This window comes from Nomascus leucogenys, chromosome 11, assembly GCF_006542625.1.
Source record: "Nomascus leucogenys isolate Asia chromosome 11, Asia_NLE_v1, whole genome shotgun sequence".
NCBI lineage: Eukaryota > Metazoa > Chordata > Mammalia > Primates > Hylobatidae > Nomascus > Nomascus leucogenys.
This window is the reverse complement of record NC_044391.1, coordinates 332,587-620,944: the sequence shown is the minus strand read 5'-3', so window position 1 is coordinate 620,944 and position 288,358 is coordinate 332,587. Positions and strand designations below refer to the sequence as shown.

Here is a 288,358-nt window from a genome sequence, read left to right as displayed (position 1 = left end):
TTCACCAAGACTTGTACAAGATCGTTCATTTCAGCACTGTTTTTAGAAGCCAAAAACTGGAAATTATAATAGTAAAAAATGAATGAATAAACTGTTGTTTAGTCACATCACACAACAGATTACACAGCGATGATAATAAATGAACATGAATTAATCTCACAAGCATAATGTTAAGCAAAAGAAGCCAGGACTAAAGAATACGTCTTGTATTATTTTAAAACAGATTGTATGATTGTATAACTTGCTCAAGAACAGACAAAACTAATCTATGGTGTTAAGAGTCAGATGTAGCCTTGGGCAGGTGGGAGATGACTGGAAGTGAGGTAGGAGACTTGTTTTGTAGTCACAACCCTGTTGACCAAAGGAGGATCTGGTCCAGACAGGATAATGTGAAGAAACTGGCCAAAATCAGCAGATGGCAATGACAGTAATCCCCAGCTTCCCTCATTGTTCATTAGCATGGGACACTTCCACCAGCACCATGACAGTTTACAAATGCCATGGCAACAACCTGGGAGTTACCACACCTGTCCATGGCAACAATCTGGAAGTTACTGCCCCTTTCCAATAAAGTTCAACCCATATTTTCAACTTGCATTAAACTACTCCTTAATTTGCATATAATTAAAAGTGGGTATAAATGCAGTTGTCAAGAGCCCATACCTTGCTGACTCTGGGTGCATTGCCTATGAGTTATCTGTGCTCCACAAGGAGCAGTGCCATTCAATAAAAGATTCCTGCCTAACACCACTGGCTCACCTTTGAATATTTTCCTGGGCAAAGCCAAGAACCCTCCCAGGCTAAGCCCCAGTTTGGAGGCCTGCCTGTCCTGAATCAGAAGGGGGTATAAGGAGGTTTCTGATTCTGAGAGGCTGATAATGTTCTGTTTCATAATCTGGGTGCTGGCTTCATGGATATGTTCAGTTTGTGAAATTTGTTGAGCTGCTTATTAATGATATGTGCACTTCATATACATATATGTATGTAAAGTTGAGGGAATATGTGGACAGATATGCTTATATACTTTATGGCCCCAAAACTTTATTTCTCCAAGTTTCATTCTAGAGAAATGCTGACCAACATGTATGGGGGTAGCTCAGTGCAAGTCCTCTGAGAAGTAGGTGCCAAGATAAGACTGGACATGCAAATGATTTATTGGGAGAAAGGTCTATGAAGAATAAAGGGAAAAGGAGCAGAAGAAAGCAAGAATAACCTTCAGGCTATGATAAAGATCTGATATCTATGAGAGAGAGAAGGAAAGATTAAGTAGGAAGTGCTTCAAAGCAGAGAACAATTCTGAGAAAATTTAAGCCAAGTCGATGGGGAGTAATTCAGCCAAAGTTGCCCTGGAATCACACATCGGTCCCAGTTACAGTACCACTGCCACGCTGTCACTGACTGGGAGCAGCATGGTAGAAATGTGGCCTGGCTGTAAAGGATCTAGAGGTGTGGCAGCTGGAACGTCAATCAGCTCCGTTCCCACAGCAGGGTCTCTCCAAGGGCAATGGCCACCCCTGGAGGCAGGCATTAAGAATGTTCTTTGCCAATGAGAACACATGAACACAAGGAGGGGAATATCACACACCGGGGCCTGTCAGGGGGTTGGGGACAAGAGGAGGGAGAGCATTAGGACAAATACCTAATGCATACAGGGCTTGAAACCTGGATGACAGGTTGATGGGTGCAGCAAACCACCATGGCACATGTATACCAATGTAATGAACCTGCACATTCTGCACATGTATCCCAGAACTTAGTAAAATGAAAAAAAAAAAAAAAAAAAAAAGAGTGTTCTTTGCAACATCGGTTGTACCAGCAAAGAAGTAAACAACCTCAATGGTCAAGTGGTAAAGAGGTAACAAAACAACTACATATCCACATTGTAGAATATTAAAAAGCAGTTAAAAGGAACCAGCTACATCTATATGTGCTAACCTGAACAGATATCCAAGACATCGAGTGAAAATAACAAAAGAAATTGCAGAATTCTTCTCTTTTTTCTGTGACAACAAACAAACCTGGTTTAATTACAAAAAGCATTATTCCTTTCGATGACACAAGGCAGGTGGATCATGAGGTCAGGAAATCGAGACCATCCTGGCTAACACGGTGAAACCCCGTCTCTACTAAAAATACAAAAAAAAGAAATTAGCTGGGCGTGGTGGTGGGCGCCTGTAGTCCCAGCTACTCGGAAGGCTGAGGCAGGAGAATGGCATGAACCCAGGAGGCGGAGCTTGCAGTGAGCCAAGATAGCGCCACTGCACTCCAGCCTGGGCGACAGTGCGAGACTCCATCTCAAAAAAAAAAAAAAAAAAAGCAAGTTTACACACATGACATTATTCTTTAGCTGTCTTTGGTAAACCCAAGAATTGATGTGCTAATTGATTTGTCATCATTACTTTTCCATTTTTCTCTTCTCAGGCACTGTTTGACTGAGGGCTTTGAAAATATATTTCAATAGAAGTTTCTATCTTTCAGGGGAAAAGAATCAGCCATTGATGTCAATGGCCCCTCACAACTTTGTCCTTTTTTTTTTTTCTGAGACAGAGTCTTACTCTGTCACCCAGGCTGGAGTGCAGTGGCACAATCTCGGCTCACTGCAGCCTCCCGCTCCCGGGTTCCAGCATCCTTAGTAGCTGGGATTCCAGGCACCTACCACCATGCCTGGCTACTTTTTATATTTTTAGTAGAAACGGGGTTTCACCACACTGGCTAGGCTGGTCTTAAACTCCTGACCTCAAGTGATCTGCCCACCTTTGCCTCCCAAAGTGCCGTGATTACGGGCATGAGCCTAGCCCACAACTTTGTTCTTGGTCTGTAGCCTGGCTTCCACCTCTGAAATCTTATTCTTTCCTTCTGTCCATTTTTTTTTAGGAACAAGATATTCATATTATTTGGGGGTCTTTGAACCCCAAAGTAATGTACTTTGTCTACAAAAATTATGCTACGTCTTGGTGAGTTCACCCTGATTTTTCAGGTTGGTAGGCAGGTTGGTTGGTTTTCCAGTAACTTGGAAGACGCTGCTCTGGATCGCTCCTTGCTTCCATCTGATGGTCTTTACCACATGTTCCCTCTCCCCTAACCATGACCAGTTGTACACATCTCCCAGGTGGCTTCCTGGTATAAGTGGCCAAGAACTAGAGTCACTTTAACTTAGAATGAATCATGGATAATAATACAAGTCCTGGCATCAGACCTCCCAGACTTTACATCTTGGCTCCATTGTTTACTAGCTGAATGACTTAAGCCAAGTTAGCTAACTAGCCTTCACCTGAAAATGGGACCAGTAATAGCAACTATCTCCAAAGGGTATGTTGGGGATTAAATGAGAAAAATCCATATAAACTGCTTAGAGCTCAGCTGATCAACTAGCCTCAGAACCAATCTTTAACAGTACAGGACGTAAAACACTTAAATTTTCAGAAGCAACACCCTGGTGGGAGACAAGAACATGCTTTGCATTTCTTTAAAGCAAAAAGTTTATGGTCAGTCTCCTAACTCAGCAATAGGGACTGGGAACAGTTCCAGACACCTGCAAAGTGACCAAATTCTAGTTCTTAGATTTGTAGAGACCTGGATGAAGTTAAGAGGACCGTGACTCAGCAGAGTGGCTCTCACTCTGCCAAGTCAGAATGTCGCCATTACCAAATCTCAGCAGGAAACAAAATCCAGGGTTCCTCAAGTTCAGTGAATTCCAAGTAATTAGAATTGAGAGCAAAAGATTGGGCTTTTAACACAACATGTTTATAACATTTGTCACTGAAGTAGGTCAGCTGCTTACGGGGACCATAAATAGTTCTGTCACTTCCCAATTTCCACATCTCACATTTTTTAAAGTTTCTTTTTGAGATCAAAACAATAAAAACAGAGATCAGAAGATGATATATGACAAGATGTTAAGCAACTATGAATGACCTTTTAATACATGTGCTCGCTTAGTCATGGCTTTCAGATGGCCAGCCTTTCAAGTTGGAATTACAAATAATTCCCTCCATCAGCAAGTCGCAAACAACCCACTTATCAAAAATTGTCAAATAAATCTGTCACTCAATAAGGGTTACAAGGCATTTGTAAATGTGGCAGAATTCCCAAAGCAACAAGCCCCCCAGCACCCCTGACTGTCTCTTCAGAGGGGAAAAAGCAAACGATTGAACAGTTGCTGGAGACTCAGGCAGCCAAGGGGTCGACAGAAGCCAAGAAGGCCAGCTGCAGGCTGCAGGCTCAGCACTTGGCCAGCGCACACAGACGCTGTTCATTCTCAGGGCCCACCTGTCAGCCAGGCTGTGCAGGTGTTAGCTGAACAGTGCTTTTGCCTCTCTGGCCCTTCCATGATTCCTAAAGAGAAAGGACTGTGAAAGAAGGACGAGAATACCCATCTGGAATCATAGACTTTCTGAACTTTTAACCCAGAAGAATCCTTAAAGATCCATCTACCTTACCTCCCCCACCTTCCTTCATTTCAGAAGAAAATGGTGCCCTGCAAAGATCACAAGATTTGCCTGGGATTACCAAAGGTAGAAGTCAGAATTTTTCCTGGACCTCTCAACCCCAGCCACTTATTGAGTACTGTAGGAGACAGTCAAGCAAGGGAGGAGATACAGTCTGTCTTCAAAGCTGTCCTCACATGGTTCAATGTGAAGGGCCTGGCATACAATGCATGCTCAAAAAATGATGCTGCCTACCCTTCCCCTAAGTAAGCAAATTGAATTCTAGCTGGTAAAGTATCACTTAACAACTGCAATGTCAAATAAATTTGAAATAGACTGTTAACCCACATTTTTAGCCAAAAAAAATTTCATTGAAATAAACTATCAAATCTTTAGATCCACTTATAGAACTTTTTTTTTCAAAATTCCGATGATTGCCAAAAGACTAAAGTTTCTAACTCTGATTCGCCAAAACAAATATTAATGTGCGCAGTCTGACCAAAAGTGTTTCAGAGCAGGTGATTGCCACTTGAAAGGGTCTTCCAGAAAGTTCTTGCCTGAAATATATTTTTAAGCCCTCCTTTTTCCTGGTCCTTCAGGTATATTTTGTCTTTCTCTTCCTATTGAGTTCTCATATGATCATATGTTGTGTTCATTTTCTCTCTCACTCCCTCGCCTAGTAGGAGGATTTTTTGGGTGTCCATTGAAAACATGGGCTTAAGAATCAAACTCTCAGATCTAGATTTCCATTTGGGGGACTTGAGTGAGTTGTTTAAAGTCTTAATTTCTTCATCTCTAAAATGGGAATAGTGATAGAGCTATTCCTAGGCTCTATTAAATTATGTGAGGATTAAATTAAAACAATGCCACTGAGGTATTCAGGAATTTACTATGTGTTGGGGAGTATACTAGGCCCCAAAGACACAGTAATGATTAGCGATCAAGTCCCCTGTTAGAGCCTTGCACAAGAGAATGGCAAGCCCTAAGCCCTAAACAAATAATCACATAAACAAATACACAAAGGCAACTCATGTCCACAAAAGGCAAAGGGACTGAAAAGAAAGAAGATGCCAATGGGAATTTTCAGGACGTGTGCTTTAAAGCAAAGGAAGCAAAAGAATCACACTTCCTTCCCCGGAGGCTTTATCTGAGACAAGCCCTGAGCTGGTAAGACCCCAACTGCAGATGCATTCTGTCAGCATCCCTAGGATCTGTTCTTATCCCAACTCTTCCCAGGAAACTGAGCAAGGGTTCCCTAAAAGTGGAAAAGGAGTCCACACTTATTCCCAAACCACGTGAAGGGGCCATCCCATGTTCTCACCTGGACACAAAGGGAGTCTGCTGCTCACCTGAATTATATCAATGAGCTCATCCCACAGCCCTTTTCCTGCCTCGAGGAGAAGTGGGATAATGACACAGATCAGGAGAATGAAGAAGGTGGGAACGATTGGGTCACCTGGGGGCCTAAAAGGCCATTGCTTTTGGGAAGGTGGTCCAAGCAGAGTTGTGAGAACCTGTGTAAGTGCTTCAAAGAGCAGCCTCACCAGGAGGGCCTGCAAGAAAAGCAAACACTGCAGCAAAGTTTTTTGTTCTTATTGCTGCTGTTTTTACAAATCTCTGAACTATCCTACTTTGTTGTTAAAAATGACTAAATTAAGCCTTTAAAAGTAAAATATACCCAATATACCCAAATGAAAGAGAACTGTTATTCAACTCCTGGGGAAGAGAGGGGGACTTCTTTTGGGCAGAGCATCTTTCCATGCCTATTTCTGCTTCTAATTTCTCTGCTTCAGGACCAGGAAATGTGTCCATCCCTTGGACGGCCCTGTTCAAGAGAATTCCCTGGCAACCCGCTCTCAGGAGCTGACTTTGGAAGTCACCCAATCCTCCGCAGCTGCTCTACAAGCCCCACAGGCATGGAGTGAGGAAAGGTCAGGCAAAGTGGGGCTGCTTGTGGCCTTGCCTTACTTTGGCATCACTCCGGGTCCAGGGAATGTCCAGCAGGAGCAAATTCCACGAGCCCAGATTCCAGAACAAGTGTGTTTTCACAATGATTCCTGTCAACTCCCTTTTAAACTGACAGAATGCATGTTTCTGATGGCCAGAGTCCAATGCTGAACAGAGTGTGTGTGTGTGTGTGTGTGTGTGTGTGTGTGTGTGTGTGTGTGTAAGAGAAAGAAAAAGAGAAAGAGAGAGACAGAGGGAGAGAGAGAAAGAGAGAAAGAAAGAAAGAGAAAGAGAGAAAGAAAGAAAAGAAAAGAAAAAAGAAAAGAAAAGAAAAGAAGAGAGAGAGAGAGAGAAAGAGAGAGGCAGCCTGAAAGAATCCTGGTACCAGGCTACTGCTTTTTTAATAAATGTAGAGCTGACTACATGACAAGGGAGCAAGTCAGAAAAGACAGGAAGGATAGCCAAGAAAGCAAATGCCACAGAAAGCTGAAGTCTTCTTTCTGCCACACCAGAGGCATTGGTTCCAGGGAAGTGAAGTGTGGCTGTCTTAACACTGACAGAAAGACCTTGTAACACTTCTCATTGTCACATTTGTTATTTCATGACACTCTGTGTTGGATTCAGCAACTCCCACCTAACAAATACGGGTGTCTCCTGAGTCAGTGACAGCTCCCTCAAGCCAGATCTAAATCTTCTAACGTCATGCCCATGCAATCCACTAGACCACCCTCATTCTAGGACATAAACGTCTACCCTGATGTGCTTCACAAACTTAAATGTGGCTCCAGTTTCAGCCCTGACATGTAAAGAGTTTAGAATACATCATTTCCTCCCTTATGAGTCAAAGCTGGACAAAGTACAAATCAAGGCTTTTCTTGGACCCGTCAGAATACAGGTCACAGGGAAAACCTCAAAATAAGAAGAGACTGATGTATCCAGAGAAATACAGATCTCTGGAAACTAAAATCTTAGAAACTAAGATCTATTTACCTGAAGCAGAAGTCACTGGAGGCAGAAACTAAGAGGAACATTTAAATGGTAATTTTGATGAATTGCTGAAGACAGTATGGACTAGCACAAGGGGAGAGAAACTTCTGGGGCTGCACCCATGATAGGCCTCACACTTTCATGAACTTGCCCTCCAGGAACCCTACCATATTCTCCTTTTGAGAAAGATCTTTTTGTGGCCCTGGTTAGGAGTGGGGGAAAGAGACCCTGAGTGATGTCTCTGAGTGATGGAGAAATATACTCAGAGCCTTCTGTAAAACAAGCACCTACTCTCCAGGAACAAAGGACTTTGCCAGAGCCTCATCCCAGATGAGAGAAGAAAATTCCTCCCACTCTGGCCCTCTAGCTCCTGTATCACCTAAGGGGGGAAAAATACATGGTCAAATGGGATCAGAGCTCCAGGAACATAGATTGGTAATGCTGCAGCCATGGGGTAGGTAGGTGGAGAAACAATACCACAGGGGGAGAGATGGAAACACCTGCAAAGGTCACAGCCCAAAGACACAGACCCACTGAAAGAGACTTACTCACAACATTATAGAAAACTTTACCTCCCCACAACACCTACCACCACAAGCTTCCAGTATAAAAAGAGTAGATGACAGAGAAAAGAGTTTAAGACACAGACTCTCTCTGAATAAACAGAGAAACTCCAAAGCCAAGAGGAGAGACAAAAACAGACACCAGAAGAACATGAAGCCTCTTGTACCTATAGTTACAACAAACATTAAGCACAGTCCAACTCCTACCCAGATTGACATAAAATCTCACACCAAAGATGATTTACTTCAGTTCTTATTACCAAATGCCACATATCCAGCTTTCAACAACAAAAAAAATTACAATGCATGCAAAGGCAAGGAAAAACACAAAAGAAACACAAGGGAAAAACTCTTTGTCTAAAGAGACAAAGCCATCATGAGAATGACACTCAGATAAAACACAGATGCTGGGATTATCAGATAAAGATTTTTAAATAACTACGATTACTATGTTAAGGATTCTAATGGAAAAAGCAAACAACATGCAAGATGGATAATGTAAGCAGAAAGATGGAAACTCTTAAGAAAAAACCAAAAGGAAGTGCTAAAAATAAAAAACAGTGATCAAAATGAAGGATGTCTTTGATAATACCATCAGTAGACTCACAGAGCCAAAGAAAAAATTAATGAACTTGAATACAAGTCAATATAAATTTCTCAAGCTGAAACGCAAAGAGAAAAAAGAAAAAATAATATATTTCTTTTTGAGATGGAGTCTCGCTTTGTCTCCCAGGCTAGAGGGCAGTGATGTGAATCTCAGCTCACTGCCAGCCCCACCTCCAGGGTTCAAGTAATTCTCCTGCCTCAGCCTCCCAAATAGCTGGGACTATAGGTGTGTACCACCATGCCCAGCTAATTTTTGCATTTTTAGTAGAGCTGGGGTTTCACCACATTGGTCAGTCTGGTCTCAAACTCCTGACCTGAAGTGATCTGCCCGGCTCAGCCGCCCAAAGTGATGGTATTACAGGCATGTGCCAATACACCTGGCTTAAAAATTAATTAATAAAAATATAAGGCATCCAAGGACTATGAGACAATTTCAAAAGTATTACATGTATGCAATTGGAATACCAAAAGGAAACTAAAGAATAGAACAGAAGAAATTCAAATTAATAATAGCTAAGAACTATCCAAAATGAATGTCAGACACCAAACCACAGATCTAAGAAGCTCAGAGAATACCACATAAAGTTAAACACACATATACACACATGCACACACACACACACACACGTACATATAGGTGCTCCTCAACTTACAATGGAGCTTTCTCCCAATAAACTCATTATAAGTTGAATATATTGTAAGTCAAAAATGCACCTAATACACCTAGCCCACCGAACATCATAGCTTAACCTAGCCTACCTTAAAGGTGCCCAGAACACTTAAATTAGCCTAAAGTTGGGCAAAATCATCTAACAAAAAGCCTATTTTATAATAAAATGTTGAATATCTAATGTAATTGATTGAATACTGAAAGTGAGAAACAGAATGGTCTCCAGGCTATTCTACAAAAGCCTCTCCAGTGGCAGATCCACTTTACTGGAAGTTGAGCCTGGAGCATTATCTTTTACCAACACCTAACTTCCATTTTAGACATCATTTCTATAGTCAAATCCATCCCATATTTTCAGTTGCACATCTCCAAACAAGAGCTGTGTGGGGAGGGCTGGGTAAACAAAGACCCTGGGTATTTATTTACAGGGATATATTGAGGTGCTCATCATTTTCCTAAGAGAGGACACCTCAATACACCTGACCAGGTATCTGAGTCAAACTCTGTAGATCAGTAAGTGTTTTAGAATGATGCCATGAACTGAAACTACTCTCTATCTTAATACCACCTCACCATCCTCAACTACAGTGAATGATGTAAGTCAGGGACTGCCTCTACCAAAGTCCTGATAACAACCATGGTTTAAAAAGCCACCCAACAGGTTCCTAAGTCTCTCCTGCCTGTGGGGAGCCAGGATGACCAGGGTGGCTGTTCTCCCCTGTAACAGTGACACCACATCCCCACAAGATGTTGGCTTCCTGACTTGTCTGCCTGAAGTTTGATTTCTCACAGACCAGCAAGTTTTCCAGATTAACTCAGTACTCCACTACTACATGCTTCTGAAATGGGAGTAGGCACAGACTCAATTCTGTGCAGGGAGGATGCAAAGAGCAGAATATCCTTGGTACATCTTTCTGGAGGGTCAACTTCACTGGAAGACTCTAAATAAAAATATGTAAGTAATTTTTGAGGATGCAGGACAAGATGGCTAGACGCAGCCAAGAAGTGCCACTCCCACCAAAAGAGAAGAAAATATGGAGTAAACCAACATACTTCAAAAACATCTTCAGAGAAAAGAACACTGAGAGTTGATAGACAATGCAGACACCAAGGCTGAAGAGGAAGGAAGCTGAGAACCCTGCAAAAGGTTGCTGAGCGTGACAGCTAGTTCCTGGCCCTGAACAGCTCCTAGGGAAGGAGTGAGTGAAGTGATGGCAGGGCAGCCCGCTCTTGCTGTGGACCTCTGGGATCCTACATACAAGAGACCCCACAACCTCCACAGACATCTGAATTGGCAGAGGGATCTTACCAGAGAGTAGGCAGAGACAGAGCTCCAGCATTAAGCCAGGGGCGGGGTATGCATACAGGGAATCTGCAGTGGAATGTGGCCATAGATGTCATCCCCTAGGGCCATCTTCCTCTGAGTACCTCTAACTCCAGCTGACCACTGGTCCAGGAGACAGCAATGCCATCTTTCCTACAGGACAGGGGAGCATCTATTGTGCAGGCCTCTTGCCCGCCAGCCCCTTCCAAGGCCCCTGCCTGGCTGCTCCCACAGGAGCATGTGCATAGCACAGCCTCCATTGCCTAAGCTGAGTGCTTTTACAGTGGCCTGGGAGTACTTTTGATCCTCCAGAGCAGCCAATGCCAGACCCCAAGGGGCTGGAGGATAGAGCTGAGGGCCCAGTCCCAACATCCCAGGGTTGCAACACACAGCTCAGGAGTGCTGAGTTGAGATCTGTGAGACAAGTGAGATGCAGGTTTATGGTCCAGCATGGGAGTGGAGCACATCTCTCTCCACAAGGCCAGTTGCAGAGGGGTGTAGCCTATCTACCAGCCATGACCTCTGCCCAAGGGAGGCTCACAGCCAGGAACATGTAACAAAGGAAATGCATGCACTATACCAGTGATCAGAGAGGGCTCCACTAAGGCCCAGGAGTGAACCTGGCAAGGGAGTCATCTCTTCCCACCACTCACCACAGAGCACTGCTGTGAACACAGAGAAATACAAAGTAGCCCTACCACTGAGTAACAACCTATCTGCCAGCCATTACTCTTAAGCACCATCTACTGGATCACAGCCCAAATTACAACACGAAAAATATTCTGCCAGTATACATCAGCTGTGAAACCTAGGACAAGAATCTAGCCACAAATAAAAGTCCCATACAGAGCCTTGGCCCTCTGAAAGCACCCAGAAATTAGGCCTATTGACTATACTCAACTTACACCAGTTAAACCCTCAAAGGCAATAAAAAAAATAAACAAAATGCCCTATCCAACAACAGCAAATCCAAAAAGAAAAAGGAACACCAGCCTTCTAAGAATCAATGCAAGAACTCTGACAATTAAAAAAGTCAGAGTGTCCCCTTACCTCCAAACAAGCACACTCATTCCCTAACAATGGCTCTTAACCAGATTGAAATGACTGAAATGACAGAAATAGAATTCAAAATCTGGATGGCAAGGAAACTCATCAAGAGTCAGGAGAAAGCTGAAACCCAATCTAAGGAACCCAGGGAATCCAGTAAAATGGTCAAAAAGCTGAAAGATCAAATAGCAATTTTAAGATAAAACCAAACTGAACTTCTGGAATTGAAAAATTCACTACAAGAATTTTATAATACAGTTGAAAGCATTAACAGCAGAATAGACAAAGATGAGGAAAGAATCTCAGAGCTCAAAGACCAGCTATTCAAATCAACTCAGTCAGACAAAAATAAAGGAAAAAGAATTTTTAAAAATGATAAAACATTTGACAAATATGGGATTATGTGAAGAGACTAAACCTACAACCCGCTGACATTCTTGAGAGAGAAGTACAAAGAGTAAGCAACTTGGAAAACATATTTGAGGATATAGTTCACAAAGATTTCCACAATCTCACTAGACAGGTTGATGTGCAAATTCAATAAATACAGAGAATCCTTGTGAGATACCATGCAATACGACCATCCCCAAGACACATCGTCATCAGATTCACCAAGGAAAATTCAAAAAAAAAAAAATCCTAAAGGCAGCTAGAGAGAAGTATCAAATTACTTAAAAAAGGAACCCCATCAGGCTAGCAGCAGACATCTAAGCAGAAACCTTACAAACCAGAAGAGATTGGTGAGACTATTTTCAGCATCCTTAAAAGAAATTCCAACCAAAAAATTTATATCCTGCCAAATCCTTTTCAAACAAGGAACATTATTAAGGGAATTTGTTACTACTAGACCAGCCTGACAAGAGATTTTTAAGGGATTAGTAAACATGAAAATGAAAGAATGATACCTGCTACCCAGAAACACATTTAGGCACATATTCCACAGACACTATAAGGCAACTACACAATTAAGTCTACAAAACAACCAGCCAATAACATGATGACAGGATCAAAATCTCACATATCAACACTAACCTTGAATATAAACCATCTAAACACCCTCACTTAAAAGGCAGAAAGTGGCAAATTGGATAAAAAGACAAGACCCAACTGTCTGCTATCTTCCAGAGACCCACCTCACACATAACAACATCCACAGGCTCAAAGTAAAAGGGTGGAGAAAGATTTATCATGTAAATAGAAATCAAAAAGAGCAGGAGTCACTATTTTTATCAAAGATAAAACAGATTTTAGGCCAGGTGCAGTGCCTCACACCTGTAGTCCCAGCACTTTGGGAAGCCAAGATGTACGGATCACCTGAGGTCAGGAGTTCGAGATCAGCCTGGCCAATATGGTGAAACCCCATCTCTAATAAAAATACAAGAATTTAGCCAGGTGTGGTGGTGGACACCTGTAATCCCAGCTACTTGGAAGCCTGAGGCAAGGGACTCACTTAAACCCAAGAGGCAGAGGCTGCAGTGAGCTGAGATTGTGCCATTGTACTCCAGGCCTAGGCAACAAGGAGCAAAACTCCATCTCAAAAAAAAAAACAACAGACTTTAAACCAACAACACTCAAGAAGAACAAAGAAGGGCATTACATAATAACAAAGGGTTCAATTCGACAAGAAGACATCACTATTCTAAATATATACTCACTCAACATTGGATCACCCATATAAAACAAGTTCTTCTTGACTTACAAAAAAATTCAGATAGCTGCACAATAACAGTGGGGGGGGGGTGCTTCAACATTCCACAAACAACATTAGACAGATCATCAAGGCAGGAAACTAATAAAGAAATTCTGGACTTAAACTGAATATTTGCTCAATTAGACCTAATAAACACCTACAGAATATTCCACCCAACAACCATAGAATATACATTTTTCTCATCTGCACATGGAACATGTTCTAAGATCAACCATATGCTTGGCCATAAAGCAAGTCTCGATAAATTTTAAAAAAACCAAAACCATACCAACCATTCTCAGACCACAATGCAATAAAAATACAAATCAATACCAAGATCTCTCAAAACCATACAATTACATGGAAATTAGACAACTTGCTCCTGAATGACTTTTGGGTAAAGAATGAAATTAAGTCAGAAAAGTAAAAATTATTAAAACTAATGAAAACAGAGACATGACATACCAGAATCTTTGGGATACAGCTAAAGCAGTGTTAAAATTTTATAGTGCTAATGCCTACATCAACAAGTCATAAAAATGTCAAATTAACAATCTAACATCATATCTAGGGGAACCAGAAAAATAAGAACAAATCATCCTCAAAACCAGCTGAAGATAAGAAATAAGCAAAATCACAGCAGAACTAAGAGACCCAAAAGTCCATACAAAAGATCAGTGAAACCAAAACTTGGCTCTTTGAAAGAATAAGCAAGATGGATAGACAGATAGATTAAAAAAGGAAAAGAGAGAGAAGATCCAAAGAAGCACATTCAGAAATGACAAAGGTGACATTACAACCGATTCCACAGAAATACAAAAGAACCTCAGAGACTATTATGAACACATTTATGCACACAAATTAGAAAATCTGGAGGAAAAGAATAAATCCCTAGAAACATACAACCACCCAAGAATGAACCAGGAAGAAAGTAAAAACCTGAACAGACCAATAATGAGTTCCAAAACTGAATCAGAAATAAAAAGTCTCCCAACCAGAAATAGCCCTGGACCAGGTGGATTCACAAATTCTACCAGATGTACAAAGACAAACTGGTACCAAGCCTACTGAAACTATTCCAAAAAATCAAAAAGGAAGGACTCTTCCATAGCTCATTCTACAAAGCCAGCATAATTCTGATAACAAAATCTGGAAGAGACACAATGAAAAAAGAAAACCTCAGGTGAATATCCCTGATGAACACAGACACAAAAATCCTCAACAAAATACTAGCAAACTGAATCCAGCAACTCATCAGAAAGTTAATTCACCATCATCAAGTATGCTTTCTTCTTGGGATACAAGATGGGTTCAACATACACAAATCAATAAATGTGATTCACTACATAAACAGAATTAAAAACAAAAACTATATGATCATCTCAATAGATGCAGAAAAAGCTTTCAATAAAAGCCAACATCCCTTCATGACAAAAACCCTCAACAAACTAGGCATCATAGGAACATACCTCAAAATAATAACAGCCATCTATGAAAAACCCACAGTCAACATCCTACTGAATGATCAAAAGCTGAAACTATTTCCCTTGAGAACTGGAACAAGTCAAGGATGCCCACTCTCACCATACCTATTCAACATAGTACTGGAAGTCCTAGCCAGAGCAATCAAGCAGAAGAAAGAAATAAAAGGCATCTAAATAGGAAAAGAAGATGTTAAACTCTCTTCACTGACAATATGATTGCATACCTAGAAAACCCTAAAGACTCTGCCAAAAGGCCCCTAGAACTGATAAGTGACTTCAGTAAAGTTTCAGGATACAAAATACATGTAATAAAAAACAGTAGCATTTCTATACACCAACAACATTCTAGGTGAGTGCCAAATCAAGAACACAATTCCATTCACAATAGCCACCAAAATATGAAATACCTAGGAATACAACTAACCAAGGAGGTGAAACATCTCTATAAGGGGAACTACAAAACACTGCTGAAAAAAAAAAAAATCAGAGATGACATAAATAAATGGAAAAATGTTCCATGCTCATGGATTGGAAGAATCAATATTATTAAAATGACCATACTGCCTAAAGCAATTTACAGTTTTTTTGTTTTTTTTGTTTTTTGTTTTTTGTTTTTGAGACAGAGTCTCGCTCTGTCGCCCAGGCTGGAGTGCAGTGGCACAATCTCGGCTCACTGCAAGCTCCGCCTCCCAGGTTCATGCCATTCTCCTGCCTCAGCCTCTCCGAGTAGCTGGGACTACAGGCACCCGCCACCACGCCCGGCTAATTTTTTGTATTTTTAGTAGAGACGGGGTTTCACCGTGGTCTCGATCTCCTGACCTCGTGATCCGCCCGCCTCGGCCTCCCAAAGTGCTGGGATTACAAGCGTGAGCCACCGCGCCCAGCCGCAATTTACAGTTTTAATGCTATTTGTATCAAACTACCAACATCATTTTTCACTGAATTAGAAAAAGCCATTCTAAAATTTATATGAAACCAAAAAGGAGCCCAAATAGCCAAAGCAATTCTAAGCAAAAAGAACAAAGCCAGAGGCATAACATTACCTGACTTCCAACTACACTATAAGGCTACTGATATGGTTTGGCTGTGTCCCCACCAAAATCTTACATCAAATTGTAATCCCAATTCCCATGTGTCAAGGGAGGGACCTGATGGGAGGTGACTGGATCATAGGGGTGGTTCCCCCATGCTACTCTCATGACAGTGAGTGAGTTCTCATGAGATCTGATGGTTTTACAAGTGTTTGACAGTTCTTTCTTCACACACTTTCTCCCCTCTCCTTCCTGACACCTTGTGAAGAAGGTATTTGCCTCTCCTTCATCTTCTGCCATAAATTTCCTGAGGCCTCTCCAGCCATGTAGACAGTGAGTCAATTAAGCCTCCTTTGTTTATAAATTACCCAGTCTTGGGTAATTTAAAGCAGCATGAAAATGGACTAACACAGCTACAGTAACCAAAAAAACATGGTACTGGTATAAAAAGACACATAGACCAATGAAACAGAATAGAGAACCCAGAAATAAAGCTGCACTCTTACAACTACAAGATCTTCGATGAACTGGACAAAAATAAGCAATGGGGAAATGACTCTTTATTCAGTAAATTGTGCTGGGATCACTGGCTAGCCATATGCAGAAGAATAAAACTGGACCTCTATCACCACATAGAAAAATTTACTCAAGATAAATTAAAGATTTAAATGTAAGACCTAAAACTATAAAAAATCCTAGAGGAAAATCTAGGAAATACGCTTCTCAAATATTGGCCTTGGGAAATAATTTATGGCTAAGTCCTCAAAAGTGATCGCAACAAAAACAAAAATTGATAACTGGGACCTAATTAAACAAAAGAACGTCCTCACAGCAAGAGAAATTATCAAGGAATTAAACAGATAATCCACAAAATGGGAGAAAATATTCACAAATTATGCATCCAACAAAGGTCTAATATCAAGAACCTATAAGGAATTTAAATCAATAAACAAAAAACAAATAACCCCATTAAAAAGTGGTCAAAGGACATGAGCAGACACTTCTCTAAAGAAGACATACAAGCAGCCAACAAACATATGAAAAAAATGCTCATCAGCACAAATTGTCAGAAAAATGCAAATGGAAACCACAGTGAGATACCAACTCATACCAGTCAGAATGGCTGTTGCTAAAAAGTCAAAAAATAACAGATGCTGGTGAGGCTGTGGAGAAAAGGGAACACTCATACACTGTTGTTAGGAATACAAATTAGTCCAGCCATAGTGGAAAGCAGTTTGGAGATTCCTCGAAGAACTTAGAACTACCATTTGACCCAGCAATCCCATTACTGGATATATATTCAAAAGAAAACAAATCATTCTACCAAAAAGACATGCACTTGCATGTTCACTGCAGCACTATTCAGAATAGCAAAGACATGGAATCAACCCTGGGGCCCATCAACAGTGGACTGAATAAAGAAAATATGGCATACGTACACCATGGAGTACTATGCAGTCATAAAAAAAGAACAAATGAATGTCCTTTGCAGCCACATGGATGCAGCTGGAGTCCATTATCCTAAGTGAACTATGCAGAAATAGAAAACAAAATACTACATAATCTCACAAGTGGGAGCTAAATATTGGGTACACATGTATATAAAGTTGGTAACAATAGACACTGGGAATTACAGAGTGGGGAGAAAGAAAAGGGGGCAAGGGTTGAAAATTACCTATTGGATACTGTGCTCACTGGGTGATGGGTTCAGTCATATCCCAAATTTCCGCTTCACACAATACACCTTTGTAACAAACCTGCACATGTACCAATTCTAAAATAAAAGTTGAAGCAGAAAAAAAAAACACCCTCTATGTCCCATCTCAGTTTGTCTTCATTATGAAAGTGGATTATACAAATTGGGTCATCCTTGCAATACCCAACTAAATCAGAGTTGAGTGGCCAGGGGTAAAAAGCATTTGGGGGATATAGCACCTGCTCCAAGAATTAAATTTTCTACAAGGCCAGCTGCTCAAACAGTCTGCTACAGCCCTAAGACCAGTTTTACCTAGTAGCTGCTAAAACAATCTGCCATGACTCTAAGACTGTTACTCACTGCTGTGGTTTAGATATTTGTCCCTCCAAACCTCATGTTGAAACTTGATCCCCAATGCCAGAGGTGGAACCTAATGAGAAGTGTTCAGGTCAGGAGGACAGATACCTCATGAATAGATTAACGCCCTTCCTGGGCTTGAGAGAGTGAGTGAGTTCTCATACTATCAGACCCCTTGAGAGCTGGTTGTTAAAAAGACCCTGGCACCTCCCCTCTCTCTCTTGCTTCCTCTCTCACCATTTGATCTCTATACACAGCAGCTCCCTTTTGCCTTTTGCCACGAGTGGATGCAGCCTGAGGCCTCAACAGAAGTCGAGCAGATGCCAGTGTCATGCTTCTTGTACAGATTATAGAATGGTGAGCCAAATAAACCTCTTTTCTTCATAAATTACTCAGCCTCTGGTGTTCCTTTATAGCAACACTAAATGAACTCAGACACTCACCAGTCAGAGCTTGCCAGCTCCCAAAAGCTTCTGTAGTGCAAAAGAGTTTTCTTTCAAAACAATATGTAACATTTCTCTTTGTAATAAAACTCCCAATGTGCTCTTGGTTCTTCAGACATACTGAAGGCCACCTAGTCTGTGTGTATGCCCCAAACTGGAATTCTTCATTTCCAAAATAAAATGTTAGAGATCTGTCTCTATTTTTTATTTTGACTTTCACATCATAAATATCATGGATTGTACTCATTTGAATAAGTTATCTGTAATCCCTATTTAGATTTTTTTAAAGAATGAAAGGCAGAGTGGGCATAATTTCCAGAAAATGACATGGAACAACATTATGCCTGATTATTTAGTTTTCCAGGTTTTTCCTACAGCATGAAGTTATTACAGACAGTTTAAAATACTAAAAAGGAAATACACATTTTATCCAAGTATTTTTCAAGAGAATGCTTAGCTGAAATGCTTCTTTGTAAGATCAATTTTCAGAAAGGAAATAAAAAGTTATACAATAAGATTAGAAACTCAATCTTTGAATTGCATAGGAAAGATTGGGAATAACATAATATAGGACAGCTGATAAACAACAACTTTTTAAAAAGAATTTTGTTCTAATTTCACACTAGTCATTGATTTTTATATATGTCATTCTAAAAGATCCATTACATACAATCAAAAAGGTAATATATGGTCTTTGTAGGTTTTATAGATGTGTTTTTTCAGGAAATTTGTTTCCTGCTTTGAAAAGTTTATAAATAGGAAATGATGGGTTACAGTGAGCTTCCTCATTGTAGGGGAAAGATGTAGAATTGATAAAGCATGATAGGAAAAGGCATATTTTAATTAAAAAGAGGGAAGATTAAAATTAACACATCAAATATTAAGCTAATCTAAGACACTTCTAAATACAAATAAAATGTCTCCTTACTCTGAGAAAAAATTTGAAAATAATTAATCAAGTAAGCTCCCTTGAAAGACTGCTCAAGAATACCTGATAAAACTGTGTCTCTCGGCCCATTTGTGGTGGCTCACATCCAATCCCAGCACTTTGGGAGGCCGAGGCGGGTGGATCACCTGAGGTCAGGAGTTACAGACCAGCCTGGCTGACATGGCAAAACCCCATTTCTACTAAAAATACAAAAAAAATTAGCCAGGTATGGTGGCATATGCCTGTAATCCCAGCTACTTGGGAGGCTGAGGCAGGAGAATCGCTTGAACCCAGAAGGTAGAGGTTGCAGTGAGCTGAGATCATGCCACTGCACTCCAGCCTGGGCAACAATAGTGAAACTCTGTCTCAGGAGGAAAAAAAAAAAAAAAATCTGTGTCTCTCCACTTCTAATGCAGGATTGACCATTAAGATGGCACTTGGTCTGATAAAAATCTTTTTTTGTCTGTCTCTTTATGTGGTCTTTCTTAAGTTTATTTATGCTATTGTGAAAAAGTAGATTCTTTCTATAATTTAATTTTCTTCCAAGGAAACAACATAATTAAAGTCTCATCTTTGTGTAATGAAGTACATTAAGCTTGAACATAAAGCCTCTGCATTTCATTTCTCCCTGCTTCTAGGCTTCGGAAATGATTTAGATCGTCCCACTGTGATCTCTGTTACATAGCAGCAACTGCAGTTTGCTTTATAGACCTTCATTATAGACAGGCAAAGTTATCTCCCAGGGTTTTGCAAATTTAGGCCAGAATTTTAAAACATAAAATCCATTTGTGTTTGATATTCTTCCCTGCAATATCATCAATCCATACAGGCTGTATCAGGGTAGGCTCATGGCCATAACAACTCCTAAATAGCAGCACCTTAATGCAATACAAGTTTATCTCATTCATATAAATTCCCAAACAAGTATTCTCCTTCATTAGGCATCTCCTCCAAACAATGGGGGGGGTGGGCCAGAGGAGTCAGGCTCCTTCACTCTCTGCCACCTTCAACACCTGGGCCCTAAAAGTCCTTTGTGATGGTTCATTACACCACAGCCCATAAGCTCCCCCTCAACTCAGCTCCTGGCCACTCACCACCTCTGTAGCGAATTCTTATAATTTTTGGTTGCCTCCATATCCATTGTAAATATCAGTTGAACTTTCTCATACAAGGAGGAGTGTTGTCCCTCTTGACAGTCTCCAGTTCTCTTCCCACTTCCTCAGTACAGCTGATCCAGACACCTGCCTTATGCAACCACCTCCTGGTGAGCACCTCCCTGGGGGACAGTGGGATACCACCCACTTGACTCGCCCCAAAGACCCCACAGCACGTGCTTTTGACCACAGTGACCGCCTCTCAGCTGCAGGGTGACCCCACCTAAATCATGCCTGCTTGCTCTAAACCCACCAATTAGAATTCCCCATGGGAAACCTGCCTGGGTAATGCCCTGGATCCCAACAAAGTCTTCAGCCCTCAGATTCCTCTCGCTCGCCCGCTCCCCACCCTCTGGTTGAGGGTGTGGTTCCCAGCTGGCTCCCCTTCCCATTGGCCCAGAGAGGCCTGCTGCCCTCCTCTCTGGCGTCTGTAAGTAGTAAACACGTCTTCTGTTAGAGCATATGTTGTGCTATGCTGCCCTGTGTCTCACATGACTGGCACACCCAGACAGAATTCTCCTCCCAGCTAGAGCTCTCCTAGAGTGCGGCGTCTTGGTGGAAATAAACTGGACACAGGTCAGACAACAGCCACAAGGTACAGCCAGGATAAGCAAGGTAAGAGGGACACCTGGTCATGACTGGGCACAGAGGTACCAGTCCATCCGCTAGGATGAATTATCCTGTGAAAGGGACACTTTAAACATCCACAACCACCTCCCCAGGATCCCTGTCAGGGCAGGGGTAGAGTTTATAGCCCTGGTTATATTCTAACCTCATCCGAGTTAGAAAGAAATCACAACCACCACACGCCACTGAGTTGCCTGCCCCAAAGCTACCAGGCTGTTTCACACCATCACCTCTGCCAGGCAGCTCCCTCTTCCCAGACATCTTCCCATTGCATGGGCCCCTTCCTCCACCCCACTCTCACCCATTCTTCTAGATGCAATTCATGCTACCTCTGCAGGAGGCCTTCCTTATTCATTACCCCCAGGCCCAGGGGGTAATGGGGACTCTGCAATTTCCACATTGTATAGGAAGGATCTTGTTCTGGGCCAGATTACCTCAGCAAACCCTGAGTTCCACACAGTAATAGCTATCCCCAACCAGCTAATGTGTCAAAAATTATCCAAGCTGCTTTACACTCATGAATTTGTTTAATCTTCACAACACTCCTATCATGTATCCTCAGTCCCATTTTACAGATAGGAAACTGAGGTGAGGAAGGAGAAGTAACTTGATTGGGGACCTTCAGCTGGCAATGACAGGCAAGATTCAAATTCAAAACTACCCAGAGTTTGTGGTCCCCCATGCCACAGCACATCTTGGTTTTGTTGCTTTTTCAAAAAGCCCTGATACTGTTAAGATATCAGAGATACGTGGAGAAAACTCCACTCTAAAAATGCACTGTTCTGACACTGGGTAAAAATTAAGGAAATCTGGCCAGGTGCGGTGGCTCACGTCTGTAATCCCAACACTTTGGGAGGTAGAGGTGGGCAGATCACTTGAGGCTAGGAGTTCAACATGGTGAAACCCCATCTCTACTAAAAATATAAAAATTAGCTGGGCTTGGTGGCGCATGCCTGTAATTCCAGCTACTTGGGAGGCTAAGAGAGGATAATTACTTGAACCCAGGAGGCAGAGGTTGCAGAGAGCTGAAATCATGCCACTGCACTCCAGCCTAGGTGACAGAGCAAGCCTCTGTCTCGAGAAAAAAAAAATTAATGAAATCCAAATAAAGTATAAACTTTAGTCAATAGTAGTATATCAATATTGGTCCACTTGTTGTCACAAATGTACCACAGTAATGTAAGACATTAACATGAGTGGAAACTAAGTGTGAAGTATACAAGATCTCTCTATACTATCTTGGCAACTTTTCTGTTAACCTGAAACTATGAAATATTCTGAAATTTAAAGTTTATTTTTAAAAAAACTGTTCCAGGCCAAGTGGGTAAAGACAGAATTTCCACAAAGAAGAATTTTATTTCTTTGCTTTAAGACTTCAATTACTATTAAATAATTTTATTTAAGGCTTTAAGTAGATTAAATAAAAATGAAAATTTCTAGATCTAAGTCTTGTCAATCATTTGCATTCTGTATCCAAACAACCTTGGTTTCTTCTCCTGGTATCAATTTGCTCACAGAAATTTTTTTAAAGGAGCAAACAGACAGGGAAATGGTGGAGTAGTTTTAAAATATGTCCATAGCTTCTTTAATACTACTTCCTTTAAGAGGTGGAGGAAGCCATGTTGTGAGGACACTCAAGCCACCCTGAGAAGAGGTCCATGTAATGAGGAACTAAGGCCTCCTGCCAAACACCAATATGGACCAGAAGCCTCCTGCCCACAGCCATGTGAGTGTGCCAACTTGGAAGTAGATTCTTCAGCCCTGGTCCAGCCTTCCAAAAATGGCAGCCCCAGCTAACATTGTGACTAGAACATCATGAGACACCCAGAACCATAGCCAGCCAGCAGAGCCAGTCCAAAATTCCTGACCCACAGAAACTATAAGATAATAAATGTTTACTGAGCTGCTATGTTGGAACAGTTTGTCATGCAGCAATAGGCAACTCCTTAATTCACCGTCTCCCCTATCTCCACCACACATGGAACTATTCTTCTCCGATCTTTAGGCTCAACACAGGGGGTTTCTAACTGTTTTGTGCCACTGACTTCTTTGTTGATTCATGGGTTTCCTATGGCTGCTATAACAAATGATCACAAATTCAATGGCTTAGAACAACACAGATTTACTATCTTGCAGTTCTGGAGGCTAGAAGTCCAAACAAGTCTTGTGGAGCCAAAATCAAGGGATCAGCAGGTGTTTCCTTGCCTTTTCCAGCTTCCAGAGGCTGCCACACTCCCTGGCTTATGGCCGCCTTCTGTCTTCAAAGCCAGCAATCACTTTATTCCCATCTCTGTTTCCATCACCACATCTTCTTCTCTGACTCTGACCCCAACTCTCCTGCCTCCCTCTTTCACTTATAAAGACCCTTGTGGTGACATTGGTCACACTGTGATGCTCCAGGATTAATCTCTCCATCTTAAGGTCAGCTAATTAGGCACCTTAGTTCTATCTGCAACCCTAATTCCTCCTTGCCACATAACATTAACATTTCGTGGTTTCTTGGGATTAGGACTGGGACATCTTTGGGTAGCCATTATTCTGCCTACAGTCAGTTTGGTGAAGCCTGTGGACCCTTTTTCAGGATAACACTTTCAAGTGCATAAAATCACAGACATATGACTCCAAAGGAAATTAATTCCACTGAATACAGTTACTAAAATACTTTAATACAGTTATTAAAATACTTTAAAAACAAATGTGTGATGTAGTAACACATGCGCATCTTTTTTAACATACTAAAAGATCTATAATTGAACTGGTAACTACCTTAATTTCAAAGTGGAGATAAATGTCAAGATTCAAGATTGTCTGCAATAAAAATGTTCAAGATTGTCTGCAATAAAAATGTTCAAGACTGTCTGCAATGAAAAGAACAAAGGTGGAGGCATCACACTACCCAACTTCAAATTACACTACAGGGCTATGGTAACCAAAGCACCATGATACTAGTACAAAAACAGACACATAGACCAATGGAACAGAATACAGAATCCAGAAATAAGCCTACACACCTACAACTATCTGATCTTTGAAAACCCTGACAAAAACAAGCAATGGGGAAAGGACTCCCTATTTAATAAATGGTGCTGCAACTGGCTAGCCATATGCAGAAAACTGAAACTGGACCCCTTCCTTACACCATATACAAAAATTAAGTCAAGATGCATTAAAGACTTAAATGTAAAACCCAAAAGTATAAAAACTCTGGAAGATGACCTAGGCAATACCATTCAGGACATAGGAATGGGCAAAGATTTCATGATGAAGACACCAAAAGCTATTGTAACAAAGCAAAAATTGACAAATGGGATCTAATTAAACTAAAGAGTTTCTGCACATCAAAGGAAACTATCAACAGAGTAAACAGACAACCTACGGAATGGGAGAAAATGTTTGCAAACTATGCATCTGATAAAGGTCTGATATCCAGCATCTATAAAGAACTTAAACTTACACACACACACAAAAAATCAAAAAGTGGGCAAAGGACATGAACAGACACTTCTCAGAAGAAGACATTCATGCAGCCAGCAATCACATGAAAAAAAGGTCCAGGTCACTGATCATTAAAGAAATGCAAATCAAAACCATAATGAGATACCATCTCACACCAGTCAGAATGGCCATTATTAAAAAGTCAAAAAATAACAGATGCTGGTGAGTTTGCGGAGAAGAAGGAACTCTTTTACACCATTGGTGTGTTCAACCATTGTGGAAGACAGTGTGGTGATTTCTCCAAGACCTAAAAACAGAGATACGATTTGACCCAGCAATCCCATTACTGGGTATATATTCTAAGGAATATAAATCATTCTATTATAAAGACACATGCACACATATGTTTACTGCAGCATAATTCACAATAGCAAAGACATGGAATCAACCTAAATGCCCATCAGTGACAGACTGGATAAAGAAAATGTGGTGCAGGGTCCAGGCGTGGTGGCTCACGCCTGTAATCCCAGCACTTTGGGAGGCCAAGACGGGTGGATCATGAGGTCAGGAGATCGAGACCATCCTGGCTAACACAATGCGTCTCTACTAAAAATACAAAAAAAATTAGCCAGGCGAGGTGGCGGGCACCTGTAGTCCCAGCTACTCGGGAGGCTGAGGCAGGAGAATGGCATGAACCCGGGAGGCAGAGCTTGCAGTGAGCCAAGATCGTGCCACTGCACTCCAGCCTGGGTGACAGAGCAAGATTCCGTCTCAAAAAATAAGAAGAAAAAGAAAAAAAAAGGAAACGTGGTACATATACACCATGGAATACTATGCAGCCATAAAAGCAAATGAGATCATGTCCTTTGCAGGAACATGGGTGAAGGTAGAGGTCATTACCCTTAACAAATTAATGCAGGAACAGAAAACCAAATACCGCATGTTCTCACTTATAAATGGGAGCTAAATGATGAGAACACATGGACATATAGAGGGGAACAACACACACTGGGGCCTATTGGAGGGTGGAGGGTGGAAGGAGGGAGAGAATCAGGAAAAATAACTAACGGGTACTAGGCTTAATGCCTGGGTTTGTACAACAAACCCCCATGGCACAAGTTTACCTATATAACGAAACTGCACATGTACCCCTGAACTTAAAAGTTTTTTAAAAAGTTTACAATAATTAAAAACCTGAAATTTTTATTGGCAACATAGTCTCAGGTACTACTGTGTTCGTTGCCTGCATTTACAATCAAAGGAAATACTAATTTTCTGTTAGAGGCTAGTGATTTTTCCCCATGTGAATTCACACTGAGTTTGGCTTAAGACCTTACTTAAAACCCTGTAATCAAGGCACTCACTTAATTTTTAAAAAATAACAGCCAGGTGTGGTGGCTCACGCCTGTAATCCCAGCATTTGGGAGGCCAAGGTGGATGGTGCTGTTGAGCCCAGGAGTTCGACACCAGCCTAGGCAACATAGGGAGGCCCTGTCTCTACAGGAAAAAAAAAAAAAAAAAAAAAACACGTGGTCGCGTATGCCTGTAGCACAGCTACTTGGGAGGCCAAGGCAGGAGGATTGCTTGAGCCCGAGAGGTTGAGGCTGCAGTAAGTTGAGATGGCACCACTGCACTCCAGCCTGGGCCACAGAGCAAGACTCTGTCTCCAAAAAATAAATAAATAAATTATACTCCAGCAAGTTAAAATGGAAGGGCACTATCCTTCTCAAATCTATAGAAAACCCCCTTTTTCAACTCAATTCAAATATTACTAAGCACCTACTGTGTACAGAGACCTTTGTATGCTCAAAATGGGCGAGAAAAACAATAAAAGTAATGGGAAGTCGGTGACAACATAAAAATAAATCAAGGATTCTAAGAATTTATGTAGGAAAATCTGTCCTCCAACTTAAAAATTGACATATTTGTGTTCTAAATCTAATGAAATTAAACCAAGGTGGAAGATAAGGAGGGTTATAGGATTTACAAACGTGACGACAGCGACATCTGGTGGGAACCATTGATAAAGCACCTCTAGTGTTTCACTGCAAAGAAGTACGCACAGACAGCCACGTTCATGAAATATTTGCTACACCTATTATAGATTAATATCGATTCAGGCCCTGGCCGGCAGCCCATCCGTGTTCTTTTCTCCTCGGGCTGCATCCCACATCATGAGTGGCCTCATGCACATGCACCTCAGCCAAGTCCCAGATAGAAAATAGGTAAAGAAAATTATTCTGGCTGTTTTCTCTAACACAGACTAATTGGAGATTCCGTGCCAAAGTAAAAAGTCATGCAGGTATTAAATGACCAAGCCTAGGCAAGGGATATTTTTCCATAAGAACAAAGAAAAACGTGTACTGAAGTAGGCTATATTGGAGACCTAGGGTAGGGTCATTCAGTTCCACAAACTGCTTCCACGTTCTCTTTCTCTTGGATCATTCATTTTTCCTTCCTTCACCAAATCCAGCATGCTTTACAGGTAATGCAAGAGCAGTGAGAGAAAGGGGGAGAGGTGAAAGGAGCACGGATCGTGTTTGAAGGAAAGTGAGGCCCCTTCGGCCACCTTTCAGGCCTAGAAGTACACACATTTGTGTCCTAATCCTAAGGGCAGGTTGAAATCTGGGTGGTCAAATGGCTGGAGAAGATCCCGTGCAGTTCCTGGAAACATGCTCAGGGTCATTTGCGCAGGGAATTCCTGAGTCCCAGGTACAGGTACCCAAAGTGAGGTTTAGAAGGGCAGAGGCGGACTCCAGGTGAACACGGTCCTCTGCCTGATGGTCTCCCTAGTCGGTGGCACGGATGTGGCGAGAAGGCCATGGCAATGGGCCTCTACATTGTGGGTTCTTGCCAAAACCCAAGGGTAGTAGTGCTCTTGCCTGTCCTGCCTTTTTGCACATTTCCTGGTTGGGACCATTTTTATGATGGCAGCCAACTGTTTAAGCATGTACGTAGTGTGTGTGGAATAAGAGAGACAGAAAAACCACACATTTTTCTAAAAGCCCTCTGTCAGCCAACACGTCTTAGATTTCATTATGCACAGCAATCCCCTGGGACCTTCTTGGAATGCAGATTCTGGCTCAGTGGGTCTGGGGATGGGGCACCAAAACCTTCATTTCTAACAGCTCCCAGGTGATGCTGCTCAGGGGCCAGTAGCAAGGCTGCAGTAGACATGATTTTTGTCTGCCCATCATCCCAATTTTTTTTTGGAGAACTCACTCCTATTCTACAGAAAGCCCAGTCTGTGTGGTTCATTTGAGGCTGGTTCCACCTCCCCAAGAGTGGGCATGTGCCTCAGGCCAGGCTGTGAGAAGCCTTCCCAGGACTTTGCAGAACCAATCATTGTCTCCAACTGTGGGGTTTTATTGGGCTGGGACTGCTGTAGGTCATCCTTTCCACGAGGTAGGGCCAGTCTGAGAATGATGCCATCACAGAGGAGAAGAGAGCCAAAGATGGCAAGAAAGAGGCGGGTCTTGGGTGAATCCCTGGATCCAGCCATGCCTCCAGACTTCCCAGCTATGGCCAATAAACTCCTTTTCTTCCTGAGCTAGTTTGAAATGGGTCTCTTCACTTGCAATGAACATTCTTCCTGATTTCACTCTTGATCTAATGAAAGATGAGGACGGCAGCTGATTTCCAGTGGAGAAGCTCCCTGCCCCTATTCTAAGGTCCTCCATTCCCAGGAGCCTCCCCAAGCCCTCACATCAGCAGTGAGGCCCCTGCACTGAAGCCCATCCCTCTTGCTGCTTAGTCCCCTTGTTTGGAACTTTTCACTTACACCAATAACAAATCATAACCCCACTTACACAGCATTTTCTAGTTTCAAAACCTTTTACAAATATATAATCCAGACAAGAGCTAAGCTGCCTGGGTTTAAATTTCATCTTCGCCACTTCTTTTTGATTGTTTTAATGTTTGTGGCTACATAGTAGGTCCATATATTTATGGGGTACGTGAGATGTTTTGATAAAGGCATGCAATGTATAATAATTACATCATAGACAATGGAGTATCTGTCCCCTCAAGCATTTATCTTTTGTATTACAAACAATCCAATTATACTCTTTTAGTTATTTTTAAATGTACAATTAAATTATTATTGGCTATAGCCAGCCTGACACTTCTTAGCTGTACAATGTTGAGCTAGTTACTTGGCTTCTCTGTGCCTGCACTGCCTCGTCTGTAAAATGGGGATAATTGTGGCTCCTGATTCATGGGGCTGCCACTATGTTAGGTTAGTTAATATGTGTTACAATCTTAGAACAGTTCCCAGCTCATGGTAAGGTCTATGCAAATGCCACTATTACTATAACTATCATTATTGTTATTATTTTATCCCCAAAATAAGCCCTCAATATCAGCATTATTTTTATCCTCATTCCTATTTTGTAGATGAGAAGACTAAAAATGATGGTGTGACAAACTCATATAGTGAAAAATATCACTGAGATAATTTCAAGTCATCTGAGTCTATATTCCTAACAACAATCTTCCCCAAGCTGTAATATGTAGATTCTTATTATGCTCTCTTGTGTTATTTTATTATTTTATTGCTATACCAATTTAAATGTGTATGTCCTCTTATTAGCTAAATTATAATCTCCTTAACACTAGGAACTCTGATAAACACATCTTTAACTTGGAGCCAACCCAAATGCCCATGAATGATAGACTGGATAAAGAAAATATGGCACATATACACCATGGAATACTATGCAGCCATAAAAAAGAGTTCATGTCCTTTGCAGGGACATGGATGAAGCTGGAAGCCATCATTCTCAGCAAACTAACACAGGAACAGAAAAACAAACACCACATGTTCTCACTCATAAATGGAAGTTGAAGAATGAGAACACATGGACACAGGGAGGCGGACATCACACACAGGGGCCTGTTGGGGGCTGGGGGAGGACAAAGGGAGGGAGAGCATTAAGACAAATACCTAATGCATGTGGGGCTCAAAGCCTAGATGATGGATTGATGGGTGCAGTAAACCACCATGGCACATATATACCTATGTAACAAACCTGCACATTCTGTACATGTATCCCAGAACTTAAAGTAAAATTAAAAAAAAAATCTTTAAAATTCCTCAGCAAGTACCATAATAACACTAGAGAGTAAACAGATATCCACTGACTGATAATATTTAATAAGAGAAATATGTGTATGTTAATCCTTTAAATAGAGCAGTTTACAAAACAATATAAACATGACACTCCATTATTGTCAAAAATACCTTTCTATGTATGTTTGTCTACATGTAGACAGGAAAAAATAACTGAAAGAATTTATATCAAAATATTAGCAAGGTTATCATTTCTGGGTAGGGAGCAATGGATAACTTGTTTCTGCATGTCAGGGACTTTAATTAAGAGGCTTCCAAAGACTCAACAACTGGGAAGTGTGGGGTGTGGGGTTTCTTTGACCTCCACCCTCCCCACTGCTACCTGAGGGCTGTCTGGGTCCCAGCAATCACCTTACCTGGGAAGACTGAGGGAATCTTCTTGAAGTTAGAGTCTGTATTTGTTCATATCCTCCACATATGCCCACCTGCCCCAGTGTCTCTCAGTTGGGTCCTAAGCTGCTGGACTGAAAGCCCCACCTTCCAGACATGTCATAAAACTGCCTTTTGTTTCCCTTTGGTGTCTTCTCAGTAAAGGATGGTCAGAGGGCCATAGAAACAGCTTAGGGTTCCTTTGGGAGCTCTCCCAAAAAGTGGGTAGAAGAATCCAGGTGGTCCCCTGAGGACAGGGGAATGGGTTTCCACACAGGGCTCTCTTGTTGGACATTCTTCATCTTCTACCACCAACACACCAATTTTTTGTTTGTTTTGAGACAGGGTCTCACTCTGTCTCCCAGGCTAGACTGCAATGGTGCCATCACAGCTCACTGCAGCCTTGCCCTCCCTGGACCAAGGGATCCTCCTGCCTCAGCCTCCCAGATAGCTGGGACTACAGGGGTGCACCACTGTGCCAGGCTAATTTTTTTAATTTTTTGTAGAGATGGAGGTCTCACTATATCACTTAGGCTGGTCTTGAACTCCTGGGCTCAAGTGATCCTCCCACCGCAGCCTCCCAAAGCGCTGGGATTACAGGCATAAGCCACCACACCCAGCCAACATGCATCTTATAATACAAGAAAATACATTTTTAAAGCAAATACTTATTTAATATTTGCTTTAAAACGTTGCTGGGCAGGTTGTAGGTGCTCATTTGTGGACAGTTAGAAAATATCCTCTGAATTGTTTGACTGTCTCCATCCTGCCAAGCTTAGAGGTGTTGAGAATATTCTTTTCCTAGTATTTGTTTCCTATATACTAGTATTTCTTATATCCTTTCCTGGTATTTGTACATATTTCTTTGGGAGTCCTTAAAATTCAATCAACTCTAAATTATCAATTCTGGATCCTTCAGTCTATACAACCTCTCTGTTTCCCGGGATGATTTTCTACCTCTGCTAGAACAGCTCCAAGAATCTGTAAAAATAGTACTTAAAGTCTTAATTTTTTTTTTTTTTTTTTTTTTTTTTTGAGACCAAGTCTCGTTCTGTCGCCCAGGCTGAAGTGCAGTGGTGCAAACTCAGCTCACTGCAGCCTCCACCTCTGGCTTGAATTTTCCCAGGAGTGAGAAGTCTCCCAGGAGAATTCAAGCGATTCTCCTGCTTCAACCTCCCAAATAGCTGGGACTACAGGCACTCTCCACTATGCCCGCTAATTTTTGTATTTTTTTAGTAGAGTCGGGGTTTCACCATGTTGGCCAGGCTGGTCTCAAACTCCTGACTTCAAGTGATCCTCCTGCCTCGGCCTCCCAAAGTGCTGAGATTACAGGCATGAGCCACTGCGCCTGGTCCTCAACTTCTTTTTAAAAATGATTTTCCTTAAACATTTCAATGAGTCAAAACTGAGAAAATGACAGAGTGATTCTGACCCCTCTTTATCATTTAGCAAACATTTGTTTTGTGCCTACTGGGTAACGGGCTCTGGAGATAAAGTGATGAATTGAAACATACACTCTTCGTGCCCTCCAGGATTTTAGAATCTAGTGGACATAAATCCCACGCATCTCCAGAAGTGATGTTCTTTTTCTCCAACCCAGTTATCTTTCTATGCTAAGTGCTTTGTACATTTTCCAAAATCAATGCTTTCAAGCACACCAAACAGAGAGGGATTTCAGGAAGAAGGACATTAGGAGAGAGGGAGAAGAAGTCCCACATTTTATCTCCCTAATTATTGGTTTAATGTCTGCTTTCACACATGTATTGCAAAGTTCATGAGGGCAATTTCTCATTTTATCCCCACTTTTATCCATCACTTTTATCTCCAGCACCTAGAAAAGTGTTTGGCACTTAGAAGACACTCAGCAAATATTGGTTGATTGAACAAATCAGTGAATCAGCCTAGGAATATTGCTAGGCAGGCCATAGGTGTTCATTTGTGGATAGTTAGGTAGATGAACAGGTAATATAACAGATAAGTGGGTAAGTGCAGAGATGGGTGAATTGTGAATGGGAGAGTAGAAGGGTAAATAGGGCAATGGGTGGGTGAATGGGTAGGTGAGTAGATGGATGGTTGGGTTGATGTGTGTGGAGGGGGTGATTCTAAAAACGGAAAGACTCAGTATAGTGATCTGGATCCTTGTGATAATGTTCATTTTGTAAAGAAATTTTAATTTTCTCCAGTGAAAGAAATCACAGAAGCACCACCAGGGTTTGGACGTGTTTATGGCATAGTCCCTGGCACACAGGAGGTATGGAATAAATGTTTTCTGAATGAATGGGTGAATGAGAGCAAATGAATAAATGAATGAAGAATCAGCTGAATCATGAGACTTCTTTCTCTGTGTTTCTTCTTTAATCCATTTTTCTTAACTATGAATAAGATTAAGGAGGAGAGAAGGGAAGAATTAAGGCAGTTTGTTCTCAACAGCAGATTATCATAGAAACCACCAACCAGCTGCACCCTCATGATTATTGCAGTGCTGTCCACAATAGCTAAGACATGGAATCAACCTGGGTATCTAACAACAGATGAATGGGTTTTTAAAAACGTGTTATATATACACAATGGAGTACTATTCAGCCACACACACACACAAAAATGAAATCCTCTCATTCACAGCAACATGGATAGAACTGGAGGATATAATGTTAAGTGGAAATAAGCCAGGCACAGAACAGAGGATACTAGAGGCTGGGAAGGAGAAGGAAAGGATAGGGAGAGATTTGTTAGAGAATACAAAATTACAGCTAGTTATTCGGTTGGTGCCAAAGTAATTGTGGTTTTTGTTATTAAAAGTAATGGCAAAATGAGCAATTATTTTTGCACCACCTAATAGACGGAATAAGTGTTAGTGTCATATAGCACTGTAGAATGGTCTTCAGCAACATTTTTAAAAAAAGTAACTTTAAAGATAAGAATATATTCTATAATTTCAAATAGCTATAAGATGGATATTGAATGTTCCCAACACAAAGATATGATGTATTTATGATTATGGATATGCTAATTACCCTGATCTGATCACTATACATTATATGTATCAAAACATCACTATGTACCTCATAAATATGTACAATTATTGTATGTCAACTTAAAAAGTAAAACTTGTTAAATAAAAAGAATCCACCAATTGCCAGATCACACATACACACTCCCACTATCATAAACACCGACTGCAGCCTGCCCAGGGCCCCTTCACCAGGCTGACGCGCCCTTCCCTTCCGCTTTATATGCTTCTGTGTCTGCATCTTTTCAGAGCTGCATCCTTTATCCAACAAGACCCCTTGATAGATTGGCACCACCTCCCCCAAAAGGCTATAACTTTCCTCTCTCCTCGAGGTGGCACACAACCACTGACTGACTGATGCAGGGGTACAGAAGGCCAGCCCATTCATCTCAAGGAGAGATTGCTCTACAAGCCCAAGCTAGACTTTACAGGAGTCACACCCTGGCTTGGTTCCTTCCCCTGCCTGTCCTGCTCTCCTTGCCCACTCTCCCTTGAGAGGCATCAATAAACCACATGCCCCTGGATCCCTGTCTCAAGCTCTACCTCTAGGGAAGCCTGACCTAAGGCAGTTCTTTAACCCTGTTACCATGATCTGCATAACGTTTTCCAGACATAGAGTAAAGCTCAGGCCTTTGTTGCTATCCTTATGCTCTAACCAGGGGCCCCATTTCTCTCTCCTGTGACAGCAACATCACCAAGTGTTCCAGGGTGGGATGTTTTCAGGAGGGGTGTAACGGAATGACACAGCAAAGGTTGCTGCCTGGGCATTAGAAGTAGAAAACCACACCCAGATGGCCCAAGCCAGTAGCCGGGGATAAGAACTTCACCGAGTCTTTCCAACCTAGCAGAACAGACTCCCCGCTTTCCTGCCACTTCCATTAAATGGACCATTCAGACATTTGCTGTGAATTTCAAGTGAGCCACATCCTATTCCCTAATTATATTGTTCATTGCTGTATGTGCTCACTCTCTCTTTCTCTATCTCTTTCTGCCTGACTCTTCTGCTTCATTTCTGCCTCTCATGACCCGAGGATGGAGGGCCTTCAGGGCCAGTAAGCAATATATCTTTGGATTTATTTCCTATCGCGATGGTGTACTGAATTTGCACGTTCCGTCTGAAGCAGGGGCTACTCCAGACCAGGTTTTTCCTGGGATGCCAGGGAGAACATGAGGGCAGGCTCCCAGGCCACAGCAATCGTCAGTCAGGCAGAACCTGGACACAGGTCAGCAAGAGCTGCAAGGACATCTGCCAGTATAAACAACTTTCCCACGTGAGGGACACCCTGGTCACAGTCGAGACAACTAAGCATTAGGCTATCCGCCACGTGAAAGAAGTATCCCCTGCAAAGCACATGTAGAGACACCCATGCTCAGCTCCCCTCCATTTCCTGGCAGGGCTGCTAGCTGCTCTGGTACTGGAACCCCAGTTTAGCTGGTGGCTGTCAAAACAAAGGGTCCACGCTACCTCATATCCAGCACCATTGCTCTGTTGGCCTATCTCTTGGAAAAGTCCGTGTGAGGGGCGTGGAGGGGGCAGGGCGTTCTGAAGCCCTTACTGGGCCCTTTCATACAGACGAGTACTTTCTCTATGCTTTTCAGTAGTTGTGGCAAAGCACGTCAGTACCACTGCAGGGTTACTTGTGGTAGACCACCTACACACAGACCCTGAGACAAGAATTTAAAGCGTATTTGGGAGGTGACCCAACCCAGGGTGTTATTAGTTCATTTTCATACTGCTATAAAGAACTGCCCAAGGCCGGGCGCGGTGGCTCAAGCCTGTAATCCCAGCACTTTGGGAGGCCGGGGCGGGCGGATCACGAGCTCAGGAGATTGAGACCATCCTGGCTAACCCGGTGAAACCCCGTCTCTATTAAAAAAACAAAAAATTAGCCGGGCGTGTTGGCGGGCGCCTGTAGTCCCAGCTACTCAGGAGGCTGAGGCAGGAGAATGGCGGGAACCCGGGAGGCGGAGCTTGCAGTGAGCGGAGATGGCGCCACTGCACTCCAGCCTGGGGGCCAGAGCGAGACTCCGTCTCAAAAAAAAAAAAAAAACAAAAAAAAAACTGCCCAAGACTGGGTAATTTATAAAGGAAAGAGGTTTAATTGACTCACGGTTCAACATAGCTGGGGAGGCCTCAGGAAACTTAACAATCACGGCAGAAGGTGAAGCGGAAGCAAGGAACCCTCCTCACGAGGCAGCAGGAAAGGTGCTGCGTGAAGGGGAAAAGCTCCTTATAAAACCACAAGATCTCGTGAGAACTCACTCACTATCACGAGAACAGCATCGAGGAAAACGCCCCCATGATTCAATTACCTCCCACCTGGTCTCTCGCACGGCACATGGGGATTAGGGAGATTACAATTCAAGACGAAATTTGGGTAGGGACTCAAAGCCTAACCGTATCACAGGGAGCACCTGCAGCAGGTGGGGAAATGAGATAGAGAAAGGACGAAGCCAGTCACAGGTGTGTTCATGAGCAGATTATTGCGGCGGACAGCTGGGGTCCAGTCTCCAGGATACTCTGGGGAACTGTGAAGAATTAATCTCAGAGTTGTTCGCCCTGTGGACAAGGATGCTAGGGTATTGATTCACCAACTGCTGTATCTCATTGGCTAAGGGCTGCTCCTGGGGGTGTTAATTTCTCCAGTATTTTGGCCTACTCTGCTTTAAGCCAAGAAACTTCCTAGCTAAAGACCCCTTCAGACAGAGAGCTGCAAATATTCGCCATTGACAGCCATAGGCATGAGGGAATGGGGGTGCCATGGGAATATGGTCTACCACACTGACCCACGTATCCCTGCAGGTGACACACCACACTATCTTCATTCAGACACCTTAGTTGGTGATACAGGTGCAGGATGAGAGGGATCTAGGAGTCAGGATGAGGAGTGGGGGAGGGAAAGCTCCTCATTATAGAGCAGGCCTGTGTTAGGGCAGTTGAGAAGGAGCCAGAAAGGGCTCACCCACTGGCACTTCCAGCCATATGGGACTTGGACCAAAGAGTACCCCATGGAACGGAAAGAGCCTGGGTATTTCCCAATCATCAACCCAGGTCGTGAGGCTCCAGCAGCACACGTGGGTTGGTGGGTTGGTGCTGGGGCATCTCCTGTTCTGGCTGCCCTCACCTGTTCTCCCTAATCCTGGCCACAGCCTCTCTTTACCCTTTGGAGAACCACTCACTCCTGCAAATATGATCCTGGGCATGAAAACATAACACAAGCTGGGCCCCTCAGATGTCTGCTCCTTGGAATTTGAACCCGGAGCAGAGGGATACTGTTTGTCTCCAGAGATGCTGTAACAAAGACCACAGACGGGGTGGCTCCAAACAACAGAGACTTCAGGAGGCTGAAACTGCAAGATCGAGTTGTCAGCGGGGCCCTGCTCCCTCTGAAACCTGTAGGGGAAAATTCTTCTCTTAGTGACTGAATTTTGCTATCATGTGTTGAAATCTAATCCCTAATGGGATGGTATTTGGAAGTGGAAGGTAATGTGGGCAGAGCCCTTATGAATGGGTTAGTGCTCTTATAAAAAGAATCCAGGCTGAGCGTGATGGCTCACACCTGTAATCCCAGGACTTTGGGAGGCCAAGGCAGGTTGATCACCTGAGGTCAGGAGTTCAAGACCAGCCTAGCCAACATGGTGAAACCCCGTCTCTACTAAAAATACAAAAATTAACCGGGCATGTATGTGCATGCCTGTGGTCCCAGCTACTCGGGAGGCTGAGGCAGGAGAATCGCTTGAACCTGGGAGGCAGAGGTTGCAGTGGGTTGAGATCGTGCCCTGCACTCCAGCCTGGGCAACAGAGCGAGACTCTGTCTCACAAAAAAAAAGAATCCAGAGGCCTAACTCACTGCCTTTCCACCATGTGAAGATGCAGCAAGAAGGCAGCATCTGCAACCTGGAAGAGGGCCCTCACCAAAACCCAGCCCTGCTGGCACCCTAATCTTGGACTTCCAAGTCTCCAGAAATGTGAGAAATAAATTTCTGTTGTTTATAAGCCATCCAGTTTATATTTTTTACACCAGCCCAAGCTGGCTAAAACACCTTCCTCCATCTTGTAGCTTCTGACGTTTGCAGCCAGTCCCTGGAGTTACTTGAGTTACAGAGGTATCACCCCAGTCTCTGCCTCTGTCACCACGTGGCTGGCTTTGCCCTGTGTGTCTGTCTCTTCTCCTCTTATAAGGACGCCAGTCATATTGGATTGGTATCCACCCTCCTCCAATATGACCTCATCTTAACCTAATTATATCTGCAAAGACCCTATTTCCAAATAAGGTCTTATTCACAGGTACTGGGGGTTAAGATTTCAACATACCTTTTGTGGGACAAAATTCAACCAATAACAGACATGAATCCTGAAACCATGTGGAGCCCCTTCATCCCAAAAGGGGTCGCTGGAGGGGACTCCCTTGATCTTCAACTTGCCTTGGTTCCTGTGCTTTTCAAAGTCTCCTTGGGAGATTTTCTTTGATTCTGTGAGCTATATCTCCATATCCTTATCATAAGCTCCTTTCATTTTGTTTTTTCACCCTCTTAAGACAGAGTCAGCCACATAAACCTACAAAGCTCCCCCAGGGCTTCATATGCACATTATAGTTTGAAAAGCCTTGAACTATGGTACCTGAACATGTTTTGTAAGCTGTGAAGTAATAAACACATACATTATCGATACTTTATTTTCAGTTGTTTGCTATATCTTCCTGCCCAATTTCACTTACATGTCAAAAGCAGTATCCCAAGGGCCTGGTAGAGCACTTGGCACAGTCCAAATATTTAATACAAGGCAGTGTCTGCTAACAATAAATACTAATCTTAGAGGAGCTCTGACCCATGGCTGGAGAGAATATTAATAGGTACAATCTTTTTGGCAAGAAATGTGGCAATTATACTAAAACTTCTTAAATATGCATAATCTTTAACCAAGTAATTCCACTCATAAGAATTTGTCCTAAAGGAAGTAATTAAGCACATGCACAAAGATTTAGCACAGCCTTATACTGGGGGAGAAAATGGAGGTAATTAAAAAAAAAAATAGGCTCAATGGAAGTAAGATAAATCATTTGTACCCAAACAAGACAAAGCTCACATTACATTAGGTATTATGGAAATATATTTATCACCAGTACTCTGGCCAAGGAACACTCCTGCAGTGTTATTTAAAAAAAAAAAAAAAAAAAAAAAAAAAGGCTATTTTGTTTACCCTTCTGCCTTTTGAGACAAGAGAAAGGGTATTTATTTTCCTCTCCTTGGATGAAAACCAGGATGGCTTTCATGAGACATCTGGGCTCTCTTAGATCATGAAAAGTGCTCCAGACACTGCTGGTCATTAAAAAAAAAAGAAAGAAAAAAGAAAAAAAAAACTCAGTTTGGTAATGGTTAGTCCAGTTCAATGTAATCATTAAAATATCAATCTTTACTCAAAGTTAAAATTTCTCCTTCCTTCAGCTGTTGTTGCCACAGCCTCCCTGCAGTGCTAGTTCCTAAAGGATGGGTAGGAATTCTACAAGAGGAAAGGAAGGGGGAGGGCAGTCCAGATGGAAGAAGGAACAGTCCAAACAAGGAGGAAGACAACAAAGGGCACACCATCCTTAGTGATGCTAAGGGGAGGGGATGCCCTCACAATGTCGACACAGTTTCAGAAGCTGCCGGAAACTCAACCTATCAAAACTAAATAGAATTGGAAATATGCAAAAGAGACTGTGTGTGTAAACAGTCTTGTGAGCCATTGAGGGCAATGGTTTGGAAGTTAAATGGGGGTAAATTCAAATCCTAACTTTGCCATTTAATAACTGGGTGATCTTGGGCAATTTGCTTAAACTCCTTAAGCTTCAGTTTCCTCACCTGTAAGCTGAGGAAATACTCCTAGGTTATGAGGATTAAATGAGATAATGTATGCAAAGAACTAGGCACTGTACCTGGGACGTAGAGAGTGCTTACAAGCGGTAATTGCTGAAGGCTGCCTGGGCGAGACAGAAAACTGCAAGTTTGAGCTCATCACCCTCGCTCCACCCCCACCTCCACCCCTACACCCACCCCGTACAGATCAAGAACTGTGCCATCTGCAATTCCTACTATGTAGTTGGGGTTGCCCCACGCCAGGAACCATCCCCTTCCCAGAACAATCATGCCAAGGAGGTGGCCTTGGGAGCCACAGGGCAAGACTCAGGCCCAAACTGGACTCAGAGGGAAAAACAGACACTTCCTTTGAGTAAGTGCTTAGAAAACGAAGACTTTCAGAGACCAGTGGGAACTGGAATCCACAGAGCCCTTCCAGGAAGCTCTGACTTTTCGAAAGTAAAATTGGGATCTTCCTGAGATACTGGAGATTAGGAAAGCAAGACCCACTAGTGACAAATTACATTTCTCACCAGCCCACTGCGGGGAGGGGAGGAGGGCTGGGAGAAGGAGTGGATATCAAATATTTTTGAAAAATTATTGATTCTGAACAGTGCCACACCCCTCTCCTTCCCATCCAGCCTCCCATTCCCCAGAGGCAACTATTTCTAATTCTTTTCGCTGTATCTTCTGGGTGTTAAATCTATATCTCCATACAGTCCATCCTCGTAACTCAAAATTTCATATTTGTGAATTTACCTACTAGGTAAAATTTATTTGTAACTCCAAAATCAGTACTCACGGTGCTTTTGTAGTTGGTAGCAAAAACATTGAGTCACCCGTAACGTGGTTGTGCCCAGCGGAGGTGAAGCAAGGCAACATTCTGTCTTCTTGTTCCTGCTCTCATACAGAGATGCCCAGAGGATGGAGACTGAGGGCAGCGTAGTGCGAGAAGCTCCAGCATGGGAGCCACTAGGGCAGGGCTTGAATCCCAAATCTGGCATCTATTAGCGGGGTGGCCTCAAGCCAGTCACTTAGCATTTCTAAACTTGGAAAAAAATGTTTAAATAAAACCTAGCTGGGATCCCATTTTTGTTTATGTTAGGGAGGCTGGTGAATATTTTATTCTATGGGGTATAATCCATTACTACCATTATATATTTTGCTGCTCCCATTGTCCCAGACTGGCCCTTAGGAGCTCCTTTCAGGTGACTCCTGTGTCCTTCTGACATGCCCCCATGGGTTTTCGAGGACATCTTCATTGTCTGGCATCACAAGGTGTTCCAGACTCATCTTGTGCTTTTCCATCCCACTTCTAGAATCAACCATCTCCTCAAGGCAGAGCAATCTTCCCGTGGTGAAAGGCTGAGTATAGAAGAGCAAACCAAAACCACAAGCAAATCCATTTCAAGCCTCTGCTTGTATCACACCTGCTCATTGGCCAAAGCAAAAGACATGGCCAAGACCGAAATCAAGGTGCAGGGAGGTCCACTCCACTCCAATGGGGGGAACTGCAGAGTCCCAGGGTGAAAGGTATGAATGTGTAATTCCAGTTTAGAAGGTGTGACAAAGTGGGGAACAACGTTCCCATCTCCCACTTTCCCCTTACTTCCCGGCCTTTATTTAAAGCATACTGAACTATTTGCTGGGCTACAAAAAGTATAAACCTAAGTTGCCCTCAAAGCAACTGCTAGCAGTTGTATCCATATTCTAAACCCAGTAGTCAGGTAGAAATATAGACAGCAGCAGACACCCATAATAATTATAATAATTTATTAATATAAATCACAATAGCATTATGAAGGCATGCGACACATACATGGGCTCTTTCATTTACTCTCATAATAGTGCGATTATAATAAGGGTTTTATTCATTTCCCTTCAATAGCTACTCATGCCAGCTTTGGTTTGAATAAAGTGGTAGTTTGTTTTCTCAGCCCAAATTTTGGGCTCTCGGTCAACTTGGACCTCCAGCTGCAGCAGAGGGCCTCTCCTGGCAAAGCAGTTTCTCTCCTTACCTCTCTTGTCAGCTGGAGGACTCTGGTGTGGGTATAGCTGCTCTATCAAGACTGCTGAAAGAGCAAGAAGTCATCAATGTAAACCAACATTCTGAATGCTCCCTACTATTTCCCCTCTTATTCACAGCCTCACTCAGCTTGCAGTGTGCATCTTCAAGTATTGTATATAGTAGTTGAAGCAAAGTTTTGCCACTGCATTACAAGAGTCGCCAGCTTTCCGGCCTGTAATGTGTGCCCCCTCCTTGCTCAAAGCCCTGCCTGCTGCACTTAGTCAATTCTACTTTTAGTGTTGTTACTTGTAGCATCCCACTTCCGGTACCACATTCTTTGTCAGTAAGAGCTCTTAGGCACAAATAACAGAATCCACTATGGCTAGCTTAAACAGAAAAATAATTAGGCAAGTCATCATCATCATCATAGATGACAGGATCTTGCTCCATCATAGTGGACACAACCTGACAGGACAGCAGGAGAAAGAGGCTTGGAGCTAAGCACCAAGAACAAAGTCTGAAACGATGCCGTAGGACTAACACAAGAAGGGAATCACCACTGAAGCATCTGAACTTGACTTTACTGCACCTGCTACTGCCACCCACTAGCACTGACATCACTTCTGCTTTGGGACTTTAACCTTTCAGCCTCCAGAAAACCATCGCCGCTGCCACTACCACCACCATAGTCATTCCTGACACCACTCACATCAGAAAAGATGGAAGCTCCAAGTGCACCCTGTCTGTGCACCGCACTCACTTCCAAATTGAAGTCATGCCCGAGTATCTGAGTGACACAGCCTAGGTCACAGGCCTGTGCCCTCGCTGCAAGCGAGGTTGGGAATTTGAGTTCTGACTTCTAGACTGGGATTAAAACATGAAGATTTCCACAAATATTAAGGAGGCCATTCCAAGGATGATGGGCAGCCATGAGTATGACTGACATTTGCTACAATCATCAAGATATTTTCAAGTTAGAAAAGCAAAATGTAGAACAATATGTATAGACTACTATCACTTGCATAAGAAGCAGAAATTGTCTACATGCACAGACTATCTCTGGAAGATTTCAGGGGAAACAGGTAACTATTATCTCCAGGGAAGGGAACTCAATAATCAAGGATAGGAGGAAGATTTAATTATCACTGTATACTCCCTTGTACCCTTTGATTAAGAAGGATGCAATGTAAGGAAGGACAACAGGGGATGGAGGAGAAGAAGGATGGAAGGAGGGAGGCACTGTGTTTCTTGCTTCTCTCATTCTCAAAGGCGGGCTCCAGCATGGCCCCCAGCAAAGCCATTTTTACTCTTCTTTGCTTTTTCTCATTCAGCCCTGTAAGTACATTGAGACACACCCCTTTCACCCTGGCAAGGAGAAAACTTTAGAACTTGCCTGGGCATAGAAAGTGCTCATTATCCATCCAGCTGGGGAGGAGGGTGTAGCAATAATAGGCACATTCTGCTTCTTTACACTGAACAAAATGTGTTCTCTGCACACGTGAACACAGCTGCCATTTTGTATGTGCCAAGGACTCAATGCAAATAAAAATATATTTCAGGTGTCTGCTGCCATTTCGAAGTCATCAGACTTCTAGCAGGTTTATAAGCTGAAAACTTACTAGAGAACTTTATATTGGGTAAATATCAAAACCATCAATCAGGAAAAAAAAATCCACTTCTTTTCTCCTTCAAGCAGCTTTCTTATTCTACCTAAATTAACTGTAGAATTTTTAGTGAAAAGGTGCTAGAGGAAGAAATCACTTGTGTTTAACAAGTTAAAGTAGCCGAAACTTTCAAAGGCCTCTACTCATTTATTTCCGTTTTGTGTTCAGTGAATATGGAATATGGCCACATCTCTCATTCAGTCTGATCTACCCATACCCCAGACATGACATGACTTACTTTTTTTATTTTTAACTGAGACAGGTTCTTGCTCTGTTACCCAGGTTAGAGTGCAGTGGTGCAATCATGGCATATTGCAGCCTTGATCCCCCAGGGTCAAGCGATCCTCCCACCTCAGCCTCCCAAGTAGCTAGGATCACAGGCACACACCACCACACCCAGCTACTTTCTATTATTTTTAAAATTCGTTTTCTTCAACTTTTATTTTAAGTTCAAGGGTACATGTGCAGGTTTGTTACATAGTAAACATGTGCCATGGTGGTTTGGTGCACAGATCATCGCGTAATTTTTATTATTATTATTATTATTATTATTATTATTATTTTTGGTGGAGATGTGGGTCTCCTTATGCTGCCCGAGCTGGTCTTAAACTCCTGGGCTCAAGCAATCCTACTGTCTTGGCCTCCTAGGTGTTGAGATTACCGGCCTGAACCACCACACCCAGTTGATTTACCTTTTTGAAGGTACTACTTCAAAGGTGAGTTTATCAGTGTATGGGTAATTGACAACAGATTTTTTTTTTCAATATTTGCAACTTGAATGTATAAGATTTCAAAGTCAAGAGATAGAGCTTCTCTTTATCTTCCACCCTTCTGCTACCTGAAGCACAAGTATCTGCTAACTAAAAAAATATGTATTAATACCTTAAAACAGTTCTCTAGAAACCTCAGGTTATTATGAACAACTATGAAGCTCTTATCCAATGTTTCCAATTCCATCTCAAAAATCACCTCCTTTCTGAAGCCTTTTCTCATATTCCCTGCCACTCCAAACACCTGGCAGAAGTAGACACCTTCTTCTGTATTCCTTAGCATCCCTCCTACCATCTGAAGACAAAGTGTGTGCCCAGTCAATCTGAGTATTTTCAACATACGTTAAGATGTCTAGCTCACAGTAATACAGTGACTAGTGAATAAATAATCCATTGCTGATTAATACGTATGAATCAATTAAATAACAGACTCAGTGAATTGATTCTGCTTGTTTTTTAAGGGGGCAAAGAGTGCGCATTTTTTTAATATATATGTGCAAAATTTTGAAGTTCAGAATACACTTTTTAACCCACTTCTAACCCAGGACGTTGGGGGGGTGGGTTGGACCTGTGTCACACGAACGACAGTAACCGGTAATAAGTAAAACATAAAGTTAAATTAAAAGCCTAGGACAGCCGGGCATGGTAGCTCACACCTGCAACCCCAACAATTTAGGAGGCTAAGACGAGAGGATGGCTTGAGCCCAGGAGTTCAAGACCAGCCTGAGCAACAAAGTGAGACTCTGTCTCCACAAAAGATAAATTTAAAAATTAGCCAGGCATGGTGGTGCACACCTGTAGTCCCAGCTTGGGAGCCTGAGACATCAAGGCTGCAGTGAGCCATGTTCATGCCACTGCACTCTGACCTGGGGGAGAGCAAGACCCTTTCTCAAAAAAAAAAAAAAAAAAAAAAAAGCCTAGGACACATAATACGGATGAAACTCATAAACATAATGTTGAACACAAGAAGCCAGACACAAAATAATGCACATAGTCTGATTCCATTTATATAAAGTACAAAGACAGGAAAAACCCTTCCAAGGAATTAGAAGATAAGATAATGGTTATCCTGGGCCTGGGGTTGGGGGTAGGGGGAGGGCAGCGGCAGTGATCATAACTGAAAGGAATAACTAAAAGGGGTCACTAATGGGCTTCCGAGGACTGGTGATGTCCTGTTTCTTCAACTGGGCACTCTTTATACGCTACTGTCTTTATATACTCTGTATACAGGTGTGTTCAGTTTGTGAAAACTCATCAGCTATACATTCATGATTTGTGCTCTTATCTATATATATTGTGTATATGTGCGGGTGTGTGTATATATGATACACATTTATATACACACAAGTCACTACATATAATTAAAAGTTTAAAAATTAACCTAGGCCAAGAAGAATGCTTAAAACCAGTTGAATTCTTTAGCACAAGGCAGATATTTTCAATTGAAAAGAGAAAAACCATATTGGTATAAATAGATAGAGCCATAATTCAAGGTCACACATAAAATCTTGACCACAGGCTGGGCACGGTGGGTCACACCTGTAATCTTAACACTTTGAGAGGCCGAGGCAGGTGGATCACAAGGTCAAGAGATCAAGACCATCTTGGCCAACATGATGAAACCTGGTCTCTACTAAAAATACAAAAATTGTAGTCCCAGCTACTCAGGAGACTGAGGCAGGAGAATCACTTGAACCTGGGAGGCGGAGTTTGCAGCAGTGAGTCAAGATCGCGCCACTGCACTCCTGCCTGGGGACAGAGCAAGACTCCATCTCAAAAAAAATGTGTGCGTGTGTGTGTGTGTGTGTGTGTGTGAGTGTGTGTGTGTGTGCATTGACCACAGTCTAAGTTCTAATGGGCCATGAGCAGGGTTTCCAGAGAGCAAACGTTAAATACTTTCCACCCAGGATGAGAGCAGATTTGCTCATGGTGTTAAGAGGTAGGGAAGTGGGACCAGATGACCCTTCCCATCGTTGACAGACTCTACCAAATGAAGACATTCTGTTTCAAGTTTTTAATGATTTTATTTCAATTATAATATCCTATATTTGCCAACAATGTTCAACTAACCTTTTTAAATTAAATGTACTTTCAAACCCATAATAATCCCAGAATATGGTAATGTTTAAGCAAAAACAGATTCAACTTCTAAATTTTATAACTTCTTTATTAAAGTTTAAGTTTTCACAAGCCTTTTAATGCACATCGCTAAAGCCTGTGTAATATTGCATGAAATCCCTCTGTGGAATGGCAGGCATTCTATCTCTCTACCTATTTCACAGATGAGGAAACTGTCATTTCCATGTCTGTTTTATTAACCACTGTATTCTCGGAGCCCAGGCCCATTGGGAGGCCTGTAGAGCAGTAAGCACTCAACAAACGTGCATTAAATGAACAAAGGAGGCTTGGGGAGGTTGTGTAAACAGCCCAGGTCACCCACCCTTCCTGGGTGGCCCCAGCCCTCTTTGAAAATAAATCCAACAGGAAGGCGACCGGCGAGACCGGTGGTGATCCTGAGGTGAGCCACACCAGGTGTGGCCCAGACTTCCGCGTGCAGCCTGCCCTTGGGTCTCCTGGAGTCTCCCCTGGTCGGGAGCCTCAGCCTTCTGCAGACTGACACCACCCTCTTACTCAGAGAGGAATCGTTTTGTTGTTGCCGCCACCTCGCTGACCACAAGTGCTGCGGGGCTCTTTCTAAGGGAGGCAGCTGTTCCAGCCGGGAGGCTGGAGTCTCCTGGGCCTGGACGCACCCCGGGGTGTGAGTGGTGGGTATGCCTGAAAGGAGGGGAAGTGGCGCGGCTTTAATCATCTGGGCTAGTCCCCGGCAGGCCCGGGGGAACAGGGAAGCTGGAGGCGGCCTTCAAGCGGCAGGATGAGACATCGCAAGAGGAGCTGCAGATACTGTGCGTGCGCCCCGGGTTCTCCCCGCCTTCTCTCCGCAGAGCAGCCCTTGGGCCACCCTTTGCCCTTAAAAATCTGCAGACTGCGCCTCCTCTCCGCGGGAGCGAGACCTAGCAGGCCCGGGGCTGGGCGTGCCCTCGCCTGCCTTGCCGCGCGCTGCCCTCGGCCGGGCCGCTGGGGGCCGTGCAGTGCACCGGGCACGCCGCTCCAGGCTGGGTGCCGGCACCGAGCCTCCGTGGGAGGTCCCGAGGCAGCTTGGCCTGCTCGCCCCGGCTCCAGCCCTCACCTGCCGCAGCCTTAGCTGAGCAGCCGCCGCCACTGGGAGCCCCCCGCTCCCCACTTCGCCAGCGCCCGCTCCTCGGCTCGGCCCGGGGTAGTTTGTAGGGACGCAGCTCTCCACGTGCGCGACTGCGAGGCTGGACGCTGCAGGCTCCTGGAAAGGAGGTGGGTGCTCCGGAGCTAGGGCTGGGGAGCTGGAGGTTGGGAGGCTTTGATGGGCACCAGTGGCTCCTGAGCCCCTTTACCCCCTTTCTTTCTGCAGCCTCTTGTACTTAAATAGCTGTTGATTGAAAATAATTTCTCTAGATGTGACCACCTTCTCCGGCCTTACGCATCTGGCCGCAAAATAAACTTTCAGTTCAGCCGCAAGTGCCGCCTTAATGGGAGTCAGGGGCATGCTTTATCCACCCAACATCCGCCCCAGGATCGTGCAGAGCTGGCAAAAGACAGGTCGGGTGGCCCTCCAACAACAAGCACCTTCAGATCTTCCAGGGGGAAGGGTCGGGGACTGTTTCCCCCTCATCTTTCCTCCTTCCTGATCTCCATCCCTCCATCCCTCCTTCCCTGCTTTCGTTTCTTTGATTTTCTGCGAAGGGCTGTTGAGCACTCTGCCAGTAGCTTTGCTTCTTGTTTTGGTCTCCTTAGGTGCGTTTTCCCGGCTGAAGTTTGCTGCTATCCTTGACAAGTAACAGCTTGCTGCAGACTAGACGTTCGCTCAAAAATGAAGGCGCAGAAAGATAGGAAAGGAATGCAGGAAAACCAGCTTGGCTAATTTTAGCCTGCATTTTGTTGTACGAGGAATCAGCCTCTATTCCCTAAATGAGTAGTGTTTTGATCACCCAAGTTAGGAAAAGACCTTATATCGGATTGCCCAGTGAAATAAGCAGTAAGGAATCACCTTTAAAAGTTATTTTCTTTATATACAAAACATTTTAAATAACTAGACCTCACAATCATAGCGTTTAAGAAATTGTAAGGATCTTAAAGTCGAACAGTTCAATGCCAAGTTATAAGTTTGCCTATGAAGGGGCATCTTTTGTCTCCTCACTGCACAAGATTTGTGTTGATAGAAATGCTTAGTAAAGGCTACTGAGAATTTAGTTCGTGTAGTTTGAGGAGTTTGCTTTCATTTTGGCACTGCAACATTATCAAAGTGGTTTCCCACTGTGGTGGATAAGAGTTTGAAATAGAAAGGCAGACCTAGATTTCCATCTGGGCTCCAGCATCTAACTTGCTGTGTGACCTCAGGCAAGTGGCTTCATCTCTCTGAGGCTGAGTTTCCTCGTTTCTAAATGAGATTGCGGGGAGGATGAAAAAGGGATAACAGAAGACAGGAGTTAACACAGAGCACATCATACAGTCAGTAGGTAATAAATGATACCTGAAGTTGATGATGACAGAGGCAAGCAGTTAGGCCTAATGCAGTCACTGAATGGCACTTCTCATGCGAGGGTTCTGTGTGGATCTCTGTGCATGGGGAGGAGATGCATTGCATCGTTGCATGCTTCTGACTATAAAAACATAAGGAGCGGCTGGGCGCGGTGGCCCATGCCTGTAATGCCAGCACTTTGGGAGGCCAAGGCGGGTGGATCACGAGGTCAAGAGTTCAAGACCAGCCTGGCCACCATGGTGAAACCCTGTCTCTACTAAAAATACAAAAATTAACTGGGCATGGTGGCACATGCCTGTAATCTCAGCTTCTTGGGAGGCTGAGGCAGAGAATTGCTTGAACCCGGGAGGCAGAGGTTGCAGTGAGCTAAGATCATGCCACTGCACTCCAGCCTGGGCGACAGAGCAAGACTCCATCTCAAAAAAAAACCAAAAACATAAGGAGCTACTTCTGAACTCTTAAATTTCATCCTCACCCATAAAATCTGTCTTAAATCCGTTCAGATTTGCAGTATTCAATTTATCTGTGCAGCGTATTTGGAGATTCTCTTATGCTTACAAATGAGTCGTTTCAAATGAACACGCAGAATAGATATGACACTGGTTGTTTAATTATTATTAAAAGTAATGTTCCTCGGATATTACCGTCTTCCCTGGTTTAATATTGATCTAAATAGGTTGAAGGGAAGAACTGAGTATAGCCACAGACCAGCAACATCTGGAGCCTGTTAAGAAATGTATGGCCCCTCCCTAGACCTGCTGAATAGAATCTGCATTTTAATAGGATCCCTGGGGAATTTGGGTACACCCTCAGAGAAGCCCTTTCTTAGGAATTTCAGTGCATTGACGTTTCTCAAAAATAGGCCTTATGAAAACATGAATTTCTCATAAGCTGGCTTTACATAGTAAAGTGAAAAAGACTCATTATCATTTAAATAATTTTTACTTTCAATGTTTAAAACAGCCAGGAGCAGTAGCATTATTTCTTTCTGTTTAAAAGTAAGAGAGAACTGACATCTCAAGTTTTGTTTCAGTTCTGCCAATTTGGATTCCAGTGTTCTAGTTACCCCCTGAAACATTTCAGTTGTGAACGTTCTTTCCTGCTAGCTTCTCCAATGAGGGGAAAACTATGGGTTTGAAGTTCACACCCCCATCTGTACTTTGAAGAGCGAGCTTTTTATATCTGTTACTCCTGTTTTTAAATCCTTTGCCAAAGATGTACCCAAATATTTAATTGGTGCATTTATAATCAATTTTTATATGATATAGAACAATAAGTAAATCAAATACATGGCAATAATTATTAATGACCTGTACCTATATGCATTTAAGGTAAAACTATATATTATAATGACTGAAATAGGAATTATTTTGCTTTTTTTATTTTTTGAGCTTTATTACGGGAAGATACAAATTTGTGTAGGAGGAATGTAATAATATACATGTATTAAAGATATTAAAGACATGAGGCTTTAATGGCATCCTTTTTAAACATCAACTTTATTGAAGTATAATTTGCATACAACAAAATATATTGAACTATAGTATATAAAATCTGCACATTTTATTACATGCAAATTATACCTTAATAAAATTGATTTTTTAAAAGATAATGTGGAAGATTGCCTATTGCCAGAATAGTTGAGAGAAGGTCAGAAGAAGTCAATAGAGAGAAAATGAGGATTGAAGCACTGGGTGGACAAACGAAATACATAGCCAAGTGGTCTTGGAGAAGTGGGTGAATGGAAAAATGAAGTATGTAAATTTAGATGGTTTGAGACCATTTTTATAAAACTTTTTGTCTTTAAAGTTAAGATGCCGAATTTAATATCTGGAGCACCGGGAACCTTGCAGAGTGTTTTGAAGAGGAGGTTACAATGAAAAACAAAACAAAAAAGAAATTTTGCTCTGCAAGTCTACTGACAGGTCCCGTTTCCTTCTCACATTCCAATCTATGTCTGCCTTTGTGTTCAGCAGACACCAGCATTTGCCAGAATGCTGTCATCCACTGACTTTACATCTGCTTCCTGGGAGCTTGTGGTCCGCGTTGACCATCCCAATGAAGAGCAGCAGAAAGACGTCACACTGAGAGTATCTGGAGACCTTCATGTCGGGGGAGTGATGCTCAAGTTAGTAGAACAGATCAGTAAGTTACTCTCGCTTTATGGTTTCTCTGTATTGGAAACCCTCTCTGTTGCATCACCACTAATGGCTGGTCTAGGCTTTTCTGATCATTTTTCTTGTAATGGCCTGGAAAGCAATCCCCCACTCCTCATCCCAGAGGAGAGAAAGAAATAGCCCAGGACGGGTGCCGTGGCTCACACCTGTAATCCCAGCACTTTGGGAGGCCGAGGTGGGCGGATCGCCTGAGGTCAGGAGATCGAGAACAGGCTGGCCAACATGGCGAAACCCCATCTCTACTAAAAACACAAAAATTAGCTGGGCGTGGTGGTGGGTGCATGTAATCCCAGCTACTCGGAAGCCTGAGACAGGAGAAATCTCTTGAACCCAGGAGGTGGAGGTTGCAGTGAGCCAAGATCGTGCCACTGCACTCCAGCTTGGGCAGCAGAGCAAGACTCGGTCTTGGGGGGGGAAATAAAACCTTGAGTCTTTGGTGGCAAGCTAAAGTTCCCAGTAGGTATAATGCTGGACTCAACAGGGATGGGACCCATTCCACTGGTGACATCTAATATGACTTTAAATAGCTTGGCATTAGACTACTGTGTTAATTCTTTGTTAATACTTGATAGCTTAGGGATAAATTGGTGCTGAGGAGTCTTTTAACACTTATCTACCATTTACTATGCTCCCTGTTTAAACAAAGAAAGAAATCTTCAGGGTTACACTCTTCACATCAGGAGTCAACATTATCAACCTACAATTTAATAACATTCTATTTTCTTTGTGCTTCTTTTGTTTTTGAGACGGAGTCTCGCTCTGTCTCCCAGGCTGGAGTGCAGTGGCGCAATCTCGGCTCACTGCAAGCTCCGCCTCCCGGGTTCACGCCATTCTCCTGCCTCAGCCTCCGGAGTAGCTGGGACTACAGGCGCCCGCCACCGCGCCCGGCTAATTTTTTGTATTTTTAGTAGAGACGGGGTTTCACCGTGGTCTCGATCTCCTGACCTCGTGATCCACCCGCCTCGGCCTCCCAAAGTGCTGGGATTACAGGCGTGAGCCACCGCGCCCGGCCATTCTTTGTGCTTCTTTTACCTTCTATTTAAGGCCTTAGATGCTGGCTTTTCATTTGCTCTAGCGAGATAATTTTTTTTTTTCAGTAAGTCCGTATTGACATATAATATACATACAGAAAAATTCACTTATTATAAACAAGCCTTCGCTTATTATAAACAAGGCTTCACTTATCATAAACAGTTCAATGGATTTTCACAAAGTCTTGTAACCACTCAGATCAAGAAATAGAACATCACCTGCTCCCCACCCAAGCCCCATACCCTGACCCCTCCCAGTCACCACTACCAAAGGTAACCACTGTCCTGACTTCTAACACTACAGGAATCATTTGTTTGACTTTGAACTTTATACAAATGAGATTATAAAGGATACACTCTTACACATTGACTTTCTTTCACTCAACATTATGTCTGTGAGATTTATCCATACTGTTGCATATTGTTTTGGTTCATTTTCATTGCCATATAATATTCCATTGTATGAATATGCCACAATTATTTATCCATTTACCTCTTAATGGACATTTGGGTTGTTTCCATTTTCATGCACTTACAGAAAGAGCCGCTATAACACCTGTCTTTCAGTGATCATTTCTGTTGGGTGGTATAGTTCAGAGAAAAAAAATGCTGATTCATAAGGTTTTCCAAAATAGTTGTGCCAATTTTTGCTTCTACTAACAGCATTAAGAGGAGCGTTTTCCATGTTCTCACTCATAGGTGGGAATTGAACAATGAGAATACATGGACACAGGAAGGGGAACATCACACTCCGGGGACTGTTGTGGGGTGGGGGGAGGGGGGAAGGACAGCATTAGGAGATATACCTAATGTAAATGACAAGTTAATGGGTGCAGCACACCAACATGGCACATGGATACATATGTAACAAACCTGCACATTGTGCACATGTACCCTAAAACTTAAAGTATAATAATAATAAAAAATAAAAAAAAAAGAAGAGCGTTTTCTGGCTGGGAGCAGTGGCTCATGCCTGTAATCCCAGCACTTTGGGAGGCCGAGGTGGGTGGATCACCTGAGGTCAGGAGTTCAAGATCAGCCTGGCCAACCTGGTGAAACCCCATCTCTACTAAAAATACAAAAATTTCCTGTAATCCCAGCACTTTGGAAGGCTGAGGCGGGTGGATCATGAGGTCAGGAGTTCAAGACCAGCCTGACCAACATGGTGAAACCACGTCTCTACAAAAAATACAAAAATTAGCTGGGCGTGGTGGTGCGTGCCTATAATCCCAGCTACTCAGGAGGCTGAGGCAGGAGAATCGCTTGAACACGGGAGGCAGATGTTGCAGTGAACTGAGATTATACCACTGCACTCCAGCCTGGGCAGCAGAGTGAGACTCCATCACAAAAAAAAAAAAAAAAATTAGCCTGACATGGTGGTGCGCACCTGTAATCCCAGCTACTCGGGAGGCTGAGGCAGGAGAATCACTTGAATCCAGGAGGCAGAGGTTGCACTGAGCTGAGATCACGCCACTGCACTGCACTCCAGCCTGGGCAACAGAATGAGACTCTGTCACAAAAAAAAAAAAAAATGTTTCTAATTTAAAAAGAGAAAGAAAAAATCATTTAAAGAAAAATAAGAAAACAAAAATACTGGTAGCTCTTCATTTTGCAAAATAAAAGATTGAAAATTGACTCCAATATTGATGAAGCGTAAAGATTCTACTTTTTTTCTTATTTTTTTTATTGTACTTTAAGTTTTAGGGCACATGTGCACAATGTGTAGGTTTGTTACATATGTATCCATGTGCCATGTTGGTGTGCCGCACCCATTAACTCGTCATTTAGCACTAGGTGTATCTCCTAATGCTAAGACTCTATTTTAATGCCAACGTTAAAGGAGGGGAAAGATTGACATTGGTGCTAACATTGAGAGGGAGAAAATATTTTAACTCTGACTTCAATTTAGACACTTTGGATATGGTGGTGATAAAGAGTTGGACATTACTGAGAAGAATGAAATGTCAGCTGTACAGTACTTCTGTGTGGACTTTGATTTGAGGCTACTGCTACTCCCTTGTGACACAGTGGTATAAGGATACATTTCTATAAGAGAAATAATCTTGATTAAACAAAATCAGATGCTTTCTCAGAAAGGGCCATGGCACGGGGAGATTTTAGCGAAGAGAACTTTAGCATTCATTGTGAACACATTTTTATGTTTCTTTTCCTCCACAGTATCTAAATGTAAATGATGGTAAGGTTTAGTCCCTATTTTTCTTTTTTTTTTTTTTTTTTTTTGAGACGGAGTGTTGCTCTTGTTGCCCAGGCTGTAACGTAATGGTGCGACCTCGGCTCATTACAATCTCCACCTCCCGGGTTCAACTGATTCTCCTGCCTCAGCCTCTGGAGTAGCTGGGATTAACAGGTGCCCACCACCACACCTGGCTAATTTTTGTATTTTCAGTAGAGACAGGGTGTTGCCATGTAGGCCAGGCTGGTCTCGAACTCCTGACCTCAGGTGATTGCTTGCATCAGCCTCCGAAAGTGCTGAGATTACAGGCATGAGCTACAGCACCCGACCCTATTATTTTTTTCTTTTTCTTTTTTAATTATTTTATCTTTAAATTTTTTTATTTGACTTAATTTTTTTAATGTTTTTTATTTAAGTTCTGGGATACATGTGCAGAACATGCAAGTGTGTTATATACGTATACATGTGCCATGATGGTTTGCTGTCCCATCAACCCTGTCATCTACATTAGGTATTTCTCCTAATGCTATCCCAGTCCCTATTTTATCCCTGGAGACTTTGGAAAGAAGCCAAAAGTTGTTGAGCCTTGAATTGTAAAAGGCCATGGGGAGCTGGAGATCAGTTGTTGGTTTCCATTTTCGCACACAGTGAAATTGACTCTGCAGCTCCAGGACCCTCCAAGCTGGGCCCTCTCTCATTTTACTTAATTGTGCTTTCATTTTTGCAGACATATCCCAAGACTGGTCAGACTTTGCTCTTTGGTGGGAACAGAAGCATTGCTGGCTTCTGAAAACCCACTGGACCCTGGACAAATATGGGGTCCAGGCAGATGCAAAGCTTCTCTTCACCCCTCAGCATAAAATGCTGCGCCTTCGCCTGCCGAATTTGAAGATGGTGAGGTTGCGAGTCAGCTTCTCAGCTGTGGTTTTTAAAGCTGTCAGTGATATCTGCAAAACCCTGAGTAAGTAACCAGGAAGGGCCCCTGTGCCCTGTAGACTCTTGCAAAGGTAGACAGGAAAATTGTGTGTGCATTCTGCCTACTTCAAGCAATTGGCTACAGAACACTCATCTATTAGGAAGCACATGTTTAAGCCCTTCTGGGTATTGCAGCCATTTAAGTGGAGTTAAGCCAAGTGGAACATTATTGGCATAAATCAGGTGCATCTCCACAAAGCTTAAAACTATTCCAAAAGAGATTTGTTAATAGACAAGAAAACCATTAAGATTGCCCCCCCAAATTTATTGATCCAAGCTATACTCAAACATTATTGTATAGTATTTAAGATTTAAAAAGAGTTGTATTAAATGCTTAATCACCATAGAGCTATGTGTCTTTATTGTTTTTGGGATAATGGTGTTCCAAAGTCTTAATTGCTTAAGACCTGGCTCAAGTAAATAATTCTGCCCACAAAAATCACTTGTGAAGTGATTAAGCAGAAAAGTACACTTAATTGTGAATTTAAACCTAATTATTTATAGATTTGGTATCCTATAATTTAACAGTCGTAAAGACAACACTACCCAAACCGATTTTTCTTTATAAAACTCCACAAAGGAAAGGAAACACCCCATGAAGGTATTCTCATTTTATAATTTTCGAAAGTATTATAGGCGTATTCATTGGTTCCAAAACCAAAAATCAACATCTGAACCCAGAATAGATAATATATAGTGATATATAGTGACTAATCTATTTTTCCCATTAAACCATAAACTGTTCACTCATTCAGCAAATATTTATTGAGCACCTACTGTGTCCCAGGCATTGTGGTGAGTGCTAGGGATATAGTAGCAATACAGAGCTAAAATCCCTGCCACCTGGAGCTTGCATTTTAGCAGGCAGAGGCAGACACTAACCAATAAATGTAAATGTAACAAATTTTAAAATATAAATGTAACAAGTTAAAAAAGAATATAAGAGGTTAAAATGGGATGGATAGTACCCCAAAAAAAGAGAAAAAATATGAGCAGGATTGGGAATGCCAGGGTTGGGCAGTGGGGGCTGGTATGGTATATGAAGTAGGGTGAGGGCAGAAACCGTTTCCTAAGCATCTCTGCATTCCTCACTCCAGTCACAATGCCTGGCACACAATAACTGTTCAGTGAACAAATGAATGGAAACTTTCATTACAGAATGTAAGTTGCAGTCTTGTCCCTGGTGTGCAAATGGCAAGCATGAGGACACCTTGTGTTTTTGGTAATATTCTAATGAAGATTTGAAAGCAAAGTAAATGATTACATAAAATAGTATATTGCATACACCACAGTGGACTGGAAGTACACATCACAGCTGAGACCAAAAACGTAAAGTTTTCAAGTAAACAGAAGCAGTCAGATATTCTCTTTTCCTGATTATCTCTTTGTAATAGTTTTAAAGGCTCAGCCTGGCATTTCTAATCATTCCATTTTGTATCTTGTCAATTGAAGTGAAATCAAATGCAGCCGTTTTTTGGTTTTTCCCTTGAAGAACAGAAAAGACACAAATCTTGACCTTGAAGATACAGGTGTTTCTGTTTCATTGTTTTGCTTTTAGTGCTCACAGTGAAATTTTTTATTCATGACCGGGTTTGTGTATAAATTATGCATTTGGAATGGTCACAGGTGTGTTGCAACCTGACAATCCTTGGCTGCTGGGGAGAGTCAAGCTAAACTGCTAGGCTCAGTCTCAGCACTGAGCGGTATATGAACGAAACGATGAGAGTACTTAATGGAATCAGTGCACTTACAACAAAGCTGCTCAGAGACTAAAAGTCCAAATTAATTGGTTTTTACCTGGAATGATAGCCACTAGTGTAGTTAAAGGTTATCAGCAATTCTGATCAGCAATTATAAATATATTTGATTAATGGGAGAAATGGAGATTATCATAGTTTCAGTTCCCAGAAGAAGACCCTGAGATAAGGATTCAAGTACAAATAGTTTATTTGGGAGGTGATGCCAGGAAATACTGTTGGGGACAGGGAAGTAAGACTGAAAAGAGAAGAGTGTCACCAATCAGGTTACACTTCAGCAGCTGGTGACCTCTGGAAGACAGTGTAGACACAGCCTCAGGGTAAGGATGTTTATGCAGCACCCTGGACAGTCACTGAAGGTCGCTCTTGGGGAGCGTTAATTCCCTGAATATGTGAGCTGTTGCAGTGCAGACCCTGGCGAGCCATCAGAGCAAAGCCTCTGGCAGAGAGACTCATGGTCTAGATTCCACCAGAAGCCAGGTGTGCTGAAATGGTGAGGACCAAGAAGAAATGGGCAGGGCATGAGGGCATCGCCACAGGGATAAAATGAGCTGATGGGCAATGTGTAAAAGAAAGACTTTCAAGATCTGTGGTCTATAAAGAAAAAAGGAAGCAGTACCTTTGTTGGTTGTTTAAAAAACTGGAAAAAGGAAAGGGAGGAGGAGCAAGGAAGGGAAGTCTATTAGTTCGTTTTCATGCTGCTGATAAACACATACCTGAGACTGGGCAATTTACAAAACAAAGAGGTTTAATGGACTTACAGTTCCACATGGCTGGGGAGGCCTCACAATCATAGCAGAAGGCAAGAAGGATCAAGTCACGTCTTACATGGATGGCAGCAGGCAAAGAGAGAGGTTGTGCAGGGAAACTCCTTATAAAACCATCAGATCTCGTGAGACTTATTCACTATCATGAGAACAGCACAGGAAAGACCTGCCCCCATGATTCAATTACCTCCCACTGGGCCCCTCCCACAACATGGGAATTCAAGATGAGATTTGGGTGGAGACACATCCAAACCATATCAGGAAGGAAGGGGAGAGGGAGGTAAAGTTGGTGGTAAATAGGTAACAAGAATAGCATAATGCTAATAATGACTGAAGCTGGAGAGCACACGAAGGGGACATTATACCATTCCCTTTGCTTTAGATACATTTGAAATATTTTTATAATAATTTTTCTAACTCGAAATTTCACTAGACTGAATCTCCCTCCACTGTTTTCTCCCCCCACCTACTTTGGAGGTCTCTGTTCCCCTTTTCCCTTCTATTTCTTCAAAAGGGATGCAGTTTAGTCCCATTTACTTTTCAGAAATTTCCTGAGAAATGATTTCAAATGCACAAAATGACTCTGAGTCTTAGAAGGATTTTTCTTTTTACTTTTTCTTTTTCTTCATTTTTAAAAAAAATTTATTTCTAGATATTAGAAGATCAGAAGAGCTTTCCTTGTTAAAGCCTTCTGGTGACTATTTTAAGAAGAAGAAGAAGAAAGACAAAAATAATAAGGAACCCATAATTGAAGATATTCTAAACCTGGAGAGTTCTCCAACAGCTTCAGGTTCATCAGGTAAGATTTGTGACAGGTGTTTTGTTGTTGGAATGTACAGTAAAACTCAAGACAGAAATATATCTGTCCTCCCGCCCCCACCAAACAAAGGAGAAATAAAATTGCAGAACTGATGTGATGAGGAAAGGCTATCTAGTTAAGTTTAGAATTAACAAAAATGTGTTTCAGACTTTTTTTCATCAAGCATGTTTAATAACTCATTATTTGAATTGTATATCTGATGTTGCCGATGAATGCAAAATTTTAGTACCACTGACCACAAATTTGGGACAAAAGAGTGATATTTAGAAAAAAGGTGGATCAATGAGCTCAGATCATGGATCAATGAGATCAGTGGATCAATGAGCTCAGAAGTTCGAGACCAGCCTGGGCAACAAGGTGAGACCCCATCGCTATTAAAAATACAAAAATAAATAAACAAATAACCTGGGCATGGTGGTGCATGCTTGTGGTCCCAGCTACTCAGAAGGCTGAGATGAAAGGATTGCTTGAGCCCTGAGGGCAGAAGTTGCAGTGAGCCAAGATGGTGCCACTGCACTCAGCCTGGGTGACAGAGCAAGACCCTGTCTCAAAAAAGAAAAGAAAAGAAAAGAAAAAAGTCAAGTTAAACCACTCAAATACACTTCTCTCTTCATGATTCTATCATTGTGTGATTCTTTCCTGAATTCAATTTTCTATGGGGCATGCAAGAGGAGGGCAGGTGAAAATTCTGGAGAAAAAGCATCCTTTTCTTTTTATATCAAAACAATCAAATCTCTAGCTTGCTTGCAGGACTGAGGGCTTTCTTTCTTCATTTTTTGTTTGTTTGTTTTGTTTTGTTTAGACGGAGTCTCACTCTGTCACCCAAGCTGGAGTGCAGTGGCACAATCTCGGCTCATTGCAGCCTCTGCCTCCTGGGCTCAAGCGATTCTCGTGCCTCAGCCTCCTGAGTAGCTGGAATTACAGGTGTGCGCCATCACACTTGGCTAATTTTTATATTTTTAGTAGAGACAGGGTTTTGCCATGTTGGCCAGGCTGGTGTCAAACTCCTGGCCTCAAGTGATCCACCGGCCTCAGCCACCCAAAATGCTGGGATTACAGGCATGAGCCACCACACCCGGCCAAGATTGAGGGTTTTCTTGCTAGTATATTCCAATGAAAAGAACAAATTGTACAAATTAGAGCCAGCTGATTTATAAATCATCAGCCTACTGGATTCTTAAAATTGGCAAGTCCTGCTATTTGTTTAAGGGGCTATCTGAAACATATTGGGTATATGCATTCTATGAGGTCTCCAGTTCTCTAATAGTACCAAGACTCCTACTGAAATAGGAAAACTTTGAATTATTAGAAAAGAGGTGGTCTCCATTAGCCGGGTGTGGTGGCGGGTGCCTGTAATCCTAACTACTCAGGAGGCTGAGACAGGAGAATCACTTGAACCCAGGAGGTGGAGGTTGCAGTGAGCTGGGATCACACCACAGCACTCCAGCCTGGGCGACAGAGTGAGACTCCATCTCAAAAAATAAAAAAAAGAAAGAAAGAAAAGAGGTGGTCCCCAACACCTATCTGTGTTGATTTTTGGAGGCTTTTATATATTTGAGTTCCAAGGCTTTTGAGGAGCTGAATTTACAGATAAGACCATTACCTGTGTATTACTAATTTCTCTACCATCACGATCCATATTATTTTTGGCAGTTTGTTTGTTTGTTTTTTGAGATGAAGTCTTGCTATGTTGCCCTGGCTGGTCTCAAACTCCTAGGATCAAGCAATCCTCCGACCTCAGCCTCCCAAGTAGCTAGGATTATAGACGTGGGCCACAGTGCCCAGCTTGACTTATTTTAAATGGTGCCAAATTTAAAGTCAAAACTCATTTTAGTGTAAGTAATGTTAATATTTTCCTGAAGATTTCTGTCCCTGGATTCTCATATCATAGTTCTTGCTCCACTTGCCTTGCAGTAAGTCCTGGTTTATACAGTAAAACCATGACCCCTATATATGACCCCATCAATGGAACACCAGCGTCATCCACCATGACTTGGTTCAGTGACAGCCCTTTGGCGGAACAAAACTGCAGCATCCTTGCATTCAGCCAACCCCCCCAGTCCCCAGAGGCACTTGCGGATATGTACCAGCCTCGGTCTCTGGTTGACAAAGCCAAGCTCAATGCAGGGTAAGGACACGGCTCGTTTTACTTCTCCCTGAGCTAGTGCCAACACAGTAATTTTCAAGTTGGTAGGCATAGGGATTGTACTTTATTTGCAAAAGTTAATGCTGATTTTAGCAACAAAGGGGAAAAATTCAGCCTTTGGTCATTTCAGTGTATTTAAAGTGTGCCTAAATTTATAAGTTTGGGTAACTCAATAGATTTACTATTTGTGAATACTAATTCTTTGCCACTACAGATATGCAAAGTATATTTTATGGGATGTAGGGTAGTTAATAAGTGTGTTGGTCCCCATGGGCCAGTGGGGGAAATCCAAGGTGACCCACCAGGCTTACATTGTCTTTTGTAGAATGTCGCTCTTCCTTTTTTTTTTTTTTTTTTTTTTTTTTGAGATGGAGTTTTGCTCTTGTTGCCCAGGCTGGAGTGCAATGGTGCAATCTCAGCTCACCACAACCTCTGCCCCCCAGGTTCAAGCAATTCTCCTGCCTCAGCTTTCCGAGTATCTGGGACTACAGGCATGCGCCACCATGGCCGGCTAAATTTGTATTTTTTTAGTAGAGATTGGGTTTCTCCATGTTGGTCAGGCTGGTCTCGAACTCCCGACCTCAGGTAATCTGCCCTCCTCGGCCTCCCAAAGTGCTGGGATTACTGGCATGAGCCACTGCGCCCAGCCGTCGCTCTTCTCTTTAGGCATTCTAATGAGCAAGTTCCTTGAGCTCTGTTTGAAATGGTCTCAGAAAATATACCCAAACTATTTCTGAAACTACCATTTCTGTTGTTCCCCATTGCCTACCAGATAAAGTCAAACTTGTCAACAGCATTCAACTCCCTGGAAGATCTGTCCCCACCAGGTGTCTCCGTGTCCTCCCGTGATCCCATGGCCCCATGCTGCCCAGGTGCACACTCACTCTTTCTGTCACTGCCTCACCTCCAGGACCATTCCCCTTTACCAACTGGTCAGTCCCTACCTGTCCTTTAAGGCCCAACCACATGCTGTCTCCTGTTCAAGTATCACCTTCAAGATCGGCACCCTCCTTGTAGCTCTGTCCTGACGCTTTGCTCACTCCAACATCACATTGTCCCTTTCTTAGGAGGCTTGGTCTCCCCCAGCAGACTGTCAACTCCTTTAGGATGGAGATTTCGTGTTGGTCATCCTCTTTCCCCAGTTTTTATTTCTCAACTCTAGAACTCTACTATGTATTGTACAGGAACCCCTAGCCCCATGTGGGTATCTAAATGTGGACTGGATTTTAAATTAATTAAAATTAAAATGTGGCACTAACAGCCACATTCAGCTGGGGCTAATGCATCAGACAGCATAGATATGAATATTTCCCTCATTGCAGAAAGTTCTAGACAGTAATACAGAGCTGGCATTGGGGCAAACCATCTGGTAAAAGGAGAAGTGGTGCAGGCAGTCAGGACATACGGATTCTCAAACTGGCCCCATAACCAAGCCTGTGACTTTTTTTTTTTTTTTTTTTGAGACAGAGTCTCTGTTGCCTAGGCTGGAGTGCAATGGCATGATCTTGGCTCAGTGCAACCTCCACCTCCCGGGTTCAAGCAATTTTCCTGCCTGCCTCAGCCTCCCAAGTAGCTGAGATTACAGGCATGTGCCACAACACCTGGCTAATTTTTGCATTTTTAGTAGAGACAGGGTTTCACCATGTTGCCCAGGCTGGTCTCAAACTCCTGACCTCAGGTGATTGGCCTGCCTTGGCCTCCCAAGGTGCTGGAATTACCGGTATGAGCCCCCCCACCCGGCCTGTAACCTTTAAGGATGATCTAATGTCACTCAGACTAAGTCTCTCTGTCTACAAAGCTGAGATAATAAGAACTTCCCTGTCCCCTTCATTGCATTACTTTAGAGTATCCATGAGAAAAAAATCTCCAAAGCACTTTGAAGACTATAAGATAAAATGCAAATATAAGCTATTATTATGTGCTTACTGGTTTTTTGTTATACAGGTTGAGTATCCCTTATCCAAAATGCTTGAGACCAGAAGTGTTTTGGATTTCAGAATTTGTTTTTTACACTTTTTCAGGTTTGGGGATATTTGCATTGTACTCACCAGTTGAGCATCCCTAATCCAAAATTCTGAAATTCAAAATGCTTCAGCAAGACCAAGCGCAGTGGCTCACACCTGTAATCCCAGCACAGTGGGAGGCCGAGGCAGGCAGATCACCTGAGGTCAGGAGTTCGAGACTAGCCTGGCCAACATGGCGAAACCCCCTCTCTACTGAAAATACAAAATTTAGCCAGGCATGGTGGCATGCACCTGTAGTCCCAGCTACTCATGAGGCTGAGGCGGGAGAATCGCTGGAACCTGGGAGGCAGAGGCTGCAGTGAGCCGAGACTGCACCACTACACTCCAGCCTGGGTGACAGAGCAAGACTCTGGCTCAAAAACAAAACAAAACAAAACAAAAATGCTTCAGTGAGCATTTCCTTCGAGCATCAGGTCAGTGCTCAGAAAGTGTCAGATTTTGGAGCATTTCAGATTTTCAAATTAGGGAGACTCTATCTGTATTACATACCCTGATTTTGTTCAAGGATATATATATGTATATATAATATATGACATAATATTATAATGGATATATATGTAAAATTGATTGGCTTCTAAAACTCATGCTGTTTCTAGTTGGCTAGACTCCTCGCGCTCCCTTATGGAACAAGGCATCCAAGAGGATGAGCAGCTGCTGTTACGATTTAAATACTACTCTTTCTTCGACTTGAATCCTAAAGTAAGCAACTTTTTCTCTTTTGTCTTTCTCTTTTTAATATGAATGCATGAAAGGATAAAATTGAGGCATTTGATTATGAAAATGAGGATGAATTTATTTGTGTGATCGCCTGTTTTGCCCTGCAGGGTGAGACTGATACATGGACCTCCGTCTCTGAATTTTTATCCTTTGGTTTCTACTGAGCACAGTAAGCTGCTACTGAATTAGCCAGAGTCTCTAGGGATCTTTGTGCCTAGCGTAGCATGCACTGCCCCCCTCCATTCGCAGGAATGGTCAAACAAGATGAGAGCAGCTCACAGAGCTGGAGTTCTTTTTTTTTTTAATTGAGACAGAGTCTTTCTCTGTCACCCAGGCTGGAGTGCAGTGGCACGATCTCGGCTCACTGCAACCTCCACCTCCTGGGTTCAAGTGATTCTTTTGCCTCAGCCTCGCGAGTAACTGGAACTATAGGCTCATGCAACCATGCCCAGCTAATTTGTGTATTTTTAGTAAAGACAGGGTTTCACTATATTGGCCAAGTTGGTCTTGAACTACTGACCTCGTGATCCTCCTGCCTCAGCCTCCCAAAACTGCTGGGATTACAGGCATGAGCCACCGCATCCAGCCAGAGCTGGAGTTCTTAATGCTGAGGAAGGAAAGGAGTCATCAGAGGTCTGGTTTAAAGGCAGGTTCCCATGAACAAGCTAGGATCACATGATGGCACACACAGGACTCCGCACTCCAGTGCTTGCTTACTCTTTGGAATTGAGGGAAAGGGATCATCTATGTAATCCCTTTTTCTCACCTGGTCACCCAGCTGGTCGCCAATTCTATTTTCACTGCACATCTCCCCCTGAAGTCTATTAGAATAACTAATGATAAGTCCTTTGAACTTCTGCCTCTTCCTTGCTCCTGATGAGCCCATTTGAAGAGCTGGGAGTCAGCAGTACAATGGCCCAGTGTCGACGATATAAACTGGATGACTGGTCCTCTGAGTGCGCAAGGTCACCGTTTCGCATGCTCCCATCACTGTTTTGTGCTTGTTGCTCTTTTCCATTTACTGCCAGACACTTGGAGGAGCTTGCCTTGGTCAGCCTTTCTGTACAGACCCTTTCTCATCTACAGCAGCGTTTCCACCTCTTGTAAGAGGCACTGTCTTCTCCTTGGTCCTGACTTTAGGTCTGGTCTGCAAAGGCTCACCTCAGCTTCCACTGTTTCCCCAAATGGCATCTTCAAAACAAACCTTGTCCCTTGTCATTTCTAAGGAGAGGTTCCTGCTCAGTCCTTGATTTTTATCCTGTGGACCAAGCTTGTGTTTGGAATGCATAAGTGAATCATGGCAAAAGGGCAAATTTTGGCTTTTCTTCGATAAAATCTCCAGAAGAAATTACTGTACTGCTTCTCTGACACAATTGGCTTGGCATTTTTTTTTTAACTGTACTGTGAATTATGCAACCATCCAGGTTTTTTGTTTTTGTTTTTGTTTTTGCATCGCCTGCTAAAACCAAATCCATACTTTTTTGTGATTTTATTTTTAAGCCTCATTCATGACTCAACTTTAGCGTTTCCTTGCCTAACTCTTAATTTAAGCCATCTTGTTGTATGCCATCTGTTCTAATAAGTTGCCTTACATTTTTTTCTGAAAATAGATAACACATAAATAAAATATGCCCATGCATTTTCCAATTACTAAGTCAGTAATTTGGTCCCATCTTATCTATTCAAATCTGTGCCCCATCTGTTGTTTATGTGTTTATTTATTGAGCAACTACTGTAGGCCAAGAACTAAGCTGGGTACCGTGAACTCAAAACTGTTGTATATTAAAATAATGTTTTCAAATTAATAAGTTAAAATACATAGGACTACAAAATGAAACAGTTATATTAAACTGTACTGGCCAAACCCTTTTTGAAAATGTATATAGTAATATATTTTTAGTTAATTGAATAAAGAAGATCTGGTGGTAGTTCTGATAACTACCATAATTTCAAAGTAGTGATGTGGGTGAGCATTGCTTGAAGACAGCAGCAACAACTGGCATACAGAAGGAAAAAAAATCTTGATTCTGGTGATCACAGAGTGACAAGTACTCTGCAATGCTGTGGTTTATGGCTCACACTCATCCTGAGAGGAAATGCTAAATTTCCATTAGAAGTCGGTGCAATTGGAGAGGTTGTGTTTCCTCATACGAGCTTATGGACCACCTGATAATCAAACTTCCAAGTCCGAGAACCCCAGTATCAGAACCCTGCTCTGAGACCACATTCAGGTTCCACTCTTTCCAGAAAGGAGCTTTTCTCTACTCTTGGTCACATGGGCCTTTGACTTCTCTGAGCCACAGCTGAGTACTGTACAATTTTAGTTCTCGCGCCTCAAATCATACCATATCTATGGATTTTTTTCTACAGATAGACCACCAAGTCCTTGGAGACAGAGACCACATCTGGTACTTTCTTTGCCCCTCACCCCACATGCTGTGAGTCAGGCTTCCCCAGTTCAGGCACCTGATGGATGATAGGATCACTCAGCCCAAGGACTCATAGGGTCCTTGGGGACCCTTCCAGCAGTTTCTTTGCCAAGAGACTCCCCCGTTCAATCCCCTGCTTCAGAACTAAGCTTGAGCTAAAAAGAATGCAGCTGAGTCATCTGCCCCATGAAAAACAGTCAGGAACATGTAAGTGACTTCACAGTCAAATAAGCCAGATAATGGCAGATCATTGGTATATAAAGGAGCGGGGTTAAATATGTATTTGTCTAAAAAGTGGAAGAAATCAAACGAATCGTACTCCAGAAGGGGACAAGGACACTGAAGCTGACGGTCACAAGGGCTGTTGTCTCTGGCTCTTTGGCCTCCAGCCTCTGCTTGCTTAATTGGTGAGGACCTCCCTCTTCATAGCCTAAAAAGTGAAACCTATTTGAATCTAACAGCCACACAGAAACTGTCAACCCGAAGGTGACAGGAAGACTCAGGATAGCGGGACATGGCTTTGGAGGACACTGTGATCCTCAACCACTTTAGTACTTATGGCAGTATTCCCTTCCCCCTCTCTTAAAATTATGAGTGCTATAGATAATATCAAGTTTAAGACTCCTACTCTGTGCTGCATAAATATGGGGGGGTACAGACATTTAAGATGTAATTTGTGTTCTCGTGGCAGCTATAATCAAATCTAAGAAGAGGAAAGAGCACCCATAAGCCACTGCAAATTTACAAGGCACCCTACAGGTAGAAACTAAAATCTACAGTGAGGACTAGGGAGCTTCTCTGGCTTTCAGAGGGATTCATACTGGCCACAGGTCCTTAGTAACAGGTGCTGATTAAAATCTCAGATATGTAAAATGCTAGAATTCAACATTTCAAAAATAATAGACTCAGCCAGGCGCAGGGGCTCATGCCTGTAATCACAGCACTTTGGGAGGCTGAGGCGGGTGGATCGCCTGAGGTTAGAAGTTCGAGACCAGCCTGGCCAACACGGTGAAACCCCATCTCTACTAAAAATACAAAAATTAGCCAGGCATGGGGCCATGTGCCTGTAATCCCAGCTACTTGGGAGACCGAGGCAGGAGAATCACTTGAACCCGGGAGGCAGAGGTTGCAGTGAGCCGGGATCACGCCATTGCACTCCAGCCTGGGCAATGAGAGCAAAACTCTGTCTCAAAAAATAAATAAATAAAATAATAATAATAATAGACTCAAAAAATGAAAAATCCAGAAAAGATTGGTACATTTTAATAAAAAATGAAAATGTTACACCTGGCAAAAAAAAAACTATAACAAAGTAAAAGTCTTTACAACACATACTACAAACAAAAGATGAATTTCTCTAATATGTAAAGAGCTCCTAAAAATCAATAATAAGAAGACCAACAACCCAGTAGACTAATGAGCAAAGGATGTAAATATATAGTTCATAGAAAAGGAACTACGATGCTTTACAGTAGCAAAGATCAAAAAGTTTCACATACTATCTTGGCAAGAGTGTCAGGAAATGGGCTCTCTCATAGGCTGCTTGTAGGTCAAAGTACAAATTAGTCTATGGAGGGCAATTTGGCAGTATCAGAATTACAGTTCTACATAGCTTTGATTCAGCAAATCCACTCCTAGGTGTTTATAGCACAGTTATAGTCACACATGCAAACTGACATGTAGGTATACAAGGGCGGTTATTATATTGTTTTAGGAAAAGATTGGAAACCACCTAAATGTCCATAGCTAGAGAATTGGTTAAATACATTATGATACATTCATACCATATTGTTTTTAAAAAGAATGAATCAGCTCTTTTTTTATATGAAACAGACTCCAGGTGTATTATTAAAAGATGCAAAACAGCCCATAGAGAAGCAACCATTTCCAGGGGACAAGGTAGAGAGGGGGACTAACTTTTTATTGAACACTCTTTTGTCCCTTTCAAATTCATTCATAATGAATTCATTTATCATATACTCTTTTGCCCCTTTTTAAATGTGTTCAATATGTGTGAATTAAAAAAACACACATTTTAGAACTCTGATAGTTCATAGTATTTTAGTGTTCAGTACAGGAAAAGCACATCTGTTTTAATAAGAGGCCTGGAGGATACTGAAAGCTGCTCCTGGGCCAATAGAGAATCTTAAGTAATTAGATCTAAATAATAACCCCTTCTTAAGAAAGAGCAGGAAAACTATGATAAGTAGGTTTTGTTATTTGCTTTTATTGTTGGTTGTTGGAATGACGGACGAGGGTGGAGGGTTTACTGAACTGACTAGACAGGGAGAAACAGGGATTCAAGGAGTGGAGAGGTAGTAGAACCCATGTGGTTCCAGCTTGGGGTTTCTATTTTCTTTTCTTTTTTTTTTTTTTTTTTTTTTGAGACACAGTTTCACTCTGTTGCCCAGGCTGGGGTGCAGTGGCATGATCTTGGCTCACTGCAACCTCTGCCTCCCAGGTTCAAGTGATTCTCCTGCCTCAGCCTCCCGAGTAGCTGGGACTACAGGCACGCACCACCACGCCCAGCCAATTTTTGTATTTTTAGTAGAGATGGGGTTTCACCATGTTGGCCAGGCTGGTCCCGAACTACTGACCTCAAGAGATCCTCCCGCCTCAGCCTCCCAAAGTGCTGGGATTACAGGCGTGAGCCACCGTGCCCATCTCTATTTTCAATTAAGCAAAGAAAAGGGCCAAGGAGAGGGTATGAGTAGCCAACCCCACCAAGGAAAAAATGTGTTTCTAAGTCACTGGAGAACCCACTGGAAGAGTTCTTGGGGTGGGGTGTTGGGGGGAAGTCCTATAGGATGCCTGTTAATGACCTGTGAAAGATCTGGAACCTTGTGATGCAGCATTGTCTCTGGAGAAATGGGAACAGGCCTCCAGAGAGGAAACTCCCAGCTACTAGGGAGGCTGAGGCAGGAGCATTGCTGGAGCCCAGGAGTTGGAGGCTGCAGTGAGCTATGATTGCACCACTGCACTACACCCTGCACGACAGGGTGAAACCCTGCCTCTAAAAAACAGTGGGGGGGTGGGGGTGGTTAAGATGGTAAATATTATGTTACATATATTTTACCACAATTAAATTAATTTTTTAAAACTCAAACATAGGGTGGGCACAGTGGCTCACGCCTGTAATCCCAGCACTTTGGGAGGCCGAGGCGGGTGGATTGCCTGAGGTCGGGAGTTTGAGACCAGCCTTGCCAGCATGGTGAAATCCTGTCTCTACTAAAAATACAAAAAAAATTAGCAGGCCGGGCGCGGTGGCTCACGCTTGTAATCCCAGCACCTTGGGAGGCCGAGGCGGGCGGATCACGAGGTCAGGAGACCGAGACCATCCTGGCTAACACGGTGAAACCCCGTCTCTACTAAAAATACAAAAAACTAGCCAGGCGTGTTGGCGGGCGCCTGTAGTCCCAGCTACTCGGAGAGGCTGAGGCAGGAGAATGGCGTGAACCCGGGAAGCGGAGCTTGCAGTGAGCCGAGATCGCGCCACTGCACTCCAGCCTGGGGGACAGAGCGAGACTCCGTCTCAAAAAAAAAAAAAAAAAAAAAAAAAATTAGCGGAGCATGGAGGCGGGCGCCTGTAATCCCAGCTACTCGGGAAGCTGAGGCAGGAGAATCACTTGAACCTGGGAGGCGGAGGTTGCAGTGAGCTAAGATCGCACCATTGCACTCCAGCCTGGACAACAGAGCAAGACTCCATCTCAAAAATAAATAAACAAACAAACATAATAAGAAAGAAATTTAGAGTAAAAATGGAAAACAGTTCTGTATCATGACCATTCTCCTAAGAGGCAGCCACAGTTAATAGCTTCATGACCAACCATCCTTGCAGACTTTTTAGACATGTTTACAAACATATTTTTGAATAGATTTTCAAGACTTTGTGTTCCCTAGATAAGTAGGATCATTTGTTTGCTCTGTAGCTTGCTTCTTTTTACTTCATAACATATCATGGCTATCTTTCATGTCAGTATAAATAAGTCAGACTCACTTTTTTTAACCACTGAAAAATAATCAAAGGAAAGGCTAAACTGTAGTTTATCAGGACCTAAATGTGCTGAACATTCTTGTAAAAGTGTCTCACAAGTGCTTGCATTTCTTTGGAACAGTAACACTGGATGTGCTTATCAAAGGGCAAAATGATACTAAAAGCTTTATATCACCAAATTACCTTTCTACTAACAGCATCTGTGAAAGGGCTGATATCCCCACATCCTCACCAACATCAAACATTATCAGTATTTGTAATGTAGGTAGATGTGATAGGAAAATGGAAATTAGGTCATCTTGTTTTAGTTTGAATTCTCTAGTAATTAGTGAGATTAAGCATCTTTTCCAACGTTTTTATGGCCCTTTTGCTTTCTTCTGTGAATTGCCTGTTTATATATTTGCCACAAACTCTATTGAATTATTTATACTTTTCATATGATTTATAGGAGTACTTTGTATATGATGGACATCATTTTTTATATTTATTACAAATCTTTTAAATTATTCAAATTTTTTAAATCTGTTTCCTATATTTTATAAATTTGTAACCTTCTTTAGGATATTTTTTACCATTAAAAATGTTTAATTTTAGGTTGTCAAGTCAGCCTTATGCATCATAACATTTAGACCTCTTGTCTTGCTTAGAATAGACTTCCCTACTTAAAGATTACAGAAAGGACTCCCTCATGTGTCCATCTAATCATAGTCATGGTTTTTCTGTTTAGCTGTTTTATAATAGCTTTTTGAGATATAATTTACATGCCATACATTTACCTGTTTAATATGTACAATTCAATGGTTTTTAGTATATTCACAGAGTTGTGCAACCATTAACCACCATCTAATTTCAGAACATTTTCATCACTGCAGTAAGAAACTCCATACCCATTAGCGATCACTCCCCAGTTCCCTCCTACCCTCCCAGCCCTGGGCAATCATCAGTCTGTTTTCTGTCTCTGTGGATTTGCCTATTCTGGAAACTTCCTATAAGTGGAATTACACAAAATGTGGTACTTTATGAATAATTTTTTTTACTTAGCATATTATTTTCAGAATTCATGCACTCATTCCTATTGTAGCATGTATCATATTTTATATCTTTTTAATGCTAATATTTCCTTGTTTATATATGCTATATTCATTCATCAATCAATGAACATTTGGACTGTTTTCACTGTTTGACTATTATGAATAATACTGCCATGAATATTCATGCATACATTTGGGATGTTTATTGTAAAACATACATAATCTTTATCATTTTAACCATTTTTAGATGTACAATTCAGTAGCATTAAGGATATTCACAGTGTTGTGCAACTATTACCACTATCCATTTTCTCTTTTTTTTTTTTTTTTTTTTTTTTTTTGAGATAGAGTCTCTCTGTCACCCAGGCTGTGATCATAGCTCCCTGCAGCCTCAAACTCCTGGGCTCAAGCAATCCTCCCACCTCAGCCTCCTGAGTAGCTGGAACAGGTGCATGCCAGCATGCCTGGATAATTTTTTTTTTTTTGGTAGAAACAGGGACTCATCACGTTGCCTCGGGTGGTCTTGAATTCCTGGCCTCAGGAAATCCTCCTGCCTCAACTTCCCAAGTAGCTGGGACTATAGGCAAGAGCCACTTTTTTTAAAAAATAGAGACAAGAGTCTTGCTACGTTGCCCAGGTTGGGCCACTGTCCATTTTCAAAACTTTCTTATCATCCCAAAAGGAAAGTCTGTACCCATTAAACAATAATTCTCCGTTGCCTTCTCTCTCTGCCCCTCTATTCTACTTTCTGTCTCTATGAATTTGCCTATTCTAGATACTTCATATAAGTGAAGTCATCCAGTATTTGTTTTTCTGTATTTGGCTTATTTCACTTAGCATAGTATCTTCAAATCTGCAAGCTTCATTCACATTATATCAGAATTTCATTCCTTTCTTTTTTTTTTTTCCTCAAGACAGTCTCACTCTTGTTGCCCAGGCTAGAGTGCAGTGGTGCAATCTCGGCTCACTGCAACCTCTGCTTCCCAGGTTCCAGTGATTCTCTCACCTCAGCCTCCCAAGTAGCTGGGATTACATGTGCCTGCCACCACGCCCAGCTAATTTTTGTATTTTTAGTAGAGATGGGGTTTCACCATGTTGGCCAGGCAGGTCTCAAACTCCTGACCTCAAGTGATCTGCCCACCTCTGCCTCCCAAAGTGCTGGGATTACAGGTGTGAGCCACCGTGCCCAGCCAGAATTTCATTCCTTTTGAAGGCTGAATAGTATTGTATTGTATGTGTACAGCACATTTTATTTATCCGTTCAGCTGTTGATGTACATCTGGGCAGTTTCTACCTTTTGGCTATTGTGAATATTGTTGCTGTAAACATTGTTGTACATGTTTGGATGCCACTTTCAGTTTGTTTGGGTGTGCACCTAGGAAGAGGATTGATGGATTATATTCCATGTGTAACTTTTTAAAGAACTGCCAAACTTTTCTACAGAAGCTGCGTCATTTTACACCTAGCAGTGCACAAGGGTTCCAATTTCTCCACAGCCTCACCAACACTGGTTATTACCTGTCTTTTAGATAAGAGCCATTCTAGTACATGTGAAGTAGTATCTTACTGTGGTTTTATATGTTTAAATTATTTAATCCATCTGTAATTTATATTTTTGGATAGTGTAAAGTTATTTTTTGTTTCAATTTGTGTTCCAAGTGGCTAGGCATTTTCAACACTGTTTATAGTGTTGGATTCTTCCTTCTCCTGCTGATATAAAATGTCATTTTTATATTTTAATATAAAATTAATATTTTATATTAAATGTATATACATACATAAATCTGTTTCTAGATAAGGCTTTATTGACACTTTATCAATCACTACACCAGTACCATACCATTTTAATTACTGTAACTTTATAATAGGTTTTAATGTCTGGGACGACAAGTGCTTTACTCAACATTATTCTTTTTCAATTTCTTGGCAATATTTGAACATTGTGTCTTCCAACTTAAGAATCAGCTTGTATAAAGTTTCATTTAAAAAATCCTATCAGATTCTGCTTGGGATTGCACTGGGCTTGCAGATCAGCATGGGGATCCCTTCTATTACACTGTTTACCTATTACACTGTTTATCATATAAACCATTTTTACTATCTATTACTACCAATATGTAGTAATAAAAGAGACAGAAAATAATGGAATCAAAGTTGGGTTGTGAAGAAGCAGCAGCAGTTCTGGAAAATATTTGGAGAAAGTTAGTTCTGAATTCAGAAGTAAAATGGGCTGGAGGGCCAGGCACAGTGGCTCACGCCAGTAATCCCAGCACTTTCTGGGGCTGAGATGTGTAGATCGTTTGAGCACAGGAGTTCGAGACCAGCCTAGGCAACATGGTGAAACCCTGTCTCTACAAAAAAATACAAACATTAGCCAGGTGCGGTGGCACACGCCTGTAGTCCCAGCTACTTGGGAGTCTGGGGCACGAGAATTGCACGAACCCAGGAGGCGGACGTTGCAGTGAGCTTTGATGGCACCACTGTACTCCAGCCTGGGTGACAGAGTGAGACCCTGTCTCAAAAAAATAAAAAATTAAAATAAAAAAAAACTTTAAAAAGAAGGGCTGAGTATATGGCACAATAGAAGTATTCCTTCCATCTACCTGAGCTGAAGTTTGCTGCATCTGATTAACAGAGAATAGCCTCAGTCGTTTCAGAATTTTTGTATTGTGGGATATAAATATACCTCATTACACACACACCTCTATTTTTGTCTCTAGTATGATGCTGTCCGAATAAACCAGCTCTACGAACAAGCCAGGTGGGCCGTTCTCTTAGAAGAAATTGATTGCACAGAGGAAGAAATGTTGATCTTTGCAGCTCTACAGGTATGAGAACTTCAGTACCTTTTCTCTGGAAGGAGACAAACCAAGTTTGTTCTGCTTAAAGTTTCATATGCTTCATACTAGTTTTTTTTTTCTTTGAAGAAATATCTGAAAATAAGGAGAACAATTTTTTTCTGCACTTTTTATTTTGCTTTCTTCTTCAGACCAGAACAAATTTTTAATTTAAAATGCTCCTCATACTCCACGCAACGCTCATTATCTCCTCCCTATGTAAGCACAATCAGTGATGAGAAAGAACCAGTTGTAACATGACTAACCATGAACCTCAGAATGATTCAGGTTAAAATGTCATTTTCCCCACACGGAAAGGAGACCTCCTTTTAGGAGATGTTCAGTATTCCAAGGGAATAGTCCTCAAAGAAAAAAATGGCTAATGGATTCATTTATAATTATAACATTTCTGTTTATAACATTTCTAAAACCTCCAATTTTATTTTAGTACCACATTAGCAAACTGTCATTGTCTGCTGAAACACAGGATTTTACAAGCGAGTCCGAGGTTGATGAAATAGAAGCGGCGCTTTCTAATTTGGAAGTAACCCTAGAAGGTGGAAAAGCAGACAGCCTTTTGGTATGAACTTTTTCTGATCACCCAGAACTGTGGCTTTCTTCTAACTGATTGACAAGTATAAATGAACTTTTCTTTATTAGAAGTAAGAGAATATTTCATCTGATTTTGAAAACAAACAAACAAAAAAAGATGCTCTTCACCTAACAAGCTTCAACCTAGCGAGAACTAACTAACTTTTCACGGGTTAGCTCTGTAAGGGACTATATTTTCATTTCTACTAATGACAATGCTTTTGTCTTGTATTTCTTCCTAGAGATAAGTTGGCATGGTGTGAACGAGCCACTGCTGAGGGCTCCACTTCACTAGCATGGAATGTGGAATTGGTCCCTAAACTTAAGTCTAGAAAATACCACCCTGTCTATTGCATGAAGCAGCTGTGAGAATAGAACAGAGAAAAATGTTTCTTTTTTTTCTTTTTTATGAGACAAGCTGAAGTGCAGTAGTGCAATCAAGGCTCACTGCAGCCTCAGCCTCCTGGGCTCAAGCAGTCCTCCCATCTCAGCCTCCTGAGTAGCTGGGACTACAGACACACACTACCGTGCCTGGCTAATTTTTGTATTTTTTGTAGAGACAAGGTTTGCCATATTCCCCAGGCTGGTCTCTAACTCCAGGGCTCAAGTGACTGTCCCACCTCAGCATCCCAAAGTGTTGAGATTACAGGCATGAGCCACTGAGACAAGCCAAGAAAATTCTTTACAGATAAAAACCTTATTTCTATTTACTTTGTCATCCATTTCAACTAGACAACCTTGACCAAAGTTGTGGCCTTTTTCTGGAACATTGCAAAAAGTTTCTGAATGCTTTTGACTTCAGGAGATAAACAAAAACTCTCCAATAAAACAAAGAAAACTATTTTGTCATCTCTTTCTCCTTATCCATGAAAGGTGAATGTCAGCTTTATAACTGAAATGCCCCTCCTGTTTAATTCACTCATGAGGTGCCACCCTTTTGTTTAACTTCGGCCATGGGAATAATTATTAATCACATTGAATCAGAGAGGTGGGTCCACCATAATTGGATGTAAACAGTAATCATGGATTAGAATTAGTTACTATATTCTTCTGCATTCAATGTATGTTCTCTTATCATTAAATGTCCTAAAATAAGAAATTGGTCTCATTCAGGAGCAAATACTTCATGCAAACTAAACGCCAAGATTCTGTAGAGATGCAGGGTACTGTCTTACGTTTATAGAAGACACAGGCCTCATGAACTTGGAGTTCTCTGTTGTCTACTTTCTCCACCGAATAAATACAACAGGAAAGTAATTCTTTTTAGAATAAATAAAAAGTTATGTCCTCCCTCCCTTAATAGTTTTACATGATGCTAACAATAGGCTTTTCAGTTTGAAAACAGGCACCAGCCTACATTACAGAATGAACTTTGAACGAGGTTCACTTTGAAAGTTTAATCAGTGACCTAGATGTAGCAGGAGTTACCCACTCTAATATAAAAATTATAAAATCTTTTGTTTGCATATAAAAGTAGTCATTTCTAATTCAGATTTTTAACTTGAATGATAGTTATAGGGAGTACTTGATCCATTTTTTCATTTTTTTATCTCTCGTTTTTCATTTTTGTAATCTATGACACAAACAGAAAAGTGAAAACTACACATATGTACAGCTTAACAAATTAGTATTCAATTGTCATCCAAGTCACCACCGAAATCAAGAAATAGAACTTTGCCAGCCACCTAGGGGACCTCAACAGGGCCCCCATTCTCCTCATTCTCCTCCCAACCCGCCTTACCCCCACACCCAGTTAACTATCGGAAATGTGGCGAGTGTAACTGAAGAACTGAGTTTTTCATTTTATTTAATTTAAATTAATTCAAATTTAAATAGCCACATATAGCAAGGGACTGCCATATTAGACAGTGCAGGTTGAGTATCAGCATCACTTATGAAGTTCCTGCTTTTGAAACATTATTTGTTTTTTCTTAGGAGGACATTACTGATATCCCTAAACTTGCAGATAATCTCAAATTATTTAGGTAAGTAAACTTTCATGGGGAAAAGGAGTTACTCATAACAAAATCTTGAAGATAAAGAGTGCAGGAGTTTAAATTGTATATCCCTGAGGCAGGTTCATGGTTCAAAGGTAAAATGTGCGCTTTGCCATCAGACAGACAATGGGTTGAGTCCTAACTCTACCACACACACCAGCTAGGTGACCTTGAGCAATATATTATCTCTCTGAGCCTCCATTTTCCAATCTATAAAATGGGAATATACCTCCCCTTGGGCTTGTTGGGAGGATTCGATGAAATAATGCATATGAAGCATTGAGTGTGGTACCTGGTTCATAGTACATGCTCAGTGAATGGCAGCGTGAACCCTCAGTGAATGGCTGGGTTCACGTCAGCAATAATAAACACATCTGCCATACTAGAGCTTCTAGTAGGTTCCATCTGGGAGGCTCAGTACGCTGATACCATTTGAAGGCTCACTTATAATTTAAAAGCCATTTCTCTCTAGAACTTTGATCCTGGGCTTACAGAGAATAGTCACCTTAGTGTATCTACCTGTTTAAGTACTTCTGATAAACTCCCCCATCACCTCAGGTTGACCTGAAACTGCTAAAAAGGCAGAGAAGGAGTTTTTTTTTCATGGAAATACTGGACTCCCACCTCTGCAATGGTGCCAGGGTATGTTAGGATGAAAGAAACAAGGCTTTTTGAAGTCCTGTCAGTTCCTTATTTCACTTTATGGTTTGTTGACTTTTCTTAACCAACGGGCACTTCACTGGGGCAGTTGGCTTTAAAGGAAACACAAGTTGCTTTTGATAACACATGATGCAAAGAAAGAATTAGAAAGAATGAACAATGAAGCAGGTATAAATGACAAACAAGTGTCCAAAGGTAACAATATTTGTCACTGGGTTTCTACAGGTTTGGTTTTGGGGGTTTTTTACTGTGATTGTAGGATGTGGTTGCAAACAATAGGGTCATTCTTTTTTTTTTTTTCTTTTTTTGAGACAGAGTCTCACTCTGTTACCCAGGCTAGAGCGCAGTGGCATGATCTCAGCTCACTGCAACCTCCACCTCCTGGGTTGAAGCAATTCTCCTGCCTCAGCCTCCCAAGTAGCTGGGATTACAGGTGCCCATCATCACGCCTGGCTAAATTTTGTGTTTTTGTAGAGACAGAGTTTCACCATGTTGGCCAGCCTGGTTTTGAACTCCTGACCTCAGGTCATCCGCCCGCCTCGGCCTCCCAAAGTGCTGGGATTACAGGCGTGAGCCACCATGCCCGGTCAGGGTCATTCATTTAACTGCCCTGGCATAAATGGTTGTAACCACATTTCACTCATATTGTTATAGTCAGAGCTACAGGAAAAAAGTAACAATTTGAATCCACAAATACATCTTAATAAAGTATTCATAATTGCTCCACAAAAAAATGAGTTGCCACATTCTCTGTAGAGGGCAAATCAAGCCCTTCACAAACCAAATGATGACTGTAGCCTTCCTATAGATGTTTCTGATGAAGAAGGTGATTCTGGAGTTGAATCCACATCACTTATGCTACCCTGAACTGTCACAGGCTTTTGGTGTGACTTGTACTCTCAAAATTGCCCTCATATTTGGCCAGTGGATACTATCTAAGGTCTCAAGATGTTGCATTGAATATATAATATAGTTCATGGAAGGAAGAAACAAATGAAGGAAGGAGAGAGAGCTCGTAGGAGGGAAGAGGGGAGAGAGATTCGAGAGTGGAACTCTATTCCTGGTAGGGTGGGACCTCTAATAGGCCCTTCATTTCGCTAGACCTCCTTTCCTCATCAGTACTAAGAGCATTGAACTAATCCTTTGATTTTTAAGTTTTTTCTATTACAGTGAAGCTTTTTTATTTAAAAAAACAAAATCTATTAAATTTATTATATAAACAGTGGACTTCAGTTTCTAGCACCAGGGTATCAGCTCTAATGCAAACTCTTATCTTGCTATGAATACATATGCGTGCTAGATAAAATAAAAGAATTATAAATACAGAATTAATCATGAAGTGAAACAGAAATGCCAACTTACAGGAAATAAGGCAGGAATCTGGTTCTACAAACACAGCATCAGCCACACAGAGGGATTTAGGGAATAGAGACAGGTTGTCATGGTTTGAGGCTAGGATTTTAATTCCCATGTAGGGATAGAAGATGAACCTTTCAGACCTGTGTGGCGCCTGCCTAAAGGTGGAAATGTGCAAAGGCTGCCCTTCTGTTGAATGAAAAATAGAAAAACTACCCATTAGCCAAAGAAAGCAGTAAGGAAGTTCATCCTTGCATGGGATTCTGTGTGGAAATGAAAAGTATCTCTTGAGAAATCAGAGCCAAGGCTGTGTCACACACAGATGTAGATATAATTTTTTTTTTTGAGACAAAGTCTCGTTCTGTCACCCAAGATGGAGTGCAGTGACGTGATCACAGCTCACCGCAGCCTCGACCTCACAGGCTCCAGCGGTCCTCCCACCTCAACCCTCTGAGTAGCTGGGACTACAGGCATGTGCCATCATGCCTGGTTAATCTTTGTATTTTTTGTAGAGACAGTTTCACCATGTTGCCCAAGCTGGTCTCAAACTCCTGGACTCAAGATCTGCCCTTCTTGGCCTCCCAAAGTCCTGAGATTACAGGCATGAGCCACCATGCCCAGCTTAGATACAAATGTATATGTCTTATGTGTTTATGTAATAAGGGAATCCTGAAAACATAAAATAGAAACTGATCCAGGATGACAAAACCTATGAAGCCTTAACATATGTAGTTGCAAAAATACCTAGAGGGGAATATCCACAACCAACTACAAAAATTAGCCAGGTGGTAGTGGCACACACCTGTAATCCCAGCTACTGGGGAGGCTGAGGCAGGAGAATCGCTTGAGCCTGGGAAGCAGAGGTTGCAGTGAGCCGAGATTGCACCACTGCACTCCACCCAGTCTGGGCAACAGAGTGAAACCCTGTCTCAAAAAAAAAAAAAAAAAAAAAAAAAAAAAAAAAAAAATTCTAATGAGAGCCTGGAGAGCCTGTCTCGCTCGTTCTGATGCATATCATTCACCACCCAGCAACACCTCCACTCCCCCTTCCCCTGCCCTGCCCCAGGCTTTGATGCATAGAACAGCAGCAATGATTAGCTTTGTTAATGTGTCAGAAAGCATCCTGAAAGATGAACCAAACGTCCAGGCAGGAGATAGGAGGAACTTGAGATCTCTTGATACTCTAAAGGTGCAGGTAAAACAGAGAAGTAGGGCCTCCTTCTTAATCCTAAAGAGAAATATTTAGATGCTGAAGATTAAACCAAGACCTTATTACCTATATCTTTTGGTTAAAGGTTGTGTCTTTATTATTCTGAAAATACTATTCATTTTGGAGAATCTGAGTATTAAACAACAATATGTTCCTTAGAACTGCCTGGGCATGGAGGCTCATGCCTGTAATCCCAGCACTTTGGGAGGCCAAGGCGGACGGATCACTTGAGCTCTCAGGAGTTCAAGACCAGTCTAGCCAACATGATGAAACTCCAGCTCTACTAAAAATACAAAAATTAGCCAGCCGTGGTGGCACACGCCTGTAATCCCAGCTACCCAGGAGGCTGAGGCATGAGGACCGCTTGAACCCAGGAGGCAGAGGTTGCAGTGAGCCGAGATCGCACCACTGCACTCCAGCCTGGGTAACAGAGCAAGACTTCGTCTCAAAAAAAAAAAAAAAAAAAAAAAAAGAACTGTCTTAACTACAGCCCTCAACATGATAAATACTAGTTTTTCGGGTTTTTTGTTTTTTTTTGTTTTTTTTTTTTTTAAGACGAAGTCTTGCTTTGTCACCTAGGCTGGAGTGCAGTGGCGTGATCTCAGCTCACTGCAGCCTCCGCCTCCCAGATTCAAGCAATCCTTGTGCCTCAGCCTCCCCGGTAGCTGGGACTACAGGTGCACGCCACCACAGCCAGCTAATTTTTGTATTTTTAATAGAGCCAGAGTTTCACCATGTTGGCCAGACTGGTCTCAAACTCCTGAGCTCAAGTGATCTGCCCGCCTCAGCCTCCCAAAGTGCCGGGATTACAGACACGAGCCACCACACCCAGCAAATAAATACTATTTTAATACAGTGTTTTTTCTTAATCCTGGAAATGTTAACTTCATATAATGTTTTTCAAATTTATTTTATAAATTGTATGTAATATTCTTCTGTAATACACTGAGGGGGTTTTGTTGGGTTTTTAAATTTTATTTATTTCTTAGAAACAAGTCCTCACTCTGTCACCCAGTGTGATTATAGCTCACTGCAGCCTCAACCTCCCAGGCTGAAGCAATCCTCCCATGTAGCTGGGACTATAGACACACCACCACACCTGGCTAATTTTTCTTTTTTTGTAGAGATGTGATCTTGCTGTGTTGCCCAGGCTGGTCCTAAACTCCTGGCCTCAGGCAATTCTCTCACTTCAGCTTCCCAAAGTGCTGAGATGATGGCACTGCACCTGGCATACACTTTTTTTTTTAAATGTGCACCTTCTTTCATATCTTTGTGTTAAGGATAACATATGTTTAGCTAAGGAAAGACTAGTACTGACATGTTAAAAAAAATTGCCCCAAATTACATACGAATGGTTCCTCTCTTCTCCAGGAGGAACACCAAGGTTCCTTTCTTCTCCCATTCTTGATGCAGAAGTCCACCCCTCTGGCATGAGATACCCTGATCTGCCCCCGAGGCCAGGTTTCTCCCACAGAACCGCATACTAATAATTTCTTTTCTCTGCGTATCTCCAACCGCTGTCCTCCCCCTATCATTCTCACGTTTCCTATTTTGAATGACCCAACCTTTAGGCCTGCCACTGGCACCACCAACCTGTCTAGTCCACTGTATAAAGTTTTCCGGCCCCAAAAGATACCAATACCGCAGTTGGATACCTTCCCCCAAAATAGTTTGTAGTAACAGTAGAGACCATATCGACTAGCTGTAGATACCGCTGATTTCCGTGGCTCACTGAGAATTCTCCCATAGTTTCTCTTAAGAGTCAAGAGGAAACTACAGAAAATGCTGCTCATGTTTATATCTGACTTGTATGTATGATAACCTGAAGCTTGGGCTGTCCGTATCGACAGCTTTTTCAAATGCAAAAAGTATGCCGAGATTCCAAATGTCACCAGATTCATGTCGGTTTCTCACATACACCATCACAGTTTAGCACTTCAGTTGCGTCAGGTGCTGTGATAAGCTCTTCATGTAGATGAACTCATTCTGTCCTCACAAAAGCCCTGGGTTCCCAGACTACGGCTGTCCCCGTCACACAGAGGCAGTGCATGCAGCCCAGGTAAGTGCAGGATCTTTCCCAGGACACACGTGTAGACAGTAGCAGAGCCAGGTGTGGCCCCAGATGGAGCCTTGGTGTTAAAATCTACATCTCATATCAGCGTTTTATTTCTAGTGTTTAGAAATTAGCAATTTGAAAATTATTTTTGAAAAAACAAAGTGTGTTTTGTTTGACAGGACCTCCAGAGCATCTGATCTGCTTGAAATTTGCAATGTGTTCCTCATTTCTGGATGGTGGTTTAAACTTTTACTATCCTTTAATTTGCAGGCCCAAGAAGTTACTACTAAAAGCTTTCAGACAATATTGGTTTGTCTTTAAAGACACATCCATAGCCTACTTTAAAAATAAGGAACTTGAACAAGGAGAACCAGTAGAAAAACTAAATCTTAGAGGTAAGAGTATCCTATATCTTGCTGTGGCTCATCATAAGTCAGGGCAGACGTGGTGGCTCAAACCTGTAATCCCAGCAATTTGGGAGGCCGAGGTGGGTGGATCACCTGAGGTCAGGAGTTCAAGACCAGCCTGGCCAACATGGTGAAACCCCGTCTCTACTAAAAATACAAAAATTAGCCAGGCGTGGTGGTGCACGCCTGTAGTCCCAGCTACTTGGGAGGCTGAGGCAGGAGGATCCCTTGAAGAGGTGAGGGTTGCAGTGAGCCGAGATCATGCCACTGCACTCCAGCCTGGGTGATAGAATGAGACTCTGTCTCAAAAAAAAAAAAAAAAAAAAAAGAGGTGGGGAGCAGATTAAAGTCAGGCTTTCTACACAATGAGGCACGGTTTACTTACTTCTAAAGGAACCACCATAACCGATGTCACTGTTTTCCAAATGACAGCCTGGCTACAGCTGCTCTTCAGAGCATAGGCCTTGAATGCAGTCTAGTAAACATGGTTATTTGCATTCTGCTGTTCCGTCTTTCTCAGTGTGTCCAGAGTTTATGATGTGGTGGTAATTCATGTCCAAGAGTATAGCACATGAGGTGCTGTAAGATCTTGAAAAGCTTTCTGTATTCCAGAACAGTTATGTTTAATTCAGTGTCACTTTAATGCCTATTCTAATTTCTGAAGGTCACTGTGAGCGTCCTGATAACCATCTATTAATTGATATATTTAATTAACCAGTACACTCAACTCACATTGTGGCAATCAGAGAATTCCTTCTGCTTTGATTTATTTTAAAGTTCATATACACAATTTTTTCTATGAATTTGGAGAGCCAACATTAACCTGAAAATGAACTAAATTGACTTTTTGATTTAAGAAAACCATAAAAGAAAAGCATTTTTCTTTATCTATGTTAATTGTTCATAAGATTTATCTAGTTATCCATTAACTAATGTTATCAGCTTGCTCCTCCATTTTTCAAAACCAAACCAAATCTGAGGGGCTTGTATTCAAAGTCTTTATTTCAGATACACACCTGATGTTTCTCTAACAGATGCCTCAGAACTCAGTTTTGTCTCTGATCTTTGTCCTTCAGGCTGCGAAGTTGTGCCCGATGTAAATGTAGCAGGGAGAAAATTTGGAATCAAGTTACTAATCCCTGTTGCCGATGGTATGAATGAAATGTATTTGAGATGTGACCATGTGAGTAAAACCCCAAAAATGTTAAGTCACTTCACCTCTACTAAGCCTAAGAGCAAAACCTAAAAATGTTTTCACAAATTTAGAGCACTATTGTGTCAGTCAGCTATTGCTTTATAACAATCACAGTGTAACAAAATCACAATGACATTCAACAATAAACATTTGCCATGTGGTGGCTCACACCTGTAATCCCAGCACTTTGGGAGGCCAAGGCGGGCAGATCACCTGAGGTCAGGAGTTCAAGACCAGCCTGGCTAACATGGTGAAACCCCATCTCTACTAAAAATACAAAAATTAGTCAGGCGTGGTGGTGGGTGCCTGTAATCCCAGCTACTTGGGAGGCTGAGGCAGGAGAATCACTTGAACCTGGGATTCAGAGTTTGCAGTGAGCCGAGATGGCACCACTGCACTCCAGCCTGGGTGACAGAGTGAGACTCTGTCCCCTCAGAAAAATAAAAACAATAAACATTGTTTTCTGAAAGATGTGCTGAAAGGTAGGCTGGGGATTGGATGATCCAGGATGGTGTCAGCTGGTCATACGGGTTTGGAGACACAGGTTTGGTGGGACTGTGCCTCTGGTTGAGCTGATTTTATTTATTCTGGGCCCCAGGCTGCCTAGAGAATGTCTCCTCTTGGTGAGGGCAGAAGTGTGAGAGGGCGTGTGGCAACACATGCACCTCCTAAAGCTTAGGCATGAAGTTGGCACACTGTCACTTCCACCCACATTCCACTGGCCAAAGCAGATGACATGACTGAGCCTGCAGTCAAGGGATGGGAATTACACTGTCCCTGGTGGTAGGAATTGTAAAGTTATATGGTGAAGGTTGTGGAGGGCAGTGGGGTGGGGGGTGTATTAGTCCATTCTCACTTTCCTATAAAGAACTACCTGAGACTGGGAGAGAAAAGAGGTTTAATTGACTCCTAGTTCCGCAGGCTATACAGGAGGCATGGCTGGGGAGGCCTCAGGAAACTTACAATCTTAGCAGAAGGTATAGGGGAAGCAAGCACATCTTCACATTGTGATAGGAGAGGGAGAGAGTGAAGGGGGATGTGCCACACAGTTTTAAACCATCAGATCTCATGAGAACTCACTCAATATCACCAGAATAGCAAGAGGTAAATCCGCCCCCATGATCCAACCACTTCCCACCAGGCCCCTCCCCCAACGCTGGGAATTACAATTCAACATGAGATTTGGGTGGGGACACAGAGCCAAACCATATCAGCGGCAGTGAAGATTGAGGCCAGTAATTCAATGTTCCTTACCCACTGTTGCACTGAAGAACGCCCCTCTTTAACTGCATCCCCTGCACTTCGGAGGACCACTCCTGTTCACTCCCTGAAGTCAGAAATAAAACACAGACATTAAACAACAATAGAAGCCACCACTGACTTGTTAAGATCCCATAATGGCCATGATTGCTACCTTAGCGTTAGAGTCTTTACCAAGCATAGAGCAGGGTACAAACAATATAGGAAATCAGCTAATTTTTTTCATCATTTTCTTTTGTCATAGAGATCAGATGTGATATGAAAATGGAAATATATATCAAGGAAAGCTCTCTGATAGTTTGCGGTTTCACCACCTGTCTGTGCCCCATGGCATTTCTTTGTGTCATTGGATCTTTTTTTTTTTTTTTTTTGAGATGGAGTCTTGCTCTGTCACCAGGCTGGAGTGCAGTGATGTGATCTAGGCTCACTGCAACCTCCACCTCCCAGGTTCAAGCGATTCTCCTGCCTCAGCCTCCTGAGTAGCTGGGACTACAAGTGCCCACCACCACACCTGGCTAATTTTTTATATTTTTTAGTAGAGATGGGGTTTCACCATGTTAGCCAGGATGGCCTTGATCTCCTGACCTCATGATCCACCTGCCTCACCCTCCCAAAGTGCTGGAATTACAAGAGTGAGCCACCACATCCGGCATTTTTTTTTTTTTTTTTTTTGAAGACGAAGTATTGTTCTGTCGCCCGGGCTCAAGTGCATCAGCACAATCTCGGCTCACTGCAACCTCCGTCCCCTGAGTTCAAGGGATTCTCCTGCTTCAGCCTCCCGAGTAGCTGGGATCACAGGCATCTGCCACTATGCACAGCTAATTTTTGTATTTTTAGCAGAGATGGGGTTTCACCATGTTGGCCAGGCTGGTCTTGAACTCCTGACCTCAGGTGATCCGCCCACCTCAACCTCCCAAAGTTGAGGATTACAGGCATGAGCCGCCGCACCTGGCCCTTGGATCATCTTTAAAAGCAAATTCCCTGCATGCAATTTATCAAGGTTGACATTCCTATCCTCTAGCTTCCCAGCATCTAGAAACTGAACACAGGACTCAAAAACTACTGTCAGGGGTTACATTAGCTGATGAGCAGCCACTCAAAACGTGTGCCACTTCATATCTTGCTTGGAAGGTGATGGTTTTGCACTGTAATGGGGAAGAAAGCCCAAGTCCCCCTGTCTGTGTGCAGCAGGGGGCTTTGCACTTGAGCTTGCTTCTCAACCTTCTGTTTGCTGCAGGAGAATCAATACGCCCAATGGATGGCTGCCTGCATGTTGGCATCGAAGGGCAAAACCATGGCAGACAGCTCCTACCAGCCAGAGGTCCTCAACATCCTTTCATTTCTGAGGATGAAAAACAGGAATTCTGCATCTCAGGTGGCTTCCAGTCTCGAAAACATGGATATGAACCCAGAATGTTTTGTGTCACCACGGTGTGCAAAAAAACACAAATCCAAACAGGTACTGTTAATCTTGTTAGGGCAATTGTTTGCAGTAAATTCTTTATGCACACAAAAATAAAAGGAGGATTTCCGGCTGGGCATGGTGGCTCACGCCTGTAATCCCAGCACTTTGGGAGGCTAAGGCAGGAGAATCGCTCGAGCCTGGGAGGTGGAGGCTGCAGTGACCTGAGATTGCACCACTGCACTCTAGCCAGGGCGACAAAGCAAGACTCTGTCTCAAAAAAAAAAAAAAAAAGGAGTAATTCCATCTGATTAAGAGTATCATCATGAAAAAAACAGTTGATGGTGAAATTTGACTATGTCCTGAATATTAGATGATGTTATGAAATTATTAATTTTGTTAGAAGTGACTGTACTGCTGACTAAACATGTAGGTATTCCCAGATTGAACTTCTTTAGTTCTCATAAATTAATAAATTATGCTTCTATAGGAGTGGGTTAAAAGTTGCACAGATAAGCTGATTCATATAGAACCACTGTCTGTGGACACTCCACGGACTTCAGACAGAGGGACCCCAGAGCTCTCCAACTGCGCCAACTTTAGAAGTTTATGTGTTGAGTGATCCTTTTCCTGCTTCTTCCAGTGATTGTTGTATCTTGTAGAAAGAGAGAGAATGAATGGATGAGAATAGATTGTCTTTGTAGAGCTGCAGTCGGGCCTTGAGTGTATTGTTCTTACGGGGGGTCTGGAGCTAACAGGGTGATCACAGAGCAGCCGGTGCATGTGAGGAGAGGTTGATGTCTGTTTCTGTTCAGCTGGCCGCCCGGATCCTGGAGGCGCACCAGAACGTGGCCCAGATGCCCCTGGTCGAAGCCAAGCTGCGGTTCATCCAGGCGTGGCAGTCACTGCCTGAGTTCGGCCTCACCTACTACCTTGTCAGGTGATTACAATGTTCACTTGTTTCTCACACTTTCCATTCAATTTTAAGTGGCTTTTGGGGAGCCCCAGTTTTCTCATTTAGCATAGAATATAGAATGCTTTTTATTTGAGAATATTGCCCTTTTATAAATAGCCCTGACACTTTGGGCTGCTCATAAACATTTTCCATACCTTCTTGTTCTAAGTTCCAACACCCCTGAAACTCAGCTAAATGTGGGAAAGGAAATTTTAAAAGGAGGGTTTTTTTTTTTAGGATAACTACATTTCCAAAACCGGAGGGTAAACATCACATATTGATTTTATGAAATCTGTAACTTCTTTTCGATTTTTTTTTGTGTGTTTTTTTTTTTAAGAGATTGGGTGCGGGGAGGGTGGAGGGGGTGTCTCACTTTGCCACCCAGGCTGGTCTCGAACTCCTGATCTCAAGCGATCCTCCCACCTCAGCCTCCCAAAGCGCTGGGTTTACAGGCATGAGCCACTACACCTGGCTACGACTTTCTTTCATGTCAGCTTCCTCCTTTTTGTGTCTCATACTGTCTCGTGGTGTGGCTTTGCAGAATTTTTAGGTTTTTAGAGAGGTCCCAGCAAGCCAGCTTTATCAGGTAGCAACCCTGCTCCCACTGGTCTCTGAAGATTTCTGGATCTGAAGGATGCATAGAAGGCCCATCTACTGCCCCCAGAAAGACAGCTTAAGTGACTTGTCCAAGTTCACTCCCCAGTCCAGGGCACACTTGGCATAAAGCATAAATGTCCTCATTTGTTGTGCCCGCCTAGCACTACGGCTCTGCCCCGCTGTATACAATGGATGGTTTCCCAAAACTTATCCACAAGCATGCTTGTAAATCAAATTACATTCTTCAGTTCTGTAAAAGAGACTGATGCTTAAGCAAAATCTACACCCAATCCTGCAGTACAGCAAGTACTGTCACTTTCTCATCTTATAATTTGGGGGTGGGAAAATTGGTTTGTATTTTTAAGCGTTGACAGTTTTTGTTTTCTTGGCCCTTTCCAAAGACTCCATTTCTCCATTACTTCGAACAGGGGAGTCTGCTCAGACTTTCCAGCTGGGCACGGTGGCTCACGCCTATAATCCTAGCACTTTGGGAGGCCAAAGTGGACGGATTGCCTGAGCTCAAGAGTTCAAGACCACCCTGGGCAACGTGGCGAAACCACATCTCTACTAAAAATACAAAAAAAAAAAAAAAAAATTAGCTGGGCGTGGTGGTGGGCAGCTGCAGTCCCAGCTACTCAGGAGGCTGAGGCACTAGAATTACTTGAACCTGGGAGATGGAGGTTGCAGTGAGCTGAGATCGCACCACTGCACTCCAGCCTAGGCGACACAGCGAGACTGTCTCTAAAACAAAAACAAAACAACAGAAAAAACAGACTTTCCTATTCACTGAAATATCTCATTTAACATCAGTCCCCAGTGTTTGTCCCAAACAAGGAACTTCTTCTGCTTTACTTACCCCAACAGAGGAGTGCGGAAGGGTGGAGTTGTACTGGATACCCACTATATGCGTGCATACGTGTCCATGTGCAGACACACACACACTCACCTGTAACCCTGAAGTCAACCCCGCATCGTGAAAACCACATAAATACTTGAACTGACCAGGCCCAGCTTTCAGTCCCGCCTCTGCCTCTGCTAGCTCTCTCACCTGGGCATTTTTGTTGCCCTCCCCAAGCCGCAGCTTCTCCATGTGTTCAGTGGGCATTCCGAACTTACTGTGTTGAGAGAATCCAGTGCAGCCTGCAAGCAAAGTGCCTGATAACGTGGTGAAGCGTGGTGTGGGCCTGAACAGGTTTCCGGTGACAACTCGTCCTTTACCAGCTATTTCCCCCTGCACCTCCCTCTATCTCTAACACCTGTTTATGGAGGTGAGGCTTTGCGGCAGCGGACCCAGGTGTAGCGAAGATCTGCTTTTTCCAAGGCCAGTCAGAGTCAAAGCCTGGAGCAGCCATGCTGTGTGTAGGATGGCTGGCGGGATTGGGATCTGCCCACACCCGAGAAACCTAGGTCTTTGCTTCACCACTCCCTGGATGATGGAGAGCAGCCCAGGGAATTCCCATAGGTTAGAGAGAAGCGGGTGGAGTAAGAAGTGGGTTAACTCGTGATATTAAGCATTAAGGTGGTGAAATGAAGGAATAATGTGGACAACATTCCAGAAAAGTGGAGTAAATTTTAACCAAGGGTGACATGCAGAAGATAAGAATGATGTGAAAAGTGACATATTCAGCTAGGAATTCTTTTAAAGTTATGCTTTTCTGTCTCCTGCAACATCAATTTTCACATCAGTTTCCCCTTCTTGCATCCTCCTCCAGCTGTTCTCCCTGTTCTCTGCCCTACTTTACAGTAAAACTTCTTGAATGTATGGTACGTACCCACTACCTCCAATTCCTTTCTTCCATTCTCTCTTGAACCCACTCCAGTTAGGTTTTCTCTCCCTCCCTACCCCATTGCCCCTGCTACTTTCTGTCATCAAGGTCACCTCTTGGCCACCCATGACCTTCACATTGCTGAGTCCATTGGTCGACTCTCAGTCCTTGCGCCAGCTACCCTCTCCACAGCATTTGACACAGTGAGTCACCCCTTACCTTTTGCCAACTTGCATCACTTGCCTTCCAACACAGCTGACTTTCCTGGCTTTTCTCCTCCCTTACTGACCAGTTCTTTTGGTCTCCTTGGCTGGTTCTTTCTCATCTTTCCGATCTCTTATAATAACGGAGTGCACAGTCCTCAGTTTTTTGTTTTTTGGTTTTTTTTAATTAGAGACAGGATCTCACTCTGTCACAGTGGCACAATCATGGCTCACTATAACCTCAAACTCCTGGGCTCATGTGATCCTCTCACCCCAGCCTCCCAAGCAGCTGCGACTTGTGAGCCACCACACCTAGCTAACTTTCTTTTAGGAGATGGGATCTCACTGTGTTACCCAGGCTGCTCTCAATCTCTTGGCTTCAAGTAATCCTCTTGCCTCTGCCTCCCAGAGTGCTGGGATTTCAGATGTGAACCACTGCACCCAGCCAGGCCTCAGTTCTTAAAGCATTCCTCTTCTCAATCTCTACTCACCCTCTTGGGTTCAGCCATTCTTTTGACTTCATTTATATGCCAATTACTCTGAAATGTATATCTTGAGCCCAGAACTGTCTCTTGAACTGGAGATTCATAAATCCAGTTTGGATATCTAATGAGCATCTCATCTTAACATGTCCAAAGTTCCAGATCTTCCCCCTAAATTGGCTCCCCGCTACATTCTTCTTCGTCTCAGTAGACGGCAACTCCTCCCCCTAGATGTTCAGGCCAAATCCTTCGGAGTCATTCTTGACTCTGCTCTTTCTCTTACACCAACATCCTGCCCATAGGCAACTCCTAGTGACTCTACCTTCAAAGTACACACAGAATCTGACCACTTCTTCTGCCTCCTCCTCCACCACCATCACAAAGCCAGTCCAGAGTGACCCTGCTTGGTGTTCCTGCCTCTACCCTGGTCCCACTAGGTTTTCAACTTAGCAGCCAGAGGGATCCTTTTAAAATCTAAATCAGATTTTGTGAAGCCTCTGCTCAAAACTGCTCAAAACCATCTGGGACAGGTGTGGTGGCTCATGCCTGTAATCCCAGCACTTTGGGAGGCAAAGGCAGGAGGATTGCCTGAGTTCGGGAGTTCAGGACTAGCCTGGGCAACATAACAAGACCCTGTCTCTACAAGACACACACACACACACACACACACACACACACACACACAAAATCTGAAGGATTTCTTATCTCACTCAGAGTAAAAGCCAGATCTTTATAGTGGCCTACAAGACCTTTGCTCTTGAACTCACATTTCTCTCCGCTCCTTCACTGTGTCAGCCACATGGGCCTCCTGACAGGTCCTTAAGCACGTTAAAAAAAATTTTTTTTTTAAGTGGCTGTGCCGTCTGCCTGGAATACTCTTTCCCCAGATATCCACATGGCTCACATGCTCATGCATATCCATTTTTTGATCAAATGTCACCTTTTCACTGATCTCCCTGTTTTAAACTGTAACCACCTCATTGCCAGTATTCCCTGTAGCCCTTCCAATTTTATTTTCCTTCATCTTATCTGGCATATGTACCTCATACTTATGATCTTATTCCTCCCACAGTCAGAAATTTTCCATCCATTTAGTTCATTACTATATCTCCTGTGCCTAGACGAGTGCCCAACACAGAGTCAGTAATCATTTTGAATGAATTTATTTGATTCCGTCTTATTTTTCTTTTCTCTGATGTCAGTTTTACTTAAAGACCATCTGCAGGATAGCCTTCATTCTTTTTTCATGCTGTCTACATCCCAGTAAAAATGCCCCCCTGCAGAAAGTTAATCCTTCATTGTCCATTCCTCTGAAATGATTTAGAAATACTGGTAGTATTTTTAAGAAGTTATATGTGAATGAACATTGTATTATAGGAAGCAGTTGCTTCTCTTAATTCATATTATGATTCTTTTCAGATTTAAAGGAAGCAAGAAAGATGACATTCTGGGAGTTTCATATAACAGGTTGATTAAAATTGATGCAGCCACTGGGATTCCAGTGACAACATGGAGATTCACAAATATCAAACAGTGGAATGTAAACTGGGAAACCCGGCAGGTAAAGTGAAAGTTTTTGCTCTTCAGTGTTGAGCCTATAAATGTGTGTTCCCTCAGAATTGCAGATTATTCTGATTTTTAAAAGGTGTTCTTCTATTTAGAGCTAAGAAACCACAAGCATGTGGTAATTTTCTGCTAAAATAATCATATGCAATTCTGGGCAGCTTCCTAACAAGCACAGGCCAAATGCTCTTGCATTCGCGCTGCAAGTTGGCTTAGTCTCCATGCAGTCTTTCAATATAGACAGGTTCTAAAATTGCTGAGCAGTTTCATTAATTTTCATTGACTCAGCATAGGATTATATAGGATTTAGCTTGATACTTACTTACCACAAACTACTGGAGATGTAACTGCTATGCAAAATAAATCCAAAAAAGGCCTCATCTGACTGGCTGCCAAGAAACCCAATTGAGGACTCGAAGATTCAATTGCTCACTTGGAGAGCGTTCCAGGCCCAAAAGGGAAAAACTGCTGAAGAAGCAAGTGAGGTCCATAGTGATGACTGAGAAAAGCTTCACCTCTTAAAACCAGGAGCCCTCAAACCCTTAGCCTATGTTACAGCCTCCCCTCATCTCCCATCCTAGGAGCTAAGTTCAGGCCAAACCTGTATCATGGAAAATTCTAGATGAAGTTAGAGGCACCTTACATCCTGCTGCTAATTTAAAACATTCTGCCCAGTGCTTTGGGAGGCCAAGGTGGGAGGATCACTTGAGGCCAGGAGTTCGGGATCAGCCTGGGCAACATAATGAGACCCTGTCTCTACAGAAAATTAAAAAAAAAAAAAAGCTGAACTAGCCAGGTGTGATGGCGTGCACCTGTAGTTTCAGCTACTCGGCCAGGGATGATCAGTTGAGGTTCGAGGTTACAGTGAGCTATGATTGTGCCACTGCACTCCAGCCTGGGTAACAAAGCAAGACCCTGTTTCATTCATTCTTGAATTAATTAAAACATTCCGATGTTGCTGATACAGACTCAATCTTCCCTCATTCCTTTGGCATTCTCATTTTCCAATAGAAAGTCACTGACGTAGAGGGATGGTAAGAGACCCACATGTTTGTTAAGAACCCTGACTTCCTCTCAGCAGTGTTGATAATCGTCTGGGTGCTTATTTGTAAAATCAAGTTCAGAGATTAGATGACCTCTAAGGCGGTAGCTCTGAAGTCTTGATGCATATTAGGATCACCTGGGGAGCTTTAACACACCATTGCCTGGACCACACCCAAGGCCAGTTAAATCTTAATTTCTGGGAGGAGGAGCAAGCCATTAGTAATTTTTAAAGGTCCACAAGTGATTTCAATGGGCAGCCAAGGTTGTGAACCAGCAAAGTCTGTAAGTCTTTCTTCTAGTGCTTAGAGTTTATGACTTTCAGCTAGGAAAGGGTTCGGGGCAGTGGCTGTAGGAAAATTCAGGCAGACTTTTATTCATTAAAGAGCCTGCAGGCCGGGTGCAGTGACTCACGCCTGTAATCCCAACACTTTGGGGGTCCGAGGCGTGGATCACTTGAGGTCAGGCGTTCAAGACCAGCCTGGCCAACATGGTGAAACCCCCATCTCTACTGAAAATACAAAAATTAGCCAGGCGTGGTGGCGCACACCTGTAATCCCAACTACTTGGGAGGCTGGGGCCTGAGAATCGCTTGAACCTGGGAGTCAGAGGTTGCAGTGGCCCAAGATGGTGCCACTGTACCCTAGCCCGGGTGACAGAGAAAGACTCCATCTCAAAAATAAATAAATAAAAATAAAGTGCCTGCGAAGCACCCTGCTCCTCAACACAGGGAGACAGGGAGTGCTTGGGCAAAATCCTTATATCTAAACTATAGACAGGAAACGTGTTGGGAGTTTTTTTAACCAGACGTGCAGCAAAGTCGACACCACCAGAGGGCGCAAAGAGAGCAAAGATGTTTTCTGGAAGTGTTTAATGGAAGTGGCGGTTTTCTGTGTGTTTTAGGGGGATAACCATCTGTCATCCACCTCAGCAGCCCTCAGCCCCAGGGGCCAGTCCAGCAAAGCACTTCTTTCTCATCATTCCTTGCCAGAGTTTAAGCTCCTCTGTGCCTTTCTCTTCCAGGTGGTCATCGAGTTCGACCAAAACGTCTTTACTGCTTTCACCTGCCAGAGTGCAGATTGCAAGATTGTGCACGAGTACATTGGCGGCTACATTTTCTTGTCCACCCGCTCCAAGGACCAGAATGAAACACTCGACGAGGACTTGTTCCACAAATTGACGGGCGGTCAGGATTGAAACAAGCACGTGTGCTCAGCTCACACCAACAGGGCAAGCCAAAGGCTCCCCTCCCTGGAGGGATGGGATCCATAACTTGCCCAGCATGTGGATGCTGGACCAACAGACAACACACATTCACCGCTGGTCACCCAGATCCTCGCCTCATTCAAACCCACTGCTGGCACATCCCTTTCCTTATTTTGCCCTGTGCTGCCAGCCATGGAAGGAGCCTCTCTTGTTTTTTCTATAAAATGGGTGAGCAGGAGAAAAGGAGGTGCCCTAAGATTGCTCTAAGGCCCAACATGTGGCTACAGTGCTGTGACTTGCAGAACCTGCCAGGTGTATGGCTACAAGTTATCCTTGTGCTGATCTGTCTCCTTACTAAGTCGATGGAGAAGACAGAAAGGTAACAATCACGTGTAGCAAGAGGAACTCTTATTTCACAAACTCAGGTATGAAATGAAACGCCTGTCCTTCATGGAACTGCTTTTAGCTCCTGTCTTTTCAAAATGACAGAGGGAGTTCCTACACACACTTTTTCCCTGGAGGCCAAGGTCTAGGGGTAGAAAGGGGAAGGGTGGGGCTACCAGGTAGCAGTTGACAACCCAAGGTCAGAGGAGTGGCCCTCAGTGTCATCTGTCCACAGTGATACCTGCCAGGATGACCACTGACCCACATCTGGTCTTAGCCATTGGTCTCCTCAGGTTTCTGGGGCCACCTGCAAACCCCATTCCATTCCTACAGATCTCTCAGCCGCCTGTAAGTCCTTTGTGAAGATGTGGGTGACACAGGGGGACAGGAAAACCCATTTCTCAACCCAGATCCGTGTCTCAACTGCTTCTACTCTGGGTTGGGATTCAGGAAGACAGGCACAGTCCTCTCTGTCCATAGAAACACCTGCCAGCGTCAAGGATTCCAGTCAGGTCTCTATCCCGACTGGTCAGGGAGAGAAGGGCAGACCTATTCTCAAAGACCACCATGTCCAAGGTCTGACGGCTCCACACTGGCTGCCACCACAGGGGCCTTAGGCTGGTCTGGGTCGTGGGGAAGCGTCCCTCTTACTGCTGGTCTGTGTTCTCCTGGATTTGGTATCTATGTTGGTACGACTCCTGGCCTTTTCTCTAAAGGCCTTTGGCTTTTGTAAATCACAAGCCAATAATAGATTTTTTTCTCCCCCTCTGTTTTTTGCTGTGTCATCTCTGCCTTGAGACTGCCTTGAGACAGTGCTTGCCTTGAGAGAGTGAGCCAATTAACAGCTGCCTGAATTGTCATTTTCCATTTTGGTTTGTTAGAGGTGGGAGGGGTGGGTTTTGAGAAGGTCAAAAGCAATACCAGAAAGGAAATATCAGACAATATTTTATTATTTTTTCATAGACGTTCTGCCACACAAAGTACTTGGGGTGCAAGGATAAGGCAAAAGGTCCAATCCCATTTTTCAGTTCTCCTAGGATGCACCCCTCAGGGAGCCTGGCCAGAGTTCCGAGGCCTGTGAGCATCAGCTGTTGCTTTATTTTCCATCGAAGCCCTCTGAGAAGTGAGACTTCAGCAATTCCGGGAGCCACATAGAGACAGACTTGGCAAGGGACCCCCTGGTTCTGAGCCAGTAGCTGCCATCTGGAAATTCCTCTTTTAGCCTCTCCTTAGAGGTGAATGTGAATGAAGCCTCCCAGGCACCCGCTGAATTTCTGAGGCCTTGCTTAAAGCTCGGAAGTGGTTTAGGCATTTGGAAAATCTGGTTCACATCATAAAGAACTTGATTTGAAATGTTTTCTGTAGAAACAAGTGCTAAGTGTACCGTGTTATACCTGGTGTTGGTCATTTCTCAGTCCTATTTCTCAGTTATATTATTTTAGAACCCAGTCAGTTCTTTAAGATTATAACTGGTCCTACATTAAAATAATGCTTCTTGATGTTAGATTTTACCTGTTTGCTGCTGAGAACATCTCTGCCTAAGTTACCAAAGCCAGACCTTCAGTTCAACATGCTTCCTTAGCTTTTCATAGTTGTCTGACATTTCCGTGAAAACAAAGGAACTAACTGGTTTTAACCAAACTTTGGTTAGTTTTCAGGGGAGCATTTCTTCCGCAACACACAGCAACATCCCAAAGAAATAAACAAGTGTGACAAAAAGAAAAAAACAAAAACCTAAATGCTACTGTTCCAAAGAGCAACTTCATGGTTTTTTTTTAATATTGAGTGCAAAAGGTCACCCAACTTCCTATGATGAAATTTTAAATTAATGAGCACCTTTCAACATTATTTGCTTCCTTATCTACAGTTGATTCAGAAATCTGCATTTTTTATTCTTTTATATGACTTTTAAGTAAAAGATGTATATGGATTTGAGTACGGTCCTGTTGTGTCCTCTCCAACCTACTATCTCCAAAAAGGTGACTGTTTCCTCTATTATGAAAAGGGACTGCAATTCTGAGGTCTGACATGTGTCTCTCCTCACAGCGCCAAGATTCCAGGTCATTCCCTCCCGTGGTGTGGGGAGTGGCAGAGTCCAGGGGCCCTCAGAGAGCCCCTTAGAAACCTCACTTACCCGCTGGTTTCAACTCCTTTCTCACTGACTTGGTCACAGATTTCCTGGCATATCCTGCCTTATCGTGAGCTCTTTTGTCTCTTTCCAGTTCTATATTAAAACACACACACACACACACACACACACACACACACACACACACACCAGCAAGCAAAGAAATATCCCCAGCGGCAATAGAACAGCAGAAGCCTCTGATTCTGATGGCTGAGAGTTCAGGGCACTTTGCTTTAGTGACATGCAGTTTATACCCTTTTGTGCAATTCTCATGTCAGCCCATAGAGGATAGAAATGGCTTCCTCTACAAAGGAGAAAGGCTCAGAAGGTGAGCTTGCCCCGGGTCACACTGCCAATGAGCAGTGTTTGTCTTGACTCCAGAAGCCACAAAGCTTAACCCAGCAAACCCCACCCTTCCTTCCCCAGCCTTGCCCAGCCTTGAAATGCCCCTTACCCCAGCTCCAGAGCAGGCGTTCCTGAGCTCAGGCTCACACCAGTAAGAGAGAACCAGGGGCATTAAGAGCAATTAGCTGTGGGAGGAGAGGCTGGACCAAAAAGGTCTGGGAGCCAGAGAAATGAGGTGCTTAGAGTGTTGGGGTTTTTTTCTTTGTTTTGATTTTTGTTTTTGTTTTTTGAGATGGAGTTTCGCTCTTGTTGCCCAGGCTGGAGAGCAATGGCATGATATCGGCTAACCACAACCTCCACCTCCCAGGTTCAAGCGATTCTCCTGCCTCAGCCTCCCGTGTAGCTGGGACTACAAGCATGCACCACCACACCTGGCTAATTTTGTATTTTTTTTTTTAGTAGAGACGGGGTTTCTCCATGTTGGTCAGCTAGTCTTGAACTCCTGACCTCAGGTGATCCGCCTGCCTTGGCCTCCCAAAATGCTGGGATTACAGGCGTGAGCCACCGTGCTTAATTTTGGGAAAGTTTCATTTTTAGTCCCACGGTCAGAAAAGTAAGGAAATGAGGAAGCTTTAATTTGAAAACTCATTTAATACAAGAAGTCAAGATATTTTGTAATATCTGTCTTCTAAAATCACTTAAAAATTTTTTTTTTAACTCGTAAGATTTCTTTTTTGGGGCTGGGCATAGTGGCTCACCTTGTAATCCCAGCACTTTGGGAGGCCAAGGCAGGAGGCTCACCCGAGCCCAGGAGTTCAAGACCAGCTTGGGCAACATAGCGAGACCCCATCTTTACAAAGATTTTTAAAAATTAGCTGGGCGTGGTGGCACATGCCTGTAGTCCCAGCTACTTGGGAGGCTGAGATGAGAGGATCCCTTGAGCCCCAGGAGTTCAAGGTGGCAGTGAGCTATGATCATGCCATCACACTCCAGCCTCCGTGACCCTGTCTCAAAAAAAAAAAAAATTTGGCTTCTACATTTAGTATCTCTATATTCATTTTAATTATTTCCCCACGTAGCATGACTTTCCTGCCTCCTCCCCTTCCACCCCTGTCACCCCAGAATCTCTCAGTGGTAGGGAAAGAAGTGGAGCATTCCTCTTTATTTTACCCATCTTTCCTTCTCATGCACCCTACAGCCAAGGACTCTTGAGTCTGGGAAATCATAGCTGGAAAACCTGAAAAGCTGAAAAAGTGAAGCCCTTGGCCTTCATTTGCGTCAAAGTTTTTCCAGTTCCTTGAACCTCACTGGAGTTGTGTGGAAATATCGAGTGCTATCAGAAAGAGGGGAGGCCGGGCGCGGTGGCTCATGGCTGTAATCCCAGCACTTTGGGAGGCTGAGGCGGGCGGATCACCCGAGGTAGGGAGTTCAAGACCAGCCTGACCAAAATGGAGAAACCCCATCTCTACTAAAAATACAAAATTAGCCAGGTGTGGTGGCACCTGCCTGTAATCCCAGCTACTCGGGAGGCTGAGGCAAGAGAATCACTTGAACCCAGGAGGCAGAGGTTGCGGTGAGCCGAGATCACACCATTGCACTCCAGCTTGGGCAAAAGAGTGAGACTCCATCTCAAAAAAACAAAAACAAAACAAAACAGAAAAGAAAAAGCTATCCTGACATTTGCACACACATCTCATGTTGCATCAAGACTCAGTGATTGGCTGGGTGTGGTGGCTCACATCTATAATCCCAGGATTTTGGGAAGCCAAGGCAAGAGGGTTGCTTGAGCCTGGGAGTTCATGACCAGCCTGGGCAACAGCAGGACCCTGTCTCTATTTAAAATAATCATCATAATTTTTGTAAAGGCTCAATTATCTCGGAGGAGTCCCAGTTTTTAAAAAACCTAAATGAGAATGCTCCTGACTAACACCTGTGGGGAAGATTCTTTCCACTAAAAGGATTTACCTCCTTTCTCCAACTTACCCTGTGAGCTCCAAAAACACCCATGATTCCCCGTGTGCCGCAGTGTCTTCAGTCGTCACAGAGGAAAAATCCTATAACTGCTTCTCCCCAGCCACTGCAAGTGACAAACGCTGCGTGGGGACTTAACAGGATAGTGTCTCTCTTCTTCACCCCTAGAAGTTGGGCAGGGAGGCCTCTGGCTGCTCTCTGACATCCCTCAGTCGCAAAAGTGGACCATGGAGAGAAGGCAGGGTCCTGTGTGAGAGGAGCAGGGGACCTGGGGGAGGGGAGGGCCCAAGGCCCCAAGCCTGTGTGTGCCCTCTGACTCAAGAGATGTGTTGATGGACATAAATGGGGCCGGTAACAGGGAAGGCAAATGAAGTTCAAAAATATAGACAGCTATGACTGCACCACTGCACTCCATCCCGGGCAACAAAGCACAACCCTGTCTCTAAAAATAAAATTTTAAAATAAATATATAAATATATATAATATAAATAAAAAAATACATATATATAAAACTTTAAGGAAAGAGTAGGGCTTGCAGCAAGGCCTGGGGTCAGAGCTCAGGGCCTAGGCTCTATTGCTGGTGATGGGGTAGCTGGTTTGGGCCCAGCCCCTAGCTGGTAAGGGAGGCTATTGGAAGAGATCAAGGACCTCTTCCAGGCAGTGCTACAGAGGTCGGGAGGCAGAACTAATGGTAGGATATTCTGGGAAGCCAGGAGGGTTGGGGATGAAGGTCTGACCAGGTGCTTACAAAGGGGCCCTGAATCTCTGTGCTACCAACTTAATTTCCTGAAATGTCGCTAAAGAACCAACATTATTGGCAGCCAGCCCAGCCCATGTGACCCAAAGTTATAAAAAAAAAAAAAAATGTAGCAGAACCACTGTTACCTTTCTAGGAGTTACAGACATCCAACTTCAAAATGGAAACACCCTCATTACTATTACTATTGAGGGTGAGATACCACGCATGAAACCCACATGGACTGCAACTCTAAGTGTGGTCCTTGGCCCAGCAGCATTTGTCAGAAAGGCAGAATCTCACAGGGCCAGGACTAGGGTGGCACAGGTGAGGCATCCCGGGCACAGCATTTAAGGAGGCCCTCACTGTCAGGGTCGTAAAGGGCACCTCCTTGGCTGACCCCAGTCCCGGCTCCGAGGTCCACCCAGACCTTTCTGAGTCAGAGTCTGCCTTTTAACAAGACTCTCAGCGATATGTACGCCCAGAGAAGTTTAAGAAGCTCTGGCCTTAGAGATGTGGCATGGATTTGGCAGGCAGGATGCCAAACACCAGAGGAATTGTCAAGAAAGTGTAGATGCCATAAATTCTTCCAGCCAGTGTACTGAGTTAATGGGGTCCCCCCAAATTCACATCTGCACAGAACCTGTGAATGTGACCTTATAAAACAGGGTCTTTGCAGATGTAATCAAGTAAAGATGAGGTCATACTGGTTAAGGTGAGTCCTAAATTCAATATGACTGGTGTCCTTAAAAAAAGGAAAAGGTAGGCTGAGTGCAGTGGCTCACGCCTGTAATCCCAGCACTTTCGGAGGCCGAGGCAGGCGGAGCACCTGAGGTCAGAAGTTCGAGGCCAGCCTGACCAACATGGTGAAACCCCATCTCTACTAAAAGTACAAAAATTAGCCAGACATGGTGGCGGGCGCCTGTAATCCCAGCTACTGGGAGGCTGAGGCGGGGGAATCGCTTGAACCTGGGAGGCAGAGGTTGCAGTGAGCCAAGAATGTGCCATTGCACTCTAGCCTGGGCAACAAAAGCAAAACTCCGTCAAAAAAAAAAGGGGGGGAAAGAGGTACAGAGTGGGAAAGGCCATTGATGATGGAGACAGAGACAGGGGTGATGCGGGTGCAGGCCAAGGAGTCCCAAAGACTGCCAGCAAACACCAGAAGCCAGGAAGAGGCAAGGACAGATTCCTCCCTGCGCCCTTCAGAGATAGCATGGCCCTGCTGCCATCTTGATTTTGGACTTCTAGGCTCCAGAACTGTGGGGGAATAATTTCTGTTTTGAGCCACAAGGCTTATGATAATTTGTTACACCAGTTCTAGGAAAATAATGCAGCCAGAATCTTCACCTCTTTAAAAATGGGGATGCTGCCTTTCCACTCTGTCACTGGAAGGAATATATGAGAGAATGATGCAAAAATGCTTTTAAAACCATAATATGCAATACAAATGTAAAGTCTTATTTTTAACAAGAACATATTTCTAACTAGAAAAGTACTTTATCAGCTTATTTTCAAATAAGTGTGATTGTTTGTGTGACAGTTTGGATCATTGTTCAGCAAACATTTGCTCCCCTCTCCTCTCCCACTGTGGGTAGCACGTATTACCCAACAGCTTGCTGTTGGTCTTGGCCATTTGACTTCCTTTGGTCAATGGGATGTTAGTGGGTGTGATGTGAGCAGAGGCCCCCACTGTGCTTTTGCAATCCTTTTGCACTCCTACATCCACTGTGAGAACAGGATTCCCCAGGTCATCACCTGAGCCACTGAATGGAATCCGTGCAGCAGATTTAAATGGAGTCCACAGCTTTAAGCCAAGCCGAGTTAGATCAGCTGACCCACAGACAATTTTTGTGGGAACAAATTCTTGTTATTGTAAGCCACTGAGTTCTGGAGCAGTGTGTTAAGCAGCATCATTGTGGAATAGCTGACTAATGCAGGATGGGATAGCCCCAAAAAGGAGAAGAAAAAATCTATCCCATTCTAGCAGTACCCTAAGACACAGCTGATGGCATTTCAGAGTGTGTCTTTCTCATCTTTATACCATCCTGTCTCCTGGTTTTTGTTTTTGTATTTTAATAAGCTATCTATTAAGCCATTTGAAATTCATGGAAATTGGCAGGCACAGTGGCTCATGCCCGTAATCCCAGGACTTTGGGAGACCAAGGCAGTTGGATCACCTGAGGTCAGGAGTTCGAGATCAGCCTGACCAACATGGAGAAACCCCATCTCTACTAAAAATACAAAAATTAGCGGGGTGAGGTGGAGCGTGCCTGTAATTCCAGCTACTTGGGAGGCTGAGACAGAAGAATCACTTGAACCTGGGAGGCAGAGCTTGCAGTGAGCCGAGACCATGCCATTACAGTCCTCCATTGATTACAGTCCATCTCCACCACAATCAGGTCAAGATACATCCCCCACTCAGGTGTAATAACCTGGGACCTTTGTACCATGCATGTGCTTTTCTTCAGAGACTCTAGTGTCTCTCTGCCAACACAACCCCATTATTCCGGCCAGACCGTCAGGTTAAATAATTCGCTGAGTTTCAGGGTAGGTTGACAGGTTGCCATAGCAGTCAAATAGGCCCCAGGAGCAACAGGGATCCCAAAAGGGTAAGTAGCTTTGCAAACCAATGATAGAGCAAGTGAAATCAGCTCCCACCTCTCCAAAAAGCAGTCTCAACAATAATAAGCAAACATTTACATGGCTAAAAGAATTAGAAAGCTCGTGTGTATTAGGGGCTATCACTTTCGGCTCCTATGAGTTCTCTCAGTTCATCCCCTAGGTGAGGAAGGTATTATCAGCCCATTGTACAAAGTAGGAAACATGCAGTGGTAAATGTTTACAACTCTGTGGACTGGGGAAACACTGATTTGCCAGTTCCCATGGTGTAAAGATTCCCACCACAGCCAACATGATGTCAGTGAACACAGAGTTGGGAAGAGATGCAAACATCCGTCTTTCCAGTGGGGATAAACCAGCTCCAGCACACACCGGAACTGTGCACAGAGAGATCAAGCAACTTGTCAAAGTCACTCAGCTAGTATGTGGGAAGCAAGGATTTGTATGAAAATCTTCTGACTTGAGTGTGCTCCTCAGCGCTACTCTTGATTTCCCATGAGAATGGCAAGGCCTCCCGAGCCAAGGACCCTAGATAGTCTTTACTCGTGACAGTGTCCTTGTGTTGATTTTTCTCAGAACATGTTTGAGTAAGACCTACAGAACTCCATAGACACTTTTTTCTTCCAATTACTTTACACTAGGTTTCAAATGCCAAAATAGTGAAAATTTCTGCTAAAACGTTCTCAGTTTCCCACTGTTGGTCCAATATGACATTTGCTTGCAAATCTGGGTGAGAGGTGGAGTTAAGAAGGAGAGGAAAGAGTTCTGCCTTTTTCCTGACAAAGACAACACCAAACCAGAGACCTTTCCACCCCTACAACTGGTTGGCCCAACTCTCACTAGTGCATGGCAACGGTTGGTGCCAAGTCCTACCAGAGAGAGGTGACTTTTCCTTAGGGACTGAGTTCTGTTTCTAGAGGCTGCATGAAATGTTTTTACCCTGACCTTTTCCTCCTTTTATAAGGTTCTTTTAATCAGGTAGACATCAGGAGAGCAAACAGGCAGCCAACACTTGGCAAGAACCTGCTGAATCCATTGCATGTAACTCAAGCAAAGTTCACCCTTTTAAGATAAGGGGCTACACATGTTACTCTGTGTGGGGGTAAGAAACACACATGGGCACAGTTGGTCAGACATGAGACCGCAAGGATTTGTGAGGCATGCCCTCAGTATTCGTGATTATGGTTTTTGTTTTGTTTTGTTTTGTTTTGTTTTGTTTGTTTGAGATGGGGTCTCACGCTGTCACCCAGGCTGGAGTGCAGTAGTGCCATCTCAGCTCACTGCAACCTCCACCTCCTTGGCTCAAGCGATCCTCCCACCTCAGCCTCCCAAGTAGCTGAGACCACAGGCACGCACCACCACACCTGGCTAATTTTTTGTGTTTTTGGTAGAGACGGTTTCACCATGTTGCCCAGGCTGGTCTTGAATTCCTGAGCTCAGGCGATCCACTGGCCTCAGCCTCCCAAGGTGCTAGGGTTACAGGCATGAGCCACTGCACCTGGCCATTTCTATATGGCATGAGCCACTATGCCATACCTAAAATCAACTGCCTCAGAACTAAAATGAGCAGATTGAAACTGTGGGCAACACCATTTTTTACCCAAAACCATTTTCCCATCTTCCTTGCTAACAGAACTTGATTTGGGCTGAATCAATGTGTCTAGATCTGTGATAAATCTACATTGGCCTATGCCAACTATGACAATCTTATTCCCTAACTTATCAGCTTCCTTTGCAGGTTGGCAGGGCCGGGGAGGGGCCATGGGATCCAATTCTGACCAATGAGGCCTAAGGGGAAGTATGCTGTGGAGATTTCTGGGAAAGCTTTTTCTATCCTAACAAAAGGGAAAGTTAGCTGGCTTCACCTCACCTTCCTATTCTTCCTGCCTTGAATGTGGATGTGACTTTTTTTATGTAAGAAAAATAAGTGAATGTATTTAAGCCATTGTTAGGTGGGGTTTCTGTACCTTATAGCTGAACATATTTCTAACTGATCCTGGTGAGCACTGAACAAGTGAATTTTAGATTAATGGAGCAGAGGGTCAACTTGACCCTGCAATCTGTAGTTTGACTAATTGAATGACTGGAAACCCAATTGGTAGATAAATATAAAGAGTGTCAGAAGGAGGAGAGGTCAGAGCACATAGATAAGTTTTGTCTGGGTGACTCTAAAACCTCAGTCATGCCTGACGTAATGGGATTCTGTGACGTATGTGTGTGGACTTTTGCAACGGAGCTGCTCAGAACATCCTTGGAACCCCCCTTTGGAAATTCTCAGCAAAGCCTGATTCACCTTCTCTGTAATTTCCTCACTGTCGACGATTTCTCAGTACTTTCATGGGGGTTTGATTTTTGGAAATATCTGAGACTAAGTAAGGTGCATTATGAGATTAGGATAAATAAAATATTTGGGTGAGTGATTTAATAAATAAACATAATCCTGATAATTGTAGAGGGTGTGTGTGTGTGTGTGTGTGCGTGTATCAGAAACTCCTTCTGAAAGCAATTCCAGAACATGAATTACAAACATGTTTTTAACACTGGAAGCATCATTTGCAGAAAGATTTCACTTACTAAGTAATTTTGCTGAAGTCTGACTTTTGCCAGATAATCTTTTTTATCTCTCTTAAGAGTTGGCAATCCAAACATTCTGTCAAGTAAAACAAGCAAGTGTTCTCCATGTCCTCAATACTCCTCCCTCAAAAGTGGTCTCAGAGTTCTCATCTTGGGTCATTTATCAGATTTACTTTATGAAATTGAATATAATTTCTGCAGCAATAAAATGGAAATAATAGCATTTGCCTCCCTCCTAAAGAAATGTGGTGAACAAGAGTTGGTCAGCAACACCTGGAATTTGGAGTATCTCTCATTGGTTCCATAAATACTTGGCATAATTAATAATTGCTAGTAAAGAGATTGTGTTACTAATATGTTATTGAGGATTAATAATCATGTATTATAATCTTTCCAGAAATGACAAAATGTCATCACTATTAAAATCTGCTTCAAAAAAATACCTAATGTTCCAGTTCTCCAAGATTACTGTCCTACCCTCTTTTCCTCTCAACCCTGCACATCCACCCCTCGGCTGTTGAGCTCACCTGCACATTATCGAGCAGCGTGAAGTCATCACATGGGAACAGCCTCATCTTTTCACTGTGCACCTGTCCTCACCATCTCTTATTTCCTCTTGTCCCAGTGAGGAGTGCCTTCAGAGTATTGTCCCCTTGTGGCCTCTGAAGGACTTTATTCCTGCAGTTTCCTCTTCTCTTTTCTGCATCATTCACCTCTCCCCACTCCCCAGTGCCTTCTCATCTAATCTGTAAACATGTTCTGTATCTGTGGGGGGTTTAAACACAGCTGCAAATTCCTTGACAGTCTTCCCATCAAGAGGGAGGATCTGGCAGGGCACCGTGGCTCACACCTGTAAAGCCAGCACTTTGGGAGGCCGAGGTGGGAGGATCACTTGAGGTCAGGAGTTCGAGCCCAGCCTGGCCAACATGGCAAAACCCCGTCTCTACTAAAGGTACAAAAAATTAGTTGAGCATGGTGGTGCTCACCTCTAATCCTGGCTACTAGGGGGGCTTAAGTGGGAGAATTGTTTGAACCTGGGAGGCGGAGGTTGCAGTGAGCCGAGATTGCACCACTACACTCCAGCCTGGGTGACAAAGCAAGACTCTGTCAAAAAAAATAATAAAATAATAATAAATTTTTAAAAAGGAGGGATCTACATCCCCACTAATTAAATCTAGGTGGGTTTGTGGCCAGATTAACCAATAGAGTACAGCAAAAGGGATACTATGTGAGCTCCATGCATAGGTCATGAAAGGCCAAGCAGCATCTGTCCTGTTTGCTGGAGCACTCCCTCGCAGAGCCCTGAGACCACTTTGCAGGAACTTCAATTACCCTGAGGCCGCCATGCTAGAGAAGTCACATGTCTGCACTCCAGTTGATAGTCCTGGTGGAGCCTAGCCTTCTAGTCATCCCCATCAAGGTGCCAGGCATGTGAGTGAAGCCATCTTGAACTCTCGAAACCAGCCCTTTCAACAGCTGAATACCACCAGTGACCCCAGTCAATGCTGCATGGAGCAAAACAATCATCCAGGGGGGCGCTAACCAAATTCCTAACCCACAAAATAACGGAATCAAATACAGCAGGTCCTCAAATCATATTGTTTTATTCAATATCATTTTCTTATAATGTGGATGAGAAAAAAAATTTGGTCTACTGTCTCTGTGAAGTTTGCAGTTTCTCCCCATGTCTACGTGGGTTTTCTCCAGGCATTCTGGTTTCCTTCCACGTCTCAAAGCTGTGTATATCAAGTTCATTGGCGTGTCTACATGGTTCAAGTCTGAGTGAGTGTGTATGCGTGTCTGAACGCACCCTGCAATGGGATGGCATCTTGCCCGGGGCTGGTTCCAGCCTTGCCCCCTGAGCTGCTAGGATAGGCTCTGGCCACCTGCTACCCTGAATTGGAATAAGCAGGTAAATAATGATCTTACTTGTTTTTATTAATCTTTCTTCAATATAAAATATATGTATAGCTCACATTTATTTTATTTTATTTATTTATTTTGAGACGGAGTCTCGCCCTGTCACCCAGGCTGGAGTGCCGTGGCACGATCTTGGCTCACTGCAACCTCCGCCTCCCAGGTTCAAGTGATTCTCCTGCCTCAGCCTCCCAAGTAGCCAGGATTACAGGTACATGCCACCACGCCCAGGTAATTTCTTGTATTTTTAGTAGAGACGGGGTTTCACTATGTTGACCGGGCTGGTCTCAAACTCCTGACCTCGTGATCTGCCCGCCTTGGCCTCCCAAAGTGCTGGGATTACAGGCGTGAACCACCGCACCAGGCCATTTATTTTAATATTTAACATTAGAATCGTTTTGGTCTTTATTTATAAGGTTTGGTGATGTTTTTGTGACCATAAATATGCCACAGGAACTTAACTCTTGTTTATATCAATTCACCTATAGTAAAATTGGTTTCATGATACGTGACTTCATTTAAAGTCACAGTTTCCAGGAACCTATCAACAACGTTAAGTGACGATGTACTGAATAATGACTTGTTTTAAGCCACTAAGTTTTGGGATACTTGTCAGCAAGAAATAACCACAACAACATCCCCCACTTTAAACAGTTTTTAAACTTTACCTCGCCCTATTTTTCTGCTCCGTCTCACCGTAAAACTTCTCCAGAGAGTTAAGAAGGCTAACACACACTTTCCCGCGTTCTAACTCACTCCTCTCCTGCTTCAGTCTCAAGCCCTCAGTAGACCCTGCCCTTGTTCAGGTCATAAACGTCTCCTCTTAGTCTCTAAAAACCTGATCAGCCATGCTCTCCTCAATGAAACACAGGCCTCTCCCCTTTCACGATACCAAATTTTCGTCAGTTTTCTTCTACCTCCCTGACTGCTCCGTCTCATCCCCCTCAGCTCATCCCTCCTCCTCTGCCCACCTTCAAAGGATAGAATGATAGCTTAATCCCCTTCTCTTCTGTCTCTACTCACATTCCCTAGGTGACCTCAACCCGTCTATTGGCTCTAAGCACCATCTCACGCTGATGCCTCCCAAATGTAGCCCCAGCTCTCCCCCGAATTCCAGAGCTGGATGGCCAATTGTCTCCTCAACATTTCCTTTGGAGGCCTGACAGACACCTCAAACTTCACATGGCCAGAACGAGCCTGTGCTTTCCCTACCCCTCATAGGTTGCTCAGATCCCTCTATCCTAGGAAACGGCATCTCAATCCAGCCAGTTCTCAGCCAAAAGCCTGGGGATCCTCCTTCATGCCTTCTTTCCTCTCATCCCTCAGGTGGCTGCTGTAACAAATTATCACAAATTTGGTGGCTGAAACCAACCCACAATATTTGATATAGTTTGGATTTGTGTCCCTACCCAAATCCCATGTCAAGTTGTAATCCTCAATATTGAAGGTGGGACCTGGTGGGAGGTGATTGGATCATGGGGGGATTTCCCTCTTTGGCGCTGTTCTCATGATCGAGTTCTCACGAGATCTGGTTGTTTGGAGGTATGTGACACCTACCTGCTGTCTCTCTTCCTCCTGCTCCAGTCGTGTGAAGATGGTTGCTCCGCCTTTGCCTTCCGTCTTGAGTAAAAGCTCTCTGAGGCCTCCTCAGCCATGCTGCCTGTACAGCCTGTGGAACCATGAGCCGCTAAACCTCTTTTCTTTGTAAATTACCCAGTCTCAGGTATGTCTTTACAGCAGTGTGAGAATGAACCAACACAATATTGTTGAGCCTTAAAAAGGAATAACATCTTGATACGTGCCGTCACGTGGATCAACTTTGAAAATTATGCTTAGTCAAGCCAGAGACCAAAGGACAAATATTGTATGATTCCACTTACAGGAGGTACCTAGAATAGGCAAACATAGAGACAGAAAGTAGAACAGAGGTTACCAAGGGTTGGGGGAAAGAGGGAGTTATTGTTTCACGGGTACAGAGATTTTGTTGGGGATGATGAAAATCTTTCAGGTATAGATAGTGGTGATGGTTACCCAATATCATTGTGAATATATTTAATGCCACTGGAGTGCACACTTGACAAATGGTTTAAATGATAAATATTATGTCATATATATTTTACCACAATAAAAGTAATGACAAAAACATACACATTTATTGTCTCTAAGTTCTGGAGGTGAGAATCCTGAAATCAGTGTCGCCAGACCAAAGTCAAGGTGTCACCAGGACCACACATCCTCCAGAGGACCCCATCCACTTCCTTGCCTTTTCCAGTTCTTGCATTCTGTAGTCCCTTTCTCTATCTTCAAAGTCATCCATGTAGTGTCTTCCTTTGTTTTTTTTTTTGTTGTTGTTGTTGTTGTTGTTTTTGTTTTGCTTTTCTGAGACAGGGTCTCACTGCATCACCCAGGCTGGGAGTGCAGTGCAATCACAGCTCGTTGCAGCCTCAATCTCCCACCTCAGCCTCCAAAGAAGCTGGAACCACAGGCATGTACCACCATGCCTGGCTAATTTTTAAACTTTTGGTACAGACAGGGTCTCTCTATCTTACCAAGGCTGGTCTTAAACTCCTGGGCTCAAGTGATCCTCCCACCTTGGCCTCCCCAAGTATTGGGATTACAGGCACGAGCTACCATGCCTGGCCTTCCTTCTGTCTTCACATTGCCTTCTTTGTAGTAAGATCTCCCTCTTCCTCCCTCTTATAAGAATAGTAGTGATTACAGGACAGGCAGCCTGTATCCCAGCACTTTGGGAGGCTGATGTGGACAGATCACTTGAGGTCAGGAGTTCAAGCCCAGCCTGACCAACATGGAGAAGCCCTGTCTCTATTAAAAATACAAAATTAGCTAAGCATGGTGACACACACCTGTAATCCCAGCTACTCGGGAGGCTGAGGCAGGAGAATCGCTTGAACCTGGAAGGTGGAGGTTGTGGTGAGCTGAGATTGCACCATTGCACTCCAGCCTGGGCAACAAGAGCAAAACTCCGTCTCAGAAAAAAAAAAGAAAAAGAAAAAAAAATGGTAGTGATTACATTCAGGGCCCACAGGGATAATCCAGGATAATTACCTCATCTCAAAGTCTTTACTTTAATCATATACGCAAAATTCCTTTTGCTATATAACATAACATTTATATGTTCCAGGGGCTAACACATGGATATCGCTGGCAACTATTATTCAGCCTAACACACCTCACTTCCAATCCACCAACAGATACTGTTGATTATACTTTCAAAACATATTTCAAATCTGCGTACTTGTCTTCGCCTTTACTGTCATTACTCTCAGGGCAATATCACCACCTCCCCCATGGGCATTTTCAACACCTTCCTAATGTAACTCTCCAGCTTTGCCTTTGCCTGCAAGCCACACAGCAACAAGAGTGTCTCAAACATAGCAGGCTCTTTCTTCCTATTGCCTGGAACATTATTCCCATGGCCCTGTGCATGACAGCTCCCTCTCATCCTCAGGTCTCAGTTGAAATGAAGCCACCCTTCTTGATGACCATCTCCACTCTCCTTTCCAATTCCTTTATGTCACATCACCCCGTTTATTTCCTTTATAACTCTAATTGCAATCTATAATTATCTACTATGCACCCACAGAAATTAAAATATTTTAAAAAAATAAATAAAAATTTAAAAATCCATAAAGACCTTGTTCATTTATTTGCATATTGTCTGTGTTCCCCAACAGAATGGAAGCTCCTTGAGAGGAGGGACTATGCCTGTTCTGGCATTTAGAACAGTATCTAGTGCTGAGTGGCATTCAACGTGATGAGTGAATGAATGAATGAACCAATGAATGTGACACTGTAATCAAGGCCTGTGTCAATCCAGATAAACAGATTATGCTGTGGTAACAAGCAACATAAAACCACAAAGGTTTATTTCTCATACTATCTATGCAATGTGATCAGCCCTGGAGGAGCTCGGGTATTCCTAGGGATCTGGGCTGATGGAGCAGCCACCATCAGATAGTGGCAACTGGCATGCCAGTGAGGAAGAAAGAGCTCTGGAGGGCCTCATACTAGCAATTGGATGGCATTGTCTGGAAGTGACACACATCACTTCCTGTTGCAAATCATTGGCCAGAACAAAACGTGGAAACATGGCCCCACCCAACCGCAAAGGGCCAGGCAGTACAATCCTACCAGTAGCCAAAAGAGGCAAAACCTGAACTAGATGGCCAATAGCCCTGATGACTACCACAGAGCCTTTCACAAAATGACCCCAAATAACCTTTCCAATCTCTCCTCCCTACTCTCCTCCTCTATGGCCCCTACCATCCTCCCACCCTTCCACCATATTGAACTACCTATTTGCTCAACACACCACGCCTTGTCAAGCCTCCATTTCTTTCACATACTGGGCCATCTGCCTGGGATGCTCTTAAAAGATAACCATTATTCTGACCATTGATTCAGAACGGAAATTCCCTCTGCCTGGGATGCTGTTAAGAGGTAACCATTATTCTGACCATTGATTAGTTTTGCCTGTTCTTGAATTTCATAAAAATAAACCCATATAGTATGTACTCTTCTGTGTTTGGCTAAGAGATTCATCTGTGTTGTTAAGCATGGCATAGTTCATTCTTTTTTGTGGCTGTATAGTAACCCGTTGTATGAGTATACCATGATTTATGTATCAGTTTTTCTATTGATAGCCTTTTGGGTTGTTTCCATTTTGGAGCATTTATAAAGTTGCTATAAATATTCTTTTGGTGGCTATACACACTCATTTCTCTTGAGTATAAACCCAGGAGTGTAATTTCTGAGTAATAGGGTAGACATATGCCTAGCATTCATAGATACTGCCAAGAAGTTTTCCAAAGTAGCTATACCATTTGACATTCCCACCAGCAGCATATGAGTTCTAGCCAGACATCATTTAAGCCCAGGAGTTTGAGCTTAGCCTGGACAACACAGTGAGACCCCACCTCAAAAAAAGTTACATTTGCTCCACATCCTTGGCAACACTTGATATTGTCAATCTTTTGAATTTTGGCCATTCTGGTGGGTGTACTATAGTATCTCATTGTGGCTTAAATTTGCATTTCAGTGGCAAATAATGATGTTGAGCATATGCTCCTATACTTATTGAACAGCATGCATTTTTTCATTCAACAAAATGTTACTGAGCGTCCACAATGCATCTGCACATTTCTATAGCAATGGGGAATAAATAACACTCGAGCTCCACAAGATTCCAAATCATTGCTTTGTTTGTCAAGCACTTCTATTTTTGAAAGAATTTTCGTTAATATATTGGAAATCTAAATAAATGCACAGACAAACCCTGACTGCTCTTCTGAAGAAAATTCCAAATAAGGAAATGTAACTGATCAGAAATAGGAAAAGGAGAGGGCACAGTCACACTCATTCATTCAGCAAATCTGTCTCTCTCTCTCTCCTTTTTTTTTTTTTTTTTTTTTTGTGAGACGGAGTTTTGCTCTTGTTGTCCAGGCTGGAATGCAACCGTGCAATCTCAGCTCACTGCAACCTCCACCTCCTGGGTTCAAGCGATTCTCCTGCCTCAGCCTCCTGAGTAGCTGGGATTACAGGCGTGTGCCACCACACCCAGCCAATTTTTTGTATTTTAGTAGAGATGAGGTTTCACCATGCTGGCCAGGCTCGTCTCCAACTCCTGACCTCAGGTGATCTACCCGCCTCGGCCTCCCAAAGTGCTAGGATTACAGGTGTGAGCCACCGTGCCCAGCCCAGTAAATCTCTCTTAAGCATCTATTGTGTGCAGTTGCTGCCAGATACTCAGATGCAGCAGTGAACAAGCTAGACATAATTCCTGGATGAACGGAGTTCACAGTTCAACTTTTTGTGATGTGATAGTGTGCTCACATTGTGCATGGTTTCTTTCTGTCTTCCATCCCTTCTAGGCTGGGAACTGCATGAGGGAAGGGTCCAAGCCTTGTTCATCTCTCAGCCCCCGTGTTATATACTGAGCACTGGGTCATGCACTAGCATGGTCTCAAGATACATGTGCTGAACTGCTAAGCCAATTCATTTACTTTACAGATGAAAAATATGAGATACACAGAAGCTTAAGAACACAGACACTGTACCCAGAAAGACGGTAGTGGTGTTGGAATGAGAATCCAGCGTCTTGTGTCCCAGTTAAGGTCCTTTTCCCTTAGTATGCTGCCTCTGGCTGTGGTAAATTCCAGAATATAATTTGTAAATTTTCCTATCCACTGTCCCATCCCACTTCCTAAAGTCACATGCAAAATAAAGTGGCAGGTTAGAGTCTGACCTTGCATTTCTGTTCAAATCTTTTCCACTATGGATTTTAAAAGGATCTCAAATGGTATCTTCTAAAATTCTAAGCATTTTATCAATCCTCTTGCTGAAATCTGACTTGGTGAGTGACACTTCAAAAAGAAAATAAACATGAGTCTCAACCCATTGCTACCTTATTTCCTCCAGATCGTTTCCTCACAGGCAGGTCAGCCACGTCAGTGAGCCCACTCAGGTATCTTGGTTTCCACCACTTGGAAGCCTCTTTTCTACATTCCATTTCGGGAGAGCTGGCTCTTCCCGGAGACTCGACAACCTGGTACCGTCTCCTCCCACAATCAGCCTCCCATTCTTCTGGCTTATCTCTGGTGTCAGAGAAGAATGTAATCTTTAGGCTTGTACATTCTGACTCCCATATTTTGGGGAAGACCCCTCAGCGTAGCTGACTGGCAGCTGGAGGGCAGGGCAGGGGCAGCTGGCCAAGCAGTCACCTGTCACCTGGGCCAGCCCTCATCACCCCATCGCAGGCTGCAAGAGGTGTAAAGAGAGCTGGACAGGACCCACTTAGAAGATACCAATTCTGGGTCTCTGGGGCAGTCTGTATGGGGAGTATTCCCAGAGTCCTGGAGGTAAAATGGGAACAGCTGGAGTCAGAGCCCCTGAAACTGCTCAGCGGCTTGATGCTTACCAGGTGTGTTTACTTAGCCATACCTCCAGGGAAAGACTCACATTGCTAATATCAGGGCAGGTGAGACCTGGTCAGCTGTGCAATAAGCCCAGAACCGGAGTGAAACCGTGAGAATTAGATCACCCTTCCTTTTCACTGGGTAATTAGGAACTCAACACTGTGTAACCTCAGACAAGCCAATTTCTCTCTCTGGGGCTCAGTTTTCTCCTAAAATGGACAAGGAGGGCTGGGACCAGACACGTTCTAAAGTTCCTTCTAAGGCCAAAGATCCATGACTCTGATTTTTATCTAAATCCATAAAAGTGTGGCCAAGTATATAATTACTGGCTCTTTTTTCTCCCTGCTGCTATAGTTTTACTGTCTAACCTTGTAATCTTCTTCCAACAGATTTTTTCTCTCAAAAATCCTAAGAGTGTGGGGAATCTGAATTGGAAGGTTTACTGGGACTCAATTTTCTACCTCCACTTCTGCTCACTCCTCCATCTCAACCCTCACCTTAGCCCTTCTCAATGCTGGGATGCTGGAGGACTTGAGCTGTGAATCTCAGGAACTCGAATTTGATTTTTACTGTTTTGAGTACTGCCCTATCCACTCCTGGGCATTGTGAAGAACACCACGATCCTCCATGTACACTGACATACCTTTTCCAACATTTCTCCTGTGTGCCAGACGCCACCCCAGGCACTAGGGCTAGGAAATAAACCATGTGGCGCTGTTATCCGGAAGTTTAGTCCTCAACTACAGAAGAGCCACGCCAATCTGCTTGACGGCAGGTAGCCAATGTTACCTAGGAAAGAACACGAAGGAAGGCACTTAATTCGCTTGGGGGCATCCGCTTGGGTGAAATCTTGAAGGATGCTATAGCAGGTGCTGTCAGTGCCCACCCTATCCCCTTAGCCCTCCGTGGAGTTGCTTGATCTATGTGCCAGGAAGTTAAAGCCACAGGAAGAACTCTCGAACCAACAAAAAGCAAAAGCTGGTGGATAGATATCCCCTCTTCCTTGCCACTTAATGGAACAATCCTGAGGTGTGCTCTACACAGTCTCGCAGAGGCCCCCAGCAAGATGAGGCCCCCAGCAAGATGGAGCCCCAGTTGTCCATGGCAGTCTCTGCTTATCAACACATCATCAGCACCTTTCCTTCCCTGTCTCACTTCCTTATTCCATCTCTGAACTCCTTGAGATCGCCTCCCAAATAAATTACGGGTATGGCACCCAGGTCTGTATTTCAGGGTCTCCTTTCAAGAGGGCTCATGCTAGTTATAAAAAAAAATTAGCTGACCGGGCGCGGTGGCTCACGCTTGTAATCCCAGCACTTTGGGAGGCCGAGGCGGGCGGATCACGAGGTCAGGAGATCGAGACCACGGTGAAACCCCGTCTCTACTAAAAATACAAAAAATATTAGCCGGGCATGGTGGCGGGTGCCTGTAGTCCCAGCTACTCGGAGAGGCTGAGGCAGGAGAATGGCATGAACCCGGGAGGCGGAGCTTGCAGTGAGCCGAGATTGCGCCACTGCACTCCAGCCTGGGCGACAGAGCAAGACTCCGTCTCAAAAAAAAAAAAAAAAAAAAAAAAATTAGCTAAAATGGAGACTAAAGCAATCACGTGGGGGGCATCCAGGCAGAGGAACAGCTACAGTAAAACATGGAGGGCAAGCATGGCACAGCACTTGGTGTGGCATTTGAAGGACACATATTTGTTGGTTCCAGGTTTGTGATGCAAGACCTTTGCATTCTTCTCTGGAGAGGACACTTTAGTCCTCTTGTCCTAACCTCCAAGAAGTGCTAGAAGAGGAGAAAAGGCGGGAAAAGGGGGCTGAGCCTCCCTGAGATGTGCCTGGTAGGCCCTACCCAGTCATCCTCCTCAGTCTTGGGCCCACAGTGACCCAAGAAGTCAGCCCTGTGTATTTTGAGAATGAGCTGCTCAACTATGGAAGGAAATTTCCCAGTGTCTTGGCTTCTCACACAATTTGAGTCTAAGTATTTGGAAAAGATTCTCTTGTGCTTAAGGGCATATTATAGCATCAGATGCTGAGGTCTATGGGAGGCAATATAAGACAGTGGTTTGGCCGGGTGCGGTGGTTCATGCCTGTAATCCCAGCACTTTGGGAGGCCAAGGCGGGTGGATCACTTGAGGCCAGGAGTTCAAAATCAGCCTGGTCGACATGGCAAAACCCCATTTCTAGTAAAAATAGCCCCTAAAAATTAGCCGGGCGTGATGGCGCATGCCTGTAACCCCAGCTACTTGGGAGGCTGAGGCATGAGAATCGCTTGAACCCGGGAGGTGGAGGTTGCAGTGAGCTACAACTGTGCCACTGCACTCCAGCCTGGGTGACAGAGGGAGACTCTGTCTCGAAAAAAAAAAAGACGTGGTTAAATCACATAGCTCACTCCATATGTGCTCCAGAATCTAGAGCACAGAACCTTTGAGAGGCTCAGTTTCTTCTTGTGTAATATAAGTATAATAGTAAGTACCTGGGGAGGATCAGATGAGACCATGCATACGGCATTAGGCTCTGACTATAGTAACTGCTCAGTTTTTAAAAGGGGGATGATGATAGCAAGCACGAGGTACTGGGGCAAGGCCAACGCACTGCCCCAGGAAGACCGATAAGCAAACCCTGCCATGTACGGTCTGCCATCAGCCTCCCCAGCTCAGAAGCTGCACGGGGCAGCCTGCCAAGGATGTGTGTGCTAGGGCTGGGTATGACCAGGGAAACAGGACAGTCCAGAGGGCCAACTTCAGGTCAGCCTGGCCAGGCCAGACCCTTGCCACCACTGGCAAACTGGCCAGCAAGCAGCAGTGGCAAGAAGTTGGCTCAGGGGGCCCGGGGCTACAGGCAACCACAGGATGATGCCCTCAGGGGGATTCCTCAGCCAGGGCCACTCCAGAGCCCTCGCCTACTGGTGCACAGAGGAGTAGCACACCAGCATGTCTCCCCAAGGTCCTGTTTTATAGGCCTCCACGGTGAACCAGCTTCCTTCCTCCTCAGGGTCTCTGTTGAACCCAAGTATGTTTCCATGGATTTGGCTCCCTCTCATCTGGGAAAGCCCTGCCTGGACTCCCCAAACCCCTGCTGGCCTCAGCATGGCCAGTCGCCTTACATGGGTGGACCTGGCTGGTTTAACTCTGAGGGAAACATGATGTTCTAATTCTTTTTGTTTGTTTGATAGAGACAAGGTCTTGCTATGTCACCCAGGCCTGTCTTGAACTCCTGCCCTCCTGCCTCAGCCTCCCAACATGCTGGGATTACAGGCGTAAGCCACCATGCCTGACTTAATGTTTTAATTCTTGGGCGTGGAGCTCTCTGTGCAAAGGCAAAGAGGAAGCAGGCTGCCCACTGGTCTGCACGCGGACTCCACCTCTAAGCTGAACCCACCTCTCTCTGACTTCTTCCCACCTGGCCTCCTGTGTCTCCATGGCATGTGTTTCTACCTCTGGGGCCTGGGCCCAGGCTCCCTGGGAGGTGACTGCATGAGCCCCAGGCTGGGGAGCACAGAGCGGCCTCTCCCTGCCCCGCTCGGGCGGAGGAGCAATGCTTCCGAGCAGCAGGGTCCTAGCTGGCACTGAGACTGGAAGGTCGTCTTCAGGCTGTGGGTGGAGAAGGCCTCGATGGAGAGATCCTCAGGAACTTCCAATTAACCAATCAACCCTAACAGGCCAGTTCTGAGGTATCCCGGAGTCCCTCGGGGCTGTCCAGATAAGGACTGACAGGGGGAAAAATATGTAAAGTTCCGGTCTCGGTGTCTGTCACGCAAAGCTGCGGCTCATTAACCCTGATGAACTCTCAGACGGGGCTAGGCGGGATTGGGGGAGGATGCGGATCAAAGGCCCTCAGAGGAAATGACTGAGCTCTGTCCTGGGACTCTGGGGAAGAGAGGTGCTGTCTGCTCTGAACAAAAGTGCTCTGAACAAAGCTCACTCAAGCATCACATCTTTGGGAGACCTCGGGCTGGTAATCAGGACCCATCCTCCCAGGCATGCAGCGGGAATGTTCTTTCTGCATTTCTGCCCTCTGTTTATTCTCACTCCTTACGAGAGACAAACGTCCACACTGTCACTGAGCGGGGTCCCACAGCCACCAAACAAACTCTCCTTGGGGCCTCTTGGGTCTGGTTTGAGCCTGCTCCTGCCCCAGACACTTCTGAGGATCCTCTCTCCTGCCACTTGTTCCTGGAAATCCCTGCAAGCTTCCTCTAGACTCGGATGCCTTCCCTCCTTTGGGAGAATTGGATTGCTCCTCTCGCTGGCTCACCATTCAGCCTCCAGCCATCCCAGAAAATGGGAGCCACCTGGCAGGAAGGATCAAATTCCTAAGAGATGACAGCACTGCTCTGCCTCACTGCACTCCACCAGCCCTCACCGCTGACTCCTTTCATTTCTCCAGCCTGGGAAAGGTAGTGTTCCGAGAGGTAAAGATGGGGAGGGCTAGGAGGAGGTGCCAGGCTTGAAAAGGGCCAGGGGCAGGCCCTAGCGGGAGAGGAGGGAGCTGAGCAATGAAGGTGTTGGCTAAAGACAACGGCGTCTTGATGGGAAAGGAGGAGCGATGGGAAAGACTGGAGTATCTCAGGCCCTCAGTGGATGGGGGTTGTGGGAGAGAGGCAGCTGGGAGACAGGCCTCCCTCTGGAGTTTATAGCTGAGTTGCTGTCCAAATCAGTGGTCCCTAGAATCTATAAAACAAAACTGAGAGCTTCAGAGGTGCATCCAGAGGAGCCACACTCCAAAGGACCACTTCCAGGTAAGCATGACACACTGCTGGATGCACACGCTCCTGGCTTCAGGTTCCAGGATCTTTCGCACTGCCTTCATCCTCAGCTAGCAATAGGGAGACCCTTCTCCTGGAGCCTGGGTGGTGACTCGGAGATCTACTGGTCAGCACAGAGCTGGGGCAGGAATACACATCTGCAGTGATGAGGGATATGGAGCAGTGACCTCAGGGCCGGGGCCTGGTTAACAGCATCTTTGCCACTCCCAAGCTAGCCCATGGCTGCCGGATCTTCCTCTGCTTGATCTCCTGGCTGACCTGTGCAACCCTAGGTACTCCAGAAATTCCACAACTAGCAGCTCTCAGCCATCCCTCCTGGGCAGGGCTAATACCGGGGGCTCTGGCTTTTGTTGGAACCCACATGGGACCAGGAAATGTTTGACTCCAGGGTTCACAGGGCTTGTTCTTCTGCAACCCTGAGCATGCTCCCAAGAAACGGACTCCAGGATTTATTTTAGGCAAACTAGGACTCTCCTGTGGCTGGGCAGTTCTAATGGGGAAAAGCGGGGTAACTGAGAGTTGTTGAATGGACAAAATCTTCCTCGAGTTCATGTTTCTGTCCTCCTAACTGAAGGCATTCACGTTTATGGAGCAGTAGTGACTGTTTACCTGGGGAGAGTTTGCAGCAATAAAGGGGACATCCCTTTCCTGTAGAAGCTCACAGGATGGGGGTACATAGACGGAGGGAGTTGTTGAGAGATTCAGGCCCAGACTGGACAGATGAAGAAGGCCTCCCTCTCACGAGAAAAGCAAAAGGCAGCCCTGAGGGGAGGAAGAGCAGGGGGTACCACAGTGCTCCTAGGGGAGACGACAGGGCAAAAGCAGACAGGGGAGAGGTCACTGCACACCAGGCGACTCTGCGAACGTCTCCCTGCCCTTCAGGGAACATCCAGCGCCTGTGCTCCTCCTCAGAGCCCTGGAGGTGGGGTTGGGACGCGCATCTGACTCTTTGTGCGGGGATTCCTGTGGATTTGATGGGCGTCCTGCTGTTCTCTCCCCAGACGCCATGCGGCAAACCCTGCTGCTGCTGCTGCTGCTGACGGTGCTGCGCCCCAGCTGGGCAGACCCTCCCCAGAGGAAGGTCCCGCTCTTTCGGGTCACTCAGCAGGGCCCCTGGGGGAGCAGTGGCAGCAACGCCACCGACTCGCCCTGCGAGGGGCTGCCTGCCGCGGGTGCGACGGCCTTGACCCTGGCGAACCGCAACCTGGAGCGCCTGCCCGGCTGCCTACCGCGCACACTGCGCAGCATCGACGCCAGCCACAACCTGCTGCGCGCCCTGAGCACATCCGAGCTCGGCCACCTGGAGCAGCTGCAGGTGCTGACCCTGCGCCACAACCGCATCGCTGCGCTGCGCTGGGGCCCGGGCGGGCCGGCGGGGCTGCACACCCTGGACCTCAGCTACAACCGGCTGGCCGCTCCGCCGCGGTGCGCCGTGCCCGTGCTGAGCAGCCTCCGCGCCCTGGAGCTCGCGGGGAATCCGCTGCAGGCGCTGCAGCCCCGGGCCTTCGCCTGCCTCCCCGCGCTGCGGCTCCTCAACCTCTCCTGCACCGCGCTGGGTCGCGGCGCCCGGGGGGGCATCGCCGAGGCGGCGTTCGCTGGAGAAGAGGGCGCGCCCCTGGCCACGCTCGAGGTCCTGGATCTCAGCGGCACGTTCCTCGAACGGGGTGAGTCCGGGCGCCTCGCGTTTTCAGCCGGCCCGAGCGCAGAGCCAGGCTGCGCGTGCGCTCCCGGGGGTGACCCGGTGCCCAGCTCGTAGCAGGGTTCAAAAAAACACCAGCTACATTTTTCGAGCAAGCGGGCCCAGTTTGAAGCGCCACACAGGAGTCACTTTCTTGAATCCTAGGAGATGGGAACTGTTACCATCTCCATTTTACATATGAGGGAACCGTAGAACAGAAAGGTGGAACTTGGTCACACATTAAGCAAATCTGAACCCAGGCATTCGGGGTCCAGAGCCCAAAACTTTAACCACTCTGTTCTGCTTCCCAGCATGGCTGGATAAGTGCTTGTGGAATGGGGAAGTGAGTGCATGCTTTGGGGCTGATGAATGGAAAAACTGAGCCGCAAACATGCAGTTAGCTGAAGTGACTGAGGCTTCCAAGATGAATTCGCTGATTTTTCTACCTGGTTGGGCAAAATTGTTTCTGTGAATGTTTAATCACTCAAGCCACAGGAGAGGTAAGGATAACCAGTCTCCTGTTCTTGGTGTTCTTTGATTCACAAGGTTGGTTTTACTATTTTTTAAAAAACACTTCACGTGTCTACAACCACCTGTTTCATCAAAGACAAAGAGAAAAAACAGCTAGAATGGGGAATACCGAGGGGAAGGGGCACGTTCTCCATGTATTAGGAGAGCCACGAAATTAGGTTTCTGGGGCCCCCTCGCCTCCTTAATTACGTTCCGCAGAAGTTCCCCACACTTGACAGACATCAGAGCCAAGTCTGGTTATTTTTTGTGTGGACTTTAATGAGAAGGTGGAGCAGCAACAGGTTCAAGCCTTGTCTCTGCCGCTTTCCAGCTATGTGGCCTTGGGCCAATCAACCCCCTCTCTGGCCTTGGCCGACTCAGATTGGAAGAAAGGAAGGACTGGTTGTCCCTGACCACCCTTCCGCTGAAACGACCACAATTCTGAGATTCCCAGAGCTGCTAATCGTACCCATGCTCAGCGATGACCTTCACCATTCACCTTGCCACTCTCGTTCTTTCCTTCATGCCGTGCTGGCCTCCTGGGTTTGTGCGTTCTGCAGTAGTTGGCAGTTTCCCTTCTGTGTTTCAGTTGAGTCGGGGTGGATCAGAGACCTGCCGAAGCTCACATCCCTCTACCTGAGGAAGATGCCTCGGCTGACGACCCTGGAGGGGGACATCTTCAAGATGACCCCCAACCTGCAGCAGCTGGACTGTCAGGACTCCCCAGCACTTGCTTCTGTCGCCACACACATCTTTCAAGATACTCCACGTCTACAGGTCCTTCTGTTCCAGAAGTAAGTGCTTCTGAGGCACATCTTCGTCACATGACTGATTTTTGCCCATTACGCTATGTTGAATTTTATAGAACAAACCAGACCTTAATTTTTCTCCCACTACTCTTCCAAATCCTCTCTGGGGGCTTTGTTTTCCCCCACCCTTTGGGTGATATCTTGGGTAGGTCCCAGATAGTCCACCCAGCCATCTAGCCTTGCAACTCAGTCCGGTTCAGAGTAGCATTAGAATGCCAAACTCCTATGCCTTTAAAGTTTATTTTAAGCCCAGACTTAGACATTTACAGCGGGAAGAGGTGAGGAGGACCTCAGGTCTCCTCTCTGTCTGGATCTGCTTTCTTCCCCACATGTCATGCAAGTTCAGTCTCTTCCAGAATTTGAGTGGGTCTAGGGATGAAAGTATCGATATTGTTAGAAAATGCCTTGGAAGTCTATGGGCAGGCCCTGTTAGTCCTCTTTTACACAGTGCAGTCACTAAAGATGGAATTATTCTTCTAAAAGGATGAACAAGTTTTCAAAGCAAAGGCAGAACCATTCACTCATTCTTTCCTTTATTCAATCAATAGCTATTGAGCCCATGATGTTGTGAGGGGAAATGCTTTATCTCTGGCTCAGACTCCTTTGAGCTCGATAAAAACCTAAGAACTGTGTAAAGTGCCAGGATACAAATATCAAGTAGTTTCTTTATCTGTAAAATAGAGCTATGATAATAAAAGTTCACTTTGGGGCTTTTCATGAGAAAAAAGTATATGATTTATGTAGAGCACTTAGCTCAGTGCCTGGCATATGGTATTTGTCCTCTAAAATTAGCGAAGATGATGGTGGTGGTGATAATGGAGATGCTGATGGTGATGTCAGTGATGGTGATGGCGATGATGATGGGTGATGGTGCTAATTATAATGCTGAGGATAGTGATGATTGTATGATATAATAGTGGTGGTGAGGCCAGGCACGATGGCTCATGCCTGTAATCCCAGCACTTTGGGAGGCCGAGGTGGGTGAATCACCTGAGGTCAGCAGTTCGAGACCAGCCTGGCTAACATGGTGAAACCCCATCTCTACTAAAAGAAATACAAAATTAGCCAGGCATGGTGGCACGTGCCTGTAGTCCCAGCTACTTGGGAGGCTGAGGCAGGAGAATTGCTTGATCCTGGGAAGCGGAGGTTGCAGTGAGCTGAGATTGCGCCATTGCACTCCAGCCTGGGCAATACGAATGAAACTCTGTCTCAAAATCAATACAAAACAAAAAAATAGTGGTGGTGAGAACACTGACAGTGGCAATGGTGATGTGATAGTGGTGGTGATACTAATAAAGATAATGATATTGATGGTCATGATGACTTCGGTGATGGTGACATTGACAACATGGCCACTGCTTTCAGGGAGCTCACAGTTCAGTATAGGTAGCAGATATGTGCCATTTATCATAACACATCACGCTCCATAGCAGAGACACATGCCATGTGCTGTGTTATAAGGCAGGTGGGGGTAATGATCCATCAGACTGGATCAGAGAGGCTTCTTCCGGAACAGCATAATTGGTCCATGTCTCAAAAGGCAAGTCCAAGCTCACCGGGTGAATGTCAGAAGAGAAAGGCCATCCAGGCCCAAGAAGAGCAAGTGTTCCAGGTTCAGAAGTGATGACCACTTCCTCTTATCCCTCTACTTGTCAATTCACTGCAATCTGACCATCCACATCAGCTGCCAAGTCAGTGGACACTTATGTCTGTGGAGCCTATTGTTTATTTCCTCCCTCTTGACATTCTCTGTCTCTTTGGCCCCAGGATGTTGCCCTGGTGCTTCTCCAGCCTTCCTGGCTAGGCCTTCTTAATGTCCTTGCCTATTTCCACTTATAACTTTCTTGAAGGTCACTTGTCACCCTATGCACTACTCCAGCACCATTCCCTTCACTCAAGCCTAATGCGTCCCCCTCCATCCCTGTGCTGAAGATGTTTAGTTGAGTATCTGCAGCCAAGGCCTTCTGATGAGCCCCAGAATCATGTATCTAATTGCCTGCTGGATAGTAAAGATCTATGAGGCATCCAGGGGAAATGTTCAGTAATAATAACAAGAACCTCTTGTACTGTGCCAGGCATAGTTCTAAGCATATATTGAAGTATTTACTCTTGCAGCAATCCAGATAGGGAGGATTCAGTCATTATTCCCATTTCACAGATGAAAAAACTGAGACAGAGATATTAAATACCTTTCCCCAGTTCACATAGCTAATAAATAGCAGAATCAGAATTTGAGCCCAGGCAGTTTGGCTCCACATCTGACACCTTCAACACAATGCTGCATCAGACTGAAGCTTGGAGGAGGAGAGTCTGAGCCAGAGGTATAAATTTGGGAGTATAAAGATGATCTCTGAAGCCAAAGGAATTCATGAGATCACCAGAGAGACAGTACAGAGAGATGAGGGCCCAGAACTGAGCCTTGAAGAACCCCAACTTTTAACATCGGGATGAAGAAGAACCAGGAAAGGAGACCAAGAAGGTATGACCAGTGGAGTAGCAGAAAAACCAGGAGAATATGATGTCCCGGATGCAAGAGAAGAGAGTGCTTAAGGAGGGAGGGAGTGGTTGACAAAACCATCAGGAGCCCTAGTCAGCTGAGAATGGGGTGACCACGGGATTTGGCAAAATGTGGGACATCAGCGACATTCATTCCCAAGGAAGCCAGGTGAAAGGGGTGGAAGAGTCATTGCAGGAGTCAAGTCCCCAGGACTCGTTTCATTTCCATCCCCAACAGCTCCTGTGCCAGCCCGCTTCCCTTCGACCCTTTAAGGCAACTCTAGATCAAGTCCTCTTCATCTCCCATCTTCCTTACTGCCTTCTGATAGATGTTTCCATCTTCACAGGCCCCATTTTAGAGCAGGGAGGTCTTATTTTCATTTATATTATGGGCTGTTTTGACAGTCTGGTGAAGCCTGTGGGTCCACCCTTTTTTTTTTTTTTTTTTTTTTTTTGAGATGGAGTCTTGCTCTGTCACCAGGCTGGAGTGCAGTGGTGCTATCTCAGCTCACTGCAACCTTCACTTCCCAGGTTCAAGTGATTCTCCTGCCTCAGCCTCCCAGGTAGTTGGGACTACAGGTACGCACCACCACACCCAGCTATTTTTTTTTTTTTTTTTTGTATTTTTAGTAGAGACAGGGTTTCACCATGTTGGCCAGGATGGTCTCGATCTCCTGACCTCGTGATCCGCCTGCCTCGGCTTCCCAAAGTGCTGGGAGTACGGGAATGAGCCACCGCTCCCAGCCATGGTCCACTCTTATCAGAATAGTGGTGTGTGTCTGTGTGTGTGTGTGTGTGTTTGTGTGAGTGTGTGTGTGTGTGTTTCTTTAACACGTTAAGTGACAAAATCTACCAGTAAGTCTAATAACTTTTATCATTTTAATGATTGTAAATGACATGGAACAACTAGAAAGTGACATGGAAATATCTGCAATTTCTATTAACAATTCTCCAATAGAAATTATTTAGGAGAGCAAATGGAAACTTCTTCCACACTAGAGCCCTATCAGAAGTAGAGAATACCCAAATGTGACACGCATCAGGAACCAGCCAGGCTCTCTCCTTCCTCAGCATGTGGGACTTTATCACGTGTAGGTGGCATTGGGTGGCAGAAAGAACCACCAAAGAGAATTGTACCTTTTCCCGTAAGAATAATTTTCTTTACATGTAGAACATGTAACATGCTGTCTACCTCACTAAGTTGTCATAATGATGTTAATGAGACAATGTAAGTAAAGGACTCAGTGGTGTTACTCAAAGAAAAAAAATGTAATCCTCTTCCTTTCTCACTTCAGGGAAAAACAAAAGCATTTCCTTTCCACACACACAAAAAAATACTGATCGAACTCTCATTCTAACATTTCCATTCTAGCTACGTAAAATCTGCAAAAACAAGCATACACGCATATATACATATATACACTTGTATATGCACATATGGCTTAAGTTTTACTATAAATGGCACATACATAAATCTGGTGTTCCAGAGGTGACTGTCACTTTCCCACTGGCCAGAAGTGATAGAGCAGATCTGGGTGACATGTCCTTCGTTTCCCAAAACAACAGCATCTTCTCTAGAGTAGTAGAAGGCAGGTTCCCAGGCAGACTGAGGAAAGCCAGCCTTTGGTCAGAAGAGACTTGAATGTAAAATGCAGCTCCCATTGCCCATGATGAATTATTACTGAGTACATATAAATGAGGCAAAATCTGGGAGGTCCAGGAGACTAGGGAGTAGAGAAAGTCAAGGCCAAACACTCTGTGAGACGCTGGGGAAGAAAGAGAAGGGAGCCAGGAGCAGATCTGCCGTTGTTAGGTGTGGGAGACTCTATGCAAAAATGGCCTCAGTAATTCCCCCCATCCCTGTAGGCACAACTCTTTGCAACATGATTGCAGCTCCTCTTATATATATATTTTTAATTTAAATTGTTTAGAGTCAAGGCCTAGTTCTGCTCCCCAGGTTGGAGTGCAGTGGCACAATCATGGCTCACTGTAACCTCTAACTCAAGCGATCCTCCCATCTCAGCCTCCCAAGTAGCTGGGACCACAGGTGTACTCCACCATGCCTGGCCAGTTGTTACATTTTTTTTGTAGAGACGGTGTCTTGCTGTGTTGCCCAGGCTAGTCTGAAACTCCTGGCCTCAAGTGATCCTCCCACCTTGGCCTCCCAAAGGGCTAGGATTACAGGCATGAGCCATCGCACCAGGCCCCATATTTCAAGGAGTCTATTGCTCCACCTCTTGAAGCTGGGCTTGGCCTTGTGATTTGCTTGGGCCAGTGGGACATTAGCAAATGTGATGTAAGCAGAAACTAGAAAGCAATTAAGCACCGGGGCCTGCCCTCTCCTGCTATTGGGGACCCCTCCACTACCATGTGAATAAGCCCAGGCTAGCCTCCTGGGTGATGACAGACACATGGAGAGAAGTCCCAGCACACCCGGTTGAGCCTTACACATGAGGCCATCCCAGATCGTCTGGCCCCAGCTGAGCTAATCCAGACCACAAGAACCACTGAGCCAACCCACAGAATCATGCAAAGGAATAAATTTTTTTTTAAGTTACTAAGTTTGGGGGATATTCTCTACTTAGCAAGAGTTCACTGATGCACTGAAATGAGGCATCTTCCAAAGGACTGGCGTTGAGTGTCACCAGCCATAGTGCAATAACACTGGTCCATAATAACAATATCTACTTGTATGTAGAGATTTGCATTTACAAACACTTTTATCATCATGCACTCTTTTTGTTTTTTGTGTTTTTTTGGTTGTTGTTGTTTGTTTTGTTTTATTTTTTGAGACAGGGTCTCACTCTTGTGCCTATCCTGGAGAGTAGTGGTGTGATCTTGGCTCACCGCAACCTCTGCCTCCCAGGCTCAAGTGATTCTTCTGCCTCAGCCTCCCAAGTAGCGGGGATTACAGGTGCACCACTAACGCCTGGCTAATTTTTGTATTTTTAGTAGAGACAGAGTTTCACCGTGTTGGCCAGGCTGGTCTCGAACTCCTAACCTCAAATAATCCACCTGCCTTGGCCTCCCAAAGTGCTGGGATTACAGGTGTGAGCCACCGTGCCCAGCCAACACACATTCCTTTTGATACAACGATCAGTCATGGGAATATTGTCCCCAGTTGATATGAAGCATAATATTTCCTGTTAGGTTGGTATCTCCGTTTTACAGCAGAGGACAAAAAATGAAGTTCGAGGTCATTAAGAGTTTTGCCCAAAGCAGTATTCTGCAACCCCTATCAGAATGCTTCTGCTACCGTGGGCATGGTTCTGACACCAGGCCTCTCTGGAATATCTTTGATCCAATTGTAAAAACCTGACTTAATTAATTTTTTTGTTTGTATTTCAGCTGCAACTTGAGTTCCTTCCCTCCTTGGACCTTGGATTCCTCCCAGGTCCTATTGATCAACCTCTTTGGCAACCCCCTCACTTGCAGTTGTGACTTGTCTTGGCTCCTCACGGATGCAAAGAGAACTGTCCTAAGCAGGTAACACATTTACAAAGCAGATGGCTGAGGGGCGAGGGTCAGCCTTCAGGAGCTGAAGTTCTTCAGCTTATGTCTTGCTCACGTGACCATGCTTGGCACTTTGGCCATGTTGGGCTGGGCAGCCTTCCCCATGTAGTCATACTCAGGGATCCAGGTGATGGAAGCTGCCTCCATTCCAGCCAGCCAGAAGGGGCAAAAAGCATGGAGGAGCAGACCTGGAGGTTTTCAGTGAGCCAGGCTGGGAGGTGTTACTCCTCACTTGCACTCACATTCACTAGCCAGGAGCCACACCTACCTGCAAGGGAGGCTGGGAAGTGTAGTCTGGCTTAACCACTGGGTTCTACTGAATCTTCAAGATGGAGCCTGGCCTCCTGCTCCCGGGTTATCCAGTCCTAGGCCCATGGGCTTACAGAGCTCTCCTGGGAAATTCCTATGAAGGCTATTGGCTAGAAAGAGCTGTTTTTGCAGTGGGGAGCTACATTTAGGCTGGCCACCAGGAGACAGTGGGAGCTGGGGGGCTGGGAACACCCCCAGTCCTGAGCACTTTCAAACCAGTTCCACCAAGTAAACACTATACCTTGGGAGGCAACCCCTCCTCACCACCATTCTGCAGGATTCTTTTTGTTTATTTGTTTGGAGACAGGGTCTTTCTCTGTTGCCCAGGCTGGAGTGCAGTGGTGCGATCATGTCTCATTACAGCCTCAACCTCCTGGGCTCAGCGATCATCCTACCTCAGCTTCTAGAGGAGCTGGGACCACAGGTGCAAGCCACCACACCCGGCTAATTTTTTTTTTATCTTTTTGTAGAGATGGAGTCTCATCATGTTATCCAGGCTGGGCTCAAACTCCTGGACTCAAGTGATCCTCCCATCTGGGCCTCCCAAAGAGTTGGGATTACAGGCATGAACAACCATGCCCGGCCAAGATTCTTTTCTCATCTCCCACCCAAGCCCAGCTGTGAAGTGGGGCTCAGTCTGCCCCCCAACCCCACATTCCCTCCAAAGAGAAGCACCTGGGCCCTTTGCAGTTAAGGGTCTCATCACGGTATTAACGATGAAGCTAAGAGTACAGGCTCTGGAGCCAGAGAGTCCAGCTTCATCCTACTATTTTATTTATTTTAGAGACAGGGTCTTTCTCTGTCATCCAAGCTGGAGTGCAGTGGCATGATCATGGCTCACTGCAGCCTCAGACTCCTGGGCTCAAGCAATCCTCCTGCCTCATCCTCCCAAGTAGCTGGGACCACAGGCATGTGCCACCATACCTGGCTAAGTTTTTGCTTGTTTTGTTTTGTTTGTTTTGGTAGAGACAAGGTCTCACTATGTTGACCAGGCTGGTCTCCAACTCCTGGCCTCAAGTGATCCTCCTACCTGGGCCTCCCAAAGTGCTGGGACTCCAGGCATGAGCCACTGTACCTGGCCTACTTAACTACTGTTGATTTGAGCTGAGCTATTTCACCTGAGTTACTTCGGCCTCTACCCTCTCATCTATAAAATGGGGTAATAGAGTCTACTGCATAAGTAGTGCAGACTAAATTAGTTGACACATTGGAGTGTGAAGAATAGCCCCTAGCACACGGAAGCACTCAGAAATGGTAGCTAGTATGAGTTTTGTTGTTTTGTTTTTTTTTTTTGAGACAGAGTCTCCCTCTGTTGCCCAGGCTGGAGTGCAGTGGTGCAATCTCAGCTCACTGCAACCTCTGCCTCCCAGGTTCAAGTGATTCTCCTGCCTCAGCCTCCTGAGTAGCTGGGATGACAGACACCCGCCACCATGCCCAGCTAATTTTTGTATTTTTAGTAGAGAGGGGGTTTCACCGTGTTAGCCAGGATGGTCTTGACCTCCCGACCTTGTGATCCGCCCGCCTCAGCCTCCCAAAGTGCTGAGATTACAGGCTTGAGCCATCGCACCGGCCCCAGTATGGTTTTTATTACTAGTGCTTTCTTGCCAGGAAGCAGACAGGTGAGAGCAAAATGGCAAATGACACTCAGAGAATCTGGACTCCTCACAGTGCTTGCCCTGGGATAGGCTCTGCCATTGCTAACTATGGTGTCTTGGGCAATTAGTTCCTCCTTCTAAACTTCTGTTTGCTTCTTTGCCCAATGGGAGTGAGGACAGGAGCTTCCTCCAAAGGTTTCCCCAGAATCAATAAGGTGATGTGCGCGGCATATGTGCCCTGGGATGCCTGGCAGAGACGCGTTGATGGGCTTGGCAGGGGGTGACGTCGGCAATGAGGATTCAAAGCTCTGCCCAGAAGTGTCCCTGAAGCCAGACGTCTTCTAACTGGTTGGCCTCCCCTTCAGGGCAGCAGACACTGTGTGCGCGCCAGCGGCGGGATCCAGCGGCCCCTTCTCAGCCTCCCTGTCACTCTCCCTGTCACTCTCCCAGCTGCCTGGAGTGTGCCAGTCCGACCAAAGCACCACTCTCCGGGCTTCACACCCACCCTGCTTCAACCGCTCCACCTACGCACAGGGTCCCACCGTCGCGCCCAGCGCAGCCCCCGCCACCCGGCCTGCGGGAGACCAGCAGAGTGTCTCCAAGGCCCGTAACGTGGGCGCTCGCACGCTAGCTGCATGGCCGCACAGCGATGCACGGGAGGGGACTGCCCCCTCCACGACCAACTCTGTAGCAGGTCACAGCAACTCCAGCGTTTTCCCCAGGGCTGCCAGCACCACCAGGACCCAGCACCGAGGAGAACATGCCCCCGGGCTTGCCCTTGAGCCTGATATCTCAGCTGCCTCCACCCCACTGGCCAGCAAGCTCCTGGGCCCCTTCCCTACCTCGTGGAACCTCATAAGCTCGCCTCAGCCCGGCCAGAGGACACACGCCACACCCCAAGCCCCCAACCCGAGTCCTTCCGAGGGCGAGATTCCAGTCTTGCTGCTGGACGACTACAGTGAGGAGGAGGAGGGGAGGAAGGAGGAGGTGGGAACGCCTCACCAGGACGTCCCCTGTGATTACCATCCCTGCAAGCACCTGCAGACCCCGTGCGCGGAGCTGCAGAGGCGGTGGCGGTGCCGGTGTCCCGGCCTCAGCGGGGAAGACACCATCCCAGACCCGCCCAGGCTGCAGGGGGTGACGGAGACCACGGACACGTCGGCGCTGGTCCACTGGTGTGCCCCCAACTCGGTAGTGCACGGGTACCAGATCCGCTACTCTGCGGAGGGCTGGGCGGGGAACCAGTCGGTGGTGGGGGTCATCTACGCCACGGCCCGGCAGCACCCTCTGTACGGGCTGTCACCGGGCACCACCTACCGCGTGTGCGTGCTGGCGGCCAATAGGGCGGGCCTGAGCCAGCCGCGGTCCTCGGGCTGGAGGAGCCCGTGCGCCGCCTTCACCACCAAGCCCAGCTTCGCGCTCCTGCTGTCTGGGCTGTGCGCCGCCAGCGGCCTGTTGCTCGCCAGCACCGTGGTGCTGTCCGCGTGTCTCTGCAGGCGGGGCCAGACGCTACGCCTGCAGCGCTGCGGCACGCACCTGGTGGCCTACAAAAACCCGGCCTTTGATTACCCGCTGGGGCTCCAGACTGTCAGTTAGCCCAGCTTCTGGGCTAACGCGTCTAATCGAACTGGATCTGAGCGCAGAAAGGAAGACACAGAGGGTCAAAAACGACCCCATCCGCTCCTAGGGGTTCTAATTCCTGTGAAGCCAGAATGCCTTGGGCACACATGGAACTTACCACACTGAGTGTCTCGGTCCAAGGAACAACTGCGCTCCCTTCCTTCTACTTTACTCTCTGTTCCCAGAAACCTGATGGTCAATGCCAGATGGCTCCCCACTGCCGCCAGGCCTTCTTGTGTGTTGGTTCATTCGGGGTTTTCAGCAGTCAGTGCCCCTCTATCCAGTAGAATAGTGTATGGAAGTAGGAAGGGATGAAACAGGGAAATTGCATAACCCAGCCTCTTTGATCATGTTAGAAATCACATCCTCAGGTCTTTCCAGCAGAAGCTCCTTCATGGTCAAGCTCTAAGGCATAATGAGCTCTGTTATTCAAGAAATCAATTCCAGTGGATTTCCAGTTCCAATTCCTGAGAACCAGGGTAAGGGGGAGGGAGAGCTAATGGTTGTTTCCTAAGGCCTTCTGGGTTTATTAGTTCCATTTCAGGACACGACAAGAAAATGTACTTCCGGCTTTACAGTTAAAACCAGTTTTCTGGGAACATTTGTCAAACACAGGGAAAGGCTGTCCTTTTAAGTTAGTGTTTACTGCATTTCACCTAAGACTAAATGGACAAATGAATTATAAATTCATTTTTTAGGAAGCATAATAAACTTTGGAAATCTTTTTTCTTAATTAGAGGGAAGAAATGAGCAAAAAAGCACCCGAGGGTCTAGCTAGAAGCCCAAGTGTTTCTCTGCCCTAATTGCATCAAACAGTGCCTTAATAATCTGTGTCTTCACGTGGCAGGCATCTACTCTGTCCTCTACTTTTTCACTTTTATGCAAACTCAGGGGAAAAAATGATTCTATGAAATTATAATTAGAGGCATATTTCTAGATTTTAATTTTCAACATTAGCATTTATTAATTTCCTGCAGCTGCTGTAACAAGTTACCACAAACTGGTAAAACTGGCTTAAAAGAACAGAAATTTATTTTCCTACAGTTCAGGCCAGAAATCCCAAATCAAAGCATCAGTGGGGTTGGTTCCTCTTGGAGGCTCTGAGAGAATTGTTCCATCTCCTCTCCCAGCTTCAGATGGTTGGCAGCAATCCTCAGTATTCCTTAGCTGGCAGACATCATTCCAGTCTATCCCTCCATCATCTCACGGCATTCTCTGTCTGTTCACATTTCCTTTTTTTTTTTTTTTTAACAAGAAAAAAAGTTATTGGGTTAAGGCTCACTGTAATCCAGTACGACCTAATTTTATCTTGATTGCATCTAAAAAGACCCTATTTCCAAATAAGGTCACATGTACAGTACTAGGGGTTTGAACGTGAACGTATCTTTCTTGGGAGATGCAGTTCAAGCCACAAGAGCATTTACTTCTACTGTAAGAAGAAAACAAATCAAGTTTAAATCCCATGTATCTTTTGTTTCCAAACCATGCTGCAGAAACTAAAACTGAATTGCACTATATATTTCTAGGTGTTTGAAGTTTTGAAAGAGCTTCCCAAAACTTTAAGGTAGATCCCTAGTTTCATCATAAATGTAACTAAGAGAATTGGCCTAAATGATTTCAAAGATCTCCATCAGCTCCTGGTTAAAAACTGCAAAGCTACGATGCTGTGGGCTTGTAAAAAAAAAAAAAAAAAATACACACACACACAAAATCAAAACTGCAAAGCACGGTTGCTGTGCACCTGTAATCCCAGCTACTCGGGAAGCTGAGGTGAAAGGGTCACTTGGGCTCAGGAATGAGGCCCCAATTAAAATGCATTGCAAAAGCCCAAAATCTAATTAGTATAAACTCCTCAGACATGTAATTAAATGACACTAATGCTTTAAGCTTACTGTCAAGGTTAAGTCTATTCTGTGAAGACACTGAAATGAATTTTTATCATGTTTTGAGTCTATAAACAAGTACATACTCAGACATGTCTGATACAATTCCAATGTTTTATAAACTGGCAGAATTGACGTTTTATAACAATTCAGTATCCAAAAGCCTGAGGAGACTTGGACCATTTTCCTAAGGGATGAAGTGGAAAAAGTTTATTAACCAGAGCCAGATTGAGACCTTAATAATAAAAAGATTATGGGTCCAACCCATAAGTCACTCCAAATGGCATCAACACTAAACCATAAATAAGCGTAACAAAGTGCAAAGTTCTAAATTTTCGCATAGCTACTTCAAGTCCTCTCTTTTTTAAACAGTATTATGTGGCTCACCCGTCACTAATGCAGAGACTCACTCAGTGTGCCTCTGGGAAGTCCACCTTCAGCCTAACTACTCCTAAAATGAAGCTGTTCTCCAGAGAGCAAGAATAGCCAGCCACACGCCCCCTTCCCTGCTTTTTCAACCCCCTCCATCTGATTCAATGGCGGTATCCCTGGCTGCAGGCTTCAGTATGCTCCAAGCCAAGCACAGCTCAACTGCTGGTCTGAGAACAACCAGGACCAGCAAGCCACAGAGGGACACGCTGGTGCAGAATGACTGGCCAAGAGGCATGAGCTTTACTTACAGCCTCCCATTCTAATTTAATGCAGCTCAACCGGCTGAGAATGGATAATCTCACTGCAGTATTCCGTAATAGGCTTGGATTAAAACCAGGGACAATGGGCAGCAATAGGCCATAGGTTAAGCAGCAGCAACTGGTCACCACTGGACAGTCGTCTTCTCCCCTTCCCCATATCCCACATTCTCCTAAACATGATGTACGTGTAGCAAGAGTCTTTTAAAGTCAGATGGTCAGACTAATGATTTTTACAATTTAAGTGTAAGTGATATACATGAATGGACTTTGTGAATCTGAAAACTTATGTAACAGCAGAGAATAAGTATGTTATATGGAACAACCTGAGTTGAAGGTACAATTTTTTTTTCCAGCTCTTTTATTCCTTTAACTGCTTAACAAAAGAAAGAGTCTCCAAAGTTTAAAAAACCTTTGAAAAATATACAGCTTGATATTATTTACATAATATATGAATCCAGGTTCCAATATCAAACAAACATTGCTGTGTCAGAAACACAGTGGAAGGCAGGAATGTAACTCACTGCCTTTTAGATGCAAAGACAAATAGACACGTCCTCCTATCTCGACTATCTTTGTTACCTGTTATCCTCAAACACAAATTATTAGGCACCTGAGAGGTTGGAAGACTACCGAAAATGAACTTCATACCTTCCGTTTGATTATTGTCTTAAAAACTTACCGCATTTTAAATCTGTTTTATAACTGTACTTCATCTACAACTAACTTCACTTTCATTATCCCAAATGATCAGGTATTAAGTACATAAACTGTTAATGTACACACAGACTTAAAAATCAAACAAAAATGTGCTGCCCAGTTGTGTGGGATATATATTTGACCCCCATGACATTTCCTAGTGCTTTGTGAGCAAAATCCAAGTTTCACTTAAAAGAGAGCTGTCAACTCTGCCCATGCTCTGGACTGTTTTAAAAAAACATATAAAAAAGACTGACAATAATTGATCTCTTACAAATTAATCAAGAAACCTAAGATTAAAAATTCTAAATTACAGTTTTATTTGTATTTAAAAATACATTGGAAATTCTGCATATTCCCATGATCAACCTTATTTTCAATGCATATTACTTAAATTTTGATGACATGGTTTGTTCTGACAAGTCCTTTTTCAAGCTGAACACCAAAACAGGGAAACTCCTGTAGATTTCCACGGGCCCTGTTCCCACTGATGTATACGGCGTCCTCACTAACGGTCAGGGATGACTTTCATCAGTCTTTTATCACCTGAACAGTCTTCCGGCCATAATGATAGTAACTGTAAGCTGATGCAGCTGTGGTGAAAGCTGTAAAACACCTTTTATGGAAGAAAAGAAATAAAATTTATGTCAAGTCTAAAAAATAGTAGCAACGGGAATCATAATGAATACATGCAATGAATTTAAAATGTAAAAATGAATTTAAAAAGTAAAAAGGGCTCTGTGGTGTAATTTTTCTTAACTACAAGAGTCTAAATACACTGCTTTTCTTTAAGACTTCATTTTAACTAGTAATGTCAAACAAAATTATTCTAGGTAATGAGCCCTACAAATTAATACTACTAGCAACTGTCATTTTTCACTCAGGCATCCTCTAGGTGTCTTACATTCTCATTTTATTCTTACAACAAACTCATCCTCCAGAAGGGGGAAATGGAAGACCCGGATGACTTGCTCAGGGCTTATCATAGAACTATGTTTGAGCCTGACTTGGTTTGAACTCTAAAGCCCACATGCTCTTTCTACTGCTCCATGCTGCTCAGGGTACCAGACTATTTCCTGTAGCTTTTGAGAATTCTAAAGATATCTGAGTCATTTTAAATAAATTTCAGCTTTCTTTACCAAATTACCCTTAATCGGATTCTCCTTGAAATGACATCACCTGATACCTGTGGCATGCTGAATGCCCACAGCTAGATTACTTTTTAGTGCACCCATGCACTTCTGCTTTCATTAGGTGAGGCAGAATCAAGATTCCCTTTTGTTGGATCTTGAACCTGTTCATGCCACTTTGATATTCTAAATTCATACATAAACCAATGAAATATGTGTGTTAGAAACATTGCTATTTCTAGCTGGATGCAGTGGCTCATGACTATAATCCTACCACTTTGGGAGGCTGAGGCAGGAGGATTGCTTGAGGCCAAGAGTTTGAGACCAACCTGGGCAACATAGTGAGACCCTGCTTCTACAAAAAAAAAAAAAAATACAAAAAATTAGTGGCTGGGCACGGTGGCTCCCACCTGTAATCCCAGCACTTTGAGAGGCTGAGGCGGGTTGATCAGTTGAGGCCAGGAGTTCGAGACCAGCCTGACCAACATGGTGAAATCCCGCCTCTACTAAAAATACAAAAATTGGCCAGGTATGGTGGTGGGCGCCTGTAATCCCAGCTACTCAGGAGGTTGAGGCAGGAGAATCGCTTGAATCCAGGAGGTAGAGGTTGCAGTGAGCTGAGATCAGGCCATTGCACTCCAGCCTGGGCAACAGAGCGAGACTCCGTCTCAAAAAATAAATAAATAAATAAATTTTAAAAAAATAGGCAGGTGTGGTGGCACATGCCTGTAATCCCAGCTACTCAGGAGGCTGAAGCCGGAGGATCACTTGAGGCCAGGAATTCAAGGTTACAGTGAGCTATGATCATGCCACTGCACTACAGGCTGGGTGACAGAGCAAGACCCTGTCTCCAAAAAAAAAAAAAAGTTTTTAATTGCTATTTCTGAAAACTACATTGGATGCTTTAGAAAGACTCAATAAAGGTGACTTGATTAAAAAAAAATACTCTCTCTCTTTTCACGGGTTCCTAGGGGAAAAAATACTGTCAAAATAAATAGGCAAGATGATTGTGAAAAGACTAGGGAAAATATCTACACAGTTCTTAGACTGCTTTGCAAATGTTTTAAGTTCTTGCATCACCTTAAAGAAGTAAAAAATGAAAATCAGAGAGGTTGTATTATGGATGTAGTTTATCCGAGAAAGAAAAAACTCCCATTGATGGACCTACACTCAAAAAGCCTTCATCCTATATCAGAAGGTATAAGATGAATTGGGATAAATGTACACTTAAATATTTTAAATTAAAAAGTTTAGAGTAGTTGTCATTTTTTAAAAGACTGCCTGGCTTAACTGACTGTGATTAGCCACCACTTTCTGGTCCAGACTGTACCAAGCAAGATAATTTTAATTCTAGTTAAAATTGTGCCAAAATATAATACTCCAATGTCAATGTGACATATTTTGAACTCTGAAAGCGTGAATTTGACACACTTTTAAGATGATAAATAAGCAATTAGTATAATAAAATTCAAACTCCTTTCTCCAGTTTTTCCCCCTACAACACCCTTTTCAACAGGCTGGACTCAGCTTCCCTACTCTCTCTCCTACACTCTGTCTCTTGGCTTAGGCCCTGTCTTTCACCTAGTGATCTCCTCTCAGTCTCTTCCTACACACAATCTACCTACACTTCATGCAACAAATGCCACTTCCTCCCTGAAACTGTCCCTCTTCTTCCTACGAAGTTATCTCTTCCTCCAAAACCCTAACACATTATCAGTACCTTTTATCCCTTTTAATTTGTATGAAAGCTAACTTCTCCATCTCATACTTGGCAGGAAGTGTCTTAACAATGCTATAAATCACCAAATATAGCCACAGCTTTACCCGGTCAGTGCTCAATAAATGCTGTAAGAACAAGGTCATTCTAGGGCTATCACAATAAGTCATTCTGTTGACATTCTAAGAGAGTGATTCTAATTTAGCTTACCATAGTATCTGAAGATAAATGCTGTCAGCATAGTTGAAAACTGGAGCTGCCAAAGAAGCTGCCACCAAGATTAACTGGACTGCTGTATTTACCTAAATAAAAAAAGAAAAAGTTCTAAGTGAATAGTGCCAACTGGATCCTATTTCAAGCTTTCGAGACAAAAGCACAGCCCATCACACTATAACATGACATACCCTCAGCATGCTTGCTGTTCATCTATCTACACTATCCCTGCCCAAGGAGCTTGCATTCACAGGTGAGCACACACAGAAGGGTCAACTTCACTAACTTCACTATCTGTCTGCACAGCTGCCCTTAAGAGCGAGAGTAATGACAACTGTCAGAAAATACCACTACCTTGAATTCTCACAGCAACTCAAAAATGTTACAAAACTGTTTGCCTTTTTATAACTGCCCATTAAAATAGAATATTAACTAAGCTACCTCTTCATGGGTAAAAGGGTAATGAGTTAGGTGACTTGCCTGCAGTCACAGCAGACAACAGAACCAAAGCTGGAACCTAGATTTCCTGGGGCCTTATCCGATGCTCCTTTCTTGCCTACCTGTCAAACCTTGTGAGGTTAGAAAATTAAAAGGCACTCATCTCAGGACAGATGCAGTGGTTCATGCCTGCAATCCCAACACTTTGGGAGGCTGAGGCAGAAGGACTTGAGCCCAGGAGTTTGAAACCAGCTAGTTAAAAACCAGCCAAGCATGGTGGCGTGCACCTGTACTCTCAGCTACTTGGGAGGCTGAGGTGGTAGGATATTTTGAGCCTGGGAAGTCAAGACTGCAGTGAGCTATGATTGCGCCACTGCACTCAAGGCTGGGCGGACAGCGCAAGACACTGTTTCAAAGAAAAAGCACTCATCTCCATAAAAGAACCTCTCTCAAGGAGGAAATGAGTAGGCTTCGCTACGCTAAAAGACAGCACTGGGGAGAAAAGAAAATAAAACAAGAAATACACTGGAGACTCCCTCTATCATCATGAGAAGCATTCCATGGAAGAGTCTGTAAAGTATGAAAAAGCGAGTGAAGCAGACGAGCACCTCTGTTCTATCACCCATGCTGCAGCCAAATGACAAGGACTCTACTTCCTTTAAAAAATAAATAATAGCCGGGCGCAGTGTGGCTCATGCCTGTGATCCCAGCACTTTGGGAGGCCGAGATGGGTGGATCACCTGAGGTCAGGAGTTTGAGACCAGTCTGACCAACATGGTGAAACCCTGTCTCTACTAAAAAATACAAAAAAAATTAGCTGGGTGTGGTGGCGCATGCCTATAATCTCAGCTACTTGGGAGACTGAGGCAGGAGAATCGCTTGAACCCGGGAGGTGGATGTTGCAGTGAGCCAAGATCGCGTCATTGCACTCCAGCCTGGGCAACAAGAGCAAAAATTCATCTTTAAAGTAAAATAAAATAAAATAAAATAAAATATAAATTTTATCCTAAGGACTTCCTATAAGGGTTTAAGGCACTTGTCCCTGTACCTCTTTAAGCCACTTTCCATGTAGTGCTACACTCAAATTGCCATACAATATAAATACAAGTCACTCGAAGCCAAACAAACAAACAAAAAACAACAAAAAAAACCCCAAACCCTATGCATATAGGTAAAAGTCCACCCCAGCGAGTTCTGTATAAAAGCAACCACCCTTCTCTCCCAAAAATGATGGGCATTCTTAACCTGTTAAATCCTTGACATTAAAGATGGGACAAAAGAATGAACTGAGAAAACTTATCAAAGCTACTAGAAAAACAAAGATGGCTTGAGAGGTAGACTGGCACATACTTATTGCCCTGAATGCTAGGGAAAACAGAATGGACAACTAAGAGTAGCAGTTGTTTATCAGTGAACAAAACTTTTTCCTATTTTCCTGTCCCTTTCCACTTAACTATCAATCCTGAAAATGAACAGCCATTTGGTGTTTTTACCACAGGGAAGGAGGGAGTGAAACCACAAGGGACTCTTCATAATCTGTGAGACTCAATCAAGAAGCAATTACAGCCAAGCTTGGTGGCTCACTCCTGTAATTCCAATAATTTGGGAGACCAAGGCAGGAGGATTGCTTGAAGCCAGGAGTTCCATACCAGCCTGGGCAACAAAGTAAGACCTTGTCTCAAAAAAAAAAAAAGGAACAATTACATTTCAATTCCCTTTCCCTAAACAGTGGCCCAATTACCGCATTCAGAGCTTAAACTCTCAGACCACCAACTCAAGGCACAACATGTATAAGGATGATCCAAAAAACACGGAGGACAAAAGAACTGGGTTAAAGTTGCCTGCCTAACGCCACTCTCTGGCCTCTATACTCAATGCATTTAAATTTGCCTCATTTTCAGCTGTTCTTGACTGAGGTTTCTATCCCGTGTAATAAACACTCTCTAGCCTCTACACTCAATGCATTTAAATTTGTCTCATTTTCAGCTGCTCTTGACTGAGGTTTCTATCGCGTATAGTAAACACTCTCTGGCCTCTATACTCAATGCATTTAAATTTGTCTCATTTTCAGCTGTCCTTGACTGAGGTTTCTATCCCGTATAATAAACACTCTCTGGCCTCTACACTCAATGCATTTAAATTTGTCTCATTTTCAGCTGTTCTTGACTGAGGTTTCTATCCCGTGTAATAAACACTCTCTGGCCTCTATACTCAATGCATTTAAATTTGTCTCATTTTCAGCTGTTCTTGACTGAGGTTTCTAGCCGTATAGTAAACACTCTCTGGCCTCTATACTCAATGCATTTAAATTTGTCTCATTTTCAGCTGTTCTTGACTGAGGTTTCTATCCCGTGTAATAAACACTCTCTGGCCTCTACACTCAATGCATTTAAATTTGTCTCATTTTCAGCTGTTCTTAACTGAGGTTTCTATCCCGTGTAATAAACACTCTCTGGCCTCTATACTCAATGCATTTAAATTTGTCTCATTTTCAGCTGTTCTTGACTGAGGTTTCTATCCCATATAATAAAAATTTACAAAGGAATAACTTCAAAGAACATTGCATTCTCTTACCTTGCTGATGAATGTTGGTTTTAACCTAGCAGTGGCATAGCAAGGATTGAAATACTTGGCAAGTGTTCGCTGGCAGAGGACCAAAAAAGATAAAGTAATTAACTTATTGTTTAAAATAGACATTTTTATTTAAAATAGACATTTTGTTATTATACTTAGGTAACAACATAATTTTATAAATCATACATTCAATATATACTGAAAACTGATTTTTAAAAATTTACAGATTTTTCAATTGCTGAAAACTCAAACACAATACCTATCATAAAGTTTGCTTTATAAAATTTTACTAAACTCAGAATTCCCTTATTCACTATTTTCTTTTTTGAATTAAAAAATAAAATGAACAAAACACTGCTCTATTTTCAGTAGACTGGGAGCCAAAAGAGGTTAATATGCTACGCGTATGTGTTCAAATATTTATAGAGCCCATGAATAAATATGCAAACAAACCATCCCATGTTCATACAACTGTGATTTTTAAAACCAATTCTAGATTATCCATGGTAGAGGTTAAATTAGACAATATGGCTTGGACCTATATGAAACACCTTTAAAGAATTTGCTTCTAGGGATAGGGGCTGGCTGGTCTGGGTTTCACGTGCCATCAATTGAAAAGAGGTTGACTTAAAAAAATGTCTTTTTGCTTTTTCCTTAAATCATACATAATGCTAAAAGAATACTTTTTGGAAACAAACTCACTGGTGTTGGAAGAGTTCGGTATCTGACATAAAAAACAGCAGCAATCAACATTACATCTCTCGAAATGATCATGTAAGTAAGTGGAACTGAAAATCAAACATAAAATAATTTTAACTGGGATTCTGAAGAGTACTAATATGCATTATGAATACAATAACATGTCATTCAGCCTACCACAAACTGCTGTTTTCACAAATAGAAATTTTATAATGAACACCTATCGATGGTTTAGGGTCCCCTGTAGCAAACTACTGATTTTTATTTTCTTCTTTAACCCGCCCTCAAAACAAAGTGAAGTACAGACTATGGCTTTGAAGTCTGTATCTGCCTTTCAGTATGCTGATCTCATCTGTTTGTGTTTTTTTCTTGCATGTTTTTAAGCTATTAGTCCGCAGTTATCAGCATCAGCTCTATTCAGCGCTATCTCCTCCTTTGCTACTTCTAAGCTCTGTACATTTGAAAAAAGATCACCATACTCAGAATTACACGGAAAGAGATTATAAAGAGGTGGAGAAGGATGTGGGAGTCCTCAAACTCTTCTGCAATCTCAGGAGCTTTGATTGCTTGTTCTTCATTTTAGACTATTCTCTGAAGAGTAAAATTTGCTGTTATGTGCGACTAGTAGAGAAACAGAATTTTTTTTTTTTTTTTTTGAGACAGAGCCTTGCTTTGTTGCCCAGGCTGGAGTGCAGTGGCACGGTAACGGCTCACTGCAGCCTTGACCTCCTGGGCTCAATGCAATCCTCCCACTTCACCCTCCCAAGTAGCTGGGAACACAGATGCATGCCACCATGCCTAATTTTTCTATTTTTGTAGAGAAGGGATTTCACCATGTTGTCCCGGCTGGTCTAAAACTCCTGAGCTCAAGCGATCTGCCTGCCTCAGCCTCCCAAAATGCTGGGATTACATGCATGAGCCACTGTGCCCAGCATGAAATATTTTATACTTATCCAGCCAGTTCCTTCCCAGGGATTGCTGTTTTTCTCCTTGCCCATTCAATGAATGCAACTTGTCAACAGTTTTGTCATCACTCCTCAGATTTTACACCATGTTCCCAGAGCCATAGCCAATAGAAGGATATTTTAAAATAAATACCCAAGGAACCCCTATTTCCTTACTGAATGGGAATGAGATGGCAGAGAACTTGCTTCACTTTATATCCTTCTGCACTACAGAAAGTTTTTAACTGTGAACATATCTTTTATAAGAAAAAAAATTATTTTTAAAAAGGGGGGAAAAAAAACCTGAGTTCAAACACTCGGTTCAAACACTATTCAAACTATTTCAAATAAATAAAGATAAAAATAAAAAGGATCATGAACATCTCTTCCAAAATACTTTCAAACAAATCTTTTATGAATTATTGGAGGCTGTACTTATGGTCCTCTCCAGTTTTGACATTCAATTGGCTCTTCAATTTGAAGAAAATCTCTAATTACAGATTTAAAATTTAAATCTCTGCTGGTTATAGCTATGACATACATGTTGATCCTTGGCCTAGTCCTTGATGGATAATACAATTCCAAAGAAAAAATGCTTATCCACTCAAGTCACGGCATTTGGAGCAAACAAGATATGGCTATACGAGCCAAGCATGAAAAGAGTAAGTCATAATTTTTAGGAACATTTTTGTACCAGTAAAACAAACTTTTCTGTAGCAATCATTAGCTGGCAAGATCTAACAACAATCACACTTTTAAAATGCAGCAAACCTGCGTGGTGGCTCATGTCTGTAATCCCAGCACCTTGGGAGGCTGAGGCAGGCAGATCACCTGAGGTCAGGAGTTCCAAGACCAGCCTGACCAACATGGAGAAACCCCAGCTCTACTAAAAATACAAAATTAGCCAGGTGTGGTGGCATGCCTGTAATCCCAGCTACTCAGGAGGCTGAGGCAGGAGAATCGCTTGAACCCAGGAGGTGGAGGCTGCAGCAAGCCAAGATCGTGCCATTGCACTCCAGCCTGGGCAACAAAAGCGAAACTCTGTCTTAAAAAAAAAAAAGGCAGCAAATCCATGCAAATTAAAATCTATGTATAGCATGCATGGAAGAACATGCAAGACTGCATTTAACCAGGAATGTAGGCCTATGGAATTCAGTCTATGGGGCAGCATGTTAGGTTCCAACTCAACAGTGTGACATAACAATTAGCATCTCTGGACTCAGTTTACCATCTGTAACCATCTGGTAGGGGAAAGAGCTATTAAAAAAAAAAAAATCAAGGGTTCCCCAAACTGACTGCCCATCCAAAAGTCACATTGAGAGAGCTCAGTAAAAGCCCAGATGAAAGCTCTCCTCTGGGTGACTCCTATGCACAGCAAGGCTAGAATATTTCTGTACCAGGTGGTCTCCAAGGCCGCAGCCAACTGAAGGATATGGGCTCCTACTGTGGTTAAAAAATGTTATCCAATTTCCTAGCTTTCTCTCTTGGCCTCCTCTTCTCTTCTAGAGTTAAAGCAGCTTTCATTTTGCCTACTAGAGTAAGAAAGTGACGGGTAGGACAGTGTAAAATGTGTCAAGGATTTCTCCAGGTTTTTCTCCCACTTGCTAACTCTGAAACATGTGTAATATTTGCAACGATATTTCCAGTGTCTGTAAGTAAAATTTTATTAGAACACTTTCATACTCACTAATTTAAATATTTTCTGTGGCTGCTTTCACACTACAACAGCAGAGCTGAGTAGCTGTAACAGAGATCATAAAGGCCACAAAGCCAGACATCATGGACAAGTTTTATTAGCATTAAAGGGAAATAGTTCATAAAATTGTTTACATATTAAAAATGGTTAACATCAACACCATAGGTTTTTACACTGAAAACGGTAAACTTAACAGAATAGTCTAGAAATTGACTTAAACCGGAAATAAGAATTTGCCATATGGTAAACCAGAAACAATAATACAAAAATGTGGCAGAACAAATACACACAGATCTAAGTTCAGTGGACATAAATCTAAGTAGAAATTAACTTGGATTTGCCTTCCACTCTCTAATCAACATATAAGCCAAAGAATTTGTTTTCATCCTTCTCCCCCTCCCATAAAAAGACCAAAAAGAATAGCAGAATGATTTATTAGTCTAGCGAAGGAAGAAAGCAAAAAAATTTCTTGATCTCCAATCCTGCAGAAGATATTTCTTACTCTTAGAGAAACAAAGCTATTAAAATGAAGGTAGATGTGACTTTTAAAAAATGCAGCATAAAAGTAGGAACATGCAAGACTGCATATATGCATCATTCTGCTTTCCAAAACTCTCCGAAAATGACAGTAAAGAAATGAAAGGATATAAAAACACAAAGAGAATGAGTAGAGGAGAAAGATTTCAAAGTTTTAACCAGGCTTATTAGTAATAAGGTGGGAAGAGCCGAAACCTAAGTCCTTTAGAAAGGCATTCCCCACAAGAAGCAACTCCACAAGAGAAACACAGGAAGTCCATACAAAGAGCAGTTAGATCCCCACCCCAAGCCTTCCCTAACACCTTACTGCTAGGGCTGTGGCTCCCTGTGGCTAAGAGTGATATTTACATTTTTTAATGATTGGGGGAAAAAAAGTCAGAAGACCAGTATTTCAAGACACATGAAAATGCTATGAAATTCAATTTCCAGGCTGGGCGGGGTGGCTCATGCCTGTAATCCCAGCACTTTGGGAAGCTGAGGCAGGCAGATCACTTGTGGCCAAGAGTTCGAGACCAGCCTGGCCAACATGGCAAAACCCCATCTTTACTAAAAATACAAAAATTAGCTGGGCGTGGTGGTGCATGCCTGTAATCCCAGCTACTCAGGAGGCTGAAGCACGAGAATCACTTCTTGAAAGTTATTGGGAGGCAGAGGTTGCAGTGAGCTAAGACTGTGCCACTGCATTCCAGCCTAGGTGACAGTGTGAGACCCTGTCTAAAAAACAAACAAAAAACAAAAACAAACAAAAAACCAGGCATGGTGGCCCACGCCTGTAATCCCAGCACTTTGGGAGGCCGAGGCAGGTGGATCACCTGAGGTCAGGAGTTCGAGACCAGCCTGGTCAACATGGTAAAACCCTGTCTCTACTAAAAATACAAAAAGTTAGGCAGGCATGGTGGTGGGTGGCTGTAATCCCAGCTACTCGGGAGGCTGAAGCAGGAGAATCACTTGAACCCGGGAGGCGGGGGTTGCAGTGTGCCGAGATAGCGCCATTGCACACCAGCCTAGGCGACAAGAGAGAAACTCTGTCTCAAAAAAAAAAAAAAAAAAAAAACTTCAATTTCCAGTGTCTATAAAGTAAAATTTTATTGGAATACATTCACATTCACTCACCTATATATTTTCTATGGCTGCTTTCACACTACAATAGCAAAGCTGAGTGGTTGTGACAGAGATCATATTACCCACAAAGCAGGAAATAGTTACTATCTGGCCCTTTGCAGGAAAACTTACCAACCCCCACTGCACGTTACTCTCTGAACCAAGGGGCACTGGAGTGCAGTAGGGATCAAGCAAAGGTCTACATACCGAACACTGAGATCCCAGCCTCCTCCCACAGCTTAGCTCCCAAAACCCTGGTGGGAAGGCATTTATACTTCCCAAGCAGCAGATGGAGAGCTGGGATCTACAGAATAGGCTTAAAGATACTGAGAATTCAGGCCCTGCACCCCAGTGCCTACGGAGCTCCCAATGAACTTTTCATGCCTCATTCAAATATAAGTTAGCAGCCAAGGATAACCATACATTTCAATAAAGTCTCCATCACAAAAGAGAGGCCAAAACAAACAAAAAATAGAATCTGAAGGAAACAGACCCAATATAGAGGTTTTTAAATAAACAAATACAAGCATACCTCAGAGATATTGACGGCTCTGCTCCAGACCACCGCAACAAAGCTAATACTGCAGTAAAGTGAGTTGCATGAATTTGTCAGCTTCCCAGTGCATATGAAAGTTATGTCTACACTATAATCCATTTTGTGTCGGCAGTAGCACTGTCTAAACATATATATATACACACACAAACACACGCACCACATGCTGACAATCATCTGAGTCTTTAATGAGTCATAATCTTTTTGCTAGTAGAGGCTCTTACCTCAATGTTGACAGTTGCTGACTGACCAGAGTGGTGGTTGCTGAAGGCTGGGGTGGCTGTGGCAATTTCTTAAAATAAGACAACAATCAAGTTTGCCACATAAATTGACTCTGCCTTTCACAAAAGATTTCTCTGTACCATGCAATGCTATTTGATAGCATTTTACCCACCGAAGAACTTCCTTCAAAATTGAAGTTAATTCTCTCAAGCCCCTCAGCGGCCTTATCCACTAAGTCTGTGTAATATTTTAAATCCTCTGTTGTCATTTCAACAGTGTTCACAACATCTTCATCAGGAGTATATTTCCTCTCTAGAAACCTCTTTAAGAAGCAACTCAGGTAATTTTTATCAGGAGATTGCAGCAATTCACTCACATCCTCAGGCTCCACTTCTAATTCTAGCTATCTTGCTATTTCTACCACATCTGCAGTGACTTCTCCACTAGTCTTGAATCCCTCAAATCATCCATGTGGGTTGGAATCAACTTCTTCCAAAAATCCAGTTAATGGTGATATTTTGACTTTCTCCCATGAATCACCAATATTCTTAATGGCATCTAGAATGGTGAATCCTTTCTAGAAGGTTTTCAATTTACTTTGCCCAGATCCATCAGAGGAATCACTATCTATGTAACCTATAGCCTTGGGGAATGTATTTCTTAAATAGTAAGACTTGAAAGTCAAAATGACAAGGACTGAAGAATGGATGTGTTAGTAGGTATGAAAACAACATTAATTTTCTTGTGTATCTTCATCAGAGCTCTTGGGTGACCAGATGTGTTGTCGATGAGCAGTAACATTTTTAAAGGAATCTTTTTTCTGAGCAGTAGGTCTGTCTCAATGTAGGCTTAAAATATTCAGTACCTCATGTTGTAAACAGATGTGCTGTCATTCATGCTTTGCTATTCCATTTCTAGAGCACAGGCAGAGTAGATTTAGCATAATGCTTAAGAGCCCTACAATTTTCAGGACCCTTAAGCATTATGTTGAAACTTAAACTCATTGGCTTCATTGGCCTCTAGCAAGAGAATCAGCCTGTTCTTTCAAGCCCATGCACTGACCTCTCTCTAGCTATGAAAGCTTTAGAGGGCATCTTCTTCCAATAGAAGGGTGTTTTGTCTCCATTGAAAATCTGTTGTTTAGTGTAGCCACCCTTATCATTAGCTAGATTTTCTGGATAACTTGCTGCAGCTTCCCCACTAGTGCCTGCTGCTTCACCTTGCACTTCCATGTTATGGAGACAGCTTTTTTCCTTAAACTGCACAAAGCAAGGTTAGCTAGCTTCCAACTTTTCTTCTACAACTTCTTCACCTCTCTGTGCCTTCACAGCATGGAAGAGACTTAGGGCCTTCATCTATTATAGATTAGGCTTTGGCTTAAAGGAATGTTTTGGCTGACTTGATCTTCTATTCAGACTTTCTTTCCATAAGCAATAAGGCTGTTTTGCTTACTTAACATTTGTGTGTTCACTGGAGTAACAATTTTAATTTCCTTCAAGAATTTTTCCTATGCATTCACAACTTGGCTAGCTATTTGACACAACAGGCCTAGCCTTCAGCCTCTCTCAGCTTTCGAAATGCCCTCCTCACTAAGCTTAATAATTTCTAGCTTTTGATTGAAAGTGAGAGACATGTAACTTCTTCCTTTCACATTGCAGGGTTATTAATTGGTCTAATTTCAATATTATTGTGTCTCAGGGAATAGGGACGCCTGAGGAGAGGGAGAGTGACAGGGACCCACAGATTGGTGGAGCAGTCAGAACATACACAACATTAATTAAGTTCACTCTTGATTAATAGGATTTTGGAAGAAGTTGATTCCAACCCTCATGGATGACTCTGACGGGTTCACTGCATCCCAAAGCAATTAGACAGTAACATCAGAGTTTGCTGATCACAGATCACCATAACAGATTTAATAATGACAAAGTCTGGAATATTGGCAGAATTATTATAACGTGACACAGAGACCAGGTGCTGCGGCTCATGCCTGTAATCCCAGCACTCTGAAAGGCTGAAGTGGGAGGATCACTTAAGCCCAGGAGTTCAAGAGCAGCTTGGGCAACACAGGCAGACCCCATCGCTATAAAAAAATTTAAAACTTAGCTGGGTGTGTGGTGGTGTACATCTGTAGTCTCAGCTACTCAAGAAGTGGAGGCAAGAGGATCCCTTGAGCCCAAGAGGTCAAGGCCACAGTGAGGCATAATTACACCACTGCATTCCAGCCTGGGTGACAGAGCGAGACCCTATCTCAGGAAAAAAAAAAAAAATGTGACAGAGAGGCAAAATGAGCACATATGTTAGAAAAATGGTGCTGACAGACTTGTGGACATAGGGTTGCCAAACCTTGAATTTGTAAAAAATGTCACTTTGCAAAGTACAATAAAGTGAAATGCAATAAAAATGAGGTATGCGCATGTATTTATAGATATCCTGAATGACATTCATCCACGATATAAGAACTTTTTTTTTTTAATGAAGACAAAGAACATGAGCTCTTGAAAATTCAAAATGAGAGCCAAAAAATGTCAACAGAAGGGGGGGAATGGTAATGTTGGGGGAATCTTTCAGAAGAAAAAAAAAAAAGACAAAGATTTTTAAACGAAAATCTGAAAGATAAGAAGAGAATTAATCCATGAAGCTCAGTTATGATGGGGTGACAGTAGCTAAAGCCCAGAGCCCTCGAGGTTGGGCTCTGATAAACCACCTCCTAACTTGCAGCTAGGATCTGAAAGACTACTCCCACAGGGTTGGGAGAAAAGATGGGCCAAAGTAAAACAGGACTCCCAGGAATGTCTCATCACCTGGTGGTCCCAGACTGTTAGCATTCCTAGACACCTGATAGAACAAAAAAATCTTCTCTGGTGAGTAATGCCTTGTTCATAAGAATCAAATATTCCTCCAAATTATTTTTCAAAGAATGTATCTAAACAGAAAAAAATAACAAACAATTAAAATACCATGAATAAGAATCAACAGAAACAGTGAACAAATGAAAGAGACTACCAAAAGATGTAAGATTTTTGAATCATCAGAGTCTATAAAACAACTAAGCTTAGCATGTTCAAGGGGATAAAAGTCAATATTGAAAACTTCAGCACGGAACTAAAAACCATAAAAGATGACTTAGCAAGTCCAAAAAAGAATAAAATAGAAGTTCTATAGTTAGAGAATACAATAGAAGTAAGATTAAATAGATTTGGTACAGCTACAGAGACAGTAATGAAATGAAAAATAGTAAACCCATTAGTACAGCCAGAATGGAGCTCAAAAAGATAAAATGAGCTAACACAGAAAAAACCCACTGAGATGTAATGGATACGGGGAGAACGTCTAACACAGGTATACTGTAGCCCCAAAAGAAAAAAAGAATACACAACAACAACATTTAAAGAGATTGTGGCTGAGAATTTTCTAGCACTGACTTCACGATATAATCCACAGAGTGAAAAGTCCAATAAATTCCAAGCAGAATAAAAAAGAAACTTGTAACAAGAAATATTATTGTGAAAATGAGAAAAACAAAAGACAAAGAAAATCTTAAAAATAGCCACAAGAAAGCAAAATTGCCTTCAAAAAAAGCAATACGGCCGGGTGCAGTGGCTCTTGCCTGTAATCAGAGTGCTTTGGAAGGCCAAGGTGGGTGGATTTCTTGAGCTCAAAAGTTCAAGACCAGCTTGGGCAACAGGCGAAAACTCCATCTCTAAAAACCATATAAAAATGAGATGGGCATGGTGGCACACACCTGTAGTCCCAGCTACTCAGAAGGCTGAGGTAGGAGGACTGCTTGAGCCCAGGAGGCAGAGAATGCAGTAAGCCGAGATCATACCACTGCACTCCAGCCTGGGGGAGAGAGCAAGACCCTGTCTTGAAAAAAAAAAAAAAAGCAATGGATTAACAGCTGATTTCTTACTATCAACAATGGAAGGAGACAACTGAGCAATACCTTAAACACGCTAAGAAAAACTAATACCAATCTGGAATTCTATACATAACAAAAATATTCTTCAAGAATAAAGGCAAAATAAAAACATTTTCAGAGAAAAAGAATTTACCAGTACACCTACATTAAAAAGAATTCCAAAAGAACATACTTCAGACAAAAGGAAAATTATCTCAGATGGGAGGTCTGAAATACATCAAACAAGACAGACTAGCAAAAAGTAATAAATATGAAGATAAATTTAAATGAACATTGTATAAACAATATCTGTGAGTTTAAGAAATATATAAAAGTATGACAACAGTAACCTAAGCTGAGAGAAATAATTGGAATTCAAGAATTCTAAGGTGCCTTCCACGCCCAGAATGAGTACAGAATTATTAAGATCATATTTTTATAAAGATAAATGTTTTAATTTGGAGGAAAACTGAATGGAAACTGTGTAAAACTTTCAAACTAGTAGAGTGAAAGAAAATATAATTTAAAAATACTAAAAAGGACAAAACATATGTGCCAAATAAAATACTTCAAGTAAAATAAAAGACTGAATGACACATCTATCAATCACAATAAATATTAATGGGTTAAATGCTTCTGTTAAAAGACTATATGGGTTAAGAAAAACTGGGTTTTATTTAAAATATGTTATTTACATATATTTACATAAATATATGTTATTTACAAGTGATATCTAAAGAGATGCAGAAATGTAGAAGGTAAAACATTTATCATGCAAACACTATCAAAAGCAAGCCAGTAGAGCTTCAGAGTCCACAAAATATATTTTAAGTTAAAAATCATTACTAGAGCTATAGAGGGTCACTTCATAACAAAACATTCAATTCACCAAGAAGACATAACAATTCTAATTCATATTCACTTTAACAACATAACTTCAAGACATACAAAGCAGGCCGGGTGCAGAGGCTCACACCCGTAACCTCAGCACTTTGGGAGGCTGAGGCGGGCAGATCACTTGAGGTCTGGGGTTCAAGACCAGCCTGGCCAACATGGTGAAACCCCGTCTCTACTAAAAATACAAAAATTAGCAGGGCATGGTGGCACACACCTGTAATTTCAGCTAGTCAGTAGGCTAAGGCAGGAGAATCGCTTGGACCCAGGTGGCGGAGGCTGCAGTGAGCCGAGAAGGTGCAATTGGACTCCAGCCTGGGAGACAGACTGAGACTCCGTCTCAAAAAAAAAAAAAAAAAAAAGATACAAAACAAAATCACAACTACAGAGACAAATACTAGAGAACTAGACACACAGCAGGAAACTCTAACTGCCGAACAAACCAAAAGCAAAAGAACATTCAGTGAAGAAACAGAAGACTTAAAAAGCAGGATTAAAAACTTGATCTAATAGACCTATGAAGAACATCATACCCAAGAACTGTAGAATATACATTCATTTCAATTCATTTCAAGTATTCATGGAATATTTATAAAATCTGATAGTAGTGGGCTGAAAGGCTGAAATCACAGAGCATGTTCTCTGAACACAAGGTTATTATGACTGAAATTGTAACAAAAAGATAACTAAAAAAATCCCCACAAAAATGGCAACAAATTAAGATATATTTATTTTTAACTTAACAGGTCAATGAAAGAATAATAATGGAAATAGGAAAATATTGTATACTGGACAATGACACACTAAAACCAACATAGGAGATGCAATGAAAGTGATACTTAGAGGAACATATACAGTCTTTTATGCAATCTTTAGAAAAGAAAAGCTGAAAAACAAGTTAGGTATCCACATATAGCTGCACTGCTCAAAATATACACTGGACTTTGAAGGTGTATAGGAAAAAAATTCTCATTAATTTATTGATTACATGTTAAAATGACAATATTTTTGATATACTGGATTACATAAAATATATCAATTTTCATGTTTCCTTTTTTAAAAAAAGCAACTAAAAATTTTTAATTACATAAGAATCTCCATTTTATTTCTAGACAGAATTGATCTGAAGAATTTAGAGCCAGGCATGGTGGCTCACACCTGTAATCCCAGCACTTTGAGAGGCAGAGGCACCTGAGGTCAGGATCACTTCAGGATCACCTGAGGTCAGGAGTTTGAGGCCACCCTGGCCAACATGATGAAACCCCATCTCTACTAAAAATACAAAAAAACTAGCCAAGTATGGTGGCACACGCCTGTAATCCTAGCTACTCAGGTGGCTGAGGCAGGAGAACTGCATGAACCCAGGAGGCAGAGGTTGCAGTGAGCTGAGATCATGCCACTGCACTCAAAAAAATAATTTAGAAAAAGAACAGCAAACAAAACCTGAAGAAGAGAAAAATAAAATAGCAAGATTTAATGAAGCAGTAAACAACAGATCAGAGAGGCCTGACAAAACCCAAAGCTGGTTCTTTGAAAAGATTCATAAAACTGACAAATCTCTGGCAAAAAAGATGAAAAAAAAAAAAAAAGGGACAAAAAATAATCAAGAGGAAAAGAAGGACATTACTACATATCCTACAGACATCAAAAGGTTAATGAGAGCTATTCTGGGCACACTGCCTATGGGGTAGCCCCGCTCCACAAGGAGTAGTAAGTAAATAAATAAATAAAGTTAATGAGAATACCATAAATACTGTATGATAAATTTTTTATAATGTAGATCAAATGGACAAATTCCTAGAAAAACATCACAACTTAAAAACTGGTCAAAAGATGTAATATGGAGTGAGTTGGTTGAAGGTTTAAAAAAAAAAAAAAAAAAAAGATGTACTTTAAACCTGAATCATCCCGTAACAATTAAGAAAATAAATTACCTATTTTAAAACTCTGCCCTAAAGAAAACTCCAGGCCTCAATGGCTTTAACAAATTCTACCAAACATTTAAGTAGAAATATTCATAATCAAACATCTTCCAAGAACGGAAGAAAAAAAAAGTCCCCAGTTCGTTTTATGAGGCTAGTTATAAATTTAATATGAAAACCTAACAAGAATATATGAAGAATTCCAAGCCAATCTCATGAATTAAAATTTGAAATCTTCCACAAAATATTAGCAAGCCAAATCCAGCCATCTCTTCATAATATATCATGGCAATGTTGGATTTATACCAGGAATTGCAGCTTGTTTTAACATTAGAACTAATATTGCATTAATATGTGTAATTCACCACACATGAACAGCTAAAGGGAAAAATGATATGACCATAGTAATACACAAAAGGAGTTTGATAAAATTTAACATCCAGGCCAGGGGTGGTGGATTATGCCTATAATCCCAGAACTTTGGGAGGCCAAGAGTTCAAGATCAGCACGAGCAACATAGCAAAACCGCATCTCCACAAAAAACACAAAAAAATTCGGTACTCAGTTGTGAGAAAAACTCTTAAACTCCCAACAGAAGTGAACTTCTTAACTTGAAAAAGGATACTTACAAAAACCAACAGCAAACATCATCTTTAATAGTGAAACACTAAAGGCTTTTCCATGAGATTGGGAATAAGACATTGACACCACTCCTTGCCAACACTGTACAACTCAGTGCAGTAAGGCAAGTAAAAGAAACAAAAGGTCAAAGGACTGGAAAAGAAGAAATACATTGCCATTAATTACATACAAGACATAAATGAGCATGTAAAAAATCCAAGCGAATTTACATGTACATTGTTAGAATACGAGTTAGCAAGTTTCGCTACACACAACAATCAACATTAGAAATACTACTGATTTTTTCATATCAACATGGAGTTATTAGAAAATAAAATTTTTTCTTTTTTTTTTTTTTGAGGACAGAGTCTCATTCCATCACTTGGGCTGGAGTGCAGTGGTATAATCTCAGCTCATTGCAACCTCTGCCTCCTAAGTTCAAGACATTCTCGTGCCTCAGCCTCCTGAGTAGCTGGGATTACAGGCACGTGCCACCACATATGGCTAATTTTTGTATTTTTAGTAGACAGGGTTTCGCCATGCTGGCCAGGCTACTCTTGAACTCCTGATCTCAAGTGATCCGCCCACCTCAGCCCCGCAAAGTGCTGTGATTACAGGGGTAAGCCATTGTGCCCGGCCAGAAAATGAAATTTAAAAGCTACCATTTATAAAAGCACCAAGAACTATCATGTACTTAGGAATAAGTCTAACAAAAGTGTTTATTATCTTTCTGGAGAGAACTATGAAACTTTGAGAGATATTAAAGCAGACCTCAACAGAGTAGATACTGGACTGGAAGACTTAAAATTGTAAAGATGCAAATTCCTCCAAACAGATCATAAGTTCATTGCAATCCCAATCAAAATCCGAACAGATTTTTCTCTGGAAAATTGCTGATTCTCAGAAAAGTTGATTCTAAAATTTATAACAAATGGAAATAAATGGAAAGGGCTAAGAATGTCCAAAGTGGAAGGACTCGCTCTACTGGATAGCAAGACTTTTAGCAAAGCAATAAGAAGAATGCCACTGATGCAAAGACAGACAAATCAATGGGGAAGAAAACAACTTAGAAATTACCTTGCACTGAGTCTGAAAAATACAAATTTTTCTATAAAAAGTGCTGGGATAACTGGGTAGCCATATAAGCATTAGAAAATGAATTAAGAGAGATAACTTTTTAAAGAAAACATCAATTAGGAATCACATTTTCTTAAAATCCTAAAAGCTTTCCAATACAAAACACAATCACATGTAAAGGAAAAGGTATCTGAATAAGAGACTGCTCCGTAGCAAGTTGAAATCTCCAAGTCTATGGAAGAGGGTCTTCACAATTCTGAATTAAAATCATCTGCAATTTAAAAATTATGTATCCAGCCTAGGCAACGTGGTAAAAGCCTGTCTCTACAAAAAGTACAAATATTAGCCAGGCATGGTGGTGCACGTGGTAGTAGGTTCTTGGGAGGCTGACGTCTGAGGACTGCTTGAGCTGGGAGGTTAAGGCTGCAATGAGCTAAGATTGCGCCACTGCACTCCAGTCTGGGTCACAGAGTGAGACCCTGTCTCAAAAAGAAAAAAAAAAGATAAAAGACAAAAAAAAGTAATGCCTACTTCAACTGTCAATCATGTATGGAAGACAAAATAGAGACATTGAGATGTCTAAGACCTCTAAAAATCTGGCTGCCACACTCCATCCTTCTACAGAAAACAACTGGAGAAAAGGAGTAACTTAATGCAAAGGAAGACACGGGAGCCTGGAAAAACAGACTCAACACTGAAGAAAGAAAATGGAAACTCTAAGACTGCCAATAAAGGGAAGTCTCAGCTTGGAAAGCAACCTACACCAATCATATAAGTAAAACTAACAGCAACATTACCCATAATTCCAAAAAACCTGGAAACAATTTCTATGTTCAATAGCAAAATGACTGGCCAACCTTTGTAAAATACTACATCAAAATACAATGTAACTTTGAAAAAATGGGAGGGGCCAAGCAAGGTGATTCAAGCCTGTAATCCCATCGCTTTGGGAGGCCAAGGTGGGAGGATCGCTTGAGCCCAGAAGTTCGAGACCAGCCTAGGCAAGAAAACTCACATGCACACACCGCCCCCACACACACTGCCATTCCCCAATCACATACACACCTCAATTCTAACTTTCAAAGAAGCACATAAAAGTAAACATTAGTCCAATTTATTTTTTATTTTGGTATGAGAACTTAGAAGACTAAAAATAAGAAAGAAAAATAATTTCCAGTTGGAGGAGACTAGACTGAAACGCCACTATACTTCTACCAAGTGTCAATAATAACATGATACCGAGGGACCATGTGGCAGCTTCTTTGTTCTCAGATATAATTTCTTTCTTTCTTCCTTTTTTTTTTCCTTTTCCTAAACCTCAAAAATGCAAACTCTTAGACTGACAGTGAAGGGAAGTCCCAGTGTGATCAGATATGATTCCTAGCTCTTGGGAAAAAAACAGTTTAACTTGGTCTGAGGGAGAAAAGCTGAGAAATACAACTGAAGAAGAAATTGAACAATCAGAAAAGCACATGCAAAATACAAAGCAAAAAAATAATGAAATCTTATCAGAAAAAGTATTCATATAATGTACAAACTATATGTATGATTTAAAAATTGCATAATAGGGTCTCCATAATGTGAAATTTTATAGACATCTTCAGGATTTCAGAGTTCTCACTTATGATTAAACGATATTAATAAAGATAATAAACGTAGGAAAATTAAATTGCTTTCAAAAAGCTAGGCACTAAAAATATATAATGTATCACCAAAAAATTTCAGAGTAATATGAATTGGCACTGTGAAATATTTGTTCGATTTTAATTTTAAACAATCTTACTAGGAAAGCAACTGATTTTACTAGTAAAACAAGGACATAAATTCTAAAATCCACAAGTAGTTTGACAAAACAGTTGAACAGTTTAAAATTAGGGAAACAGTTTAAAGTTGAAAACTATATTTTTGGAACAAAAATCATTTGTCTCTCAAGAGAAATCCTAAGCTGACTAATGTCATTCTTCCCTGTGCTATTCAAAAGTACGCATGACGCGTTCTTACCTGGAATAAGATCTGCATAGGTCAAGCTAACATATAAGATACTGATAAGTATTTTATCAGCAAGTGGATCAAGAGCACTTCCCAAAGCTGATTTTTGATTGGCCCAGTTTCGAGCAATAAATCCATCCAACTGAAAATAGAAGTTTTTTTTTATATATATAAATGTCATAACAGGAACAGAGTAGATATTCTGAAGCTTAAGATATACCAGAATAACAATTATACTCTCATAAAATGTTAACAAAATCTCTTCTGTTTCTTACCCCCAAACATTCTCACTGTTTCGCTGGTATACATTTCGCTTTTAAATTAGCAACTGGTCTTAAAATAAATGCACATTTATTTTCTTTCCCCCTCAAGGCCTTCTGGTTATTTCTCAGTATTTTCACAAGGCCCCTTTGTGGGATGAACCCAAACACACATTTAGAGATACAGTTAGTGATGTATTTAGAGCTACAAAGAACCCAAAGAAAACTCAAAGCATGAATGGCAGAGCCTGGACTAGGATAATATAATCCAACGCTGTTAAAACTTACCATTTTTCTGTTTTTCAACTCATTTTGCTCAATACCACTGTTTATTCCATATTCTCACTGTATCTGCATTACCTACATTTGAGTAGAAAACTCAATCCTCTCAACCTGGCCTAGTTAAAATTCTGATACTTAAATTATTTATTTTTATATCATTGTGATTAAAAATAAACTATATTTAAAGCATAAGTCACATCTAGTTGCTAGCGGGCCAAATGGGGCCTGCAAGCTGGTTCTGTTTGACCTATCAGAGTTTTTAAAAACTGTAATTAGTTATCAACATTTAAGTATTCAATTCTTCCCATAAAAACCCAGGTCTCCATCCTAACTTGAGAAGGGAGCGGTCTGGCCACTCTGGGGCCACAAAATGGACTGAAACCAAGTATTGTCTATTCACATTAAACAAGGCAGATATTTTCTGGTTTGTCCAAATCCCTTCCTGGCTTTTACTCATTTAACTTCAAGTTTCAACGAATGTTTGAGTTCTCTAATACTATTTCTAAGGGGAAAAAAGATTAATTTAGACGCAATTAATCATGGTTCATTTTAAAGAACAAGTAAGTTGTCCATATCTCAAGTACTCCAATGAGTTAGAGGAGACAGCACTAGTCCCGGACCGTGGTAAAAAAAAAAAAAAAAAAATGTGGTCTTTGTAGCAGAACAGAAGCTGTTCAAGTCCTGGCTCTGCCACTTACTAGCTGTGTGATCTTGGATAAGTTATTTGGCCTGACTAAGCCTTAGTTTCCTCATCTGTAACAGAGATAAATTACCTACCTCAAAGGGGTGGTTGTCTTCAGCACACAATGTGATTAATACTTGTTCAGCACTCAGCACTTAGTAAATCCTCAAAAAGAGTAGTTACTAGCTATTACTACTGCAACTGAAAAAATCAATTTCCTTCTTAAGCATACAAACAGAAAAGTACCTAGACTGGGGAGCTGGGACCTTGGAAAATTAGGTTTAGTTCAGTTTCTGACCTCAGGGAACTTAACCTTTCGCTTTTTCGCCATCCTCACCCTCTCATCTTCACTATTCCTCTAACCCACACTAGATTCCAAGGTCATCAGCATCATTCCTTTACAAACATCTGTAACTCCCCTTCACTCCACTCTCCTTCAACACTGCTTAAAAACAACTCTCCATGTACGCTGGGCCTGCACCTAAGAGCTGAACAGTGCTTAAGTAAAACACACAAATGGGAAGACTGGTCTCACTTCAAACTGGTGACCACAAATCTCCCATGGGCACCCAATACTGCCTAGCAATCTCACACTTGTTTACCATATTTACCCTCTCTTTTCACACTGTCTCTTTCACACTGTCCCTGCTCTCACCTCAGACCTAACTCCATCCCTCTCGTTCATGGTCATGTCTATATTTTCCTTAAGAAAAAAGAAAAACGTAGTCAGCCCATCCTCATATTCCCATCATCAAATCCCCCACCTACCTGCATCCATTCATTCTCTCTGCCTTCCTTCATCCGTTCCCATGCCCTCTCACCTTCTGTGACCTGCCTCCCTTCTTCCACATCTCCCCTTGCATCATCCATCTCTCCCTTTCATTTAATCTCTCTACCTGATCATTTAATTAATCAGTTAACTAACAACAAAAATTCACTGGGCACAGTGGCACACCTATAGTCCCAGCTACTTGGAAGGCTGAGGTGGGAGGGTCATTTCAAGCCAGGAGTTCAAGGCCAACCTGGGCAATACGAGATTTATCTCAAAAAAAAAAGAAAAAAAAAACGCCAAACAAAAATTCCCCAGTATATACATATACTCCAGCATATATATTTTTACATATAGGATTTTGTATCTATCTATATATAGATATAATTCCCCAGTATATATCTTTTTAAAAGACCCTTCTGTGATCCTATTTCTCTATTCCCCTACAAAGCAAAACTGCTTCAAAGGAACGTCCAATGTCATTACCATCTCACATGTGTTCATCGACCCACTCCAATTGTCCCCACCCCTCCAGAGGTGAGGCTCATAAAGGCCACCAAGGAATTCCACATTTTTAGAGTACTTGACCTCGACACAACTGAAGCACGTTCTCCACTTTCTGGGAAATCTCACTGCCTGATTTTCTTCCTTCCTCACCAGCTATTCCTTCCCAGGGTTCCTGACTGGCTTCTTTCCTGGTGCTCTACTTGTTGCTCATTTCTCTGACCCTTCATTTCTGTTACCTCAGCCTGGATGATTTTACCCAGATCCAACCATCTATATCTGACAGCTCCCAAATTTCGCTCTCTGTAACGATGACTTCCTCCAACTCCAAACTACTAAACTGCCCAATTGATACTTCTATGTGGATAGGCAACAGAATTCTTAGTATTCTCCCTTAAACTCTGCCCTACTCAAGTGTTGCCCATCACAAAAAAAATGTCATTTCCATGAACCTGGTTTTAGAAGATAATTTTTTTTTTAAAGTAAGACCCTAGTATTCATATTTGACTCTTCCTACTCTCATTCCATATCTAATCCATCAACATATTACCTCTGTCTTTAAAATATATCTCAAACCCACATACTTCTCTCCAACTCCAAACTCCAACCCCAGTCTAAGCTCCCACCACTGCTGCCATGGATCACGGCCAGCCCCTAACCAGTTACTCAGCTTCCACTCTTATCTGTCTAGAATCCATTTTCCACACACAACGCAATCAGACTTTGTCATTCCCCGGCTTAAACTGATGAGTCCAGCCACCTCCCAGTGGCCAGTCGAAAGGCACTACTAAAATTACCATGGAACAAATGTGAAATGTGGCACCAGTTAACTTAGGTTTCCACAAACATCATCTTATATATTTAGAAAAATGTTAATGGGGCCTCTCTAACATTCAATGAATACTGCAATCTCATGTGGCAGCTTAAAATAAAAAAAAAAAAACCGTAGCAGATAAGGAGACTACAGTAACTGAAAAAGATCTTGTCTCTTATGTTAAAAAAAAAAAACTGTTATCAGTATAATGGCCTTTGACAGACTTGGAGATAATATTAACAATGAGTGCAGGCTTTGGGATAAAAGAAGGGACAGGCCAGGTGCAGTGGCTCACGCCTGTAATCCCAGGCCGAGGGAGGCCAAGGTGGGTGGATCACCTGAGGTCAGGAGCTCGAGACCAGCCTGGCCAACATGGTGAAACCCCATCTCTACTAAAAATACAAAAATTAGCCAGGCATGGTAGTGCGTGCCTGTAATCCCAGCTACCCGGGAGGCTGAGGCAGGAGAACTGCTGGAACCCAAGAGGCAGAGGCTGCAGTGAGCCGACATCATGTCACTGCACTCCAGCCTGGGCGACAGAGTCTCCTGTCTCCAAAAAAAAAAGCAGGGACAAAAGAAAAGGAGAAAGATTGTGAGAATGGGAAGAGGTAGTGACAAATATTAGTAGACGCTAAACTCTGGAAAAAGAGAGGTAAAGCCAATTTTGGAGGCTATGTTTGAAGCAGGTTTGGAAATGCCATTAACAATGCAAATGCTCTCTTTTGTCTGCACTCCAAAATCTTCAGTTAACTCTATGTTGCCCACCAATGCTACTGCTACTAGGCAGGTGGGATTTTGTTTCTATAAACCTCAAACAGAACAGCTGATGTTACAAAGAAAGATGGCATACAACTTTTATTAATATAAAATTAGTTTCTCTTGATTCTCAAAAATATTGAGCAAAGCTTTTCAAACATAAATTAGTTTGAAGTGGTACCAAAGCACTGCCTGTCTGGATGCTCATATAGCTCTCAGACCAACCTTGTACAAGAATATAATGTATCTATTTCTCCTGCTAACTCTGCCCTGGTTTAAAATTATTCCTCCACTTTTCCACACTTCCCTCAACTATGTTTTTATACAGCATGAAGTTTTTCCTTTTTTTTTTTTTTTTTTTAAGAGACAAGGTCTTGCTCTGTCACCCAGGCTAGAGTACAGTGGTGCGATCATAGCTCACTGCAGCCTTGAACTCCTCGGCTCAAGCAATCCTCCTGCCTCAGCCTCCTGAGTACCTAGGACTGCAGGCGTGTGCCACCATGCCCAGGTAATTTTTAAATTTTTTGTAGAGATAGGCTCTTGCTATGTTGTGCAGGTTGGTCTCAAACTCCTGACCTCTCAAAGCGCTGGAATTACAAGTGTAAGCCACGGTGTCCAGCCAGTTTTATAAGGCATTTCGAAACTTTGATGAAACAAAGTTGGTAATACAAATAATGTCATATGTGATGACAGCTAGCCAGTCCACAAAAGCCTATTTAATGTAGCCTTCTGTTATACAATTATTTTCCAGTTCCAATTTGAGATCATCTGAATAAATCCTCCTCTCCTCTATCAAAACTAACAATGTAGTATCAAGGAGAGCTCCTCTTCTTTGTCCATCTGCTGAGGGAGGAGAAGAAGGAAGGACGTTCAACTGTCAGCCCAGAGCAGAGTATTCTGCAGGGCAGTCAGAGGGGTGTAGAGCAGAGATCAGAAAATAAATCTGTGGGGGCACCTACAGCCTCCTGCTAGCATGAAACCTGAGCAAAGCTATGACTTCTACATGCTCCTGGTCACATCCCAGTTCCCTGGGTCCTAACAACTGGTCTAGTTTCCCTCTCCACTAGGAAAACCAACTTTTTTTTTGCAGATCAGAGTGTTCCTCTTTATCACAATACATAGAAAAGTCATCTCAGATCTCCTCTCCTTTATTTCTATCCCTAAAGCAAGCACTCAGCTCTTTGGAAATTTCTAAGGGGGTTTCTTCCACTCTTAAAAACCAAGAGGACAAAGTATCCCCTCCTTTACTTCCCTACAACCTTCGCTTCCTCCCTGAAATCATATGAAAAAAAAATCCCATATAGATGCTAAAGACAAAGTCCTCACAAAAAGTACTACGTCAAATTCATCTTGAGGATTTCCTCCCAGAGAAAAGCAGGCTAAGGCTATGCGATTTCGGTTTAGTAGTACAGACCAGGATTTGGAAGGAGAGCAAACTGGGAGTGCATTTACAACTTACCAAATCTGTTAGTCCAGCTAAAGCAAAAACTCCTAGTGCAATATTAAAATCTTCTTCAATAATCAAATAGCCCAGAACTGGGGCCAAGCCAATTCTCGTCATTGACAACATATTTGGGATTGTCCATGGGTTTTCATACTGAAACACAAAGACAACAAAATTTAAATAAAATACTGTGAATTCATACTTTGAATAACTATATACATACATTAGAAAAATATACTTCATCAACTTCAGTCAGAAGCTACATAAACTTTAAATTTAGTACATTACATTGAATTTTAAAATCCATTCTTTTCTTTTTACAGATATCTCCCTAAAATCTTCTTTCAAGAATACAGAAGATGGCTGGGCATGATGGCTCACGCCTATAATCCCTGCACTTCAGGAGGCTGAGGCGGGAGGATCCCTTAAGCCCAAGAATTAGAGACCAGCCTGGGAAACATGGAAAGAATCCCATCTCAATTTTTTTTAATTAAAAAAAGAAAAAAAAAGAATACAAAAGATGAAGATGTATCATGTACCCAAACACAGAGTAAGGTGTCTTACATATTATAGGTTTCCTTTTCTCTTTTATTTTTTTTTTTGAGACGGTGTCTAGTTCTGTTGCCCAGGCTGTAGTGCAGTGGCACGATCTCGGCTCACTGCAACCTCCACCTCCCGGGTTCAAGTGATTCTTTTGCCTCAGCCTCCCAAGTAGCTGGGATTACAGGTGCCCACCACCACGCCTAGCTAACTTTTGTATTTTTAGTAGAGACAGGGTTTCACTGTGTTGGCCAGGCTGGTCTCAAACTCCTGACCTCGTGATCCGCCACCTCGGCCTCCCAATGTGCTAGGATTACAGGCGTGAGCCACCGCACCCGGCCTATTACAGGTTTTCTTAAGAGAGGGAAGACAGAACACATGTATTATCTGCCATATAAGCTAAGCCTTTAACATATAACTTCCTTGTAAGAACTCAGAACTTTCAACAGTCTGCTTTTAAAGGTGAAACTTCAGGAAGATCTTGTAAATAGACAAACAGTGTCTACTTACAAGTAAAAGTGTCAGGAAAAAAGGCCAAATTATCAACTCCAGGCATTCAGCTTGGAATATTTACCGCGAAGAATCTCCCTCACTCCCTTACACATATCTAAAGAATGCTAAATGCTATATAGAGTGTATGGAGGTACAAATGAAGAGAACGAAAACAGATTTAATTCTATAACCTCATCACTAAGTTAGAGAACTGCTAGAAGAAAATGGAGATAGGAATAGGGATTGTGATATTTGGAAATCGAGAAATTGTGTAAATTTGTTCAAAACAGTCATGGAAATGTTAAGATCCTCAACTAAAAACCAAGGGCTTTCACAGTTCCCATCTGGGGGCTTTGCGATTCCTAGACACCTCATTTGGAGCCAAGCTGTTTGAAGTTGGCACTAACAAAAGAGCTCTTTGGCAGCTGTCTGAAGAACATCCCCTTCTTGCCAAACAGAATCTGACTCATGAGAGGGTATTTCAGCTTTGAAAAGCCTCGGCCCAGCGGAGCTAAGACACCTTGCACAACAGGGTACAGAAATAACAAGAAGAAAACGCCTTTCCCTGAAGCCTAGATTTTTTTTCTCCGCTGTGTCAAGACTGCCAATTCTACCCCATGGGACTTTCTCTTCTCTAGAATCCCTTTTAACCTTCTTCTTAATCAGTACTAGCCAACTTGCCTGAATCTTAATTTTGGTTGTAAAAAAGGTGGCAAAGTCCATTTCTGAAGATTCTTTTAAAATTCTATGAACTATCCTGTAAAAAAAAAAAAGTATTCTCTAAAGACACTATGTCTGTATTTATAAAAGAAACCCAGCAAGAAAGCACCTCAGCTTGGCGGTATAATTAAATAGTTATTGCTGGGGTCAGGTGGCAGAATACTGTCATTGAAAGCTATAGAAAAACTTCAAATTATCCGAAGAGCAACCACAAAAGAAGCAATACAAACCTCTACTCTGAGATCTTTTACTGAAAGTAATCCACATTATACAATGAAAACATTCTTGGAATACATTCCAAATTCAAGTTCAAATATCAGAGTGTTTCAGAGTCCAGAGAAAAAAGATAAGTCTGTTGACCATACTATGGTAGAAAATAAGTCAAATACTGATCAAAGGTTACAGCAACTCAAAGGGAAGAGTGGGAGGGGAGAAGGTTGCACATGGTTGCGAAAAAGCATTAAGCAAAAGATCAGAAAAAAGGGCCCCAAATTAACTTCAGAAATTATCCACAGGGCAAAATTAAAGACAAAGCTGTAAACAGAAACATCACTTCATTTGGCGAATTAACAAACAACTGAATGTTGCTGGAACAGTGAAGGGAGTTCTTTTTAGCTCCACATAGAATATTTCGGTTAAGATGTCTCATTAATTTGTAATCATTAAATCCGTAAAAGTTTCAAAGTTAACATTAGGAGAGCTAATCTCAGATTACTCAACCAGATAACCTGTGGCATACTCGACCAACCACTGCTGTTCTGGGAAGGACTTCAGTCAGGATATGGCAACTTCAAACTATCCAGCATTCAAACCCCAACGTGCTTTAGCTATTAGTGGAGTTGAGACCCCTGCCAGGATCTGGCCACCTCAACCCATGCTGTACAACTGATGAAAGCAGTACAAGGGCCACTGAAGACATAACAATTGAAGATGTAATAATTGCATGAGTCTTGCTAACATGACATCAAAAGATCTCCCACACTCATGCTCGGGTGTCTTCTGTCTGGGCAGCATATCAACAGGTAAGTGGACAAGTACTTCCCTCCGTTACCTCGAGAATAGTTTAAATCTTTTTCTATAATTAAAGGTTAAAAGATCTTTTAATTACGACCTAAATTATTTAATTAGCCTTCATCCTATAATGTGTAAGGTTAACAAAGGTCAAATGATGGTGAACGAAACTTGCACAAGCAAACAGAAGGGCCTGTATACCTTTCTAAATATTCCAAAGACTTGCCCTAAACACTGGGGATTCACTTCCAAAGAATTAAAAATAGGCTTTTAGTAAGACAAGCGAAGGCTACCTTTACCAATGCAATATGCAGAGGCGGCCCTTCCAGCAACGGGTGCAGATAGAAGGGGGATGAGAGGATTTCTAACTTGACCACAGAGACCGTAGGTGGACCCTGCTGGTGACCCTGAAATTCATCCCAACCGAATGACCTGCCAGTAACTTCTTCTCAGGGAAGAATCTAAAAGTTAGGAAACGGAAGCGTCCGAGCTGCACCACCCAGAGCATGTTACTCCAGTGCAGGGGCGGCGACCCCAGCCCAGGGCCGGCCCGCCGCCGCCTCATCGGTACGTACCAGGCTGGGGGTGCTCGCCGGGCCCCACTGGCCGCCCGGGGCTTGGGCAGCAGCGCCCGCTCCGGCCGCTGGCCTGGGGGCCGCCTTCCCCGCGCCCGAGCAGTGGTTCCGCTGGCCGATCCCGGGCAGCCGCAAGCTAAGCGCGGCTGGACGCAGCCTCCAACGTTCGGCCAGGCAGCCCAAGCAGCAGGGCACGGGCGGCAGCAGGGCCCAGCAGGCGCGCCCTTTACTCGGCCGCGTCCCCGGTGCCCAAGCGGCGCCGCGAAGGGCCCCCCACGAGCCGCGCGCCAAGCGCAAGGCTAGCATGGCCCTGCGGCCGCGCCGCGGGAACTCGGGCGGCGAGAGCTCAGCAGCCTGGGACACTGGCGAGCCCCTTCTCCATGGAGACCCGGCAACCACACACAAACTGGGCCACCGCTGCCTCCATACTACTTTTCACACCCCAGCACACTCCACTTACACAGGTGGCAAAAGCCGCCAAGGGCGGACGCCTTCGCGACGCTTTTACGACACCGTCGCCGTCGGGCTTCCCGGCGCCCCTGGCACAGCGGAGGCGCGCGCGTCGGGCTCAGTGGGTTTTGGGAAGCAGCGGGTACGCGGCGCCCTCTTGTCTTGACCCGCAGCCGGGAGCCAAGGCCCGTTGGGGGGGAAGGGGAGAAACGAACAAGGTAGGATGACCGCGCAGCCAACATAGCCGCGAGGGGGCAGGAGCCACCTCAGGCCCTGGCCTGAAACCCTCCGAGGCGGGTGGCCGGCAGAAGGGCCCCCTCCGAGGTGCGTGCGGCGCCCTACGGTTCTTGTGGGTGGTTTACAGTATCTAGTACTGAAGAAATGATTAATAAATATTGGCTCTGTAATTCTCTCCTTTTTGAGCATTGAATGAAGATGCATATGCTAAAAACATAAGCATTAGCAAATGTTAATAATAGCAGTGGTTGTTTTGCTGAAAACAGTAACACTGTATTATCCAGAATCATTGTTTACCTGTGAGAATTGTGTTTTTAAATAGTTTTAAAATTATCTTAAATTTTTACATTGCTAGTACAAAAGTTTCAATTATACTATATAACCTGGCTTTAGTGCATCATCCCGTTTAATCCTCCCAACGACTGCAAGATGAGGGTCCCATTATTACTTTTACAGATAAGGAAACTTAGGTGTAGAGAGGTTAAGAAACTTGCCTATAATATCCGAGATAGTTATGAGTCAGTTCACCATTAATTAGCTGATTAATATATTGATTAGTATATTAAACATATTGACATATCAATATTAATTTGCAATGTTAGGTAATTTTTTTCTTGCTGAGTTCAGTGTTGAACTGAATTTGAATGGTTCTTGCCGCCTCTCCACTATCCCCCCACTAACCCCACCTATGATGGCTGAACTACCTTACAGTTGAGTTTAAAGTCTTAATTCGGGTAGTTAGGAAAGGGAAAGGCCAACTGAAAGTGAGCAACATTGTAGATGAAGCAGCGGGTATTTATCCCCAAAAAAATTTTATCCAAAAAAAATCTATTTCTTACATTGAAATCCTGACATTGAGAGAAAAATTGAAACTTCTGTACCAGCAATGTAAAAGTTTTTAAAACTTTAAAAACTATTTAAAAACACGATTCTCATAGGTAAACATTGATTCTGGGTAACCCTGGCAAGAGGGAGCGGGCAGGATTCCAGTCTCTCCCTTCCTGTCATGAGATTGCCTTTATTCACTCTCCACTTCCTAAGATACTCATTGTCTCTTGGGGCTTTTTTCTATTCCCTATATTCAGTCTGTACTTCATCTGCCTCTAATCCTTGGCACTGAGGACACAAACTTGCTTTTGTGTGTTTTTTCCATTTGTTGCTCTGATAGGTTTTATTTCTATTATGGTATTTGTCCAACCTTTTATTAATTTTTTCTAAATTAATTCTAGTTACTGTGTTGATTTCTTCAACTTCTATACTATTTGTGGTAATCTAGTTTTATCCAGGCTTTGTGCCCTCAAGAATAACACCCTTACCTGAGCTCTTCACTTATTTGCCTTATTGTTTGGAGCTAGCACTCATAGGTTTCTGTTTTAGATACCATTTTAGTTGTATATATTTTTTGTATATTTCAAAATATGGAATTAAATTATGCTGTTATCAATGTTTAAAATAGAACATCTCCAAAATTATCTATGTAGCAAATTTTATGTTCTTCCTATTTTTCACTTCAATATAAAATTAGAGAAAAAAATCTCTAAGATACAATAGAGCCCGCCAATTAAAATATAATAAACTGTTTTGTGTTAAGAAAGCCAGCTCTACTACAGACTGCTGATGGCTGTCTTTAAAAAGTAGGAAAATAAAGTGGCTGGCATTTTGGCCTGAAGGGCAATGACTGCTCAATACTTATGACTAAAGAGTAACATGCTTTTAACAAACTGTTTCCCTAACATTTTAAGACGGAAGAACATCCAGCTATCACCCTTTGATCTCATTTTCTAGAACTTGACAGAAGTCAATAAATGAACAGGTTAATCTGGGATAAAGGATGGAGAAAATGCAGAAACCCAGTGAAGCAGAGTTTAGAGCAGGGCAGGGGGCAGAGGAAACCAAAATATTCTACAGTTCGTAACTGGTTTATAATGTTCATTTCCTGTTTTATGAATTCTGTAATAATTTCTGTCCAAGCAGATTAAACACACAGGCACCTCATATGTCTGAAGGGACTGGGAATATCTGTCATTGAACTTTTTTCCCAAAATGGGGAGAAATTAGAATATTAAGTCTGTAATAAAAATAGAAATAAAAATCCATATATAAATTCTAAGTTTCATGAAGTTCATTTCAAATTTTTCTCTCTCTACCCTTGTATCAGAATTATTTTCATAAGTAACCAGAAGGTACTGGTCAGGTGTCTTATCCCAACTTCTGTAGTCAATCATGTAACTGCTTACCCCAAGAGAACGTGAAAAGAGAAAGGATTGTTCAATCTTGAATAATTAGCCTGCTATTAACTGTTTAGTTCATCCTTTCATTGATCCTTTGCTGAGAAGTTGTGAAAATAAAAATTCTGCCCCTAGAGGGTAGTATTGTCTTGCCACTTTTAATGTTTTCCTTGGTAAGTTGCAAAGTGCTGTGTATGACTGTGCTGTATATTCGAACAAATTACCTCTTTGCTACTACTTCTTGGAACCTGTTTTTAGGCTGTTTTTGTTTTGTTTTGTTTTGTTTTTTTGAGATGAAGCCTCGCCCTGTTCTCACCCAGCCTGGAGTGCAGTGGCGTTATCTCGGCTCATTGCAACTTCCACCTCCCAGGTTCAAGCGATTCCAGCCTCCCAAGCAGCTGGGATTACAGGCGCATGCCACCACGCCCGGCTAACTACTGTGTTTTTAGTAGAGACAGGAGTTCCCCATGTTGGTCAGGCTGGTCTTGAACTCCCAACCTCAAGTGATCTGCCCACCTCGGCCTCCCAAAGTGCTGGGATTACAGGTGTGAGCCATCATGCCCGGGCTGTTGTTAGGCTTTTGAAAATTCTGCAACCCAATCATTCTCACTTATCACTTCTATTTGAAGTTTAAGCTTTTTGAGAAGAAAATTTTATTCCAAATCTATTATGAATATTTTCTGCCTAGGGATAAATGAACAAAGTCTAGAAATATGTGTACTGCATTCTTGTATCAGATATGCAGTGTAATGTACTGTTAGTTACTTGTGTTATTTAGTCTAGGACACAATAAACTTGGGCCACTTTTTGTTTGGGCCATTTTGCAAATGGATCTTATGTAAATATTAATGATTGGAAGTTAAATCAAGTCAAAACAGCTGGATATGGTGGCTCATACCTGTAATCCCAGCACTTTGGGAGGCCGAGGTGGGTGGACTGCTTGAACTCAGGAGTTCGAGACCAGCCTGGGCACCGTGAGGACCACCCCCCTCTCCCGGACCCCACCTGCTCTCCCCCCACCGCCCGCCATCTCTACCAAAAATACAAAAATAAACCTGGGCATGATGGTGGGTACCTGTGGTACCAGCTACTCAGGAGGCTGAGGTGGGAGGATCGCTTGAGCCCAGGGGGGCAGAAGTTGCAGTGAGCCGAGATCGTGCCCCTGCACTCCATCCAGCCTGGGTAACAGACCGAGACCTTGTCTCAAAAAACATCTCTAGGAATCAATGAGTTAAGTCTTATGGGAGTACGCTGTAATTACCGAGCACTAAACCCAAAGATGTGTTTTGAATAACTAGTAATTCAAATAAGGCACAGGTTTCAATCATTGTAATAAACACACCGTCCCACAGCCTAAATAGGAAAAAACTAAATGATGGGATTTAAGATTTGAAACACATGTAAGCAAAAGAGTGCATTCCTGGTAGGGCCAAGCACCTTGGGCATAGCTCCTCAGGACTTGCAGAGATTAACTCCACCTGAACTCTATAATTTAGATTACTATAATTTAGATTACTATCTAAATTATCAAGAGATCTAAACTCTCTTTTTCATTTTTATTATTTTATTTTTTATGTAAGAGACAGGGTCTTACTCTGTTGCCCAGGCTAGACTGCCGTGGCTCTTCACAGGGGCAATCCCACTACTGACCGGGACAGGAATTTTGACCTGCTCCATTTCTGGCCTGGGCAGGTTCACCCCTCCTTAGGAAGCCTGGTGGTCTACCACTCCCAGGAGATCGACATGTTGATGCCGAACTTAGTGCGGACACCCAATCAGCATAGCACACTATAATAGCCCAGAATTCCTGGCTTCAAGCAATCCTCCTGCCTCAGCCTCCTGTGTGGCTGGGACTATAGGCATGTGCCACTGCACCCAGCTAAACTAATTCTTATGTCAACTTCTAGTGCCAACCTTTCCACATTTCTTCCTAAGTATTGATGTCACTAGAATATGTGAACAATTAAGTCATTACTAAGTTTTTATATGGTTCTTTTGGAACCTTTAAAAGAAATAACATTCTCGTGAGGCAGGCATTATCTACAAATAAGAGAGTAAAAGGGTTGGTTTTAATATTTTTTTCCTCTCTGCTCATATTTTAAAGGTGATAAAGGGATTTTTAACATCATTTAGTGTACAAATTGCCTTATTTTCCATTCCATTCCTCCTTCCTGTAAAGATTTAAGAATCTTGTTTTCCTTTTGGTTACAGGGGTCCCCAACCCCTGGGCTGTGGACCAATACCAATCCATGGCCTGTTAGGAACCAGGCCACACAGCAGGAGGCGAGCGGCAGGCCAGCGAGCATCACCACCTGAGCTCTGTTTCCTGCCAGGTCAGCAGCGCATTAGATTCTCATAGGAGTGTGAACCCTATTGTGAACTGCACATTCGGGAAATCTAGGTTGTGCGTTCCTTATGAGAATCTAACTAATGATGACTTGAGGTGGAAGTTTCATCCCGAAACATCCCCCCATCCAGGCCCGTGGAAAACCGTCTTCCTTGAAACCAGTCCCTGTTGCCAAAAAGGTTGGGGATTGCTGGTTCAGAAAGCCTTGTTTTAACATTACATCCACCTATCCTTTCTATTCAGAAGATATGACAGAATTTCCAAAAATGGTTAACCACCTGTTTCCCTCTGCTCCTATGGGAAAAAAAAATTAAACCAGTACTGTGGTCTCTTTAAGTGGTTTATTTCTGAGAAGAACCTTCAAATGTGAGCACGAGATAATTTTTTCCCCTCCAAATCCTAGGCATTTTAGTTCATTTAAAATGGGTTTATGTAATACCTGCAAATGGAACACAAACATACCATTTTTTTCTTTCTTCTCTCAGCCACATGAAGAATTTTGTTTTTGAACATGGTAAAATATTCTTTGGCTATTAATTTCCTGTACATACTTCATAGTCCTTACTGTTTATATTTTGGGTTTATATATATATTTTTTTAGAGACACTGCACTGCAGATAGACTCGCTGTGTTACCCAGTCTGGAATGCAGTGGTGTGATCATAGCTCAGTGCAGCCTCAAACTCCTGGGCTCAAGCAATCCTACTGCCTCAGCCTCCTGAGTAGCTGGAACCACAGGGACATGCCATCACGCCCAGGTAATTTTTTTTTTTTTTTAAGAGATAGGGTCTCCCTATATATACCCTGGGCTGGTTGGTCTCCCAACTCCTGACCTTTAACAGTTCTCTTGCCTCGGCCTCCCAAAGTGCTGAGATTACAGATATGAGCCACCATGCCCAGCCGTTTACATTTTTAAAAACCATGTCGCCACACAACCCAGCATTTTTTATTCAGTTAAATCACATTAATAACCTTAACTGTGAGGCCGGGCACGGTGGTTCACACCTGTAATCCTAGCACTTTGGGAGGCTGAGGTGGGTGGATCACCTGAGATCAGGAGTTCAAGACCGGCCTGATCAATATGGTGAAACCTTGTCTCTACTAAAAATACAAAAAATTAGCCGGGCGTGGTGGCATGCACCTGTAATCTCAGCCACTCAGGCTGAGACAGAATTGCTTGAACCCAGGCGGCGGAAGTTGCAGTGAGTCAAGATCTCACCATTGCACTCCAGCGTGGATGACAGAGCGAAACTCCATCTCAAAAATAAAAAAACAAAAACCTGAACTGTGGCATACATACTGAGATGGAAAAAAAGATTCTAGAGCCACCCACAATCCTTAGCTGAAGGCCTCCTTCCCTCATCTGCAAAGCCAGCAATGCTGCATCTGCACCTTCTTCTGTAGTTGCATCTGCCTCTGGCTCTCTTCTGCTTCCCTCTTCCACTTTAAAGTTTCTTTCTAATTATATTGGACCCATGCAGATAATCCAAGATAATCTCCCTATTTTAAGGTCATCTGATTAGCAATCTTAATTTCCCTTTGCTATGTAACCTAACAGATTCACAGGTTCTGGGCATTAGGATGTGATGTCTTACAGGGTGGGTACTATTCTGCCTAGCAAACATGTGAATGCAGTGTTCTGAGGTGCTTCTCAGGACTTAGAAGAGTCATTTTAATACTAAAGATAATATACATTCTCTAACGAAGAGGAGTTTGCAGACTATCCAGTGTTTTCAATATATCTAGATGTTTCAACCTGAGGAAGCTGATTACTATATATATATGGAAAGAGAACATATATACTCTATAGAGTGTATATAGTGTATATAGTATATATACACTATATAGTATACTCTATAGAGTATATATATGCTAGAGTATATAGTGTATAGAGTATATACTCTATACATATCTATATAGTATATATATGCACTCTAGTGTATATAGTATATGAGTATATAGTATATGTAATATACTCTATATAGTGTATACTCTATATATATACTCTAGAGTGTATACTTGAGTATATAGTGTATATATATACTCTAGAGTGTATATATACACTCTATAGAGTATACACTCTATATATACTCTATATAGAGTGTATATATATATACTCTCTCTATATATATGATGTGTTGAAATTACTATACATTTCTAGAAGCAAAGACTAGGAGTCCGCAGTCCCAAGGAATTATTCAGTGACTTTGCAAGTCTATGTACTAAGAATAATTCTGATTTAAATGTCAGAATCTGGCTCAGTTTTTATTTTAACCTGTTTTTAATTTTTATCAGTGTTATATATACACATGGTAAGTAACTCCATGGTATAGAAAAACTGATGATGGAAATCAGTAGGTGCACTCTGCCTTTCCATTCCCAAGCCCACACTCTAGAGCAAGCCTGGTATAGCTTTTGTTTTTAGTTCTTCTGAGGGTTAAATAAAACGAGTATGTAGTTTTGTGAATTAATATTGCCTTATAATTTTAAGTATAGTACATGACCCAGGTGGAGTGCTTTAGATACAGATGTATGAGTGATTAGTTGTAGGAAACACAAACCACTGTAGCTAGCCACATTTAAAAGGACTGTAAAACAGGGAACTGGATGCTTACAATATTGTCACAAGGACTAGGAGTGGGTTCCGTACTGGGTCTCCAGAACTAACTCCCAGAAAAACACTGCAGGTCTGTCTGGCTTGCCAGAGGCACTGCTACCCCACAATAATGAGAAAGGTGAAGATCAGGGTTGCATCCACCATGCCCACTTGCCTCAACAACTGACTGCAAGAATTCTGCTACAGGGAAATTAAATGTCTCCTCAACCACACATGCCACCAGAACACAAGCAAGAGGAAGATGGCTGTCTCCTCAGTTCTGCCTTCCAAATCTCACACATGGATATCTGATCAGTGGAACCCAGTTCACATCTGGAAATCTACCTGCAAAGGGAATTTGGGAAATGTGGTTATTTTCTCACCTTCCAGCCCCTGCATTATAGGAAGGCACACTAGGAAAACAGAATGGACACTGAATTCCAAATCCCCGTATCATTCTATCTACATTTATCCACCTCTTTGGCTAGTCAATATCCATATCATTGTTTATGCATTCAATGCATTCATAAACAATATACGAATATTGTTTAATATTCTTCTGTATAACAACAGCAACTATAACATGTTAATGTAAGTATGATATTTCCCTTCTTTATCAAAGGGGAGCTATAAAGATCCATCAATCACAGGGTGGTGTTTATTCCTCTTCTGGTTCAGTTATACTCTCACCTTGATATCTCTATCCTAAAAATGAAATGAACAAGTTGATTACCACCAATACAATTTCCTTAACACAATATTGGAAAAGAGAGAAGGCTGGGCATGGTGGCTCACACCTGTAGTCTCAGCTACTCAGGAAGCCCTGGAGTTTGAGAACAGCTTGGGCAACAAAGGAAGACCTCATCTCTACTAAAAATCAAAATTAGCTGGGCATGGTGTTGCATTCCTGTGGTTCCAGCTACTCAGGAGGCTGAGGTGGGAGGATTGCTTGAGCCCAGGAGATCAAGGCTTGATCATGTCACTGCACTCCAGCCTGGGCGACAGAACAAGACCCCCATCTCTTAAATTTTCATCTTGCAGCCAGGCATAGTGGTGCATGCCTGTAGTCTCAGCTATTCAGGAGACTGAGGTGGGAGGACTGCTTGAGCTGAGGAGTTCAAGTCCATCCTGGACAACATGGCAAGACCACCATCCCTTAAAAAAGAAACTTTCAGCCGGGCATGATGGCTCACGCCTGTAATCCCCGCACTTTTTGGGAGGCTGAGGCAGGCAGATCACCTGAGGTCGGGAGTCAGAGACCAGCCTGACCAACATGAAGAAACCCCGTCTCTACTGAAAATACAAAATTAGCCATGGTGGCACATGCCTATAATCCCAGCTACTAGGGAGGCCGAGGCAGGAGAAACGCTTGAACCCAGGAGGCAGAGGTTGCGGTGAGCCGAGATCGCACCACTGTACTCCAGCCTGAGCAAAAAGCAAAACTCTGTCTCAAAAAAAAAAGAGAGAAAAAGAAACTTTCATGATGTAATGTTTTTTTGCTTTGCACGTTTCTAACATTTGTACTTAGGATTTGTTTTAATCAGCAGTGGTGACACAGAAACAATTACCTATGGAAGATTACTTTCATCTCCCAAGAGGGCATGCCATGCCACACCAGGCCACATGGGGAAACACCAAAGTCAGTCAGGCAGTAAAGAAGCAAGTGAAAAGCCTAGGCCAGAGCTTTGTTGCTACAGTGGTTGAAAGGTGTGGGGACACCCCCTATTGGTCAGGAAGTGAAATACTGTATGTTGGGGTTTGTGGTTGGAGGGACTGTAATGTGATGTCTGCACACCCACAAAAGCTGGATTGTAAGGGGAAGCTAAACAACTTTTGTTGTTAGTTTGGCCCTGTGATTAATGGATGCTAAATACAGAATCTAAGGAAACATGGAACAATTCATTCTGAAAATGTAGGTTTATGTCTTTTTAAAAATAAATTTATATAACAGCCTTAACCTTTGAGATTTATTTTCCTCTTTGAACAATAAATTAGTACATTTCCTCTTGTGTCTACCACTTTATTTTGGTTGATATTATTTATGTGTTGACTTTTGTGAAATGTTTTAAATTCTACTAATATATTTTTTTCAGCTTTAAATATCTCTTATTTAGTTTAGAGAAAGTGTCTCACTCTGTTGCCCAGGCTGGAGTGCAGTGATACGATCTTGGCTCACTGCAACCTCTGCCTCCCGGGTTCAAGTGATTCTCCTACCTCAGCCTCCCTAGTAGCTGGGACTACAGGTGCGCGCCATCACACCTGGGTTATTTGCTTTAAATATCTTTTAACCCCTAGCTTTTAAAGACTTCACTATATTTATACTACTATCTACTTTCTCCTTTTTTTTTAAGAGACAAGGTCTTGCTCTCTTGCCCAGGCTGGAGTGCAGTGGTATAACCATAGCTCACTGTAACCTCAAACTCTTGGGCTCAAGTGATCCTCCTACTTTTCAGCCTCCACAGTAGCTAGGACAATAGGCATGCACCACCATGCCCAGCTAATCTATTTTTTGTAGAGATAGGGTCTCAATGTGTTGCACAGGCTGGCCTCAAAACTGGCTTCAAGTGATCCTCCTGCCTCGAACTCTCAAAGCTCTGGGATTATAGATGTGAGCCACTGTGCCTGGCCCCTCTTTTGATTCCTGATTTTTCCTTCCTCACTTAAAAAAAAAATTTACACTGTGGTCTATGGCAATAGTCTCCACATCTTAGTTTTGGTCCTACAGTTAAACATCTGATATACACTGCCAGTTCTTTTTATTTACATTTTCCATTCATCTTCTGGTTTGCTGGAAGCTGTATTTTAGTAGATTCTCCAACAATGGTTCACATTTCCTGAGTTCTTGTATGTTACAAAGTGTTTGTTGGATTTACACGTGATTGACAGTTTGGCTGGCAACCCTGTAACATTTCAATCCTCTCACAACATATGAGAAATTCTGGTCTTATTGATCCCACCACCCAAAAGTAGAACCAGGAAAACTCCCTAGCAGCCTATGAAAGGGGCATATAACATACCCTTTTTCAATCAGATGTCTTTGTATGCGACTTCTTTTTTGAATTCAGCAACTTAGGGAGGCGCCTCATGGGGAATCCTTTTGTTGCTGTTCCGGTGTGGGTGGGGGCATTCTTCTACCGATTACTGCTGCAGAAGTGGCAAAGGTGGGGCATGGAGGCAGTAGCACTTTCTTCCAGCGCCCTGTGTGGCAGTAGAGTGTCAGCAGCTTCTTCCTTAGTCCAGTTCTAAGGCATGGTTTTACAAATTGCTGCTGGGAGCTTACCCTCCTGGTTCACCTGCCTTCTAGTAATTCTGTGAGCTAACCAAAATTCTTTCAAAAAACTCCTCCTGCTTAATCAGTCTGTTTCTATTGTTTGCAGGCAAGTCTCTACAAACTACAGCCTGTGGAATAAATGAGGCCTATTATTAAATGGCTAAAAACAAAAATCGAGTATTTTGTATTCTTGACATGGGAAAATTTTATGAAATTCAAATTTTAGTGTCCATAAATAAAGTTTTATTGGAACATAGAATATGTAATATGTTCATTGGTTTATGTATTTGTCTGAATGCCTACATTTGATATGCGAAACTATGAAATATTCATACATATAAAAGGCAGGTCAAAAATATAACTATAAAAAATTTATAAGTAATTTACTTTTAGCCTTTTGGAGAATTTATTTAACAACTAACACATGGCTACCACTACAATTTTTTTTTATTTTTTTGAGTCAAAAGTTACTCTGTTGCCCAGGCTGGAGTGCAGTGAACGGTGTGATTGTGGCTCACTGTAACCTCAAACTCCTGGGCTCAGATAATCCTCCTGCCTCAGCCTCACAAGTAGCTGAGGCTACAGGCATGTGCCACCACACCCAGCTAAGTTTAAATTTTTTTTTTTTTTTTAAAGAAATGGGGTCTTGCTAGGTTGCCCAAGGTTGATCTCGAACCCTGGCCTCAAGCAATCCTCTCACCTCAGCCTCCTGAGTCGCTGTGATTACAGTGTGAGCTACTGCATCTGGAGACTTTATCACTCCTTAAATTAGTTTATTATATTTAATGCTTTTTTCCTATAATACTTTTGGGACATCATTTTTCAGAGAACAATATTTGAGTGTGTGTGTGTGTGTGTGTGTGTATGTGTGTCTGTCTGTGCATGCGCACATATCTTCACTGAGATGGCTTTAATCTGCTAATAAACCCAGGAGGCCCTAACTTGGTGAAGTCCTTTTACATAGTTTGAAGCTGGTAAACTTTTGGGCCTTTTTTCAAGAGGTAACCCTGGTCATTTAGTGATCCAATAAAGTTTTCAAAATCAGCAACCTGGAAGAAAACAAAAGGTTTAGCCCATTAAGTAACATGTCAAAATATTACTTTTAAAATAAATCTCTCAAACAATAATATGTAACTGTAAAGTTTCTTGGCCAAATAAAATTATTTTTACTTCTTACAGAGCAAACTGCCTATATTTGAGCTCTGGATTATATAATGCCTAAATAAACAAAAAATAAAAGTTCCAACAGGCAGAGAATATTTTATGTTTTAGGTTAGCTGAAAAACAAATCAAACTAACTTTTGAAATTAAGAAGTTAATTTTCCATAATGTGTAATAGCACATTTGAAGTGCTATTACATTGATTTTCACGAGAACTTTGAAGTAGGAATAGCAGGTATAATCATGTCCATTTAACAGATGAGGGAACTGAGGTTAAAAGATGTTAAAATGACATATCCACAAGAGACTGTCAGAAAAACAGAGACTGTGTCTTATTACAATGTTTCCCTCTGACTATCAAGATGCTGAAAAGCCTTTGAGAAGCAGGAATGAATTTTAAATAAGTAAAAACTGTTTCTGTTTTACTATATATTAATAAGGACCTCCTAAAATTATTACAAAAGACATTAACTCATTTAACATACCTGAATGTTTAGTTCTTTGGCAATCTGCCGAAGTTGATGAAATTGAAATATATTATTATAAGTTCTTTCAGCAACGTTGTTGAGAGCAGAAATAAATCTTTTTGCTGTTGACCTGTTGCTCATTCCAGAACCATGCTGGGATCGCTCAAAATCTAGGTTCCCAAATTCATCAGAGTAAGTTCCTAGCATGCTTAAAAAGGAAGAAAAAATTACCCAATGTGGCACTGCCATAGAAATTGTCCTGGGCTTTCAGGTTACAGAAGAAAAATTTGGAAGTAGCCACAAGGCTCACTTAGCAAACATTTCAACATGTGTTTATTGAGTGGCCACTCTGAAATTCACTATGATATGGATTGATAAGGAATAAAAATATTTTGGACATAGTTACCACTTTTAAGAAACTTCTAAATTTGAAGAGAGAGATGCATAAAAACACAAAATTGATAAACTACAATATAAATACCTGGGACATTCTTTTTGATTCATGAAGAAAAGAAATTCTAAATATAATAAATCTAGACTTTACTGAATAAAAATGTGTCCTATCTCCTGGAACAGCATCTGGCTGTACCAGTATTTTAAATAAACGGTATTTAAAATACTCTAGGAATGAACTAGAAAGGTTATGGTGAGTTGCAGTGATAATGGTTAGATATTAAAGGATGCACCTATTACTGCCACACTTCTTCTGCTTTCTCTTATTTTCACAATATCTCCAAGGAAAGAAATATGTACTTGATAGTGAATTTTAGCTAAAGTCTGAGAACACCAGTTAGAAACACAATTAACCATCCTGTTTAATCCAACTCTATTGCTGATTCCCTGCTTGAACAATGGGACAGATATATTTCACAGCCAGATTAATTGGTAACACTGTTATTTAATCAGGAATTAATTAGTCAAATATATACTGGTCACCTGCTGGGCAACAGGCTTATAGTGGTGAACAAAACAGGTATAATCCCTCCCCTTAATGAGCTGCAGGAATGATTTTAATGGGTTATAAACAATAAAGCTTCCTTTTGTTCCTTGAATAGTTAAAAGCCTACATTATACAAATAGGAATGAGTCATTCAAATAAGACTATTAAAAATGATAGTAAGATGGTAACTGTTTTCCTCTGAAATACAGCATAATCTCTTTTATGATAAACCTCCCATATGCTTGTTTCTCATGAGAAAGTTGTTAAAAATGCTTTCAGTTAATAATAATAGGTCACATTTATCTTAATTATATTTATTTACCATAGGCTATCCCACTTAATCCTCCCAGCAATCCTGTGATTTAGGAACTATTCTTATTCCCATTTTACGGATGAAAAAACATTCTTATTAGGTTGGTGCAAGAGTAATAATGGTTTTTGAAATTGTTTTTCTTATGGCAAAAACTGCAACTACTTTAGCACCAACCTATAACATTAAAGTGACTTGCCAGAAGTTACACAACTAGTAAGTGGCATACCTCAGATTTGAATCTGCTACACTGCTTCAGATTTTAAAAAGCTATGTAAAATATTTGAGCTAGTTTCCTGAAATAGAAAAAAACAATGATCTCTCACCTTTGAAGGTGGCTCTGTTCTCTTCTGCTACCTAGTATATTTTCAATTTTAGGAGAAAGCTTATGTGAACTGTCTACTAAATATAAGCATTTAGTTTTTAAAATATAGCTAAGTGCTCTGGTAACTCAGACAAGCTATATCACTGTTTAAGAATTTTCTTATTCAACTGTCGGCTTCCCAGTTAAAATGTAATCTTAAAAGGTTTAAAACCATTTTAAGGGCAAAGATTGAACAAAGCTGAAGAGATGAAAACTCTGAAAGGGAAGATTTAATGAATTAATGAATGATTAGTAAGGTCAACTTTACCATCAATGCAGGACATCTATTGAGGGCCTACTTTATGGCAGGCATGATTCTGGGCCCTGGGAATATACTGGTAAATGAGTCAGATAAGGTCCCTGCTCTCATAAACTAAGGACAGAATGCACGTTGAGCATAACAAACAGATAACTCATAATCTAATTTCATTGTGTTTCACTGGATCTTGATCTCTGCCATGAACGTAGTGTCAGGTAATTCCAATCAAACTATTTTTCCTGAAAATTTTTATGAATGCCAGTAAACATACTGAGACAATTCAGGGAAACAATCTGGTAATGTCATGTGGGTACTGTTTACACTTAATAGTAAGACCTCTTTTTTTCAGGGGCCCAGATGTAAACTGATCTGAAACTTGTTCAAATTTGCCACCAAAGCAACTCTGGGAAGCAGTATGAATACAGAGTTCCATGAGACAACACTTAGGAGTTCCTCTTGGACAGGAAAGCACATGCAAACGCTGTCCAACATAAGTATTCAGACATGCAGATAAATCTTATACCAAGTATAAACCAACCATAAATAGACAATATAGCATTTTTACTGAAAAGGTAATTATAGCCTAATTTACTCTGCTTAAGCATGATGCTCAGATAGGAGAACTAATCTACCGTGTCCACAGACCAGTGAATTTATTGTGGAGAAAAACTAGACAGTTGAGGTGACATCTGTGGTCTAAGGCCTGCAGAAACTGAGCAATGGTAAAGCCTCAGAAGAAGAATGTTACAGGTTAAGAGAGAAAAGGAGCAGGGAAGTGTACCCCTTAATTTGCTCGACAGACAAACAGTCTACAAAGTAGAAACGTGACATTCAGGAGAGCCAGGCACCAGAAGACCCAGAGGGCCAGAGGTAATTAAAAGGAAAAAGAAATCAGGAGTGGGAATCTCAGCCACACTCCCAAAGGTGGAGTGTTCAAGTGCAGGATGCAGAGAAAGCAAGATGCACACATTCTAGACTGTAAGTCAATAGGCAACTTTACCATCATTAAATAAGAAGTGCCTATTTTTGGTCTTTGTTTTTGTTATGGGAAAAAAAGTTAAAAAAAATTCTGAAATTTTGGTTGGGTTGTGACTTACTTTCCTAATGGGAAAAAATATCTCTGCTAGGTCAGTCTCTAGTCTGGTCTCTCAGAAAGCCATACCCACAAGAAGTCAGGCAGACAACTATATTTTGTGACCATTCTCTTACTTCATATGCTAGCACACCATGCCCCCAGCAGCAAGTTGTATGAGAAAGTCTAGTAAATTCCTAGACTATCTGGTTGCTTATAAATGGCAACGGGAGGGTCTCCAACATAATGAGATCAACTGGAGAGGGACTAAAGCCAGGTTGGTAAAATTTTCAGCTACAAGTTCCCTCAAACCCTAGTACTGAATCACAAAAAGAGAGAAAATTGACGGGTCAAGCACTGTGTGATGTCAGGCGCAGTGACTCCCGCCTGTAATCCCAGCACTTTGAGAGGCCAAGGTGGGCAGATCACCTGAGGTCAGGAGTTCAAGACCGGCCTGGCCAACTTGGCGAAACCCCGTATCTACTAAAAATACAAAAAAATTAGCTGGGAGTGGTGGCAGGTGCCTGTAATCCCAGCTACTCAAGAGGCTGAGGCAGGAGAATCGCTTGAACCCAGGAGGCAGAGGTTGCAGTGAGCCGAGATCACGCCACTATACTCTCCAGCCTGGATGACAGAGCGAGACTCTAAAAAAAAAGGAAAAGCAAAAAAAAAGCACTGTGTGATGCCATACCAATAGGATACTTAGACACAGAAGGTAAGTTGTTAGAAATTAGCTGAAAGGGTTGGGAGTCAATAATTATTAATTTTTCTTATTATGAGGCAGTTACTTTGGTGCCACCAATAAAAAATTAAGAGCTGTGCCAGGCGCAGTGGCTCACGCTTGTAATCCCAGCACTTTGGGAGGCCGAGGCGGGCGGATCACGAGGTCAGGAGATCGACACCACGGTGAAACCCCGTCTCTACTAAAAATACAAAAAAAATTAGCCGGGCGTGGTGGCGGGCGCCTGTAGTCCCAGCTACTCGGAGAGGCTGAGGCAGGAGAATGGCATGAACCCGGGAGGCGGAGCTTGCAGTGAGCCGAGATCGCGCCACTGCACTCCAGCCTGGGTGACAGAGTGAGACTCCGTCTCAAAAAAAAAAAAAAAAAAATTAAGAGCTGTCAATTCTAGAATCTTTAAAGCTTTCAAAGACAGCCAGTAGAACCTCACTGTTGCTTACAAACTCAGACTGAATTGAGAAAGGTTTCTCTTCTTCCATGGACTCCCTATAAGGGCAAGAAACAAGCTGCAGATTATTGCACCTTCAGGAGGTGACATGGGTGCCCTTCTACCTATATGCATACTTCCAGAGGCAGCAGAGAGAAGACAGCAGCCTCCTGGGATGGGCCAGTACCAGGCTGGGGACAAAGAGACAACTAGTTAAAGTGTCTCCCTATGAGGAAAAAGACAAGAAGAAAAGGATCTGCAGCTAAGACATACTGCACAATTTAGATGGACGGCATTGAGGACTAGACCATAAAAATTCTTTGAAAAGGGTAATTTTGGAAACTTCTTATCTAGGGTGAGATCTGCCAGTTTTTGAGGCCTTCGGTTTATGGTATAACTCAGAGAAAAGGGGATCTGCTCAGCCTCATCTGAGTATCAACAAAACTTGCACTATCAGGCCAGGCGTGGTGGCTCACGCCTGTAATCCCAGCACTTTGGGAGGCCAAGGCAGGCAGATCACTTAAGCCCAGGAGTTTGAGACCATCCTGGCCAACATGGTGAAACCCCGTCTCTACTAAAAATACAAAAATTAGCCAGGTGTGGTGGCAATGCACCTGTAGTCCCAGCTACTTGGGAGGCTCAGGCAGGAGAATTGCTTGAACCCAGGAGGCGCAGGCTGCAGTGAGCCAACATCACACCACTGCATTCTAGCCTGGGAGACAGAGCCAGACTCTGTCTCAAAAAAAAAAAAAAATAGACTTGCGCTATTGATAGTAAACAGTGTTTATGGAGTGTCCTCTAATGTATCAGAACCCTATTTGTCACTTTATAGAGCATAACTGCATGACACCTCAGAGCACAATCTTTTGTGGTACGTTTTACACCAGAGGAAACTGAGAAGCAGTGTGTAATTTGCCATGGCAGCTCCAGGTTGGACTCCAAAGCCCTTGCTCTTCCAGCTATGCTGCACTTTTATTCACAGCCAAAGGGGAATAGCTGGGCAAAACCACCCGGTTCTGACACCATGCAAGCCTCAGAATCAGCAGCTACTAGGACAAAAGAATTCATCTACCTTAGAAGAATTAGAAATTACTTAACAAAATAAGATAAATAATTTCATCTTCAATATATTTTTTTGGTCTTGGAAAAGTAGATTCCTAACAGATACGTATTTTCATTGCTATAAGAGGATATTAAAAATGCATTTTAAATGAAAAAAGGAAGGTATAGTATGTATATGGTATGTTGTTACAGTTAACCATTTGTCTACAAAGGGGAAAAAAGAATATATAGATACGTAGTCACAAAAAAAACTGCTAATAAATGCCACTGGCTAGCAGGAAGAACGGGTAGCTATTAAGCAGACTAGGAGGAAACTTTTTCCACTATATACTTTTTTTTTTTTTGAGACAGAGTCTTGCTCTGTCGCCCAGGCTGGAGTACAGTGGCACAATCTCAGCTCACTGCAACCTCCGCCTCCCAGGTTCAAGCAATTCTCCTGCCTCAGCCTCCCAAGTAACTGGGATTACGGGCGCTTGCCACCACACCCGGCTAATTTTTTGTATCTTTAGTAGTGACGGGGTTTCACCATGTAGCCCAGGCTGGTCTCGAACTCCTGACCTCAGGTGATCCACTTGCCTTGGCCTCCCTAAGTGCTGGGATTACAGGTGTGAGCCACCATGCCCGGCCTATACTTTTTGAACTTTGGAATTTTGAAGCTTATGGAAGTATGGACCTATTAAAAAAATTTTTTTAGCTGGAATAAAAAACCTACCTAAAATAATATTACTGATTTTTAAAAATCTATGTCTAAAGTAAACATATATGCTCAATTTTTCTTTTCTACCTTCTAGGAATCATTATCTACTAAATGATATAAAATGCAAAGGATACAATTTAGCAATATTTATCAAAAACCTATAGTGTTTACTGTTGAACCCAGAAATATCACTTCTGAGAATTTATCATGTAGGTGTACAACTTACCCACATATGAAGTATCTTACATGGAACATTACTCATTGTAGCATTATTTAAAAGCACAAGAATGGAAAATATTCATGTGTCAATAGGGGACTGATCAAATATACTATATAGTATCTCCACACAACAGAATACTCTGGAGCTATAAAAAAAGAGCCTCTAGTAAGATCTCTGGATATATTGTTAAAATTCAAAACTGGTACAGAAGAGTGTAAACAGTAGACTATTTATGGAAAAGCAATGGGTGTCTGGGTGAAGGGCGAGTAGGTGGTAAATAGCACGGGAGCTAGCTTTTCTCCAATAGGTTTTGGAGCTGATTTTAGCACTATCTAAAGGTATTACTCATTCAAAAAAATTTTTTAAAGATTATTTACACACTGAGAAATATGTTAAACTAAGAAACAATACTCTGTTCAGGAGGAAAATAAGTGACCCAATGGCCTATTACCTAATTTGAGATAGGAAGATAACTGGTATTTCATTTAAAACAATTTGAAATTTTTATCTTACCTATATTTCATAATTTCCACTATATCCTCAGCATCTTCTTTGGTTGCTTCCTCTCTCAATTCCAACCTTGCTCGTGCCTTTAAAAGAAAACACATTTTCAGATGACAAAAGATGAATATATTTACCATAGTATGTCTAAGTTTTACTTCATTTACTCATTTTACACAAAAACTGACCTTTAGGCGATGAAGGTTATAACATCAAAAGTCAAAATATGAAAATAATTCTCTGGGCTGGCGGTGGTGGCTCACGCCTATAATCCCAGCACCTTGGGAGGCCGAGGTGGGAGGATCACTTGAGCCCAGGAGCTTGAGACCAGCCTGGGCAACAAAGTGAGGACCCGTCTCTACAAAAAAATTTTAAAATTAGCTGGGTGCGGTGGTGTATGCCTGTAGTCCCAGCTACTTGGGAGGCTGAGGTGGGAGGATCCCTTGAGCCTGGGAGGAGAGGCTGCAATGAGCCTTGATCGTGCCACTGAACTCCAGCCTAGGTGACAGAGGGAGACCCTGACTCAGGGCAAACAAACAAAAAAAATCTCTGAAACCATGACTATGAAAATTACAACTCATTTAAAAGAAGGATAAAACTCATTTTTACTTATTAACGTATCTTTCTGAGTGTTCATTTCAGGAGACTTGATGATGAAATACACTTGGTTTTCCCTTGCCTTTTACTTTTAGGAAATCATACCTCATCAATATGGTAAAACAACAAAGAATTAATTAATCAGATTTTAGGAGCAAAAAGCCCAAACTCTGAGCTAGCTAATTTTTACTGCCAGAGTTCTCTTAGTATTTCAAACTGTGAATAGATATTACTGCTGTTAAAAACACAGGCACTATCCTTGTGGACCTGTCATGTAAAAAAATAAAATACTCAAGATCCTGACACATTCCATGTTCCCATATACTCAACTTGGGATCTCAGACTCCTAGTTAACCTAACCACTTTTCAGACATTCCAGGAGTCTCCTAAGAGTCAGTCAAAGAAAAACAAAAGAAAAGTTGCATGCTAACTAATTGATTCTGTGACTAGAAAGAAGTAGCTATACTTTGGTATGTTATAGACATGACAAAATCTTTTTAAAAACTTTCATCCGTCCATTTCTAATGTCTCTCAATAGAAAGAAAAACGGAGTCAATTATGCAGAAAATACTTCAAAAGAGAAGTCAAGGCACACCCTTCCCCTTTAAGCCAAAAAAGCATGACCATAAAAAGAAACAAACCTCTGTCAGACGAATCAAAGATTCCAGCTGCCTGGTAGTGATTGGTGAGCTATTTAACCTCTGGCTCTGTTTCCGGAGCTCAAGGTAAAAATCTTGAAGAACTTGAGCAGCTTCTGTGGATAGCCTTGGGTACACATACTGCCGAGCATAACCAATGTACTTTCTCAATAGCTGGTGGGGAATGGGATCTATTGTTTCTCCAGGAACCACCTGACGCAGGATTAAAAGGCCCAAGATAACAAAGATAAGTAGCAAATAAAATCTTTCTGCTAAAATAACTTGTTTAGGCCAGGTGCAGTGGCTCACACCTGTAATCCCTGCACTTTGGAAGGCCAAGGAGGACACATCACCTGAGGTCAGGAGTTCAAGACCAGCCTGGCCAACACAGCAAAACCCCATCTCTACTAAAAATACAAAAATTAGCCGAGCATGGTGGCACACGCCTGGAGTCCCAGATACTTGGGAGACTGAGGCAGGAGAATCGCTTGAACCCTGGAGACGGAGGTTGCAGTGAGCCAAGATCACACCACTGCACTCCAGCCTGGGCGACAGGGTGAGACTACATCTCAGAAGAAATAAATAACTTGTTTAGATAAATATACAATTCTAAAAGACTCTCCAAATCAACCAAACACTTTATCTGTAGCTCTCATCTTAGCTGACTTAGATTCCTTTTTTTTTTTTTTTTTTTGAGACGGAGTCTCGCTCTGTCACTCAGGCTAGAGTGCAGTGGTATGATCTCAGCTCACTGCAACCTCTGCCTCCCAGGTTCAAGCAATTCTCCTGCCTCAGCCTCCCGAGTAGCTGGGATTACAGGCACACGCCACCACGCCCAGCTAATTTTTGTATTTTTAGTAGAGATGGGGTTTCATCATGTTGGCCAGGATGGTCTCGATCTCTTGACCTCAAGATCCGCCTGCCTCCGCCTCCCAAAGTGCTGGGATTACAGGCATGAGCCACCGTGCCAAGCCGACTTAGATTATTTCAAATGAAGTTTACATAAACTCTAGTATTGAAATATTAAAAAGTTCTGGTAAAAAAATGTATATCCTACTGCTCTACAATAAGCCACACACGGAACTCTGACATTCAAACAGAACCAAACTGAATAAGGAGAAGAAACATTTATACCTTTAGTCTTTCTGATAATGGTTTCTCAGAAACTACTTCAAGTACCGAAGTATTTGAATCTTGACTATTCATACGAGCTACTGTGGCACTGCTAACGGTTCTCTGCTTTCCAGCTCTTATTGCAATCACATGTTCAGAGAGTAAGTGATCATGATGCTCATTTGGAGTATCTAACAGGATAAAGACCAAATCAAATCTGGATAGTAGTGCACTCCCCATTCTACGAAGCATGAAAGAAAGAAGAAACAATGATTGGAATCAAAAGGAAAACTAGAAAACTGTTTACTCACTTGTTTACTACTCAAGTTCCATGCAGAACTTGAAAAACCAAGATTCAGGTTAAAGAAATAAGCAAATAGCTTCTTGGATTCGATATATCCAATCACTACAACATAGGCACAAGAATTACATGTATCTACCCTGGGTAGGTTGAGGACATGGCTCTTTCTCACACCACCAAACCCACTGAATTCTTCATGTCCTATATCACTAATTGGCAATACTGCTACATGACATATCAGAGGTTAGCTAGTTCAGTATTTTGTTCATGATACCATTAACAAACAGGATCCAAGTCTGCTGGATTTTTGTTCAATAGATCTTTCTGAGTTTTCTAATATAGCACTTTGTCATTTTACTAAAGAAAAACTACTACAGGTTGACTTTTTTGGTGGTGGTGGTAAATACCCTAAATCTCCAAGTACAAATTGTGTATTTCGCTATGTATCAGACTGTTTCTATATTGATACATTGTTAAACAATAGGAAATTAACTCCACCCCCATTAGGCTTAAGGCTTTAACTTTTCAGGAGGCACTCTTTTGTCTTTTTCTCACTTTTGTATCACTTAAATATATTTTTCCTTTTCCACACATTTTGTCCAAGCTGTACAGAATGAATTAGAAGAGAAAGCATACATACAGATATAAACATTGTTTTTGAAAAAGCAGGATCATACCACATATTTAAGTTTGTCAATGTGCTCTTCTCACTTAATAGTACAGCACAGCCATGTTCCCCCATTAGTACATACAAAGCCACTTTTGTTCTCATAATCACTACAGTCTTATTATAGTTTTAAGGTGTTTCCAATTTTTGGCAGCAACAATGCTGCAATACCAATTCTATAAACCTATCATTGTGCACTTGTATGACTATTTCTGTGAACAGTAGTCCTGAAAGTGGAATGGCTATAACAAACAGAATGTGCATTTAGAATTGTGATGAACACACCAAGGGGTCCTACAAAATAATAAATTGTGTATGTGAGAAACAATTTCTTTTCTTTTTTTGACATGGAGTCTCACTCTGTCACCCAGGCTGGAGTGTGGTGGCACAATCTCGGCCCACTGCAACCTCCACCTCCCAGGTTCAAGCAATTCTCCTGCCTCAGCCTCCCAGGTAGCTGAGATTACAGGCGGCTGCCATCACGCCTGGCTAATTTTTGTATTTTTACTAGAGACAGGGTTTTGCCATGTTGGCCATGCTGGTCTCGAACTCCTGACTTCAGGTGATCCACCCGCCTCAGCCTCCCAAAGTGCTGGGATTACAGGCGTGAGCCACCCGCCCAGCCAGTGAGAAACCATTTCCACACTACTTTGCCAAAAATGATTCATATTTAAAATGTTTGCCGATCTGGTGGATCTCGTTGGTACTTCATTGTTTTATTTTGCAGTGTTTAAGCACATTTTTGTGCATTTATTGGACATTTGTAACTTCTGTGAACTATCCATGTATTTCCCATGTAGTTCTGTGAACCATTTCTTTTTCTTATTGAATTAGAGTGATTCAATATATTAAAGCTATAAATATTTGAAGAGACTTACTTTAAATTCTCAGAAACTGTTTTGGCTTTATTGTAATGTCCTCCAACTGGATTTGCAGCAGCAATAATGGAAGTTCTTGCAGGAAGGCTACAAACCACACCAGCCTTAGCAAGACTAATACTTTGCTGCTCCATGGCTTCCAACAAGGCTTGATGTTGATTCCCCATCTTATCAAATTCATCAATTCCACAAATACCTACAATCAAAGTAGAATAATGCAGAAAAAACATTTTTTTCTTTGGTCGAGTTCCAAATTTTATAGGATAGAAATTGTTTCACAATAATTATTTCCATTTGTTTCAGCAGTTAAAATTATAAAATGTCATATAATGGAGAATTACTGTTTGTTTCACAGAAATTGTTTCACAATAATTATTTCCATTTGTTTCGGCAGTTAAAATTATAAAATGTCATATAATGGAGAATTACTGTTTGTTTCGCAGCAAGTTAATACATTTGTCTTATTTAACTAAGTTTTGTGTAATAGTTATTCCTCTAGCATTTTTCATACGCAAGGCACTATGTTGTGAGGATCACAAAAATGAAGAGGTAAGAGTAACCCTCAAAATGCTTAAGGACTTAAATTCAAACACGTGAGATGTTATACACACACACACACACACACACACACAATTTAATAAGTATACCTCGATACAGATGTTTATTATGTTTAATAAGTATATTTCAAAACCTATACCAGGTATTGACTATACACTTGTATGCACTTATAGGGAAATCACTTAACCTCTTTAAACATAATACAATGCACCACCACTAACTAAAGGCACTGTATGTACCAGGAATGTCATGTCTATTGCCTAAGTTATTGGAGATTCTCTAACATTACCTTGTAACATTTGTCTTCCTTTCTCCCCATACCAGTTAGGTTAGTATCTGGGGGTGACATCTGAAGGGCTTTGCTGTGGTTAAACCCCTCCGTATCTACTCTATATCCAAGTAAGCCTTGCCAGCACAGAGGAGTATATGGAAAATAACTGCTGATTAGTCTTTTTGACCCCTAGCTGCTAACCTAACTGGTATGGGGAGCAGGGAAGACAAATATTACAAGGTAATGTTAGAGAGTCCCCAATAACTTACGCAATAGACATGACATTCCTGGTACGTACAGTGCCTTTAGTTTATTTCAACAGATTTTCTTCTATCCTTGAATCCATTTCTGGTTTCATGTTTGGGTTTTCTACTTCATGGAACCAATTATGTTGAATTTCCTTTGTTCTCTATCTCTGTTACTTCCCCTCTAATTGTGTTAAGCTTTGTTCTTTTGCATTCACTGTGATTATCTCAAGCCTTTCCTCTTTATAATTTCTCATTTGGCAGTGTCAATTTTATATATTAGTTTAATAACATTGTTAGTCGTCAATTTGTCTCTCATATCTTTACGTCTTTTTGTTTTGAGCTATTTCATTAAATTTATGTTCTTGTCAAACATGAAACACTCATGGAAAATTTTCATTTGTTCTTTAGATTACAATTTTGTCTAGAATGAGGTCTTTTACTGGGCATATTAAATGTCTTTCTTTCTTCCTACGTTATTTCTTCATAGCTGCTATGCTCTCTCTTTATCTTGCTCATGTATAATAATGGCTGCTCTGTCCAAAACTATTTTTTCCGACACAGTATACATGAATTCTTGTCAATACTCTTTTCCCAATGTAATTTTGACCCATTTTTTCCTTTCCAGCTAGTTTGCACTTTTTGGTAACCTAATGATTTAGGAGGGGGAAGCAAGGGGGGCCTCACTGAACTTTGTGCCACCTTTCTTGCTGATCTCTCTTCAGAGGGTTCACCCCCCGCTGTTAGGAATGTGTCCCATATTCATGGCAGGGGATCCCAGTGCATTAGCCTGTTCCTGCTGTTCAATGTGGAGCTCTGGGACACGGTGAGCCTTCCCTGCCTGTGCTAAGATCCTAGCAGTGGTACACTCATAGGCTTTACCTCCACCTTTTCCTGGGCTGCCTATTGCTCTGTCTGCCTATACCTCTCTGGATTCATGGTATTACTGGAAATTATCAAGATTGCTAATACAGTTCCTCAGGCATGGGGATGGGGTAGAAACAAAGTCAAGCTACTTCCTACTTTGGCTGTCACTTTTCAAAGTGTGAAACAGGAGCTGGCAAGCCTTTTCTGCAAAGGTGCAGAAGTACATATTTTAAGTTTCACAGGCCATGCACAACCTTACATATTCTTGGGCTTTTCTGTTTGTCTGTACTTTACAGTCTTTTAAAAATATATAAGCCAGTTTTAGCTTGTGGACTGTACTAAAACAGGCTGCTGACTGGTTTGACCTATGGACCAAAGTTTAATGACCCCTTGTTTTAAAGCATAAAACATAAACTTTGAATTTTTTTTTTTTTTTTTGAGAGATAGAGTTTCGTTCTGTTACCCAGGCTGGAGTATAGTGGCACCATCATGTCTCACTGCAACCTCCATCTCCTTGGTTCAAGCGATTCTTGTGCCTCAGCCACCTGAGCAGCAGGGATTACAGGCATGTGCCACCTCACCCGGCTAATTTTTGTATTTTTAGTAGAGACGGGGTTTTGCCATGTTGGCCAGGCTGGTCTCAAGTGCTCTGCCCGCCTTGGCCTCCCAAAGTGCTCGCATTAAAATTTTTTTTAAAAACCTCCAAATCACCTTCTACTTCTAGTTAATGAAAAGTTTCATGGTTTCATGAGTATCATCTTTTTATTACTATATTTTACCTGGTAACTTAGCAAAGATATTCTCACTTCTGATGAGCTATATAATAACCAGATACATGTTTTTGGTATTTATTTATTCAGCAAATATTTACTGGATATAAATGCACTAAATTTATAAATTCAATAAACTGAATATGCCTTCTGTACACCAGTACTATGTTCTAGGCAGGCCGAGTATGGCACTGAAAAGACAAAATTCCCTGCTCTTGTGAAGCTTATGTTCTACTCAGCCAATGAGGGGGTAGGCAATAAAAAAGTAAACAATATAGGAGGTGAAAAGTGCTATGGAAGGAAAAAGTAGATTAGGGTAAGGAAAATAAGGTCTGCTAAGGTGGCAGCAGGGGCAGGGGAGGTTGTAAGTTAAAATACAGTATTTGGGGAAGACCTCACTGGGATCAGGACAGTTGAGCAAAACATGAAGGTGGAAAGAAAACAAGCCTTTGCAGCTCTATCTGGGGTAAGAACATTCCAGGCAAATGGAACAGCAAGTACAAAGGCGCTTATGAGGAAACGTGACCTGCCTGGTGTGCTGGTGTCCAAGGTAGAGCCACCAGTGGAGCTAGAGAAGAGGGGGCATGGGAAGCAGCGGATAAGGAGGCAAAAGAGGTGAAAGGCCAGAACATGAACGGCCCTGGGCCACTCTCTAGACTTTGGCTTCCACTCTGAGCGAGACGGGCAGTTACTGGAGGGTTATGAGCAAAAGAGTAACACAATCTAATTTTTAATGACATTACTGTATTAAAAATAACAGGAAGGGGCAAGGGTGGTTACAGGCATGCCAATTAGGAGATTACAGTAATAATCCATGTGAGACATGATGGTGCCATGGACCAGGGTAATGAAGAAGTGGTTAGATAGCAGATATATTTTGACCGTACAGCCAACAAGATTTGCTGACAGATTAATGTGGGGTATGAGAAAAAGTCAAGGATGGCTCCATGTTTTCTGATTTGAGCAATTAGAATGAGAGAGTTGTCATTTACTGAGATGAGAAAGACTGTGAAAATAGATTTGAAAGGCAAAATCAGGATTTTAATTTTAGACATGTTAAGTTTGAGAAATTTGTGGAGATACTGTGTAGACAATAAGAAGTGTGTGCCTGATATTTAAGGGAAACGAGATTATAAATTTAGAATTTTTCACGGATAGGTAGGTAAAGCCAATGAAACGATACGAGATCACCAAGAAGGTAAATACAGACCTAGAAGACAAAAGGTCCAAGAACTAAGCACCTTAGTTAACAACAGGTAAGAGGTTGTGGAGATGAAGAACCAGTAAAGACTGAGAAAGAAGTCAAGAATGAAGTAAAGTGGCCTGGAAACCAACGAGAGTTCAAGGGTCTCAAGGAGGAGGGAGTGATTAACTGTGTCAAATGTGGCTACCAGGTCCTGGGTTCAGAAATGTCAAAGTCACTGGCAAACCGGAAGGAATGAACGACCTTAACTGGACTGGAATCTGGACACTGCCTGACACATGCATGGAAACATATTTTTCCAATAAGGTGAAGGCATCACAAAGAGAAACTTAGGTGACAAAGCCCAATGTAGAGGTTTCTTCTTGCGGGGCCCTATGCCTGGATTTCTCATCACCTATCACTCAAATCCTGAAAAAAAAACAAATTAGTTCGGTTACAATACAGCAAAACTATTCATTCTGAAGTAGGCCAGGTGTGGTGGCTCACGCCTGTAGCCTGTAATCTCAGCACTTTGGGAGGTGAGGTGGGTGGATCACTTGAGTCCAGGAGTTCAAGACCAGCCTGGCCAACATGGTGAAACCCCGTCTCTACTAAAAATACAAAAATTAGCTGGATGTGGTCACGCACACCTGTAATCCCAGCTACTCAGGAAGCACAAGAATGGCTTGGACCTGGAAGGCAGAGGTTGCAGAAAGCTGAGACTGCACCACTGCACTCCAGCCTGGGTGGCAGAGCAAGACTCTGTCTCACAAAAAGAAAAAAAAATCGCAAGTAACACCTCTAATCTCCTATTACAAGTCCTCTGTGAGCAAAGGATGACATCCACCTTTTTGTCAGTGCCAAGGTTTCTAAACTATTTAGAGCTAAATCATAGTAACGCATTCAACAAGTATTTACTGTGCCCCTATGTACTAGGCAATGGGAACATGGCAGTCTGCGAGACATCCAAATCCCACCATACAGGGAGCTTACTATAAAGCTTCAAAACAGGCTTTTAAAAAAATGATCACAAATGTGATAGGTGGTATGAAATGGGAAGTTTAGGGAGCTATACATATTTATTTGATTTTTACATATACTTGTATCTGCTGTAAGATTCTGAAAATGAATGACATTAAGTATAGTTTCAATTCTGTAGTATAAAAATGATGATACTGCATTTCCAATGATTATTTCTGACAGTGTCAACTTACTGGTTAGGACTTTGCTATCTAAATGTCTCTTAAACAGAATGTAAAGAAATTAACTGAAAAGGAAAAGGCTTTTCAAAAAGTCCCAGAATCACTAATTATTCCCTTTGGCCTCTCACCTTGATCACCAAGTACCAGGGCACCAGCTTCCAAAGCAAAATCTCCAGAGGAACTATCTTTTGAAAGAGTTACCGTCAGACCAGAGGTGGTCGTGGTGTTACCACAAACATACACGCCACGTGGGGCAACATTGCATGCTGCCTAAGGAAACAAAAAGTTTAAGAGAATCACCCAAAGTAAAAGGGAAGTAATAGCTAACAGCAGTTGCTCACAAACGTTAGGTATATGCTAGGTATTCTTTTAAGGGCTTTAGTGTACAAGGTGCACCATCACCAGCAGAGAAAGGTATTATTATATCCTGATTTACTGATGTCAAAACCAAGGCCAACAAAGAGTGAATGAGGAACTACACAGCTATGAAGGTGGAAAGTCAGGATTCAGTCAAACCCAGGCAGTCAGATTCTGAAGTCTGTGGTCATATAAATACTCAACACAATTCCAATTTATGCTTCAAGTTCGAAAAGCAAAAACATGAGTACCAATTTTAATTTTGAAGGTTCCAATGCTTCTTTAAACATCAGGTAATAAAATGACTTAATACATGCTCACCTTCTGAGCAAACATGCTATAACAGGCCAGAAAAGTAAACAGCACAAGAGTTAAAAGCATAGCTCTCTGGAGTCAGACAGACCTGTTCAAATCGTGGCTCTACCATGCACCAGCTGTGTGGCTCTCAGACCTCTCTGAGCCTCAGCTTCCTTATGTTTTATCACAGCATTGCCCTGAACAATAAATGAAATCATGTGTGCAAGGCATGTAACTTGGTACCTGGCACATAAGTGCCCAATGTAAAACCGCTGTGTATGGCAGTGCACTGCCCAATTCCAGGGGACAGTATTCACATCTCAAACATCCACTGTTATCCTATGCTGCTGGCTCAATAAATAGTAATTATTATTTTTGTTACTTATATAGTCTTTCTGAGAAACCTTATAACACACAGAGTATGATGGTTCACTAGGTGGTCAGAAGAAAACACAAAAATATAAAGTAAATGGTTCATAACGGTTGGTGTTAGCCTAATTTTTATTTTGTTTTGTTATATTTATTATTTTTGAGGCAGGGTCTCACTCTGTCGTCCAGGCTGGAGTGCAGTGGCACAATCCTAGCTCACAGCAACCTTGAACTCCTGGGCTCAAGTGATCATCCCACCTTGTGATATCCTACCTTGTTTTAACCCGAGTGACTCTCTCCTAGCAGAGAGAGAGCCGGACAGACTCCATTTTAGTTTCTTCACTTGTAAACCCTTTCACCTCCCTCCAGGCATAGCTAGTGTAAAAGTGACTCAAAGCACATCCAGGAATGCACCTGTTGATAAGATGCTGAGACGAGCTGCACCAGCAGCTCCTGGGGGTAAGCACAGTGGATGGCACCCAAAACCCCTGCATTTATCTCTTTGTGAGAGTTTAAGCCCCTGTACCTGGAGCTGTTTATTTTTTGTAACTGCATTTGTAACCAATTAATTTTTTTAACTTTTTGCCAGTTCTGCTTCTGTAAAAATTGCTTCAGCTAAAATCCCCCCTTCCCTATTTAGACCATGGTATAAAAACAAAACTAGCCCCTTCCTCGGGGCTGAGAGAATTTTGGGCGTGAGCTGCCTCTCGGCCGCTGGCTAATAAAGGACTCTTAAATTTGTCTCAAAGTGTGGCGTTTCTCTGTAACTCGCATGGTTACAACCACCTCAGCTTCCCTAGTAGCTGGGTCTATAGGAGCATGCCACCATGACTGGCCAATTAATTTTCTGTAAGAAACAAGGTCTCACTATGTTGCCCAGGCTGGTCTAAAACTTCTAGGCTCAAGTGATTCTCCCACTTCAGCCTCCTGAGTAGCTGGGACTATAGGCACATGCCACCACACCTAATTTTTTTTTAAATTGTTTTTAGAGACGGGATCTCACTATATTGTCCAGCTTGGTCCTCCTGCCTTGGCCTCCCAAAGTGTTGGGATTACCGGCATGAGCCACTGCACCCAGCCTGTTAGTCTTGTTTTTAAAAACCCTGGCTTAGTATGGCTTACGTGCCATACTCTGTACTATTCAGGATGTTTAATTTCCACGAATACTACAGATTCTATTTTTAAATTGAGCCAAAGGCATTATTCCAGGTCTGAAAAACAAGAAAAACTGCCAATGTAACTTCTTGGTATGAACACTTTCAATACCACTAGATATATTTTAGAACAACTATCTGCCAAGAAACATTTATTAAAAAAAAAAAAGAGGCCGGGCACGGTGGCTCATGCCTGTAATCCCAGCACTTTGGGAGGCCGAGGCGGGTGGATCACAAGGTCAGGAGATGGAGACCCTCCTTGCTAATACGGTGAAACCCCATCTCTACTAAAAGTACAAAAAATTGGCCAGGCGTGGTGGTGGGCGCCTGTACTCCCAGCTACTCGGGACGCTGAGGCAGGAGAATGGCATGAACCCAGGAGGCGGAGCTTGCAGTGAGCCAAGATCATGCCACTGCACTCCAACCTGGGCAGCACAGCGAGACTCCGTCTCAAAAAAAAAAAAAAAAGAGAGAGAGCAAAAAAAGGAAGTTTTATATACTGCAAGCAGTATGTATAAATTATGAGATTTGTACAGATAAGACACTCTAGGGGTTAAAGCAGGCTCCCACCTATAATTCACTAATTCCAAAGTTACACACACGAACATGTATAATACCACACAAAAGACAGAAAAGAAAGCTGTAACAATTCAGATCCCCACTTGCATCTTTTCCTACATATTCCAAACATAATGTTTTCTTTTCTTTTTTTTTTTAAGGACAGGGTCTTGCTCTATTGCCCAGGCTGGGGTACAGTTGCATAATGATGGCTCCCTGCATTCTCCAACTTCTAGGCTCAAGCAATCATCCTGCTGCAGCCTCCGGAGTAGCAGGGACTACAAGTGTGCACCACCATGCCCAGCTAATTATTTTTTTTGTAGAGATAGGGTCTCACTTTGTTGCACAGGCTGGTCTTGAACTCCAGGCCTCAAGTAATCCTTCCAACTCGGCCTCTCAAAGTGTTAGGATTACAGGTGTAAGCCACTGCACCAAGATTCCTGTTCATTATGAGCTTTGTTTCACCTATAAGGGGTACCCTGAGCCTCTGTTGTCAGGCTACATTGTAGCGAAGTCTCAGAGCAGAATTTATTTTTTAAAAAGTAGCCCCAGCTGGCCAAAAGGAACCAAACATAGATGAAATATCTATGGAATTATAATAATATCTAGGAATTAAAATGACTGGTTTAACACTCAACCACAGGCAATAAAGGATGACTCAGATACGAAGGACAGTGGGTTTACAATGTAATGGCAAGATCAAAGCAGTTCTCAAGCCTGGCTGCATATTAGAATCATCTGTGGACTGCTGTACACATATAGACACTAGGACCCTAACTTGGAAACTCTTAACTCAATTGGCTTGCAGTGGGCTATGGTATTTTCAAAGAGCCCCAAAGGTAATTAAGATGTGCAGCCAGGGTCCCAATCCTTGGACAAAGATTTAGGAGCCACACTACTACAACTTACCAAAGGGCCAGAGAAGCCCTGGTCCATTTTCCACATCGAGTGAAGAAGGGGGTCACAGGCATTTTTAGAAAGCACAGTGGCCAAGCACAGTGGCTCACACCTGTAATCTCAGCAATTTGGAAGGCTGAGGCAGGTGGATCTGCTTGAGCCCAGGAGTTCGAGACCAGCCTGGGCGACATGACAAAACCCCATCTCTACAAAAAAAGCATTAGCCAGGCATGGTGGCACATGCCTGTAGTCCCAGCTACTTGAGAGGCTGAGTTGGAAGGATTGCCTGAGCCCAAGGTGGAGGCTGCAGTAAGCCAAAATTGCGCCACCGTACTTCAGTCTGGGCAAAAGAGGGAGACCTTGTCTCAAAAAAATAAAGCAGAAAGCATATTATGGCTGGCTTACTGGGTGTCACTTTAAGGAAACTACAAGCATACCAATAAGCAGCACCTTCTAGAGCCATCATAAAACCCAGGAAAGGAAAACCACTAGGCTCTGACTGGCAGAGGCAGAATTTTCTTGGGGATCTACAAATGACCGGTCACAGCAGTTGCCTTGCTTTGGGCCAAGCGTGGTAGCTCACGCATGTAATCCCAGCACTTTGGGAGGTTAAGGTGGGTGGATCACTTGAGGCCAGGAGTTCAAGACCAGCCTGGCCAACACAGCAAAACCCTGTCTCTACTAAAAATACAAAAATTAGCTGGGTGTGGTGGTGCGCACCTATAATCCCAGCCACTCAGGAGGCTGAGGCACAGGGATTGCTTGAAAGTGGGAGGCGGAGGTTGCAGTGAGCCCAGATCACGCCACAGAACTCCAGCCTGGGCAACAGAGTGTGACTCTGTCTCAAAAAAAAAAAAAAAAGTTGCCTTGATTTGGACTCAGAAGCAGTGGAGATGTATACAGACAGATCCCACACCTTTAGCAGACTGTTCTTAAGGCCCAATACAGTGTTTATGTACTTGTATGAGGGAGAATAGGTAACCCTGCTTTAACTCCCCTGAACTATTCTGTTCATAGGTGAGGTCACATAACAATGACAAAAACTAGCAAAACAATGGTTAGAGAAATGGTTAATATTTCCTAATAGTTGATGTCTCAACAGACCAGGATGTTTGTACAGCCTATGTAACAGGAGACTGGCTCAATTTAAAAATATGGTCAGATATAAGTTACATATTACTCACACAAATTCCAATTCATTTACGCCACCTAACCATGTCCTCTGGAACACACACACTACATGCTTTGAGAAAATTCACTTGTGAATTATTAATGCATTTTACAAGCAAAAGAACAAACACTAAATGACTGATTTTCTACCTGTAGCATCTGACTTTTTCCTAGGCCTGGATCTCCAACAACAAGGATGTGTGGGTCTCCTCGAATTGGAATTCTGTTTTTGTCATCTGCGTATTTCTGGCTTCCTCCAAAGAGTGCTAATGCCAAACCTGCTTTAACAAGCTCAAGTGCGAAAAAAGAACAAAAAACAGAAGTAAAGAAAACATAAAGGTGACTAGTAAAGGGGGTATTCCTCCTTCTATAACATTGATTTGCTTGGGGATTGTTTTAAAAGCATGACTGAATGTTAATTTTTTTCTAAGAAAAGGAAGTCTAAAAACAAACTTCTATCATGTAAATGATTAAAAAGTAAAAACCTGAAAGCATATAAAATCAGAGAGGTATCTTAGAAATTACTAAGACCTACCTTGCAAGGCATAAATCCATTCCACAAAAACGAGAAATATTTGTTTCTGCTTTAATACTGGCAGTGTCTAGTCACTTTAAAAGCCCATTTCTTACCAAAAGTAGCTGGGTCTGGTGGCGCGTGCCTATAGTCCCAGCTACTCGGCAGGCTGAGGTGGGAGAACTGTTTGAACTTGGGAGGTGGAGGTTGCAGTGAGCAGAGATCGCACCACTGTACTCCAGCCTGGGCGACAGAGCAAGACTCCATCTCAAAAAAAATAAATAAATAAAATAAAAGCCCATTTACATTTACTCTAGTTGGTAAAAGTTTTTTCTTAAAAGGAGCTATACGGCCGACACCTATAATCCCAGCACTTTGGAGGCTAAATTGGGTGGATCACTTGAGGCCAGGACTTACAGACCAGCGTGGGCAATATGGCAAAACCCCATCTCTACAAAAAATACAAAAAAATTAGCTGCACATGGTGGTGCATGCCTGTAGTCCCAGCTACTCAGGAGGCTGAGGTTAGGAGGGTGACCTCAGCCCCAAAGCTCGAGGCTGCAGTGAGCCATGACTGCACCATCACACTCTAGCCTGGGTGACAGAGCGAAACCCTGTCTCAAAAAATAAAAAAAAAATTTTTAAAAAAAGGAGCTATAGTTTGCTTGCCTCCCATATCATTAATTTACCAATAAAGACTCATATTAAGATATAAATAACTGGCCAATAGAAATTTGCTATTTTCTGTGAAGTTTTATATGTTATTTTTGCTAACCTTATATACTTTTTGAGTAAAGATGAAGTAAAATACTTACTTCATGACCAAAAATGACAGGGCAAAGCGAGCTGAAAAACAGAACACAACTTATAAATTCCAATTTATACTTCATTGATCCATTAGGAGATCTCCTTTACAATTTGTTTAACTTGCTTAATATCAACAAAGACAAATGTAAAAAATTTACATCCCCTCAACTAAAATTTCATTCTTACATTCTTGAGAAATGTGAGTACATTTCTCAAAATTCTTGGTTAATCTATAAAGGTTAGAATGTTTTAAAAACTCTGCCTGCATAAGGAAAAGAGGATACTTGCAAAGCATCTTAAAGTAACTAAATATAATGTTGCTCTTCTTACACAACTAGCCTTAAAATGCGTCACAATCACGGTCTCCCATTTTAGGATACGGGATTATATTGTATTTTACGTGAATAGACATCTTGAGACTGTGCAGCCAAGTCACTGAAAGGAGACTAAGAAGTGAACTCAGTATATAATACTCTTAAGATGGGATAAAATTTCATTTTTTTCAGTTCAAGTCAAAAGGTCAAATTAAATAAGAAAATGAGGCCGGGTACAGTGATTTGTAGAACCAGAAAGTCCAGAAAGGTGGGGTAACTCAAAGCATGGGCTTCCAGCCTACAGGTAAATCTAAACATTTTCTGGTTGACAATTGGTTGAGTTTGTCTAAAGACCTGGGATCAATAGAAAGGAATGTTTGGGTTGCAAGAAGTTGTAGAGACCAAAGTTTTATCATGCAGATGAAGCTTCTAGCTAGCAGGTTTCAGAGAGAACAGGCTGTTAAATGTTTATCAGACTGAAAATCTGTGTTGATGTTAATGCCAGAGAGGTATAATAAGGCATGTCTGACCCCCACTTCCCTTTGTGGCCTGAATCAGTCTTTCAGGTTAAACCTTAAGAACCCTGGCTGAGGAGGAAGTCTGTTTAAATGGGTGGGGGCCTTAGAATTTTATTTTTGGTTTACAGGTTCATGCCTGTAATCCCAGCAAGGGAGGCTGGGATTACAATCCAACTCTGGGAGGCCAAGGTGGAAGAACTGCTTCAGCCCGAAAGTTCAAAACTAGCCTGTGCAACCAAGTGAGACCCTGGTATCTACAAAAAAAAAATTTTAAAATTAGCCAGGTGTGGTGGCATACACCTTTAGTCCCAGCTACTTGTGAGGCTGAGGTGGGTGAATAACTTAAGGCCAGGAGTTTGAAGCTACAGTGAGCTCTGATTGTGCCACTGCAATCCAGCCTGGGCAACACGGCAAGACCCTGTCTCTAAAAAAAATTAAGAAAAAGAGTATAAAGCAGTACATTTACATTTATCAATTTTATAAACAAGGAACAAACAAAAATAGGGTGGGAGAGAAAATCAGGAGTAAAACGTGAGTCTTTATTCCCTTTTAATATATGTAAACACAGAAGGAGGTGGTGGTGTGCTCATATCCCCTTGGCACTCACTGTTCAGTATGTTCCGGCTTCCTACTGGCATCTGCACCTGTCTGCCAAAGACCTTTCTATGGCCACACAAGCATCATCAGCAGGCAGGATGGGCAGGCCAGAAGTGCTGAGGTGTTTAATACTCCTGGGGGCAGTCCCAAATGTAGGCCCTTAAATGGAAAAACACTGAAGCTGGCTTTCCACAGTGGAGTTTTCCACTGGTCCAGGAGGACTATGTCCCAGATGCTAGTGGGTCACCTGTTCGTCAAGGCACCTACACTGGCTGCCGTCACTTCCCCATTTCCCTACCAGTAACTCCAGAATCACCTCCCAAGTAAACTATGTTGACCCAAATCATTGCTTCTGAAGGAATCGAAACTAAAACATAAACTTCTACTGACAAACTTTTTCTTAAAGGGCCAGAAAGTATTTTCAGCTTCACAGGCTATACTGTCTCAGTCACAACTACTCAACTTGTATCGTGCAAGCAACTATGAACAGTAATGTAAGTAAACTGGGTAGGGCTGTGTTTTAATAAAACTTGACTTACAAAAACAGGCAGCCTGCCTAGTTTGCCAATCTCTGCTAGACTGATAATGGAGGACCATGAAAAATTCTAGTTTTGATGCTGAAATCTCACACATGGGCGGGAAAAAGCAAACTGTGGGAAGAAAACTAAAGTTTTCCATACTTACTCTTCTATAAGTACGGGAGAAGAGGGACCACTAAAAATGTTCAGTTTTAATTTACAACCTTTAAGAGGAACCAAAGATGTTTGGATTCTCGACCAGGTTGCTTCCTTGGCCACCTGCTCAGACTCACTCCCAGACCACCCCAGCAACCCTAAGTTAGAGAAGCCTCTCTTCCAGGGTGGGTCTGGATGGCTTTTTATTCAGAGGGAAGTGGGATTTAAGGACAAAAAACCCCTGTGGAGCACTATTCTTTACTCAGTCAGCTAATTAACATATTAAAGCCAGAAAGAAAAAGCATCAAATCCTCTTACAGACCTGAGCCTACTGAACAGCAAAGCATGACAAAATCACTTTTTTTCTTTTCTTTTCTTTTTTGTGAGACAGTCTTGCTCTGTTGCTCAGGTTGGAGTGCAGTGGCGCGATCTCAGATCACTGCAACCTCCGCCTCCCAGGTTCAAGAGATTCTCCTGTCTCAGACTCCCAGGAAGCTAGGATTACAGGCACCTGCCATCATGCCCTGCTAATTTTTCTATTTTTAGTAGAGACAGGGTTTCACCATATTGGTCCGGTTGGTCTTGAACTCCTGACCTCAGGTGATCCACCTGCCTCGGCCTCCCAAAGTGCTGGGATTACAGGCTTGAGCCACTGTGCCTGGCCAAGATCACTTTTTATAATACAGTGCATTTCAAAACGTTCTCAGTTCTTTACCTCTCTTAGATATATCTATTATTCAGTCTCTCTCATTTTCTCCTATTTCTTCAAAATTACCCCACAATTGTCAAAAAATTATCAAAAGTAACAGTATGTTGCAGTAGTTATGTTAAGTACATTATAAAATCCCACTTAATTTTTAGAAGAACCTTCTCAGGTAAGTCTTATTATTTCCATTTTAAGGTGATACAAATAAAGGGGAAATTAAGTAATATGTCCCAGATCACACTGGAAGTAAATGCCCAAAGCAGGAGTCTAACTTAGGTTTGTCTCCAAAGAAAAGCTCTTAACCACTAAGGCAAAAAAATGCCTATACTTTGCTGCTTCTCCACGGCATGGCAATAGCATGGAAATAAAATTATCAAATACTTTTTGAATATATGTTAATTCGATTTGAATCTCTATGAACAACACCCTACATAGAACTAATTGAAATGGCTTTGGAATTCACTGTTCCCTCACTCTTCTGTTGAGCAACAAACTTCTTGTATAAGATAGTAAATATTCCGTATTGTTTAAACTAGAGATCAGCAAATTTTTTCTATAAAAGGATAAAGCAAAAATATGTGAGCCATATATATGTTCTCTGTTACAACTATTCAACCCTGCCACTGTAGCACAAAAGCAGCACACTATGAAAATGATTGAGTGTGGCTGTGTTCCAATAGAACTTTATTTATGGACACTGAAATCTGAATTTCTTTTTTTTTTAAGACAGAGTTTCACTCTTGTTGCCCAGGCTGGAGTGCAATGGCGTGATCTTGGCTCACTGCAATCTCCATCTCCCGGGTTCAAGTGATTCTCCTGCTTCAGCCTCCCGAGTAGCTAGGATTACAGGCACCCAGCCGCCACACCCGGCCAATTTTTGTATTTTTAGTAGACACAGGGTTTCACCATGTTGGCCAGGCTGGTCTCGAACTCCTGACCTCAAGTGATCTGCCCGCCTCGGCCTCCCAAAGTGCTGGGATTACAGGCGTTAGCCACCACATCCGGTTGAAATCTGAATTTCATATAAGTTCATGTGTTGCGAAATAGTCTTTTAATTTATTTCAACCATTAAAAAATATAAAAACCATTCTTAGTTCATAGGCCATACTCAAGTGGATGGAGTGCTGGATTTGGTACATGGATTGTAGTTTGCCGACCATTTTGACTAGTTCTTGGTTACCTGTAGCCAAGAGAACCCCCAACATGCATCTATGTAACAAAATTTCAAATGACAGCATACATACTTGACAATGAGTTTAAACAGGTTTTCTTCAGCTTGAATCTCTTGGACGGCATAAAGGTCTTTAAGTGAGAACTCCATCAACATTCCATGCTTACACCCGTCCTCAGAAGTCTTTGTTTTCTGTCCTTTGCTATTACTAATAGAATTTGCTTCAATGTACAAAAGGAACATACACTTGTCATTCTTATTTCGAGAACCTGTAAATTAAAAGTATTAAATACAATAGTTGGTATTTTCATTTTCCCTACAATGACTCAACTAGAATATAAAACAAAGCATAGGTAGCTACAAATATATGTTTTTCTTTTAAGGGAATGTTTCATCTTATGTATGCAACAAGAAATTCCTCAAATTATTTGAGATTCAGGGGCATCTTAGAAAAGATGAATGTTGATGAATCATTATTGAGAGACAAATAATGAAAAGAGTTGTACCATACCTTCTTCCGCATTTGAGACTTTGACAATTCCAGTAATAGTCACTGTGTCTCCCGGGACACAGCTATCCACGAGATCATGAACAAGCCCACATTGTATTGTTCGTGGAATCCGACCTGCTTCTCTCTGATCATCAGACATCAACTCCTGGATTCTAAAAAGTTTAAATAGTTTTCAGTTAGAATACTTACTTTGGATGGTTTCTGCAAGATATTAACTATTCAGGGTTCACGTGATGCCGAGGAAGATAAAAGCAGATTTGCTTATTAACAGTTTAATGGTGTATCTAAAATTACTTCAGCAGTTTCCAATTCAAGATAGCGGAATGAACATATGTATTTGCCTAGCCTCCCTCCAAAATGTCCACCAAAATGAGTCACTAAAAATTTGGGGGTATGTAGAGGTATCATCAGCAAATGAGATATTAATGAAATTTTTGAAAACAGCAAATGGTAAAGTATTGATGGATAAAACAAAATGAAGTCCAGAATACACATGGGCAAAAGCTATAAGCGTACAAGAAAAGTGGGACCCAGTGTTCTTAGCAGAGCCCCAGAGAAGCTTCCAAGTCGGATGTGGAAGGAACAGAGGGCAGGAGTAGATGGCTGGAAGAAAATGGTAATCAATAGAAAGACAAGTCATGGAATAGCTGTTGAGAATTTTTGGAGAAGGTGAGTGGACAGATGGGTAGGGGAAGAACGCGTACTTTATCATCTGGCAAAAACCAGAGCACTGTTCTAAGGAAACAAACCCATCCGCCCTGTGAAGGGAGCGAAACTGTGCAGTGAGAATATCAGAGCTTCAGAATAAAGACTCCTCATTCTACCATTTGAGAAACCCAATTCCAATTCAAAAACACATTCATAAAGCAAAATCTGATAGCCCAAACCCCTATCTTTGTATTCAGAGGTAAAGTCTTGTGAGAAAAAACTACTACCTAAAAAATTGCAAAGGAAACCTATCTTACCTACTTCAAATACTTTCTCATTCCTCATCAGACATTTGAAAACTAAATGGTAATAATTCAGGGAGCATTAAAAACAAAAAACTGCCTAAGAGTTTTGAGAAAATTTGCCATCATAAAACAGGAATAAGCCACTATTAAAAGGGAACTATGGGGAAACAAGTACGAAATCAAGGAAATTTAAAGCATGTATATAAAAATCAAGCATTTGTAGAGAAGATATAAGAAAAAGCCAAAGAAATCTAGAAAACAGAACAAAGAAAATGAAAGAGTGAGGAAAAAGTTAAAACAAATAATCCAAGGAATGCATTTGATAGGAAGCTGAGAAAAGTCAGATATTCTAGAGTTGAAGACAAAAGATCCTGCCAATCAAGCAGGATAGAGACAACTAGATACACTTTCACTGTTTCACAGCATCATAGATAAAACGGTTACAAAGAGGAGGAAAAGTCTAGTCCTCAAAGGAATGAGAATCAGATGAGCACCAGACCTCTCATAAACAGCAGAGAAAATTAAAACCAAATAGACTTCAATAGCTGGCAAACTCTTAGCCAGACTAAGATCCAAATAAAGACATTTTCAGACATGCAAGGGCTTGGAACTTTTTACCTGTCCTGTATACTTTCTGAAAATTTAGTTGGGAATATTCCTTAGAAAAAATGCAATGAAGCAAGATCCCAGGATGAAGCAGGATGCAGATCTGGAGAACTACTGATCCAGACTCAAGCAGAAGGAAGGTATGTTTTTTTGTTTTTGTTTTTTAAGAATAAAAGGTGGATTCCATGTATTCCATAGTATATTGAAGAGAGAATGGAAAATTATGGTGAAATGGTACAGGCATACTCTAAGAAGTAAAACCAGCACTTAGAAACCTTAGGAAAAATAAAGTACTAAATGACAAAGTTACAGTCCAAATATGATGCACACTAAAATGTGGGATAATTCCAAATAACTAGCAGAGTATAAGAAAAGATAATTTGATGCTTGAGTCATTTTCATTTAAGGGGTAAAAACCAACAAAACAAAATCCAGTGACATAAATTACATCTCTTTTGCTTGGCATTTGATCACTTCACTTGGTTCTTTGTTGAGCTATATTTACATTTTTATGTTAATAAAATGGGAAGGGAAAGGAGTAGAAGGACCGCCGCAATAAGGACTTAACAGACGAAAAGGGGTGTTTGATATTGGGACAAAGCTGGAGGTTTTATGTTAATTATTGTGGTAATAAAGTTAATGGCCCCTAAAATGGAAGAGACAGTGGAATGTGAAGATGGTCAGATCCACAGAGGCTCCTGCATGTGCTAGGTTTTTTGCTAAAGGGGGATAAACTGTCCAGCCAGTTCCAGCACCGGCTTCGACTACTGAGGACGCAAGTAGGAGTAGAAAAGATGGAGGGAGAAGTCAGAAGCTCATATTATTTATCCCGGGGAATGCCATATCGGGCATTTTTATTAACATAAAAATGTAAATGCCTGTTTATTGTTTTTGTTAGACGTGACCTATAAATAAACTCTGGAAGACAATTATAATTAGAAGACAAAAGGTAAACCTTGACAATTTAAAGTAATGTTGGAACTGAGAAAGTCTAGAAGGTAAAAGAACAAGTATGTTTCTAATGTCCTCAGCTCACATAGAACGACTGCAGTAAAGCGAAGGATGAAAGACCCACAAGAATGGTATCTAAAGTTATGTATAATGTAACGGCAAGTTGTGGGGACTGTGCCTTTTCACACTGATTGAATTTTTAAAAACATGCACATGTTATTACATTAAAGCTTTTTTTACTTAATAATTAACGTAAGTACAATCATTGAACATTAAAATAATAACTTTGGAATACATTCATCATACATCTAGACTACCTCTCAATGTTTTTCAGGTCATGGGCCAGGCGCTGGCATCCACCTAACCTGCACAACTTCAAACCTTGCTCCAAGATCACTCACCACTTCACAATCAATTCACCCCCCAACACCCACTTTTTAAAGATGAGTCAAGTGCAGTAGTGAGAAGGGAGGAAAGAGTAGAACAAGAAGTTTGATCTGTAAGTGACTGTGAATAATCAACTGAAATAACTTACTACCTCCAGACTAACCCTTTGTCCCTCTTAAGTGGTAAAAGTCCCACAGACTGGGTTGGAAATCCGGCTCTACTACACTCATAGGCCACACGATCGTACTCAAGAGTCTTAACCATTTCCTCTTTTATAAAATGGGGTGTTTGTAAAGATCTCACTATAGTACAATTAATTATTATATATGTTGGTCTTAATTTTTCAGGGAAGAAGGGGGTGAAGCAGTTAGCAGCAGACCATCTTATCTTTTCTCTAGGTTCTTAGTTCTTAGGACCATCTCATTTCAGCCAGGTTTGCTAGAGAGCACTGACTTCAAAACCATTCATAATTTTATATTTAGGGATGAGCTATAGATCTACAGCTAGAAAAAATGGAATCAATTATGGGATGAAAAATACATACACAAAGAAAACTCTGACTTGCAAAAAAAAAAAAAAGCTATTAAAAAAACCCTATAGTAAAATGCCCCATTGCAACATTGAGAACATAAAATGAAACATGCCATTTCAAGGAAGTCTATCTGAAAACTTCAAAACAATATTATTTCTATCACAGCTCATTATGGAATGAATCATATAGCTTTGTTTATGGCCTATATCCAGTTCAATTAATCACATAATTGAGATATAAAATCAACTATTTCTCAGTATGACACAATATTTGCATAATGAACCCTTTCTGGAATCTGACAGAGAATAAATTTCAAATAAAGACAATTATTTAGGCCAGGAGCGGTGGTTCACACCTGTAATCCCAGCACCTTGGGAGGCTGCGGCGAGCGGATCACGAGGTCAGGAAATCAAGACCACCCTGGCTAACATGGTGAAAACCTCTAAACTAAACCTCTACTAAAAATACAAAAAAAATAGCCAGGCATGGTGGCGGGCGCCTGTAGTCCCAGCTACTCAGGAGGCTGAGGCAGGAGAGTGGCGTGAACCCAGAGGGGGAGCTTGCAGTGAGCCAAGATTGCGCCACTGCACTGCAGCCTGGGCGACAGAGCAAGACTCCGTCTCAAAAAATAAAAAAATAAAAAGACAGACAATTATTTTAACATACAAATTCTTCATCAAATAAACCATCTATTATACACTTCGTCATTTAGATAAAACATACAATATAATACAGTAAAATTATGGATTTACTCAACAGTGTGACATCTAAAGACTGCCTTTTATGTAACAGTCTGATTGCTTACTTGATTGACTGCCAGTCCATTGTAACTGTGAGAGGAGAGCTGCAGAGAGCAGTAAATGACCTGCCTCGACACACAGGCACAGGACACTGAATGAAACAAAAGTAATTCACATTCAGATTTTGATAAACTATAATCACACCTCAGGAAAATTCAGTTAAAACATTTCATTTAATATTGTTTTAAAAGTTGGTTTCAGGATGCTAGTAAAGTAAAATCCACTGAGAGATTAATGACTTTCTATTTCCTCCTGCAACAATTTAACATTGAGAGCTTTTGAGGCACTTTCCAACTGATCCTTCTTGCTTATTGTTCTTATCCTGCAATGGGTATGCAAGGTGCTTTGCTTGCCTCCCACACGAAGCACTTACTGCTTCCTCTGTGCCCATGCCACCTCTCGCTCCTTGAACACCCCCTCTCATTCTGTCCCACATGCCCAATGCCAATCTTCTCCTTTTCAAAAGGCTTTCCAGAGTTTTCTTTAATCCCCAGCTTTCTCATCTGGGCTCCTTTTGCACTTTCTGTAGAGTGTAATATTTATTATACCACACAGGCACTTGTTTGGTGTTTGGATCTCAAGAAGCATTTATAAATTCAGACTGTGGCAGACTGTATTTGCCAACTATGATCGCAACAATATTTATCTTCAAGCCTTTTTAGAACCTTGCTACTCCTCCATTAAGAAATGAAGGCTAATTCCTTCTCCTGGAATTTGAGAAGGCTTGTGACTCACTTTGTAACCAAAAGAATGTGACACAGTGATGTTGCACAACTTCTGAGACTAGCTCACAAAAGGCAAGGCCATTTCTGCCTACCAACTGGACTTCTTGACTTGAAGCTGTCAGCAGCCATATAAGCAGACTGAGTGCCCTGAGCTGCTATACCGTGTGCAAGAAGCCCAAACTAGCCCACACAGCCACATGGAGAAGAAGATGCCTGGCCAGCCAGAACTAGCCAGTTGAGTAGTTCTTCCAAACTCCTGATCCATAGAAATCATGAGAACTAATAAAATTGGCTTTATTTTCAGCCACTGAGTTTTGGAGTGATGTGTTTTGCAGCAATAGTGGCTGGAATAGAGATCAACTGAAACAGCCATCTTTCTGTCACTTCAAATCCCTACAGTTCAGACAAATGGAGGACCTCTTCATGACATCACTCATGAGTCAATGCTACTACCTCATCTATTAGAGGGCATGGAAATACCCTGAACAAACACTGTCTAGAAAATATCTGACTTAAGGAGGTCGAGGCTGCAGTGAGCTGTATTCATGCCACTGCACTCCAGCCTGGGTGACAGAGTGAGACCCCGTCTTCAAAATAAAAGGAAGAAAATATCTGGTTTAAATCAGGATTTAAATTCTGGCCTCTGAGCTAAAGGATGTACCTTGAACCTTAAGTCAAGACAAGCACCAGATGAAACCCATCTATCAACACCACTGATTATTCAAAACCAACAGCTGAATCTCACATAACCTCTTCTTCCAGTAAGAGAAAGAAGCCTTAGGAATTTCAAACATAAACATCTTATGTTTCCCTTTTTAATTCTTCAAGGGATTATTTACCTCACTAAGGATTCAACCCTTCACATGAGCAAAAATTTAACAAATGTTAAATTTATTAAAGCCCAATGGTGATAAAGATGACTCTGGGTACCACCGAGGAAACATTATACATCCATGGTAATGAGGGCTTAATTAATAAATGGTGTCAGGACAAATAGCTTTTCACCTAAAAATTAGATCACTAGTTTGTTTTTTTAAGAGATGGGGGTCTCACTACGCTGCCCAGGCTAGTCTCAAACTCCAGGGCTCAAGCGATCCTCCTGTCTCAGACTACTGAGTAGTTGGGACTACAGGCATATGCCACCATGCCCAGCTTAAATCCCTTGTTTTATGCCATTCACCAATGGCTTAAATTCCAGATGGACAAAAGATCTAAAGATAAAAAACAAAACTTAGGATTCTTAGAAGCAATGTAGGAAATATGTTTATAATGCTCGAGTGAAAACAGCTTCTTATTTATTTATGTATTTTTTGAGGTGGAGTTTTGCTCTTGTTGCCCAAGCTGGAGTGCAATGGCGTGATCTCAGCTCACTGCAACCTCTGCCTCTCAGGTTCAAGCGATTCTCCGGCCTCAGCCTCCCGAGTAGCTGGGATTACAGGCATGTGCCACCATGCCTGGCTAATTTTGTATTTTTAGTAGAGATGGGGTTTCTCCCTGTTGGTCAGGCTGGTCTTCAACTCCTGACCTCAGGTGATCTGCCTGCCTTGGCCTCCCAAAGTGCTGAGTACAGGCATGAGCCACCACGCCCAGCCGAAGAACAGCTTCTTAAGCAGGGCATAAAATGTACAAGTTATGGAGGAAAAGACAACAATTTGATCATGTCAAAATGTAAAACTGTACAACAAAAAAACTCACAAAGTTAAAAGACAAACCAAAGACTGGGAGAAAATATCTAATGTATATAATCAACAATAATTAGTATGTAGAATGTATAAAGAACTCCTATCAATAAACCAATAGAACCAGGCACAGTGGCTGGCACCTGTAGTCCCAACTATGTGGGAAGCTGAGATGGGAAGATCACTTGAGCCCAGGAGTTCAAGGTTGTAATGAGCTATGATCATGTCACTACACTTCAGCCTGGGCAACAGAATGAGACCCCATCTCTAAAAAACAAAATTAAAGAATAAACCAATAAACAGGAAAATGAACATTAGATATAAATAGAAAATTCAATAAAGAAAGAAACTGAATGGCCAGTAAAGATATGAAAAGATGCTCAACCACAACAGAAATCAGAAAAATTCACATTATAAATGCAGTATTATTTACACCTACCAAACTGTCAAAAATGTACAAGTCTAACAATACCAGGTGTTAATGAAAATACGGAGAAATGGTAACTGCTTAACACTACCAGCAAAGATTTAAGTTGGGGACAATACTCTGGAAAGTAATTTGGTGACATCTAATACAGTTAAAAATAAGTATAGCCAGCCAATCCCAGCACTTTGGGAGGCTGAGGCAGGCGGATCACGAGGTCAGGAGTTTGAGACCAGCCTGGCCAACATAGTGAAACCCTGTCTCTACCAAAAATACAAAAATTAGCCAGGCATGGTGGCGCGTGCCTGCAGTCCAGCTACTCGAGAAGCTGAGGCAGGAGAACTGCTTGAACCTGGGAGGCGGAGGTTGTGGTGAGCCGAGATCGTGCCACTGCACTCCAGCCCGGGCAACAGAGCGTGACTCTGTCTCAAAAAGCAAAAAAAAAAAGTACAGCCTACAACTTAGTATTCCTCTGCTAAGGAGACATGTACAAGAATGTTCTCTGTAGTACCATTTATTATTATAAAAAACTGGAAAGAGCACAATTGTCTACCTCCAGGAAAATGGATAAATAGTGGCTATTTATTTAAGGCAACACTCCACAATAGTAAAAATGAAAGAATTCGATATGTATTAAAATAGGTAGAACTTCAAAATAACCAAGTAAAAAAACAGCTGCATGTTACATTCAGGATACCATTTATGTAAACACAATACAAAAAACTAACTCTACATATATAGTCAAGAATAAAAATGTAAACTTGAAGAATACATGCCAATTTCAGAATAGTGGTTGCATCTGGGGAGCAAATAAAGGGAATAAAACTGAGAACAGAGACTTCAACTTTAACTATATAACCATATTTTTGTTACAAATTAAGCTAAAATAACAAAATATTAATATTTGCCAAATCATAGAGTAGATAAATGTTAATTACATTATTCTCTGCACTTTTCTATAGTTTTAAAATCCAGTTTAATAAAGGCTAATAAAGATTTTTTAAAAACCCACCACCTCTAAATAGTAGAAGGGAAAAAAAATTTGGTGTGTATACCTAGAAGTCAACAGAAATATGAATGGAAGGGATGCATATTATAATAACTTCAGGATAATGATCATCCCTGGGAATACTACAGGTAAAGGGTAAAAAACAGACACTAATTGTGCCAGTAATGCTTTATATCATTAAAAAATGTGTCCAGAGCTGAAAAATGTAAATTCAGGGTGATGAGTAGTGGAATGTTTTATTTATTTCTGTATTTTTCTTACCCTGAAGTATTTCATAATATAAAAGCAGAAAATCGAAAATAAAAAATAAAAATAAGCTCTGTGTTCAGAAACATTGGGAAATGTTTTCTGTATTCTGATTTGCCTTCTTTACCAAGATAAAGAAAGAAGCAGTTAAAGAACGTAGTACCTTTGTGGGAAGACTGTATTTTCCATCTGGAAGAGGAAAACTCTGAACTTCTCCACATGCAGCACAACGAAAAGCCATCTTGGTGCAAAGAGGTTTTATATTACTGACACGAACCACTGTCCCTCTTAGAGCAATGTATTTTCCATAGTAATTTGCTCGGACATTCTTGAGCTGTGTCAAAGGCTCATAGTTGTACACCCTAAAGACAAAACAGGAAGTAATGAACAGAAAGTTGATGTTTTTTATATTTTCACAAGTTCCTTTCAGGAGCAACTATGGAATTCTCAAACCAAATCATCCTTTCGATATATCAGAAATATCACAAGAATTAAACCATTCTTGTTTTGCTTTATTTTGTTTCCTTGAGGCGGAGTCTCACTCTGTCGCCAGGCTGGAGTGCAGTGGTGCAATCTCGGCTCATTGCAACCTCTGCCTCCCGGGTTCAAGTGATTCTCCTGCCTCAGTCTCCTGAGTAGCTGGGACTACAGGTGCGTGCCACCACACCCAGGTAATTTTTGTACTTTTAGTAGAGACGGGGTTTCACCATGTTGGCCAGGATGGTCTCGATCTCTTGACCTCGTGATCCGCCCACCTCGGACTCCCAGTGCTGGGATTACAGGCGTGAGCCACGGTGCCCGGCCAAACCATTCTTAAAAAGAAACAACACTAAATCTTCCTTTTTCTTCTTATCTCATAGGCTGTTCTCAAGGAAAAAAGAAAAAAAAATTTAAGGAAAAAAATAATGCCAAAAGGAAAATCTACAGATTCAAAAACCTTTGGGTTTCTAAGTTCTTTTTAAAGAACTGCTAGGAAACTGTCTTCTATAAATTCTGGAAAAGAAAAACAAAACTCTGATGATTACCTTATAATGAATTCTTCTAATGAATTTAAAATCTTAAAGATAAATTCAAGAAAAACAAAATAATTTCATTTATTCCCTTGTATCTAACAGAAACCTTGTAATTTAACAAAAAACACTTAGTGTATTACAGACTGAGTATATCCCTTATCCAAAATGCCTGGGACCAGAAGTATTTTGGAATTTGGGGACTTTCAAATATTTGCAATATTACTACTTGAGTATCTCTAATTCAAAAATCTGAAGTGCTCCAATGAACATTTCCTTTCAGTGTCGTGTCAGGGCTCAAAGTTTTGAATTTTGGAGCATTTCAGATTTCAGATTTTCAGATTAGGGATACTTAACCCATACATGGATTATTAAACTTACACAGCAGGGTCTTGATAAGTTCACATCCAAAACCAATGTTTACAAAAATCTGCAGGTTAGGAAATCAACATTTTCTTCCTTATTTAGGAAGTACTGTCATGATGTCTTTGATTAATTTTCAATGAGTTTATTTCAGTATGATGATCAATGAGATGGCAAGGAACTCATGTCCTTTTTACTGATTTCCTCATTTTTATAAAATAAGCGTTTTCATTCTTAAATGGCCTTCAATGTCCCATTCTAAGTAATACTTTAATACATCAAATTCCTCACCTTGCATGAATATGTGGCACATTTACCATTGTTTCTCCATCACTAGACAATCCTTCCTGGGCTTGTAACTCAGCTGCATGCCTTTCAAGGTCCTTAGTTAACACCTAAACAGGACAGACATTTACTCTGAAGTTGGAAAACAAAATATCCTCTTTATACAGAACTCTATTTTTATAGAGAATATAAAGTTTATGGACAGAAACAGAATAAAAACAGAAAACTTTAACAGCCCTTTAAAAATCTAATATTTAATTATGACTACTTACTTTATAGTGGATGTTTTACTTTGGATTTTGCTGTCCCTGTGCTGAAAAACTCCAGCATCCCAGTCTGCTACTTTCTGTCCCAACGAAACCTAACATTAAAAGCCCTTATAGTAGTCCCCAAAACCATCACCTCTTGATACTAATTTTAAAAAAAAAATGCATTCCTATTTCTCTATATTCACTGATCAATCAAGACATAGAAAATAAAAATGACCTTTAAAATACCTAATACTCACTCCCTTGGCATTTAACATTAAATAATATAAACAGGCTGGGCACGGTGGCTCACACCTGTTATCCCAGCACTTTGGGAGGCCGAAGTGGATGGATTACCTGCGGTCAGGAGTTTGAGACCAGCCCAACCAACATAGTGAAACCCCATCTCTACTAAAAATACAAAAATTAGCTGAGCATGGTGGTGCAAGCCTATAATCCCAGCTACTTAGGAGGCTCAGGCAGGAGAATCAATTAAACCTGGGAGGCAGAGGTTGCAGTGAGCCAAGATCACACCATTGCACTCCAGCCTGGGCAACAAGAGCAAAACTCCATTTCAAAATAAATAAATAAATAAACAACAAACAAACAATATCACTTGTGCACAGCAGTTTGCTGGCAACCTAAGAGGCAAAATAAGATGCACATATACAGCTGTAATTGTTATAAGGACCATAAAGATGTATAGACAAAATACCATGAAAGTTTTGAAAAGTGGTCATGAGAAAGGTTTTACAGAGAGAAAACTGAGCTAGGCCCAAATAATCTGTCTATGTGAAGGGAAGGGGATTCTATGTTGAATGGACAGCACATGCAAGAGGTAGGAGAACGTCCCTCTGAATGCCCCAGCACTTTGTGTATGCCTGTCCTGAGATTTGCTACTCACTACCTTGAGGCATGTATCTGTTTGCTAGCCTAAAAAATGTTTTTGGCTGGGCAAGGTGGCTCATGCCTGTAATCCTAGCACTTTAGGAAGCCGAGGCAGGCGGATCACAAGGTCAAGAGATCGAGACCATCCTGGCCAACATGGTGAAACCCCGTCTCTACTAAAAATCCAAAACTTAGCTGGGCATGGTGGTGCACACCTATAGTCCCAGCTACTCGGGAGGCTGAGGCAAAAGAATCACTTGAACCCAGGAGGCAGAGGTTGCAGTGAGCGGAGATCATGCCACTGCACTCCAGCCTGGCAACAAAGTGAAACTCCATCTCAAAAAAATAAATAAAAAATAAATTTAAAAAATTAAAAAAGTTAAAAATGTTTTCATATATGTTGTATTACCTGACCCTGAAACAAAACTCAGGCAAGCACAGTACAAACTGTTATTTACATTTGATATACAGGGACACTCAGGGGTTTGCCTCATGCCACAGAACCTAAATCTAAGGTTGCTCTTTTTTGCTCTAAGTTCATAACTGGTAACACCATGATTCCTTGTTTTATCTTCCCTATGAGATTGTATAACTTCTTGAAAGCAAGGTTTAATTTCTGCACAATCTTTAGCAAGATTAAGCAAATCCAAATAAGTTGGAAGTAAATATTTCATTTAGATAAGCTGTTGTATATAGAATGAATGGTATCTTTCAGAACGGAACTGCAACCTCTCAGTTCTAGCCAACATCTTTTCGTAAAAGCTAAGTATCTCTTGTAGAAAGTACAGTCACTGTAAAATCTTCCTTTAAACTTAGACAAGGTGTGCATGTGTGTGCAAACATTAAAAAAGTTTAGACAAAACTATGCATAAGACAAATAGTTACCTGATGTATTGCCAAACCCATGCAAGCCAAGGTTTTCTCAGGTGCATCTCTTAGTTCATTTGCTATATCTGGTATCAAGTTAGTTACTTCACCACCTTCTGTCAGTTCTTTAAAATCCACCAAAATACTTCCCTTTCTTTCTATTTCATCCTATAAAATATAAAAGTATGAAAACGATACTTGCTTTTCTGTAGTCAATTACCATTAACTGAGCATTCTATTATACACTTTGAGAAAGCATACAATGTTTATATGTGATAATGGTAAGTACGACCTAAGTATAAGCTTTGTGCCAAGCATGGTTCTGATATTTTAAATATATTAACTTATTGCTGCCTCTTAACAATCCTTTGAGGTAGGTATTTATACCTCTATCTCCAAATAAAAGAAAACTGAGGCACAGAGAAGTAATTAATCAAAGTCCATACTGCAGGTAAGTGGCAGAACTGAGGTCTGAGCCAAGGCAGTCTGACTCCAGTGCCTATGATCATAATCACGAGTACCTCAAATGCATTGATAAGATGGCACATGACTGGTAGCTTTGCTGTAGAGGAATCTTACCTTGTCATACAAATCAATATGCCTTGTGAAAAATTTTTCAAATGCTTGAATCTTCTCAATCAAAGGAGAGCTATCGCTGTAAACTAATCCAACAAATATGGGATAAGCACAAATAATCACACACGTACATGCATGTTTTTCATGAGACAAAAGCAGCACTACATACATGGTAGATGATTTTTTTCTGATTGCTTTGTATTTTGATTACATTCACATAAGAACTGGTATAGAATGTAAACTTAAGATTCTAAAACAAATTTAGGTTTGCATAATGTGAAATGCAGACAGAAACTCTCTCTCCCTAAAAGCCCCACTATCTGGGAAACTTTGTTTTGCAACTTTGACACCTAATAGGACATGTTAGTTCAGATAATTTAGACAATAAGCTTAAACCAGAAATTATAATAAAGCCAAAGCCAGACACATAAGCTAAGCTCTTACTCTGACAGAGCTGAAGACAATCACAGTCTTTCCTGAGATCAGGAGACAGACCAACACTTGACCCTGGTGGCAAAACTGAAAAGCTTTTCTTTTTTTTCCAACATTCTAAAGTTCTACATTTTCAAATATGTCTCTCACAGAAGAACAGTACAATAAAGTAGTTTGGAAGTACAGATGGTGAAGGCTAAGGCACCTCTTGAACTCCATCTTTAGGACTGTCCAAAGATCACTTATAGAGTTCTGAGCTATCTGCTAGGGGAACAATGTGAGTGCTGGTGGCTAATACATCCTAAAGGAACAAGATCATTCATGAAGCAGATTCTATTGATGGAAAAAAACAAACAGATTTCCAATAAAGAAAACATTTGTAAAGTACTCTATTTATTCACAAAATGACTACTGAGTGCCTGGTACGGGGCAGGGAGGGTCCTGGACCTCAACAGTCTAGTTACTAAAAAAAAGTGTGCAGCCGGGTGCGGTGGCTCACGCCTGTAATCCTGGCACTTTGGGAGGCCGAGGCGGGCAGATCACAAGGTCAGGGGATGGAGACCATCCTAGCTAACATGGTGAAACCCCGTCTCTACTAAAAACAGAAAAAATTAGTCAAGCGTGGTGGCGGGCACCTGTAGTTCCAGCTACTCCGGAGGCTGTGGCAGGAGAATGGCGTGAACCTGGGAGGCAGAGCTTGCAGTGAGCCAAGATCGCGCCACTGCACTCCAGCCTGGGCGACAGAGCAAGACTCCATCTCAAAAAAAAAACAACAAAAAAAGGTATGCACACGCGCACACACACACACCCCTCATGAGACATAAGAAACAAATGGGTATTTTAACAGCACAGAAAAGACAGTTCCCTGCACCTATACAGACTGATGTAGGTTAACTGGTATTCCTAATTATCAAAGGGAGATTCCTTACCTGTGTTTCTACACAAAGCTGTATTTGTTATTGTCCCTTGATTTCAAGCCCACTATTCTACTTCCTGCTCTGCAATGCTATAATTCAGATCTGTACCCTACATGTCTCAGATTCTCTTTAAATTCTGCCAATTGAAGGCACTTTAGAGACTGGAAGGTGGCAGGAAGAGAGAAAGGAATTTATTCTTGTTTCCAATTCTTTTCAGCATCTCTGCAGCTGTAGAAGATAACGACAGTGCTAGCCTCCAGTTCCAAGCACCACTGAGTCATGCCCCCTCAGTTACCAGTGGCAACCAGCTTCATTTGCCTTAGTGGTCTAAGCACAGCTCTGTAAGGTAGCCTTCAGAAGCCCAAGCATAGCTTTGTAGGGTGTCCCTCAAAAGTCAAAATTAACAGCTATGCTGTGACCTCTCCAACCTTTGAATTCCCACGTTCTGGTAACCTCAGAACTTCTTTTACTCTCTTAGCCATAAGGATGGTTGCTGCTTCCTGAATTACGACTTTCTGGGGGGTTACCTCAATATTTCCTTTCTGCTCTTTCAGTCTTCCATTTTTGTATCCAATTTCTTGTATTAAGTCCCCTTTTTGAAATACCTAGTATGGTTTCTGCTTTCCCGACTGCTATAAAGTCTAAAATGCTTTTGAAACATAAACATCATTTAATTGTTTGGGCGAACTAAGATTAAAGCAGGTATATGTTAGTAAGTGAATTATAGTAATACAAGATGTAGCATCCAAAGACAAGTTAAGAAAATACTATTTATGGTGCTTTTTTGTACTTTTTAAACCCTACCTTCGGAGAAATAAAGCTTCCAGCCTTTATATGGTATGAGTCGATCCAATGTTGACTGCATTGACTGTGGGGTCTTTGTTGAAAGCAAAAACTGTGGGGTTTGTTCTGAAAAAAATAAAATACTAGGTTAGTAGAAACAGAGTGAACATTTTTCCAATATGCTTCTCTTTCCAAATGAGACTCTCATTAATAGAGTATCCAAATTAGAAGTTTTAGTAAGAATCTAGGACATCAATGTTCAAATACTTACAAAGGAGTAGCATGAAATAACAGACAAACCGAAGTATGAGACAAACCGCCTTGTATGATAGACATGAATTGCTTCCTTAAGTGAAAAAAATTGAACAATCATTGACCTCACCTACCAGAAGTATGTTTTCCTGTGGTTTTACTCAGATCAGGTCTGTGTTCTCTTTCTCTCCATTTTCCTGAGAAGTTCCCACCACCTCTTCCCCTTTTCCAGCTTTGAAATCTTCCTCGTCCAAATCCTCTGCCTCTATACTCTCCATTCATCTCTCCTAAAAGATAGATATTAAAAAGGTCTTCACCAAAACTGTAAGGAAAATAGTGCTCCTAAAAATGTATTAATAAAAAGGGAAAAATTAATGTATTCTAGGTTCAAGACTAGCAAACAGGCTTGCAAAGTTGTACAGCTATGATACAAGACCCAAATATTCTGCAGTTAAGTTTCTAATCTCTATCGCTTTTTAAGGTATACCATAATAGTTTAATAACCATTAAATATGGTTTACGTATACTAGACGCTCATAGGTTAAAAATAAGGACAGGTACTGTACCTGTTTACAAGTCCCCATTACAGAAATGAAAATAAGACAGGTAATTAACTCTATGAAAACTTATTTGCAGTATTTGAGACTTATTATTGTAGGGATACATCATCACAGCTTCTTACATACAGTCAATCCTGCAGTGTCACATCCACTTTCTGTGCAATTTTTCGGTAAATCCAAAACTGTTCTTTTAAAATACAAGTCTACTTAAAAATGATTCATATCCTAAGTAGACGAGTAAAGATATACCTGTACACTGCAGTGCAATTCATTATAAAATAATCTATCCAAATCCTTACTTAAAAGGGGTTTAGTTAATAAAACAAGTTAGTAACTAGAAAGTTCACGATTTAACGGCATGATAGGGCTCCAATAATTAGGCATTACACATTATGAAACTGATGCTCAAAGAAATTAAGCAAACCCATCAAGATCAAAGTTGTTTGTTGACAGTACAGAGATAAAACTTTCAGGCTCCCAAGGTGAGGCGCTCCTTCAACAACGCTGCGTGCCATACCCTTCTCAAACGAGACAATATGCTGAGAATAGTAAGAAATTCAAAAAAACGTTAAGAGGTAGGACTGGAGAAAGAGTAAAAAGTAACAGTTGGGTACCTGTGCTTCTTTAAATACTACTTTATTTACATCTCCTAAGGCTAAAGTTCTTACTTGCTAGGGACAGAGGTCCCAAAGCTCTCCTAGTTCACACCTGGGCCGGCTCCAGGATACGCGCAGATCTGTCCGCCCGGATTTTCCCTCTCTCCCTCCCCTAGAGAAGCACCACGGGGCTAAGAATCTCCGGGATCTTAGCTCCTCAGGCGACTCCCGCCAAGTCCGCAGTTCTCTTCAGCCGCAGCTTTCCTGTCGTCCCCGCGCGGTGCTGAATCCCATCTGTCTCAAAGGCTCGGGAAACTCAGTTTCCCCACCGCAGCTTCCAGAAGGTGTCTGTAGCGCACAGCGCCGCAAAAATGCCTCAAGCGAACATCAGGTCTTCCCCTAAATTCTTTTTTGGCGCTTCAGTGATCCAACTTCCGCTCAAAGAAGCGGCAAGACGGGAAGGGCGGGGCGGAGTGCAGCCAATCAAGGAGTTTGGCCAGACGGAAGCTGAGAGGCTCCCGGAAGCGGTCTTGAGGTCTGGACCGGAAAGCGGAAGCGGCGTGCAACACGTGGGGGCGGTGCCGGTCGGAGGGCTCCTAGTGCGCCAGGTTGTGGGAAGTGAGGCTGGCGGTGGCGACAACCGAGAAGGAGGGGCGAGACGCCGCGGAGCACGGCGACCGGCTGAGCGTCATGGAGGGCTCAGGGGAGCAGCCGGGCCCACAACCACAGCATCCCGGAGACCACCGCATCCGCGACGGCGACTTCGTGGTGCTGAAACGTGAAGATGTGTTTAAAGCAGTGCAAGTCCAGCGGAGAAAGTAAGTCAGATCGCTGACCTTAGGGGTCTCCCGCCCCCGCCTTGTAGATACCCCCTCCCTCCAGGTTTCTCCACAGACTTCTCCCGCCAGGGTGCCATTCTTGGCTCTCTGGGTCACCACTCCCCGCCCTTGTTGTCTCCTCGGGTCTTTCTGTCACAGAAGGCTTTTCCACCAGGATCCCGTCCTCGAACCTCATAATCTCCCTTAACCCTCCTTTTTTTCCCAGAGCCCCCTCCATGATTTCATATCTGGCCGTCCACCTTCAGCATCCTTTTCAGTCTTTCCACAGAGTTCCTTCCGCAGAATTCCATTCTTGGCCCTAGGGTGCCAATGCCTCCCTCTCCACACCCTTAATCACCTGTCCTGAAGTTCTTTCCCTAGGACCTTGGGATCTTCACTGTCTTTTCACAGACACCCCCTCCTTTCTTCACTTTAGGATCTCATCCTTGTCTCCCAGAGTCTCCTTCAAGTTCCTCCTTTTTTTCCACCATAGATCCTCCTTCTTCCCTAATCCCTCAGTCAGGATCTATCCCACAAAAAATGAAACCTCTCCTACCTAGTCTGGCTTTCCATCCTCTTCTCTACCGAAACAGGATACACAGAATAGATGAAGGAGACAATTCACAGAGTGTGGAATCACTTTGAGTTTCCCTCGTTTTGCTCACCAAAGGATTCAACGCTGGGAAACTTGCTAAAAAGCAATTTGTTCAAGGCCTCAGAACTCGAAATTAGGTTTGGTTTGTGCACCTGCTGATTAGTATCGCTCTGTTTTATAATAGTAGAGAAGTGGGATTTTGATAACTTTCTGGAAGGGCTGGTGAGGTTGTTAAGTCCTAAGAGCTTATTAATGGTGAAAATTTATTGGGATATTTGGATTACTTTATCTGAGAAATAGAACCACAGTTTTTTTGTTTTTGAGACGGAGTCTCGCTTTGTCGCCCAGGCTTTAGTGCAGTAGTGCAGTCTCGGCTCATTGCAGCCTCTGCCTCCTGGGTTCAAGCGATTCTCCTGCCTCAGCCTCCCTAGTGGCTGGGACTCTGGCACCATCACGCCATCACACCCGGCTAATTTTTTTTTGTATTTTTAGTAGAGACGGGGTTTCACCATGTTGGCCAGGCTGATCTCGAACTCCTGACCTCAGGTGATCCACCCGCCTCGGCCTCCCAAAGTGCTGGGATTACGGGTGTGAGCCACCACACCTGGCCACAGTTTCTTTTGAGCTAGGTTATTGTATTACTTTTGACGGAGATAAGTTGAATGCAATGTCAGGAGAACAGCTTTCTGCAGACTGGGAAGTATGAGATTTGGAATTTCTGATAAGTACTTACTTCAGATGAATTCTTTTACTTCTAGTTTAAGCAAACTGTTGACTGGTATTTAAGGTGAAGCAAGCATCATAAAATAGGCAAGAAACAAGTCTCCAGAGCACCAAGCTGGTGATAACCAAGCTTTTTGCACAAGCACTAATTTAGCAAAGAAAAAAAGTTTCTTTTATGAGAGGTATGTTTCTTTTAGTCCGGAAATGTAATACCTGCACCAACCTTTAACCATTTTTAAATTCTTCTTCTTTTTTTTCTTTTTTAAACTAACTAATTTTTTTTGTAGAGACAGAGTTTCACTGTGTTGTCTAGGCTCGTCTCCAATTCCTGGGCTCAAGTAATTCCAGCCACCTCAGCCTCCCAGAGTGCTGGGATTACAGGCGTGAACCACTGCGCCTGACCTTCCCCTTTTGTGGTGCCAAAAGGGCTGGGGACCACTGCCCTAAACGTTTATTTGGAAATACTTTTCAACAGGCCCTCTTCCTCGCAGAAGTCATAGTGGCAGTTTCCATTTTATTTAAGAAACGACTCCAAGCTCAGCTGCATCCTGGGTCAGACTCCCACATCACCCTTGGGGCTACACTCATCTGGTTGGGCAAAAAACAGTCCAGGCTCTCTGAGAAGTAGACTCTGCAAATCCCACTCCTTCCCAGTAAAGATGTGGCCTCCTCATCCCTCTAACTGGACCCCACATTCCCAACTGGGGCAGTGACCTGTCAAACCAGCCAGTTTTAAGTGACATGCATCATCCCCTCTGCATATCACATAGGCTTGCAGAGAGGTAAACCCACCCATCTCAGATCCAGTGTTTTCGTTTGGTTTGTTTGTTTGTTTGTTTGTTTGTTCGTTTTGTGAGACGGGATCTCACTCAGTCCCCCAGGCTAGAGTGTAGTGTCTTGGCTCACGGCAACCACTGCCTCTTGAGTTCAAGCAATCTTCCACCTCAGCCTCCTCAGTAACTAATTTGTGTACTTTTTGTAGAGAAACTCCTGAACTCACGTGACCCTCCTGCTTCAGCCTCCCAAGTAGCTGGGACTACAGGTGTGTGCCACTACACCTGGCTAATTTTTGTATTTTTTGTAGAGATGGAATTTTTCCCCATCAGCCAGGCTGGTCTCAAACTCCTGGACTCAAGTGACCCATCTGGCCTCCCACGGTTCTGGGATTACAAGTGTGACCCACCACACCTGGCCAGATCCAGTGTTTCAGTAGCACCTAGGTGATTAAAGGATGAGGGTAGGGGGTGCACATCTGGGCTGAGCTGAATTGCAACATCTAAGGAGGTTTACATTAGCAAATATTTTGAGCGTCTGTTACATTCTGTTCTATGTAAGTATCTAGGGACCCAGCAAATAACAAGAATTGGCCATATCTGAATCACTTATGATCATACAGGATTTCCCTCAGATGCTTTGAGTAAGCTTTAATGAAGATGCGACGCGAAAGTGTGGCGGGATTTAGGGAACCAATAAAGGTGACACACCCAGAGACCAGCAATGGTGGTAAGCCTCTGACACGGGAACGTGGGTGATATGGCAGTATATTCTGTTGTAGTCAGCTTCCTGGCGGCACAGAGAGGAAGAGAAGGAGTGGGATGGGGCACAAACAGAATTAACCACTACGTGATTCCCAGAATTCAGTGTTCTGTGCACATGGGCCATGCCCTGAAGCTAGATGGGCTTTCTAAGGTCCTTAGGTCTTTGCTGGAGTAGACCGTGTGGTATAGTGGAAAGAATGAGGCTTGGGGTCAGACACAGATTTGAATTTGAATCCCAGCTCCAACAACACCTTGCAACTGTGAATCTTGGACAAGATACTTCTCCCTGGGCCTCAGATTTCTCTTCTGGAAAGAGCTATGTCCCAGGATTACCATGAGAATTAAATCAAAAAGTGTGAATCACACCTAGCACACACTGCCTGGCCCCTGGTTGGCACTCAGCAGATGTTAGTTTTCTTCTTTTGAGAAGAAAGGATTGTGTTCCTGTGGGATTTCTCTTTTAAATTGCAATAAGATAAAAAATCTATGTCATAGGAAAACCTCAAGTTGCCTGGTCCTCAGTAGAGCATTGACAGTGATAGGCTCCATTTCCAAGTGTGTAGATTGTCAGTGTTTATTTGCAAGTATAATTTGCTTTTATGAGATAATTTTCAAATAAAATGGCCAATCAGACCAAGCCCAAGAAATTTGTTAAATCCTTGTTACTTCAATGATTGTTCAGTTTTGAGATTTTCTGGGGTAAGTTGCAAGAGGTGTTACAGTGTGTGTCCAGGCCTGGCAATCTTGGTGATCCTGTCTGCCATTCAGGATATCTGCAGAGCCTGTGAGTTTGGACATCCTGGTAGACAGTGCAAAGTGGGGTCAGCCCAGTGCACCAGAAGAGGAATGTCTTCTGTCTTTGCTTCCCCTTTCCAAAATTCAATTTCTTGTGGCTTATTCATTAATTTTATGTCTCTATCCCAACCAGGTTCTCTCTAGTTCCTTTGTTGCTTTATGTTCAGAGATAATGCTGCGGATCATCCATTGTGGAGACCACTTTTGAAATAAACTGTAGTGAACGTGTCTTTTCTGTACTGAATACAAAAGATATTCAGTTAATTGATTGCTTTTTTTCCCTAGAAAAGTAACTTTCGAAAAACAGTGGTTCTACCTGGATAACGTCATTGGCCATAGTTATGGAACCACATTTGAAGTGACCAGTGGAGGAAGTCTACAGCCCAAGAAGAAGAGGGAAGAGCCTACTGCAGGTGCACATTTTGGATGCGTGAAATAGATGTTTTCCAACTGACTAGTCAGAAACATCTCAACCTCCACCTATTTCCTAAGTGCTAGGCCATGCTATCCCAAAAGAAGTCTTAACTCATAATCTAAGAACTGAAGCTTAGTGGAGTGAAGCAAGTACTGCCTTTGGCCATGAGATAACCTGGATTCTGGCTCCAGCCCACCATTAAATGGTTCTCTGCTCTTGGGCCAGTCTTTTCATCCTATGAGTCGTTGCTGCGTAATTGTAAGAACATATGTAGAGTTCTCTGTTGGCCAGGCATTTGATCCTGTGAGTCGTTGCTGCATCATTGCAAGAACAAATGTAAAGTTCTTTCAGTGCCCAGAAGTTATGTAACAGCTGTAAGGTGGTTAGCATATGGTGTAGAGGTTAAGAGGTCTGGTTTTGGATCCAGCTAAGTTCAATTTCTACCTTCATCACTTGCCTTGTACCATTGGGCAACTTATTTGATTTCTGTGAGTCTTACATCCTTATACATGTAAAACAGGGTCATAAACACATTTAATGCCTAAGTTGTATTGAGTGTTCAATGATATGACTCATAGGAAGTTCTGAATAGTGTCTTGCTTTTAGTAAGGGCCCATAATTTTAGCTATTACTATTATTATTTCTTAACCTCTTGTCCAAAAGCTGTTATTATTAATTAAAATATTTATTAAGATGAACATTGAGAATATCTTATTAATTAAAACACAAGTAATTATTTGAAGTTAAATACTATTAAAGTTTTGAGTCAAATCAGTTATTTAGATACATTTAAATTAATAACCATATTTTTACTAAGCACCAAATATATGCCAGGTATAATTTGGCACTGCAGTTATAGCAGTTCATAAGATAGACTGTCATATAAAATGTGCTTACCAGTTGGAACGCCAAAAATAATCAAGTAGACAAGCAAACAGCATGATTTCTGATGGTGAAGTGACACATGCTATGAAGATAATAAAGCGGGGGCAGGTACTAATTTGGTAAAGCAAGAGAATGAGCTCAGCCTCAAGTGATAGGAAGGATCCAGCCACTCAGACATCTGTCATAGAACCTTCCAGGCAGAGGAAGCAGCAGGTGCCAAAAGCCTGCTGTGGGACCTTGCTGAGTGTGTTCAAGGAACAGAAAGAAGGCCATTGTGGCTGAAGCTGAAGTGTCAAGAGATCAGGCCAGGAACGATAGGCAGGGGCCAGATCATTTATGACTTTGCAGGTCATCTTTGTAATGTATTCTCGTTGCTGTGGGAAGCCACTGTATGGTTTTAAGCATGGGGTAGATGAGTCAAATTGCATTTAAACAAAGAGCACTCTGGCATCCAGGTGGATAGTAGGGGGCAAGACTGGGAGCAGGAAGATGACTTAGGGGCTTGGAGTAGTTTTGGCAGGAAAGGGTCGTGTGATGGGGGCGGCACAGCTGGGAGGCCAGACTTGAGTGGCTGATGGACTGGATGTGGAGATGGACTCAGAAGAAGAAAATGTCAAATAATTTCAGACCATAAATATCAATAGAGCAATTTCTTTCCTTAGAGACTAAAGAAGCGGGCACTGATAATCGAAATATAGTTGATGATGGGAAATCTCAGAAACTTACTCAAGATGACATAAAAGCTTTGAAGGACAAGGGCATTAAAGGAGAGGTAATATTCAAAGGATTTTTAGTTTTGTTTTTGTCTGTTTGGCATTTAGGAAACTGTTTGGTTTTTAAAGCAGACTGTACCTAAGGTAAAACAAAAAAAAACGTTGTAGCTTTGATAGAAGTAGGTTGAAATGTACATGTTACTCAACATTTCAAAGATTTTATGTCTTATATACAGGAATATAAGTGAATGAAATTACTAATGTCATTGGTAGAGAATGTAATAACAGTGCATATCAGGATTTAACTTTGTTCATTTTCAGTAATGTTTTCAGCCAGTGTCTTCAGAAATTAGTTTCCTTTACCTCTCTTCTCCTTTTATTGGATATCTCTGTTCTTTTACCTTGGTTTAAATGGAGTTATAAAGTACTTGTATTTTATTATAAATTCCAAATATAGTATAGAAATACAAAGTTCATCTGTTTGGACTTCTGTGGAAAAGGGATTGGAGAATCAGACCATTGGATCCATTCTTGGGTAAGAAGCCTTTGGAAATTACTTGTTTTGTGAAAGTAAAGTTTCAGAAAATCTACTTGCTCCTTTTCTTATAGGAAATAGTTCAGCAGTTAATTGAAAATAGTACAACATTCCGAGACAAGACAGAATTTGCCCAAGATAAATACATTAAAAAGAAGAAAAAAAAGTAAGTAGTTTTTATTTTAAAAGGCTGACAATATTAAACTTTTTTATGTTTTAAAATATACATTTTATTACAAATAAAATATTTTAAGTCATTTTTTTCAAGTCAGTGTTCTGTTTTTTCTTCCCCCCCAGATATGAAGCCGTCATTACTGTTGTGAAGCCATCCACCCGTATTCTTTCAATTATGTATTATGCAAGAGAACCTGGAAAAATTAAGTACGCTTTGTTTCCTTTCAAAAGTATAATTGGGGGAAATATGTCTTTAAGAAAGTCATGATTTTAAGTAAAATGAAAAAACTTGCTCACCTGCATAAAGTATCCTCCTACCTCATAAATTGTAAGTCCTTTTACTGTCACCTCCAAAGCAATCAATAATCTTATCAACATAATTTTAATAAAGCAAACAAAACTTGAAAAATGATTAAAATAATAGGCTTTACTTAGCTAAAAATGAACGAATTATTGTTTTTACTTTAGCCACATGAGATACGATACATTAGCCCAGATGTTGACATTGGGAAATATCCGTGCTGGCAACAAAATGATTGTGATGGAAACGTGTGCAGGCTTGGTGCTGGGTGCAATGATGGAACGAATGGGAGGTAAGATTTAATATTTCCGTTTTCAACAAAACCCCACCCTGATGTGAGTAAAGGTGGTCCAAATATGTAAACTGATGGAAAGCCAGATTGAATTACCTCAGAGTTAACGAAGTGACTTGGGTGAACCTGCACAGCTCCTAGCATGGGGACCTTCTTACACAGTCTCCATCACCCAGCCCCCCACCCATGGGTACCCCCAAACCCATGGCGATTGTCCTTTCTAGCTTCACTGTGGGTGGGCATGATGCTGCAGCCTGTGGCTGGCTAGGGCTTTCAGGACAGTGATTTTAGTAAACTGCTGGGTAGCTGGTGCTCATTTCATTGGGCCTAAATCGAAGGGATTGAGTGGGAAGGTTACTAAGCATGTATTCTCTCTGGAAGAACACAACACAGCCTGATTTGTCTGGTTTTTTTCTGACCCCATAGAAGGTAAGAACTTGTAACTGCTCCATTTGAGGATCAGAGTGAGGGGAAGCAGAGTCAGTCACCAATCATGTGACATCCAAATTTGCAGACACAGGGTTTTACAGTAGTATCAAGTGGGGATAAGCTTCTTTGAGACTTCCTGCTATCTGCTTTAGGATTATATTATCTCCATTGGTAATACTTATAGACTCCAAACAGACTCCCTGAGGAGCTGCACCATCCTTCAGCCTCTGAATAAAGTATTAATAGAAAGACCTTCAGTCTCATTACTGTGGAGGACTCACTGAGGGTTTGCATAGTCTAGAGTCACTCCACGGGCAGATATTTATTTATTTTATCTGTCCAGGTTTTGGCTCCATTATTCAGCTGTACCCCGGAGGTGGACCTGTTCGGGCAGCGACAGCGTGTTTTGGATTTCCCAAATCTTTTCTCAGTGGTCTTTATGAATTCCCTCTCAACAAAGTGGACAGTCTTCTACATGGAACATTTTCTGCTGAGATGTTATCTTCAGAGCCAAAAGACAGTGCTTTGATTGAGGAAAGTAATGGCACACTGGAGGAAAAACAGGCTTCTGAACAAGAAAATGAAGACAGTATGGCAGAGGCCCCAGAGAGCAATCACCCGGAAGACCAGGAAACAATGGAAACCATTTCTCAAGATCCGGAACATAAGGGGCCTAAAGAGAGAGGAAGCAGAAAAGATTATGTAAGGATGCCAGGAGTCCCCACCACCCCCGTAATCTCAGGCCCTCAGTTAACTTCAGTTAAGTCATGAGATTTGATTTGGCTTTGGTGTGTTAGCTCCCAGGATGATAACTATCAAAACAGAGAACGAGTGTGTGTGCATGTACACAAGCGTGTGATTCGGGCTTTGGGATGGAGCTTTAGGATACAGAAGCATTGCATAGATAGCTTAATAATGGTTTTAATAGTATATAGGCTTTCTTGTGTATTTGCAACTTCCTTATAAACAACCTGCTTCTATTGGTTTAGTCCAAGTTGATAAATATTGTTGAAATGTTTTGACAGAGCAGAGCATTTCCATAAATTTGACTGAAAGACCCCAGTACATTGATTGCTTATTTTTCTTTTTGAAGATTCAGGAAAAACAGAGGAGACAAGAAGAGCAGAGGAAAAGACATTTAGAGGCTGCTGCTCTGCTGAGTGAAAGAAACGCAGATGGGTGTGTTGATGGAAGAAGGCAGGAGACTCCTCGGTGCATGTGGGCTCTGCTTCAGACAGATTGGCATTCTCTTTCTCCTTGTCTGCTTTGATTCTAGTGGGACCCGAGATGAGAATTTTGTCTTGGGGGTTTTTTAAAGAAAGGAGGCTGAGGCTGGCAGGGTTGGGGAATTGATGATGCTGGTTTCAGGGTTTCAGAAGAAACTGAATCTTCTCCATCACAGTGCATCAAGACGGGCCTTGTGGTCCCACTGGATGCAGGGGATGGGGCACTCAAATGCTGCGATACAGGCTATAACAGATATCCACAAAGCAGCTTATGCAGTGTTGGATTTGTTTCCAGGTGATTTTTTTTAGAAATCAAGAATGTTATTAAGTGCCATTTAGAGTTGCCAAGTACCACAAGAGCTTCTAACCTAGTTCGTGTTTCCTGGAAAGAAATAGCTCATGATTGTATTCTGTTTTGGATTTCTAGAATGTTATATTTAAATCTCTTCTCTGTGTGAGTCATGCAAATTAATACATGATCATTTTAAATGCATTTTGAAACCTGTGCTCCACTTTGGGGGAGTAGAGAAATAATTTGTCTGGCATTTTCCTTACAGTTTAATTGTAGCCAGTCGTTTCCACCCCACTCCCCTGCTGCTGTCTTTGCTGGACTTCGTGGCCCCTTCAAGGCCGTTTGTGGTCTACTGTCAGTACAAAGAGGTAATACTGGAATGGAATGAGCAGGAATTCTTACGTCTGAATGTTGATTCTTAAACTGCATCCCAGGAAGTAGTTCTTAACAGAATTCTGTTTTTGCCTGCAGCCTCTGTTGGAATGCTACACAAAACTGCGGGAGAGGGGAGGGGTCATCAACCTCAGGCTGTCTGAAACCTGGCTCAGAAATTACCAGGTACGTGTTCTTACAGCCAGTCCCAAGAGCTGCCCTCCCGAGACTTGACTATCCTTGCAATAGTACTAGAAGTCATTAAATAGAGTTATCTCAGCCAGGCACAGTGGCTTATGCCTGTAATCCCAGCACTTTGGGAGGCCAAGGCAGGCAGATCGCTTGAGCCCAGGAGTTCGAGACCAGCTTGGGCAACATGGTGAAACCCTGTCTCCACAAAAAAATACATAAATTGGCTGGGCGTGACTCTGTATCTACAAAAAATATAAAAATTAGTCGAGCATGGTGGCAGTTGCCTGTAGTCCCAGCTACTCAGGAGCTGAGATGGAAAGATTGCTTGAATCTAGGAGGTCGAGGCAGCAGTGAGCCGAGATCCCACCACTGCACTCCAGCCTGGGTGACAGAGTAAGACCCTGTCTCAAAAACAAAACAAAATAAAAATAGAGATATCTCTGTTTCTTTCTACAGGGATGGAGATGTCTCATGGCTGTTACTCAGAGAATGTGCCCCTGACTTTTTCTGACCCTTTTTTTCTCTTGTTATGTCAGAATATATTACTCTGTAACTCTGCCCTAAAGGCATTTAAAATGCAAACCGCTGTGGTTCTTATTTCCCCAAGGCCTCAATATCACTGTGGATGATACAATTGACAATAATAAAATTCCCAGGTAGATGAGAAACTGGCCCTTTCCTCTCTGCCAGGATGTTTTTGCGGCATGTTTTCAGGATTTACTAGTGGGCTCTGTGTCAGTTCAGGTCTTCTGGAAGACATGTGTTAAGATGGAAGTCGAAGCGTAAGAGATTTATTGAGGGGAATGCCTTAGAAGGATAAGGGGAGAGGGAGCAAGATTAGTGGTACAGGTTGATGCCTGGGCAAGGAGCGGGTAGAGAAAGGAGGATGGTAGGAAGAGCCTGCAGTGCTGCTCTGAGAAAGTCTCCAGGAGGCTGATGGCGAGCCCAAGTGGAAAGATAGCCATTCAAGGAGTCCTGTGTTAAGCAGAAATTCTCCAGCCCTGGTACCCATGCTCAGTTACTGACTGGAAGCAACCCATGGCCTCCTTCAGTATGAATGCTGCAGTGGATCCCAAAGGAGCGGCAGCTGGAGGTGTTCTGCCTGAATGCCTTGCAGCTGTTCCCTCATGAAGGGAGATCTGAGGGGAGAACCTCCATGCTGCCGTAGGCCCCGTCTCATTGCTTGGTGTCTTACCATTCTGTAGTGGGGATGCTATTGAGCCTTGGGTAACCCTGCCCTTTGTGGAGGTTGTCTTACTTAGCTAAGGTTACAGGAGAAAGAGGAGAGAAGTTGCCTTGGCAGAGTTAACAGGGTAGCGGGGAAGGGAGGTTTGAAGTGTAGTACATTCAGTAGCAGCTTCTCCATAGACCCAGGCTCCATTATTGGCCATGAAGCTTCCTGAAGCCAAGAGAAAGAAAGCTATATGCACAGTTCTAGAGTACTGCCCAGACCATTACCCATTCTCCATCAGAAACATGCTTCAGTTTGTAGAGAAACCTGGGCTGAACTGAAAACTGCTTCAGTTTTCTTTTTCTTTCTTTTTTTTTTGAGACAGAGTCTCTCTCTGTCGCCCAGGCTGTAGTGCAGTGGTGCGATCTTGGCTCACTGCAACCTCTGCCTCCTGGGTTCAAGCAATTCTCCTGCCTCAGCCTCCCAGGTAGCTGGCATTATAGGCGCGTGCCACCACGCCTGGCTAATTTTTGTATTTTTAGTAGAGATGGGGTTTCACCATGTTAGCCAGGCTGATCTCAAACTCCTGACCTTGTGATCCGCCTGCCTCAGCATCCCAAAGTGCTGGGATTACAGGCGTGAGTCACCATGCCTGGCCAGTTTTATTTTTCAAAAGAAAATCAATTAAACCAATTTCTACACTTTTCTCTGCATTGTAATGTGAAGAAATGAGTCCTTAGTAGTTGGTCCATTTAAAGCCTGGTGCCGTGGCTCATGTCTGTAATCCCAGCCCTTTGGAAAGCCAAGGCGGGAGGTTCACTTGAGACCAGGAGTTCGAGGTTACAGTGAGCCAAAATCTCACTACTGCACTCCAGCCTGAGGAACAGAGTGAGACCCTGCCTCTGAAAGAAAGAAAGAAAAAGAAAGGGAAGGAAAGGGAAGGGGAAGGGGAGGGAGAGGGGAAGGGAAGGGAGGGGGAGGGGGAGGGGAAGGGAAGGGGAAAAGGAAAGGAAAGGAAAGAGGGAGGGAGGGAAAGAAAGAAAGAAACTGGTCCATTGAGATTATCAAGAGAACTGTGTTGTTTAAATTCTAATTTTTGGTATATGTGTTGTTAGCATGGACTTTATTGTCTTGGGAAAGCATGAATGTCTTTTCTGTCTTGATTAGGTTTTGCCAGATCGAAGTCATCCTAAACTGCTGATGAGTGGAGGTGGGGGTTACCTTCTCTCCGGCTTCACCGTTGCCATGGACAGCCTTAAAGCAGACACCAGCCTCAGATCTAATGCAAGCACTTTAGAATCACACGAGACTGAGGAGCCTGCAGCTAAAAAACGGAAATGCCCAGAGTCTGACTCTTAACCCTTTGAGAATTGCTCTGAATTTTGTTCTCAGGCATTATACAGTTAGTAATTAAACTTTAAATGCCATTACTACTTGTTTTTTCATATCCCAAGAATAAGAACATGTCTACGTACCCGTTTCTAGGAAGGAGGAGTATATGCCTTTTGTCTATTTCTGACACAGATGCGCTTGGTCTGTCAAAACTGCAACCATGGGGTATGTAGTATGACCAACTGCATTTAACAGAACTCCTCTAAGTACTTCTAAATATTCTGTGCAAATATCTTGAGAACTTCAACATCCTAAAAATGTGTTTCTACAAGACTTTATATTTTAAGCTAAGTGGAATAATACAACGTAACTAAAACTTGGCGGGTACCGAAAGGAGGGTAATTCATGGAAGAAATTTCCTCTGTTCATTCCGTTCTCTTCAACCTAAGCAATATGGATGTGTGAGTGTGTGATTTATTATGGTACCAAAAATGTCCACCCTCTTTCCTGCAGTGGAATAAGCTTTTTTGAAATGCTAAGGTTTTATTTTAATAGTTGACAACCTGGGAAAGTTCTGAGTATTTATTTTACTGCTCTTTTTTGTGCATAGAAAGGTTTAGTAGGGTACTTTTTTGCATTAATTTGCCAATACTCTTATTCTTTGTTCTAAATAAAGTGACTAGAATTTTTGTGTACTATTCAATTAAAGGAAACAAATGTCTTTTCCCCCTCTGTGGTCTTATGGATACACATTTGAACACACACACACATATATGTATATAGATGTTGGTATATATACACACATATATTTATATATACATAGATATATACATACACATACATGTGGAGACATAGATTGTACCACCTGTATGAATATGTATGTACACATGGGGACAGAAAGAGTATGCAAGCTGTTTGAACTATATCAAAGTTTTGTGCAGGACTGAGACCAGTTCTCATTGTATTAGTGTTATTCCTTGTCAGATGTCCCTGCAGTGCCTTTCTTGATGATTATTAATGCTGAAGAAGTCTGTCATGATTAGATGGTTACCCTTTCTAAGCTCTGAAAAACTCTAATCATTTGATCATATGCTGTAGCAAAGAAAGTGTTCAGAATCAGCCAGCGCTCTTGTTCGTTTGAGAGATCGAGTCTTGCTCACTGGAACATGGTCATCGTTTGTGTTGCTTCTGTCATCATAGGATAGGTGTATATCATACAGCAAGGAACATCTCAGAAAAAAATATTTTTTTTCCAAATAGCATGTGCTATTTTGATAATAGCCAATGTGATTACTAAGTACAATTTTGAGTCCTTTATCCTAATTGCTATTAAAGAATGAAAATGTTGGCCAGGCACAATGGGTCATGCCTGTAATCCCAACACTTCGGGAGGGCCAGGCAGGCAGATCACCTGAGGTCAGGAGTTCAAGACCAGCCTGACAAACATATTGAAACCCGATCTCTACTAAAAATTCAAAAATTAGCCGTGTGTGGTGGCTAATGCCTGTAATCCCAGCTACTCAGAAGGCTGAGGAGGCAGGAGAACCGCTTGAACCCGGGAGGCGGAGGTTGCAGTGAGCCGAGACCATGCCATTGCACTCCAGCCTGGGCAACAAGAGCGAAACTCTCAAAAAATAAAATAAAAATGTTTCCTACTGTGATTCATCTAACAGTGATGCAGTCAGTGATGCCATGTTGGCTTTCAGCCGATTGTGACATATGGTCTGTCTATTGTAGAGGACATGCCTGGATTGGCACCTCACGGAACGTGTTGCAAGCTGTTGTCACACACATATAGCTAGTCAAGTTTGGACAAGGAGAACAGAAAACTATGTGCATAGATTAGAATCAGTAGTGGCCGGTCTCCTGGTTACTGGTTTGCAAGTTGCATTCCATTCCCTACATCTTTTCTCTGAGTTCCTTGAGCAAGGGGTCTGGGGTCTGAGCTACCAAGGCCCTGCATTCTCATGTTATCTTGTGAACTCATCTTACCAATGCCAACAGCGTAAGTTAATCTGTATTTTTTTTTCTCATTCATATAGTTTACTTCATCTGAGTACAGATGATTGAATTCTGTGGTTTGCAAACTTAGCATTGGAAAACTTAGAATCCCTTGGAGGGCTTGGCAAGCAGAGGCCATTGGACCCTCCACCCCACAGAATAACATTTCAGTACTTGTGGAGTGGGACAGAGTATTTGCATTTCAAGTAGTTTCCAGGTGATATTGGTGCTGTTCGTCCAGGAACGGCCCATTGGGAACCACTACTGTGTGCGTGTACATCATCGGTATAGCTAAATACAGGATGTTTTTGTCTTGTGTTTAAAATGGACATTCACCTTTGGAGCAGATGAACGGATAATTTTATGATTTTTGGACATCCAGCCACCAGAGGAGTTATGTAGAATAGCACTTTAATGAATGGCAATCAAAAAGTCAAAGACAAAAATCATTCTGTAACATCCATCCTGTTCCTCCATTGGACTAGGGTACTTGGTAATATAGCATGGCACCCATTACACGGCATTTTTTAGCTTAAAGGTACACTAAAATCGTATGAAGCAAGTACTGAGCAATCATTCATGCACTGGTTGTATCTTGAAAAGCCAAAAATACAGTCTTTTCTCAATACATAGTGAAGCTTTGAAAAAAAAATGGAGTGTTTGCATGTTGTTTTAAAGTGTTGGTTGTAAATATTGCAAGAACAATATTAAATACTAAAACGCATGTCCTAAAAATCCATGATCAAGATTCACTTTATCCTGATTTTGTAATGCATTTAGGTGCAGTGCTAGAAAGGAACAGAGTATCTAATAACTTGAAATATAATGTTGCCTCTAGGCTAGTATTAATTTTTGTAAAAAGGATTATAGATTTTCCTTGAACTTAACTATGTAGCACAGGTCAGATGGTGAAAGAGATAAGTCCCTGAATAGCTACTTAAAAAGCAACTAGTAACCTTTTAACTACCATATTAACATTTACTAGGCACCCACAGCTATTTGAGTTTTTATGAGAAAGGGCAAAATCTTTGAAGCATAGGAAATGAATATCATACTCTACCCACTCCTTTTGGAAGGCCTTTTTTACAGTTCTATTAATAACCTGGGGTTTTTTTGTTTTTGTTTTTGTTTTACTCTTAGCTGAGATTTCATTAAAACAAGACTGGAAAGATTTTGACATTTCATTTTTGCTTTGACAGGTAACAAGGTGCTATATATATTTTGTTTTGAAAAAGGGTTAGGTTAATCTGTTGGATGTTTAGTCTACATAGTGTTATAATTCTAAGCCAACAAAGTTTAAAAAGTGGAGAAATTAATCCAGAGGAAATGATAGCAGGCGTTCTTTTGCCTTTTGGGAACACTTTTCCTCAATCAGATGCTCAGGTGGGTAGCGACCTCTCAGTGCTCTCCTGTCACCTGTGAATGACACAAAATAGGAGCTATAAACCAGATTAAATTAAATTAAATTAAATAATTATATAGACCAGACTTGGTGGCTTACGCCTGTAATCCCAGCCCTTTGGGAGACCAAGGAGGGTGGATCACTTGAGGTCAGGAGTTTGAGACCAGCCTGGCCAACATGGTGAAACCCCTTCTCTACTAAAAATACGAAAATTTGGCGGGCACCTGTAATCCCAGCTACTTGGGAGGCTGAGGCAGGAGAATCGCTTGAACCCAGAAGGTGGAGGTTGCAGTGAGCCGAGATCGCGCCACTGCACTCCAGCCTGGGCATCAGAGTGAGACTCTGTCATTCATAAATAAATAAATAAATAAATAAATAAAGTCATATGGTGATAGATTCAAGAAAGGAGATAAAAATAAGAAAGAATATGATTAATTTAAATCGGGGGCAGCAAATCTGGCCCACTACAAGTTTTTTGTATGGCCTGTAACAAAAGATTTTTACGTTTTTAAGTGGTTGAAGCGGAAAAGTAAAAAATAAATAAATTTGTGACATGGGAAAATTACATGAAATTCAAACTGAAGTTTTATCGGAATGCAACCACTCAATTTGTTTATATATTGTCAATGGCTGCTTTCACACTGTGGCAAAGTTGAATACTTGTGATAGAGCCCATATGTTCTCAAAGCCTAAAACACACGCTCTGTGGGCCTTTGTGAAAAACTTTGCTGATCACCGATTTCAGATTTTCAGATGAGACAGATTGCGGCACTGGTGGAAACGGGAGAGCAGCCCCTTGGAGCAGCCACAGCGGGAAGCAGGTTTGGTGTGAGCAGCAAGCAAGGATGGGCAGTAGTGTGACATCCAGAGCTCCTTCTCGGTCCGCTGGACCTATCAGCAGTGTCTGACACCGTCCATCCCTCTCCTTGCCAGGCTTTTCCTCCCTTGGCTTCTAGAATACCACTCTCTCCTGGTTTCCCTCCTACCTCTCTGGCCTTTCTTTCCGTATCTCTCTTGCTGGTTCCTCCTCATCTCTGAAACTTCTAAACGTTGGCATGCCTCAGGGCTCAGCACTTGCGCTTCTTCCTTTTCTTGTCTACACTCACACCCTAGGGTGTTTGGGGGATTTGGGGACTGAGCAAAGAGAAAGACATGACCATGAGATGGCAGCAGCACACACATATTTTACTGGTGATGGTGACACTCTGACAGGTTTGCATAGGGGTAGGGGGATGTCCCTTACAGCAAGAGTCTGTCCAAAGAGCACACACTACAGGTGCTGCTACTCAGAAGGAGAGGAGGAAGGGCAAGGATACTCCCGAGGTAGGGGAGAGTCAGAAACAAGGCTTATGTGTCTAGGTGGTGTTGCACAGCAGCACAGAGGGGAGTCTCTGGGTCAGAGAGCTCCGAAGGACAGGGACGGCTTGAGGTTTGTGTTTTTGTTTTTGTTTTTATTTTTCTGAGACAGGGTCTCACTCTGTCACCCAGGCTGGAGAGCAGTGGCATGATCTCAGCTCACTGCAACCTCCACCTCCCAGGCTCAAGTGATCCTCCCACCTCAGCCTCCCAAGTAGCTGGGACTACAGGCACATGTCACCACACATAGCTAATTTTTGTATTTTTAGTAGAGACAGGGTTTCATTATGTTGCCCAGGCTGGTCTCGAACTCCTGAGCTCAAGCGATCTGCCTGCCTCGGCCTCCGAAAGTGCTGGGATTAACACTGCACTTAAGGTCTTATAACCACAAGGCTCTATGTTATCAACGGCCAACAGATGCTGGGTATAGTTTCACCGAGTATGTACCAGGAAGGCCCTGAATGGCTAAAAATTGGCTTAAAATTTGTTTAAAATAATTGGATGCGTAAAAATTTGAGTTTGGCTTCTGCAGTAATCAGTGTCAGCCTGCAATGAAGAAATAAACACTCTATGAGCCAATACACAGAGGCCATCTTTGACTCATTTATATAATTCTAGGTGATCTCACCCAGTTTTAAGGCTTTAAATACCATCTCTATGATGATGACTCCCACGTGCAGTCTTCAACACAGGACTTTTCCTCCAGCACTGGCTCATATACCCAGCTCAACACCTCTGTGGGTATCTATTAACGTCTCAAACTTAACAAGTTCAAATCTGAGCTCCCCATCTCTCCCCTCCCAAACCAGTCCCTCCTGCAGTCTCCCCGTCTGTTTTCCCAGGTGCTCAGGCCTAAAGCCTTGGTATTCTCCTCTCGTTCCCTCATGCCACACCAAAACCAGCAGCCCTACCTGTCAGCTCTGTCTCCATAATAGATCTAGAATTCTATCACTTCTCCCCATTCCCAGTGCCACCACCTTGGACCCAGCCATCATGATGACCCACCAGGGTCATTACAGTGCCCTCTTTATTGGTTTCTGTGTTTCTGCCTTCACTTCCCCTGCAGCCATCTCTCAACCCAGCAGCCAGTGTTGTTATAAACATAAAGCAAATCCTATCAGTCATCCGTTGAGAACTCTCCAATTGCAAAACAACCTACAGAGAGCCCGGCATGACCTGGCGCCTGCTGCCTCTCTAAGCTCACCTCCTACGACAGTCTCCCACTCTGGCCTCTTGTTCTTCTTCAAACATGCCAAACACATTCCCGACCCAGGGCCTTTGCACCTACTATTCCCTCTGCCTGAAATGTCCTTCCCCCAGGTGTCCACATGGCTCACACCCTTTCTTCAGGTCTTTCATCAACAGATACTTTCTCAGTGAGGCCTGTCATGTATGTGAGTGTCAGGATCCTGGACTGCAGAATTTTAATTACTGCAATTAATTAATTATTTCAGCACCTGAAATCTCCTGATTATATATTATGTGTTTGTTTGTTTGTTTTGAGACAGAGTTTCGGTCTTGTTGCCCAGGCTGGAGTGCAATGGCAAAATCTTGGCCCACTGCAACCTCTACCTCCTGGGTTCAAGTGATTCTCCTGCCTCAGCCTCCCAAGTAGCTGGGATTACAGGCAACTGCCACCATGCCCAGCTATTTTTTGTATTTTTAGTAGAGTGGGGTTTCACTATGTTGACCACGCCGGTCTCCAACTCCTGACCTCAGGTGATCTGCCTGCTTCGACCTCCCAGAGTGCTGGGATTACAGGGTTGAGCCACACACCTGGCCTCCTGATTATACTATGTTTTACATGGTGTGTATTTTCATTTTGTAATAATAGGACCCTTTCTGTCCTCCTGTCCCATCTCTGTGTATAACTCCTTCTCGATAAACTTGTCATGATATTATAAATCATGACAATTAACATATTCAAATAAGAAAATAAATCTAAAATTTAAATTACAGGTGGCTGCATCTGCACAAGGATTTGGAGGATGGGGCACTGAGGCCATTGTTTCTCATTGTATTAGATACCTAGGGCTGCCGTAACAATGTACCACAAGCAGAGTGGCTTAAAACAACAGAAAAGTATTCTACTGCGTATCTGGAGGCCAGAAGTCTGGAATTGAATTGTTGGCAGAGGCAGTGTTCCCTCTGACAGTTCTAGGGCAGAATCCTTCCTTGACCCTTCCAGCATCTGGTAACCCAGGCATTTCTCGGCTTGAAGAGGCATAGCTCCAGTCTTTGCCTGTCTCCACATAGTATTCTCCTCTGTGTGTGCTCCGTGTGTGTGTTTGTCTCTGAATTTCCGTCTTCTTGTAAGGACACCAATAATACTAGAAATGGGCCCACTCTAATGACCCCATCTTAACTGTGGAGACCCTATTTCCAAATAAGGTCACATTCATGGGTGCCAGTGGTTAAGACTTCTTCATTTTGGGGACAAAATTCAACCCATAATCCTCATTTATAAGCCTTTCAGGACTACTTAATGTTTTTACAATGAACATAAATTATTTTGATTAAAAGTGAGAAAAACAGTGGCCTAGATTGTTCTTCACTTCTTCCTGAAGAAATGGTGGCATCCCTGAGATCCTAATTGCACCGTCTGAGCAGCAAGTGTTGGGTGGGATTCTCTTGGGTGTCTCCTTCATCCTTGATAGACCATCTACACCTTCACGTTTCCTTCCCCTGGGGTGTTGGCAAACTAAAATGAAAAGATGTACTAATGTGCAGAGCCTCAACAAGGCAGATGCCGGGGGAAGCTGGGGGGTGCCATACTGCATTGCACTCTAGCTTCCAGCAGCTTTCCTCGTGAGCAGCGCCCAGTGTGTGTGTGTGTGGTGTGTGTGTGTGTGTGATTTGCTAGGCTGGAATTTGGTGTATTGCTGGGTTTTGTTTTCTCTCCTACAGTGAGTAGATCACTTTTCACCTTGGGCCCCTCAATCTCTCTTTAGGAAAGGATTTTGTTTTCTGCTGGGCTATGATAGGAAAAAAGGCAGAGACATTGCACTCCGTGCGTGTGAGTACATGTTGAGCATTTCCCAGTATCTTGTATCAGGTTATATTAAGACAAGGGGTTGCAACTGCAGGTATACTATCTGGCATAATATAAGCCTTGACTTTGGATAGTTTCTTAGGTCAGGGTCCTCCAAGATCAAACCCTGAGACAAGTATTTGAGAACAAGCGGTTTACATGACAGATGATCCCAGGAAACACCGGCAGCGTCACCAGTGGGCAGTGGAAAAGGTAAAGGCAGCCAATAAAGGCTACATTATCGCGCAGCTCACTGCTGTGGCACCTGGAGCATGATCCACGGAGGGAGTCTGGGAGGCAGTGCAGAATGTGTGCCTCAGCGTCTCTCCACCTGAGGGGGGTGGGTGCTGCCCTACTTTATTATGGGTTGAATTGTGTCCCCAGAAAAAAATATGTTGAAGTCCCAACCCCTAATACATGTAAATGTGACCTGAGTTGAAAATAGGGTGGTTGCAGATGTAATCAGTTAAGATGAGGTCCTACTGGAGTAGGATGGGTCCTTAATTCAATATGACTGGTGTCCTGATGAAGAACACCATGTTAAGAGACAGACTCACAGGGAGAGAGCGCCCATGTGCAGACAGAGGTGGCAGTGGGAGCTCTGCTGCCACAAGCCAAGGAAGGCCTGGAAGAAGCAAGGAAGGAAGAAGCAAAGATGAAGCAAGAAACTAGGAAGAAGCAAGGAATGATCCTCCTCTACAGGCTTTGAAGGGAGCATGGCCTTGCTAACACCGTGATTTTGGACTTCTGGCCTCCAAAACTGCAAGAGAATAAATTTCTGTTGTTTTAAGCCATCCAGTTTGTGGTGATTTGTTATGGCAGCCCCAGAAAACTAGTATTTACCAACCACCCTTGTCTACTCTAAGAGCTACCTCCTCCAGCAGCCTTCCCCTCCTCACACCCCCATCACTGCCCTTTACAAACAGGCAGTCATGATCCCATGGCCAGAAAAAAAAAAAACAACTGCAGGCAGAGAGATAGCAAGAAACCTTCTAGAAGTGTGTGTCCAGGTTTAGAAAAATTCGCCGTCAGATTTATAGCACTGATGGGCTCCCCATATGACGAAGCAGCAATGCTCCTGGAAAAGTATGTCACAGAGAGTTCATCTAAAAAGAATCTGGTTAAGTAGCACAGGCAATTCTTGACTTAGCCAAGAGGAGGAGAACCAGGCCTTTCTTGATGGATAAAAGTCCTATGTGATTTTAAAGCTTATTTTTGCGTCTGCTGAGGCTCAGCACACACCATCCCAAAATATGACTGGAGGAGACCACAATGTGCCACCCAAAAATATACCTCTGTGGCATATTTTGAGCTGGTTATTCAGAGAAACTGCAGACACAGGAATGGCTCTAAAAAGCTGTCCTTTTTACAAGGAAATTTACATCTAGAAAGGAAATCTACATTAGTAAAGTATCTGTATCAGGAAGAAGGCTGCTCAGAGGTGGTGATCTCAGAAGGAAAGCTGGTCAGCAGCCAGGATGCCTTCCCTGCTCAGGAAAGTACACGGTCTCCAGTGAACCTGACAGACGACCAGATGGCCGCTGGCCTCCCTATGCACAAACAATGAAAGTACACTGGAGCCCATTAAGAAGAAGAAAGATGGTAACAAAGATTCAAATGGCATGAAAAAGAATCTTCAGTTTGTTGGCATTAATGGAGGATGTGCAACAACTTCAAGTGATGATTTCAGCACAGATGAAAGCTCTTCTTCTGAGTCAGATGACGAGTGTGATGTCATTGAGTAATATCCTCTTGAAGAATATGAGGATGAAGACACTTGGGGAATGGCCAAAGGGCACCTCGCCATTAACATTGAAGGTTTCAAGTCAGCCAGGGTGGAAGATGAAATGCAGTTTCAAGAATGTGAACCTGAGAAGGTGAAAATCAGAGGGAGGTATAAATTAAGTGAAAAGATGTTGTCTGCTTGCAACTTACTGAAAAATAATATAAATGACCCCAAAGCTGTGACCAGCAAAGATATGAGGTTCTGTCTGAACACCCTCCAGCACAAGTGGTTCTGCGTGTCCAGTCAGAAGTCAGCCATTGCAGCCACCCTGGGACACCACAGGGCTGCTTGTGAGGCTACCTCCCTGGATGCCCTCTACTAGGTCATCAACTTGGCAGACGGCAACAGCAACACAGCCCTCCATTACAGCATGTCCTACTCCAGTTTTGAGATTGTGAAGCTGCTGTTGGACACCCAAATGTGTAACGTGGATCACCTGAACAAGGGGCTATACCTCCATCATGCTGGCGGCCCTCGCAGCTGTGGAAGCAGAGGACATGCAGGTTGGGGAAGAACCCTGGCTGAAAGGTGAGCCTCAAAGCCAGTCGGCTGGGGCAGATGGCCCTCATGCTGGCAGTCAGTTACTGGGCAGATCGGCGTGGTGTATGGTCTGCTGGCCTGTGGGGCTGAGGTCAACCTCCAGGACGACAAGGACTCCATGGTCCTCATTGTGCCAGCAAGCACGGGCACACGGAGATCATCAAGCTGCTGCTGGCCCAGCTGGGCTGCAATGTCCACCTGGAGGACAACGATGGCAGCACCATGCTCTCGATTGCCCTGGAAGTGGGGCACAAGGGCATCACTGTTCTTCTGTATGCCCACATCAGCTTTGCAAAAGCCCAGTCTCCGGGCACCTCTAGGCTTGGAATGAAGCCACAGAGGTTCATTTGATTGATTGTATGCAAATAGCCCTCCATTTTCATGCCACTATTAAGCTGCCAACTGTGCCTGCTGGAGTGACAGACACCGAACGTATATGTATTGTGCCTGAGCTCACCAGCAAACAGAAGCATAAAGCCCAGGGCTAAAGGCTGAAGCTTTCACAGTGCAGAGATTGCCAGCCTGGGCACGCATGCCTCCTTTCTGGCCATCTTCTCTCTGCGTAGGGTGCACTTTAACCTACTCTGTGTTGCTGGTGAGTCTCTGCTCTGTTATGTACAGCCATAGGGAATTGTGACCTGACCTGACCTGAATGGGCACCTTCTATTCCATCTCTCCACTCCTAGACCACCACCACAGAGAAGTGTCAGGTTCTCATTGGCATCACGTTTTAAAATTTTTCCACAAATATTTATGTTTACCATATGTGGCACCATTAGAAAGCTCTTCCAAAATTCTATCCCAGCACAGTTTTGTTGATTTTTCTTTTTTTTATTTAAAGGAAGAAAGTTGATCATCAGTAACTTCATCCTGGGCTAGATAGAACTCTCAAAAAGTATGAAACTTACAAAAGAAAATATTTTCATTTGGTTTTATCTAGGTAGATGTAAATATGACTTTTTAAAAAAAGAGTATATGAAATTGGCACAGTATTTTCAACTTTTGTATTTCATACTAATTAAAGACATGAAGAACTACATGTAACATTATCATATTTTTGTTAATAATTGCACAAATCTGTATCTAACGATAAAGGTGGAATTGTGTTGGAGGAATTGGCTATGTATTTGCCTCTAGAGAAATATAGCGTAGTTCTCTGTGTTTATGGATTCCTTTATACTGTGTCACATTTACTTTGGTCCTACATGTATTTAAATGTTTGAAGTGCCTTAGACTTTTGCCATATTTTCAAAATAAAATTTCATTAAGCTCTAAAAAAAAAAAAAAAAAAAGAAGGCTGCTGGATCACTTTGATTACCTGAGAGATTTTATCTGCATAACAACACAACCTTTATTTATCATACAATTCCTCCTGCTACCGTCCCATAACTGTGTCCCCCAGGAACCCCAAGCCCCCTATTCTCTTCTGTAGCTCAGGATGCCATAACAACTTCAATCATCTGGCCCTTCTGAGTCTTATATTTTGTGGGACTCCTGGGCCTATGCATGTAATTAAAATGTTTTTTCCCCTGTTCATCTGCCTGCTGTCAGTTTATTTCATAGACTTAATTATCCAACCTTCAGAGAGTAAAGAGAAGGTCTTATTCTCCTCTGCACCACCTTCCAGAGAATAACTCTTTACCAAAACTGTCAAACCAGTAGAAATCAACCAAGTAGAAGCCACCAAGGGTGAGGAATTAAATGACAGGTAAAAAAAAGGGAGAAAGGGAATTGTCCAACTGTATTGCCCTAAGAAGCTGCAGGAATGATTACAGCAGCAGCTAACATTTCCTACGCCATTGATATATACCAGGCACTGCTCTGTTTTGTATCAACTCTATCATCCTTGTAACAACTCAATGAGACAAATATTTTATTGATGATCTTAAGGTTCAGAGAGGAAAAGTAACTTGCCCAAAGTCAGAGCTACTTAGTAACAGAGTCTGCAGAGTAAGAGCTCTATCTTTTCTTTTCTTTTCGAGACAGGACCTTACTCTGTCGCCTAGGCTGGAGTGCAGTGGCACGATCTCAGCTCACTGCAGCCTCAACTTCCAGGGCTCAAGTGATCCTCCTGCCTCGGCCTCCTGAGTAGGGAGGGACTATAGGCGCACAACACCACGCCTGGCTAATTTTTAAATTTTTTGTAGAGACGGGGTTTCGCCATGTTGCCCAGGCTGGTCTCGAACTCCTGAGCTCAAGCAAACCACCTGCCTTGGCCTCCCAAAGTGCTCAGATTACAAGTGTGAGCCACCATGCCTAGGCTCTATCTTTTTTTTTTCTGAGAGTCTCGCCCTGTCACCCAGGCTGGAGTGCAATGCCTGATCTGCGCTCACTGCAACCCAAGTAGCTGGGATTACAGGTGCCCGCCACCATGCCCAGCTTTTTTTTTTTTTTTTTTGTATCTTTATTAGAGATGGGGTTTCACCATGTTGGCCAGGCTGGTCTCAAACTCCTGACCTCGTGATCTGCCTGCCTCAGCCTCCCAAAGTGCTAGGATTACAAGTGTAAGCCACCACACCTGGCTGCCTCTATCTTCTTGAGTAGAAATCCGACAAGATCTGAGGGGCCAGGGATCTGTCTGGACAGGCCAGATGTTTTCACTCCCACCCTGGAATTCTTCCCATTACCCAAGCTTTCTTCTCAGCCCTGAAAAATGAACTTTGGCTGGCCACTTCTAGAGCTCTTTAGATAAAGGAATTTTTAAAGTAATATCTTATGATTGTTTTTGAAACAGGTTCTTCAAGTCCCTGTAATCTCTCTCAGCATGGGGGAGTAGATGTCTTTTTCTAATCTATTTCTCTTTATATCCTGCAAATTACTTCAAAAGGTTTGCTTTTTTATTCTATTATGCATCCAAAACCCAACAAATCCTAGGGTCATCTTTTGCAATTTACTTCAAAGAATAGATTTGAAAAGTCACACGCCTCTCTCTTTGCCCAAAAGCAGCTGAGAACAATGAAGCTTTTGGTCTCAGGTGAATCTTTTATTATTTCCAACTGAGACAAACATTTTTCCAAAGACAGTAGCACGGTCATTGCCACAAGCATGTTAATATGTCTATTTTGCAGAAAAGAATATGCCACAAGTCATGCAATTCACATTTTCAATAGCATTCTGACAGAAATTAAAGACATTTCCAATTGTGTCAAACATTTAATGAATAGTAAGTTCTACTTTCTGCCCTTGGGTAGATAAATGGTGTCTTTCAGTGAAGTGGTGAAAAACAGATCATGTGATGGCTGCTTCTTAACAGTGCCCACTGCTCCAATGACAGTCAGCCCCTTTGGCTGAATTTCTCAGCTATCTTCTGTAGTTCCAAATCCATTGCAGCCAAGTTTTCGAGTTCTTTTTTCTGGAAAATACAGAAAAGTGGAGGCATGAGGTCCCGAACCAATTTCTTTTGCTGCAGTTTGATGCAGTATGAGTGGAAAGGGGAATTTTAGGCATGTTAGAAGCTGCATTAGTCAACCTACGTCAGTAACTCTCAAAGTGTGGTCCCCTGACCAATGGCATCAGCCAGGAACTTGTCAGAAATGCAGATATTGGGGTCTCACTTGGGACCTACTAAATGAGGAACTCTGGGGGCTAGGAATCCCTCATGATCCTGATGTACATTCAACTTTGAGAAGCACCAACCTACATAATCAATATTAGGAAGAAAACATTGTTTGGGTAGGTTCAGCTCCAATAGTGTTCTCTCCCAGATACAAATTTCTGACGGCAGTAGGGCGTGAAATAATAAAGACAGCAAACTAAATAGTCAAGCAAGTAAACTTCTCTATCACCTATTCTCCCTACCTCAGGGAGAGAGTGATGAACAATCAGATGTCCAAGGGGAAGATAACAGAACAGTAGTTGTCAACTTTGGCTGAACACTGCAACCATCTGGAAGCTTTAAGATATTCTGACGATCAGGCAGCACCCTAGGCACTAAGTAGACGGAATCTCTAACACAGTAATTTTTCACGCTCTGCAGGTGACACCAGTGTGCAGACAAGGTTGAGAGGCAATGCAACCGAGTGAGGTGGACAACGACGTGGATGATGGCTAGAGGTAGAAACCAACCCCCAAGGTGGCCTCCACTCCATTTAGTGATTAATTCCCACCGATTTCTCCCCGTTAATATCGGATAGTCTTGAACGTAATGTGCTAACATTGACCAGAGTAAGTACTTTTAAACAGAAGCCCCAAACCATACCTCGTCCTCTGTCAGGACTGTCTGGTCAGCCCTGTCCTTTTCATTTTCTGCCTCCTGGCGGGTGCTCACCGGCTCCTCAGAATCATAGAAGTCTGGAAACTCATCTGACTTCTTCCTGTAGTGAAGGAGCTGGTCCAGTTGGGCCACCCTGTCATACTGCCTTTTCAGGTCCAGCTTGGTGACCCTGTCGAGGTTTCTCTTCTCATACCCCCAGTTCACATCCTCAGAGAAGGGCTTTTTCTCCCACCAGTCATAGTTGTATTCTGGGAAGAAATTCTTCTCATTCAAGGTCAGCTCATTTTCCTCTTCACCCTCGAGAAAATTGTCATCCATGTTGTCTCTTCTTTCAAAATGGCTGCTCTTCCACTGGAGAGGGTCATAGTATGGGTTGAACAGTTCCCCTAATCTCTTCCTCTTTTCATCTGTGTGATGGGAGCCATATTGTTTATCTTGAAACCTAGCTTCCTCCCTGTTTTCTTTAGTGTCCTGCAGGTCTCCCTGCTGCTGCCACTTCCCTTGGGCTCCTTCCTCACCATAGTTGAGATAATTTCTGTCCAGCTCTTTCCACGCACCTTGTGGATGCCTCCTTGCCTTGTCCATCTGGTTTTCTTGGACACGGTGGTGTCCTTCACCCAAGAACCTTTTCTCTTCTCTGGCGTCAGACATGAAATAGGCACGTGGATCCCCTCCCCTGCCTCTGTGATGGCGTCCCTTTCCCGGCTCAAGGCCCCTCTCTTCCTCACTTTCTTCATCATATCCATGTGCCAACTTATCAAGCTCTAAGCTGGGGTAGTTTCTCTTGTCCTCTTCATCCCAACTCTCCTCACTCTGAGGTCTTGGAGCCCTGTATTCCTCACTTCCTCTGCCCCTATAGCGCTCCCCCTCCAGGTCCTCAGGGGCCTGGATGCCTGGATAACCCTTTATTTCTTCTCCATATTCGGGTTCTTCCTCTGAAGCCCTGTAGTGGGTTGAATGGTGGTCCCTCTTTTCCCCTAAACTGGCCATGCCGACGTTTGACTCCTCAGATTCCTCCTGGGGGTGTCCCTTTTCCTCAGAGGGAAGACTCCCTCCTTGAGAGGACCTGTCGGGCCTGCTCCTCCCGTGGTGGTGTCTGGGCCTCATGCGTTGTTTGTCCACCTCAGAGGTGGCATCTTCCTCACCTTCCTCAGATTCTTCCTGGCTTCGGGGTTGGCCTTTAGACTCCTGGGGGTGATTCTCCCGGCTCCCTGCCTCCTCTCCACTCTCCTGGCTACTCTTCTCCCGGCTATGCGTCTTCTCCTGCGAGTGCCCGGCAGCATGTGTTTCAGATCCGGCCACTAACTCCTCTTTTTTTATAGCTGAAGCCTGGTTTCTTTCATTGAGAAAAGCGTTTTGCGTCTCTCCTGGCTCTGCAAGGTGTTTCTCTTCACTGCCATCTTCCCCTCGCTCCCCTTTTTGATAGTTCTCTCCCTCCTCCTCCTCCTCTCTCTCGCTTTTCTCAGAATGGCGTGTCTTCGCTTCTTCGGAGACTTGGCTGTCGGAGGGATAGAGGCTCAGCTGGGGCTCATCTGCTCGCTCTCGGCTGTGCCCGCCTCCCTCTGCCCATTTCTCTGTGTCTGCCTTTGTTGGGCCTTGGACGTCCTCCTCCCCTGGGCCTCCTGCCTCCTCCCTGCTGGAGGACCCGTGGGCTTCCGAGGCATCAGCTGGGTCTCTTAACAATCTTACTTCAAACTTTGTGTTTTCATTTTCAGTTGCCTCTTTGTCTTTGACATCTTTTCTACCTATAATGAAAATGAAGAGTAGGTATAACTTCAGAATTGCTTGTGGTTCGACAAGCACCAGCCTCAGTAATCACTACAAATCCTGACGACACTGAAAATTGCTTGGATAATTATTTAAGTTAATGAAGAATATACTCAGATTCCTTTTGAAAGTAAATGCTATGAAAGCTCCTTGACTGTGTTTAAATCTAGTAACAAACTGTCTATATTTTTATGTCTTCATAATACCCAGCCAGCTTCTCTCATTGGTACTACCAATGATCAAACTGAAATCGAGATATAGATTTATGAAATATTAGAATTTAGAAGCAGAAATCATCTTAGAATTCATCTAATCCAGTCCAACCTCTTCTTTTTGCAGACATTGAGACTCAGCATGGTATATCCAAGACCATTCTTTCCATATTTTCTTCAAGTAGGAGTTAAAAAGTTAGCATTACGTGAACGGCTCTAACAATAATCCAGCTAGATAGTTAACTAGCCAAAATAAGAAATATCAAGATTCAAAGGACGATTTAAACATTTGAAATTATTAGTTTATATCAGACTTTTATTATCCAATCAACTGTAGACTCAACCTAGCAGTATGTGATCTATAAATTAGTAGCTGGTGATAAGGGTGTACGTTTCTTGTCTGAGAAAACTGCACGTCAGTGGAAAGGGCCATTTCTTTTTTCACTCAGGTTCCATCCACCCAACATGTTCTCTGATGTTGGGGACAAACTTCAGCATAGTGAGTTATCTTTGTGTTTCCTGAGTCAGAGTACATGGTATAACTGGTATTTTAATTGAATGCTGTTCTCGTCCATCTTTTCCAAATATCAACAGCTCCTTTACTAAGTCCTCCTTAACTCAAGGGCACCCCATGAAAGGAGATATAGGCAGTTAGCACTGTCTCAGTTGTTAGCTGGGAGGGCTTGGATTTCAACCTGTGTCACAGAGTTCAGATAAATGCCTGAAGCCAAGGCCACTGACAGCTCCGGGTCTACACTGCAGGCACCATAAGCCCAAGTGCTGTCGAGCACTTGAAATGTGGCTGGTCTGATCTGAGACATGCTATATATGTAAGACACACATCAGACTTCTGAGAATAAAGAATAATGTGAAATAATCTCAATTTTTATATCATTATATGTTAAAATAATATTTTGGATGTATTGGATAATATATATTTCAAATAGATCAGATATATAAAATTATATATCAGAAAAAAATTGGATAAAAATAAAATATATTATTGACATTAATTTCCACCTGTCTCTTTTTACTTTTTAAACATGGTTACTATAAAATTTGAAATTATATTTGTGGCTCACATTATATTTCTATTGGGTGGCACTGATAAGTTATTTTGAAATGACATTTGCAAAATGGAAAAAAATTATTTATTTTGTAAAAATGTCCAAGAAATAGTCGACTCTCTGTACCTCTCTGTTTAAAGCCCAGTCTGGCATGATAATAATATTCTCATGTTTATGAGGCAATGAAAATGTCCCTGGCCTTTTCCAGACATCTGAGGGAAGGTCCATCTGTCACCAGTCTCTTTGCCTCTTAAAAGCCAGTGGTGGTGTGTATGGCACTGGGGCATGGCTAGCCAGATGGGCACAGGGAAGCATGGTGGCTCTGGGCAGTGCTGTTGACTAAATGTTTGTGTGACTCCAAAATGTTGAAGCTCTAATCCTCAATGTGATAGCACGTGGAGGTGGGGGCCTCTGAGAGGTAATTAGGTCATCAAGGTAATTAGTGCCCTAAGAAAGGAGATATGAGAAAGACATGATTTCTGTCTCCACCAGATGAGGATACAGTGACAGAAGGCAGCCATCTACAAGCCAGGAGGTGGGCCCTCATCAGACACTCTGATCTTGGACTTCCAACCGCTGTAACTGTGAAAAATAGTTAGTCGTTTAAGCCATCCAATCTATGGTATTTGATACAGCAGCCCGAGCTGACTAAGACAGATACTGATATCATTCTGAGAGTTGGTTGAAATAGAGCTGATCAGACAAGAGCTCAGACTCCAGCGGCCGAGTCACTGTGGTCCCTTTCCTACTGCCCACTGGTTTGTGAGTCTTAAGTGTCAGGAACAGAAGTATTTTTATTTTTTTCCCAATTAAATATGTACTGCCTGAGCAGCATGTGCCTGAGGCTTAGCTCTTCCTACTAAATTTAGCTTTAAGCCCCCGCAGGTGGGCCTGGAAGAGGGCTGTGATTAGCAGCACACACTCACTGTCAATCTGTAAAATCAAGGTGTGAAGCTCACGCTTACTTTCAAGTGAAAACAGGGAATTGCATCTGTCATGCTGTAAGGATGACCAGATCAACCCTAGTCAAAGAGATTCCTGTACCTGCCAAGAAATTAGACTACGTCTTCCCTGAGGTCTCTTAAACCCATAAAACAATGATTCTGTCCTACTCCCCAAATACTCATTTGCTCAGTGAGTATACGCTGACTCTGAGACATGCAAGTAGGAGTGGGAGTGAAGATGGGCGTGGGGTGGAACAGAGGCTGTATAAAGGCATTCATCCAACCAGTTGGGCAAAAGCTCCACCAGTCTTCTGATCATTTTAGGGCATGCCAACAAGAGAGAGAGAACTAGAATAGGATAAAAGTTGCAAACTGGTGCCTCGGAGGTAAATTCTGTTTGACCTAAACAGCAGTTTTAGTACATTTGAATTCAGAGGCGATACGAAAATACCAGGAGATGTCTTTTAAAAATCAAAATTTTAACTTCTTTTGAAAAATCCCAAGATTTGACAGCATAGTCTGTATTTCTCCATAACGGGATTAGAGCTGAGAATTATCTGCTACCTCTCAGAAAAGGCATGTGCCCTCCAGTCTGAGTCACTTCCTGTCCTGCCTTAGTCCTTTGTGTTGTTTGTCTGTCTAGCCCTGGCTGGTGTTTAAGGCTCAACCACAGAAGAGCTCTTAAACCTTCGCCATCTCAGCATTCTGTCACCCTCTGGGTATAACATCTCCAGGATCCTTAGATACATTTGATTTTTCCCAGTTTCCCTACGTCTCTCTCAACAGACATCAAAAGACCTGAGGGCATAATCAGGGCTGGAGCAGAGGCTAGAGTTACTATGCCATAATCTAAGGACTGAGATCTTGGCAGGCAGGCATAGGCAACTTTTCCTAAGCAATTGTGATTCTTTGGTAAGCTGATGGGACAGACCCCTCACTTTTGCATTGGTCTAGTAAACAAAGGAAGGGAAAGGGAGATACCAGGATGGGTTTGCCAAAAGGAGCAGCCTTTACTCTCTGCCTAGTGACCCACTCTGCTCTTACTCACTTCTTGTAACTGCTGGAAAAAAGTTGGAAAGAGACTCAGAGGTATGTGGGCTGGAAATGGTAGGAAAGCTTCCATCCACTGTTTCTAGGGTCCCTAAAGGCTCAGGCCCCCACAACCTCCACCTCCTGGGCTCAAGCGATTCTCCTGCCTCAGCCTCCCGAGTAGCTGGGACTACATGCGTGTGTCACCATACCCGGCTAATTTTTTGTATTTTTAGTAGAGATGGGGTTTCCCTGTGTTAGACAGGATGGTCTTGATCTCCTGACCTTGTGATCTCCCTCCCAAAGTGCTGGGATTACAGGTGTGAGCCACTGCGCCTGGCCTCAGGTTACTCTTTTGGCCAATCACTATTTGCTTTTTACCATTTCATGCATGAGGGCTCATGTATAGCTATAGCAAGAAAGTCTTCCCTGGCAGCGAGAGGTGTTTTTGTGGTTTTTTTTTTCTTAACAGAGCCTCACTCTGCCACCCAGGCTGCACCCAGGCTGGAGTGCAATGCCGCGATCTCAGTTCACTGCAACCTCTGCTTCCCAGGTTCTAGCGATTCTCCTGCCTCAGCTTCCCGAGTAGCTGGGATTACAGGCGCCTGCCAGCACACCTGGCTAGTTGTTGTATTTTTAGTAGAGATGGGGTTTCACCATGTTGGCCAGGCTGGTGGCAATGAGAGATTTTTTTTTTTTTTTAGATGGAGTCTTACTCTTGTTGCCCAGGCTGGAGTGCAACGGTGTGATCTTGGCTCACTGCAATCTCTGCCTCCCAGGTTCAAGCGATTCACCTGTCTCAGCCTCCTGAGTAGTGGGATTACAGGCGCCTGCCACCATGCCTGGCTAAATTTTTATTTTTTATTTTTTTTATTTTTTATTTTTAGTAGAGACAGGGTTTCGCCATGTTGGCCAGGCTGGTCTCAAACTCCTAACCTCAGGTGATCCACCTGCCTCGGCCTCCCAAAGTGCTGGGATTACAGGCGTGAGCCACCACGCCCACCTGAAAGATTTTTAAAGGTGAAAAAATAAGATAAAATCTACTGTTCCCACCCTGACTTAAAGTTTAAAAGCAGAGGACAGTGTTGAAGAGGGCAGTGTTTTCTGGATTTGTTTGAATCAGTTTGGCTTCATGCATAACAGAGGCTGCAGTCTTGTAAAATTGACCTCATAATGTCAATTTCCAATGGGTACTTTTTATATTACTGTTCAAATTTTATTTTCAGCAGAAATGGTTTCATATTGAGAACACTTCACAGGCTGGACTCAGAAAGCCATTAGTCTGCCTCACTGGAATGCACTGCCTCTACCTGAAACCCTTCCAGTTCTCAGGCCTGGAACTCCTGGTACCATTTGGTGGTACCTTCTATTCTAGTAAGCTGTGCATTAAAATATCTTGGCTAATTTGTTGTGTAAATAGGCCAGAATTTTAAGTCACCTTTCTAAGTTTCCTGCTGCTCAGCTTCCTGATTCTCACTGTCAGAAGAGCAAAAGGCAAAGAAAAGAATGATTTTTAAATCTCCCTCTGTCATCTTCCAACACTGCTATAACCCCCCTCCTCATCTAATCACAAACCAGCATTTCCCAAACCCCCGCCACTCAAATGAAGTCCTGTTCTAAAAATCCAAAGTATGGAACTAAGGAATTTAAGAACAGATAGACATCTGAAAGACTATCACTAAGTTCAACTCCTTCATTTTACTTTGAGGAAAAGAGAGGCAAAGGGTCTTTCCTATAGTCACACAGCTGCGAAGTGGTAAAGCAGGAACTAGGAGTCATATCTTCTGTCTCCCAGATACTGGGCTAGTCAATCATTATGCCCCCAGGTCATTTGTAGATAAAGTAGAAGGTGATATGGAGGGAGTAGGATCAAGGATCACTGCAGCGACAAAGATCTGCCTGCAGTGTGGGACACTTACTCGTCTTCAGGACTTGGCGGCACTCAGGGGTGATGGGTGGAGCGCTGGACTTCGACAAGGCATTTGAGAGGACCTCGATGATGCAGCGAGTCACCTGGGGGAAAACCCAAAAGCAGGTTGGAGAAGCTGGTGTCACTGGATGACAGACTACTCAACCCAGAGCTGCTGTCAAGGAAGACTTGACTACGTGACCTGCGCTGATGCAGTATTCTTAGGGCGGAGATACAGATTTACGGGAACAGAATGAAATCTTCCAAACTTCTACACAGAACAATGCAAGAAGGCACTGAGTTGGGATTATCTGGAGAAGGGAAATAAACATTCGTTTCTGAACCAATGGCACAGCTATCCTCAGGGGTGCTAAACCATCCTGACAGGAGATAGGAGCTCAGTGCAGGAGGGGCATCCCTTGCTCACATTCTGTCAGCAATGAAAACCTGGCTTTGTAAGATTATGTTGTGCATGTGTTTGGTTTGGTATAATAGGAACTGGGAGAATCTAGAGTCTAGATACAAATCTAGATTCTAAGACTGACATTGCAACTTACCATTTCTTCATTGTGGTTCCTGTTATCCACTGGCATGGAATTGACAGCTTTGAAGGAGAAAAAGAATGGAAAATGACTGGAGTTGGTTTTTGAAAGCTGTGTGACCCCAAACTGACAAAATCACCCCACATTAGTTGTTGTTTTTCCCCTGGCAATGTCTTAAATGTATTTGGAAACAAATGCTATTTTAGATCCAGTATAAATCAAATCTAGACCACAGACAAGGAGGGGACTTCTGGGGAACCGGAAATGTCCCGTTTTTTAATCTCAGTGCTGGTTACATAGGTGTGCTTATTAAGCTGTATACTCATGATCTGTTCAATTTTCTATATATTTTATTTCAATTAAAAGTTTAAGCTAGGGCTGGGTGCGGTGGCTCACGCCTGTAATCCCAGCACTTTGGGAGGCCAAAGCCAGTGGATCACGAGGTCAGGAGATCGAGACCATCCTGGCTAACACGGCGAAACCCCGTCTCTACTAAAACTACAAAAAATTAGCCAGGCGTGGTGCCATGCACCAGCTACTCAGGAGGCTGAGGCAGGAGAACTGCTTGAACCCAGGACGCGGAGGTTGCAGTGAGCCAAGATCGTGCCACTGTACTCCAGCCTGGGTGACAGGGCCAGACTCCGTCTCAAAAATAAAAAAAAAAGTTTAAACCAAACTAAGTCTAATAAAACAAGAATGCCCTCCTTGATCCTTCTCTGCCTACCCCAAATAGGTAAAGATCTGTGGCTTTCTCTCCCTATCTCTGTTTCCAAAAGTATATCCTCCCAAAACTTACTTCCTTGATAAAAACACGGTTATGGATGTCTTCCGTAATTAATTACCTCATTTTTTACCCACAAGGCCTTTGCCTGAACAAGCTGGTTTATGCATCCGTATCAACATTGTGTTTCTCTTTCTCCACACTGTTTGCAACCATGGAAAGAACACGGCAGATATCTAACCCTCCTAGTACAGCATCAAGTCCATAATATTATATGCAAATTGGTGTTTAACCATTGGTTTATAAGAATATTTTAAAAGAAAAATTTTAATTTATTTCAATAAAATTTCATGGGATTCTGCCTATCTTAAAACAGTGTTTGAAGCTGCTTTGTCTTCTCAGAAAATGCTTCGGGTAATTTTAATTTTTCAGTGCCATTTTTTTCTCTCTCAAAGCTGCTTTGATTTTTTTTTCACTTTGACTTTGTTCTAAGCCCTTTCTATTAGAACAGCCCAAAGCATTTACATATAATCCATCTCTACAGTTCTGGCATTCCCTGTAGCAGGCAACTGAGCAGGAGAAGCTAGTGCAGAAAATTATTCTAAGTCCCTGAGAAGAGAGTAGAGCTAGCTGGGGCAAGTTCTCAGACATCAGACATGAAAGCCATTCAAATGCAGCAACCCGACCTTTCCTTGCAAAATGCTTTGCTCTAAGCCTCTTTAAACATTCCCCACCCCCTATCAATTACGTATCATGGGGCTCAACCTAGAAATAAAACACCTATTCATTTACTTACTTTACTAAATTTTTCTTTTCAAAGCATGATCTGGGCTCACTTCAATTGTTTCAAGAAGCCCAAAGTTATGCAGCCTATTAGAATCATTAAAAAATATTCAAGAAGTAGCTAACAAGCTATGAAGACCCCAAGTTCTACCTGAAATGCTTATCAGGCAAGATCCAGTTGGCCCACTTTTAGTACCCAAGGTCCAATATACTCAACTGTTCTTTCATCCTCCAAATGGCTATTTGAGAACACACCCATTTCAGCACTTTCTCTTTCCACCAGAAATCTGTAATACCCTCTGCAAATAAATGACTGTGAGAGAATAACTCCCCTAATAAATCAGATGGCTTTTAAAAAATCCAGCTTTACTAAGCCTTCTTGATAATGCAGTTTCTTGCTAATACTTTCCCTTTTTTTACAAATGTAAAATAGATGTTTTTATTAACTACTGGTATTGCCAAAGTATTAATAGTTACCAGATTTGGGGGCAGAGAAAGATTTTTCTTTTATTACTCTAGACAACTGGTAGCTTAGGTTTGTATTTATGAAACCATCGTTTCTCTCACTGAGGCTCTTCAGATCTTTTTGATGGAAAGAAAAAAACTAGGGTCTGCTTTTGAACATACATTATACATCTCGGTGAGACATCTAGGTGCTTCTGTATTTTTCCAGTAAAATTTGTGACAACAAGGTAATAGCCAAAGGCATGTTGTCATCCTTAAAGTAGTCCAACTTACTTTTGTATACAGTAAGATTCAGGTGGCACAACAGAAAACCTAATGCTGTCTGTCTGTAGGGATATAAGAAAAAAAAGAAAATCTAATGCTTGTGTTAAAAGTAAAGCAATCAAATGGTAGAAAAATTATCAAATAATGTGGTAAATCTGAGAGTAACTTCTGATGTATTAATATCTAATACTATTAAGGTTTGATACTAGATTGAAAATATAGCTGTAAAATAAGTTAAACAAGCTCTTCTGAATTTAGAAACCATTTTCCCAGCCGGGTGCAGTGGCTTATGCCTGTAATCCCAACACTTTGGGAGTCTGAGGCTGGTGGATTACCTGAGGTCAGGAGTTCGAGACCAGCCTGGCCAACATAGTGAAACCCCATCTCTACTAAATATACAAAAAAATTAGCCGGGCGTGGTGACACACACCTGTAATCCCAGCTACTCGGGAGGCTGAGGCAGGAGAATTGCTTGAGCCCAGGAGATGGAGGTTGCAGTGAGCTGAGATTGCACCACCGCACCCCAGCCTGGCCAACAGAGCAAGACTCTTGTCTCAAAAAAAAAAGAAAAGAAAAGAAAAGAAAAAAAAGATAAAGAAACCGTTTTACCTAGAATAATATGGATATCATTTTACTACTTCCCTTATATTAATTTTTAGAGTGCACAATAGCTTCCATAGAAGATTGGGCATATCTTTCAGAAGTTCTTAAGGATAAGTGAATGAGCTAGATGGTTTCTTGAGGCTTCCCCCAGCCCTGTAATTTTGCAAATTAACAGCTCTACTTGAAGGCCAACATGTCTCATTGCCAGAGGCTGTGGGGAGGTGGGAATGGAGAGGTGCTTGCTAATGGGTTTGTGGTATCTTTCTGGGGTGATGAAAATGTTCTGAAATTTGATAGTGGTAATAGTTGCACAATCTGCGAATATACCAAAAACTACTGAATTATATAATTTAAAAGGGTGGATTACATGATATACAAATTATCGCTCAATTTTAAAAAAGATTGTCATTTTAGATGCTATTAAAATATAAACTTTTCTTTAAAACATTCTGTTACATAAGAGATCTGTAAGTATTGTACCACAATAGTTAATTCATTCCCACAAATGTCACTGTTTTTGTGGTCTACAGCCTCCTAAGCAAAGTAATTCTTTCCTGAAAGTATTTTGACCAGAAATAATTATAAATATTCATTTGATTTTCTTTAATGAAATTGAGAACATTTATTGGCAATTTGTGAGAATGACAAGAATTTTAGCAAATTCTGAATGTATATAGCTTACAATAAAATTAATTACGACTGGCTTTTATTTTGTTTCTACCTTTTGGATCTAGTAATTGCTGCCAATAAAAGCTTCATATTCATGGATGGCAGTATCTCAATTCTAGGTAGGAGTCTCAATCTCAGATATGAACGATTTTCTAAATCATTAAAACAGCTGAAGAAAACCTGTAGTTTAATTTGGTGCTAATATACTTCTTCTCAATAGTCTCAATATCTCAATACCCATAGGTGACTCGACTTCAACACACACACACACACACACACGCACACACAGACTTCAGATCTTCAGAGATCATTTGTTTGAGATTCAGGGTAGTTTGAAAGATTAATCCTACAATCTTCCCTACAAAAAGGGAAACGGTCAAATATCTACTACTTAAAATTCAATCCTCCTAAATTGGCTAAAACTTTTTTTTTTTTTACTACTCCAAAGGTACTTTTGTGGTTATTTTGTACTCTAATATTTTCCTGGAGTACAGAAGTCAAAATACTGCGGTTTCCATTCATAACTAAAAAATGAGGGGCACATGTTCTCAGGACTGCTGAGGCTTTCACAAGTTAAAAAAAAAAACATAATTCCTTTGAGTGTGAAATTAGAAATTACCTGTCCCTAGAGATGGAAATACAAAATAGAGGAACATATTATATTAAACTTGTACATACATGAGCACACATACACACACATTATATATGGACATGTTAAGAAAAGGGATATATCTTATATATATGTGGGACTCACTTTTATCTCATCATACTTACATGACAGTAACAATAATAAGGGAAATTATGCAGGCACTAAATAGCATCATACATGTATTCCTGCCTCTCCGTAGTCGCCTGGCTTTAAAAAGCCAAACAGATACAGAATCAGACAACAGAATCTCTCTAGACGGGCAGAGAGAGTGTGACATCTTAGAAGCGAATACAAAATGTGGGGTTTCCTTGGAGGTATGGCACGTTTTCTTCCTTCCTATCTAGAGGAAAACTCAGATACAGAAAGACTGAGGCTCCCCTGGTTGGGCTAGGAAGCCCTCTAGCTTTTTCCAAGTCAAACGGGTGGGAGGAGCTGCAGGAAAACACCCAGGGAGGAGAAGGAACGAAGCAAGAGATAAACCTTCCCCTCAACCCTCCCTCTCTCCCGGGATCCGCCAGCCTGGCTGCGGGAGCGGCGGGGAAGAGCGAGGCTGGCGCTGTCCGCGGTGCTGACCGGCCCGCCGCGCCCACTCACCCGCCAGCCCCACGGCTCCCAGGAGGCTGAGAAGCAGCGTTGGCTGCATGGCCCCGCTCGCCGGCCCCTGTGCGCAGAGGAAGATGGCGGCTGGACCGCAGAAGCGAGGCGCAGGAGGAAGGCGCGATGGAGCGGCCCCGGGAAGCCAGCGTGCCTCCTGGTCCCCGCGGTGTGGCGCGGCTGGCGCAGGCCCGGCTCTTTTAAAGGGCAGGCGGGGGCCGCAGGGCCGGGAGGGGCGGGCAGCCGGGAGCGGGCGCCCCCTAGCTCAGCCCTGACGTCACGAAGCAGCACCCCCAGGCGGCGACGCACATGGGCGGAAATTGACGCCAGTCCGGCCGGCTGGTGTGTGCAGGGTCTGGAGCGGGGGCGGGGGAAAGGCGGGCCAAAGAATGGACGGGCGAGGGGAGTAGTGCAGATCTGAGACGGTGGGGGAGGCGGGAGGTCCCGCTTCGAGTGCCTCAGCCTGCTCCCCATCTCCCCCCACACACTGTCAAATCTAAAACCGTGTGTCTGAGACTATATGCATGTGTGTGGCTGTGCTGAGATGTGTGCATGACGAGGTCTGTTTGCGTCTCCTCAACCTAGCTGGGGAAAAGACTCCTGCTAACGAGAGAGAACTAAATGGTTGGTCAGGGAAAATGGAAAAGACAGTGATAGCTTTAAAAGTTAAAAGTGCAACCGGAGAATATGGGACCTGCTGTTCTCTCAAACTTTTCTTTTTGTCTGTATATCCATCTACCTATCCATGATTATATCTCCTATTCATGACTCTCTGTCTCTCTTCCTCCTCCCTCTCTGAATACATAACATATACACATGGTTAAAAAAAAAATCAGACGGTACAAAAGGATTTACTATAAAAGTCTCCCTTCCCCCTTTATTTCCAATTCTCAAGTTCCTCAATTCCTGTTTCAGTCAACACAGCTTTACTGCTCCTATAATTTAGGTTTGACTTATTTTGGAACATACACAGCTGCATCTTCTTTTGAATGATGTATTACATTGAATGGATACAATAGAATGTATTTAACCAGTTCCTTTTCTAATGAACATTTATTCAGGTTGTTACCCTTTGGTCTTTACTCCTTTACAACACAGCCTTAGTCTCAGGGGTGGGTCATGTAATAACCTGCTGGTAAGAAATAGTCGACGCTACAAACCCTGTGCATCCTCTCTTGCTTTCAAATTGAGACAGTAAGGTATTTTTGTTATGATGTGTGAGAAAAAGGTGAAAGCATCTTCCAGAATATTTTTGATGTGGGTTCCCCTCAGCCTAATGAGGAATCGGGAAGAAGCAGCAGGCAGGTGACCTGCACAGAAGAGGAATAACACAGGCTTTGTGGAATGGAGTGAGACTTCACTGGGCTCTCTTCATTCAGGGAATGAAGATGTCTGCATGCACAGCTCAAGCGAGGTTTGAGTTTACTTTTCTTGAAAACTAATGAGGTTCAAATTCTTTTTGTATGTGCTGAGTGAATGGCTACATCTTCCTGAAAAAGCTGGAAAGTATTTCACCGAGACCACAGCCACAGAATAGTTAAAAGAATGGTCTTAAAAAGGATATCAGTGGAACAATGGATAAATGTTGAATAAGATCTATAGGTTACTGTATTGTATTGTATCGTATTAGTGTTGATTTCCTGATTTTGAAAATTGTACTGTGGGCCGGGTGTGGAAGCTCACGCCTGTAATCCCAACACTTTGGGAGACCGAGGCGAGTGGATTGCCTGAGCTCAGGAGTTCAAGACCAACCTGGGAAACATGGTGAAACCATGTCTCTACCAAAAATACAAAAAAAAAAAAAAAAAAAAAAAAATTAAGAAAGAGAGAGAAAGAAAATTGTACTGTGATTATGTAAGAAAATGTCCCTGTTTTTAGGAAACACATCTTGAAGTAACTAGATGTAAAAGGGTATCATATGTACAACTTCCTTTCACATTTTTAGAAAAAAATATAAAGATAGAGAAAAAGAGAATGCTAAGGTAAGTATGGCAAAATGTTAACATTCAGGGAATTGAGGAGAAAGGTATAAGGGAATTTTTTTACTATTTTTACATTTTTCTGAAATCTGAAATACTTTTAAAATTGAAAAAAGAATATTTGGGGCACAAAAGAGTCTGTTTAAAACCTCTGTAGAGCAGTAGGTACAGAAAAAGAAGCTGTTGAGTGAGGGCTGTTCCTTGGCTGCAGATCTGCAAGCAATTTTTCCTCTAGAGTTGATATTGTATGAGGGTTCTAATACTCTTTAAGATGCGCTGATTGCCAACAGTTCTTTAAAGTTACCACCTTCTAGGAGCATCTGCATCTCGATTTTCCAGTGATTTCCTTCTCTTCTTGCTCCCTTGAAAAGCATGGAGTTAAACAGTGTTAACGTCATCTTGTGGCTTCTCAGGCTGGGGGCTTGGTCTGAGTTTATTACTCATCAAGTCCTGACGTAGGAAAGATCTCTTTATTATTGTCAGTTGGAATGAAGAAAAAAAAGGCAACCCTGGCCTACAGCCAGCTCCCACATTCAGACTTAGCTTTCTTTTTAAATTTTTCATCATTGTACAAACGTTTTATTATTTTTGCCTTTCACATTTAGATCTCTGTGTACAAGGGGAAAAAACAGCCATAAAGAGAAGCTTTTTTTTTTTTTTTTTTTTTTTTTTTTTTGAGACAGAGTCTCTCTCGGTTGCCCAGGCTGGAGTGCAGTGGTGCCATCTCGGCTCACTGCAAGCTCCGCCTCCTGGGTTCACGCCATTCTTCTGTCTCAGCCTCCTGATTAGCTGGGACTACAGGCGCCCGCCACCACGCCCAGCTAATTTTTGTATTTTTAGTAGAGACGGGGTTTCACTGTGTTAGCCAGGATGGTCTCGATCTCCTGACCTCGTGATTCACCCGCCTCAGCCTCCCAAAGTGCTGGAATTACAGGCGTGAGCCACTGGGCCCAGCCAAGGAGAAGCATTTTTTAAGAATCCTCTCAAAGCAGGATGAAGGAGGAAAACCAAACTTTTTCTTAGGGACTAGGCGTTAGACTAAACATGCCATGAGATAGGGGTATATTCTTGTTTTTTTTTTTTTTTTTTTTTTTGAGACAAGGTCTTTCTCTGTCACCAGGCTGGAGTAAAGTGGCATGATCATGGCTCACAGCAGCCTCCAACTTCTGGGCTCAAGCAATCCTTCCACCTCAACCTCCTGAGTAGGATTACAGGCGTATGCCACCGCACTTTGCCAATTTCTATTTTTTTTGTAGAGACAGGGGTCTCACTATGTTGCCCAGGCTGGTCTTAAACTCCTGACTTCAAGCGATCCCCTCGCCTCAGCTTCCTAAAGTGCTAGGATTACAGGCATGAACAACTGTCCCCAGCCACATTTTTTTAGCATATTATCACCCAGTTGTCCTGGAAATTTTTACTGAAGTGACCATCCTTTCCCATCTGCTCTGCAATGTCACTTTGAAAAAAATATCTACAGTCCATAGGTATGTTTCCAGACTCTTCCAGAACATTGGTCCATTCCATATCACTGAACTATTTGTTCCTGGAAGCAGCACCACAGTTTCTCTGTCATCATATCTTTTTAATTTTTAATAAGTCTTCTTTTTGTTTGTTTCGTTTTTTTTTTGAGACAGGATCTCACTCTGTTACCCAGGCTGGAGTGCAGTGGCCCAATCTTAGCTCACTGCAACCTCTGCCTCCCAGGCTCAAGTGAACCTCTCACCTCAGCCTCCAGCATAGCTGGAACTATCAGCATGTGTCACTGTGCCTGGCTAATTTTCATATTTTTTGTGAAGACAGGGTTCCATCATGTTTCCCAGGCTGGTCTTGAACTCCTGTGCTCAAACAATCAGCCTGCCTCGGCCTCCTAAAGTGCTGGAATTACAGGTGTGAGCCACTGTGTCTGGCCATTATGTCTTGATGTCTGCTGAAAAATGTCTTCCCACCTTGTTTTTCCTTAGGATGGTATGGGCCATTTTTGGCCCTTTGCATTTTCATAAGAATCTTGTAATCAACTGTCTATTTTCATGAAAAAAAAAAACAAAAAAAAAAAAAACAGGATTTTGACAGGAATTACATCACATCGATAGATCAATTTAGGAACAGTTGGCATCTTTCCAATATTGGGCATACTTAGGTTTTTTGTTTGTTTGTTTGTTTTGACATGGATTAAATGATCCTCCTGCCTCGCTTCCCATTGTGCTGGGATTACAGTTGTGAGCCACTGTGCCTGCCCTAGACTTAGCTTTTCGATTGCTGTTAATGTTCTGAGTATACTCTTATTTCAAATACTACAAAATACCAGGAAAATAAGACATAGGAAAGAGTATCTTTCAGAAATGCTCTCAAATAATTAAGGAGGAAAACAAACATACCTCCTTTAGGAACTAGGGTTTAGAATAAACCATGGTTTTGCATATGGCTCCTGAAATAGATTTTCCATCAGAGTCCAGCTGGGAAAATGAAACCAACAGAGGGAATTTGATACAGGAAACAATATACAGAAAAGTTGAAAAAGGGAAGAAAAGAAGAAAGTGAGAAAACCCAAAGATTACCAACTGCAGGCACTGCTACGCCCATAGGGATGGAAGGATAAAGAAAGGGTGTGCCTCCCTGGAGCCCAGAAACATTAGCCACTTAGTAGGAGTGGGAACTTCTGCCAGCTAGGTAGGTGGGATTTGGGGCCATGGGGCGGAGGGGCTGTATGATGGGAGCCGGAAGTACAGAAGAGAAACAGCCACTGCTAGAGATGCATCCCCTTCCTCCCAAGAAGAGAAAAGGGCAGAAATAGCTTGGCTTCTTCTTTTTAGTGCTAGTGCCTTTTAGTGGCTGAACCTACCTGGGAACAATTGACAGAGAAGCCTGGGAAATATAGTTCGCAAGAGCCAGTCCCCTCAGTGATACAGAAAAGAGCAGGGGAGGGAATTGAAAAGCAAACCTACAGATAAATGCCATGTAGAGCAAAACCACCCAGGAGTAGAGGTTTTGAATTTAGATTTTTTCTTAAAATTCACAAATTCATTGCGTTTGCATATGTGAATGGTGATTAGGTGTCAAGCACAGTGGTAAATACATATTTCTTTGGTCGTAACAAACTACATGATCAATCACAACATTAATGGTGCTCTACCTACTCTAGCAGAGTTCACCAGCCAGTCAGGGAGTAAAGCTGAGAGAGGTGCAGGTTAGACTCCTGTTCCAGAAATGGAGGGCCAGAGGGCACCACAGCCAATGAAACTGGAGCCACTCTGGAAACTGCTGACCTGCAAACGGACATTTACAGAAGTCCATGGGTGGGTGGCCAACAGGATAAACACTGATATCTTGTGAATTTAAGTGTTTTCCTAATAAAGGGGACTATGTCAACAAGTAGTTTTCCTTGGGCAGTTTGGTCCTAGAACACATTTAGTACCTGGTTTCTTAGGTCAGTTTCCTGATGCACTTGAACATAGTTAAGAAATCAGAAACCAAACTTTCATCCTAAGAGAGGATGGAAATCATTTTTTAAAATCTACCAAACTATGGGTAAGGTAACTCCATATGACTTACATGCAGATATGTATTAGTAAAAATTAACATTTCTCAAGGGAAGGCAAGAGGTAGAGCCACAACCATTCAGGTGTGACAAAGCAGGGGCTGTTCCTCTAAAAATCTGGGGTTTACATATAATGCGATGGTCAGATGAACTGTCTCACTTCTTATAATTGGAGGAAAATCAAGCAACTAATATTGAGAAGTAGGATAACTATGCTTTGGGTCTGATGAATTGATAAGACACAAATCTCTTGACAAATCTGTAGTTTGCCACATATCACTTGGAAAGGATCTAGAATGAAGGGTGCTTGCAGGTCTTTTTTTTTTTTTTTTTTTTTTTTGAGGCGGAGTCTCGCTCTGTCGTCCAGGCTGGAGTGCAGTGGTGCAATCTCGGCTCACTGCAAGCTCCGCCTCCTGGGTTCACGCCATTCTCCTGCCTCAGCCTCTCTGAGTAGCTGGGACTACAGGCGCCCGCCACCATGCCCAGCTAATTTTTGTATTTTTAGTAGAGACAGGGTTTCACCATGGTCTCGATCTCCTGACCTCGTGATCCGCCCGCCTCGGCCTCCCAAAGTGCTGGGATTACAAGTGTGAGCCACCGCGCCCGGCCTGCAGGTCTTTTTTATGTCCCTCCCCAAAAGTCACACTCAGTTTGTAGAACAATTTAAAGTTTCCAAAGCACTTTCACAAATGCTGCACATTGCATTTTTACAAAAAAAAAAAAAAAAATTATGAAACTGACTGCTCAGGCCTCTTAACACCCTCTTTACAAGTGAAGGATATGAGGTTAAAAATTAAAAACGTGAAGTATTTTGTTTATGATCAAAACATTTGGTGGAAAGAAGCAGGCTGAGATTTGGTTTTGGTTCAATTCTTAAGATTAATTTTAAGACAATTATTTTTTTTTCAAAAATTTAATGTATTAACATAGAGTCAAGTGATGAAGTGCATACACCTGAAGTATATAGATCATTAGAGTTTTGCCCATGTATATACCCATGTAGGCAATACCCTGATCCGGAACATTCCCAGCACTCTAGAAAGCTCCCTTGTGCCTTCAGTCAACACTCCCTCCAGAGATAACCACTGCTCTGAAATCTACCACCATATATTATTTTGGCCTGTTTTAAAACTTTGTATACGTGGAATCATGTATTAATAGTATGTGCTCCTTTGTATCTGACTACTTTCGCTCATTATTACATCTGTTGTGTATAGCAATAATTCATTCCTTTTCATTGCTATGTAGTATTCCATAGTGTGAATGGTGAAACAATATATTTATATTCTATCATTGGTGGATATTTAAATTGTTTTCAGTTTGGAAATATGAATAAATAGCCATGAACACTTATGTACTTGTGTCTTGGCAGACATAAGCACTTGTTTCTAACACACTCATTAGATATGTGTTAGATGTGTATGTGAAATTGTTGGGTCAGCTCTAGTAGATACTGTGTTTTTGTTTGTTTGTTTCTTTTTTGTTCTTTTGTGACAGAATCTCACTCTGTTGCCCAGGCTGAAGTGCTGTGGCATGAATACAGCTCACTGCAGCCTCGACCTCCTGGAATCAAGCAATCCTCCCACATCAGCTTCCCATGTACCTGGCACCACAGGCACATGCCACCATGCCCAGCTAATTTTTTTTGCTGTAGAGATGGGAGTCTCACTTTGTTGCTCAGGCTAGTCTCCTGGCCTCAAGCAATCCTCTCACCTTCACCTCCCAAATTGCTCAGATTATACGTGTGAGCCACCATTCCCAGCACATACTACCAGGTTTCTGAAATGGTCGTACCAGGGACTGGGATTTGAATTTGGATTGTTTGGGTGTTGATGTTCTTGTGACATAACACTTCCCCCTAGTGCAACCCCCACCCCAGAGTTGGAGGAAGAATGGGTATCTCGATTCTGGGATGCTTTGGGTAGACGGCTGCTAGAAAAAGACCAAATCGTGCTTCGCTTACTTCACACATATGCTCAAGCCTTGGACCTAGGGCCAAAGGTTATTCTTACTTACTCAGCGGTAATGCACAGATAAGGCAGAGAGAAAGAGCCTGAAACCCACTGAGAGAACACTTTCTTCATTTTACTCATTTTCTTAATCCTTTATTTAATACCTATTCATTAAATTGATAGCAGAAAGACTACATCAGTGTGGCAGGATGAGAGCGTGCTCCAGTCTCCTTTGATTTCAGGCTCCCTAAGAGACTACAGAGATATTTCACACACGTGTTCTCACGCATATGCATGCACACGCCTGTGCACACACACACACACACACACACGCACACCGTGCAGCAGATTCTGCTGGTTCCTTGCCCATTTCCCTGATCCATACCACTTGGATAGGACTAATGAAAAAGATTGGAGGAGCTTTGGGGTTCCTCTGATCCTGAAAGCAGAAGGGAACCTGGGGGTAACCGTGGAGGAATCTGATGGGGTGCCTGGTGGGAGTACAGGCAGTGTGACCCTTCCCTCCTCCAGCACTTGTGCAAAGCAGTTGGTCGCTGAGATGTCAGGCCTGCATCCTTTTCTGTTGGGATTCTTTCCACCTCTTAGTAGCAACTTCTTTCCACCTCTGGTGCCTTGATACTCACAACTTTTTTCTCCTCTTCCCCTGAAAAAGCCTTCTTCATATGGTACTCCTTCTAGGGACTTTTGAAGTTTGGGCTTATTACAAAATATGTACATAAATATGTAGAATTTCCAGCACCAAGCCAGACGTGGTGGCCATGACCCTGAAATCACACCACTTTCAGGCCAGAAAGGCTGATATTGAGAACCCAGAAGCAGTCCTGTGCTGTGTTTTGAGCTCTCCCTCCCCTTCTCTTCCTGCTGCATCTCCCTGGCCCTTCTCTGTGTGCTCATCCTCAGGAGTCATGAAACGTAAGTTGGTTCTGCTTCTGCAATTCTGAGAGATTTGGCTGACTTTGCTCTGAGAGGAGGCATTCTTCTGGAGATGCTGAATTTTTAATTATTTATAGTGAATATTAGAGCGTACCAACTCCCAGGCAGACCTCTCCTCAACAAAAATGTATTCTATAGATATAGACTCCAGGAAAACTTCATGTAGGTTAATTTCAGTTTTACAACAATGAATATCTTATTTTTCAGTAATTCATAATGGCCCTTGAGGAGCCATTATTTTTATGTAAATATGCTTAGTCTAAAACCTCCCAAGATGTAATTGCCATGTTTTTGGTCTGGGTAACAAAGATATAGTTCTATGGTGAACCACTTCTCCTAAGTTCTATTAAAGGGTTGCTCTCCCTCTCTTTTTCTTTCTAGTTTAGTTAAATTTTTTAGAGACAGGGTCTTACTCCATTGCCCAGGCCAGAGTGCAGTGGCGTGATCATGGCTCATGATAGCACTGACCTCCTGGGCTCAAGCGATCCTCCCACCTCAGCCTCCTGAGTAGCTGGGACTACAAGTGTGTGCCCCCATGCCCAGCTGATTTTTAATATTTTTTGTAGAGATGTAGTCTCACTCTATTGCTCAGGCTGATCTCAAACTCCTAGCCTCAAGCAATCCTCTGGCCTCAGCCTCTCAAAGTGCTGGGATTACAGGTGTGAGCCACTGTGCCCGGCCCTGCTCTCCCTCTCTTTCTCCCTCTCCTCCAGCTGACTTTCCTTCCATTTATATTCACTCAATCAACTCAGAAAGAGTACCAAATCATTTTATATTGCCATATAAACATGGTACTGTCTGAAACTGTAAATTACTAATGGATGAGCCACTCTCACCTTAATCTTTTTGTCTTTTAGAAGGCATTTTATCCTACCAGTTATGAAAATAAATATTAGAAAACTTACTGGATTTGATCTCACTCCTCAAAGTACAATGGAGGCAGAATACACAGTTAATTTTGGAAAAGACAAAGAACCTTTGCAGAAATATGACCCAAGGGGCAACGTGGTATTACAGGTCCTACAGACTAAAGTGAACATGGACCAGTTTCCAGCCTAGAGGTAAAAAAGGAATTAAAGAGGCATCCAGAAGATCTACCCAATTACAGCCCAACGAGAGAGTGAAGAATGGTCAGGTTGGCTGGGCACGGTGGCTCACGCCTGTAATCTCAGCATTTTGGGAGGTGGGCAGATCACATGAGGCCAAGAGTTCGAGACTAGCCTGGCCAACATGGTGAAACCCCATCTCTATTAAAGATACAAAAATTAGCCGGGCATGGTGGTGCACGTCTGTAATACCAGCTACTAGGGAGGCTGAGGCAGGAGAATCGTTTGAACCTGGGAGGCGGAGGTTGCAGTGAGCCGAGATCACACCACTGCACTCCAGCCTGGGTGACAGAGTGAGACTCTGTCTTAGGAAAAAAAAAAAAAAAAAAGAATAGTTAGGGCATCATGAAGGATGGGAGCTGCCTCCAGAGAAACAGCTTAGCCATTGAAAAATGAAGCTGAACCCTTTGATTCTTGAATTTACCCAAGGACTTCATGAAATTGATAGCATTCTGCAAAGCTAGAGTGGTGGCTTGTTTACATAATAATGTAGTGTTTTTATTGAAATGCTTAAACACGGTTTTGGCAGTGGGCTTGTGAAGGGAGAAAGAAACAGGGAGAGTACGTAAGAGGCAGAGTGTAACACGCAAGCTCCTGCCCTCTGCTGTGGGTAAATCCACGCAGCGGTATTCACGGCTGCTGCTGCTTCTTGCTTTGAGGAAAAAGGATACATAGATGATCATGCAAAGCTCAAAGCAGGCATTGAAATGCCAAGTCAGACAGTGGCCCGCAAAGTTTTCCTTTCCATAACCTCTTTTATACTTCTCCTGATCCCTCTAGATGTAAGGAAGACACCAAGAAAACTTTGGGAGATAAGGAAGAAGTAATTCAGAGGCCATGCTCTGTCTCCTTGTCATCCTGTTGTAAGCATCCAAATGACCCAGATTACATAATCTGCCTGCCCCATGAGTACCTAATTAACATCCCACCATACCAGATCCAAAAGTGAAGAGGTAGTTTGCACAAAATGTGCTATTACAAAGTGCTATGGATGCTAGGAGGCTCCAAACCAATATTATTCCCGGAACCATTTCATAACAACTTGTTCCTGAAGACATCCAAGGGGACAGAGTCCATGATTAGAATTTCAGACCCAGTGCAGAGGTTCCCCCAGGGACACTCTTTAATTAAGAACCTTCTCAAGATCCCTCAGTTTACAACCTGTGGGTTGTGGCCCCTAGTGGGCCAGTTCTGCTCTGGCTTCATCTGGAAACAATATCTCTCATGATAACATCGAAGTGGACATTTTTGTGAGGACTGCAAAGTGGGTGGTGGGTTGGAAGGCCGTCCAGAGCTCCTGGGAGGAGGGTCTTGTTTATCTCTGGACCCTGACAGCATCTTGCCCAACCTCTGTGATGATTCCCTGGATCAGGGTGCCTGCATTTCAGCTGGTTAAGGATCTTGTGGCATCACTTGACTGCTTCTGCAGTTCTCATCTGTCCAAAACTAACACGTTTTGCCCCATTCTTACGTGCTCAGCCTGCCTGAGTCTCAGAACCTCCCTTAGGCTCTGTTAAGGGAGATACACAGAGTTCAGCCCCTCAGAGCTCAGTATCAGGTCACATTTATAGGTGGTCTGGCCCAATCTGGAGTCTGAGTTCTTGTAACTAGTCTTGTTTCTGATTAATTTCTGACGTATCCTCAGCCACCTCCACTGTAGTCCAAGATTATATAATGTATCGTGAAGAGTTTGAGACCTCAGGTCAAATCCCACTTAGGCCACTTACCAACCGTGTGATTGTGGAACAAGTGACTTAGCTATGAAACTTGCCTTCCTCATCTGTAAAAGAAGGATAATAGCCTGGCCTGTGCAGGAAATGAGCTAGTTTTTGTAACCCCCTACTACTGTGCCTGTCACACGGTGGCATTCAAGACATGGCAGCTGCTATTGTGATTTCAAAAAATATGAGATGTAATTTATACACAATGAAATACTTCCCTTTAAAGAGTAAAATTCAGTACTTTAGTATCTATGTAGATTTATACAACCACAGTCACTGTCTAATTTCAAAAAGTTTTTCATCATCCCAACAAGAAACTCTGTATTTATTAGTAGTTACTCCCTATTCCCCCTCCCTCAGCTCCTGGCAACTGCTGATGAATTTCTGTCTCTATTGATTTGCCTATTCTGGACATTTTATATAATCATATAATATGTGGCTGTCTGTGTCTGACTTCTTTCACTTAAAATAGTGTTTTCAATGTTCATGCCAGTTGCAGCATGTATCAGTACTTCATTTCTTTTCATAGCTGAGTACTGTTTCATTATGTGGATATATCACATTTTGTTTACGCATTCATCTGTTGATGGACATTTGGTTTGTTTCTACTTTTGGGCTGTTTTGAATGATGCTGTTATAAATGTTTGTGTACAACTTTTCGGGCAACATATGTTTTCATTTCTCTTGAGTGTATACTTGGGAGTGGAATTGCCAGGTCATATGCTAACTTGTATGTTTAACTTTTTAAGGAACTGCCCAAGTGTTTATTACAGTGGCTGCACCATTTTACAATCCCATCAACAACATATGAGGGTTCCAATTTCATTATATCCTCACTAATTATTCTTGTCTGACTTTTTGATTATAGCCTTTCTAATGGATATGAAATTATATCTCATGGTGACTTGTAATTCCCTAATAACTAATAATGTTTGCATCTTTTCACAGGCTTATTGGCCATTAGTATATCTTCTCTGAAAAAATATATATTCTAGCGGTCCGGCCGCAGGGGTTATTCAGGGATGCACCGAGAAGTAGTGAGAAGAATGGTGAAAGAAAGACACAGAGAAGCGGGATTAGGAGGGACGGTTCCCTGATAGGGAAGCAACGACAAGCTCTGGTTTATTCAGTGCTTTTATACATGCCAGGGGTTAACAGTCCACACAATAACTATTTTTGTCTTCCTTTGATGCGGCCTCCGCAGTCTGTCCTGTGCTAACCATTAACTATGAAAAGCCATTCACAGCGCTTCACTGATCTGGTAAGAACAGGAAGCTACCCATAACAGGATCTTCAGCGGTCAGGTCTTTGCCATGCCACCTACTTCCCTGTCTGCAGGCTTTGCCAATGCATGGGAATGTGAATTTGGCTCCCCGCAGTTCCCCCTTTTCTTTCTAAAAGAAGCCGTTGATGATTTATCCAGAGCTGGGTGATGGCAGAGAAGGCTCCTCGGAGACAGACTGGGAAAACACAAAGAATTAATAAAACAATACCTGCAAGGGTGGCTAGACTGATAATTATAGCAGACAAATGAGATGTAGGGGATAACTTATGGAGAATAGAGAAAATGCTATCAGCAACATCCTTTGGATTCACGATATCTAAATGTGCTTGTTGCATCTTTTGTATTTCCTTATGTAGCGAGGCAACATCTAAAGAGAAGTTGTTAGCTGACCACACTCCATGAAGGTGTGCCTGCACTTCTTCCCAGCTCCATTGCGATTGATTATACTCATGAGCTGTTATACAGATCCATTCATAATCAGCATGACATTTTAGGGGGAGTCTAGTAGATAAGGTCTCCACTCTCATGCCTAGAAATTCAACAGCCTCTTCTAATGCATTCAATTTTGCATTGATTTTTAAATCAATTCGTTCTTGAGTTCCTAAAGCAGTACTAGTATTTTTTGCAAGATCGTTTACAAAGTGAGCAGTTTGAATAGACTGTGTGATGGCCACAGCTGCAGTTGCTGCAGTAGCTACAGCAGTAACAAGTGCTATTATTCCTGCAATGAGAAGTCCTAAAAATCGTTTTGTTCGGGTGAGAGACTCAACAACTATTTGTAATGCAGCAAAACCAGGATCGGTATACCAGGTCTCATTAAGATGAACAGGCAGCATCACAAAAGGAGGCTGCTGTAAAATAGCCAAAGTTAAGCTGAAATTGTCTCTAGTAACGCAGTTGGTAAGGTTACAATGCAGGCAATGAATAATGTATTCCTTTTCACCTTGATGGGGAATGCTATGAGCTAAATGTGGGGATACCAACTTGCCCATGTGAACTTGTACAGTAATATTAAAAGGTCCAGAAAGGGACACATAGGGGGCACGCACACAGGCACGCAACCCAGTTCGAACTCGCTTGTGAGTGGTCTGTTCTGGAGAGAGGAATTCTACCTCTCCTAAAGCAGCGGCGGCTCGCCAAATGTGTTCTTGTACTCGTCCCTTCTGAGTGGTAATAACAGGCATTGTCCAATCTCCAGTAGCGACATTACGCGCCCCAGAAATGGGAGGAAGGTAAGCATATGGGCGAGACCAGTCAGTAAGATTAATGTCATAATGAGGAATTGGATGTTGAGTTCCAGGTAGATAGGCACAACTCTGCCATTCAGGATATTTAGAGACAACATGTTGTCCAGGCCTGACAACAGGGCATGGGGGAAGGACATGAGGCGGATGTTGGCTGTTTGGGGCGACCGCCTCAGTGGAAAATCCCCAGAATGAAAGCCGCCACTGCACAATAGTATGTAACGCCGTGGGCAGATATCCTGCCACACGTCGAATTTCATGCCCAAGAGTAAGGCAGCCAGCCATTGGGGTATAGGAAAGACAAATAGGCAGTGTAGCAGTGGATCCTGTATAATTATATATGGTGGAAACAGGGATAATGAAGTCTCCATCTAAGCCCCCAAATAAGTCTGTGTTATTGGTATATTCAGGCACATTAGCGTCATTCCACGTAACAGGACGCAAAAGAGGGGGTTCAGGCACATAAGCCCAATAAGTTTTCCCTTCAGTGGGCGATACCTGGAAGCTCAGGAGAGCCAGCATGGCCAGGAACAAATTTTCAGGAGTGACGGGCTTGCCTTCAGTAGTAAGCATATCCTGTGCGGTAACTGCAAGACGCTTTATTTGACCCCAAGTTGGAAAGGGAGAGTTACGTGTTTCCAAGGCAAGACGGCGAGGGCGCTGACGACGGCGAGGAGCTCCGCGATGAACTCCCGGAGGGCTGCTCGGAGGAGTGTGCAGACTGAGGTTTCTCACCAGGAATCCGTTCCGCATGCCGGACGAGCCTCTCCGGAATCCACCGAGGTCCGCCATCAGACCCTTCGGGGAAAACACAAACACTCCCGCGTCCCCATATTAGCACAGGGTCTGGTCCATGCCACTGTCCAGTCAGTGGGTCCCTCCACCTCACAAGAGCTTTCGTAGATGCCTCCGGATGCCAAAACCGCTCAGCAGCAGAGCGTCCTGCGGCATCCAGGCGCAAAAAATTCAACACATACAAAGCATGATGCAAATAATTCGCAGGTGTGCGGGGCTAAAGTTCCCCCTTTTTAATTTTCTCAAGCTGATGTTTAATGGTGGAGTGTGCACGTTCAACAATACCCTGACCCTGTGGGTCATAAGAGATGCCAGTGCAATGTGAAATATTAAATTGTGCAAGGAAAGAGTGAAAAGCTTTAGCAACATAAGCTGGTGCATTATCTGTCTTAAGTTGCCGGGGAATTTCCAAAGTCTGAAAACAATAGAGTAAGTGAGATTTAACATCTTTAACAGCCTCTCCAGAGCGTGCGGAGGCTAGAAGAAAACCTGAAAAGGTATCTACACAAACATGGATGTAACTAGATTTACCAAAGGGAGGGTAGTGAGTAACATCCACCTGCCACAAATGTAGGGGCTGCAAGCCTCGAGGATTAACTCCATAATGGGGAACAGGTTGCAGCTGAGGGCAGGTGGAGCAATGCTTTACAATAGCACGAGCAGCCTCACAAGTGATTTTGAACTGCAATCGTAAACTGTGAGCATTTTGATGATGTGTGGCACGGGAATTAGCTGCTCGCTGGACAGCATTTTCCGTGAGAAAACAAAGTTTATCAGCAGCTGCATTTCCGGCAGACAACGGTCCAGGCAACAGAGAATGACTCCGGATATGTCCTACAAAATAGGCAGCGGTACGCTGTCGACAACAGGATTGTAGAAGTGAAAGTAACTGGTAAAGTTCATCATCAAGCAAGGAAGAAATAGTAGCAGATTCGATATGAGTGCTACTGCGAAAAACCCACTCACTGTCAGTATAGATGTTAGTGGGCTCGGAGGGGAACATTTGTAGGGCCTGGCATACGGCAAAAAGTTCAACTCGCTGCGGAGAAGAATAAGTAGTGGGAAACCGAAAAGGACGGTTGTCAGCGATGACGGCTGCAGCACCTGTTTTTGAACCATCAGTGAACAAAAGGTGAGCATGGGGTAATGGTTGATGACAATGATGAAGAGGAAGAACAAATGAAGTAGGCTGAAAAAAGGTTGACAATTTATGTTTAGGGTAATGAGTTGACAATTGTCCAGTAAAATTGCTAAGTGCTATTTGCCAAGGAAGGTTGAATTGATAAAGAGAAACAATTTGCTGTTGAGTAAAGGGAACAGTGAGGATATCAGGGTCTTTTCCATATATCTGATGAGATCTCTTGCGGCCGGCCATGATAAGTTGACTCACTAATTCTGCATAAGGCTGGATAGTCTTGTGACGAGTGGAGGGCAGATGTAACCACTCTAAAGGGGAGTGTTGCCAAAACACCGCTGTGGGATATAAGTGAGGGGTAAGAATTAACAGAAGCAGAGGTTGAGTGTAATCTATGCGAGAAACATGAGCTTGCTGAATTGTGGACTCTACAAGTTGTAAGGCTGGTTTTGCTTCTGGAGTAAGAGTTCGGGGAGAAGTGGGATCACTGCTTCCTCTTAGAATATTGAACAAGGGTAATAAGTCAGCAGTAGTAAGGGACAGAAAAGGTCGAACCCAGTTTATGTCTCTAAGCAATTTTTGAAAATCATTGAGTGTTTGCAATTTGGAGAGGTTAAATTGTATCTTTTGAGGAGAAACAGTGGTTTCTGCAATTTTTTGACCAAGATAAATAAGAGGAAAGGTTTGTTGAATTTTTTCCTCTGCTATTTGCAGACCAAAGGTAGGTAAATGCTGCTGTAAAAATAATAAGGCTTGTCGCAATTCTGCGAAAACCTCTCCTGCAATTAAAATGTCATCCATGTAATGTAAGCAATAAATATGAGGAAATTGAGCCCTAAAAGATTGTAAAGCCATGGCCACATATTTTTGACATAAAGTAGGGCTATTAGCCATGCCTTGAGGCAAGACCTTCCACTGATACCTAGCCACTGGCTGTTGAAAATTGATAGAGGGTAGGCTAAAAGCAAATCGAACTTTATCACTTGAATGGAGAGGAATTGTAAAAAAGCAGTCCTTAAGATCTATGACAAAAGCTGGCCAATTTTTTGGTATAGCTGTAGCAGAGGGAAGGCCAGGTTGCAATGCCCCCATGGGTAACATAGTGGCATTTACGGCCCGCAAATCCTGTAGTACCCTCCATTTTCTGGATTTCTTTTTAATAACAAATATTGGTGTATTCCAAGGGCTAGTAGATGGTTCAATATGACCAGCAAGGAGCTGCTCTTGAATTAATTGAGTGGCTGCCAATAATTTCTCCTGAGTTAAAGGCCACTGATCCACCCAAACAGGTTCATTAGATTTCCACTGAATAGCATCTGCAGTTAAGGAGGCAGCTAGGATCAGTGGCCTTGGGGAAAACCCAAACCATGTCGATCATTTTTTGGTGTAACTTGTACTGGAGCAAGAATGCCAGTGTTATGTTTTCCTAATCCTTGGTTGGGGAGCAGTCCCTGCTGGAGCAACTGTTGAGACACAATGGGGTTAGGACTAAACAAATAAACACCCATTTGTTGTAACACATCACGTCCCCATAAATTACAAGGTAAGTGAGGTAACACATAGGGTTGAAATTTTCCTTGGTGACCTTCTTGATCAGTCCAAGTTAATACTTGTGCACTTTGCTGGGGGTTTTGAGACATTCCAATACCTTGTAGATGAGTTATAGAGGCAGTAAGAGGCCATGAAGCGGGCCAAAATTGTAAACTGAATACAGAAACATCTGCTCCAGTATCAATTAAGCCTGAAAAAGTCTTTCCTTCTATTTGAAGTTGCAGGGTAGGTCTTTCGGCATCAACAGGCTGCAACCAATAGACATCAGAGGAACCAAAACCGCGACTGCCGCGTGCAGTAAAGGAAGCTGTTTGCCCTATTTGAGAAACATAGGGTAGAAGTAGAAGTTGGGCCACACGCTGACCTTTAGATACAGTGACCACAGCTTGAGAGGTGGAAGCCATAACTTGAAGCTCCCCAGTATAGTCAGAGTCAATTATTCTAGGATAGACAATTAACCCCTTAAAGAGGACACTGCTTCTTCCAATAATCAACCCAACAGTCTCTTTAGGGAGAGGCCCAAACACTCCTGTAGGAATGCGCTGCGGACCCATTTCAGGTGTTAGTACGTAGCTGGAGGTGGCACACAAGTCCAATCCTGCTGACCCTGGGGTGGCTCGCGAAAGGGATTGGAGGGACTCATGGAGGTCACTGGAGGGACTGTCTGAAGGGCCCCTATTGTTTGTCGGGCCCGGGGAGAGGCCCACTTCTGGTTTCCCTGAGGGGAAAGAGGGTTGCCTTGAGAATCAGTACGAGACCTACATTCATTCATCCAATGAAACCCACATTGGCATCGAGGGCACAAGGAAGTAGGTCGAACCTTAGGTGACTTCCCTGAACTTGTGGGCATGTGGCGGCATTGGTTCTTAAAATGTCCTGGTTTACCACAATTAAAACAAGTTTGATTACCTCCCTTGTTTTGAAGCCGCTTATTTTGGCCCCTACCCTGCACCTGCAAATAAATCTGAGAAACAGGAACTCCTTTCATAGCTGCAGCATAAGCCACACCTTGATTAAAAGCAGGACCAATTTCAGAACATAAGCGAATATAATCTTCCAGAGTCCCATTTTTCTTGTATGGGCGAATAGCGGCTTGACAAGCGCCATTCGCATTTTCAAAAGCAAGTTGCTTTACAATAACAGTACCTGTCTCAGAGTCACTAATCACTCGGCCTACTGCTTGTAATAACCGAGACACAAAGTTCTGATAAGGCTCGTCAGGTCCCCGGCGAATTTTTGTAAGTTCCTCTGTGCGTTTGGAAGATGGCAATTTCTTCCAGGCAGAGAGGGCAATATTGGATACTTGATCATAAATCCATCTTTCCCAACCAATTTGATTAGCAGTATCTGAAAAGTTAGCTAAGCCAGCGAGCATTTCATAAGTAACCTGATTACCCGCCATGCGATTATGGCGAGAAATTTCCTCAGCTTTTTCCAAAAATTCAGTTTTCCACAACAAGTAATCACCCCCGTCTAGGCAGGCTTTTGCTATGCCCTTCCAATCATTAGGAGGTAAAGCATCCTCTGCCAAGGTCTCCACCATGGCTAAAGTAAAGGGTGCTGTAGTCCCATACTGAACCACAGCAGCCTTAAGGTCCTTTAAAGTCTTAAAAGGTAATGGTTCATGATATTGCTGTTGATTCTGTGGATTAAGTCTAACTGGGAAAGCATGAAATCCCTCAAGAGTCTCCCCCGGCCTTTGAGCTTGATGAAGAGCCCCTTCAAGGGGAGACATAACAGTTGCAGGCAAGGTGCTCAATTTTAAGGGAGGCAAGCAAGCATTAGGAGCCCCAGGGGGCTTTTTAATAAAGGTAGCTGCAAAAGCACGTACCAGGGTCTCTTCATCTTCCCCTGGTGAAAGCAGAGGTGAAGCAGGAGAAGTAGGCAATGGTAATTTTTCAGTCTCCTCACAAGACAATTTCTCATCTCTTGGAGACGGTTGATGACAAGCAACCAACTTTTCCTCAGGCATGATGGGGCAGAAGGTTCCCCACTGGATGTAGTCCCAAGGGGCTTGTAAGCCTCAGGGCAAGGCACAAGGCACTCCTGGACCAGGTTAAAAAGCCCAAAAGTATCTACAGGAATTCCATCAGGGCCATGCAGAGTATAATGCTTCCGCCGGCCTTCCCCTACCTTTGACCAGGTGTCCATGTTAATAGTGCCTTCCTCAGGGAACCAAGGGCATGCCTCTTGTACTGTCTCCAAGAATTTTTCTAACTGCTTAGTTTTTATAGAAGCCCCATGGGCATGCATCATAGATTGCAACACTTGAATGTAAAGAGCTCGTTCCTTAGAACCAGAATGTCCCATTTTTACTCCTAATGTATGACTATGCGCCCACAACTGTTTATACTCACAACTTCTGCAGAACTTACCAGAACTGGGCGTTCTTCTCGCAGTATTTCTCGGGTCCCTGTTCGGGTGCCACCTCTAGCGGTCCGGCCACAGGGGTTATTCAGGGATGCACCAAGAAGTAGTGAGAAGAATGGTGAAAGAAAGACACAGAGAAGCGGGATTAGGAGGGACGGTTCCCTGATAGGGAAGCGACGACAAGCTCTGGTTTATTCAGTGCTTTTATACATGCCAGGGGTTAACAGTCCACACAATAATTATTTTTGTCTTCCTTTGATGTGGCCTCTGCAGTCTGTCCTGTGCTAACCATTAACTATGAAAAGCCATTCACAGCGCTTCACTGATCTGGTAAGAACAGGAAGCTACCCATAACAGGATCTTCAGCGGTCAGGTCTTTGCCATGCCACCTACTTCCCTGTCTGCAGGCTTTGCCAATGCATGGGAATGTGAATTTGACTTCCCACAATATATTCAAATCCTTTTCTCATTTTTAAATTGAGTTATTTATCTTTTTATTGCTAAGTTGTGAATTGTTTTATATCTTTTGTATATGTCTGTAATCTGATATACGATTTGCAAATATTTTCTCCCATTTTCTCATTGTCTTTTCAATTTTTTCATGGTGTACTTTGAAGCACAAAGTTTTAAATTTGGTTGCCATCCAATTTATCTACTTTTTCCTTGGTTGCTTTTGCTTTAGGTATTTCTAGCTAAGAAATCATTACTTAGTCTAAGGTTCAAGATTTTCTCCTATGTTTTCTTCTAAGAGTTTTATACTTTGAGGTCTTATGTTTATGCCTATGATCCATTTTGAGTTCATTTTGTATGTGATGTAAGGTAGGGATACAACTTCATTCTTTTGCATATGGATATCCAGATGAGTCACCATTATTGTTGAAAAGAATATTCTTTCCCTCTTGAATTGTCCTGGCACCCTTGTGCCAATTTTACATAAATGTATGTTTTTATTTTTGTATTCCAATTCTATTCTATTGACCTATATGTCTATTCTTATGCCAGTACCACATAATCTTAATTACAGTAGCTTTGTAGTAAGTGTGAGTTGTTCAACTTTGTTCTTTTTTATTCCCCCAAGACTATTTTGGCTATTCTGGACCCCTTGAATCTCCATACAAATTTTAGGATCAGTTTCCCTATTACTGAAAAAAAAGGGGGGGATTTTAGTAGTGATCGCATTGGAACTGTAGATCAGTTTGGAGAATACTGCCATCTAAACAATATTAAGTCATATGATCCATTAACACAGGATGTCTTTCCATTTATTTAGGTATCATCTAATTTAACAATGTTTTGTGGTTTCCAGTGTAGAAGTCTTGCATTTCTTTTGTTAAATTTATTTTTAAGTGTTTTTTTTTTTTTTTTTTTGAGACGGAGTCTCGCTCTGTCGCCCAGGCTGGAGTGCAGTGGCGCGATCTCGGCTCACTGCAAGCTCCGCCTCCCGGGTTCACGCCATTCTCCTGCCTCAGCCTCTCCAAGTAGCTGGGACTACAGGCGCCCGCCACTACGCCCGGCTAATTTTTTGTATTTTTAGTAGAGACAGGGTTTCACCGTGGTCTCGATCTCCTGACCTCGTGATCCGCCCGCCTCGGCCTCCCAAAGTGCTGGGATTACAAGCGTGAGCCACCGCGCCCGGCCTTTAAGTGTTTTTTTTATGTTATTGTAAATGAATTTGTTTTCTTAATTTCCTTTCATTACTAGTATATAGAAATGCAATTGACTTTTGTGTATTCTTCTTGTTTCTTGCAACCTTTCTGAACTAGAACTTAACAGTTCTGGTAGTTGTGTGTGTGTGTTTGCATTTCTTAGGATTTTCTATATACACAATTGTGTCATATGCAAATAGGTATATTTTTACTTCTTTCTTTCCAACCTGGATGCTTTTCATTAATTTTTCTGGTCTAATTAGCCTGTGTAGTGCTGCCAGTAAAATGCTTAATAAAAATGGCAAGAGTGGATATTTTTCTCTTATTTTTGTTTTGTTCCTGATCTCAGGGGGAAAGCTTTCAGTCTTTTACTACTAAGTATGATGTTAGCCGTGGGCTTTTTATAGTCGTCCTTTGTCAGGTCAAGAAAATTTCCTTAGATTTCTAGTTTGTTGACTTTTTTTTTTTAAATCACAAAAGACTGTTAGATTTTGTCAAATGCTTTTTCAGTATCTATGAGATGATCATGTGGTAGTTTTTTTCCTTTTATTCTCTTAATAAGGTATATTATGCTGATAGATTTTTAAATAATGAATGAGCCCTGCATACCTGGGATAAATCCCACTTGTTAATGACATCTAATGCCTTTTATATATTGTTGGCTTCAGTTTGCTAGTACTTTGCTTAAGATTTTTGCATGTGTATCAGAAGGTACATTGGCATTGTCTGGTTTTGGTATTAGGTTATCACTGGCCTGACAGGGTTGGGAAGTGTTCCTCTTCCTCTTCACTGCTTCTTCTTCTTCTTCTTCTTCTTCTTTTTTTTTGGAAGAGTTTGTAAATGATTCATCTTAATTTTACTTTAAGTGTTTGATAGAATTCACCCATGAAGCTATCTGAAACTAGGCTTTTCTTTGGGGAAAGTTTTAAAATTACTAATTGACTATTGTTTACTTGGTATAGATCTGTTTGGATTTTCTATTTCTTCTTCTTCCTTTTTTTTTTGAGACAGATTCTCACCCTGTCACCCAGGTTGGAGTGTAGTGGTATGATCACTGCTCACTGCAGTCTCAACCTCCTGGCCTCAAGTGATTCTCTCACCCCAACATCCCAAGGAGTTGGGACCACAAGCATGCACCACCATGCCCGGCTAATTTTTGCTTTTATTTATTTATTTTTTTGTAGAGACAGGGTTTTGCTTCTTGTCCAGGCTGGTCTCGAACTTTTCAGCCCAAGTGATCTGCCCGCCTCAGCCTCCCAAAGTGCTGATATTACAGGCATGAGCCACCATATGTGGCCTAGGTTTTCTATTTCTTCTTGAGTCCAGTTAAGCTGTTTTTGTTTTTCTTTGAATTTGTCCATTTCATCTGTTTTCTTATTTGTTGGCATACATTTGCTCATAATATTGCCCTGTAGTCATCTTGCTTGACCTATCAGTAGCCTATGACACAGCTGATCATTCTCTCCACCTTGAAATCCTTTTTTTACTTAGTTCCTGAGACACTGCACTCACCTGTTTCTCTGAGCTCTTCATCTCAGGTTCTTTTGTTGGCTCCTCATTCCCCCAATCTCTGAACATCAGAGTGTCCCAAACCTCAGCACTGGACTTCTTCTCTTCTCTATCCATTCTTCTTCCTTGGTGCTCTCATCCATCTCTTGATTTTAAGTATCATCATTAATTAGGTGACATCTTCAAGATTTATAACTCCAGTTCCAATTGCTCTTCTGAATTCTGGCTCAGATATGCAATTGCCTACCTGACATCTATACTTAGATGTTGCATATCCATTTCAGACCTCACCTGTCCAACACTAAACTCTTGATATTCCCATGTGAATGTGCTGTTCCCTTAGACTTCCTCATCCCAGTAAATGGTGTCTCCATAATTTCAGGTGCTCAGCCACAAACCTTGAAGTCATTCTTAACTCCTCTGTCTTCTCATATCCAATAGCTAATCTTTTTAAGAATCGTGTAGACTCAACCTTTAAAATATGTCCAGGATCTGGTCACTGATTTCCACCTCCATTGACTACCACCACTGCCACAGGTCACCATCAACCCTCACCTGCACAGTGAATGGCCTCTTCAGTGATCTTCCTACTTCTGTCCTTGTCTCTTTACAATCCATCCTCCATATAATATCTAAACAGAGTACACTAATGTCTTTAGTCATGTCATGTCATTCCTCTACTGAAAATGCCAACAGCTCTCGTGTCACTCATGAGACAGAGTCTTTACAGTGGCTACCAGCCCTTTACAATTCGGCTGTCAGTATGTCTCTCACGTCTCCTGCTTTCCCCCTCATGTACTCTTCTCCAGGAACACTTGCCTCTGTGCTGTTCCTTAGACATGCCAAGTATTCTTCTGCCTCAGGTCCTTTGCACTTACTGTGCCCTCATACAGGGCCAGAGATTCTCATGCTCCTTCCCTCCCTCCTTCAGGGATTTCCTTCAATGCCACCTTTCAGTGTGGCCTTCTGAGATTTTCTCCCTCTCCCTTTGCCAGCGTGCTCTATCCTTTCTTCTGTTCCATTGTTCTCCGAAGCACTTACCACCACCAGTAAAACACAACATGTTTTACTTGTTTGTTTCCTATCTCTCCCACTAGAGTCTAAGCTCCATGAGGGCAGGAGTTTTCGCCTGTTTCATTGTGTACTCTATTCCAGGCACCTAAAACAGTACCTGGCTCATAGTGGCTGCTGTTATGGTTCCCATATCTGGCTGTGCTTCATTCATTCATTCAACAATATGCATATTACATGTGCATGAATGAATGATGCACAACCAGGTATTGGAGCCACTATTAGGGAGGGCCTTCAAACAGCATGAGGGTGGGTGGTCTACTCTTGGGGCCAAAATTATGATATTGTGTGATTTGGGGAAAGGTGTACTGAAGACAAAACAAGACATTGACTGGACACTGATCCTTTCGATCAATTCAATTTGACAAGTGAGCTCCTGCAGAGAGGCTGATATTGTGCAAGTTGTTGGGATTCAGGGACAACTAGGACACACAGTAACTGCCCTCAGTGAGCCTGTCAAGAATTCAAAGAAGCAAATACATTATTATAATACAGGATTATGAGTACTTCTTTGGAGGAAAATACAAAATACAAAATTGGGCCACTAAATATTTCAAAGGTTGGCAGGGGCCCTCAAGGCTTCCACTGGAGATGATTTTGAGCTGGCTCGTAAGTAAATATATGTCGAGAAGCTTATTATTTCATAGAATGATGAGTAACATTAAAGACAAAACAGTAGTTACAAGGAAGTGTGCCACTCATCTTTGAGTTGCCTCATACCAGCTTGAGAGAGCTGATTGCTAAATTTTCAGAAATTTCAAGAGTTGATTAACATCATGTTGGTAGCTTGAACTTGGCCATGGTGGGAGAATACAGCACATAAACCAGCTGCATATATATCAGGGTTTCCCTGCCAGCACCTACTCAGTGGAGCTGTTTGCTAAACATTTACCAGCGAACCCCTGGGCACAGGACAGATGTGTCCCCATGGTTTATACCATGGGATGGTCATAGCAGCTGTCAGGGACAATACACCTAGGCGATGGAATCTGAGCTGGGCCTTCCTGGTGGGCGAGACTTAAACATCCCAAAGTGAAGATATTGGGTGGAATAGCATCCCTCCAAAATTCATGTCAATCTGGACCCTTGGAATGTGATCTTATGTTAGAAATAGAGTCTTTGCAGAGATGACTAGTTAAGGTGAGGTTATATTGAATCAGGACCTTAAATTCAACAACTGGTGTTTTTATATGAAGAGGGAGATTTGGATATAGAGACACAGAGGAAACCCAGGAAAGAATGTCATGTGAAGAGGGACACATGGAGATATGTAGCCATTAGGTTGGTGCAAAACCAATTGCCATTACTTTTAATGGCAACAATTGCAATTGGTTTTGCACCAACCTTATGCAAGCCAAGGAATACAGAGGATTGCTGTCAACCATCCGAAACTGGAAAGGAGCAAAGAAGGATGCTTCCCTGTAGGATTCAGAAGGAACACAGTCCTGCTGAAACCTCGATTCTTGATTTCAGATTTCTAGCTTCAGAACTGTGAGACAATAAGTTCTAAGCCACCAAGTTTGTGGTAGTTTGTTACTGCAGCCCAAGGAAACTGACACGGAATTGGATGAATAAGGAAAAAGAGGTGGGAATGTAGAAGGGATGCCCAATGGATGGGGAAGGATAAGAACCATTCCCATGTATTGAGGGCTTCTATAAGCCTCCTCCATTCCTATGATGTGCTTCCTGCATCTTAAACATCATTTCTGTGAATCCTTAAAATACTCCTATGAGGCAGAGTTCATTATGCTCGTCTTAAAGATAAAAGCAGCACAGTTAAGAGATGTTAAGCAGGTTGGGCATGGTGGCTCACGCCTGTAATCCCAGCACTTTGTGAGCAGAGGCGGGTGGATAACCTGAGGTCAGGAGTTTGAGACCAGCCTGGTCAGCATGGTGAAACCCTGTCTCTACTAAAAATACAAAAAAAAAAAAAAAAGTAGCTGGGTGTGGCAGCGGGCACCTATAATCCCAGCTACTTGGGAGGCTGAGGCAGGAGAATCACTTGAACCTGGGAGACAGAGGTTGCAGTGAGCCGAGATCGTGCCACTGCACGTCAGCCTAGGCAACAAGAGTGAAACTCCATCTCAAAAAAAAAAAAAAAAAAAGCAATTTGCTTAAGGTAACACAGCTACTTATGACAGAACTCTGATTTGAAACAGCCTTGTTGACTTTTAATGCTCACATTCCTTCCTCTGTGACACTCTGCCTGGCTGATGTTCTCTCCCAGGTGGGCAAGAACCATCTCAACAATCTCAAGTGATGGAGATGGAAATAAGATATTAAAATCTTCAATATCTACATCAAGGAAGAAGGACAATGAGATTTTAGGGCCCAAGTAGAGTTCAATATCTTTTGCTTTGCAAAGATCACCTCAACCTGGTAGAGAGATTCGGAAGTCATTAAAGAATAATACTTCAAGTAATCACAGACATGCTAAGAAAAATTCTACAGGGGAACTGAGACCCTTTGTGTTGGAGGAAACCCACCATCATGTTAAGAAGAGATAGAGCAGCTGATGTATATGTTGATTAAAATCTTTTCTCCCCCCAAGTGGTGCCTTTTATGCGGCATTGCAGTCAAACATCACAGTAAAGGGAATAAAAATCCGGCTACTAGAACAGCAGGCCACAGGGAGACAACATTGTGCACATTTGTACACATAAGACAAATTTCGACTGTGAAAATGTTTCCAACAGGGTTAAAAGGGAAGAATCACATCAAGTGACTGTGGTGAGTATGGCACTGCATTCAGGATATATTTAATGGATAAAAAGCCAATGGCTGGCCAGGCACAGTGGTGCATGCCTGTGTATAGTCCCAGCTACTCAGGAGGCTGAGGCAGAATGATGGCTTAGCCCAGGAGTTCAAGGCTGTAGTGCTGTGAGCTATGATCTCATTTTACCGTTAGGATTTCGTTTGAATTTGTATATGGATAAGGGTGATCAACCAATTATGTTATATAAGTGAACATTTCTAACATAGGTGCACTAGTTAAATGGGAGGAGCATGTAATTATAATTTTCTGAATTCCTCACCTTACCTTGTTTACAAATACGTAGCCTACATATGGGATATGATTTTTCTCATCTGATTACTAAATTTATTAAAAGTCTAACATTAAAAATGATGACATTTTACCTATTTGGTTTTTTTTTTTAATTATGGTGGTTAGAATGTTTTAATCTGTGATTCTAACTCTCTGGGGTCTGAAGTTGGCTTAGCAATAAGAATTGGCTTCCATTAGGCCCATATCTCACTGGAGTATTCAACAGAGAGATCAAAAACTAGTAGCCTGAGGGCCAAGCTTGGCTGTCACTAAAGTGAGTTATGTTTGGCTCTTACTGGTTAGTTGTTTTAAACATTTGAATTCAAATGCCTTTAGTTGAAGTTTGACCACACTCTGTCTCCACCACTCTTTATGGTCTCACATCCAGCCCAGTGCCCATAGTTTATCATCTAGGTGGCCCTTGAAAACCTTTGCTTCTGCTATCGTTGAAGGGAATGCTTTGTTGGACTATTTTTCCCACACTTGCAGAAATATTTCTGTCATTTTGATTATGCTTCTAATTCCTACAGAAGGCATATTAGTTATTCATACTTCAGGGTGAAATATTTCAGTCGGATTGCTGTTCTCTTCAAGTCTAAAGTCCAGCCTGGAGAATCCTGGAGTTTTTCTGGTAGGGAGTGTGTATCCTTGAAGCTTAAATGATGAAGGGAAAAGGGTAAGCCGAGAGGGACCAGGTAGAAGGAAACTTTGGGCGGTCAGAGCACCAGGCCAGGAAAGAGGGAGTCCCCACTGATGACCTGATGAGTAGTGTGGCCATGAGAAAATTCCTTCCCAGCATTTCTGGACAATGTATATATTCTTCTACATCCCAAATTCTGAGACAAATCGGTTGAGAAAATGGAAAAAAAGTATTACAATTCTGCGAGAATTAAAGCTTAACAATCAGCAGAGGCCCCAGTGGTTTGAAAGATTCATCGAGGGATCCACTGAAGGCAAGATCAACTGACACAGCAGTTGAAGGCTGAGGTCAACATTTCCGAGAGCAAGGCGGGGAGCACATGTAGTGAAGGTGCCATGGGCTGATCAGGCCGCCTTGCTTATAACTGATACCATGTTACAGGCCTGTGTTCCTGGCCCTGTCTGCTGCTAACTGGGAGGCATTCTTGCAGATAAAATAAACATTAAGAACTTTACACTTTTTAGGTCAGGTGCGGTGGCTCACACCTGTATTCCAAGCACTTTGGGAGGCTGAGGCAGGTGGATCACCTGAGGCCAGGAGTTTGAGACCAGCCTGGTCAACATGGTGAAACCCCATCTCTACTAAAAGTACAAAAATTAGCGGGGCGTGGTGGCGAGTGCCTGTAGTCCCAGCTACTCGGGAGGCTGAGGCAGGAGAATCACTTGAACACAGGAGGCAGAGGTTGCAGTGAGCCAAGATTGTGCCACTGCACTCCAGCCTGGGTGACAGAAAGAGACTCCATCTCAAAAAAACAAAAAAAGAGAAAGTTTAAAATATAAAATTGAAAAAAGAACTTCGCACTTTTTATAGCATACTTTACACAGACCCTAAGAGTGATGTTCCCAGAAATAACAACTTTTGGAAGCAAAAAAATCTGTAAATTGACGATTTTGAATTGTGATTTCTATGTGATGCTGTTAACTTTGCTGGGCTAGATTTGAATGTTAGATTATTCAAAAACTCCTTAGGAATGTTTGCTAGCCTTTGACAAGGTTTGGATATTTGCTGTAGGTTATAGTTCTTTGTAAATACTACTAGACAGAATATTTCTTATTTATTAAAATATGTTAAATCTAAGCAGGCACGGTGGCTCATGCCTGCAATCTCAGCACTTTGGGAGGGCAAGGCAGGTGGATCACTGGAGGCCAGGAGTTCGAGACCAGCCTGGTCAACATGATGAAACCCTGTCTCTACTAAAAATACAAAAATTAGCCGAGTGTGGTAGGGGGCGCCTGTAATCCTAGCTACTGGGGAGGCTGAGGCACGAGACTTGCTTGAACCCAGGAGGCGGAGGTTGCAGTGAGCCGAGATTGTGCCACTGCACTCCAGCCTGGGCGACAGAGCCAGACTCAGTCTCAAAAGAAACAAACAAACAAACAAACGAAAAATGTTAAATCCAGAATAATGAGTAAATAACTTCTGATTTCTCATTTCCAAGTTCTAAGTATTAATATTTATTGAGAATTTGAAAACACTACAAAAAATGAGAATACAAAAAGGTGAGTAAGAGTCTGTTTTGAAACTTTGCCTCAGGCCAATCTTGTTCCTGGAGGAAAAATAATGGTCTCCAGGAGGCATGGGTTTCTACCAGGAAGCAAAGTTATTGAGTAAATGTCACAGGCTAAAGAAGCCACAGGGATTTGCTCTTGTTTATCTATCTCCCACGTTCTCAATTTCATCTAGAAACATCACTTGACTTTTATCTTGGCTGACAAATCAGCTCATGTACCTAAGGAAGCTTAACTGAACGTGGCAACCCGAGCTGCTGTTTTGGTCATGGAATCAGATGTCTTTTACTATTCTGAGGCCCAAAGAGGCCAGGGTGAAATAGCAGGATCTGCGGCTTTCCATGTGTCAACTGCATGTTTTCCAGCCCAGACCAGTTCCGGTGGAACAAGATGTGATCAACCATATCAGGTTCTCTAAGTGCAGTGATCGCTCTTTTGAGAAGAAACTATTCTTTATCACCATTGTGATGAATTGTGAGACAAGTGTCTCTGCATCTGACGCCCTCTCACCCTGGAATGCTGGCAAAGCAAAGACAGAGCAGGGATGAAATTTATCAGGCACATGTTTAACTTCTCACTTCGACCCAAATCAAAATGGAAGCCTCCTTCGTTGCTTATCAAAGCCCATTAACCAACCATATTGAGGTGTTTGCTAGCAAGGACAAAGTTGGAAAAGAGCTCATGCCTCTTATA

The 288,358-nt window shown here is 42.5% G+C and overlaps 6 protein-coding genes and 1 pseudogene across 11 annotated transcripts; 4 read left to right on the top strand and 3 right to left on the bottom strand.

Annotated features, from left to right (window-relative positions):
- The first annotated feature begins 45,776 nt into the window (after positions 1–45,776).
- On the top strand, positions 45,777–94,938 carry FERMT1 (fermitin family member 1). Of its 2 annotated transcripts, none has more exons than XM_030821957.1 (15): positions 45,777–46,548; positions 49,750–49,918; positions 53,903–54,136; positions 57,327–57,473; positions 59,409–59,622; positions 62,261–62,363; positions 72,556–72,663; positions 73,121–73,252; positions 75,199–75,248; positions 80,813–80,937; positions 82,026–82,132; positions 84,642–84,863; positions 85,622–85,746; positions 90,229–90,370; positions 92,437–94,938. In XM_030821957.1, the coding sequence occupies exons 2-15, from the start codon at positions 49,768–49,770 to the stop codon at positions 92,608–92,610; spliced, it is 2,034 nt and encodes a 677-aa protein (XP_030677817.1). In that variant the 5' UTR covers positions 45,777–46,548; positions 49,750–49,767; the 3' UTR covers positions 92,611–94,938. The 2 variants fall into 2 exon arrangements, with proteins under 2 accessions (XP_030677817.1, XP_030677818.1); XM_030821958.1 differs by having other exon boundaries at positions 46,539–46,548; positions 49,747–49,918.
- Positions 94,939–116,746: 21,808 nt separating this feature from the next.
- LRRN4 (leucine rich repeat neuronal 4) lies at positions 116,747–129,746 on the top strand. The gene is made up of 5 exons (XM_030821954.1): positions 116,747–116,968; positions 117,997–118,659; positions 119,773–119,977; positions 125,837–125,974; positions 128,271–129,746. Exons 1-5 carry the CDS (start codon positions 116,776–116,778, stop codon positions 129,499–129,501), a joined length of 2,430 nt encoding a protein of 809 aa, XP_030677814.1. The 5' UTR covers positions 116,747–116,775; the 3' UTR covers positions 129,502–129,746.
- Positions 129,747–130,463: 717 nt separating this feature from the next.
- On the bottom strand, positions 130,464–164,345 carry CRLS1 (cardiolipin synthase 1). Of its 3 annotated transcripts, none has more exons than XM_012510451.2 (7): positions 163,874–164,297; positions 160,551–160,688; positions 155,037–155,166; positions 139,571–139,656; positions 138,869–138,937; positions 135,854–135,945; positions 130,464–133,412 (listed from the first exon to the last, which is right to left on the bottom strand). In XM_012510451.2, exons 1-7 carry the CDS (start codon positions 164,177–164,179, stop codon positions 133,328–133,330), a joined length of 906 nt encoding a protein of 301 aa, XP_012365905.2. In that variant the 5' UTR covers positions 164,180–164,297; the 3' UTR covers positions 130,464–133,327. The 3 variants fall into 3 exon arrangements, with proteins under 3 accessions (XP_012365905.2, XP_030677815.1, XP_030677816.1); XM_030821955.1 differs by having other exon boundaries at positions 163,592–164,071; XM_030821956.1 differs by lacking the exon at positions 163,874–164,297 and adding an exon at positions 164,334–164,345 and having other exon boundaries at positions 130,778–133,412.
- A 7,072-nt stretch (positions 164,346–171,417) lies between these two features.
- MCM8 (minichromosome maintenance 8 homologous recombination repair factor) lies at positions 171,418–219,657 on the bottom strand. 2 transcript variants are annotated; one of them, XM_003252238.3, is made up of 19 exons: positions 219,286–219,657; positions 218,192–218,344; positions 217,827–217,931; positions 215,677–215,759; positions 215,116–215,265; positions 213,101–213,204; positions 211,600–211,798; positions 207,359–207,444; positions 203,125–203,276; positions 202,687–202,882; positions 198,642–198,672; positions 197,463–197,603; positions 192,639–192,780; positions 187,415–187,610; positions 185,590–185,809; positions 184,459–184,668; positions 183,233–183,309; positions 176,648–176,837; positions 171,418–176,050 (listed from the first exon to the last, which is right to left on the bottom strand). In XM_003252238.3, exons 2-19 carry the CDS (start codon positions 218,337–218,339, stop codon positions 175,958–175,960), a joined length of 2,523 nt encoding a protein of 840 aa, XP_003252286.2. In that variant the 5' UTR covers positions 218,340–218,344; positions 219,286–219,657; the 3' UTR covers positions 171,418–175,957. The 2 variants fall into 2 exon arrangements, with proteins under 2 accessions (XP_003252286.2, XP_004089587.2); XM_004089539.3 differs by lacking the exon at positions 197,463–197,603 and having other exon boundaries at positions 175,635–176,050.
- Positions 219,658–219,750: 93 nt separating this feature from the next.
- TRMT6 (tRNA methyltransferase 6) lies at positions 219,751–232,735 on the top strand. Of its 2 annotated transcripts, none has more exons than XM_003252141.3 (11): positions 219,751–220,031; positions 223,968–224,095; positions 225,645–225,754; positions 226,305–226,396; positions 226,528–226,611; positions 226,873–226,997; positions 227,770–228,128; positions 228,520–228,605; positions 229,210–229,312; positions 229,416–229,502; positions 231,847–232,735. In XM_003252141.3, exons 1-11 carry the CDS (start codon positions 219,904–219,906, stop codon positions 232,036–232,038), a joined length of 1,494 nt encoding a protein of 497 aa, XP_003252189.1. In that variant the 5' UTR covers positions 219,751–219,903; the 3' UTR covers positions 232,039–232,735. The 2 variants fall into 2 exon arrangements, with proteins under 2 accessions (XP_003252189.1, XP_030677813.1); XM_030821953.1 differs by having other exon boundaries at positions 228,520–228,638.
- An 8,124-nt stretch (positions 232,736–240,859) lies between these two features.
- Positions 240,860–243,661, top strand: LOC100586963 (annotated as a pseudogene).
- A 1,428-nt stretch (positions 243,662–245,089) lies between these two features.
- Positions 245,090–259,099, bottom strand: CHGB (chromogranin B). The gene is made up of 5 exons (XM_003252804.4): positions 258,559–259,099; positions 253,826–253,872; positions 253,279–253,372; positions 246,326–248,085; positions 245,090–245,479 (listed from the first exon to the last, which is right to left on the bottom strand). The coding sequence occupies exons 1-5, from the start codon at positions 258,605–258,607 to the stop codon at positions 245,402–245,404; spliced, it is 2,028 nt and encodes a 675-aa protein (XP_003252852.2). The 5' UTR covers positions 258,608–259,099; the 3' UTR covers positions 245,090–245,401.
- Positions 259,100–288,358: the final 29,259 nt, after the last annotated feature.

What these genes read in the sequence shown, in the direction of transcription:
- FERMT1 (XM_030821957.1), top strand. Translation starts at nt 49,768, where the DNA reads ATGCTGTCATCCACTGACTTTACATCTGCTTCCTGGGAGCTTGTGGTC. An exon ending in AACAGCTTCAGGTTCATCAG is followed by an intron (nt 57,474 to 59,408) that starts GTAAGATTTGTG and finishes CTTGCCTTGCAG; the next exon opens with TAAGTCCTGGTTTATACAGT. An exon ending in GATAATCTCAAATTATTTAG is followed by an intron (nt 75,249 to 80,812) that starts GTAAGTAAACTT and finishes TTTAATTTGCAG; the next exon opens with GCCCAAGAAGTTACTACTAA.
- LRRN4 (XM_030821954.1), top strand. Translation starts at nt 116,776, where the DNA reads ATGGGAAAGACTGGAGTATCTCAGGCCCTCAGTGGATGGGGGTTGTGG. An exon ending in CTCCAAAGGACCACTTCCAG is followed by an intron (nt 116,969 to 117,996) that starts GTAAGCATGACA and finishes TTCTCTCCCCAG; the next exon opens with ACGCCATGCGGCAAACCCTG. An exon ending in AAGAGAACTGTCCTAAGCAG is followed by an intron (nt 125,975 to 128,270) that starts GTAACACATTTA and finishes CCTCCCCTTCAG; the next exon opens with GGCAGCAGACACTGTGTGCG.
- CRLS1 (XM_012510451.2), bottom strand. Translation starts at nt 164,179, where the DNA reads ATGCTAGCCTTGCGCTTGGCGCGCGGCTCGTGGGGGGCCCTTCGCGGC. An exon ending in AACCAACATTCATCAGCAAG is followed by an intron (nt 135,946 to 138,868) that starts GTAAGAGAATGC and finishes TTTTTTATTTAG; the next exon opens with GTAAATACAGCAGTCCAGTT. An exon ending in ATTTATCTTCAGATACTATG is followed by an intron (nt 133,413 to 135,853) that starts GTAAGCTAAATT and finishes CTTCCATAAAAG; the next exon opens with GTGTTTTACAGCTTTCACCA.
- MCM8 (XM_003252238.3), bottom strand. Translation starts at nt 218,339, where the DNA reads ATGAATGGAGAGTATAGAGGCAGAGGATTTGGACGAGGAAGATTTCAA. An exon ending in CATTATCAGAAAGACTAAAG is followed by an intron (nt 184,669 to 185,589) that starts GTATAAATGTTT and finishes ATCCTGCGTCAG; the next exon opens with GTGGTTCCTGGAGAAACAAT. An exon ending in CCAAAGAACTAAACATTCAG is followed by an intron (nt 176,051 to 176,647) that starts GTATGTTAAATG and finishes GTTTTCTTCCAG; the next exon opens with GTTGCTGATTTTGAAAACTT.
- TRMT6 (XM_030821953.1), top strand. Translation starts at nt 219,904, where the DNA reads ATGGAGGGCTCAGGGGAGCAGCCGGGCCCACAACCACAGCATCCCGGA. An exon ending in AGAGAACCTGGAAAAATTAA is followed by an intron (nt 226,612 to 226,872) that starts GTACGCTTTGTT and finishes TTTTTACTTTAG; the next exon opens with CCACATGAGATACGATACAT. An exon ending in GAGGAAGCAGAAAAGATTAT is followed by an intron (nt 228,129 to 228,519) that starts GTAAGGATGCCA and finishes TTCTTTTTGAAG; the next exon opens with ATTCAGGAAAAACAGAGGAG.
- CHGB (XM_003252804.4), bottom strand. Translation starts at nt 258,607, where the DNA reads ATGCAGCCAACGCTGCTTCTCAGCCTCCTGGGAGCCGTGGGGCTGGCG. An exon ending in GGGAGCCGTGGGGCTGGCGG is followed by an intron (nt 253,873 to 258,558) that starts GTGAGTGGGCGC and finishes TCTCCTTCAAAG; the next exon opens with CTGTCAATTCCATGCCAGTG. An exon ending in GGAACCACAATGAAGAAATG is followed by an intron (nt 253,373 to 253,825) that starts GTAAGTTGCAAT and finishes GTTTTCCCCCAG; the next exon opens with GTGACTCGCTGCATCATCGA.